General features: G+C 41.0%; 2 protein-coding genes across 13 annotated transcripts in view; one reads left to right on the forward strand and one right to left on the reverse strand.

Moving 5' to 3' along the window:
* Window positions 1–5,011: 5,011 nt before the first annotated feature.
* Window positions 5,012–122,761, forward strand: ppp1r1c (protein phosphatase 1, regulatory (inhibitor) subunit 1C). Of its 3 annotated transcripts, XM_069935878.1 has the most exons (8): window positions 5,014–5,447; window positions 5,663–5,720; window positions 75,673–75,710; window positions 76,875–76,935; window positions 96,701–96,772; window positions 103,391–103,642; window positions 109,539–109,703; window positions 122,262–122,761. In XM_069935878.1, exons 1-8 carry the CDS (start codon window positions 5,367–5,369, stop codon window positions 122,357–122,359), a joined length of 825 nt encoding a protein of 274 aa, XP_069791979.1. In that variant the 5' UTR covers window positions 5,014–5,366; the 3' UTR covers window positions 122,360–122,761. The 3 variants fall into 3 exon arrangements, with proteins under 3 accessions (XP_069791981.1, XP_069791979.1, XP_069791980.1); XM_069935880.1 differs by lacking the exon at window positions 109,539–109,703 and having other exon boundaries at window positions 5,012–5,447; XM_069935879.1 differs by lacking the exon at window positions 96,701–96,772 and having other exon boundaries at window positions 5,015–5,447.
* Window positions 122,762–141,990: 19,229 nt separating this feature from the next.
* Window positions 141,991–288,358, reverse strand: part of pde1a (phosphodiesterase 1A, calmodulin-dependent) — a 571,352-nt gene continuing 424,984 nt past the window's right edge. For 7 of the 10 annotated variants that reach the window (XM_069935886.1, XM_069935887.1, XM_069935882.1 and 4 more), the window contains 15 exons: window positions 273,609–273,722; window positions 270,015–270,197; window positions 264,406–264,472; window positions 264,195–264,311; window positions 258,988–259,128; window positions 238,053–238,153; window positions 234,941–235,066; window positions 228,180–228,281; window positions 227,946–228,066; window positions 220,696–220,777; window positions 213,261–213,378; window positions 194,384–194,565; window positions 174,044–174,343; window positions 144,643–144,774; window positions 141,991–142,847 (listed from right to left, as the gene is read on the reverse strand). In XM_069935886.1, the coding sequence (XP_069791987.1) occupies window positions 144,686–144,774; window positions 174,044–174,343; window positions 194,384–194,565; window positions 213,261–213,378; window positions 220,696–220,777; window positions 227,946–228,066; window positions 228,180–228,281; window positions 234,941–235,066; window positions 238,053–238,153; window positions 258,988–259,128; window positions 264,195–264,311; window positions 264,406–264,472; window positions 270,015–270,197; window positions 273,609–273,722 (1,843 nt within the window). In that variant the 3' untranslated portion in view covers window positions 141,991–142,847; window positions 144,643–144,685. The remainder of the gene's footprint in view (window positions 142,848–144,642; window positions 144,775–174,043; window positions 174,344–194,383; window positions 194,566–213,260; window positions 213,379–220,695; window positions 220,778–227,945; window positions 228,067–228,179; window positions 228,282–234,940; window positions 235,067–238,052; window positions 238,154–258,987; window positions 259,129–264,194; window positions 264,312–264,405; window positions 264,473–270,014; window positions 270,198–273,608; window positions 273,723–288,358) is intronic. The other 3 variants (XM_069935884.1, XM_069935889.1, XM_069935891.1) reach the window with 3 other exon arrangements.

Below are 288,358 nucleotides of genomic sequence, written 5' to 3' on the forward strand. Positions count from 1 at the left end.
TAACGCAAAATATCCGAGTGATTGTTTCTTTCTTTATTTTGATCTTTGAACTTGAACTCAGAGTAACCGTGGGCAAATCTGTGGTGCATAACATGCACTGTATGTGAAATTTGTTAATTATTATGCTACACATTTTAATTGTAAATTGAATGAACGACTTCTTTGCTCAATCATAACTTGGCTTTACATTGACACCTCTGATATTTTTTTAAAAAGAATTTGTCAAGCAGCATTTGTCTCTTTAAATACAGTGAATGCAGAATGTATTTAGGTAGATATTTATCCTTGCAAGATTGTGGCAAATGAGGTACTCTGAAGAGAGAACTAGTGGGAAACAGGGGCAATTTCACCATAAAACTACATGACCTGAGTACCTGTGGAGTGCATTAATAAATCTAGTTCTGACCGAATACAGTACAGTGGATAACGAAGATTTTGCTTCCTGAACACTTTTGGATGTATTTTTATGGATTTTGGGCTGCTGATCACAAAAATCACCTGAACAATTCCTATCATGTACCATCTTTTAGATAGAATTGATTTTTGTGATTTCCTAACATATTACAAGTCTACTTCAAGCACGAGCCACGTGTTATTGAAATTCATTTTCCGCATTTGCACTTGGACTTCTTCCCGGCTGGTCTTGGTGCAGTCAGAGATGAACATGGTGAAAGGTTTCACCAGGATGTTGCCACCATGGAAAAGCCATATCAGGGCAACTGGAATCCATCACTGCTGGCCGACTATTGTCAGATACTGACACAAAAGCCTCAGATGCTGAGTACAAATGAAAATCGGTGGCAAAACATTTTTAAGTCAGTTGAACTGACACATCATTATGAGATTAGATGCTCAGAAGCTGATGAGAGAGAGAGAGATGACTTCTGCAGTGGCTTTTGGAAGCCTGTTGAAAACCTTGTTTTGAAGACGAGTTCTGAGTTCTGAGTTCAGCCTGGTGAAAACTCTTGTGGTCCTTACAAGAGGAAATGGCTGGCTAGAGAGTTTCACCTGAAATAAGGGAAACAAGAGGAACTCTATGGTGACCTGGAAGAAGAGGTTATCATTTGGAAAACCCTGATGGGGCAAGTTTCTTCAGCAAGACACTGAAGTGACTGATGGAAGTAACTCAGTTTGTGTGTGTCCAACGAGCAACAAATCTCTCTTTGAAACCAAAGAGAACCTTCCTGAGCAGTAATCAATTACCTTTAAGCACCAGAACTTGGTGAAAATTCATAAATGTTAAATTCTGTGCACAGTTTAAGAATTGTCTAATATCGGTGAACTTGGAGGAGTGAGAAGTGAGATTGGTCTGTGAGTCAAAGAACTTTCCTGAGTATATACACGTGCACTTAGAATTAGGAGGAGGTTAAGTTAACAGTAATAAGTTAAAGTTTGATCCTGTTTTTATGTTTACAGGAAATTAAAAGTAACCTTTGTTTTAGTACCCATTTGTCTTGGTGAATTTCTATTGCTGCTGGGTTCTGGGATCCTCTGGGCCCATAACATTAGGGCATTGAGGCCTGCTCAGATTGAAGGATCGAAGCCACCATTCAGCATTCCAGCCCATCATATATTTAAAAACTCTTGCTTTCCTTCATTACCTCAGCAAAGAGGTGTACCGTGCTGCTCCAATTTTATAAGCATTTCCAGGACTAATGAGGTTGGTTGATATTGATCTGTCAATCCTGATACGCTGAGAGAGTGCCATATAGGAAGAACCCTCCCACATTTCCATTCCAAATAGAGGATCAAAAACGAGAATCAGCTCCTTGTTTAATCCTGAAATTAAATTAGCCAATCTCAGCTCTAGTTAGTTGTCTTTTATTCCCTCTTCAACCAAAACCATTTTATTTTGTATCCTGCCACATGATGGCAGCCTTTTAGGGGAACGTCCAAATTCCCACTTCTCTTTTTATGACAATTATTTTTTTTCTGAAAGGCCTATTTTTTTCTGAAAGATTAGACCCTTTTATTCTGGATGCAGCCACCAGAGCATTTAACCCTAACTAGCTTAGTTGGGCAGGGCCCACATCATTTACCTTGCAGGCTGAATGTGGAGTTTGTGTTGCAGGTTTGTTGTGAGTTGGTCATGCATCTCATTATGCCCATACTATAGTTTGGCTGCAACAGTCATGGAGGTTGGCAGGAGCATTGGTTTGGAAATTGGACACTTGCAGAGACACTGAAAGGGTAGGGGTATACCAGCCAGTGACACCATTGGAAAAACTATTAAATTGTGAAATGACTGCCAGGTTGACGACTTGTGCAACCATTGAGTTTGCATACAGAGCTGCAGGTTATGGAGAGGTCAGCTACAAATTGTTTTGTGGCTTTGTACAGAGCATGGCGACTATTCTAGACAACAGTTATAAAGCAAAAGGCCAGCACTGGTTGGTCTCACTGAACCACTCTCACTGACTGTTGTGGATCAGATCACTGTCACCTTGGGCTTTCTGGGCGAATGTTCACTTTGGCGGGCTCATCCAGAGATTCTGGAGTGATGAAGATCTGCTGGAGGAGAATGATCTTCTACTCTTCAAGCTGAAAATGCAGGGTCACTTCAGGATCAATGGGATAACAACTGAACATGTGGAGCAGGATCTGAGAATGTTCAGAGTAGGGGGGGGGGGTTTAGTAGTTGGACATCAATGTAACTGAATGGTTTGATAACTGATCCCTAGATTTGGCATTGCTGCGCATTTTGCAGAGAAGGGAGTGCGAACCCACACTTTGAGCTGAAGGAAAGCAAGCAAGTCGGGGTGGTGAAGGCGGCGATAGGAAATGCCAGATGATGGTTGTAGTGAGATGGGGCTCGTGTCAGCGACAGTGATGGTCCACAAACCCTTCCGTGATGAGTTGCTCTTTTAAAGCTCTGGTAGCACCAACAGCCCTGATATTTGATGGTTCTCCTTGTTTTTTTTCCCTCCTCCTTCTTCCTCTGGGTCTTGATGGTCTCCTGGTTCCCCAGGATGAATCGAATCTGAACACTTGTCAAACTCTGTGCCACAGAACGCTTAATGCCCACTGTTTCTACCTTCCAGGTGCATAAAGTAGAAATTATGAAAAATAAATTCTGCAAAACTGTACAATGACGGAATTGGGTAACCTTCTGATCAGTCCTTTGTACCTCTTCCAATTCATCTGGCAGGCACCATTTACCTTTCACATGTAAGGACCGCTGTGGGTGACTACAGTCTTTTAATTTCTTTTTCACATGCTCTCATCCTTAAAAGTGCCCCATGGTTGCACTGATTAATGAGTGAAGCATTGTGTTCAAGGTCATGCTGATCTCCATCCAAACAACAGGTAGGAGCACTCACCCAGGTATTCCATTTTATTAACTGAAACTAAGCCCATGTTCTCTTTTACCATTACATTGAAAGAAAGGATGTATAATTGTTGTGGGTTGAGTTTGGCTCAGATTCAAGGTCAAACTGCTTGTTCATTCCTCCTGTTTAAAGCAGGTGCATACATTACATCAAATCTTCACTTTTGAAGATGCAGCCTACGTGGCATGTATCCACAAATCTCAGGGAAAGTGACCCAACTCACCACGTGGGCCTGGTGGCATTCAAATGTCAGGCGATTTCTCCAGCTCAAACCACCAGTTTCGTTAAAAGTCTGGGAATTTGTTAAGTCACCAACTGGATTTTTTTTTGTGTGGAATTCTACAAAGTAATTTGAATTTTGCCAAAAGGGACCCCAGTTTTTCATTACACTCTCTCCAACAAAAAAATAAACTGATTTAGTCTTGTCACCAGCTGTATTTGCGTAAGACATGCCAAATTCCTGCTCAGTTTGTGGGAGGGTGGCATCTGAATTTATGAGCTGTTTACCCATGAGTGAAGATCTGCCATTTGCTTCAAATGGCAGGAATGAATGAGCAGTCTGACATTCAACCTGAGCCAAACCAGGAGAGGGGTTCGTGGGGGTAAGAATTATTTGGATTCTGGGGGTTTTTATTCCCCCCCCCCCCCCAGCTGAAGAGCATAACGCAAGGTGCAGGATCTGACATTCAACCTGAGCCAAACCAGGAGAGGGGTTCGTGGGGATAAGAATTATTTGGATTCGGGGGGGGGGGGGTTTATCCCTCCACCCCCCAGCTGAAGAGCATAACGCAAGGTGCAGGATCTGACATTCAACCTGAGCCAAACCAGGAGAGGGGTTCGTGGGGGTAAGAATTATTTGGATTCTGGGGGTTTTTATTCCCCTCCCCCCCCCAGCTGAAGAGCATAACGCAAGGTGCAGGATCTGACATTCAACCTGAGCCAAACCAGGAGAGGGGTTCGTGGGGGTAAGAATTATTTGGATTCTGGGGGTTTTTATTCCCCTCCCCCCCCAGCTGAAGAGCATAACGCAAGGTGCAGGATCTGACATTCAACCTGAGCCAAACCAGGAGAGGGGTTCGTGGGGGTAAGAATTATTTGGATTCTGGGGGTTTTTATTCCCCCCCCCAGCTGAAGAGCATAACGCAAGGTGCAGGATCTGACATTCAACCTGAGCCAAACCAGGAGAGGGGTTCGTGGGGGTAAGAATTATTTGGATTCTGGGGGGTTTTATTCCCCTCCCCCCCCAGCTGAAGAGCATAACGCAAGGTGCAGGATCTGACATTCAACCTGAGCCAAACCAGGAGAGGGGTTCGTGGGGGTAAGAATTATTTGGATTCTGGGGGTTTTTATTCCCCCCCCCAGCTGAAGAGCATAACGCAAGGTGCAGGATCTGACATTCAACCTGAGCCAAACCAGGAGAGGGGTTCGTGGGGATAAGAATTATTTGGATTCGGGGGGGGGGGGGTTTATCCCTCCACCCCCCAGCTGAAGAGCATAACGCACGGTGCAGGATTTAAGTTAATTCCCTCATCAATCTGTGAAGTGGATTTGCACTGATTGTCACTTTGTCAAGTATGAGAAAAGAAAAAAAGCTTCCTGAGTTCTGCTTATCAATAATTAACAGTACATCAGCAAAGTCCAAAGGGAGCTTGTATTGCACATTTGAGTAGACTGTTAATAATATATAGTCGATGGATTGGTGCATTCAAATCCCAGGGCACAAAGGCATTCAAGTCCAGCATTGCATTTTAAATGAGCCTGGCTACTGTAGAGTTGGGCTAGTGTACAATTAGCTCATTGTTTTTGATGGTCTGCACAGAGGGAACTGTAGAATTGCAAGAGCAAAAGGCTGACATACCCCTGGATGTGAAATGAGGGAATTGCTGAATATAGTAGATGCAGCATAGAGGACTTTCATTTGCTAACTGGGAGTCTTCCAGACGGGCTGCTATTGTGTTCCTTTAAGGAGTGTGACGGTGGATAACAACACTAGCTCATTTCTGTTTTCAGGATTGACAGAGTCTCCTGTGCTAGAGAATGGAGTCAAACAGTCCAAAGAAGATTCAGTTTGCAGTGCCATTATTTCAAAGTCATTTGGATCCTGAGGCAGCAGAACAGGTAAAGCAGTGAGCTAATATATATTAGAATATTTGAATAATGGAAGCTTTGATAAAAGATTTGTTTCTTCACATGTTGGAACAATTCTTATTTTAGATCACTGTCATTTTACCGTCCACTCGATTATATTAAACAATGAAACGTCTTTTCATAAATCGAGGTGAATCTCGAGAGTTTGAGTGATAATTAGTTACATTTTGGTTGCTTTTTCACAGATAAGAAGGCGAAGACCTACTCCAGCATCACTGGTTATTCTTAATGAATCTTCGCCAGGTAACAGAATTCATTTAGTTGGAGAAAATTATAGGTTTTTTTTGAGGGGGTGCATTGAATTATTCTCATGTCTTTTTCTTAAATAATTCTGCATAAGCACAAATGAAATAAGTTAGTCATTTTCATTAAAGCACTGAAATATTTGTGGTACTGATTTGAACATTTTGCGAAATAACTTTTTTTTAAGTAAGGGCCCCTGAAATCGACAAGACACGTAGGCTCATAAACCGATTTACTGCAATTGTTAGCAGACTTCTACTATGGTCACACCAGCTGTATTTTTTCGCCAGTTATCCCTGATCCGATCTGAATAAAGAGAAGCCTACTTACAAAAAAAAGATGAATGTAAGGTACCTGACAGAATGAGATGAGGTATCTTACCCACCTGGGGATTATCCTAAATTAACTCATTCATTGGGAAAGCGGCATGTGTGGATGCATTTGAAGAGAAGGCAGCTGATTCCCACATGTACTCTTGTCCTTGTGGATTGTCCTTGTGGATTGTGGATTGTGGATTCCCACATGTGCTCTTGTCCTTGTGGATTGTAAGCAGCATGTATGATAAAAAAATCTGGTTTCGCAAACTGGAAACGACAAATCTTTCACATCTTTGCTGACATGGTGTACAAGTACCTTTTGTCCTTGAGTGATCTTTTGTTAAGCCAATATGATTAATTCTAGCAAATGTCATTGAAAGAAAATCTATTTGCTTGCTTCGTCCTGTCCTTCTGGGAGTAGGGTGTGTGTGTGTGTGTGTGTGTGTGTGTGTGTGTGTGTGTGTGTGTGTGTGTGTGTGTGTGTGTGTGTGTGTGTGTGTGTGTGTGTGTGTAGATAGTTTGCTGAGGAAAACACATGTATTAGTAATTTTTTGATTGAACGTCATAAAGGTTTATTCAGAGGAAAACTAAAGCCTTCTGGAAACGCACAGTGGAGAAGCAACTCTCTCAGGAAATGACTCATAAACTAAATCACTAGAGGAGTCACGGGGCAGTATTATGATGGCTGTTAAATGCAATATCAGTTTCCATCACCATGCGCATAAAAAGGTTAGAGTTTGCTTTCTTGAACTCACTAAAGATCTTTTCATATCGAGTGAAGCATTTATTGATGCCTTTGTATCAAATGATCAGTGGAGCACAGGACTTTTTGTACTGATATCTTCAGGTTTCCGTCTAATTATGAGAGGTTTGCTGACCTGTTAGAAATCTGTTACTACTTTAAACATTCAATGCCAAACTCTGGCTAGTTCCGTATACTTAGAGTTGGTGTAATAATGAGCATTTTATTAGTTTGCAAAAACTAAGCATTGAAAAGATTATCTGGTTGGTAATCACAAAGCAAACTGGGGGTGAGGTTTGTACTTGCAAGGACAAGCACACGGTTGGCATAATGGTTAGTGTCGCACCTTTACAGCGCCAACGATCGGGACCAGGATTCGAATGCCGCGCTGCCTGTAAGGAATTTGTATGTTCTCCCCATGTCTGCGCGGGTTTTCTCCAGGACCCACCAATCAAATCATATTGGGGGTGTGGGTGAATTGGGTGTAAATTGGGCATCACGGACTCGTGGGCCAAAATGGCCTGTTCCCATGCTGTATGACTTATATAAAAAAAGAAATCATGCACTGAAGGAGATGAGGTTTGTACTTGCAAGGACAATTATCACAGAGGAGTGCTACCATCTGATTTTGTGGTAGATTTCTGCTGTACGTTAATCGTACATTGTTACGAAGATAGGGCTGGAGAGTGGGGAATTTCCTTTTCATGACTGGGGTACAGCATCGTGTAAGCCTTCTTATTTCTGATGAATTTTACTGTCAATGCCACTTCTTGAAGGATCTAGCCAAATGTGACGAGATCTATTCAGCTTAATCTCGCTGAATTGCAGCAAGTGCTGCTGAGTACGACCTCTGGCTTTTCCCTGCTTAAACACATAAAGTTGAGAGTTCTACATGTGCATGCTGTCAAATGAGGAATTCTTGAATTACTATTGGATTTGAAGTGGCCATCCAAGAGGTAGTACAGCAATAGGCATTCCCAATGAGACTGGACTGTGGAAGAGCAAGACTTTGGATTCGTTGCTCTATGGTTCTCAACCATTTTCTTTCCACTCACATCCCACTTTAAGTAATCCCAATGCTATCGGGCTCTGTGATGAGTAAGGGATTGCTTAAGGTGGGATGTGGGTGGGAAGGGAAGGTTGAGAATCACTGCTCTAGACCCAATTGTTACTGAAATATTTGGCTTGAGAAAAATTGTCATTGGCCCATTTCCTTCGGAGTTCTGAAACCGTGCACATAACGAGTCAATGAGGGACGATTAAAACAGTGGTTTTCAAACTTTTTCTTTCCACCCACCTTAAGCAATCCCTTATTAATCCATCACGGAGCACCTATGGCATAGGGATTACTTAAAGTGGAATGTGAGTGGGAAGAGAAAAGTTGAGAACCACTGAGTTAGAACTCCTGAAATTAGCACATTGTGTCACTTCTATCTGAGTGGTGCTGGGAATTTTCCATGCTTGTCTGTCAGTAATGATGAGTTTGTTGTCGTATTCATATAGACTGAAATTGTGACTTGCTGCAGTCAAACAGATACTTAAAATCAACTACAATAATATATACTAAATTAAAAAGAGAATAAATGCAAACGATCATTAGATTATAAATATTCACAGTTGCCACTGTGTAAGAAGAAAAGTGATGTTACAATAGTGCAGACAGGCCTTTCTGTGGGTTGGAGTAGTTTATGATTAATGGAACAAAGGGAGATGAAAGACCCTGATAGCCTGTGGGGGAAAAACTGTTCTTGAACCCAAAAGTGCAGGTCTTCAGGCAGAAGACCTTCAGCCTTCTGCTCAAGGGTAGCAGCAAGAAGTGGTTGCGACCAGGGTGATGAGAGTCCTTTATAAGGTTGGCTGCCGACTTGAGGCAGCGCCTTACATCGTTGTCTGCAGTGGGCGGCAGATCACAGCCTGTGTTGGACATGGCAATGCTTACAGCCTTCTTTGTTTCTGGATGCACGAATTACCAAACCTGACAGTGACGTAAACAGTTGGAATACTTTCCTTGGTACACCTGGATAAGGTTGATAGAGCATTTGGTGACATATTGCTCATGACAATAAATTCTGATTCTGAAATGTCCTCAGACTTCATAAAAAAGTAAATGCATTAGTGCACCTTTTTCATGGTTGCCTTGATGTACTGGCTTCAGGAGTGGTCTTTTGATATGTGAGCTCCCAGGAACTTGAAAATTTTACCCCTCTCCAACTCCATCCCATCAACGAGGACAGGTGTGCGGTCCTAAAATCCCCTGTCCTGGTGATGTTGAGACCAGATTATTGTTCAGATACCACTCAACCAGGTTTCTGATCCCCATTCTGTATTTTGAGTAATAATTTCCTATTAGTCAACCAACAAACATTAGTGTTGATAGGCAATTTTCACTTTGGAAAAATCTATCACAGCAGAAAAAAATTAAATGGATTGACAATGACACCCATGTATTTTATTTTTAAAAATATTCACTAAGGCTAATGGGGTGTGTATATTTCACTGGATGATACCCGATCCTTTAAATGTTGAAACCATTAGTGTTGTGCAGCCAATGGCATTTTCCATCGAGGCTGATGCTATGGTTAGTGCCGTGATCTCGGGCGCTGTCTGTGTTCAGTTTGCAAGTTGGTGTGCCTTGTGCTTTGTTTCCTTCCTGCTTGTGGGAGATATGCAGGTGATCAGGGCTTGGGGCTGCAGAAGGGTGCAGCAGGTGGAGCCACTGCCTCTCTGCTCTGGGATCCATCCAGATTTCGGGCGCTGGCCTCGTGGAACTTGCACTTCCTGGGTGCTCTGGCTACCTCACGTCCAGTGGGTTAGTAGGCCATTGTAAATACACCTCACCCCCACCACCACCACATGAAGATGAGTGGGTGAATGATAGTGTGAGGAGGGTTTAGGAGTCAAAAAGAGGATGCAATTGTTCAGATGTGGAACCAAAGAGCAGAACTCTCGAAGATCTCGATCAGTGGGTGTTGTTATGAGACTAGAGGACCCCAAAACCCAGCACCAAGACAAATGGTTACTTAAACAAAAGTTGCTTTTAATTATCTTTAAACATGAAGACAGAATCAATTTTTAACATCACTATTGACTTAACTAACCTAACTTAACCCCCTTCTAAATCTAAGCGCCCATGTAGGCAATGTGTGTGTAAGTTCAGAAATGTTCTTTAATTCACAGTCCAATCTCACTTCTCATTCCTCCAAGTTCACTGGTTGCAGGCAATTCTTATACTGTGCACAGAATTTAATATTGAAAAGTTCACCAGGCTTTGGTGCTTGAAAGGTAAATGGTTACCGCTCAGGAAGATTCTTGTTGGTTTTCAGAGAGAGATTTGTTGCATGCTGGACATCCAGCCACTTTAGTGTCTTGCTGAAGAAACCTATCTCCTCAGGGTTTTCCAGATGATAACCTCTTTCTTTCAAGTCACCACAGTTTTCCTTTTGGTTTCCCTTATTTCAAATGAAGCATTAAACAGCCAGCCCTCTCCTCTTCCATGAACCACAAGGGCTTTGACCAGGCTGAACTAAGAACTCATAATCCATTTCCAAATGAGGTGTTCCACAAGCTTGCCAGCTTGTCCTGTTCTAGCCCCAGATATTGTTGCTGACTGTAGAACTGTAGAAGTGATTTCTCTCTCTCTCTCTCTCTCTCACACACACACACACACACACACACACACACACACACAAACAAAGCCTGTTTGACTCTCTCTGCCTGCAAAACCACATGACCCTATTAGAACAGCAAGTTCCCCTCCTGTCTGTCTGCGGCTCCAACAAGTTCTTTCATCTGTTGCCTTTATGTAAACAACAGTCCATTAGTGAAGTCCCTTGGGAACTCTCCAAAGCTCTTGCAAAGGCTCTGATACCCCGATGTGTCTAGCATTAGCAGAGCTCCAGTATTTTAAATAAGATCTGTTTAAAGTGTTTGTATGTGACCTACACTAAAAAACCCTGCCTCAATTTATCTCCCAAAAACATATCTATATACTCTGTCACACTGCGCAGACTAAAGGTGTGGGCCGACGTTTCATAACGAGATCCTGTGTCAGACTAAGGGAGGATCGCTGGTTTTGAGTAACATGAAAGAGAGAAAGCTTCATTGGCCCCTGTCTCCACTTCAACTATTCTTAAGATGCAACCTCCGCTCTAGGATTTCTGAAATATCTTCCATCTTCTGGAGCCATGCCTTCCCCTCTGCTCCAGTCGATGGAGCCCTCACCTGCATTTTCTCCATATCCAGCACACCTGTTCTCCCCCTTCCCTGGACACAGCAGCAGTACAGCGTTTCCTTGCACTTCACAACACCCATCTCCGCATCTTTCACTTTTCTCCACCAGTGCGATGTCATCATTAGTCACATTCTCCACTCTACTCCTCCACTGGTCCTTGTTTCCCACCACGACCTACAACTTTCTACAAGAACCTCTTTCTTCTTGACTTTCAGATCCTCTCATCTCTCACTGCCCATCACTCCCCACACTCCTGCAATGTAGGAGGTGTACATCTGTTCCTTCACCACCATTTAGGGACCCAAGCAACCATTCCATATAAGACAGGGGTTCACCTGCACCTCCATATAGCCAGATTCCTGTCTGTACTCCGGAAATGCAGACAGGGTGACTGTTTAGCAGAGCCCCTGCACTCTTTCCAATGACCATCTTGGGCTTCTGGTTGCACGTCATTTTGACTTTCTTTCTTATCCCCACACCAACTTGTCTGCCCTCTGCCTTCTGCACTGGTGTTGTGAGGCTAAACAAATATTGGAAGAACAGCATCTGAATCCACTCCAGCTCCAAGAAGCACCATGGTATGAACAGGGAATTTTCCAATTTGAGGGACCCCACATCCATTGGCATTTTCATCCTCCACACCATCAACCTGTCCATTCAGTTTTCACTTTTTCTATCCCCCTCACCCCACATACTCATCTCCTCCCCAGTGGTGCAGTCCTAATATTTTAGGTGCAGGAGCTCACCAAACAATGGTGACAAAGAGGTGCCTGGAGCTGCCTCTGAGGTGTCCAGAGCAGCCCCCTGAGGTGCCTGGAGATGCCCCCTGAGGTGTCCAGAGCAGCCCCCTCTGGTGCCGGAGTTGCCCCTGAGGTGCCCAGAGCAGCCCCCTGAGGTGTCCAGAGCAGCTCCCTCTGGTGCCGGAGTTGCCCCTGAGGTGCCCAGAGCAGCCCCCTGAGGTGCCTGGAGATGCCCCTGAGGTGCCCGGAGATTCCCCCTGAGGTGTCCAGAGCATCCCCCTCTGGTGCGGAGTTGCCCCTGAGATGCCTTGAGCAGCCCATGAGATGCCTTGAGCAGCCCCTGAGATGCCGTAGCAGTGCTCCTGTGAGCTCCTGCAGCACTGCACCACTGCTCCTCCCCATCCCTGTTCCACCTATCACTTACCAGCTTCAATGCCCTCCCCTCCAGAGCTGCTGTAGAACGGGGTTAGTGTAAACTAGGCAGACTACCTGTTCTGTTCTTGGCAACACTGAACATACTTTATTGGTTATTATTCTGATTGTGGGTTGTGATAGGACAGATCTATCACCAATGTACATAGTGTATATAGTTACTGTATCTAGACTGTGCTTACAGCGATTGGCTGAGAGCTAAGCCACGCCTACTGTCTGGGCCTTAAAGGGTTGTGTCCCTAGCCAGGTCAGATCATTCCGGACTGGTCGGCCACCTGTGAAGAGCTCCTGTCTTTTGCTAATAAAAGCCTTGGTTTGGATCAACAAGTCTTTGATTCTTTCGACGAGCTCTACGTGGGTGGATGACAGGAATGTCAGATGTATTCATGGACATGCGAGAGAGAATCATGCAGTGATTCTCAACCTTCCCACTCATATCCCACCTGAAGCAGTCCCTTACTCATCACAGAGCACTAATGGCATAGGGATTACTTCAAGTGGGATGTGAGTGGAAAGAAAAAGGTTGAGAACCACTGGAATAGGGAATGGTTTGGGCCATGGGGTTGATGAGAGTGCTCTGATGTGGGCCAAAGTGTCATGTTTGATGGGCTCAGTAAGTACTTAATTGGAAATGGCATCACCTGAAGCAAACTAGCTCAATATTTCCAATTAAGTTGAGGCAACGACAAGGTCCAGAATGGGGGCGTGCAGATTAACTTAATCGAACATGGGCTTCAAATGCACAAAAGAATAAGATGTTATGGTGAAGTTTGTTGAAACAAAATAATTACACTCTTAGAATAAACTTCAGTGACATTTGAACAACTTGTAAAAGGGACCTCATTCACCCCTTAAGGGATCCATTCCCTTCCTATTTATACTTTAACCTTATTTACTTTCTTGATTTTGCGCCGTTCCATGTTCCTATTTTATCTCTTGCCCCATGTACATTATGGTCAAGGCAGTCACCTTTGGTAATAATAATGATTTTATGGTCATATACATTGTAAAATATTCATATGTACTGAAATCCTTGCTGTGACTGGTAGGTATTTCAGGGAAAAAAAAAACTACAATAATATACGTACAATTAAAAATATGCATTAAATACAAAAGAAAGGTGGTTCATAACTATTCTCAGTTACCATAATGAAAGAACAAATAGAAGGGGTTGGAATAGTATTTATACACTAACATGCTGGGATAGTCCTGCAATTTTCAACAGTCCATGATTAGTGAATATTTCTCATCTTTCTTCCCGAAGGGAATTCTGCCTTCTTGACCCAACCCATAATCCCCATTACCCTCCCTGGAGAGGCTCTGGTGAAGCGATTGCTGAACTGCTATTTCACAGCCCTTCCTACATAGAGATTCTCTTTCTATTCTCCCATCAACCCCTGGCCTTTGCCTCACTTCGCTTCCGAGGTGACATATTGGAGCAAAGGCTGGGCATGCCTCCCATTCTTTTAACCAGCAAAGTTTTCCCTGGTCTAGTACGATCATATAGGAACAGTGAGAAATCTCCCTTTATTTGATTTTGAAAGCCTATTGCATTTGGGATATTTTCCTTGGCTAACCTCAAATTGAAACTGACAGTTAAATTGCGCAGCATTTGTCTTTCACTGTTGTAGTGGCAGAGTTAGGACAAACCCTGGCATCACCAGGAAAACAGAACATCTGTTCAAGCTGTCTTGATGCTTGATATTTAATCAGTGCAAAGTGAGCTAATGAGACATTTGGACCAGACTGGATCCTTTACTTGTTTTGAACAAATGATGCCCAAGGTTTACTAAATCTAAATGTTGTACTTTTGGGCAATAGGAAAAAAAGTAGACAAATTATTTCCACCGGATTTAAATAACCCAGACCATAGATGTGATTCACTTCAACTAAGCCTATTGGAGTGAGTTTTGTGCTAACCTAATACTTTTTCTTCATCCAATTTCTTCTTGAAAGGGTGTTGTAGATCATACTTTGATACATTCCAGGATGAGTATCCTGTTGGATTTTAGATATATATTAAAAAAAAACACCTCCCAACTCTCCCTTTGATTTTTATATTGAAGATTTTAGTTTTGCTGTCATTAAATTTAATTTATCGCCATTTATATGACCAGAACCTGATCACCCCAGATTAATTCAGATGTGCTACGAGAGGAGCTCAACAGATAAGGCAACATCTGGGCAGGCAATGGGATGGTAGGTGATTTGGGCCATGATCCTGACCCATGAAGATTCTCTTCCAGCTTCTTTATCGCTCCATGTTTCAGCATCTGCACGCTCTTGCATCTCTGCCATAGTTTATAAAGGTTGGCTCAAAGTGGAATTTCACTTGCTTCCCAGGCAGAATTTCGAAAGAAAGACTTTCCCAGCTGCAGCGGGTCTCAAAAGTGGTTAACAGCTAATGCTGTGCTTTTCTGAGGTGTAATTGCTGATAAGCAGCAGGCCAACTTGCACCCAGCAAGCTTGCACAAAAAACTGCTTTCTGATAACCAATTTGTTTTATCATGTTAGTTAATGAATAAAGAATCATCAAAACCCACTTCGTTTATTTCATCTCCCATTTAACATGGTTTCTTGGGATCTTTCACACTCAGCCAACAGAGAAGGTGCGGCCCCAGTTTTCAACTTCTTGAGAGGTAACAGATAGCGCAGAGCACCATCTTTCGTGCTATTAAATCTGGGAAGTGGCCATATGAATGTCCAAGCTATTAATGCCTGGCAAAAGGCTAACAACTGAACTAAAGTAGACCTTAAAAAATATTCTACCATGGTCTTTATGATTGGGTAATGCAACTACAGAACCGTATCTTTTAGATATCTGAATGCCCGATGAAAGGGATTTCAAAGGCGCAAAGGTTCCTTTTATTGCCATGTAATGATGCATTATAATGTAATGTACATGATTTACTTCAACGTTTGTTTGCCTTATGGCAAACAAATGTTTTTTTTCAAACACAGTCACTGCATTCCAGGAAATGATTCCCATTTTCCCCCGAACGCATTCTGTGTAAAAAGCTCGGAACGGGATTGAAGGTGCCATTCCCATTCCGACATTTTGCCTCCAAGACCTCTAGTCATTTTCCCGGAATGCCTGCAGTCTAAACTGAACTGCAGGCATTCCGTGACCAAGGAGCTAATGAATATGATGTGGCGATGAGGCACTGCTGGTATGCTCTCTAAACTCGTGGACAGAAATTAATTTTGGTCGTTCACTGCTGGGTGTCACGAGACTCTTCCTAACGGTCAAATCCCGCAAAGCCTATGTAGAAAAAAACATAAAAGAATCACCATGAGCATGACCAGTGCCCCTAACAATAGGACAAAGAGAAGCAGGAGGGTCCCTTCAGTGACACTGAGTGTTGGTGGATTTGCCTCCAGCACTCCTGTAACCTCTGCAGCTGGCACAGTCTTCAAACCTCCAATATGGTCAGGAAGCCGTCACCACCTGAGGCCCTTCTTGCCCTCAGCTCCTCTCGAATCCTGGTTCAAATGCTTGATTCCCACCAGCCAGTCAACGTGAGTCTGCATGTTGCCAACAGCCCACAGCCTGCGTGGGTCCTTCAGCCGCTGAGTCTCTCACTGCTCTCCCACACCACCCCTCCCCCCACTCCACTTTCTGTCTCTGGTGCGCTGCACCTAACTGTTGTTCTCCAGGAGTCTGCAAACCCTCTTTGTATACTGTCCAGCACAGGCGACGCCATCTTGGGCATAGACCCCATGGATGCAGGACTTCAAGAAAACCTGTAGTAGGCCATTTAAAGATCTGAATTAGGACCAGGCAGTATGACCCTGTGGAGCAGCACTGTGCTTCCGCTCTACGCTATGTTGAAGCACTTATTTAGCAAGGACTATGAAGGGTGAACAGCATTAACAGAGCAGCCAATAACAAGCTGTAGTGCTTTCTATGTTTGCAAAGCATGTCACTATTGCTTATCTACACTCAGATTTAACAATGTACTTTCACTTAAATACTGGACGTTGTTCAGGAGGTCATCCATTTGGAAATGAGAAGGAAATTTGAGAATCAGGATGAAGGTAATTCTAAACGACGAAAATAAAGAAAACCAATCATGAATTCTGTTTTTGACAATCAGAGATTGTATCTTTAATAGCTTCGACAGACAAATAAGACCAGTATTTTTAGAATACTATTCATGCTACCTTCAGGATGCTCCCAAGTGTTAAATAGACAGCAAAACAATTTTGAAAATTAGACGTTATTTGCAGGAAAGCTTTTGAGCAGAGTTAGCTAACTGCAGAAAATAAAATATTGGCATGGCTAGAGATTGGCAGGGTAGCAGGAAACTAAGATTGCCATATGTAGGCCTTTTCTTGATTTGGCAAACTGCCATGGGTGGAGTGCCACAGGGATCAGTGTTGGAACCTCAGCTCTTCCTTGCATCAGTTGAATCAAATGATGGAGTTTAATGCAGACAAGTTTGAGATATTACATTTTGGAAGAGCAAATCAAGGAAGGATGTAGCCCGTAAATGGTCCGGCACTGAGGAGTGCGGAGGAGCAAAGAGACCTGGGGAATATAGGTCTATTGTTTCCTGAAGGTAGTGTTGCAGGTAGACAGGGTTGTAAAGAAAGTGTTTGGCATCTTAGCCTTTATAAATCAAAGTACTGAGTTGGTACGTTATGTTGAAGTTATATTGGTGAGGCCAAATTTGGAATATTGTGCACAGTTCGGGTCACCTAACTACAGGAAGGATATCAATAAGATTGAAAGAGTGCAGGGAAGATTTCCTAGAATATTGCTGGGTCTTCAAGAGATGAGTTACAGGGAAAGATTGAACAGGTTAGGACTTTATTTCTTGGAATAAAGAGGAATGAGGGGAGATTTGAATGAGGTTTACAAAATTATGAAGGGTATAGACAGAATAAATATGAATAAGCTCTTTTCACAGATTAGAAGAGATAAATATAAGAGGATGTGGCTTTAGGGTGAAAGGGGAAAGATTTAGGGGAAAATTAGGGGGAACATCTTCACGCAGAGAGGAGTGTGGAACGAGCTGCCACCTGATGTGGTGGGTGCGGACTCGATCTTGAGTTTGAAGAATAAATTGGATAGATACATGGATGGGAGAGGTCAGGAGGGTTATGGAATGGGAGCTGGCTATTGGGACTAGCTGAGCAGTAGTCGGCACTGATCATGGGAACACTTGTTGTTAACACAGGGATAGGAAAGTACATGGCAAAGAGGAAGTAAGGAGGCTGCGGAGGAAAGTAAACAAACATTGTCTGAATGATTGTAGATTGCAGAACTAAAGTGATACAGAGGGCTGTGGGAGTCCTAAAGCAGCCATTCTCAACCTTTCATTTGGGTATGGCCTCATTATGACTTGGCTCAAAGTTTATGGGCCCCCTTTCCTGTGAAGCAGTCAAGTTTTGGTTTCTTCCTTATTTCTCTCCTAGTGACTATATATATAAAACAAAAATCATAAAAGCTATTTGTGTAACATCAGGTGAAAAGAAAACAAGGCTTTTACTTAGATCTGCTGTGGTCCTCCGGGGTGGTGGTGGTGGTGGGGGGAGGGTACTTAGGGCCCCCGGTGAAAAATGGCTGTCCTAAAGCATATTTTGCAGAAGGTCACTATGCAAATACTGCAAGTAATTTGGAAGGAAGGAATGTTGTCCACATGAGCTAGAGCAGTGGTTCTCAACCTTTTTCTTTCCACTCACATACCACTTTAAGTATTCCCTATGCCATAGGTTCTCTGTGATTAGTAAGGAATTGCTTAAGGTGCTATGTGGATGGAAAGAAAAAGTTTGAGAACCACTATTTTAATCGTCCCTTTTTGACTCGTTACGTGCACCGTTTCAGAACTCCAAAGGAAATGGGCCAATGACCATTTTTCTCAAGCCAAATGTTTCAGTCACAATTGGGTCTCGAGCAGTGATTCTCAACCTTCCCTTCCCACTGTTCTAGAGAAACTCAGCAATTCACAGAACATGCATTAGAAGTTAAGGGTGACCAATATTTGTGAGCAGAATTGAAAGATTTTGCTTCATTTATGTGGGGCAATGATGTGACCACATCTGGAGTACTGTATGCAATAGTAGCATTGTTTTAAGGGAAATATGAATTGAATGGAAGTAGTGGAAATGTTTAATACTAGGGGTATATGTTTTAAGGTGAGAAGGAGCATGTTGATTTTTTTTTACACACAGAGGATCAGAATCAGGATTTAATGTCATGAACTAGTCATGAAATTCAGTGTTTTGCGGCAGCTTCGAAGGGCAAACATAGATATCGTAACCATCTTACCACATTGCTATAAAAAATATAAAATAAAATAACAATGATAGTGTACACAAAGTCAGGCAGTGTCTGTGGTTCATTGATTATTCAGGAATCTGATGGCAGCAGGGATGAAGCTGTCCCTGTGCCACTGAGTGCTCGTCTTTAGGCTCCTGTACCTTTTTCCTGATGGTAGCAGAGTGAAGAGGGCGTCGCCTTGGAGGGTGAGACTGAGGATAGAGGCTACTTTTTAAGACACCACCTCATGTAGATGTCCCCGATGGAGTGATGTCTGATGCCTGTGATGTCACAGGCTGAGTTAACGCTGGAGTTTATTCTTGTCCTAAGAGGGCATGATCAGCACAGACATTGTTGTCTGAAGGTCCCATTCTTGTGCTGCTTTGTGCTTTATAAACTCTCACTGAAATGGAAATGAAAACTTCTGCCACTCTACATCTTGAACATTTTAAACCCATGGAGAGGTGAATGGGAGAGCACGAACCACTGTATGTGTATTGAAGTCAGCTATTAGTCAGTGATTAGAGATTTGATTTAAATAATGCTGTTTTCTAAGGCAAAGATAGCAGCTTTTTGTGGCCACTGGAAAAATAAAAACTCCCACATTAAACAAAAGCAAAATACAATTAAAAAACTATCAGCAAAAATAATTGTGTTACTATTTCTTCTTTGGCTTGGCTTCGCAGACGAAGATTTATGGAGGGGTAAATGTCCACGTCAGCTGCAGGCTCGTTTGTGGCTGACAAGTCCGATGCGGGACAGGCAGACACGGTTGCAACGGTTGCAGGGGAAAATTGGTTGGTTGGGGTTGGGTGTTGGGTTTTTCCTCCTTTGTCTTTTGTCAGTGAGGTGGGCTCTGCGGTCTTCTTCAAAGGCGGTTGCTGCCCGCCGAACTGTGAGGCACCAAGATGCACGGTTTGAGGTGATATCAGCCCACTGGCGGTGGTCAATGTGGCAGGCACCAAGAGATTTCTTTAGGCAGTCCTTGTACCTCTTCTTTGGTGCACCTCTGTCTCAGTGGCCAGTGGAGAGCTCGCCATAGAACACAATCTTGGGAAGGCGATGGTCCTCCATTCTGGAGACGTGACCCACCCAGCACAGCTGGATCTTCAGCAGCGTGGACTTGATGCTGTCGGCCTCTGCCATCTCGAGTACTTCGACGTTAGGGATGAAGGCGCTCCAATGAATGTTGAGGATGGAGCGGAGACAACGCTGGTGGAAGCGTTACTATTTAATTGGAAAAGAATTGGCGTAGTGCCTGTGCAATAACGTCATTTTGAATCCGTCTTCTTGCCTCCATTCGTAAAACCTTTTAAATATTAATCTACAGTCCACTAGATTATTATGCACTAGATTTAAATGTATTTCAAAATGATCTTTTTATTCAAGATCATTTTGCTTCTTTTGAACAATTGAGGGCAAATTTTAAATGACCCGATAGTCATTTTTTTTTCCAGATATCTACAAGTCAGACCTTCTGATCAGTCCAAGCCCTTTGATTTTCTACAGATTTCAGAAACGAACATTCTTGATTTACTTTTCGACTTTCAGTTTTCTCATTGTGGCTCAATATCAATTATTTATAATAATTTGATGGATTTGAATGTAGCTCCGCTAGTTAAGATCAAGAGTGATTGGGAGCATGACTTGGATTTGGCACTTCTAGATGAGGACTGGGACATTGTTCTAAATTTGATTAATGAGTCCTCCTTCTGTGCACGACATTGTTTGTTGCAATTCAAAGTGGTGCACAGAGTGCATATGTCAAAGCTTAAACTTTTTATTTTGATAGTGATCCATTATGTGATAAGTCTTACATTTTTGAGGCTTCACTGATACCTATGTTTTTGGCTTGCGCTTGTTTAGATAGTTTTTGGAAAAATTATATTCAAACTGTATCATTTTGAAGGTGAGATTACAACCACGTGCTCTATTTGTTTTTTTTTCTGAAGAAGAGTAAATAATATTGACCACCTCAAAAGTGAATTTTAGATTTTACCTCATTGATAGCTCGACGGGCAATTCTGATGAAATGGAAAGATAGTGCTCCACCTACTCATACTCAATGGTTACAGGGGGGGGGTCACATCCTTCCTGTTTAGAAAACAAAAACAGATATAATGTTAAAGATGTAAAGGTGAATTTTTACAAGTGCTCATTCATGGACTAAAACATAGAAACATAGGAAATAGATGTAGGAGTAGGCCATCTGGCCCTTCAAGCCTTACACCACCATTCATTTTGATCATGGTTGATCATCTACTCAGTACCTTCCTTCTCCCCATACCTCTGATCCCCAAAGCCACAAGGCCCAAATCTAACTCCCTCTTAAATATAGATAAGGAACCGGCTTCAACCAGTTCCTGTGGCAAAGAATTTCACAGATTCACCACTCTCTGAAAGCATTTTTTTTTTCCTCATCTCAGACCCAAAAGACTTCCCCCTCATCCTTAAACTGTGACCCCTGATTCTGGTCTTCCCCAACAATGGGAACATCATATTACTATAATTTAACTAATTAATGTGTTTGGATGCTCCAAAACAGCGCTGTCTGCTTTCCAAATATCATCTTTCGTTTCTTATGTATAATAGATATGCAAGTTAACTTTGTTTAGAGGGAAGGGTTCAATTAATGGGGAACGAGGGTCCTTTTTAGTTTTTTTCTTTTGAGATATTTTGATAAAATTGGTTTGATTGAGTATGATACACTCAATTTATACAATGTATGATTAAGGTATTATTTGAGAAGTACAAATTATCTGTCTTTTCCTATATTTCAGCCCATATATTGGATTTACATGTGTATGTTTTTTTTTTATTAAACTTGATAAAGATATTATAAGAAGAAAAAATTATTGTTTAAATAATTAAAAGTACTACATTTTAAAAATACCAAATATTCAAAAGAACTGCATAGTGGAATGAAATCAAATACTGGTTTTGAACATGTGGATTAATGTTATCCAGTTTTAGAAAATAATATTAAAATATTTTTTGGATACAGTACAACATCATGAACAACACGAGTTCACACTGTGCTATTCTGATTTGTTCTGTATGTCCGATCTTCTGTTCAATCATTATAGCTTTAATCTAATACTTCTACAAGTTTATAATTTCTCATTTCCCACATCCACTACACTTCACAAGGAAGCACAACAGTGAATCATGAAACAATAAACCATTAAAACAAGCAATTTGAGAAATTATACAACAAACTTTTCCAGTGGAATAAGGTCTGGATTCTACGTGACCTGGGAGTGATTCATATTGAAATCAGGTTCAATTTTCTGTTCCTTGACACATTCATTTGCCTTCACCTTGAGCTATAAAAAGCTTTATTTCACCTACAAAATAAATGTAAATCAAAATAAATTGTAACTTTAGTGACTTTAATAAATCACTCATCTTTTTGCACTGTTTTATAATCTCAGTGGAATGTGCAGTAAAATTTGCAAGGTTAGATTTTAAAAGAATTGGAAAATGAGAGACATCAGTTCAGCTCTTCCTGGGGGAGTGGAAAACTGCAAGTTGAGTTCATTGGTGGGAGGCAAAAGCTGAAATCTGTAATCTGGTTATCCTAAAACAGTGGTTCACCACCTTTCTCTTCCCACTCACATCCCACTTTAAGTAATCCCTCTGCCATCGGTGCTCTGTGATTAGTAAGGGATTGCTTAAGGTGGTGTGTGAGTGGGAAGGGAAGGTTGAGAACCACTGCTCTAGACCCAATTGTAACTGAAATATTTGACTTGAGAAAAATTGTCATTGGCCTATTTCCTTTGGAGTTCTGAAATGGTGCACATAACGAGTCAATTGGGTATGCGAGGAGAAAGAAAAAGGTTGAGAACCACTGGCCTAAAGTCTGTTATTGGAAAAAAAGTATGTTGAATCGATTCTAAAGGAGGTATTCACAGAACATTTGGAAAATCATAATCTGATTGAGCGTGGCTTCATGAAGAACATCATGGCTGAAAGGTTTATCTGAGTTCTTAAAGGAAATAGATCGCTGGGAATGAGCGGAAGTTGCGTAATTGGTTTTTCGTGAAGCAGGGTCTCATTCAACAGATTGCTTTGCAAGAAAAGAGCAAAAGGTGTTGGTAATATATTAGCGCATATTACATATAGGGGGGTTGTTTAATGAGCAGGAGAGATAATGGGGTCATTTTCATGTTGGTCATCTGTCACCAGAGAATGTGTCTGGCACCTCCACTAATGGCTATATATATTTAATTAATTAGCCAAATTTGCCGATGGCATAAAGTAGACAGAAAGGCAAAATGAGTAGCATATCCAGTCTACTGAGAGATACAGATCAGCCGGCCGATGATTATTGTGGGGAAAACATCAAGTTGTTAATTCCAAATTGTAGATTGTTGCGACTCCATATACAGTGGTTATACGATGTAATGTCAAGTTGATACAATATCAAAGATAGAAAATTTTAATTTATGAAATCGAGGGGTCCATTCTTAGAATTTTTCCACATTTGGAAGAATTAAGATTAACTGGGTTTTTCGGCGATTCATTACCTGTTTTCTGGGGGCTGAAAGCCATTTTACACTGTCACATTTTTTCTCAATTATATAAGATCGAGGGAAGGGATAGATTAGTGTAGTTTCTGGATTTTTTTTGTTTTATATCCTTTATTTCAATAAATAGGTTTGACATGGTTATATAGATTATTCCCTATTAATTGTCTTTGAGGTTAACAAATAATCCTCATTCATTCAATATTTCTTTTCTTAAAAATTTATTCACATGCTTACTTATATATGATTGAATTTTTAAGGGCTTTCTAAACTTCTGTATGCACGCTTACAAGTTAAACTTTCAAGTAACTCTTACAAGTAAAAGGAAAGAAATGTTCAAACAAATTAATACAAATTAAACCAAATCAATAGAGAAAACCTGCTGAAAGCTGTGACACAAAAGGATTCGGGCTCATCGCACATGAAATGCAGAATGTTACCATGAAGGTACAGCAGTTAATCAGGAAGTCTAATGGGATGCTGGGTTTTATTTCAGAGAGCTTGTAAATCTCTAGTGAAACATTGGTTCTCAACCTTTTTCTTCCCACTCACATACCACTTTAAGTATTCCCTATGCTCTGTGATTGGTAAGGGATGGCTTAAAGTGATATGTGGATGGAAAGAAAAAGGTTGAAAACCACTGTTTTTATTGTACCTCATTGGCTCGTTATGTGCACAGTTTTATATCTCTAAAGGACATGGGCAAATGACAATTTTTCTCAAGCCAAATATTTCAGTAACAATTGGGTCTAGAGCAGTGATTCTCAACCTTCCCTTCCCACTCACATCCCACCTTAAGCAATCCCTTACTCATCACAGAGCACTGATGGCATTGGGATTACTTAAAGTGGGATGTAAGTGGAAAGAAAAGGGTTGAGAACCACTGTTTTTATTGTACCTCATTGACTCGTTATGTGCACAGTTTTACATCTCTAAAGGACATGGGCGAATGACAATTTTTCTCAAGCCAAATATTTCAGTAACAATTGGGTCTAGAGCAGTGATTCTCAACCTTCCCTTCCCACTCACATCCCACCTTAAGCAATCCCTTACTAATCACAGAGCACCGATGGCATTGGGATTACTTAAAGTGGGATGTGAGTGGAAAGAAAAAGGTTGAGAACCACTGGTCTAGAATATTATCTATTTGTCTTGATTTGCTTCCTTAAGGAAAGGTTGGAAGCATTTCAGTTAGAATTTCACTTTGAAGATCTTGGGCATAGAGAGACTGTTTTATGAGAGATGGATGAACAGATTAGATCTGTTGACATGAAAAGTCCTGAGTCATGAAAGGAGGCTGGAATGATGCTTCCCCTTTTGTGAGAGTCTGGGACTACAAGGTAGAGTCTCACAAAAGGGGCTGAAAGTTTAAGATCAGGATTAAGAAGAACTGGTGCGGGCTCATGGAGACACGACACTCCTCGGCAGGATTCTACAGCCCAGTCCAACTACCAACAGCACCGGGCAGAATCTAAACGGCTTGTTAAAGGAGATAATACTGGTTTATTTTAGAATCCTGCAGCCATGGGCTCTGGGCCCGAGATGGGGCCTACCATGTTCAGTACCAGTCTTGAGGGGTTGTAGACTTTGGTGAAGCAGAGGACAGGTGCAGAACACCAGAAAATGGGGAGAACACCCTCTGATTGAGGAGGAGAAGCAGAGGATACTACCTTATGGGGCAGTGATCAGGGCAGTGGCCCAGTGAGGGGCTCTGCAGCTGAAGAACACATAGACAAAGGGTTGTCGGTGACTTAAGGCAAGGAACCCGTACAGGCTATGTGTCCATTTGTTCCAGGGATTTGTGTAGAGTTAGTGAGATGGCATCTGCTGTAGACCTGTTGCTGCCTTATGTAAATTGGAACGGCTCCATGTTGTCGCTCAGACAAGAGCCTATATACCTCAATACCATCCTCTAAGAACACTTCATCACTGTGGATGTGAGTGCCATTGCTCTGTAGTTATTTAGGCAGGTTCCCATGTTTTTCTTGCCCACAGGAAATATTGAGGGCTGTTTGAAACATGTGGGTACCACGCCCTGCTGGAGTGAGATGTTAAAGGTATCTGTGAATACATTGGCAAGTTGGTCACCACAGGCTTTCAGTACTTGCCCGGGCTGGGACTGGATGCTTTCCCTGGATTCACACTACTGAAGGCAGCCTGCAGGTCATGCTTGGATTCCGATGGTAGGGCATAATCCTGGGAAGGGGAGATTACAGTGGTAATTTTCTTTTCTGGTGATCAAATCCGGCATAGAAAACATTGATTTCATCTGGGACTGATATTTTGCTGTCTCCTATTGCACCTAGTTTGGTTTTGTCATGTCGGCCCTGCCACAGCTGTCAGGTATCATTTGTTGTTTCCATTCACAACCAGAATCTCCACTTTGCCCGGCAGATGGCTTTTTGAAGGTCGTACCTTTCTCCTTGTGTAATGTTCTGGATCTTAGGACTTAAATACTTATGATCTGGCACTCAGCAAGTTCTGGATTTCATTGTTCATCCAGGTTTAACATGCAAAGCCTACTAAGATAACAAAAAGCATGTCATATCATATCACACGTTAATAAAAGTATAATTCAAAAATAAATCCATCCATAATTGTCGATTTAACATAATTTTTATAAAATTTATTCAGGCCGGAAACCAACCGAGTTTTATTATACCAATAAATTATGATTTTGTTTCTGGTCAAAACAGAGAGTAATATCTGTCTAATTTGATGACATGACCTAGGACAACCAGAATTAAACCCATATATAATCAATTAATCTGAAAGAAAGGAATAAAAAGAAAAAAAATCCTGAAACTAAACTGAATTGACCCCCTCCCTCTAATCAAGGTTACCTTGTAGAAAAGAAAGTAAAGATAGGGGCCAAATAGCGACCTTCAGAAACTAGACAGAGAATCAGCGGAGCATCCAAACTTCTTAAATCTTCCAGTCATGATAGTATTCTGTGAATAGGCCCCACATCTTTACAAATTGAAATTTTCTCTCTTTAATGTTGTATCTAATTTTCTCCAAGCTTAAATAGGAGATGACATCATGTAACCAGTGTGAATGGGTGGGTGAAGATTCATCTTTCCATTTCATTAAAATTGCTTGTCTAGCTATCAACATGCCAAAAGCTAAAACTTTCTCTTGAGAGGCAAACAGAAGTATATCAGGAAGGCTCTCACTCAGTTCCTTTAGTATTGGCTGCACCTAGTTCAGTTCTCATTACTCATTAGTGAATCTTGACTTATGACTATGGCAGACGATTCAGCCACTGGCATTCAAAGTCGCTCCTCTCTTTAAGCACGGCATAAAGAGATTTCAGCACCTGCCATCTCATGCCTTCACATAATAAAAGTTGCTGAATTGTTGCCATGACACCACTAATGGTTTCCTTCTTTTCTTTGAGCACATCTTCAGAATTACTATTTCACATTGTTTGTCCAGCTAAGATTAATTAATGCAGCAAAAACTCAAGATTACTTCACTGACAAAGGATCTAATATTTCGCTTTGATAAGCATTGTGGCAAGGAAATATCAATTGTATTCTTGATTAATTCTCTTTAGTTACTTTAAAACTTTCCATTACAGGCTGTAGTTAAACTCCAGTTCTTTAAATGCCCATGAAATTAGGCGGGTGTTCTGGTTTACTGGCTTAATCACTTCTGTTTGTTTTTCATGATTTTCACATGAGAACAGGATGGGCATATGCACCAACTTCTGGTTATGTCTGCGTCTGCAGAGATGGTTTTTACTGCTATAACATTTGGATTATTGGTCCAAAGAATTAAATTCATCTTTTGTTTTTGTGCTATGAAAATCAAATAGCAACTCTTTCTATCAGAATAGAAAGGAAAGGATCTTATTCCCATTTGCTTGGGTTGTTTCAGTGAGCTCAGTGGATTGAACTCAGGCCAGAATACAGGATGGGTTATTCTGAACAAAATCATAATTCTGCCAGGCCAAACTGCCTGCTTAAAACTGAACAATGTTCATATGTTAATGTCTGAGTGAGGGGAATGCCATGGATTAATTTACGCAAACTTGAAACAGGAGATATGGAAATGAATTTGGAATGATTAACATGGTTTATTTCTACTCTATTGCTTATCTATTAAAATGAACTGTAAGGTTCATGGTTCCTCAAACCTAGTGATAGGGAAAATATCCAAATCTTTTGTGCTGACAAGTGATTGTTCAATAAATAAGATAGTTACAAAGATTAAGGGATCTTTTACAAATATTTTGTTAATTAATTGCAGAGTTGGCAAAATGCTAGCCTTGTCCAGTTGGATCCATAGATCAGATAAACAATACCCAATCATTATGGAAAACTACAACTTTCTGCAGTGAATGGAACCTCCTTTTTTTATTGTTTTAAAGATGTTTATATCATTTTTTTATGTTGAGCTTAACTTTTCACTTTAATGTTGTGAATCACATCAGTGCAGAATGGAAAGAAAATCACTTTAATAATCATTTTTTAATATATTTAAAAAATTTTAAAACCACATCAATGTATACATATTCAATAAAACTACAAAAAGTACATGTGGTATGTGTGTTTGTGTGTGTGTGTGTGTGTGTGTGTATATATATATATATATATATATGTATATATATATGTGTGTGTGTATATATATATGTATATATATATATATATATATATATATATATATATATGTGTATATATGTGTGTGGACCATCGCCTTCCCAAGATCGTGTTATATGGCGAGCTCTCCACTGGCCACCGTGACAGAGGTGCACCAAAGAAAAGGTACAAGGACTGCCTAAAGAAATCTCTTGGTGCCTGCCACATTGACCACCGCCAGTGGGCTGATCTCGCCTCAAACCGTGCATCTTGGCGCCTCACAGTTTGGCGGGCAGCAACCTCCTTTGAAGAAGACCGCAGAGCCCACCTCACTGACAAAAGGCAAAGGAGGAAAAACCCAACACCCAACCCCAACCAACCAATTTTCCCCTGCAACCGCTGCAACCGTGTCTGCCTGTCCCGCATCGGACTTGTGACGTGGACTTTTTACCCCATCCATAAATTTTCGTCCGCGAAGCCAAGCCAAAGAGATGTATATATATATATATATATGTGTGTGTGTGTGTGTGTGTGTGTGTGTGTGTGTGTGTATATATATATATATATATATATATATATATATATATACATACATACATACACCCCCTCCTTTCCCCCCTCGCTCACACCCACCCTTCCCCTCAGAATATACCAAAAGAAAAGAGAAAAAAAGGATAAGGAAATGAAAAAAAATCTGGAGAATGTTAAAAAATATAAAATTACAATAATGGAACTGGGAGATCAAACAAAATGGGCTTTCAGAGAGGCCCTCAAATTTTCAAACCAATTTTCAAATATGGGGACCATTTTTTCTCCAAAAAAATTGATATTTATTATGTAAATTTTAAATGATCTTTTCAAGTGGAATATGGCTGCACAATTCAGCATGCTATCTCTCCATCCCTAAATCCGTATCTGATTTCCAAGTAATGGCTATGCACTTCTTAGAAACAGCTAAAGCTAGTCGTATAAATTCAATTTGATAAATAGTTAACCTTAATTTAGGACTAACCACTTTAATATTACCCCACAGAAATAATATCAGGTCCTGTGGGAGTTTAACCCCTAATATTTTCTCCAAAGAATTCCCTATTTCCAACCAAAAAGGTTTTACCCTAGGACACTTCCAAGTAGAATACAAAAATGAACCCAACTTCCTGACCACATCTAAAACATAAATCTGATAATATTGGATTCAATTCTTTTAATTTTTGAGGAGTTAAGTGTAATTGATGTAAAAATTATATTGAACCATTCTATACCTAACATTAATATTTTTTGTCATATTTTCCTAACATAATTTCAACCAAATCATTTTCATCTATTCATCTATTTAAATCAACCTCCTAGTTTAATCTTGATTTATGAATTCCAAACTTGGAAGCTTCTTTTTGAAGTAATTTGTACATCACCCGAAATGAACTTATTCAGACAGCCCTTACAAATCAATAATTTTAATTCATTCTGTCAAGATAATATCAAACTATGACCTAATTTACCAACCAAGAAAGCCTTAACCTGATAATAACAAAAAGGCTATTATTTGGGATATTAAATTTATTATTCATTTGTTCAAAAGTAGTAAATCTGGTAGCTCCAAATCCGTAAAAATTGGTAATCCATAGAAAAAGGCATTTTTTGAGAAATCAGAACTTTCCCACCTATTTCATAATCTTTTTTAACTACATAATTCAATCAAATGTTTCAGAACAGATGTATTTTCTCCTATTTTACTCAATTCTATTTTAACTCAGGCTGGAGATTCATCTACATTAAACATCCCATTAATAAATTTCAATTGAGCTGCCTTATAATAATTCTTAAAGTGGGGAAGTTGCAAATCTCCCAATTCAAACTTCCAAGTCAATTTCTCCAAAGAAATTCTAGCCATCTTTCCTTTCCATAAAAAACTTCCTATCCTTTCCATAAAAAACTTCCTAATACTCAAATATAAATCTTTAAAATGTTTTTGGGGAATCAAACAAGGAATTGACTGAAAAAGATATTGAATCTTGGAAAAATATTTTTCTTTATACAATTAACTCTACCTACTATAGTTATAGGCAAATTATTCCACCTTATTAAATCTGTTTTAATTTTATTGAGAGTAAAGGTAAGTAATTCAGTTTATATAAATTATTAAAGTCTTTATCAACCTTAATCCCCAAATGTTTAACTCAATCCTCTGGACACTTAAATCGATCAAATTTTCTACATTTTGTCCCAATGACTCTTATAATCCGATATTTCATCATATTCTTCCAATCTTATATATAATTGACACAAAGAATTCCAATTGGTCAACTTATTCTTCCTTCTTAATTTTAGCTGAATAACTTATTATCTAACCTCTTAAATATGCTTTCAAAGCATCCCATAAAAATAAATTTATTATCCACTGAATTAGAATTTATTTCTAAAAATTCTTGAATTTGTTTTCTTATAAAATCACAAAAATCTACCCTTTTCAACGATAAAATGATTTTTCCCTTTTCAGAAAGTAAAGTCATCAAAAGTGGTGAATGATCAGATGAAATCCCAGCTTTATACTCTGCATGCACAACTCTTCCTTGTAACTGTGCTGACATTAAAAACATCTCTATTCTAGAGTCATGCCTAAAAGAATAAAAAGAATAATCCTTTTCCTTCGGATTTAACCTTTGCTAAATATTTATCAAATTCAAATCCTTCATCAAAGTCAAAATCCTCTTCACAGTTTTAGTCCTTGTAAGAGACTTCTGCAACATCCAAAATTGGATCAAGACAACAATTAAAATCTCCTCCAATTTAAACCTTTGTATGAGCTTCAGCAAGAAGCATAAAAACATCATGAATAAATCTTTCATCTCAACATTAGGTGCATAAATACTCATAAGTTGTCCACACCTCTGAATAAATTTGGCAATGTACCTAAACGAACCTCCCAGGAGGATCTGTAACTACAGATTGAATCTTTACAGGTAAAATCTTATTAATCAAAATGGCAACCCCGCTTGCTTTAGAATTAAACAATAACTTCACTAATCCTTCTCAATGAAACACTTTCTCTTTTCAAAGGCTGAAATTACAAAACTAATTATCCAAAGATAGCCCAGTTAGGTGGCTAAGGGTGGCAGAATGAAATTCAAATTGCAATTCGTGAACATATGTATAAAATATTGCAAGAGAAGTACGAGTGGGACAAGCAGACCTGAGAATTGATCAGGGGAGGGAGTGACTCTGTGAAGGCAGAGATAGAGGAAAGGAGTGAGAGAGGGAATGGGAAAGAGACATAGGGGGAGGGGAGAGAGTGTTTTTGAGTGCGGGGGGTGGTGTTGGGGGAATGTCAGAAACCGGAGAAGTCAATGTTAGTTCTGTCTGGTTGGAGGATGATCAGATAGAATTATGAGGTGTTATTCCTCCAATCTGCAGGCTGCCCCAGATCATTCTTATCTTTCCACTCCTGTCCTCTTATCCATTTCCAATTATTGCTTGTTTGTTTGTGTCCTCCTCAGGCCCTTTCTTCCCTCCTCTCCATCTTTTTTTCATTCAGACACCTGTCTGCTTTTTTGTTCAAATCTTTAAGAAGGGCTCTGGCCCAAAATGTATATCTTGAACATTGCGTGGCCTGCTGAGTTGCATCAGCATTTTTATGTTTTTACTATGTTTTTACTATGTTTTCTCATTGATGAACATTGACTATTTTCCTCAGAACTTGTTGACCTTACATTCCTTTGATCATAGATGGCACGCTGTTCCTCCAAACTCTCTCCATCTCTCTCCACCGCATTCAAATTGCGAATAGCTGGGGCCTCAATACATATGCCCTGAGATTGTCATTTTCATATTGTGCCAGGCAGTGAATATGTTCATTTTGCACCTACTCTGTCTCAAACTTGCAAATAATTCCTGATTTATATCACACATGTTTGAGAATGCCAAGCAGAATCACACCCCATTGATATCTAAATGTCTGTGTTATTATCGCACAGGAGAAAACATTGGGTTTCTTGTGAGGATTTAATAAAAAGCCCATAATTAACGCCTAAGGGATTGAGAATGTACATTTACTTGATTTTATTGTTTTCTAAAGATTTGAATTCTTGCGTGAGCTATGACATTCCTTTATGACCTGCCCGAGTCTGCAACCCAGATGAAACAAAGATATCATTTTCTTTTGATACTTTTCCCTCACATTTCTCAATATCTAAAGTTCAAATATTTTAATGTATTTTTGCCTTCATTAAAACTAAGCAGCAGTTGTATTTTGTTTAAATTCTTGTTGCCTTCTGAAGAAAATGTATTAACTTTGCTGGAAATATGTTGCTAAACTTTAAAATGTTTGCCTTGAACAGCAGTAATTCTGTACCCGTATTCCTGTACGGCCTCAACAATATTTTGATTTCTTGTCATCCATTAGTCAACAGCTTGCTTAGATTCCTTAGGAGATTGTGCAGTTTGAAAGCAGAGAAAAATTGAATTACATGATGACACCATGGTTTGAATATTTAATTGGCTTAATGTTCAAATATTCATCTGTTTAAATTACTTCTGAGAGAGAGAGAGAGAGAGAGAGAGAGAGAGAGAATGTATACGATTGCCACATGAAATACTTACATTCATGACCAAAAATGTTTAAATTACTCTGGGAAACAGCAGACAGTGACTGTGCTATGGACACAAACTCACTAAGCAGATGGAAGGGAGCTTATAGCAAATGTAGTGCAGGAAACAAATACGTCATCACTGACCCTATGACAGACCCCTGGCTTTGATTTCTCAAAGGCAGTGGACAGACCTCATTAGAATCCTCTCAGCCCCTGGACACGATGACACCTACTGCAGAATGGAAGATGCTTAATGGTCCAAAATGCAGCTGTAATCACAAGTGTTAAACCTGGAACACATCGCTTCAACCCACCATTCAGATCTGTGACCTCTCATTTCTTCACCTGGGATAACAGCAGCTGATGGACCAGGACTGGGCAGCCTGAATATTCAAATGTGAAACTTTTCATCTCTTCGAAAGGGAGTGGGGGGTGGCGATAAAACAATTTGATTTATATTGTGCCAGATAATTATTTAAGAATTGTTGGAATTTGTGTCAAATTATGCTCCTGTGAATCTCCTTGGGATGTCAAAGGAGCCATAAAAATACCAAACTTTATAGATCAGTGCTGATCTTTCTTGAGAATTATACTAGAATTATTCCAGAATATGTATCACATGTTGAATATAAAAGGACAAAAGCAAGGGCTTGCTGTAAATGAGATAACTCATATATGGTAGTCACTACCAGAATAATTATCTCAATGGATTGATGGTCTTTACAGACCTGTTCACGTGATGGTGAAATGATTAGTTAGTACTGGAAGCAAACATTTGCTAGAATTGGCACATTTCACTGCTATGGATACAACTGATGTATGGCATATGCCTTTTCCCAACGTATGGCAGCTTAAAGCAACATTGCAATTTTGAGTGTTTCTTGCCGCTTGATAAATACAATTGTTTCAAATAATTTAACTTAATTTGGCAACTGTTTTTTAATGACACTCGCTCTCTCGCTCGCTCTCTCGCGCGCTCTCTCTCTCTCTCTCAACATTACCCATAATTCTGCCTTCAAATTAGAATGGAAGTTTATACAACAATGCAAATTCACAGTAGTTCAAGCTGTAACTCAAATAGACTTAGCAATGCAGATCTTATACTGACAGTACAGTAGAATTTTGGAATTGATCCACCCATCTTTAAAAAAAACAATTAAAAGTTGGTTCATTGCCGTGATGTGTATTGAACCCCAATTGTCATCATGCATTAATATGGGGTTTACCACAATGTAGAAAAACTGGACAGCTAAGAAAAAGTGTGAACACCTTTTAAATCCGGCTTCATAATATCATTAAATTATCACCAAGCCTGGGTGAAATATGATCCCAGGTTGTTAAAAGAATAAAGGGAAGAAATTATAAAAACTGACATCAAATCTCCAATCCTAGCTGGCTCAAGGACGGGTGCCAGAGGACTGAAAATGTTGCATTGCTGTTTAAAAAGGAAGGAATGATAAACCAGTCAATACTTGCTAGTTTAATATTAGGGGTGGGAAAATTGTTGGAGACCTTTCTAAGGAACAGAGGAACTTTTAAATAGAAAAACACAGATTAATAAAGGGGCAATTAGAATGAATTTGTTACGGAATGACAAAAGATAAGATGTGGTCTGTAGGATGATGAGGGCATGGATGGAGTGAACAGCCAGCACCTATTTTCCAACGTGACAGTAACAAATACCAGAAGACATCTGTTTTAGTTGAGTGGAGGTAAGTTTCGGGTAGATGTCAGAGGTAAGCTTTTTACACAGAGAGGTTGGTGGTGGAGGCTGGTACTATAGAAAAATTTAAAAGACTCTTGGGTAGGCACATGCATGCAAGAAAAATAGTGTTAACGTTGTGTAGGGAAGGACATCTGGAACCCAACTGGGAACCACAGCACAGTAGCCGGGAAGTCGATAATGAGTTACAGCAGGAAAAACAGAGGACATGTCACAAGGATAATATCAAAATAATTATGGGGGATTTTTAACATGGCAGGAAAATACTGAAAGCCAGGAGAGAGAGTTTGTAGAAAACCTAAGAGATAGCTTTATTGAACAGCCCATCAGGGGATCTGCAGTTCTGGACTGGGTCACGTGCAATGAACCCGAGGTCGTTAGGGAGTTAAAGGTCATAGAACCTCTAGGAAGCAGCAATCATAACATGGTTGAATTTAATTTAAAATTTGAAAAAGAAAAAAATATCAGTGGAATAAAGGAAATTACAATGGGATGAGAAAGGAACTGGCTCAGATAAACTGGGAAAGCAAATTAATTGGAGGATCAATGCAGGACTGGAAGATACTTTTGTAAGTAATAAAAGGCCTGCAGGATAGATTTATTCCAAGGAAAAATAAATTTGTCCAAGGAAAGATGGTCCCAATGTGGCTAACAAAAGAGGTGAAGGCGAAGATAAAAGCAAAGGAGAGGGCATACAAGGAAGCGAGAATTCGTGGGAAATCAGAGGACTGGGAATCCTTTCGACACTTACAGAAAGAGACAAAGAAGGTCATTCGGAAAGAAAAGATTAGCTATGAAGGAGATCAGCTAACAATATTAAAAGATACTAAAAGTTTTTTACAAATCTATAAGAAATAAAAGAGAGACACGTGTTGACATAGGACTGATAGAAAATGATGGTTGGGAAATTGTAATGGGTTATAAAGAGATGGCAGAGGAACCTAATCAATATTATGTGTCTGTCTTACGTTATTACATTAGTAATATCCCGGACAGTCAGAAGCTTCAGGGAGTAGAGTTAGATTCAGTTCGGGTTACTAGAGAAATTGTGCTAGACAAGCTAAATGGATTAAAGATTGATAAATCTCCCGGACTGGATGAGATGCTTCCGCGGGTTTTGTAGAGGTGGTTTTGGTGATGTACATCCATTGGTGATGATCTTCCAGAAATCGATAGACTCTGGAGAGGAAGGTCACAAATGTGGTTCCACTGTTTAAGAAAGGTGGGAGACAGAAAAAAGGAAACTATAGGCCGATTAGTCTGATGTCATTGGTTGGGAAGATATTAGAGTCGATCCTCAAGGATGAGGTGATGAAATACCTAGAGATGCATGACAGGATCGGTCCAAGTCAGCATGGTTTTTTAAAGGGTAGCTCTTGAATGACCAACCCATTAGAGTTTTTGAAGAAATCTCAGGTAGAATGGACAAAGGAGAGGCTGTGGATGTTATTAATTTAGATGTTCGAAAGGCTTTCGATAAGGTGCCGCATATTAGGCTGCTAAATAAGATGAGGGCCCATGGAATTACAGGGAAGTTATTAAACTGGATAAAGAAGTGGCTGATGGGCAGGAAGCAAAGGGTTGAAATTAAAGGTTCCCGTTCTGGATGGCTGCCTGTAACTAGTGGTGTTCCGCAGGGGTCGGTATTGGGGCCGCTGATGCTTACAATTTATATTAATGATTTGGATTGTGGTATGAATGGTTTTGTGGCCAAATTTGCGGATGACACCGAGATAGGTGGCGGAGTAGGAAGTGAAGTAGAAACTGTAAAGCTGCAGAAGGATACAGACAGGAGACTGGACAAAATTATGGCAGATGAGATTTAACATAGAGAAATGTACAGTTGTACATTTTGGCAGTGGAAATAAACAGGCAGAATACTATTTGGATGGGATGAAAATTCAGACATCGGATGTGCAAAGGGACCTGGGTGTCCTCGTGCAGGGAAACCTAAAAGTTAATGACCAGGTGGGATTGGTAGTGAAGAAAGTGAATGCTATGTCGGCATTCATTTCAAGAGGAATAGCGTACAAGAGTAAAGAGGTGTTGATGAGGCTCTATGGGCACTGGTGAGATTTCATTTGGAGTACTGTGTGCAATTTTGGGCCCCCCTATCTTAGAAAGGATGTGATGTTGTTGGAGAGGGTGGAGAAGAGATTTACTAGGATGATTCCCAGAATGCAAGGGCTAACGTACGAGGAGCATTTGGCAGCTCTTGGGCTGTATTCATTGGAGTAAAGGAGAATGAGAGGAGATCTCATAGAGGCATTTCATATTTTAAAAGGTTTAGTTAGGGTGGATGCAGGTAAGATGTTTCCCTTGGAGGGTGAACCAAGGACAAGTCTGAAAATTAAAGGTTATCCATATAAAACTGAGATTAGGAAGAACTTCTTTAGCCAGAGGATGAGTAACACATACAGCAGTGGAGGCCAGATCACTGGGAATATTTAAACAAGAAATAGACAAGTATCTCATCAGTAAGGACATCAAGGGATATGGGGAAAAGGCCAGAAATTGGAACTAGTGTAGAATAGCTTCGTGTAGATTTACAGAACAGACTCGATGGGCCTAGTGGCCTATTTCTATTCCTTTGTCTTGTGATCTTGTGATTTAAGGGGGCCATGGACTGAAATCCTAAATATTTTTAATGCAGTGTGTAGGAGAGCAGTATGGAGGAAACCAACTAAACTTGACTGCCTCACAGGGAAGGGGGTCAACAAACTTTGAGTGGAGTCCTAAATGGGGGGGGGGGGGGGGGGAAGGGGGGGGTATAGCCAAAAATTGGTTGAGAATGGCTGGATTAGATTGTTGTAAAGCAGGTTGTCATAGGTTGGCACAATGTCATGGTCTGAAGGGCCTGTACTGTGCTGTGATGTTCTGTCCTATGGAACATGCTATCTGATTAATTTGGCTGATTTTTTTTGATGAGTAAACCATGAAGTTTAATCAAAACAGTTTGCCTGATACAATCTGTAGAGGCTTGAGCAAGGCTTTGACAAGATTTCATTTAGGGGAAAAGTCAAAAATAGTGAAACCCATTAGATCCAGAGGAGAACAGCAAATTGAATCCAAAATTGGCTTGGTGGCCGGAAGTGAAGTGCAATAGTTGATGATGGAATTGTTTGGATTCCACAAGGTAAAGTATCTTGTCTCTTGGTTTACGATGCATACTAATATGGCTTTGATCTAAACAAGTTTGTAGATGACATAAAAGTTGTATTAGTGATTGTGGAAAGCTGATGTGGAGAATAAATGAGCCACTAATTACAGATCCATATCAGATGGTGGAGGAAGCTAAATCAATTGAAAATGCACGTTTTTTTTTCCTTTTGTTGGGGGGTAGTGGTGGTGTTAGAGGGGTATTTAACACTCATGAGGAACATGATAGGCTGCAGACGCGGTGATTGGAGTAAAAACACCAAAACACCAGATTTTTCCTTGAAATGTCAGCAATATATTTTTGTCAAAAAGATTCTAGATGCTGAGTTCCTCCAGCATTTTGGTGTTTTTAATAAAATACTCATGCTGCAGTGGAAATAAAAATTGGATTGACCATATTTGGGGTATTGTGTGCAGTTATACCCACTGCATTACAGGAAGGATGGGGAGGCTTAGAAGACATTCATTTGGATGTTTCCTTGCTGGGAACGGATTAACTTGTAAGGAGAGAACTTGGATTTTTATCTCCCCAATGTCAGAGAATAAGGATGACATGATGGAGGTATATAAAATAACAAGTCCCATCAATAGGGTAGATAGGCCAATATAGAAAGGATGTGATGGCATCAGACTGCTTACCCTCCCTCCGAGATCGACTCAACAAGCGACAGCCAAGGTAAATATTATACCAGTGCCACTTCCTCGGGGAGTCGACGAAGATGGTGCTGGAGTACAGAAGAGAGTCCTTGAATTGACGTCGCAAGAACAACGGTGCATGCATGAAACTTGGGGCATGCGCACTACAAAATCAGCATCTCTGCATCAAGCCCATGTCTACTAGTGTTGCTAGTCAGACGAGGACTGAGCAAAAGGCTCGAAGGCAAGTGAAACAAACTTTAACATCAACTGAGGAAGAAGGAGGAGAAGAAGAACAGAAGAAGAAGAAGAACTTTACAAGAACTGGAGGGAGCAAAATCGATATATTGTGGACGCTGGCCTCAACCTATGCAACGTAGGGAAGAAGGGAAATTTGAAGTCTTTCAAATACACCTCAAGCTATAGATTCCTTAGCTCAATTTTTTATGTTTTCAGAACAAATCGAAGCATTGTCTACTCAAATGAATCGGCAATTTGTTTCTGAAAGAACTGAATCTAATACACAATTTGAATATCTTAAGGATATGTATCTTTTTTGAGTGCATTTCTTTTCAACACTATCAATAAGTAGAAATTCTGTCTGGCTCACAGGGAAAAAAAATCTCACCGTTGTATGTTATGCTATATACGTACTCTGACAATAAATCTAAACTTTGAACTTTGACCATCAAAGAGGTGGAACTGACTAATAAACATGGTTCTCTTCTGATAAACAGTTTTTAACAAGTATTCTTGGAATAGCCACGTGATATCCAACGTCTCTAAGAGAATGTGGTGTTGTACGATATTCCTGATGGGTGCAATGAGCACCATCCCATTGTGAATGCCTGGTTATCAGCATTGCCAGGCCTACATTGCCCCTTAGCACTGCCCACTGGGGAAATGTGGAGCAATGATAAAAAGGCCTGCCCTCTCATTTTCCCTCACAGCTGCAGCATTTCTGGTTTCCTAGTCAACAAAGAAGGAGGAAAAATACCCAAAAGACCTCCTGGCTCCCTGATCTGCTTATTGTATCAATCATTTTCAGTTCTTTTGTTTCACATTTCCAGTGTCTATGCTAAATTGCTTTTAGAACAAAGAGATATACTTGCTTCGTGGGGATTGCTGGTGAGTGGTGTAAAGCTTCCGTTTCCTCTCTTTATTCATTTTGCTGGACAAATCTTGGTTCATTTATACATCTTATGGTTGCAGCAACCTTCAGGTAATTTTCTTTTCATTCATGTGATATGGATTTTTCACGGATCTTTGTTACTCATCCTTGACTGTCCTGCAGACAAGGTGGTGAGGCCAACTTTGAACCTGAGGTTCCTCACAATGCTGCTTGATTGCAAGCTCTTAGATTTTGATTCAATTTAAATTGTGCTTTTGTGTGTGTGTGTGTGTGTGTGTGTGTGTGTGTGTGTGTGTGTGTGTGTGTGTGTGTGTGTGTGTGTGTGTGTGTGTGTGCGTGTGTGTGTGTGCGCACGCGTATCTCCTTGTTTTTTGAACGGCACAGCTAATGGGTTTGCCAAATTCTGTCACCAAACCCTTGGAAAATTGCTTTGATAATTGGGGGAGGGGGGGGGAGTTTAGGAGAGGGGATTTGGTAGCTACGAAGTATGCTGTTTTATCTGTATGGTGCCACGCTTCCGCTTCTTGAACCCTGTCACAGCCACACTGATCAGGTAGATGTTTCACAGATGGTGCAGAGTCCAGGGAGAGTCACAAGGTGCACCATTCATTGCAGAATACAAAGTCTCTAACCTTTGTTCCATTATTGTTGATGCACCTTGTTTGACAAACACCCTGAACAATTCATTCTTAATGAGTTATTTGGCAGATATGGGGAATTTACTGAACAAAGGGAGTAAATGTTTTGTCATATTAACTCAGTGATTGAAAAAAGTTATGCTGTTCCATCTTATAACGTGCAAAGACAGTATTTTGATGCACTTTCATCCATTGGGATTTTTTAAATGATTTACTTGACTTCCTATAAAATTAACGACATTTTTTAATCAATAACCTTTGGGATTGATGAATTGTTTTCTTTGCAAAATGCAATATCGTCTTTTTTATTCCTTTTCACTATTTCTGCTTATCACTCCTCAGACTCCGAGATTCAGTCTCCTTCCACAGGTGCCAGGCCCTTCACTTGACTACGTGAGACAAGTAGCTTTCAGGCCTTGAGGTTTATTCCATCCATCTTCAATCTGAGTAACCCTGAGCATTGTGTAACTCTTATTGCCCGATGATGATCTGGCTTTAATGATGGGAAATTGATCAGATACGTTTTTCCTTTTATTTTACTTTGACAGGGGCTTCTGAGCAGAAGATAATGGCTGAACCTGGGTAACCTAAAGAACAAATCCTCAATTCTCACACACGAGCTCCTAGAAACAGCTCACAAACATTTGTAGATATTGGCCTTTTATACATGACAGAATCTCGGTTCCGAACCACTTTATAATGTGAAAATTAGTTATTTTTATTCTGAATAACAAGCAAAGATGAGAATTTTTTTAACATTTAGTAAGTTGGTGTGCAGTGAAGTGGCATATCACACAAGGGTGATTAAGCTGGAATGCCAATTAGCATTGTCCCGTTACTTTGGGCAGAGATGTACATCATGGTCTTAACCATGTCCAGCCCAATCACTCAATTGCTCGAGGAATAGGGAGTAATTGAAGAAAAGAAAAGGAGTAGGTATTTCACCTCCTCGTGTTGTCAGGCCATTCTTTGGTGTTGTGCCTCATCTAAGATTGAATTGTCTGACTGAACACTAATTGCCTTTTGCAAGAGCGTTTGCCATATGCTTTACAGTTCTAGATGTAGAAGAGTTTCATAATTTCTTTATTGAGAGAATGTCCCCAATTTGTGGTTTATGTCCCCTCATGGTGGAGCAGTGGAAATAACTTCTCCTTATTTAGCCTTGCCCTTAAGAATATGAACCCTTCCATCAAATCACCAGTTATTGTTCTAAATTCCAGTAAACATGATCCTAGTTTTGATGATCCATCCGCTGGAGTTGAGATATTGTTCTGTGGAATCTATATGATGTCCAAATTTAGAATATCATAGAACCATAAAATATTGCAGCTAATCTGTGCCAAATTATCTTTCTGCCTAGTCTCACTGAACTGCACCATGTCCATAGCCCTCCATACCCCTCCCATCCATGTATCTGTCCAAATTATTCTTAGATGTTCAAACTGAACCTGCATCAGCTCGTTTCACACTCCCACCACTCTCTGTGTGAAGAGGTCCTCCCTAAACTTTTCCCTATTCATCCTTAACCCATGTCCTCTGGTTTGTATCTCACCTATCCTCAGTGGAAAAAGCCTATCATATATCCTCTGTCCATCCCCCTCATAATTTTAAATTTCCCCTCATTCTTCTATGCTCCAGGGAATAAAATCCTCACCTATTTAACCTTTCCCTGAAGACCTGGCAACATCCTAGCAAATCTTCTCCGCCCTCTTTGAATCTTATTGATATCTTTCCTGTAGTTAGGTGACCAAACTGCACACAATATTCCGAATTTGGCTTCACCAATCTCTTATATAACTTTACGACAACATCACAACTCCTATACTCAGTATTTTGATTTCTGAAGGGCAATATGCCAAAATCTCTTTACATCCCTATGATTCTACTTTTAGGAAATTACAGTGCTAACCATAATAAATGAGTCAAAGAAATTTTTTCCTTTATTTGCCCCTGTGCTCCACACTTTTAAATTTGTAGTCAAATAATTCACACGTTATTAAAGTGCACATTCCAGATTTTGTTCAAGGTTATATGTATACATTTTGATTTGACCATGTAGAAATTACAGCACTTTTTATACAGAGACCCCACATTTCAGGATACCATAATCTTTGGGACATTTGGCTTCTCAGGTGTTTGTGTGAATACTCAGATATGATTACTTCCTTCATTGGTGCAGGTATAAGAGAGCTCGGCTTGCTTCAAAGTTTTTGATCACCTTTTGGAGTCTGTAGTCGCCATTTCTTCAACAAGAACCAGAGTTATGCCCAATTAAAGTCAAAGGCTGGCAAACAAGAATAAAACAGTAAGAGACATCACCCACACCTCAGGATTACCAGAATCAACTGTTTGGGACATCATTAAGAAGAAAGAGTGAGCTCAGTACTTGCGGGGGACTGGTATCCAAAGGAAGATCTCCACTCCTTATGACAGAAGAATTCTCATCATAATGAATGAAAATCCCCAAATGTATGTCCGATGGATCAGAAGCGATGGATCTTCAGAGGCATGTGTGGATGTGTCATGAACTGAAATGCAGAGGCTACACTGCATTATGTAAAGGTAGTTCTGCTTTGGCTCTTGGACAGTTCCTTTACTCTTCCACACTTTGCTCTTGCCATTACTCAACTTACTCAAGATTAATCTTGGTCTCATCTGTCCACAGGACATTTTTAAAGAATTCTGCAGGCTCTTTAAATACTTGGCCAACTGTAATCTGGCCATCCTTTCTGTGGCTAACTAGTGGTTTGAGGAGTAGCCTCTCTATTCCTGTTTATAAATTTTTCCGTAGACTGTAGTCCTATCCACACCTGCCTCCTGAAGTGTTTCTGATCTGTCGGGTGGGGAATTTCCTTCATTGTGATACGAATTCTTCTGTCAACAACAGCGGAGGTCTTCCTTGGAATACCAGTTCCTTTGCAATTACTGAACTCACCAGTACACTCTTTCTTTTTAATGATGTTCCAAACTGTTGATTTTTGGCTGTCGTAAGGTTGGCCTCATAACGGCTTCTTTGATTTTCATTTGCACAACTCTGGTCCTCAGGTTGAAAAATGGTAACTACAGACTCCAAAGGTGATCAAAAGCTTAGAAACAAGCCTAGCTCTCTTATACCTGCACCAGTGAGGCAATTAAACAAACTTGAGTATTCACAAACACCTACGAAGTCAAATGTCCCAAACATTATGGTGCCCTGAAATGAGGGGACTATGTATAAAAAGTATTGTAATTTCTACATGGTCAAGCCAAAATGTATACAAATCATCTTTAATAAAATCTGCAATGTGCACTTTAATTAAATGTGAATTGTTTGATTACAATTATGGTGGATAGAGGCAAATAAAGGAAACAAAATGTCTGTCCCAAACTTCATGTATCTGATTCCCAGACCCTTCTTTTCTTCCACACACATCATTGCCATAGAATTTATGATGCATGTCCTTTCTTGGTTTGTCCTTCCAAATTGCAACACCTCACACTTGTCTGCATCTGCCATTTTTCAGCTGGTCCTGGTCACTCTGCAAGCATTGAAAATCTTCCTGGATGTCCACAATGCTTCCAATCTTTGAGTCATCTGCAAACTTGCTGATCTAATTTACCACATTACCATTCAGATCATTGATATAGATGACAAACAACAATCGTCCCAGCACCGATCCCTGAGGAACAACATTAGTCACAGGCCTCCAGTCTGAGAAGCGAATATCCAGCACCACTCTCTGGCTGTTCTCATTTAGCCAAGATTGAATCAAGTTCAGAGGTTTGTCAACTCATGCAGGTCTGCAAGCACAGGCTTCTCCTGGGCAAAGAAGGGGAGCCCACACCATTCTGTGCCAGCCACTCGGTCCGGCGAGTCTGCCTGTCTAGTGGTGCAGCCACTCGGACAGCCACAGTCAGGAAGGTTCAAATGCTCGGTATTCATAGTGACAATAAAAGCTATTGTTAAGTACACTCACTCTGCTATTGCCTGATGAACATATGCATCAACATATATTTAATCTATAATCAATGTAATGCACAGCATCAGTATATGTGAGCTGCTTTTATAGCCTGTTTGCATCTATTCTGACTAAGCATGCCCAGGCTTAAGACAACATTTGGATAGCACCTGCATTGAATGCATGCCCAGGCTTGCTTGGACTGACCAAAACAACTTGATTTGTGGGCAATATGAGTAAACTTGACAGGATATCACAAAACTAGGTCATATCTAAACAATGGTATGTAATAGGAAAATTTTAAGATGATTTTCATGATTAGCAGCCCAAAATCCACCCTAAAGTGTTCAGGAAGCAAAATCTTTGATGTCCAGTGTTACCTTCTAACCTGCTACCACACACTCTCCCTACTCTCTCAAGCCTCGCCCTTTGGAATCAATTCTGCTAATATGCTTAATTTCTGTACTGGTTTCTGCACAGAATATTTGCATTCACTGTCGCTCAAATTGTAAACTAGTGCAGAAATGGGTTTGACTGCTGGTCTTTTTAAACACACGGTTAAGCCCCATCTTCACTGGCAGATAATATTTCTTTACATTCATCTTTCTTCTTTTTCAATCTTTTTATTATTATTATAATTTATAAACACATACAGTTCAAAGAGATATAAAAAAATACATAGTAAGTAATGAATTAATACAGAGATATTAAACAATAATATTACAGAATAAAAATATATCATAAAAAAAATTTTTTTGATCAGTTTAGGGTGATCAAAAAAAAGATATAATTATATCTTCTTTACATTCATCAATAGAAGAAATTAATCTAAATCTAGTGAGCAGTTCTTGCCTGCCTTCCCCCTTTAATACCATCGGCTTAAAAAGCTTCGATAATCCTGACATAAATCTTTTCTTTTCAACACAGAGCAGTGCTTACAAAAAGAAACAATTGCAAATCCCCTGGGATGTTCCCTTTTATTCTGGCTGATGTTTGATCAATCCCAAGAAGATACAACAGTGAAACCTATCAGGATTTTAGTAAATCCACTTCTGAAACTGCGAATTATGCAGCAGGTTTGTGCTTCTTAGCTCAGATAGTTTATATTTTCGATCTTAGCTCATTTTGGCCAATAGCCATTAACAAGAACCCACTCTTCTTTAAGTAAGAACACAAAGCCGGGGGAACTCAGCAGGTCAAACAGTGTACTCTATATAGCCAAGATAGTATACACAGCCAACATTTTGGGCTTGAGTCCTTCATCAAGATATGAGCAAAATGTAGGCAGGCACCCGTTCTTCTTCGATGCTTCTCTTAATCTGTGCCTCGTAGAAGACTAGCTCAGGAACAGACCCTTTGCCCTTCTATCCTGTGTTGAACAATTATTCTGCCTAGTCCAGTGCTTCTCAACCTTTTCTTTTTCCACCCACATACCTCCTTAAATAATCCCTTATGAACCACAGAGCACCTATGGCATACGGTGTTATAGGTGCTCTGTGGTTATTAAGGGATCACTTAAGGTTGTATGTGAGTGAAAAAAAAAGGTTGAGAAGCACTGGACTAATCCCACTGACGCAGCCAGACTATATTCCTCCATACCCAACCAATCCATGTTCCTGTCCAAATTTTTCTTAAAAGTCAAAATTGAGCATGTTTTTACCAGTTCAGCTAACTGCTCATTCCACTACTCCCTGTGTGAAGTTTCCCCCTAATGTTCCTTTTAAAGATTTCCCCTGTTAACCCACATCCTCTAGTTTTTTTTAATCTCATCTGAGATCTAAACCCATGTCCTCAAGTTTTATCTCATCTGAGATTGAGAGAGAGATTGAGAGAGAGAGAGAGCACCTGCTGAGCAAGATGTGAAGCTAAAAGACAAATTCCAACCCACTCAATAATTATAGGGATGAAGTTTTATTTAAATTTAAAATTTTGCTTGATCATATGGTATTTTTATTGGGTTATATTAAGAAATTGAGTTTGGAATTAAAACTAGATAAGTTTCAAATTGCTTTCTTGAGATTGGCACTAGCGGTGGCTAGAAAATGTTTGGCAGTTACTTGATAAAATTAGACTGATTTGAGTATTCAACCGTGGCACTTGGAAATGAGGTCTCACATACCATTGGAAAAGATAACATATAATTTGCATAACAATTATTCATTTTTAATTAAAATTTGGAGCCCTTATATGAGAAATATGGGATTGAGTTTGTAATAATTTTTTCCCACACTTTTTGGGGTTGCACTAAAGCACGGCAATAGTTGGAAGGTTATGTCAGTTGATCTCCTCTTCTATTTTTTTTCCATTTTGAGGTAGTTTCGAGGGGGGCTGGTGGGAGGGGTGGGTGGGTTAGGGGTGGGGGAGTATTTACTGTATTTTTATTGTATGGTTTATTGTGATTAATAAATAAAATTTACAAAAAAAAATAATTATAGGGTTGTAAAATCTCAATTATCTGGTATTTCCAAGGCATTTTTAAGGAGGTGGAATAGAGCACTTTATTGAAGAGCTGCACTCTAATTCTTGAGAGAACAAATCATGACCATTTCATGCGCAAATGGGCTGCTGGAATTTTACTTCTAAATTATTTTCTCTCGACCAAGATCGCTTAATGAAATAGCTGACGTACACATTCCTGCGCGCTTTATTGTATGCTGTAGAGAGGTTTATGGAAAATCTTCATGATCTATAGATAAAGAATGAACTATGTCTTCAATATATCATAAAAGGGTTTGAGAGCAGCTTTATTAGCTGATTTCAAGAGTATTTTGCACATCTGAGAAAGTATTTCATGGTGGCAAAGCTTCACCAAATTCTCTTCAGTAGGGATTTCTGACAAAACCACAACATAGCTATTCAAAACTGCATTTTTATTCCATACTGATGTGTTTGTTGTGTGTTTAGATAAATGAAAGCAAGTGTTTGTATTTTAATATACCAAAAATCCTTCCTGTGCATTTGCCGTTCCTGAAATGACTGGCACGATAGTACGGTGACCAAAAGGTATCTAAAAGCAATGCTGTTCAGAGAGCCTGTGCCAATTTAATGCGAGGTGCCCACTCCAGACTCTCTGTGAAGAAATCCTACATTGCATAAACCCAAGGTGCTGTGTTCAGTGAAATGGGCCTTGCACACTTTATGGGCACAAGGCAGTTCTTCTACTCACTCTGCCATGGTAGAAAGAAAGTCGGTGAAACTGTGAGACATAGGCGGCTGAAGATGTTGGCGAGCAGCGGCAGTTGAAGTGATTGGAGCAAAAAACAGGATGAGAGGAGACATAGAGGAACAGGAAGAGAGAAGGGATTGAGGGGTTGTGGAATAGTGACCAGTTAGGATTGGCAGTGGGATGGCTGCTGGGAAGAGAATGAGAAGATTAGGATTTTTTAAAAAAATCATAGGATACAGGAAGCTTGGGGCTGGTCAAGTGAAGTTCGGCTGGAGTCGGTGGAAGAGGGGATCAAATTTTCTTGAACTGGAGAGGGATTCACCTTGGGATAGAGATATTTGAGAAAGGGTGAGAAGGTGATCAGGGCTAAACTAAAATGATTGGGCAAGTTTCAGATCAAGGCATCACTGAGGGGATCAGGCTGAGGTGATTAAATGTTGGCTATCAAAAAGGTTTGATTGTTGGGTAAAGATGTGAATGGAAAGCCAGAACAAAACACAGATTGTGCATGGCTGTGGTGGTTAGGAAGCTAACAACTTAAAGGAGAACCGAGATGGAAGATGATGGATGTGTGAAACATGAAAGTCTGCAGACGTTGTGATTGTAGTAAAAGCAGACGGAAATACTGAAGGAACCCAGCCAGTCTTGCAGCATCCATAGGAAGTAAAGATATTACTGATGTTTCAGGTCTGAGCCCTCCTTCAAGGGATAAGCAAAGGACAGAAAGACACTGGAATAAAGAGACTGAAGGCTGGCTGGGAGAGGAGACAAAACCAACAAAAGGTGTTAATTGGACATGATAAAAGGAGAGGTAAGAATTGATTTTGTCTCTGTGAAAGTACACAAAGAGAAAAGGAGACAGAGCTGGGGGAAAAGCAATGGGGGGTAGGGAAAGAAGGAAGGGTGATGTTTTAATGGAAACTGGAGAAGTCGATGTTATTGCCATCTGGTTGGAGGGTGCCCAGATGGAAGATGAGGTGTTGTTCCTCCAATTTGCATGTCGTCTCAGTCTCCATCTGAGTCCATGGACAGACGCATCAGCAAGGGAATGGGATGGGAAATTGAAATGGGTGGCCCCTGGGAGATCCATGCTATTGTGGCAGAGAGATCCGAGGTGCTCAACAAAGTGATCTGCCAATCTGCACCCAGTCTCTCCGACGTAGAGGAGACCACAACAGGAGAACTGGATGTAGTAGATGACTCTTGCAGATTCACAAATGAAATGTTGCTTCACTTGGAAGGACTGTTAGAGGCCCTGAATGGTGGTGAGGACATTTGGATGCATATGGAGCATCTCCTTTGGTCACAGAGGTTGGTAACAAGGGGATGTTTGATGGGGAGGGGTGACAAGGAAGTCATGGAGGGAATGCTCCCTGCGGAAGGCAGAGAGGGGAGGGTGGGGAATATGCTTCTAGTTGAGAGATCACGTAATAAATGGAGGAAATAGCGGAGGAGGATATGTTGGACAAGAAGGCTGGTGGGGTGGTAGGTGAGGTCAAGGGGAATCCTATCCTTGTTGCGCGTGGGGGTGGAGGGGGCAGGGCAGATATGCAGGTAATAGAGGATCTGCAGTTGAAGCCATGTTATTTGAAGAAGGAGGTCCTTGCTGAAGAGCTTGTCCTGGGAGCAGATGCGATGGAGACAGAGAAATTGAGAAAAAGGAATGAATCATTTCAGGGGAAAGGGTGGGAAGAGGTGTAGTCGAGGGAGCTGTGAGAGTTGGTGGGTTTGTAGAAGATGTCTGCTGAGAGTTTGTCTCCTGAGTTGGGGACTGAGGGATCGAGGAAAGCGAGAGTGTTGCTAGAGATGGACCAAGTGAATTTGAGGTTGGGGTGGAAGTTGGCAGCAAAGTGGATGATGAATGCTGATGGAAATCAGGCCTAATTGAAATTTTAAAATCGGATCTTGGTTCCCCATTGAAGGTCGGATTCACTGTGCGATGCCTGTGATGTTCAAGATATCCACCATGTGACACTTGACATGCTAACCATTTGGATGGAACATTGGGGTTTTAATCAAATTCAATCATGTATAAAACAAAAACATCTGGGCTTTTTCATTTCTATCAAAAGACTACTAAATGTGACTTGGAGAAGCCTTATGAAGTAAATGCTAATGGTTTGCCACTCGAACTTCTTGTAGCCGACCAAAAGCTTGGGCGTGGAGGTGTGTTTCAAACAACATCTTTTTTTTAAATTTTTTGAAAAGTTTTTCTCACTATGAACTATATTAATCAAAATACACACAAACATTTCCCTCTTGGATATACACAGTGTCATTTTCTCCACTTTTTTCCCCCCTCCCTTCCCTCCCTCCCTCCCACCCCCCTCCAAACCCATTAAACGTTCAACACACACGATACAATAAAACCATTAAACAATGTTATCACTCAATTAAAATAAACAAGAAAATTGTGTCCTCTACTTTTATACACTGGGTCAATTCATTTCGTTTTCTATCTTGAAGTAGAAAAGTGAGCTGGTAGTGTTGACAGAATTCAGAGTTTCAGGCCTTGAGAGCTAACAGGACCAAACAATGATCATGAGGCCAGTTGCGTGGATGAAGAAAGGCTCAGAGAATCATGTAAATTTATTTACAATTTATAAGGAAAAATTAATAGAGGCACTAGTATTCTTTGTGCCCAAATAAAATGCTTGGGGAAATGACAAAAAGTGCTGTTTATCATGGAACTTTTGATTGCTGTGATGCGCTATTGAAATTCTCATTGCCGTGCATGCAGATATTTTAAATTTAATTTTTTAAATTCAAAATGTAAAATTTAAATTTAGACATGCGGCACAGTAACAGGCATTTCGGCCCACAAGTCCGTGCCGCCGAATTTACTCCCTATTAACTTACACCCCTGGTACATTTCGAATGGTGGTAGGACAGTGCAGGATTCGAACCCCAGTCCTGATCGCTAGCGCTGTAAAGGTGTTGCGCCAACTGCCGTGCCAACAGTGCCAAAGTAAAATTTCCACCTTGTCCACCTCCTTCACCTTTGATTGCTAGTAACAAAAAAGAAATCTGTGCAGTGTAAAAGGGAAACTGATCCAATTGCAAGAGCCCACAGAGTGGATGAAGTTAAAATTATCTCAATGGTTTTTCATATGGTTATTAAGTAATCTTTGGGTATAATGATAGGGTATTTCTGCTTTTAATATTGTATCTTTGGAAAAAAACTAATTGCAACTACTAAAATGAGATAAAGGCAGAGGGTTAGCCGAAATCCCATAGGAGTTACAGGCACTTAGCTCCAGTTCAAATTCTTGCTTTCATGTTGGTTTCCTAGGCAACTGGAGCCCTGAGCCAAAAACAAATAGCAACCTGCTAAGTGCACCTAAACAGGACAAGTCAGCTCCCATGCATGGAATGCCATGGTTAACAACCTCTTAAAGACTGGATGGAGTTAGAATTTTAAAACGTCCAAACCAGGGGAAAATGTCACGATGAGTGAGAAAGCTACAGAGGGAGGGACGAGGGAAAAGATGAGGGTCAGAGAGATGACATGACAAAGGTGGTGATGCTGGCAGACGAACGAAGGTGAGAGAATTGCAGGAACAAAACAATAAAGTCACCATTTCTGGTCAATGTGCCCTCGGGACACTCCATGGATACAGGTCAGTGGGAATAGGCAAAAAAAAGTTTGGCTCGGACTATAATGGCTGATGGGGCCAGCTGCAGTGTTTTGTTCTATGGCTCTATGAGAGCAGCGATGTGATGTTAAGGCACCGCTGAGACCTACGTTGGAGTACCGTGAGCAATTTTAGGCTCGTTGTTTAAGAAAGGATGTGCTGACATTGGAGGGAGTTCACCAGGATTATTCCTGGAATGAAAGGATTATCCAATGAGGAGCATTTAACAGTTCTTGGCCTGCCCTCATTGGAAATTCGGAAAATGAGGAGTGATCTCATTGAAACATTTTGAATTTTGAAAGGCATGGACAGAGTAGATGTGGAAAGGTTGTTTCCCACAGTGGGTGAGTCAAGGACAATAGAGCACAACTTCAGGATTGAAGGGCATCTGCTTAGAATTCAGTAGCGTAAGTATTTCTTTAGCGAGAGGGTTGCAAACTTGTGGAATTTGTTGCCAAAGGCAGTTGTGGAGGCCAGATAATTGTTTTGTTTCAAGGCAGAGGTTTATAGGTTCTTCTTTAGGTCAGCATAAAAGGCTATGGAGAGAAGGCCAGGCAGAGGGGCTGAGGGGGAAAATGGATCAGCTCATGATTGAATGGCGTGGCAGACTCGATGGGCCGAATAGCCTATATCTGCTCTTATGTGTTATAGTCTTATGGTCTAATGTCCAGGACTACATGTTCCTGAAACCATAATGGTGAGTTTCAGCTCCACAGAACTTTATTTTTGTGAAGTTAGTCTGGTTAATAGCATGTTATATGTCCCAGGATTTATGAAGGCAGTATGATATACTGTACGGTCAAGTCAGAATGGTGTACAGCCTGAAGGGACGTCTTGCTACTCTTGCACTTTGAGTTGTCAGGTTTGGGAGGTGGTTTGTGAAGGAATTTTGGTGAGTTCCTGCAATGCAGCCTGTAGATGATACACATTTCAGAAATGGTGTGAATACTTCACCTGATGGATGGGGCACCTATCTAGCAACGTGCTTTGACTTAGAAATGATAAGCCTTTTGAATTTCAGAGTGGTACTCATCCAGAATCGCAGAGAATATCCTCTTGTGCCTTATAGAAACACCTCTGAGGAGCTGAGTGGGAATTGCAGGATATTACGTTCCTGACCTGCTTTCATATCTACACATTATATTTGTCGGATAATTCAGTTCAGATTCTGCTCAGTGATGACCGTACAATTGTCCCTCACTCCCAGGATGTTGATAATGAGGGATTAGGCAGTCCCAGTATTATAGACTCAGAGTTCCACAGAAGCACAGAAACAAGTCCTTTAGCCCAACTGACCAATTGAGTACGTCCGTGTGTTTGGCCCATATCTCACTGAACATTTCCTGTCTGTGAACTTGGCAATATTGCTTTTGGATATCATAACTGAGAAGAAATTTTGCAACAACTCTCTCCTCTACCACTTCAGGTAGCAGCTTGCTTGGTAGACCCACCAAGTGTGAAGAACGCGCCCTGAACCTCCCCCACCCCCCACCCCCCCCCCCCCCCACCATTTCCTTTTAAATTGTTTCCTTCTCACCTTAAATCTATGCCCTTTAGTTTTAGATTTCACTCTCCTGGAGAAAATGTTTTGATTTTTTGAGTTTATCATGAGTTTTTAAATCTCTGTAAGGACGTCGTTCTACACTCATGGAAGAAAAGTCCTGGCCTATCCAGCATCTTCTTGCAATTCAAGGCCTCCAGTCCTGGTAACGTTCTCATGGATCTGTTCTGCACATTTTCCACCTTATGATGCATTTCTTCTAGCTGAGTGACCGGAACGCCAAATGTCATCTGATCAATATCTTCTACATTTATAACAGGACAATCCCGCTCCTGTACTCAAGACACTAACTGATGAAGCAAACCACAACCCTGTCTACCTACGTTGCCATTTTCATGAACCGTGTACCAATATCCCCAAGCTATTTTGCTCTAAATGCTCCCCAGAACCTCACCATTCACCGTGTAAGTCCTAGCCAGGTGCAGTTCAATACCTCACACTTGTCTGAGTTAAATTCCATCTGCTATTCCTGGGCCTATTTTCCCACTTCATCCAGATCTTGTTGTAATCATCGAGAAAATTCACTGTCAACTGTACCACCAATTTTAGTGTCATCTTACTGATCAGGCTAACTCCATTGTCATCTAAGTCATAGATGATAACACTGATCCCTGTGACGCACCATTGATTATTGGCCTTCAACCAGTAAAATAACCCTCCACTGTCACTTGCTGTCTCCTGCAGTCAAGCCAATTCTCTATGCAATTGGCCAGCTCACCATGCAATCCAACCTTCCCAATCAGCTTGCCAGGTATGATTTTTGTCAAAGACTTCGCTAAAGTCCATGTAGACAATCCCTGATAAATCCCCTTGCTTATCTCTTTTTTAAAAAAAATTCAATCAATATGAGAGACACTATTTCCCAGGTACAAAGCTGTGCTGAGTGCCCATAATCAATCCTGTAAATGTCGGCCGATCCTGTCTCAAACGTTTTCACTACTGATGTGAGACTGCAGATCCCTGGCTTGTCCTTGCAATCCTTTTTAAATAAATCCACGATGTTAGCCAGCCTCCCGTCTTCTGGTACCTCTCCCTTGACATTGATGTAAATATCAGTTCTTGAGCTTCTGCAGTCTTTTTTCTAACTTTGGGATTCACTTGATCAGACCTCAAGATTCAAGATTCCATTTATTGTGATTGTAATAGAACAGTGTCCTATTACATGGAATTGTTGTTTGCCTGCTGTAAGGGAGACAGATTTGCCACCAGCAGAAATTGCCTGAAGTGCCTCATGCAGTCAGAGAGAGAGAAGTAAAAGAGAGATCCCCCAGAGTGTCCTCCAGCGCTTCCGCAGCCGCACAGAGTCCAGACCAAACCATTGGCAACCCGAGCTCCAGATCTGAACCTCCGATACATCAAGAACCCTTCAGCACCTTCGGCACCCCCCTCACATCCCGGTTCCAATACCTGGTACCCCTTCAGCCAGTTTGGAGCCAATCTCTAGCAGTCTGCAGCCTGGCGTGAGTCCCCCCAACAGTAGTCTCCAGCAGCCCACAGCCTCCATGGGTTCCTCGCCTCAAATTGCCAGCAACGCTCCGCATGCATTCAGCCCCAGAGCCCCCCCTCACTGGTCCACTACCTGGTCACCATCCCATGCGTCATCTCCTCTGCTTCTCGAGGATGGTCTCCCCGTTTTCTGGTTCCCTGCTCCAGTCCTCCATTCCCCTGGAGTCTGAAACCCCTTGTGGGGGCTGCCGATCAGGGGCTCCGCCTTCTTGGGTGCAGACCCTGTAGTTGCAGGATTTAAAATAAATACATTTTGGCATTTTAATTCCTCTGGCACTTTCTCTTCTGCAACATAGGAGTCTCTCAAGACCTCATTGTTGAATGCCATGTAGGGGATGCTCATCAACTGGCACTTGTATGACTTTTGACACCTCTCTACCCATGTTTGAATGTTGTTTAGGTCTTGTATGCAAGCAGGGTCTAAGTTGCAAATGGAATTTAATATCATATAGTATTCAGGGTGCATCACCACCTCAAATACTGATAAATGAGAGCTGATTGGTAGCGATGTTGCAGTTAATTTCCATCACTAATGGACAGTAATTGGCTGTCAATGGATCTATTACAGACAGAACTGTTCCACTGATGATGCTATAGATTATGTCCCTCCACTCTGTCCTGATCCACATGGAGAATGATGCCTCAAGCACCAGGCATTTCAGCTCAGCATTTAATATGATTATTTCCCAGAGCTGTCCTCACTGGGACTCAACACCCCTCTCTGTAACAGGATTCTAGACGTCCTGGTTGGCAGGTCGGCAGCAGACCATCAAGCACCGTCAGGCTGAGCATTGGTGCACCTCAGGGCTTTATTGCTCAGCCCACTCCTGTTCACACTACTGACCCATGACTGCATCACCAGATCCAGTTCCTAAACAGGTTCATCAAGTTTGCAGATGACGCAACAGTAGTCGGCCTCAGCAACAGCAATGATGAGTCGCACTTCAGAGAGGAGGTGGAAAATCTCGAGATATGGTGTGAGAAGAACAACCTGAGTCTCAACGTGGACAAGACGAAGGAGATGATCGTAGACTTCAGTTGGACTGGGGCAGCCACCTTCCACTACACATTAATAGCTCAGTTGTGGAGAGTATCAAGTTTCTTGGAGTCCACTTAAGCAGTGAACTCTCCTGGCCATACTTGTCAGGAAGGTGCAAAGCGACTGTATTTGCTGAGAAGATTTGGGCAGGCAAGGCTGCTGGCCACCATGCTGTCAACTTTCTTCAGGAGCTCTATCGAGAGCATTCAGGCTGCCTGCATCTCAGTGTCATTCAGTTGCTGAAGAGCATTGGATTGGAGGTCCATCCACAGGATCACAAGAGTGGCAGAGAGGATCACGGGGTCTCCCTCCCCACTCCCCACCCCAATGTGATCTACCAGGACTGTTGTTTGAAGTATGTTCCCAAAAATCACTGCGGGCCTCGACTGCCCTGCACACAGCATCTTTCAGCTGCTCGTTGGGAAGGAGACACAGGAGTATCAGAGCCATAAATAACAGGCTGAGAAACAGCTTCTTCCCTCAGGCAGTGAGAAAGTTGAATGACTGAATGAACTACCAATACAAACTCTCCAAGGTTCTACTATTTATTTAAAAGTATTTTTTTATCTATTCTTCTAAATCCTGCATATGTATCTTTCTCTAATGTCTGGATGCATGTTTGCAGTGTTTGTACTGAGGACTGGAGAACACTGTTCTGTCAGACTGGACTTCTACAATAGGATGATAGTACATTAATGAAAATGCAGATGACAACCTCATCATTGAATGTGTTTCTGACACTTCAGCAGATGTATTTTTGCAAAAGTTTCCAATGTCTGCTTACTTCAGGGAAATCTAAATGAATTACAGTTCAATTCCGATTATCCAAAATTGGATTCTCCAAAATCCTCATTCATCCAAAATTTTTTTGGAACCGACCTGACCGGGGACGTTGAGATCCCAGTGTCGGCAGCAGCTGTCCTCCGGCCCCCGGCAGCAGTGGGGACTTCAGGCTCCTGGGCAGGAGTGAGATTCTCGGGCTCCCGGCATGAGCAGGGCCTCGGTGGGGAGGTGTCGGTGATCGCCGCCGGTTAGCTTTGTGTTTGGTGGGAATTAAACATTATTCTAAAGCTTAAAAAGCCTTCCCTTGTCATTTGTTTTGTTTAAACACTGTTACAAGTGATTTGCGGTTGCTACTGGGCTGTTTTTAAAAAATGACCCGTTCTCCAAAAAAAAATGTATTCAAAATGGGCCCAATCCCGACCATTTTGGATAATCGGAGTTGTACTGTATTTGATTTAAAAATTCTGAATTTGGTGTTACCACTGTGACAGAGTACATAGATATGTTTTAGGGAGATAAATTGGGAAAGGTTTGTTAGAGTGTGTTACATACAAACACTTTAAAACAGATCTTATTTGAAATACTGCAGTTCTGCTAATGCTAGACATATCGGCTCCACAGCTTTTGCAAGAGCTTTGGAGAGTGCCCAAGAGATTTCACTAATGGATTGTTGTTTACAAAGGCAACAGATGAAAGATCTTGTTGGAGCCGCAGATTGTCTGGAGTTGTTCTATGAGGGTCATGAGATTTTGCAAGCAGAGAGAGTCCAACAGGCTTTCTCTCAGAGAGAGAGAGAGCGCCTGGTCAAAGCCTTTGTGGTTCATGCAAGAGGAGAGGGCTGGCTGTCTAATGTTTCTCTTGGAATAAGTGAAACAAAAAGGAACTCTATGGTGACCTGAAAGAAAGAGGTTACCATCTGGAGAACCCTGAAGGGGGCAAGTTTCGTCAGCAAGACACTGAGGTGGCTGGGTGTCCATCATACAACAAATCTCTCTCTGAAAACTGACAAGAACCTTTCTGAGCGGTAACCATTTACCTTTCAAGCACCAAAGCCTGGTGAACTTTATAAATGTTAAATTCTGTGCACAGTATAAGAATTGCCTGCGACCAGTGAACTTGGAGGAGTGAGAAGAGAGATTGGACTGTGAACCAAAGAACTTTTCTGAACTTACATACATGTGTGCTTAGAATTAGAAGGGCGTTAAGTTAGGTTAAGTACGTCAATAGGTATTAGTTAAAGTTTGATTCTACTTTCATGGTTAAAGATAATTAAAATCAACTTTTGTTTAAGTAACCATTTGTCTTTGTGAATATCTATTGCTGCTGGGTTTTGGGGGCCCCTGGGTTCATAACAATGCCTGAATGGAGAGAGTGATAAATGAACAAAGATATTTTCTAAACCTCAACATTTAAAAAAAGGAAATACTTGTTTCATATTTCATTCCGCTATAGCCGCAGTACAATTAATGATATTCTGACATTGTGATGTTCCTCACTTTGTCGACAGTAAAATATAATTCCAAGAGGTAGATATTAAACAGTTAATGACAAATAGTGGAAATGAGAGATTAAAGCCAGTAAGTGTATATTGAAAGCTAATGTGGATTTGTCCATTATGGGTCCACTGTGCAAATGTTGACTGTGTAACCTGATACCATATTTGTTTTGTTTCTACTCTTCCATGATGCTTCTTAGCATATAATACTCCCATTATTCAAGGTCTTTTCTTTCAACGGTCTATCAACCATTTCCATTGGCTGACTCTGTCCATTAGTATCCGACTCAAAGCATCTCCGCTGCCTCAGAGATTATTACCCCAGAGTTAAAATTATCAAGGGATTCTATTTGCAACAAGGTATGTGTTCAGAAGGAAAAAGTAATCAGGAAATGCAATAAGTGTACTTTTATTCTGCACAACGTAATTTGAATGTATCTTGAAATATCAAATTTTCACTCATTAACAAGTAAACAGAGTTTAACCGATAAAAGGGAAGATCAGAACTCCCATTAAAATGTTTTATTTTGCACAAAGTTTGATCAGATATATGATAGTATTTATATTAAACTTTCTTTCCAACCGTATCCCTAAGGGAAAGGACCAGCCTAGCTCTCTAGCTCTCCCATTAAAAAGGGCCATCAGGGATTGATTGATTGACGGGCATCATTCATCCCAATGCCCGAGAAGACCAGTGTGAGCTCCCTCAATGACTATCGCCCTGAGGCATGAAATGCTTCGAGAGGCTGGTCAAGGGCTGAATTAACATGTACCAAAGTAAAGATCTGGACCCACTGCAATTCGCCTATCGTCCCAATCGCTCCACATCAGTGGCAATATCACTGGCTCTCCACTCAGCTCTGGATCACATCGAAAACAGCAACTCGTCTACACGGATGCACTTCATCAATGACAGCCCAACGATAACTTCAATGCCATTATTCCCTCAGGTCTGGTCAAGAAGCTACAAACTCTGGTCCTCTGTACCCACCCTCTGCAACGGGATCCTTGACTTTCTCATTGGAAGACCACAGTCAGTACAAATTGGAAACAATGTCTCCTCCTCACTGATTATTAACACAGACGCACCTCAAGGATGCATGCTTAGCCCATTGCTCTACTCATTACACACCCACAATTGTGTGGCCCGGCACAATACCAATACCATCTACAAGTTTTCTGATGACACCACAGAATCACAGATTCTTTTGAAGAGGTGACTAGGAATGTTGATGAGGGTAGAGCAATGGATGTTGTCTATATGGACTACAGTAAAGCCTTCGATAAGGTTCCATGTGGAAGGTTAGTTAGGAAGGTTCAGTTGTTAGGTATTAATTTTGAGATAGTCAAGTGGATTCAACAGTGGCTGGAAGGGAAATGCCAGAGAGTCATAGTGGATAACTGTTTGTCAGGCTGGAGGCTGGTGACAAGTGGTGTTTCTCAGAGATCTGTATTGGGTCCTTTGTTGTTTGTCATTTACATGAATGATCTGGAAGATGGGGTAGTACATTGGATTAGTAAATATGCAGATTATGCTAAAATAAGTGAAACTGTGGATAACGAAGAAGATTTTCAAAGATTGCAAAAAGGATTTGGACTGCTTAGAAGAAAGAGTGGGCTGAAAGATGGCAGATGGAGTTTAATGCTGAGAAGTGCAAAGTGCTTCATTCTAGAAGGAATAATCAAAACAGGACATACGTAGTAAATGGGAGGGCATTGAGGAATGCAGTGGAGCAGAAAAATCTAGGAATAACGGTGTTTCGTTTCCTGAAGGTAGAATCTCATGTGGATAGGGTGGTGAAGAAGGCTTTTGGTATGCTGGCCTTTATAAATCAAAGGATAGAATACAGGAGTTGGGAAGTTATGTTGAGACTGTTCAAGGCATTGGTGAGGCCAAATTTAAAGTACTGTGTGCAGTTCTGGTCACCAAATTATAGGAAGGATATCAACAAAGTAGAGAGGGTGCAGAGAATATTTATGAAAATGTTACCTGGGCTTCAGAATTTAGATTACAAAGAAAGATTGAGGAGATTAGGACTTTATTCTTTGGAGCGTAGAAGATTGAGAGGGGATTTGATAGAGGTATTTAAGATTATGAGGGGGATAGATAGAGTTGATGCAAATAGGTTTTTTTCATTGAGAATAGGAAAGAGTGGAACAAGAGATCAAAAGTTCAGAGTTAAGGGGAAAAAGTTTAGAAGTAACATAGTGGGGATCTTCTTCACTCAGAGAGTGATAGCTGTGTGGAATGAGCTTCCGGGAGAAGTAGTGGCAGCAGGGTCAATTTTGTCATTTAAGGAAAAATTGGATTGGTATATGGATGGAAGGGGAATGGAGAGTTATGGGCAGGGTGATGGTAAGTGGGACTAGAGGAGACTACTTGGGTCAGTGTGGACTAGAAGGGCCAAAATTTCCAAGCTGTAACTGTTCTATGGTTAAATAGTAATTTCCTGTGCAAAATACACAAAACAAGGTTGAGTTGAAGTAAATATGGAGGAACTTGCCCCTGCTAAGAAGCTGAAACAGTTTTGATTTGGACAACACTGCCTGGAAACGGGATGAACCCAAATTTGACATTATATTTCAGAAATGAATCTGACTTGCAGCTGAAGATGTGAAATATTTGATGTGCTGGGGTGGAGGACTAGATATTGTTGGCTATCTGAAAAAGACTGACTCTCTGGCTACTATCATTCGGGAGTTCCTGGATCTAAAACAGATTTAGGGGTTGCGTCCTGAAAATATTGAAATAGAAACATTGGAAAAAATGCCTCTGGTTATAGAGTTACCTTAGCGGTGTCAAGTTACATTGTGTGGAATCAAAACTATTCTATTTTCTAATCACTCGGTGAGCACTTACCTGAATATAAATATAATTATTAAACATTGTAATGGTTTAATTGGCCCATAGAGTTAAAACTACAGTAACCAACCTGGTTCATTATTGTGAATTTAAATTTTTTGTTGTTGTATTCTCTTTGTTGCCAGCAATAATTAGCTTTAATAAAATCCAAATTTATTGCAAATTGAAGGAAAGCCACAGTAGCAAAGCTTGCTTTCCTGCAAAAGTAAAATAGCAGAGTTAATTGATTTCACACTTTTATTTCAAGTTGTTTTGGACATCTTGAATGCTTCTCATACCACATTCGTTACAAAGTCACGAAAATTTATTTGTTTTTTTTGGTAAAGGCAGACAGATGTTTCTGTCATTTTTATGAAGCATCTGCAATTAAATTTATGAATAAACATTGGATAAATTGAATAATTTGATAAGGATAAACTTTCTAATGTTTGCCTAATCTTTAGAATCCAGTGAACAGACAGTAGATCTAATGTATTCTTTTTTAAGAGTTTTCCCAATGTAAATATATTTAAAATTGTAATTGTGGAGATCAATATAGTCTGTGAAACTAAAATTATGGTCTTCACATATTTCCAAATAACATAAATTTAAAAAAAAAATCCCTATGCATTTAAACAACTACATTCTTTGTAAGTAGATGAAAATGACATGACACTAATTTAAGGACTAAATCCAATTTCTAGCCCTGTGGGAAAGCAGCAGAAAACTGCTTGTAACTGCATTAAACTGGTAACCCCAGTGAGAGAGGCCACTGCATGGCAGGCTGTGGGAAATGAGAATGTGTTCGAGGAGTACTTCTTTGAAGATTGAAGCCAGTTTGCATTGTTCAGGCTGAACTGGTGATAACTCTATGTCTAATTAAGCTGCAGGGTATTTGAAATATGAGGGTTTCATTCCCAGCGCTTAATTTAAAAAGATATGTCTTACCCGATTATAACATAGCTTGCACAAATCTATAACCATATTTATTGGGATTAATTATTTCGAAATCAATGACTTACAGTTGATTTCCTAACTCCATGACTTAATTCACGACTGCTTTCAAATACATTGAAACGGTCTTGTTAATAAGCTCCAATCATCTTTTTATGGCGTGCAACACTTGAAAAATATTGGAATTTAACTCAGGCAAGTGTAAAGTGATGCACTTTGGGAAGTTATAACAGGGTGGGTCACACACAGTGATTGGTAGAGACTGGTAAACAGAGAGACCTTGGGGTACAAGTGTAGAGTTCTCTGAAAGAGGCAATGCAGGTGGACTAAAGTGGTAAGGTTTGCATTGGGACAACATGTTAGAGTTGTATAAAACCTTGATTAATCTGCATGGAGTATTGTGTGCAGTTCTGGTTATCACACTATCGGAATATGATTATAACCATATAACAACTACAGTATGGAAACAGGCCATCTCAGCCCCTCTAATCCACACCGATTTAAGAGAACTCCATTAGTTCCACCTACCCGCTCCATGTCTATAACCCTCCAACCCCCTCACATCCATGCCCTCATCCAACCTTCTCTTAAATGACAAAATTGACCCTGCTGCAACCACCTCTTCCGGAAAGTGATTCCACTCAGCCGCCACTCTCTGAGGGAAGAAATTTCCCCTCATGTTACTTCTAAACTTTTGCCCCCAAACCCTTAACTTATGACCCCTTGTTCCAATCTCCCCTACCCTCAGGGGTAAGAGACTATTCACATCTACTCTGTCTATTGTGACAGACTATATAGATATGTTTTTTGGGAGATAAATTAGTGCAGGTCACATACAAACACTTTAAAACAGATCTTATTTAAGCAACTTTTGTTTAAGTAACTATTTGTCTTGGTGAATATCTATTGCTGCTGGGTTTTGGGATCTTCTGTGCTCCTAACACTGAGCCCCTCATAATTTTAAATACATCTATCAAATCCCCCCTCAACCTTCTATGCTCCAACGAATAAAGACCCAGTCTACTCACTCTTTCTCCATATTCTAGATACTGCAATCCAGGCAATATTTTAGTAAATCTTCTCCGCACCCTCTCCACCTTATTGATATCCTTCCTATAATTTGGGGACCAGAACTGCACACAATATTCCAAACTTGGCCTCACCAATTCCTTGAACAGTCTCAAAATCACCTCCCATATCTTATATTCTATGCTATGATTTATAAAGGCCAGCATACCAAAAGCCTTCTTCACCACCCTATCTACATGAGAATCCACCTTCAAAGAATGATGAACCATTATTCCAAGATCTCTCAGTTCCTCTGCATTCCTCAATGCCCTCCCCTTCACTGCATATGTCCTGTTTTGGTTATTCTTCCCAAAATGAATCTAGAAACAAATTGGATATATGATCAAGGATTCATATATTAAATTCCAAAAGACATGGGGCTCATTTATGGACTGCTAAGATTGAGTGTTGTTCTGGAATCTTAGTGCAATGTTGCCTCTCTCCAAGAAGGTGTCATTTGATTCATATATATCAATTTTCAACCTTGCTTAGATGAAGGGGGCTTGAATTTTTTTTTAAATTCCTTTTTTTGTGTTTTTCTGTTGCTTTATTTCATTAAGAATATGATCTGTATTCCTTAATTATGATCATATTTGTAATTTTTTAATGTTGTGCCGCATTGTATAATTGTACCATTCAATTGTTTGTACTTTAAATATAAATAAAAATATTTAAAAAATAATTGTGCCATGCAATGCGATTTCTCTTGCCAAATCTCCAGTCCATGATTCAGTGTGACGTCCTGGCTCAATGCTCATCACATCTCACACTCCGTCATAGGTTCAGTGGACTTCAGCAATGGCTAAGCTTTGGGAAGTGAGCCGTTTTAAATGGGAGACTTGGCTCAAAGCAGAGAATGTAGAGTAGAAGAGAGATCAAGGTGAAATAGAGTAATGGTTGGGAACAAGCTCTGAAGAAGATTGAGAACAATCTTGTCAACAGAGGAATTTAGAGTGAATTATGAAAAATTCCAGGTCTTATGGCATGAAGAGCTATCCCTACTGAAATGGAAAGATCCTGTTCCATGCACTAGTACTCAATTATTTGGTTATGCCTTAATTCAGAAAAGATCAGTGTTCTGTGTTGGATGGTAGCACTAATTTTCATAAAATTTGGAGTCCTTTTATGGACTATTTTTTTGCTCATTAAATCTGTTTGTCTTGATCATTGAATCTATTTATTTATGTATATGGGTTTTCCTTCGGTTAGTAAATGCTTTATAGATCGAGCAGAATTATGCTACCTTTAATTTTATGTCAAAAGGGGGTTAGAGTTAGTTTCTTTGCTTTTTTTCCCTCTTTTTTGTCATTCTGTAGATGTTGACGCTTTAATTAAGGAGTTTACTGTTTTTAAATCACTGTTCACATGGCAGTACAGGTACACAATCCTTTATCCAGAACACTTGGGGGACAGTGTGTTCTGAATTTTGGATTTTTCTGGATTTCGGAAAGCCAGATTTAAGCCCACCCAAATTATGCTGACCCTTCCAGTCACGCTGCCATCTCCCCCCCTTGCCCGCCTGACTCGCGCTGTTGGTCTCTCGCCCGCCCGAGTCACACTGCTAGTCTCTCTCCCTCGCCCGCCCAACTCGCGCTGCCGTCTCTCTCCCCACTTTCTGGATTTAGGAGCTTTCTGGATTAAGGATTGTGTACCTTTAGTACCTGAGTGGGGTGTTGTGAGTCACCCTCCTTGTGGAGTTCTCTGGATTTGACAGGCCTGTGATCTCTTGAGAATTCTGAAGGGGGTCCTCTGCTCAGGAGGGGCTCATTGCTGAGTGAACTCATAGGACGGATCCACACAGTTTTAGGTGTTGGAGGAATCGCGGGTCAGTGCAGAAAGGTTAAGTTGAGGCAGAGCAGGCACAAGTGCCAAATTGATTCCTTCCGTTTCTGTTCCTATTTGCTATGAATGATGAGAAAGGAAAGGTGAGTAAACAAGTCTTGCAAGTCCTGGAGTTGTACGGGTAGATGTCACAGAACAGGGGAAGATATTTGCGGCTTTCTCTGCTTTTCAGATGTTCGGAATCTGAGCTATGTAGCTTTATCATTCAGCATTCTGTATTTACTGCTCACCACTCGGTCTCCTCTGTATTGGAGAGATGAAACATTTCCAAGAATATAGTAGTAAACATGAACATCTGTGGATGCTGGGGTCTAGTGCAGTACACAAAAGAGCTGATGAAACTTGGCGGGGCCCATAGCATCTATAGGAAGTAAATGGCAATCTACATTTGGAACCTGATCCTTTTACAGGCCCTAAATCAGTGGTTCTCAACCTTTTACTTTCCACTCACATCCCACTTTAAGCAATCCCTATGTCATCAGTGCTCTGTGATCAGTAAGGGATTGCTTAAGGTGGGATGTGAGTGGGAAGGGAAGGCTGAAAATCACTGCTCTAGACCCAATTGCTACTGAAATATTTTGCTTGAGAAAAATTGTCATTAGCCCATTTCCTTTGGAGTTATGAAACCATGCACATAATAAGTCAATGAGGTACGATTGAACCAGTGGTTTTCAACCTTTTTCTTTCCACCCACAAACCAAGTTAAGCAATCCCTTACTAATCACAGAGCACCTATGGCAGAGGGAATACTTAAAGTGGTATGTGAGTGGAAAGAAAAAGATTGAGAACCACTGCCCTAAATGTTGGCTGCCTTTTACTGACTTTGGGTGCTGTGGGACCTGTTGATTTTCTACAGTACTTTGGTGAACTGCATTTTATAGAACATCTTGGACTGGCCTGCAGTTTGTGATGCTAAACAGTCAGCTGTCACTTTAATTCTCGGTCTCATTACCATATGACCTCTCTGTTCTCTATTTCTTGTCATGGATTGAAGCTTTTAATGCAAGCTCAGGTCTTGATTTTTTTTTAAATTAAATCAATTTTAGGCAAAGATAGAAGTAGGCTGGTGTGGCAGAATGGTTAATAAATGCAGCTAATACAGTCCATGCAAATAAGATGAATTGGCATTGATAGCAATCTTACTGAAATGGAAAGAAATTTAAATTACTTTAAAAGTAGAGAAGAACAGGAATGCAAAATGCTGGAACCTTGAGCAAGGGGAAGTTGGAGAGGCCTCAAGTTTATGTTGGCCTGTCAAGCAAACACCCAGACATATTTGTCATTGGTCGTATCACTGCAATCAATTTCCGTGTAATTTTTACGAATACGAACCTTCACAAATTATTTTGAAATCGTTCAGCTGAATTATCAACTGGAATTTCTGTGCAGATCGGGGCAGGATTCAACAGGACTTTTCAGAGTCCCTGTGAATCTTGGGTGGATTTCTGTCACACAGATATGCCCTTAACCCAGGTTGAATTTTGAAATGTCAACATCATTCACACTCTTGGACAGCCTTTTTGGCACCTGTGCGTGGGGACTGGAGATCAGCTGTGACAGGCATGATAGATCTGATAGAGCACAGAAGCAGGTAGAAGCTTCCAGACGGCCCGGACAGCATTATGTTATTTTTTTTAATGCAAAAATTTCTGCTCAGAAATTGATTGTTGTAATTTTAATTCCCTTGTGCCTCCCTCAAGCAGAGTTAAAAGTGTTATTTGCAGTGTTATTTCTTTTGCCTAGAGTTAGTCAGGCAGGAGTGCAGGGAAGTATGATATGAAATCAACTCCCAACTGTTTATATGTTGTTGTACAGTGAGAAGCTTTGATCTGTGTGCTATCCAGGCAGGTTATCCTCTGTAGAGTACAGCAAGGAAGTGCGTAACTAAAAATGTATTGTTACAATAAAACAAAAATGCAGGGAACAGAGTTAAAGAGAAAGGTAAGTTAAGCAGTGTAAGGCATCACCTTGTACTAATGGGGGATTTATCAAAAAATCTGGAATTGGGAGGTGTGTGGTTTCAAAAGGCACTTTTACACAGCCACTCAACAGCAGAAAATTTCAGGAAAATTTCTGCTCCGGTGGCAGTGTAAAGATGTCGTGACGGATTTTTTAATGCAAATTCCATCCTGTAACTTTTCCACTTGTACCCCTACACATTTTTATGGAGCGGCTGCAGTGTAAATTGACCACAGCCACCCCGTTATAAACAGGCCGAATGAATACAATGTTTCCTCCCTCCAACAAACCCCGCAGCACAGGAAGGCTGTGTAGAAATGCCCAAAGATGTGTGTTTTCTGCCCGAAGGGAGTTGGGAAAAGAATGTGATCAGGATGGAAAGTGTCCTTTACTACACTCTTTCTGGCAGAGTGGGGAGTTGATGGTCATTTATCTACCATTAGTTCCACAAAACTAACACACAAATCGTTTGGCACTAATATCAGTTGTACTTTTTGTTTGCATCTGAAATGTGAAAACTGAACATTAGTGGAATTTTACTGCAACCTCTGTCGGCCAATTAAAGACATTTATTGAGTAGAAAGATCAATGATGGAATGTCTGTACTTTATGCCTCTAGAACATCAATATTAAAGCAAACACTGAACAATATGACTGTTGAAATACCACATCTAATTTTTTGGGTATTAAATCTGTACTTTGCTAATACCCTATCAGTTTTTGCATTTCAGTTTACACTGATATCTCCAGTTGTTTGGTCCACAGAAGATTTTATTAACTACTTTCCTAGGAATAGCTCTAATGCAATATTTGTTTTGGTGGTTATGCTTTCTGTTATTTGGATACAAGAGGAAAGTATAGAATGCCACCAATCTTGAAAATAGTCAAAGCTCAGAAAAGTGATATTCAATGGTACCATCTCTGAATCTTGAAACTATAGCATTAGAGTCTTAGAGCTGAACAGTGTGGATACAGATCCTTCACACTAACTTGCCTACACTGCCCTTGTCACACCTGTCTGAGTTTGGTTCATATCTCTCTAAATCCATCCTATCCATCCAAATGTTCCTTAAACATGGCTTCAACTCCCAGCTCTAGCAGCTTGTTCCACCACCAGTGGGCTGATCTCGCCTCCAACCGTGCATCTTGGCGCCTCACAGTTCGGTGGGCAGCAACCTCCTTTGAAGAAGACCACAGAGCCCACCTCACTGACAAAAGACAAAGGAGGAAAAACCCAACACCCAACCCCAACCCACCAATTTTCCCCTGCAACCGCTGCAACCGTGTCTGCCTGTCCCGCATCGGACTTGTCAGCCACAAACGAGCCTGCAGCTGTCGTGGAAATTAACCCTCCATAAATCTTCATCCGCGAAGCCAAGCCAAAGAGATACACCCATCACTCTCTGTGTAATTACACCACAAGTTCCTACTAAATCTACCACCCCCCACCACCTTAAACCTATGTCCCCTGATTCTCGATTCCCCTTCTCAGGGCAAAGGTCTCAGCTGATCTATATTCCCATGATTTTGTACATCTCCACGAGATCACCCCTCGTTCTCCTACCCTCCAAGAAGTAAACCCCCTAGCCTGCTCAACCTCCCTGAAGCTTAGACCCATGAATCGTGACAACATCCTCATAAATCTCTGCACCCTCTCCAGCTTGACACCATTTTCAGAAGAAATTGCTGAACAGCACATTGATTTGGAGTTTCTGGTTAGCTGTTTTGCTTTGAGTTTATCCAAATTATTTAACTTTCCACATACATTAGTTGTGAAAGATCCGTTACGAAAAAATACCAATGAAGGTAATAGTCTGTATTGTGACAGAGTATATAGAGGTGTTTGGGAGATAAATTGGGAAATATTTGTTCGAGCAGGTCACACAAATAATTTAAAACAGAAGTTTTGCAGAATGCTCAGAGACTTCAATTATGGACTGCCATTTCCAAAAGGTAACAGAGTAGCCACATACAGTGGCAGTTTGTCTGGAAAACAGTTTGCTGTCTGGAAGAGCATGTGATCTTTGCAGGCAGGGGAAGAACAGCTTTGCTCTCAGAGTGGGAGGGAGTGAGACATCGGTTCCAGAGGGACAAGGTGGCAAACTTTGGAAGACGGCCTGGTCAAAGGAGAGGACTGGCTACCTGGTGTCTCCCTTGGAATAGATGAAACAGAAAGGAACTCTGTGGTGACCCGAAAGAAAGAGGTGATCATCTGGAGAACCCTGAAAGGGGGCAGGTTTCGTCAGCAAGACGAAACAAGAAAACTCTCTCTCTGAAAGCCAACTTCCTAAGTTAAGCACCAAAGCCCGGTGAACTTTATTAATGCTAACTTCTGTGCGCAGTACAAGAATTGCCTGCAACCAGTGAGATTGGACTGTGAACCAAATAACTTTTCTAAACTTATATACACATTATACACATGTGCACTTAGAATTAGAAGGGGGTTAAGTAGGTTAAGTAGTCAATAGAGATAAGTTAAAGTTTAATTCTGTTTTCATGTTCAAGGATAATTAAAAGCAACTTTTGTTTAAGTAACCCTTTGTGTGGTGCATATCCATTGCTGCTGGGTTTTGGGGTCCTCTGGACTCGTAACGGTATGTACTTTAATAGAGTTTGTAATAACATAGATGCACATCACTACATGTTCAATGGTTTATCACATCTTGCTTGATCTATCATATAAGCATTACCTATTACAACTTGTAACTGAACTGCATTAGGAGTTATTTGGGCATTTGACTGAAAATTGGTTCTAAGGGTAGTCTTCTGGATGGATTGGAAAGGAAAGAGGTGGAAACCAACTAATTCCAGAGCTTTGAAGATGTGGTTGATTAATATTGAAAAAAAAAATTAACTTGGGGAATGTCCAAGGGGGAGAAATGGATAAGTCCAGTTACCTCAAAACTGGAAAAGTTTAAAGAGAAAGGGAGGAATAATGGTGAGTAGATTTGAAAATACCAAACCATAATAGTGTTGACTGTTAATGTCTGAGACAATGCAGTTCAATAACTATAGGAATGGTGGCTGAACAAGAACTTATGAGTTTGTAAATGGGTTTCGGGATTGAGCTTCCAATAGGAATCCAATGATATTATCAATCTTAGATGGTAACAAAGAATTGTAAGAGGATTTAGTAACAGATAAATTGAGACCGGAGCAGAGTTGAACAGTGAAATTCATTTGAACGAGTGATCCATTGAAGATCTTGAGTTTGTGAACAGTTCCGTTCTACATCAGTATTGTTAGGAGTCAATGGCTTTGGTCTTTCCAATTTTCAGTCTGAGAAAACGAAAGCTCATTCAATGCTGGCAATGCAGTCTCAGTCTGATGGAAGAACTAAGGGGGAGGATGGTAACATGAAGGTGGCCGTCATTCATTTTTGCAATTCTCCTAATATATGGGCCATTTTCTCAGACTTTTGGCTTGAGATGTTTTGTTTTAAGATGCTAGCTACTGTTCGATTGTTATTGTCCAACTCTCGAAACACTTAATAGTAATTAAGTGAAACATTTTCGCACCTGCTTTAACATAAATACATTTTATATGTTACGGAAGTACTTTGAATATCTTTCTAGAATAGCAATTGAGTGGTGGGAATGAATGAAAAAGGAAGATGTATTCACGTTGCAGGAACAGGGGAACATCTAAGTAAATAAATCGAGAATTAAATAATTGTAGTATCGGTCATCACTAGAAGCTACTGAATTACATGCAAAAGCTCATCAGATTCTCCAGTGTTTATCAAGAAAAGAACAGTGCTAACCTTCCTCATTCTGGTGTAAATATGACTAACATCTGATCTCTGAGAAGGCCCAGCAATTCATAAGACCAGGGAAAGCTGTGTAGCAACACGCTGAACACATCTATAAAAAAAACTTATCTCAATAATACTGTTTATCGTATCAGACCCAATTATGTTATAATTTAACATAAACATAACATAACAATTACAGCACGGAAACAGGCCATTAGGCCCTTCTAGTCCGCACCGAACCAAACACCCCTCTCTAGTCCCACCTCCCTGCACAATGCCCATAACCCACCATCTTCTTCTCATCCCTATACCTGTCCAACCTTTTCTGAAATAATACAATTGACTCCGCCGCCACTATTTCTCCCGGAAGCTCATTCCACACGGCTACCACTCTCTGAGTAAAGTAGTCAAATCATTGAATTGACTAGTATCAGGAAGTAAGAGATACCAGGTTCAAGGAGAACCAGGTGATTACTGAGTGTATTTGCTCTCTATTGAATGCCACTGGTGTTATCAGCTCCTCTGCCCAACTCTTTTGTGACAAATGTGATTATTATGCATTCAACCATGATAAAGAAATGGTGAACGTTTTCCATTTTCTCTGTTTCTCTTCATTGTCTCTTTTATCTGGGGAGAGGCTGCAAGGCAATGAATCTCTTCTATTGGAACTTAAAACCAATAGCCATCGGTCTGTCCAATTTACATGGTCCTTGTGGCTGAGGAATAGGCAGGATCCCTAGGAGATATCTACTGCCTTTCTGGACAAGGTTGGTTGTAGGGATTAAAGTTGTTTAAGGATGATGATGTCCAGAATTTTGAGTTTCTGAGAAGGAAATTACAAATATAAAATCGGTTCCACTTGCATTCTCGATGTATTTTGTCAGTCGACAGCTGTGATTTTGCACACCTGTTTCCTGGCAGCTCTGTGAATTGGGAATGTTGGAACAATAATACCAAAATGATCTGCAGTGAAACCGGAATGCCGTCAAAGTTGGCGAAGTTGCTCTTCTCTCAATGCTGGGTTCCCAAAGCTGAAATCCTTCCATCCCTGTTTACATTTAAAGCCCCTGTTTTGAACATAATAGCAACTATATTTTAAAAACTGTTTTCTGCTCATTGTCCAGGGAACCTGCAAACCACTGGAATGATTAAAAACCTGTGCCTGCTTTCTGAATCACCTGAATTTTATACCTTGAAGCTCCCTTCTATGATAAATTGATCTCTTTTGCCAAACATTGTAAGTCCCAACTGCATGAGTGAACTCTTAGCATTTATTCCATTGAGCAGATGTGGTAGGTGGTTAAGAAAAGCTAGAGTTCCAATCACCTATTGTGGTTTGGTTATTGCAAAACTTCTGCAATAAAACTATGTCATCCTAAATGTTCACTTGCAGTTTAAAATTAGAATAAAAATGTATTTATAACACATAAATTCTAAGATTTTTTTAAAAACTGATCTTTGCCATTTTGATCTGGGCCACAGGGGGCCAAATTAATGGAAATTAATGCACTCTTTAAAATTTTAGGGTGACACAGTTAGACTATTACAGGGCCAGCGATCCGGGTACAGTGATCACTGCGTCAGGAGTATTCTGTAGGTTCCCAAATAGCCATCAAGACACTGAGGAGCAGCTACAGTAAATAAAGCAGATTTTGGAACGGTGCAGAAATAACAACGTTGTTGTTATGGTAGACTTCACAACTATTGATAGGCACCTGCTTACTGCAAGAGGGATAGATGGGGCAGAATTTGTCAGGGTGTCCAAGAAGGATCCCTAACAGAGTATGTGGACAACCCGACAAGGGCAGAGGTCATACTGGATCTATGCTGGGTATTGAATCTGGTCAGGTGACAGACCTCTCAGTGGGGGAGTATTTTGGTGAAAGTGACCATTACTCCAACCTTTAACATAGCTATGGAGAAGGATAGGGGGAGAAAAAATGGTAAAGTGTTTAATTGGGGAAGGGCTCATTTAGATGGGATTAGATGGGAACTGGAGTGAGTAAATAGGAAACAGATCTTCGAAAAGCACAGAAGTGGAGGATGTGTGACAGATTATGTATAAGGTGGTGCCTACAAGTCTGCAAAGACAATAGACTCCTGTGCTGGAGATTTTTACAACAATGTGAAAATGAAAGGGTCCATCTCAGAAAACTGATAAGACCTCTCATAAATTGGTGTTGGGACTCAGCAAGTTGTTTTGGTGGAATGTGCTGTTTTAGGAAGGTCATGTGGTTCTGCAAGCAGAGAGAGTGAAACAGATTTTTCTCTGAGTGTGACAGAGAGAGAGAGAGAGTGAGTGAGAATGAGAGTGAGAGAGAGAGAGAGAGAGAGAGAGAGAGAGAATGAGTGAGAATGAGAGTGAGAGAGAGAGAGAGTGAGTGAGAGTGAGAGACTGCTGGTTTTCTGTAGTAGCTTTTGGAAGCTTGTTTGAAAATCTCCAGCACATGAGTCTATTTTCTTTGCAGACTTGTTGGCACCACCTATGCATAACTCTTGCATTTTAAAATGAGATCTATTTTGTAGTGTTTGTATCTGTGACCTAACTAAAACCCCACATTCTATCTACTGAAAACATATCTATACATAATATAAAATAACATAACGTGTCACAGATGTTTAGGGAACACTTGCACAGGGTTCTGGATAGGTCTGGCCCAATGAGACAGGGAAAAGATGGTAGGATAAGGGATTAGTGGTTGACAAAGGAAGTGGGTAGCTAGTTAAGAGGAAGGGAGTATACGGAAGGTTTAGAAAAAGATAAGAGGGCTCATGAGAATTATATGGCTGCCAGGAAGGAACTTCAGAAAGTACTTGGTGCTAGAAGGAGGCACAAGAATGCCTTGGTAAGTAAGATTAAGGAAAACATGAAGGCATTGTATGCGTATGGGAAGAACAGAAGAACAGAGTACAGGTCGGGCTTCTTAAAGATAAAGGAGGCAACAAGTGCCTGGAGGCAAAGGAGATAGGGGAGGTCCTAAATGAATACTTTGCTTCAGTGTTCACCGGAGATAGCGACCTCATTCAATGTAACCATATAACCATATAACAATTTGTAGCCCTCCTAGTCTGCACCGGTGTACGTGAAACTCCACTAGTTCCACCTACCCATTCCCATGCCCTTAACCCTCCAATCCCCTCACATCCATGTACTCATCTAGCCGCCTCTTAAATGACAGAATTGACCCCGCCCCAACTACTTCTTCTGGTAGATCATTCCACTCAGCCACCACTCTCTGAGTGAAGAAGCTTCCTCTTATATCACTCCTACAGTTCCCCCTATTCCTCAGCTATCGAACAAGCTTATGTTCGGGAACATGTTGAGGTTAAGCACAGACTCATGGGACGAAATGGCCTGTTACCGTGCTTTTGTCAAATTTAAATTTAAAAGAGGAAGCGCTGAATCTTCTTAAGAATATTTGGATTGATAGGTTCCTGGGACCAGATGAGATATAACTGGGTTATTTACAAGAAATGAGCGAAGAGATTGCTGGGGCCTTGGCATGATCTTTGCATCCTCCGTGACCTCACCAGAGGTTAATGGCAAATTTGTTCCCTTGTTTCAAAAGGTAATAGGGAGAATCCTGGGAATTATAAACCAGTGAGTCTTGCATCAGTGGTGGGCAAACTATTGGAGAGGTTTCTTAGGGAACAAGATTTACAAGAATTTAATGGTCTTCAGACTTTTTCTTTCCACTCAGATATCACCTTAAGTAATCACAGAGCCCCTATGACATAGGGATTACTTAAAGTGGTATGTGAGTGGAAAGAAAAAGTTTGAAAACCACTGATTTAGAGAGTATACTCTCTTTATGGATTGTCAGCATGGCTTTGTGAAGGGAAGGCCATGCCTCATGAGCCTAATAGTGTTTTTTGAGGAAGTAACAAAAGAAGTTAATGAATGTAGGGTGATTGATGTGATGTATATGGATTTTAGAAAGGCATTTGACAAGGTTCCCTCATGGTAGACTCATTCAGAAAGTCATGAGGTATGGGATCCATGGAACCTTAGCTATGCAGATTCAGAATTGCCTTGAGGGTAGTAATAGATGGAATGTCATCTGCCTTGAGGTCACTGACTAGTAGAATTCTGCATGGACTTTTCTGGGACCCCTGATCTATAAATGACCTGAACAAAGTGGAGGGATTGGTCAGTTAATTTGTAGATACACGTGGAGATTGGAGGTGTTGTGGTTCATGTAGAACAGTGGTTCTCAATCTTTTTCTTTCCACTCACATCCCACTTTAAATATTCCCTATGCCATAGGTGCTCTGTGATTAGTGAGGGATTGCTTAAGGTGGTACGTGGGTGGAAAGAAGAAGTTTGAAAACCACTGTTGTAATCATACCTGATTGACTCGTTATGTGCATGGTTTCATAACTCCAAAGGAAATGGGCCAATGACAATTTTTCTCAAGCCAAATATTTCAGTAACAATTGGGTCTAGAGTAGGGATTCTCAACCTTCCCTTCCCACTCACATCCCACCTTAAGCAATCCCTTACTCATCACAGAGCACCGATGGCATAGGAATTACTTAAAGTGGGATGTGAGTGGAAAGAAAAAGGTTGAGAACCACTGGTTATTGTAGGTTTCAATAGGATAGAGACAGGATGCAGAGTTGGGCAGAAAAGTAGCAGATGGAGTTCAGTCCGGATAGGTGCAAAGTGATGCATTTTGGAAGGTCAAACTTGAAGGCAGAGAACATGGTTAATGATGAGATTCTTTCAGTGTGGAAGAACAGAGGGACCATGGGGTCCAAATTCATAGATGTCTCAAAGTTGCCACACATATAGATGGGGTAGCTAAGTAGGCTTATGTTATGCTGGTCTCCATTAGTCGGGGGATTCTGTTCAAGAGACATGAGTTAATGTTGCAGCTCTATAAAACTCTGGTTAGATCATAATTGGAATATTGTGTTCAGTTCTGGCCATTATAGGAAGGATGTGGAAGCTACAGAGAGGGTGCAGAGGAGATGTACCAGGATGTTGCCTGAATTGGAGAATATGTCTTAAGAGGCAATGTTAAAAGAGCTACGGCTTTTTTCTTTAAGAGTGAGGAACGATAAATTAATAGAGGTCTACTGCAAGCACCCTTTTTCCAGGGTGAGAGTGGGAAACACCAATGGATATCTGTACAAAGTGAGGAGAGGAAAGTTTAGGGGAAGTGTCAGGGGTGGGTTTTCTAATTTAAAAAAAAATGCCTGGAATGCATTGCGAGGGATGGTGGTGGAGGCTGGTACAAAGGGGACATTTTTAAAAAAAACCTCTCAGTCTCATGGATGCAAAAAAAAACGAGGGTTACGGATGTGATGTAGGGAAAGTTTAATTTGTTGAGCAGGTTTATATAGGTCAGGACAACTTTGTGGACTGAAGGGCCTGTATTGTGCTGTAATGTTATAAAAATACTTTATGGTTCATTTGAATGGTCTAGTAAGAGGAAACAAATGCCAGTTGTTTCACTAGGCAGATTTCCAATGGTGGATGGGCCTGGGGGATATGTATTTGTAGTGGATGAAAGGAGTAATAAGAAAACATTCTCCCATGTTTTCTTCATGCAGACATGCTGGCAGTTTGATCTGAAGGATATGCATAGAAAGTTCAAATTCATTCTGGATCCAGATGCATTTTTCTGCTTCATTTTGATAATTATGCGTTGACAAATTCAATGCCAAATCAACCCTTCTTAAAACAAAACCTCAAACTATCTGTGTTATTTGCCCTTCAAAGTGAAAAAAATGTTTTTAATTTGACAGTCAGTGAGAAGGCTTCTTTTGTGTTGTGCAGGTCGACTGATTGCCTATATCCACGTAACAATTACAGAACAGAAACAGGCCAGTTCGGCCCTTCTACTCCATGCCGAACACCTTCTCCCACCTAGTCCCATTGACCTGCACCCAGCCCAAAACCTTCCATACCTCTCTCATCCATATACCAATCTAACTTTTCCTTAAATATTAAAATCGAGCCCACATCTACCACTTTGGCTGGAAGCTCAATCCACACTCCCAGCACCCTCTGAGTGAAGAAATTCCCCCTTATGTTTCCCCAATACTTTTCTCCCTTCAATCTCAAACCATGTCCTCTTGTTTGAGTCTCCCCCACTCTCAACAGAAAAAGACTGTCCACATGAACACATTTAAGTATTGACAGATCTTGGATCTAATCCTAAAAAAACCTAGCTTGACAAGACTGAAGGCAGGAGATGCATTGCATTTAAGAATGGACATGATGTCCAAATCAACACAATTTTTCAACTAATCAGCTAATGGCAAATTGCAAAAGTGCACATCTCATTTTCTGGAATAGGAGTCATCGATCAGTAGACATCACTCTCTATCAATGTAATTTTCACTGGACGTGACAATTTTCTGTCACGCAAATTGTTTAAAATGATCCCAGATCAGAACCTGTCTCTTTGCCTATGTGTCCCAGTCATATTTAAAATTGGCCGCTCACTTTTGACTTAAACTAATATGATTAATATAAACCTAATTTTATTACAAAACGAAGTGTACGTCAGTTTTGACAGTCAGCGGGACATGGCAATACAGGTAATATCGTATGGCGTAGCTCTTTTTACTGTTTGTACTTTGTATTCATGCATGGCTTACTGTATTGTCTATATAAAAAAGCAATATTATAAATCAGCTCATTATAAAATACAGCTGTTAATTTGTATTTTTTTTTAATTTTTAGAAATAGATGAGAAACGGGAGAATAATCCACAAGGCGAGGCAAGTTGAACAATTCATTCATTAGTGTCTTTATCGATTACTGTACTAGATTGCTTAATTCTACATGAAACATGAAACAGCTGTTGGATTCAAAGAGAATGCTTCAAGTGAATGAATGTGTTTATGGACAAGCAAAGTACTGCAGTTGAGGGAAATATAAAATTCTGAAAGTGGAAATTCTACTCAGCACTGATATATAAATGAATGGAAAATTAACATCATGGGTCAATGAGCCATCTTCATTATGTCTTGAAATGTCAACCGTTTAACTCTACAGGTTCCGTCCTAGTGGTTCTCAACCTTTTCCTTCCCACTTACTTACCACTTTAAGTATTCTCCAGGTCAAAGGTGCTCTGTGATTAGTCAGGGATTGCTTAAGGTGGGATGTGGGTGGAAAGAAAAAGTTTGAAAACCATTGGTTTAATCGTCCCCGATTGACTCGTTATGTGCACGGTTTCACAACTCCAAAGGAAATGGGGCAGTGACAATTTTTCTCAAGCCAAATCTTTCAGTAACAATTGGGTGTAGAGCAGTGATTCTCAATCTTCCCTTCCCAACCACATCCCACCTTAAACAATCCCTGACTAATCACAGAGCACCGACGGCATAGAGATTACTTAAAGTGGGATGTGAGTGGGAAGAAAGAGATTGAGAACCACTGAGTTAGAGCAGCATTGTAACAGGAGCCACAACTCAGGTTTGAATCCAGGGCTGTCTGTAAGGAGTTTGAATGTTGTCCTCGTATCTGCATGGGTTTGCTCCGGCTTCCCTTCACCTTCCAAAAATGTACAAGGTTGTGGGCTAATTGGGTGGCGTGGGGCAAAAGGCCCTATCATGCTGTAATAATTTAAACGCGAGAGCAGGATTTTAATTTGATCCGTAGTTTACTGAATTTACCTCAGGAAATTTCTTGATAAAATGCTTCCAACGTAATTTAGGGAGAGGGAAAATTTCAGCTCAATGACTAACGGGGTGGCAACTATTTTAATTACGGGGAGTAGCTGAAGTGAAAGCAGCTCCTTCTAATATTGAAGATGGGCAGTACTAATTAGAACATCAATATGTGAAATCAATTTCTAAAGCTGCATTCTTGTTAAAGTCACTGTTCAGCAAAGCCAGGTGATCCTGTCAATTTAATACTGATGTGTCATCACTCTCTCCTAGAATACGGAGATGTCACCTCAACAGAGAAAGAAGAGTGTGTACACACCTCCAACTATGAAAGGTACTGTTCAGGTACTGTTCAAGATTCTGCTTGTATGTGTGTGTACTACCAAATGCTAAAGCTGACTGGAGTCTTTCTGACCCTAGTTTACCTCAGCAAATATTTGTTGGGAACTGGGTTGAACTGGTTCTCAAAGCCAGAGTAAATTGAAGGATTATGCAATAAATTAACGAAAGGTAATTCATCAACTTGTGATTTTTATGTTGCTGTGAATCAATATCACCAAGAGTGGTTGTGACATCGCGATAATGGCACTTTAACCTCGGTGGTGGTCGGGGGGGGGATCTAAAATAACTGAGTCATTAATTCTGAATGACATTGTTTATTCCTTGTAGCAGGCAGGATGCATCTCTTGAAATAATTTGCTTCCTCTCACTTTGGTCCCTTCCAGAATGTGGAATGAAATGCTGCATTTTCAGTGAATCTCGAGGGTGGCTTCTGCCCCCGATCCTACCAAGTGTTTTGTTCCCAAACTTCGCTTGGCACTCAATGCATGCTCGCACAACTCGGCAACATCAGTTAGCATTCCATTTGCTATACTGGTGTGTATTTGCAGGAAAAATTTAGAAGACATCTTGTTACAGGAGGAATATTTACTGCGAGGCAACACACTGGATAATTGGAGCTTAAATCATTTGCAATCCATGCAGGAAATCAATAAATGTTTGCGCAAGCCAATGCTTTTACCAATGCAAAATGGAAGGGATAGATTTAAATTCATTCCTTTCTTCAGTATCATCTTCTGCTTCATTAAAAATGTTTATTGCCCCATATTTATCAATAAAACATATCCGAACATATTTTAAATTAAATTTAGAATGAACTTCAAAAAGGAAAAATAGCTAAAAACCATTCTTAATGTTTCATTACCAGCCAGGGTGATGTGACCAATATGCAAACAAACTCCTTGCATTATTAAAGTTTTAGTGGATTACTTTCATGAACGCCTTTAATGAATCCATATCATTGTTGAATTTCTGCACATATAGAAGTTAGGTTTGCCATTTTAACCTGGTATGAAGATTTTATTGTGAGGCTGTGATAGTCCAGATCTATCACCAATGTACATAGTGTATATAGTTACAGTATCTAGACTGTGCTTACAGCGATGGGCTGAGAGCTTAGCCACACCCACGGTCTGGGCCTTAAAGGGTTGTGTCCCTAGCCAGGTCGGATCATTCCGGACTGGTCGGCCACCTGTGAAGAGCTCCTGTCTTTTGCTAATAAAAGCCTTGGTTTGGATCAACAAGTCTTTGATTCTTTCGACGAGCTCTACAGAGGCCTTGTCTAATGAACTATTTTTGAATGAATTTCAATTCTTAATTTGATTAACCGTGAGTTGAGATGTTATGTTGAAATTGTATAAGACATCGGTGAGGCCAAATTTGGAATATTGTGTGCAGTTTTGGTCACTGAATTACAGGAAGGATATAAATGGCTTAGAGAATGTTTATGAGAATGTTGCTGGGGTTTCAAAGTTTGAGTTACAGGGAAAGGTTGAGCAGGCTGGGACTTTATTCCCTGGTGCATAGAAGGTTGAGGGAAATTTGATAGAGGTATTTAAAATTATAAAGGGGAAAAGATAGAGTCAATGTGGACAGGCTTTTTCCAATGAGAGTGGGGGAGACAAACAAGAGGACATGGATTGGGAGTAAAAGGGAAAAAGTTTAAGGGAAAATAAGGGGGAACTTCTTCATGCAGAGGGTGGTGGGGGAATGGAATGAACTTCCGGCAGTGGTGGTAGAAGCGAGATAGATGTTAATATTCAAGGATAGGTTGGATAGGTATATAGACGGGAGAGGTGTGGAAGGTTATGGGCCAAATGCAGGTTAATGGGACTAGGTGGGAGAAGATGTTTGGCATGGACTAGTAGGGCCAAACTGGCCTGTTTCTGTGCTGTAAGTGGTTATATATGGTTAATAGAAATTACTGGCAGGCTGTGGATGTGATGACCAAGATATTGTTTCAGCTCCGTTCAAAATATTTAATTGGAAAGACCCCCTCCCCCCCACCATAATGTCTACAGTTACTTTTGGTTCTTTTGGCAATCATTCTCAATTGATGATGCCTACTGCCTGATCCACTGATGGGAGCAATTTCTCTTTTTACTCTGTGAAAACCATACATAATTTCAAATATCATTATCAGCTATCTTCAATGACTCTTGCCACTGCTCTGGTCAATCCACTTAACTAAAAGCCTTAAAATTGGGAAATCATTCTAGTCAGGCAGAAGCCTTCACTTCTTTCCAGAAGTATGGTGCCTGAACCTGGTCATGTACTCATGCTTTGGCCAAACCAACAGTTAAAGAAGAAAAACGAAAAATAGAAGCCTTTTGAGCCTGCTCCACCATTCAATGAGACCATGGCTGATCTGATGATGGGCTCATCTCCACCTACCTGCCTGTTCCCCAGATCCCTTAATTTCCCTACTTTGCCAAAATCTATCTAACCTTCCTTCATCAATGTGTTTGGTCACGTCATCAAAAAACTTCAATCAGGCCCGTAAGGCACGACCTGCCCTTGACAAAGCCATGATGACTATTCCTAATCGTATTCTACCTCTCCAACTGTTCACGAATCCTGCCCCTCAGGATCTTCTCCATCAACTGACCAACCACTGAAGTCAGACTGAGTGGCCTATAATTTCCTGGGCCATCTCTATCGCCATTCTTGAATGAAGGAACAACATCCGCAACCCTCCAATCCTCCGGAACCTCACCTGTCCCCATTGATGATTCCAAGATCATCGCCAGAGCCTCAGCAATCTCGTCTCTCGTCTCCCATAGTAACCTGGGGGGTATCTTATCTGGTCCCGGCGACTTATCCAACTTGCTTTCCAAAAGCTCCAGCACATACTCTCTCTTAATATCTACATGCTCAGGTTTTTCAGTCTGCTGCAAGTCGAACTACACTCACCAAGATCCTTTTCCATAATGGATACTGAAGTATTCATTAAGTACTTCAGCTATTTCCTCTGGTTCCATACACACATTCCTACTTCCATATAACCATATAACCACTTACAGCACAGAACAGGCCAGTTCGGCCCATGCCGTAGCAAATCCCCACCCTCCTAGTCCCACTGACCAGCACCCGGTCCATACCCCTCTAGTCCCCTCCTATCCATGTAACGATCCAGTCTTTCCTTAAACGTAACCAATGATCCCGCCTCGACCACGTCTGCCGGAAGCTCATTCTACATCCCCACCACCCTCTGCGTAAAGAAATTTCCCCTCATGTTCCCCTTATAATTTTCCCCCTTCAATCTTAAACCATGTCCTCTAGTTTGAATCTCCCCTTTTCTTAATTGAAAAAGCCTATCCACATTTACTCTGCCTGTCCCTTTTAAAATCTTAAACACCTCGATCAAGTCCCCTCTCAATCTTCTACGCTCCACACTTGATAGGTCCTATTCTTTCATGTCTCAACCTCTTGCTCCACATACTTGTAGAATGTCTTGGGGTTTTCCTTAATGCTGCCCGCCAGGGCCTTCTCATGGCCCCTTCTGGCTCGCCAAATTTCCTTTTTAAGCTCTTCCTGTTAGCCTTATACTCTTCTGGATCTCTAACATTACCTGGCTCTCTGAACCTTTTGTAAGCTTGACAGCCTTTGTACACCATGGTTCCTGTACCCTAACATAACTTCCCTGTGTCAATGGAATGTACCGAGGCAGAACTCCACTCAAATATCTCCTGAACATGTGCCACATTCTTCCATACTTTTCCCTGAGAAAATCTGTTCCCAATTTAAGCTTCCATTTTCCTGCCTGATAGCCTCATAATTCCCTTTACTCCAATTAAACACTTTTCTAACTTTGTCTTTTCCTATCTCTCTCCAATGCTATTGTAAAGAAGAGGGAATTATGATCACTGTTTCCCACTGAGAGATCTGACCAGGTTCATTTCCCAATACCAAATCAAGTACAGTCTCTCCTCTTGACTGTGTCAAGAAACCTTCCTGAACACACCCGATCTAAACCCCTTGCTCTCGGGAGATGCCAAATGATATTTGGGAAATTAAAATTTCCCATCACGTCACTGTTATTATTACACCTTTCCAGAATCTTTTTCCCGTCTGCTCCTTGATATCCCTGTTCCTATTGATGGCCTATTAAAAACACTCAGTAAAGATATTGATCCCATCCTTTTCCTCACCTCCACCCATAGAGACTCCACAGACAATCCCTCCATGATGTCCATCTTTTCTGTAGCTGTGACATTATCTCTGATCAACAGTACCATGCCCCCATCTCTTTTGTTTCCCTTCTTGTCCTTTCTGAAACATCTAAAACCTAGAATCTGTATTGGCCACCACATCATGGCTCCAAGTACTGATTCACTCTCTAAGCTCATCCACATTGTTCACAATACTCCTTGCATTAAAATAGACACATCTCAAACCATGCATCTGAGCGCGAACCTTCTCTATCACCTGCCTCTCACACACAGTCTCCAAGCTTTCTCTATTTGTGTGCCATCCGCCCCTTCCCAAATCCCTTTAGTTCTGTTCCCACCTGCAACAATTCTAGTTTAAACTCTCCCCAGTAGCCTTAGTAAACCTTCCCACCAGGATATTGGTCCCCCTGGGATTCAGGTGCAACCTATCCTTTCTGTACACGTCACACCTGCCCCAGAAGAGGTCCAGAAATCTGAATCCCTGGCACCTTCTCCAATCCCTCAGCCATGGGTTTATCCTCCACCTCATTCTATTCCAATACTCACCATCACGTGGCACAGGCAGTAATCCCGAGGTTACTACCTTTGCAGTCCTGCTTTTCAACTTCCTTCCTAACTCCCTGTAATCTTTTTATAGAACCTCTTCCTTTTTCCTAACGATGTCATTGGTAACAATATGTACCATGTGTAATGATATGGTTGTATGTACCAACTAGCCCGCCCTCCTGATGACATCCTTTCCTGGACTCGTCCCATGTGACCCAGGCCATAAAGCTCAAGTCCCCTCTTCCTCTCCTCATTTCCCTAAACCCAGGCCAGCAATCTCAGTCTTTGTCTGTGCATTACTGGGGCAATGGTAGCGCCCAACACCATGACCTCTGGCTGTTCTCCCTCCCACTGCAGGATATCTTGGACATGATCTGAAACATCCCAGACCTTGGCACCTGGGAAGCACAAACTACCATCTGAGTTACTTTCCTGCATTCACAGAATCACCTGTCTGACCTCCTAACTATAGAGTCCCCTCTCACTACTGCCTTTCTCTTCCTTTCCCTATCCTTCTGACCCATAGGGCTGGACTTTGTGCCAGAGACACAGCCACTGTTGTTTCCTCCAGGTAGACTGTCCCCCCAAACAATACTCAAACAACAGTATTTATTTTCAAGGGATACAACCACAGGGCTACTCTCTAGTACCTGACCCTTCCCCTTTCCCCTCCTGACTTTGACCCACTTGTCTGTCACCCATGGCCCCAGTGTGACCACCTGCCTATAATTCCTTTCTGTCACTTCCTCACTCTCCCTTCCCAGACGAAGGTCATCGAGCTGCAACTCCATTTCCCTAACACAGTCCCTTGGGAGTTGCATTTTGACACACCAGGTGCAGATATGGCTTTCCAGGAGGCTGGGAGTTTTCAGGACCTCCCACATCTGACACCGAGTACAGAACACCGGCTTCACACACATACTTCCTGTCTGCAATTAACCCAGGTACATCTACCTTGCCTCGTTACTGTTGAGCCAAAGCCCTATCATTCTGCTACCCTGTGCTTTCAAGGTCTGTCCATTCTCTTTCCTAATTCAAAGACCGCTTGCTCAATCTCATTCCTTTTTAAAACTATGATTTCCATTTGTATTGATGAATTGGTTGGAGTGTTGCAGCACAGAAATATGCCTTACTACCCAATTCTTCCATACTGGCTATTGTGTCCATCTATACTGAGACCCTAACACTCAGAATAATCAAATCCAAGAGCCACAACTCTGGTGGTGTCGTAATATTTTCATACCTCCTGGGTATGAAGGAATATTTAAGTTTTGGTGCTAGTGTGAAAAAGATGATTTGGAGAAGCAGCCCAATTCAAGTCTGCATCGTTTTCAATAGAGATTAATATTTGGACTGGTATTTTCTGAAACTTTCAATGGCATGTTGCCAATTTTATATATTTTATAAACACTTTACATTTGAACCTGACTCAATAAACAGATATTGTATCTAATCCGCTTTTGATATACTGACATCACAGACCACATCACCAATTCAAAATTGTCCCGAAAAGAATATGAAAACAGATTTACCAGTGTGAGTTCCTCGAAGTTTGCCAGGATATTCCAATAATTCAAACTCCTCAAAATCTTACCAGTGAGATTCATAATTTTATTTTTGGAGAATCAGCGCCTGCAGAAAATTGCCACAACTATGGTGGTTAGAGGAAGTCTTCATAATTTGACATTTTATTCCCACTGTCTATCAGGTGGAATTTCTGCTGCGCCTCTTTCCTTCAGCATATTGACTCAATGAGGTGATCTAGATCAAGATCTCTCAAATTTCTTACCCTACCACTTGTTACGCACGTTTCTGCGGGTTAAAATAATCCGGAGATTTTTATCCCTCTTTAAAGACTGGTCATTCTATTGCTGATCATGTTTTGCAACAAGTAAAATCTCCACCTTGGGGAGAACCAAAATTTTATAACCTGATTTGGAATTGAAAGCTTGCGAGTAAATGGACAAAAAGTTTGCATTCTTTGTGGCTAAATCGAACTAATATACATTATAACATTTTTAAAAATATGCATAATTTGACTAACATGTGTGTTAACAACTTAGTGTATAATAAAGTGTATTTTCTGTTTAATGAATTCAATGAAAAGACCAAAATTGATGTTTTGGCGCAGGTTTTTCAAGAATTGATCAATTCTTATTAAACGAGGGAGGTTTACAGATTACTCATGTTTAGAAGAATGGGAAATGAAATTTACCAAGTGCTTTAATTGGGTCAAAGCAGAGATGATGTTGACTTTGATTGGAGGTGTCCGCAACAGGACAACGCAAACTCAAAGTTGGCCACTTCCAGACCGAGGCGAGAAGACGTCTTCCTCCCCTTTAGGGAGGACTCTTTAGAGAAGCGAATCTTTAGAATTCTCTACCCATGAACCTTTTGGAGGCTCAGTGGCTTTTCCAGACTGGGGTAGGTTTGTTTCATGTCAGTGGAACTGAGGGACGTGGGTTTAGCAATAGGAAAGTAGCTCTGAGAGAAAAGATTAGGCATGTTGAATGGGGGAAACAGACACAAGGGGCTGAATGGCTTCCTGCCACTATTTCTTATGTTTTAGGAAAGCACAACATTTGAATTCCTTGCAAAATTACAACCATACTCAAATGTTGTTAACCAAATTTGACAATGGCCCAGAGTTATAGAACAGTTGTTCCCAACCTTAGGTGCGTGACTCAACATTCACTGACTGGGTTTTTAATAATGTGGAAAGAATTTATTTAGAAAGAGGGCAAAAAAATTTAAAAATAATATGAATATTCAATATACCAGCTAGCTATCCTTAAGACTCCCCAAGCTCCTTTAAGATTACAGCACTGAATGCATATATTGCCCATATAAGCAAGTGAGTCTAGGAAACCACTATTGTCGGAGACACAGATTCCTTCAGTAATCCAATTGGTTTTTCAGATGACTCAAGGCATTTGCAAATTCATTGAGACTTCATGGATCCCTTATCAGAGTTGGCTAGTGATATGGTTTCCATAAGACTATCGGATCTGCATTATTAGTTAGTTGGGGGTGAGAGGAAGTCTGGGAGAGATGATAGGGTAGAATCAGTCCAGGATGCTACTCTTGAATGCTGCCTTGGGAATAGGCTTGCATGTTTAGATATTAAATGAAGATTGAAGGGTGATAGCTCTACATCTGTAATATTGAAGTGATGAAGCAAATCACAAGATCACAAGACAAAGAAACAAAACCAGGCCACTAGGCCCATCGAGTCTGTTCTGTAAAATGACACTAAGCTACTCTACACTAGTTCCAGTTTCTGGCCTTTTTCCCCATATGAGATACTTGCCTATTTCTTGTTTAAATACTCCCAGTGATCTGGCTTCCACTGCTGTATGCGGCAGTGAGTTCCACAGATCCACAACCCTCTGGCTAAAGAAGTTCTTCCTAATCTCTGTTTTATATGAATAGCCTCTAATTTTCAGACTATGACCCCTTGTCCTTGATTCACCCTTCAAGGGAAACATCTTGCCTGCATCAACCCTATCTATCAAAATATGAAAAGCCCCTATGAGATCTCCTCTCATTCTTCTGTTCTCCAATAAAGACAACCCAAGAGCTGCCAAACACTCCTCGTACATCAGCCCTTGCATTCCGGGAATCATCCTAGTAAATCTCCTCCGCACCCTCTCCAACAACATCACATTCTTTCTAAAATAGGGGGCCAAAAACTGCCCACAGTTACTCTAAATGAGGTCTCACCAATGCCCCATAGAGCCTCATCAACCCCTCTTTACTCTTGTACACTATTCCTCTTGTAATGAATGCCAACATAGCATTCGGTTTCTTCACTACCAATCCCACTTGGTCATTAACTTTTAGGTTTCCCTGCACGAGGACACCCAGGTCCCTTTGTACATCTGAGATCTGAATTTTCCCCCCCACCATCCAAACAGTATTCTGCCTGTTTGTTTCCACTGCCAAAGTGTACAACTGTACATTTCTCTATGTTGAATCTCATCTGCCATAATTTTGCCCAGTCTCCTAATCGGTCTATATCCTTCTGCAGCTTTACGGTTTCTACTACACTTCCTCCTCCGCCACCTACCTTGGTGTCATCCGCAAATTTGACCACAAAATCATTTATATCACAATCCAAATGATTAATATAAATTGTAAACAGCAGCGCCCCCAATACTGACCCCTGCGGAACACCACTAGTTAAAGGCAGCCATCCAGAACGGGAATCCTTCATTTCAACCCTTTGCTTCCTCCCTATCAGCCACTTTTCTTTCTAGTTTAATAACTACAAGTGAGGTATTACCTGAGAAAGATAGAAAAGAGTATGTAACCTTCCATATATTTACTGGAACTCCCATGGTGTAAAAGGGGTTAGAATTTGTCAAATGTGTTCAAGAAAATTTCCTTAACCAATATATTGAGGTCCCAACGAGAGAGCATGCAATACTGGATCTCCCACTGTGGAGTGAAATAGAACAGGTGTTGGAAGTGTCCATAAGGGAACACTGGATAATGCAATGAGTTTCAAGATAACAATTAAAAGGGATAGTCCAGGAAATTATAGGACACCAAGACAGACGTCAGTAGTGGCAAGTTGCTGGAAGGTATAAAAAGAGGTGGGATATACAAATACTTGGATACTGGCAGATTTACGATAGTAAAATCCACATTGTGCCCACACCACCTTCCTTATCACATTCAGGGCCCCAAACAGTCCTTCTAAAATGAAGCAATGCCTCACTTCTGAATTGTAGATATCATCTACTGCTTCCAGTGCTCCTGGTTTAGGTCCCCTCAACATTGGAGAGGCTGGAGGCAGTCTGGGAAATTGTTTCATTGATCACCTTTTCTGTCTGCTGCAAGATTAGTGACCTTACATTGGCCAATTCAATATCCCATTTCCACGCCAACATGTTTATCCGTGGTCTTGAGCATTGCCAAACTGAGGCCACCTGCAAACTGGAGGAAAAAATGCCAAATATTCCACCTCAGCACTCTCCATCTAAATGGTGTTTACACTGATGTCTCCCCCATCCCCACCACCCCATCATTCGTTTTGAGAGGTATTGTGTTTTAGAGAAGAGAGGTGTTAATGAGACTCTATTGGGCACTGGTGAGACCCCATTTGGAGAATGGTGTACAGTTTTGGGCCCCCTATCTTAGAAAAAATGTGATGTTGTTGGAGAGGATGCAGAAGAGATTTACCAGGATGATTCCTGAAATGCAGGGGCTGGCGTATGAGGAACGTTTGGCAGCTCTAGGGTTGTACTCATTGGAGTATAGGAGAGTGAAGGGGAATCTCATAGAGACATTTGAATATTGAAAGGTTTTGACAGAGTGAATGTGGATAAGATGTTTCCCTTGATGGATGAATTGAGGATGAGGGGTCATAGTCTTAAAATCAGAAGTTATCCAAATTAAAACAGAGAGGAGGAAGAACTTCTATAGCCAGAGGTTGTGGATCTGTGGAACTCACTGCCGCACAAAGCAGTGGAGGCCAGATCACTGGGAGTATTTAAACAGGAAATGGATAGGTATCTCATTAGTTAGGGTATCAAGGGATATGGGGAAAAGGCTGGAAATTGGAACGAGCTGTGAGCATAATTCAGCTTAGTGTAGAGTCATGGAACAGACTGGATGGGCCTAGTGGCCTGCTTCTGTTCCTTTATCTTGTGATCCCTCTCTCACACACTCTATCCCTCCCCTCTCTCACACACACTCTCCCTCCCCCTCCACACACTCTCCCTTCCCCTCTCACACACACTCTCCCTCCCCCTCTCACACACACTCTCCCTCCCCCTCTCACACCCACTCTCCCTCCCCTCACACACACTCTCCCTCCCCCTCGCTCACACTCTCCCTCCCCTCATACACACACTCTCCCTCCCCCTCTCACACACATTCTCCCTCCCCCTCTCACACACACTCAGCCTCCCCTCACACACACACTCGCCCTCCCCTCACACACACACTTTCCTCCCCTCACACACACACACACACACACTCGCCCTCCCCTCACACACAAACTCGCCCTCCCCTCACACACACACTTGCCTCCCCTCACACACACACACACCTTCACTCTCCCCTCACACACACCCTCGCCTTCCCCTCACACACACCCTCGCCCTCCCCTCACACACCCTCTCCCTCCCCTCACACACCCTCTCCCTGCCCTCTCACACACCTTCTCCCTCCCCTCTCACACACCCTCTCCCTTCCCTCCCACACACCCTCTCCCTCCCCTCCCACACACCCTCTCCCTCCCCTCCCACACACCCTCTCCCTCCCCCCCACACACCCTCTCCCTCCCCTCCCACACACCCTCTCCCTCCCCTCACACACCCTCTCCCTCCCCTCTCACACACCCTCTCCCTCCCCTCACACACCCTCTCCCTCCCCTCACACACCCTCTCCCTGCCCTCTCACACACCTTCTCCCTCCCCTCTCACACACCCTCTCCCTTCCCTCCCACACACCTTCTCCCTCCCCTCCCACACACCCTCTCCCTCCCCCCCACACACCCTCTCCCTCCCCTCCCACACACCCTCTCCCTCCCCTCACACACCCTCTCCCTCCCCTCTCACACACCCTCTCCCTCCCCTCACACACCCTCTCCCTCCCCTCCCACACACCCTCGCCCTCCCCTCACACACCCTCTCCCTCCCCTCCCACACCCTCTCCCTCCCCTCCCACACACCCTCTCCCTTCCCTCCCACACACCCTCTCCCTCCCCTCCCACACACCCTCTCCCTCCCCCCCACACACCCTCTCCCTCCCCTCCCACACACCCTCTCCCTCCCCTCACACACCCTCTCCCTCCCCTCTCACACACCCTCTCCCTCCCCTCACACACCCTCTCCCTCCCCTCCCACACACCCTTGCCCTCCCCTCACACACCCTCTCCCTCCCCTCCCACACCCTCTCCCTCCCCTCCCACACACCCTCTCCCTCCCCTCCCACACACCCTCTCCCTCCCCTCCCACACACCCTCTCCCTCCCCTCTCACACCCTCTCACTCCCCCTCTCACACACACACTCACCCTCCCTCTCTCACACTCACCCTCCCTCTTTATCCAGCTCCCATCCCCCTACTCTTTCCCCTCATCACTTTTCGGCATTTTCTCTTCTGCCCTCCCACCCATATCCACCTATGACCTCTTGCCTGTTAGCCTGTGCTCCTTCCCCCACCTTTTTGTTCGAACCCCTGCCTGCTTTCTGTTCATATCTTGATGAAGGTCTCAGACCTGAAACAGTGGTTATATATTTACCGTCCTCTGGGTGCTGAGAGACCTGCTGAGTTTCTCCAGCACTTTTGATCATATAACTCGAATCACAGTGCCCTGTAGACTTTCGGATTTAAAATAAACAAATCCAGATCCTGTATTTGAATTCAACATTTGGAATAATCCTTCCATTAATGTTCAGCAACCAAATGCGATTAAAAGTGAACTAAATGGGAGAAAGATGTAATTACAATCAGTGGCAGGTTACCTGCGTACATTGTTGACATTTGTAAATAATTTATATTTGCCTTGTGAGGTTCTCTTGGCAGGAACCAGCTCACAGAAGCTAGCTTGATCCTCATTTCCGAGATCCTGCATGGCAACCATTCCTTTAGGATGTAATTGGCCTAATTTCCAAAGAGCTGAAAACAGTTGTGCAAACCAGCCATTCTCAACATTGTTTTGGCTATGACCCCCTTAGGACTCCGCTCAAAGTTAATGGGCCCCCTTCCTGTGAAGCAGTCACGTTTAGTGGATTTCTTCTGTATTTCTCTCCTACAGACCACATAAAAAAACTAAAAAAAATGATCATTTCAGTCCATAGTCCATTAAATGTGCTGTGGCCCCCGTTGATAATGGCTGGTCCAAACTACACCTCTTGGATTTAGCTGGCTGTCAAAACTAAAAATGTTAAATAGCCACATCATTAAAAAGTCATTGAAAATTTGTCCATGTTATACCATCGGAGGTCTTAATAAGCACTAGAAAGGCTTGTAAGTTTAACACCACATTTCTTTATTCGCATTCAGCTACTGGGTTGTGTATTGATACAATCTGTCTCACTACGCATGCACCACTCTCAAGTGCGATGTGGCTCTTACTGTGTTATGCTCTAGCATAAAATAGTCCCAGGTTTCCTCAGTATATAACAGAAAACATTGATACAATCTCAAGTAGTGCTAAGATTTCCTTAGTACTATGTCGTAATTCTGCTCCTTTCAAGTAACTGAAGCATTCTTTAGATTTCTCATTGTAAGTGGAGGAGAACATTGCAATGTTCTGCTCCCAAGTTGCACCAAGGCAGTGGTTCCCAAACGTTTTCGGGCTGCCGCCCACCCCCCACCCCCCTCCCCGCCCCACCTTGGCTCCCAGGACACATCCCTAGCACCTCCCCTGACACACATACAACAAACCACAACCTTTTCTTGGTATTAGGTCCACCATAAATTTCAAACAACATCTAATCTAACATGATAAACAAGCATATGTATTTCACAAATAAAACATTTTGTAAACCAATTTATTTAGCAATATGAAAGGGTAAATTTGTGGTGATGTGTAATTACACCACTAGGTCACCAGAGGTCATCCCAGTAACCTTGTATATAAAGTAGTCCAGAGCTACAGTCTAGCCTTCCAGATTCATCTTGCAGAGAGACGAGACCTCTTAGTGTACATATTAGTTTATTAAAGCTGTCTTATACTTGCACTGCTGGTATGGTTATTGTCAGTACAAAATTTACATCTTAACTGTGATTACATAGTCTTAAGGCTGTCGGGACCTCAATGGGCTGGTGGCTGGAGTAAGAATCGGCCATGAGGAGCTCGATGGTCGGGGTGAGGATCAGCTGCCGGGTGCTGGATTGGCAGGCAGCCGGGGCGATGATCTGCGATTGGGCTGTCAGGAGCTTGACGGGCGGGTGGTTGGGGTGAGGATCAGACGTCAGGTGCTGGATGGGCGGGCGGTCAGGATCTGCGATCGAGCCATTGGGGCCCAAAATAAGGGGGGGGAGGGGGGTGGTTCCCAGTGTATTTATACATAATTTAAATGTATATTACAGCATGAAGATAATTTGAAATTCTCACAAACCTGAAGCCTTGGCCCTTGCAGACGTGAATGTGGCTCGTGTCCTGTCCAGAGCACGTCATCAAGAAACAGACATTCACTGCCCCCTTTTTCTTCACTGCCCCTTTCATCTTTCCACTGCCCTGGTGGGGTGGGGGGGGGGAGGGCGGGCAGCACCCACTTTGGGAATCACTACACTAAGGAGTAGAGTTGAAGATTAGCTGCTGCCTGCCCACAGGTTCTGGAGATCTGCACTTTCCCGCGCATTCATCGAAATCTTGAGCTTGTTGTTGCCAATGCCCGAAATTGACATCTGTTGGGTGTGAAAGTGCTAGAAATTCCTCTACAAAATATGAGCTTGAAACACACCTTGACAGCATCAATGATTGGGACCAGACTGTGGTTTGAATTCCGCACTATCTGTAAGGAGTTTGTACGTTCTCCCCTAGTCTGCGTGGCTTTTCTCCAGGTGCTCTGGTTTCCTCCCACAGTTCAAAATGGTAGGTTAAATGGGGATAAAATTGGGCGGTATCGACTCTTGGGCCAAAGTGGCCTGTACGTCTAAGTTTCATTTTTTTAAATTAAAAACTGGATGAAAGGAGTCTACTAAAGTAACATTTTCATTGATGTAGAAGATAAGATAAATCTTCTTCTTTGGCTTGGCTTCACGGACGAAGATTTATGGAGGGGGTAAAAAGTCCACGTCAGCTGCAGGCTCGTTTGTGGCTGACAAGTCCGATGCGGGACAGGCAGACACGGTTGCAGTGGTTGCAGGGGAAAATTGGTTGGTTGGGGTTGGGTGTTGGGTTTTTCCTCCTTAGCCTTTTGTCAGTGAGGTGGGCTCTGCGGTCTTCTTCAAAGGAGGTTGCTGCCCGCCGAACTGTGAGGCACCAAGATGCACGGTTTGAGGCGATATCAGCCCACTGGCGGTGGTCAATGGGGCAGGCACCAAGAGATTTCTTTAGGCAGTCCTTGTACCTTTTCTTTGGTGCACCTCTGTCACGGTGGCCAGTGGAGAGCTCACCATATAACACGATCTTGGGAAGGCGATGGTCCTCCATTCTGGAGACGTGATAAATAATGCATTTCTTCTGATATTCTGGCAAGTAAGAAACATCGTGGATCAGCAAAGTTAAGTGAATCTAATAAGCAGCAATCTAATAAGAGGCTTATTTTCTTCTGGACACTTCACATTAATGCAATCAATGAGCAATCTTTAACTATAGATTTTTTCCTCTTTCAGTGAGCACCTTCGAATCATCTCATGGAATTGGTAAATTTCCTTATTTAGGTTTAAAATAAATTTCAACCAAATTATCTAAATGTATTTATAATCATTTAACCATTTACAGCACAGAAACAGGCCAGTTTGGCCCTACTAATCCGTGCCGAACATCTTCTCCCACCTAGACCTACTGACCCGCATTTGGCCCATGACCCTCCACACCCCTCCCATCCATATACCTATCCAATATTTCCTTCTACCACCACTGCCAGAAGTTAATTCCGTGCCCCCTTATGTTTCCCTTAAACTTTTCCCCTTTTACTCCCAACCCAAGCCCTCTTGTTTGAATCTCCCGCACTCTCAGTGGAAAAAGCCTATCAAAATTGACTCTAACCATCCCTCTTATAATTTTGAATAACTATCAAATCACCCCTCAACCTTCTATGGCATTTGGACCCTCCCTCCATTTTAGTGTGAGATTTCAGATAAAATTTGTTAGCCACACATCCTCCTGCCCGCTGTATGCCAAGGCTCAGACTGCTTCCCCCTCGAAGGGGGAGTGAGAGAGGCCAGGGCAACGAGCAGGGCTCAGGCCCACTGTCGCAGGGAGCAGATGATAGATCACTTGCTTTGAGGGGAGCGCTGGGCCTCTGGGGTCAAGCTCCACAGGCTGCTCGCTTGCTGCCACCCTCCCCCCGCACCTCATTCAATTTGCTCGGTGGTGGGGGGGAAGCACGCTTGTCGAACAAAGCCTGATCTCGAGGCCTAGTGCTCCCATCAAAGCACTGTGGCAGTGACCGGAGCGGGCAGGCCACCCTCGCCAGGGGAATTGAGCGGTGGCAGCGACTCCGGGAAGCACAGGCTTTCCGCAGGGAGGTGGTCTGCAATGCTGCAGGTCTGCTTCCGAGACAGCTGCAGAAACTCTGCGGGCTTCTTGAAGCTGGGAGAGTAGTTTGAGAACATTCCTCCTTTCGCCATCTTGTGGAGGAAAGCCTCCACTACATTTGCATTTCAGTGCCCAAAATGGCAGTATCAAAATGTCACGTTCGCGTATAGGACCCAGGAGGGTTTTTGAGGTGATTTTGGGGGGGAGAAAAGATGGGTCCTATTTGTTGACAAAGACTAAAATTCATTTTAAATATCTTCATTAGTTGTAATTGACATAAAAAGATATTTGCATTGATATCTAACTACATTTCACAGCACCTCACAGTCAATTATTTAATATTGAAATGTCAAACAATTTAATTCTGCTTTAGTTGGTACTTGTGTTCATAGTGCTTGGGAAGTAGAAGCAACGTTAGTTATATTGCCTACCAATACATGTCAGAGTTTTACAGCATGAAAACAGGCCCTTTAGACCAACATCCATGCCAACCATGTTATCTACCCAAGTTTGTCCCATTTGCCTGCATTTGGCCCATACCCCTCAAAACCTTTCCTATCCATGTACGTGTCTAAATGTCTCTTAATATTGCAATTTGATCCGCCTCTCCCACTTCCTCTGGCAGCTAATTCCACCATTCTCTGTGTGGGAAAAAGGTGCCCCTCAGATCCGTTTTAAACCTTACCCCTCTCACAACTGTATGCCCTCTGATTCTGGACTCCCCTACCCTGGGAAAAACATCATCTATTTACGTTATCTACGCCTCCGATGATTTTATATACATTTATATTAATGTCTGCATCCTGAAGAATGAATAAAAAAACAATGTTTCCTGTTATGCATTTCATTTCATAGTTTTTCCATTTGGTCAATAAGCCTATTTAAAATTTGGATTGCTTCCAGCTTTAGTCATAGATGCAGTGATTTTTAACAATGACAGCTATCTGTTGGGTGAAGCCCAATAATTGACAGGGAAATGGTTTCCGAATCAATGTCTACAGTACGGGTACATGTGCCCTAATATTGATGAGCCGATTGTCCAGACCTTGCTGTGCAATTTTGCACAGTGTTGTAAAATAACTGTGACTCATTACCTTTCTGGTGGTAGAAGTGGTGGTGTTTCGAATAAAGAGAGTCATTGTTGGATGAAGTGTCTCAAGTTGCCGGAGGACAACCTGCAAGTGCTACATAATGCAGCTACGGTGGGAACAGTGTCTACTGAAAGAACTGTGTTGGCTGAGTTAATAGTTGGCACCACCCTGAAGGCTCCAAATGCCTTCCAAAATTGTTTGGAGCTGGTGAAGCTGCAAGCAAGGTTCAGAGGTTCTCCACTTCACATTTTGGCCTTGGTTTACCCGCCACGTTGTTGATTGGTCTTACAAGGCTTCTTAATGACTACTAGTCAGATCTCCGGCTCACTCAGCTGAAGGACAGAAATACTAAGAGAGAGAAAAAGAAAGTATTTCCTTATAGTTTATTCAAATGTTGCAAGTGTGATACAAACTTGGTTTTGCTCCTGAGAAGGAAGAACTTTCAGTTTCACATACACCATTAAGCAGCTTTTCTTTTGCAATTTATACCCAGTAAAGCTTTGTTAAAAACAATATTATTCTACGATACCTGCCAAGTTTATATGATCAATGCAAGCTGTCTTCAGTAAAATGCTGTCACATCTCACGCTGACCTCAACATCGCTTACCTGTGGTTATCTTACAAAGACTGATGGAGTTTAGATGGCACAGTTGTGGTAAACCAGGCAGTGCTGTGTAAAGGTCACATCAGCCAGTAGTTAAATCTGTTAATCCATTCCCCATGTTCAAAATTATCAAGGCATATTTAAATACTGTGTGAAATACGACAGCATCGAGTCCACGCTGCTGAAGATCCAGCTGCGCTGGATGGGTCACGTCTCCAGAATGGAGGACCATCGCCTTCCCAAGATCGTATTATATGGCGAGCTCTCCACTGGCCACCGTGACAGAGGTGCACCAAAGAAAAGGTACAGGGACTGCCTAAAGAGGTCTCTTGGTGCCTGCCACATTGACCACCGCCAGTGGGCTGATAACGCCTCAAACCGTGCATCTTGGCGCCTCACAGTTTGGCGGGCAGCAGCCTCCTTTGAAGAAGGCCGCAGAGCCCACCTCACTGACAAAAGGCAAAGGAGGAAAAACCCAACACCCAACCCCAACCAACCAATTTTCCCTTGCAACCGCTGCAATCGTGTCTGCCTGTCCCGCATCGGACTGGTCAGCCACAAACGAGCCTGCAGCTGACGTGGACTTTTTACCCCCTCCATAAATCTTCGTCCGCGAAGCCAAGCCAAAGAAAGAAAAGAAATATTAAAATAAATAACCATTCATCTACTTTATTCCTTGTAGCTATTCTCCATGGAACTCAGTGCAGAATAGTTCAAGGGTTAGGGGGAAAAAGTTTAGAAGTAGCATGAGGGGAAACCTTCACTCAGAGAGTGGCGGCTGAGTGGAATCACCTTCCGGAAGAGGTGGTTGCAGCAGGGTCAATTTTGTCATTTAAGAGAAGGTGGATGTGAGGGGATTGGAGGGTTATGGGCAGAGAGCAGGTAAGTGGGACTAGAGGAGTTCCCTTAATTTGGTACAGACTTGAGGGGCCGAGATGGCCTGTTTCCGTACTGTAATTGTTATATGGTTATAAGGCTTGCCCTCTGTAATTGGTGAGGAATTTCAACTTAATGCAGTCGGCAAATCACTACACACTTATCTGCAGCTTCACAACTACCACACTCATCAAGATTCCCATTGATGTGGGTGGTGAGGAAGGGAAATGTCAGCAGATCTCTGGGGGGAATAAAAATTGGGTCTTCATATTGGTGTTTACAATTGATAGTAGTGTAGTAGTAAGAGACTCTTTTGATTCAAAGAACATAAAGGTAAATCATATGGTCTTCTCTACCATATCTTTGCAAGCTGTGAATCTAATGGCCTAGTTTGCTATCAGTGGCAAAAATGATGCCCTCTCTGGTCATCTTAAAGAAAATTGTCCAGAAAAATTTGGTGTTCTCTGAGGAACAGATTTCTCCTTTCCACATGCTCACTGCATCCTGGTGTTAATTCTTCAAGGGTCCCACAACGGTGGTCTCGGAATGTATCTCTCTCTCTCTCTCTCTCTCTCTCTCTAACAACATTATAAATAAAGGCATGATTAGGACATGCCACACAAAAGGATGGCAACAATTGAAGTATCATTAAACTTTGAAAATCTAATTTAATTTTGCATTATATTTTAAAATCGAATTTTGAAGATGCTATTCTGAGGGAATTAGACTATTAAAATAAATTGTTCCGGCTGGAGAAGTGTTAACAGTATTTCTTCTTAGGCACTCCATGGGATTGAGGATGAATTACTTTCAATCTAGTTTTGTGGGTTGTGAGAATGCAAACAAGGCCAATGTGGGAACTGCAGAGTCTTCCACGAAAGTAATGGTGTCACAGGAAATCAGTAACACCTCATTTGAGGCCTGATTTAAAAAAAAAATGTTCTTTAAGTGATGTTTCTAAACTGCAGTAGCTGTCCCATTGTGACTAGTGTGTGTTTTAGAATGTCCCTTCAGACCATCTGTCTGTGCTAAAGATGATGCTCGATTTAAATTATAACTGCTGCTTGCACTAGATATATTTGCATATTCATTTGTCTATCTAGAAGCCTCTTAAATACTACTTTTGCATCTGCTTTCTACTACTACCCCTGGCAGCTTATTCCAGGCACTTAGCACTCAATTAAAAAAATGCCCTGCACATCTCCTCCAAACTCTTTCCCGCATACCACCTGAAGCACATGTATGGGATCTGCTTTAAGTATGGGATGTTTTACTCTCTATCTCACAATTTAATGTTTCTATCAGATGGTCCAGAAAAAAAAAAAAGTTCGCCTATCCTCCTTGAAAGTCGTGTCCTCGAGTCCAGGCCATATCCCGGTAAATCTTCGATGTATCCTTTTCCAAAGCTTCCTCCTCATTCCTATAATGGGACCCCAGGACTCCAAGTGGAGCCTAAATGAACTTTTGGATCGCTGCAACTTGACTTCCTTTCATGACCTACCCAATGAAGTCTATCACTCAACTTCTTCATCACCTAATCTACTCTTGCGTGGTCACTTTTGAGGAGCTATGGACCTCGACCCAGTGCTTCCTCGGCAAGCCAAAGCTTTTATGCTTCCTGCCATTAACTGTATGTGCACCCCCTCCAAAAATGTAAAACTCAAAGTGTAATGTCACACGTCCACGGTAAACTTTATTTACCATGCATTTTTCCACAGATCTGCACCCGATCTATAACCTTTGCATTCTTCGATAGGCTCAGCACTCTCCACAGATCCATCAACTTTTGGTGTTATCTGCAAACTTACTCACCACCTACATCACAAATATCCGTCTCAACTCTGATCCCTGCGGACACCACTGGCCACAAGTCTCCAGCCACCTTTCCACCACTATCCTCTGTCGTCTATGGGACGGAATGCCAAATCCAAATGATCGATTTGCCATGGTTCCCGTGCATCTGCACCTTCTGAATCAGCCTATCATGAAGGACCTTGTCAAATTCCTTAATGAATTCCATGTAGGCATGATCCATCACCCTACACTCATTCACTATGTGTTTCCCCCACAGAAAACTCAATCAAACATCTGAGTCATGACGTGTCCCTTTCAAAGCCCACGGCAACTGGCCCTAATAGGACCATGCATTTCCGAATGTACATAAATCCTGATCAGTAGTTTCCTTACCAGCGATGTAAGGCTCTCTAGCCTATCATTTTCTGGATTTTTTTTTTTTCCTTTCTTGATTGGCCACAGATCAGTCCTTCGGGGATATTGACTGTTGCTAGTAAGGGTACTGAGGTACCTGTCAAGGATCCACATTAGGTCCCAGAGAATTAACACCTCGTGCTTTCCAGAAGACCCTGCACCATCTCTTTCTTGATCTCGAAAATGCATTAGCATCCTCTATCTGTGCTTCCTAATCTATCTTCCATGATCTTTTCATTGATGTTCATCAAGAAGTTGCCATTTAATATTGTACTCACTTCCTCTGACCAATTACAGGCTTCCTCCTTTGTTCTTGGGTGGGCCTCTCTTTCCCCTAATAATCCTCTTGTTTTTAATGCCTATAAGATGCCTTTTGATCCTCTTTAATCCTGCTTTTGCCAATAATATTTCATGTACTCTTGTGCCATTCCTCGTTTCCTGTTTGCCCTCTTTCTTGCAATCCTTACATTCCTCAAGGGGCCAGTCCAATTTAACTTCCTCAACCATACACATACTTTTTTCCTCCGACTGGATTTGTGACTTCTCTCATCATCCAAGAATCTCTTACCTTATGGGGATAAGGCTGGAAAGGGGTACTGATGGTAGTGATCAGCCATGATCTGTAAAATGGCGGTGCTGGCTCGATGGGCCAATGGGCCTACTCCAGCTCCTATTGTCTATTGTCTATTGTCTGTCCTTTCTGGAATGTGCCAGTCCTGGTCCTTAAACAACTCCCAAGTCATTTGTAGATTTTCTCAGTAACAGTTACTCCCCATTAATACTTCTTAGCTCCTGCTGAATAGGGTCATAATTCCCTCCTCTAATTTTGTATTTTCTCACAAGGCCCAGGCACATCTTTATTCATAACTGTTTTGAAACTTAAGAGATTGCGATCACCATTCCCAAAAACGCTCTCCCACTGAAAACTCCAATCACCTGTTCAGGCTCATTCCCCAATTCCAGATAAGAAAGGCCCTTGTCTGGTTGGAATATCTACATGGTGCTTCAAGACCCTTTCCTGGATGCATTTAAATTCTTCCTCATCTGATGCCAAGACCGACCCAGTCGATATTAAGGAAATTAAAGTCTCCTATCATGACAACCCCTGTTGCTTTTACGTTGATAATCTATTGACATTCCTGTTCCCCTCTCAGTGCCTATTGGGAGGCCTGTAGCATAAAACTTGGAGTTGTACAATTCTTATTTTGATCTCCACCAACTAGGGTGGCCAGGTGTCTGGTTTTAGGCTGGACAATCCAGCTTTTGAGCCCCCTGGCCTCCCATCTGATGGCACCTCAAGCCAGATACTCCATTTCGGGGTGTAGGCCCCACAGCCCCAAATGGAGGACAAGTTAAGTGGCAGGCAAAGGTACTTGCCCATTAAATGCGGCGTGCATGGCCATGTTGCTTCTCGTGTGCACGCTCATGGGGGGGGGGGGTGGATGGGCCCTCCATGATGTGCTCTCTGAGAGCAGCGATGACATTCTCCCTGATTAGCAATGCAATTTCACGATCCCTTCTGAAATATTGAAACCCAGAAACATTGAGCTCCTAGTCCTATCTCGCCTGCAAACAAGTTTCTAATGAGCACATCACAGATCCAGGCTTTTAATCGGCCTTACCCGTAATGCTCTTTGCATTAAAATGAACACACCTCAGCCTATCAGTCTCACTGTGTTCATTAACCTGATCCTCCCTGACCTTTTCAGATCCTAATGTTTGCCATCCTCTCAACTAGACTAATTGCTACCCTGCTGCTTCACTTCCCACCCTGCCATTCAAGTTTAAACTCTCCTGTGTAGCACTGGCGAACCTTCCCATTTAATTAAATGGGCATTCTTTTGGTCCATTGCTACAAAAATACCTTTTGTAATAAATGAATAGAAGAGCAAAGAAATAATTTCAAAATTGCACTAAGCAACTAATAAAACTGAATAATCTAAAATTACATAATACACGGACAGAGCAACTGAGGCCATTTTCACGAGTGCTGTTTAGGTTAAGATAGTTTTAAAATTACCAAAGGTTCAGTGGCAAAAGACAAGAAAGAACGTTTAAAAATAATATACAGAAGACTGTTGAAGAATAGAATATTTTGCCACATGGATGGATTAAAGACCTGTTCATTTTTATAGGTAAATTAGCAATAGACGAAAGAGGAGAACAATTAGTTACCAGTGTAAAGAAAGTGAAAGCAGAGAAAAATATGGTAGCGATTTAACAAAATTACATTCTGACATCATGTTCCAAAATTATTTAAAGTATTCTTAAAATGTAAACAGGATGTGGAGAGGCTGCAGAAGGATAGAGTTAAGTTAGGTGAGTGGGCAAAGGTCTGGCAGATGGCGTACAACATTAGTAAATGCGAGATCATCCACTTTGGTAGGAAAACTAGAAGAGCAGATTATTATTTAAATGGTGAAAAACTGAAACATGCTGTAGTGCAGAAGGATTTGGGAGGGCTTATGCATGCATCGCAAGAAGTTGGGTTGCAGGTACAACAGGAAAAAGAAGGCAAAAGGAATGTTGGCCTTCATCGCTAGAGGAATTGAATTCAAAAGCAGGGAGGTCATGCTGCAACTGTACAAGGTCCTGGTGAGGCCGAATCTGGAGAACTGTGTGCAGACTGGCCTTGGAGACGGTCCAGAGGAGGTTCACCAGGTTGGTCCTGGAGATGGAGTGGGGGCGGGGGGGGGGTTGACCTACAAGGAGAGATTAAATCACCTGGGATTATATTTTATAGAAACATCTAAAATTATGAAAGGGAGAGATAAGATAGAGGCAGGAAAATTGTTTTCACTGGTAGGTGAGACCAGAACCAGGGGACACATCCTCAAAATTCAGGGGAGTAGATTTAAGACTGAGGTGAGGAAAAACTGTTTTTCCCCCAGAGAGTTGTGAATCTGTGGAATTCTCTACCCATAATTTATTCAGTTAGATAGATTTTTACTTAAAAAATGAATTAAGGGATATGGGGAAAAGGCAGGTGGGTGGAATTGAGTCAGTGATCAGATCAGCCGTGATCTCGTTGAACGGCGGAGTAGGGTCGACTGGCCGGATGGCCGACTCCTGCTCCCATTTCTTATGTTCTTATGTCATTATTTTTCATCTCTTTGTTTTTCTCCATTCTTAAATAATGATGCAGACTTTCAAGGTAATGAAAAATAAAAGCGGTAAAATAATCATTGAACAGCATATTTTTCTAACAATCAAAGCATAGCTTTGTGTAACTTTGCATGGTTTTTCAGTAACAGTAAAAAAATGGGAGAAATAAACAGATTTTAAAATTGTAATTTATTGAATGGCTGAACTTGCCTGTTGAGGTCTGGTCTAAAATCTGTTGTACTATTCTTTGAATCCATAACCTACAGCAATGTGATTCACCTGCAATTTGGAGAGGAGACTTTGCTCGTAGCTTAGAACTGATGGTCAAAATTATGGCTTTCCTTGGGGTTATTTTTAGTTTGATAACATGACTCAAAACAGTTGATCTGGACCCAGTCTTCACATCTCATCGGTCATCAGAAATTACTCGCGCTTCTTACTTGCAACCACTTACTTGAAGAAGTGTAATGACAATCAGCTGCCCTTGTTGGATATTCAATCATTTTCAAGGAGGTTACAAGGAAAGTTTACAAAGGAAAGGCTGTGGATATTGTCTACATGGACTTTAGTAAGCCCTTTGGAGGCTCCACATTGGAGGTTAGTCAGGAAGGTTCAGATGCTCGGTATTCATGGTGAAGTAATGCAGTAAACTGGTTTTGATATTGGCTCTATGGGAGAAGCCAGAGAGCAGTGGTGGATAATTGCTTCTCAGACTGGAGGCCTGAGACCAGTGGAGCACTTCAAGGATCAGTGCTGGGACCATTGTTGTTTGTCACCTATATCAAAGTGGATGATAATGTGGTAAATTGGATCAGCAAGTTTGCAGGTGACACTAAGATTAGAGGTGTTGTGGACAGAGAGGAAAGTTTTCAATGCTTGCAGAGGAACCTGGACCAGCTGGAAAAATGGCAGATGGAATTTAATGCATACAATTGTGCAGAAGGACAAACCAAGAAAGGACTAACCAATAAAGGACATACACGTTAAATAGAACAGAGGGATCTAAGAATACAGATACAGAATTCCCTGAAAGTGGCATCACAGGTTGATGGGGTTGTAAAGAGAGCTTTTGGCTCATTGGACTTCATAAATCAAAGTATTGAGTACAGGAGTTGGGATGTTATGTCAACGTTGTATAAGACATTGGTGAGGACAAATTGGGAGAATTGTGTGCAGTTTTGAGTACCTAAATACAGCAAAGATATCAATAAGATAGAAGAGTGAAGAGATAAATTACTAGACTTCAGAAACTGAGTTACAGGGAACGCTTAAACAGGTTAGGACTTTATTCCCTGGAGCAAAGGAGAATGAGGGGAGATTTGATAGAGGTATTTAAAATTATGACAGGTGTAGATAGAGTAAATGCATGTAGGCTTTTTCCACTGAGATTAAGTGAGATACAAACCAGACGACATGGGTTAAGGATGAAAGGGGAAAAGTTGAGGGGGACCATGAAGGGAACATCTTTACACAGAGGGTGGTGGGAGTGTGGAATGAGCTTCCAACTGAAGAGCTGAACGCGGGGTCTATTTTTAATTTTAAGAACCATTTGGACATGTACCTGGATGGTAGGGCTTACGGATTGGGTGCATTTCAGTGAGACTAGGCCAAGTAATAGCTCGGCACAGACTAGAAGGGCGGGTGGGGGGGGAGGGCCCATTTTCTGTGCTGTGATGTTCTTTTGAGAGATTTGTTTCTCATTCCTATATCCTTTGAAGATCATTTTACATCTAATGTCCCACACACTATGGAATGTAATACATTGGCAGGTCCAAATGTGCATTTAGATATTTTATCTAAAGAAGAGTATAATTTTTGAGCTGCGCTTATGGGAGATAACTTTCAAAAGGGTTCTCACTGGAAATTAAAAAAAATTTCCTACTCAGAAAGTAACTGTTTTATCTTTTAAATGTAATTCTTCTCAAACTTTTCTAATGGCTCCAAATGGCACAATGGCAGAGAGTGAACATTTAATTCAGAAATGAGCATAAGCTGTGGAAACAGGAATCAATTGTCCATATTGGCAACATCTCTAATCATATCGCGCAGCGCGATTTGTGGCCAAGGACACACTGTGGTTCTAAGATGACTGCCAATGGATTAACTTTTTTGGATTTTATGTAGGACTTGTGTCACTCTATCAGAGCAAGTGCTTTTCCTTAATTTCTGGAGTGAGTACTTCGCAGTTTTACAGAGTTTTAAGATTGTACTACAGCACGGTAGTCTACACGCTCTTGCTGAAGGCTGCAGCTTAACTCCATTTTTCAATCCACTCCCACAACCAACCAGCTCAGGATAAGTAAGCCCCCTGTCTACTTTGTCATTGGAATTGGCGATGGGGAGAAATAAATAGCTATTCACGTTTTCCTTTGATGAGCATGGACAACCAAAGATAATGCCAAAATCTATACCTCTTTATATCTGTACACGCTCATGTGTGGGGATTGGCTGTTGAAAATTATCCAGCTTCTTCAAGTTAGAAAATGATTAAAAGTTGGAAGTTGGCTCCAGAACTGTATGCCATTAAAAAAAAATCAAGGTGCATCGGGAGGCTCCTCCTTTTTTGCCCAAGACCCATTTTGACGATGAAACATAAATTAATTGATTACACAAGGTAAGGCAAATAACTGATTATTAAACAGAGCGAATTAATTATTAAACAGAGTGCTCTTGTTGAAGCAGAACTCCAGTTGCTGGTGGAGCACCATCTTCAGAAACAGAAGCAAGCAGAGCAGGATTACTCGGAAAGTGACCCCAGCTGTCTAGATGAGCTCAGCACAATGATGACTGAGTGCTGTCACAGCAATGGAGCCCCTGCTTTCTTGGCAGGCACAGACTTGGGCACCCTCAACTGCTGTGAACACATCAGCAACCAAAAGGGCATCAAACTGCTACTAAATGCCGAAGACCACCCAGGCAACAGCTCTATTGGTGGTAAGTCAATGGCAGTTCGGGAATTACAGCTCCCTCCATCACTATACACAATCACCACAAGATTTCACAAGAGACTATGTGCTCAAAGAGCTTCGACCATTTCTAATCAAATGGTTTAAATCCATTTATGGCTCTAAAGCCATCAGATGAAATTATAGCCTTGTTGGGGAGTAGCGTTTATGAAGAAAGTCTGAATGCTCATACTTTAGTCGACCTTATTTTTCATGTAGCTCATGCAGAATTTTTAATAAAATGATTTGAGGTGTTTCTCTTGAATATTATTAAAAAATAATCAATTTAAATTTACCAAATATACCTTTACCATAACATTTCACAAAAATTAATAGAATTCCAGTTATAAACTGGACCAATACATCGATGGTTTTGCTAATGGATACCACATTTCCATATATCCAAAAGAATGATTTAATGTTCTTGCCATTGACATAATGAAGTTATTACAATCATATTTTATTGGTGGAAGCCAGAGTTTGGGAAATAAATAGTTAAAACTAATGTCAATGGAACTGAAAAATGTATGAATTATATAAATCAACAGTGCCTGCCAAAAGCATTCCTTTCGCTCTCAGGTCTACCATAAGCCAACATGAAATTTATGTTTTAACAATCTCCAGTAAATTCATTAAATACACAGTCTGAAACTGTGACATTGTGAAGACTGGCACCTCAAGCAGGGATAAAGTTTAAGGAATAGCATGAGTGATGTTTGAAATAGCCCCAACGCAAGGTTAATACTTGATGAATAAAGCGATACATATTCACATTCAAGGTATCTCCCACCTTGAAGTTTCAGAACCAATGAATTGCAAGTCAATTTCAAGTGAATGAATCTCAAAGCTTGTGAGAATGCTTTGCATTTTCTCAAGGATTGATAAGGTTGCATTTAATGCTGATTTTGAAGTGTGTTACCGGAATTATTTGAAAGCATATTTTGTTTTTGCCATTAGCAGGTTCCTCTTGCCAAATTTTAAAACCATGATGTGAATTTATTTAGTGGAGGAACAAAATATCTCTTCCAATGGCTATAATGTGATGCTATAATGGCAATGTGCCATCTCAACATATTCAACTGTTAGCATTCAGTTTGCAAGAGAGTGCTCTGTCATGTATTAATGTTGCCAAATGTAGATACTAATGACTAATCTCTAAAATATTTTAGGTATGTAGAAATCTTTAATCAATTAATCAATGCATGGCTTAATTGAATTGGACATACTTCAACAGTTTACACAGCACTAAAACGTACTGTTTGAATCTAAAATTCATTCAAATATCTTAACAAATTTCTTTGACATCCAAGTGATTTTGATAACATGATTGTGCAGGTTTACATGCAAGTTTCAAAATGTGTCCATTTTAAGTCAGAGAATTGTCTGCTCCAGATTCTGCAAGACAAAAAAAAAAGAAATGCTGGTACAGAAAATTCACAATTCTCTGCGCTAATTCCAATTAATAATTTCCTCCAATAAATGTGCCATGTCCTTTTAATGAAGTGAGTTCACAACATTTGCAGCATCTTTTGAATGAATTCGGGAATTAGCGTGAATAAAAATATCTTGAATGTGTTTTGAAAACAATGAATGGCTAAAGTTACGATAAACCAAATCGGTATAAAATAGCTTTGCTTGGTGGAAATATTGCACCCTGTGAGTGCAACATTATTGGAATCATTTCTGCAATGAAGACTGTTAAATGTAGTCATTCTGTAATGAATTACTAATCTATAAATATCAAAAGAGTAAAATTATGATAATTTTTCATCCATTGTGAGATGCACTTGGGAATCTAATCAGTGCCTGACCCTTTAAGATCAGTACAAATTTAATATTATTTAAAAAAAAAACAAATTTGTATTATACAAATCAGCAATAACTTAAATGTGATCTGTTTCTTTAATGGAAAAAGCTGACGATGATGCAACCTTGCTCTAATATTTACCAACAGTCTCCATTTACAACCTTGCCGTGGGGTGCCACAAATCTTTCACAATGCCAGCTTTGCAGAGAGCAAGAATTATGCATGTTGTAAAACCTTAATTAGGTTTCAGGAATGGATCTGAAAAAACTCAGATTTTATTTGAATTTTTTGATCAGAGCAAGTCAGCAATTTGTTTAATAACCCCCTCCCAAATTTTTAGGTCAAAAATTAAGAAATAGAAGCTCGGCCCCATTGAAAACTTTAAAAAAAAAAGTATGTACAGTATTATTGGTAATCAGCTTGCACTTCCAAGGGAATTGTAGGACTTGGATAGAAATGAAAAGAATTTACACTCAAGGTAAAACAGCAATTGGAATAATCTTCCATTTCTAAATTGACAAATGCAAGGACCAAGAAGCTGAAAAATCTAATTCAAACTTTCTATGATTGGATTTAACAAGTGGAATGGAAGCATTAATAAACTGCTCCATTATATCTAGAATAGATAGTAAAACCACAAAATGCTGGAGAAACTCAGGAGGTCAAACAGTGTTCTTTATATAGCAAAGGTAAAGATCCATAACCGTCGTTTCAGGCTTGAGCCTTTCATCAAGGTACGAGAAAATTTCAGCAGGCGTCCGAACGAAAGAATAAGGGGGAGGGTTTGATAGGTGGAGAAGGGAGGGAGGGGAGAGCAGCAATGAGGGGGAAGAGGGATGGCTGGGTGGTTATTTTCTGTCTGAGTACTCTCCAGCCAGATGACATTAATATTGACTTTTCTGCTTTTACTAAACTTGCTAACCTTTCCTTTCCTCCACCCCCTTTCCTGTCTTTCCAGTTCTCCCTCCCTTCCCTCTCACCCACCCAGCCATCCCTCCTCCCCCTCACTGCCACTGTCCCCTCCCTCCCTTCTTCATATCTATCAACTCCTGCCTTTGCCACCACCCTCCTTACCTTTTGTTCAGATGCCTGCCGGCATTTTGATGAAGGGTTCAAGCCCGAAACGTTGGTTATGTATCTTTACCCTTGACCGCAGAGCCCACCTCACTGACAAAAGACAAAGGAGGAAAAACCCAACACCCAACCCCAACCAACAAATTTTCCCCTGCAACCGCTGCAACCGTGTCTGCCTGTCCCGCATCGGACTTGTCAGCCACAAACGAGCCTGCAGCTGACGTGGACATTTACCCCTCCATAAATCTTCGTCCGCGAAGTCAGGCCAAAGAAAGAAGATAAAGGACACTGTTTGACCTGCTGAGTTTCCCCAGCATTTTGTGTTTTTACTTCAACCGCGGTGTTCACAGATCTTCGTGATTTACTTCTATGTAGAATAGATGCAGGTTATCAATATTTTACAAGAATTTATAAATAATTCTGCCAAAAGGATATCATGTTTCATTGCAACTATGTCACAGGCAGACAAACTATTGACTTTGGGAAACTGAGCTGAGAGGTTAAATGCAAAGTGGAACAAGCCCTGAGTGAAATATTCCAAGATCTACAAAAGACTTCCCACCTGAGGTCCATCAATTCACCATTCTTCCCCACCCCTGTAAACGTTTAGGACCCATTCCCAGCCCAGCTCTGTTGCAAGATTTCCCACTGCTCCTCATCCTCTTCCTTCACCAATCAGAAGCTGCCAGGAGGTCACCTTTATTAATTGAGGTTCACAGTATTTGCTCACCACCTGATGCATTTGGATATGAAGATTTGCATTCTCTTGTATTTATGTTGGTGACCCCAAAATGACTTATCAAAATGAACCGGAAACAATCCAAGCAAAAATACATACAGCTACATAACTACAGGAAATACTCACACAATTCTGAAAAAATGAAATTTCAAAACACCCTAGGAGGACTCAACAGCCCTAAATTCAGTTATTTTTTATCTGTTTTCCCAAGATCCTGCTACCTTTTAAACTTATTTACATTTTTTTTTGCAGAAATTAGGAATATGAAAAATAGTTCTGTAATTTTGAAGTTCTTGATCATTATGTTTCAGCCCCAGAGCTGAAGACTAAACTCTAGGAGCCATTGACCTCTTGACGATGTTTCTTCTTTCTGTCCATAGAGGTGCTGAGGGGTTGTTGCCACTTCACTTTGATTTTCGAAAAAAAAGCTCCAGATGTCTCAATCTGCTAAAATTTGCCACTCTGCAAGAGGCCATTTCATGAGTGAGATCTTCAGCTCCGATATGGTCCCCAAGCCCCTATCAGTTTCAGCCTTCCATTTCCATCATAAGGACGCAAGAAACAGGAACCACAGTAGGCCGTCTGGCCTGTCAAGATTGTTTGCCATTTAATTAGATCATGGCTCATCTTGCTGTGGAATCAGCTCCATTTACCTGCCTTTTCCCCATAATTTCCTTATTATTCAGAAATCGGAGTCTCGAATAGATTTAATGAGATTGTCTCTATGGTTTCATTGGGCAGAAAATTCCAGGTTCATTGTTCCCTGAGAGAAGCGGTTCTGCTCATCTGCCTTAAATCTACTCCCCTGAATCTGGAGACCATGTCCCTGCGTTCTAGTCTTGTACAGTACACACAGTACAGGGCCTTCAGCCCACAATATTGCGCGGATCTATACAAACCTACTCAACATCAATTTCACCTTCCCTCCCTCTCAGCCCATAACCCTCCATTTTTTCTTGCATTCATCTGTTTATCTAAGAATCTGTTGTTTCAGCCTCCACCACTACCCCTAGCAATGCATTCCAGGCATCCAACCTAATAAAAATCAGATGTCTGACATCTCCCCTAAACTTTCCTCACCTCACCTTATAGCCTCATGGAATTGGCCATTCCAGCCCTGGGGAGGAGGTGGGGGGGTGGAAGAAGATGCTGGCTGTCCACCCTATGCACGCTCCTCAGCATCTTATATACACTTCTACTAAAACACCTCTCATCCTCCATTGCTTCAAAGAGAAGAGTCCAAGCTCGCTCAACCATTCTTCATAAAGCACCTTCTCCAACCTGGGATAGGACATTTCTGTTATGAGGAAAGATTAGACAGGATGGGTTTGTTTTCCTATGAGCAGAGGAGGGATGAATAGAGGTTCTAGAGTTGTACTTCCCTGAGATATCAGGATGATTGACAACCTTCACTTTGGGTTCTCGAGGGCAGACCTGACTCAGGTGAGCAGATTCCTCCCAGGCGGCTAGCTTCTGCCAATTTGGATCATGCATGTTGTGAACCTTGTTCTTTTGGGCCCCAACGCCGAGATATCCTTTGAGTTATTACAGGCACAAAATAGCTCTCTTTACACTGTCAGCACTGGAACCCTGACTGCTCAAAGACAAAATTCCATCGAAAATATCCAGCTCCAATTTTCATTACTCCTTCATCCTAAACCCAAAATCCAATCCCATCTCTCTTAAGGTTCATGGACATGTCCTCCTTATCTCGGGGGACATCAATGAGCCATTCAGATGCCACCACACATGACTGACAAAAAAGAGCCACAACTCCTCAAGGTGAGCTGACCGATTGGAATGGAATAGTAGGGAGAGGGAGGCTGTAACTTAACCCAAACCCACCAGGAGAAGGCTGTGGGACTTCGCAGAAACAAAAACAGTTACCTTAGTACGACAATAATTGCGATACAATACAAAGTGTTACCACTCTTTCAAAAGGTTGTGCAAGTTTAAGCAATAAATTCACTGAAATACAAGCAGAAACACCCCTGGAATTAACTGGACCAACACTCCCAAATAATTCTGAGAAAGGACCATGTATTCTGACTCAAAGGTACAGGCAATGATTTTTCCAATTATACATCCTGAAATATTATTATATTTACGATGATCAATGCTTTTCCTGAAAGGCAACAGGTTCTCCAGGTGTAGACACATCGAACTGAAACATACTCCACTGTGGGTAATCCAGTGTAGGGCAAGTGTATTGTCGTTGAAGTGACTGCTACATCACATGGATTTGTAAAGTTATTTCTATCACAGTTACAGGAACTGAACAGGTAGCTTCCCTTAAATTTAATGACGGTGTGCCTCACCAGTTGTCAAGAAGTTCACAGCATCAGCAGACAGAAACAGGCAGAGATGAGCAAACTTTGAAACCTCGGCGGAAAGATACACCATTTCACCACCACCCACCACTCGTGACAGGTAGATTTTTATGTTACGTATTAAAAAATTCCAACTTATATTCATACCCATCTTTAACAACCGAAGGGTAACAATAATCTAAAGGTATTTCTTAATTTTTTTTTCATTCACTGAAGAAGTGTGGCTAAATTAATACTGGGATTATCTTGCAAAAAATATAATCAGTAAATCCCTTTCAAATTAAATTAGATCACAGTGAAATATGGTTAAAAGAGATCTAAAAACATGTTTTTTTATGAACAGTTGAATTTGATTTTCAGGAAAACTCAAAGCATTGAAGAATTTTCAGACAAAATAATCTAATGTAATTTTTTGTATTTCAAATGTTCTTTCTTTGGCTTGGCTTCGCGGACGAAGATTTATGGAGGGGGTAAATGTCCACGTCAGCTGCAGGCTCGTTTGTGGCTGACAAGTCCGATGCGGGACAGGCAGACACGGTTGCAGCGGTTGCAGGGGAAAATTGGTGGGTTGGGGCTGGGTGTTGGGTTTTTCCTCCTTTGCCTTTTGTCAGTGAGGTGGGCTACTAATCTACTAAAACACAAATAACTGTTAAGCAAAGCAATGAGCGGACAAAGGTAAGAGACTAAATATCTATCCAGGAAGCTCCAGTGGAACAGGATCTCCTCTTCCATTGTTACGTTGCCAGAACTGCAAGGAGAACTTTTTTATTTAAAAGTTTGATGAGGAGCAGTAATGAAAATCTTCATGTAAGTAAGCAGGCCAGGAGTGAAGAAAATCAAACAAAGAACCTTAAATACTCATTTATACTCATTTATAAGGGGTAGAAACTAACCTCTTGTCATATGGAAACATTTTCATAAATGTTTGAAACAGAAATGATTTAGTTGCACTGCAGAAAAATGACCAAAAGGCTATACTGTTACCATAACTGTTCCATCAGGTCAGGGATGGACCATGTTCCTCTGGAACCTTCCGGCATTAAATTAATTTTTTTTTGGCGGGGGGGGGGGTTTAACAACATTAGCTCACGGCTTTTGAATTGCTACTTCAGCATTACATTTAGCTGGTTTGAGATAAAAATGTGGTACTGAGAAATGTCTAGTTGTGGCCCGTCGTCAGGCTCACTCACCTCCAAATGTTTCCAAGTGTTGGCCTTTGATGGTGTTCAAGCTTTTCCAATCCACGTCATTATTGACCAAATGACTAGCCTGCTCTTCCTTTTAAAGTGAGCAACTTTTCATTGGATCATTTAACATTTTTAGAGGTGTACCGCCATAATCCATGCTGTCCTTTTTTTGGCAACCTACACTAATCCCTTTTGACTGCCCTAGGTTCACATTTTTCCATCTCTTACCTATTTAAGTGTCCATCTGAATGTCCCCTTAAACATACCGTATATTTTGGCTTACAAGTTGACCCCCATTTTTTGAGAATTTTTTAGGGGTTTCATGACTCAACTTGTACGCAGAAATACACATTAATAATAATTTCCATTTGTACCACCTTCTCTTACAGCAGTCAGTCTAAAAAAAATGCTCCTCAAATCCCCTTTTAACACTCCTTTCTCTCATGTTCAATCTGGACTCTTGTCTTTTTGATAGCAGCAGTATAAGAAAATAATTCTTACCATCTACGCCATTTATGAGGTTTATAATTTTATTCAGATCACTTCGCACCCTCAATCTTCTTTGCTGCAAGGAAAATAAACCCAGTCCATCTCTCCCCCTTAACTCAAGTCCTTATTTAGAATCTATACTCACTCTTGAAACAAAACATAATGGACAGGTGTGTCAAGATTAGACTTTGATAAGTGGTTCAAGTGTCTGAGGTAGGTGCTGTTAGAAATAAGACATCCCTGCTCCAGCGCTGAAATACATCTTTTCAAAGATATTGATGTATAAGTACAGTTGATGTCTCCAGTAGTCCATCCCCCTCATCCTGTTACTGTCAGTAGCCTTAGACATGGTTGACTAGGGCATTCTCCTCCAATTCCACTTCCATTGTATGGCTTGATGTATCTGCTCCAAACCATTAACCATATTACCACTTACAGCACAGAAACAGGCCAGATGCTAGTCCCTGCCGAGCATCTTCTCCATCTAGTCCCACTGACCCGCATTTGGCCCATAACCCACTACACCTCTCCCGTCCATATACTTATCCAACCTTTCCTTGAATATTAACATCAATCTCGCTTCTGTCGCAAGTTCATTCCATACCCCCACCACCCTCTGCATGAAGAAATTTCCCCTTATGTTTCCCTTAAACGTTTCCTCTTTTACTCCCAATCCATGCCCTCTTGTTTGAATCTCCCCCACTCTCAGTGGAAAAAGCTTGTCCACATTGACTCTATCTTTCCCCCTTATAATTTTAAATATCAAATCACCCCTCAACCTTCTACACTCCAGGGAATAAAATCCCACCCCGCTCAACCTTCCCCTGTAACTCAAACACTAAAACCCCAGCCACATTCTCGTAAATCTCCTCTGCACTCTCTCTATACTGTTTATATCCTTCCTGTAATTTGGCAACCAAAAATGCACACAATATTCCAAATTTGGCCTCATCAATGCCTTATACAATTTCAACATGACATCCCAACTCTTGTGTTCAATACGCTGATTTATGAAGGCTAACAAACCAAATGCTTTCTTTACCACCCTATCTACATGTGACTCAACTTTCAGGGAATTATGTACCAGAATTCCTAAATCCCTTTTTACTATTGCATTCCAATTATATACCATATAATGTGTATAACCTTTGCAGATTAGTCCAAATATAGCAACTCCCACTATTAGTATTAAACTCCATCGGTCATCTTTCTGCCCACTCTTTTAACGGGCCTATATCCCACTGCAAGCTTTGAAAACCTTTCTCACTGTCCACAACACCACCAATCTTCGTGCCATCTACATACTTACTAATCCAATCCAATTTGCTACCCTATCTCTATTCATAGAATCATAAAATTCCCTGCTCAGCTCCCAGCTCATTAATGTCAGTGGTAGACTCCTGACAAATGTATCCTTGAGACTTTTTCTTAACTATGTGCTGCCCCAGTTGAAATTCTCCTAGTCATCTTCCACAGGTGGATTTTCTTCCCCACCCCCCCTCTCTTCATTGACCAGTTCCTCTCTCATGCCACTGTAATTTCCTTTATTCCACTAAAATACTGACACATCTGACTTTAGTTTCTTTGTTAAATCTCAAATGGAACCCAGTCATATTGTGATCACAGACTCCCCCCCCCCCCCCCTCCCACCGCCCCACAAATGATTCCTCTATCCTGAGCTCTTTAAAAACCTCTGGTGGAGCATTACACAACACCCAATCCAGTACAGCGATCCCCTGGTAACTCATCAACAAACTGCTCTAAAATCCCATCTCGTAGGCATTCTACAAATTCTCTCTTGAGATCCAGTCCCCAGCTAGTTTTCCCAATCTACTTGCATGTTAAAATCCCCCATGACTACCATAACATGGCACTTCTGAAACACCTTTTCCATTTGATGTTGTAATTGGCTACTGTTTGGGAGGCCTGTCAACTGCCAACAGTGCCTTTTTAACCTTACATTTCTACATCAACCCATAATGATTCCATCTCTTCTGATCAGATGTCATCTCTTTCCACTAATTTAATGTTCTTTACCAACAGAGACACGCCACCTCCTCTGCTTACCTGCCTATCATTTTGATACACTGTGTATCCTTGGACATTTTTACTTTAGTCACGACTCCATGATGGCCACATTATACCTGCCAATCTGTAGCTGTACTACAATGTCATCCACATTATTTCTTATACAAAGACCTATTTAATGTTGACGTCACCGTAATCAGGTCCTTTTCTCTTGTGAATATGGAAGCAAATTATTCATTTACGATCTCCCCAACCTCCAGGCACATGTTGCCTCCTCTATCCTTTAGTGGCCCCACCTTTATTCTGGTCATCCTTCTGTTTTTCACAGTTGCATAAAATGCTTTGTGTTTTTCCATAATCCTACATGCCCAGGCCTTCTCATTCCCTCTTCAAGCTCTCCTAGGTCTTTTCTTAAGCTCCTTCCTGGCTACCATATATTTTTCATGAGCCTTTCATGTATTCTGCTTCCTATATCTAACATGTGCTTCCTTCTTCCTCTTGACTAAATGTCTGACCTGTTTTGTCAGCCACGGTTCCCTTTGCCTACCATCTTTTTCTTGTCCCAATGGGACAAACCTATCCTGAACCCTGCACAAGTGATCCCTCAACTTCCTCCACATTATTTCTGTGCTCTCATCCTTAAACACCCGTTTCCAATTTATTCTCGCTAGTTACTGCTTCATCCCTTCATAATTAGCCCTTCCCCAGTTAAACACTTTCAAATTTTCACTTGTTTTTATCCTTTTCCAGAGCTTTGCTGAAGCTCAGGTCACTCTCACCAAAACGCTCCCCCAGCTGAGCAGATTCATTCCCCAGAATCAGATCGGCCTCTCGTCGTCCAGTCCACATCCTGCATCAGGAATCCTTCCTGAACACACCTGTCAAACTCAGCCCCATCTATCCCTCTGCTCCTCGGTGTCCCGAGGGCTACTTGGGGACCTCTAGACTACTCCCAGCTCCCTTCCTATTCCTGACTTCCACCCACAGTGTCTCAGTGGACACTGTCTCTGCAGCGTCTTCCCTTTCTATAGCTGTGAGACTATCTGTGACCAGTAATGCTGCTCCCTTCATATTTCCTTGTCAGTGCAGTACACCCTGAACAACTAGAGCTTGCCTCTGACTTTATATTTGACAATGTAGACAAAATGAAAGTTACAGTCAGAGCTGTTTGTTTCTCTCAATTGTCTAACATTTGTGCTGTGGTTTTCTGACCCTTGCTTTAAATGAAGAATCCAAGGGTTGGACATGTTTATTTGACTTTTGGTTTTGAATGACTTCCAGTATTTATTGTAGAACTCTCACCATTTTCTGCTCATTCCATATCTTTAAGCATTCTTAATGAATCTTCTGATGCAACAGTTACTCCCTTATTCATGTTATTTACAAGACTAAAGATATTGTTGTTTGCTAGAACTTTTCGAAAACATGGACCAAGACACTGGTTTGCAGTCACCATTACCTACGAGGACAAACTCATATTCTGGAATTAGTCGCAAAGCCTGCCCTATGTCAAGTTAAGTGAAGTTGGAGTAGGCTGGAGAAAACAAACAGACAGCTGAACAGTACTGTTTGATAACCAAGGCTGATGAAAAATATTTATCAACACAGAAATAGAATATTATTGTGATCAGACCCCTTGTTGAAAGGCGGGCAGGACCAGCCATTCACATTCCATGCATGGGATCTTAAGGTGTGATAAAATGTCAAAGAGGAGATGAGCTTGTGTATTAACTAAGGAGTCCCTTATTGGTGTCATGAAGGAGGTGATCCTGGAAGGACCTTTGGAACAAAATGGGACAATCCCTTTACTATGGGTGTACCATGAGCCTCTTTAAAAATAAATCAAGAGGAGAAAGGTATGTAGAGAGTGTAATACAGTAAAACCTTTACTATCTGGAATTCAAACAAATGGCAAAAACAATTGCAGAATTTTAGAATTTATTAATTTTACTATTAGTTTGCCATTCATGAATTCTCAAGCAACTGGAAAATGTGCTTATCCGAATTCTACCAATCTACATAGATGCCCGATTCCAGGGGTTTTTCTGTAGTAAGGGAGGATTTCAATTTCAGTAATATTAACTGGTATCCCTTCTAAAAGACTTAGAGGAGATGGAATTTTTAAATAGGAGAGCGGTTTTTTAAAAATATACAAGAGGCATGGATAGACTTAGAGAGAAGACATTACCAGAATTAATCCTAGAACAAACAATTGGAGTGTCAGTCAAAGTGTATTTTAGAGATGGTTTTGGAAAAGGACAAGGATGGTCCAGAAATCAAAATACCAAATTGGAAGAATTGTATTGATGAGGACAGTTCAGCTGATGTGATCTAGTTAGTTTCATCAATGCTTTTGACAAGGTCCCACACAGGAAGCTGGCCAAAGAAGGTTAGAAATTATGAGATTCAAGGCAGATGGGTAAATTGGATTTAAAATTAATGGAGCAATATAAGACAGAAGGTGAAGATGAAGGATTGTTTTTGGGCTTGGAACCTTTAAGTACTTTTTTTTTTCTTTGGCTTGGCTTCGCGGACGAAGATTTATGGAGGGGGTAAAAAGTCCACGTCAGCTGCAGGCTCGTTTGTGGCTGACAAGTCCGATGCGGGACAGGCAGACACGATTGCAGCGGTTGCAAGGGAAAATTGGTTGGTTGGGGTAGGGTGTTGGGTTTTTCCTCCTTTGCCTTTTGTCAGTGAGGTGGGCTCTGCGGTCTTCTTCAAAGGAGGTTGCTGCCCGCCAAACTGTGAGGCGCCAAGATGCACGGTTTGAGGCGTTATCAGCCCACTGGCGGTGGTCAATGTGGCAGGCACCAAGAGATTTCTTTAGGCAGTCCTTGTACCTTTTCTTTGGTGCACCTCTGTCACGGTGGCCAGTGGAGAGCTCGCCATATAACAGGATCTTGGGAAGGCGATGGTCCTCCATTCTGGAGACGTGACCCATCCAGCGCAGCTGGATCTTCAGCAGCGTGGACTCGATGCTGTCGACCTCTGCCATCTCACATACTAATAGTATGTATATGGATAATAGACATGTTTGCAGAGCACGGAGAAGTTGGCAGTGGTGATAGGTGATAGTGCAAACATTTATACAAACCGTCTTACCAAAATAAATAAAAATCGTCCACAAAAAGTCAAAGTGAGGCAGTGCATTTGGTTCATTGATCATTCAGGAATCTGATGGTAGCGGGGAAGAAGATGACCTTGTGCTCCTGAGAGCTCATCTTCAGGCACCTGTACCTTTTCCCCCCTATGGCAAAATGAAGAAGGCATAGCCTGGGAGGTGGGAGTCCTTGAAGATAGAGGCTGGTTTCTTAAGACAACATTTCCTGTAGATGTGCTTGATGGAGTGAGGTTTGGTGCCCGTGATGTCGCAGGCTGAGTTAACAACCCTCTGGAGTTTTTTCTTATCCTGAGCATTGGCACCTCCATAACAAACAGTGATGCAACCAACCAGAAAGCTCTCACATGACACCATAAAAGTTTAAGTGTCCTTAGTGACACACCAAATCTCCTCAAACACCGCACAAAGTATAGTCGCTGGAGAGCCTTCTTCACAAAGGCATCAATGTGGGAGGCTCGGAGATGTTGAGCCAGGATTTTGAATTTCTTGACCCTCTCCCCAACTGAGCCTTCGATGAGGACTGGGTCACTTTCTCCTGAAATTCATAATCAACTCCTTGCTTTTGCTAATGTTGAGTGTAATGTTGTGGATGTGGCACCATTCTATCTCATTCCTGTACAGTTCCTCATTGCCGTTTGTGATTTTGCCGACAACCGCGTCATCTACACATTTTTAGATAAAATTGGAATTGTGCCTGGCCACACAGTCGTGGGGGTATAGTGAGTAGAGCAGTGGGCTAAGCACACTTCCTTGTTCATTGTTTGGCAAGATGGACAGTGTAATGTCAGCAAGCATTTAAGCGTTGCGTTTGAGGACAAAGTTTAAGGTGCAGTTTTGGTCTCCAAATTATAGGAAGGTAGAGAGGGTGCAGAGAAGATTTTCTAAAATGTTGCCTGGATTGGAGTATCTAGAATATGGAGAAAGAATGAGTTGACTGGGTCTTTATTCATTGGAGAGTATAAAATTGAGGGGGGATTTGATAGAGGTATTTAGTGGGGAATGGATAGAGTAGATGTGAATAGGCTCTTCCCCTTGAGAGTAGGAGAAATTGGAATAAGGGGTCATAAGTTAAGGGTTGGGGACAAAACTTTAGAAGTAAACATAAGAGGAAGCTTCTTCACTCAGAGAGTGGTGGCTGAGTGGAATGACCTTCCGGAAGAGGTGGTTGCACCAGGGTCAATTTTGTCATTTAAGAGGAGGTCGGATGAGTACATGAGGGTATTATGGGCAGGGAACAGGTAGGTTGAACTAGTGGAGTTGACTTAAATCGGTGCGGACTAGAAAGGCCGAGATGGCCTGCTTCCGTACAGTCATTGTTATATGGTTATATATGGTGTGGATGGTGAAAGCTAGGGCATATTGAATAATATTTACTTCAGTTCCAAGCATATCCAAAGTTAGCAGCACAGGTAGGCAAGACTGCAAAGGCCACACATATACTTTCCTTCCTTAGCCAGGGTGTAGTATACAAGACCGGAGATGTTATGGTACAACCTTACAAAACATTGATAGTCAATAACTGGTACCAAATGGTAGAAAGGAGACATTGCAGAGGATGGTGAGTGGGGTGGAACTTTTCCAGTACAAAGAGGATTCTGGGTCTGTTTTCCTGCGAAAGGAGGCAGCTGAGAAGATGGTAGCAAAGGCAGACATGTACACTAAATTATGGAAGAAAAAGGGCAACCAGAACATTTTCCCCATTGCAGAGATGTTTAAAGCCAAAGCTTTAAAATAGGGGATCCAAGGAACAGTTTTTTTGGTGATGGTAACACACCTCCTGGTGCAGAGACTCTCACGAGATAAAGTACCTAAATAAGTACTTATTAGGGTGACCATGGTTTCATGTATTATGAAGTAGGATGATTGGCCTCCATGGGTGGGTGAAAGAGTATATTTCTCTGTTCAATGGCTCTAGTATTTTTTTTCTAATTCAGCGTAACAACTTTGAGTAGGTCTGGAAAGACTGGAGAATGACCAAGGATGAAAGGGACCAATGGAAAGGCAGCATTTGCAGAGTGGAATAATGAGAAAGTGTGGCTTCCTTTGTTTGAACATGTTTACATGGAATTCAGGGCAAACAATTTTAATGGAAATGGGCATCTAGTGAGCAGTGGGCTCCTCATTTGCAATCCATCTGATTGGAGAAGGGACCTGGATCCCCATTTTAATTGATGGCTGGCTAGCAGCAAAGTTTGAAATTTCATGGGTTCCCAATCTCCTTAAAGTGGTGATACAAATCAACCACTCCACTGTGACATCCATCCCGATCTTCTGCCCATTACGGTGGTTCCTTCCCATAAGGGACTTGCTCAGTGAGAACAACCCGATATTAAGTTAGCCTTTTGCTGCTTTATTCATATCCTTGGCCCACCAGAACTCGTGCATTTAACTGCAAAGTCTTTCTCCTGGGAAACAAGATTGACCTTAACCAGAAGGCCTGTTTGATGCATGATGAATTACATGAAGGTGCCGAGACTGAAGGCTTTTATTGCAAGAGATGAACTAGCATCCCTGTGTTGGTCGCTCACACTGACCTGGACTTGAACTGGGGGGGCAGGCCTGTGACATGACAACCTTTATGGGGAAGAAAGGGGGAGGGGTCACAAGCCGGCCAGTGAGAGCAGGGTCAACCAGGAAAGGTCATGCAATTTACATGTAACAAATATGTACAATAATGGTTTCACTGCACGGTTAGCAATACTTTTCCATAAATAATGTTTGTGCATTTTCTTGAGATTTGATCTTGGAGAGAATGAACAATGATAGGCAGTACCTAAATGCAAAATGGTCTAAAATAATGCAGAGCAGGTTCTCAAATTACCACACACAGAGTGTGAAAACAAATATAAAAAGTTTTTCCAATAGAAATTTGTAGCAGTAACTGCTTTTGTTTAAGCGTGTTATACTGATGCTCTCCATTTACAGGTCTTTGACAACGTATGGATGTGTACTTGTTATTAAAGAAACAACGTCCCAATTGTTGTTTTTCCTCCAAGACAGCTTTGAAATTCCCTTTGAAAATCGCAATGAAAAGTCCGCTCAACATCTCACTACTCATCTGTGTCCTTAAATGATGTGCCTCTCCCTGTTTAAAATCTATTTGGAAAGTCTACAGAAAAAAGTCTTATTGTGTATTTCACCCCTTTTACCTCCACACATAACTTGGTGATTGTAAGTTTTCATTACAAATAGGTCGTGGAAAATGTCTTTACAAAATGCATGAAGACATTGAATATTTACAGCGGATTGGTTGGATGAAAGGGTGGAATGTTGTTCCTCATCTCTCTGGCTGTTTAAAATGCATCTTCCTGGTACGCTGCAGAATTTCTAGGGCAAGACGAACCACTTCGACAAGACCAACAGCATGAAGATTAATGTTTTTTTTTTGCTAAAAACTCTTCTATTTTGTTTTCTTGCCCTTATTTCTCAGTTCGGTATAATTGGTCGTAGAATTCCTTGAACTTTTCATTGATCTCTGTTGGGTTATATGTAACTTGTTTGTCCTTTTTCCTCGATGCCAATACCGTTCTTTTAGCTTGTTCTGTTTTAAGCTGCCAAGCTAGTATTTTGTGCATTTTTTCTCCTAGCTCATAATACTTCTGCTTTATTTTCATTATGTTCTTCTCCACCTTATACGTTTGTAGTGTTTCATATTTTATTTTTTGTCCGCCAATTCTCTTTTTGTTGTATCTTCCCTTGTTGCTAGTTCTTTTTCTGTACTTACTATTTCCCTTTCCAGCTGTTCTATTTCCTGATTGTAGTCTTTTTTCATCTTAGTTACATAACTTATTATCTGCCCTCTGATACAGATGACATCATAGGATACTTAACAGAGCTAGAATTATCAATAAAAGAATTACATAAGAAATTGAAGGAATATGGAAAAATATTGGGGTACAAGATTAACGCAAATAAAAGTGAATAATGCGAATTACACAAAGTTTAGAAAAGAATCACCATTTAAATGGCAAACACAAGCAATCCGTTACCTAGGTATTAGATTAGATAATAATTTAGGCCATCTATACAAATTAAATTATCAGCCATTAATGAAGAAATTACAAGATGACTCAGAACATTGGAAAGATTTACCACTAACACTGATGGGAAGATATTCATTTTAATGCAATTTACCCTTCCCAAGGATACAATACCTATTTCAATCATTACCAATTCCCTTAACAGAGAAATTCTTCAATGAACTAAAGAGAATAATAAGGAAATTCTTGTGGAAAGTGGGGGGGGGGGGGGACTGAGAATACAGAATGATACAAACAAGGTGGTTTGCAGCTACCAAATTTTAAAAATTAATATAGAGCAGCACAATTAAGATGTCTATCAGATTTTTATCAAACAAGGGAAAACCCGGGGAGAAGGTACCACATATACTTTATAAGTGGGATGAAAAACTGGTGCAATATAGAAGTTCACCAGTACTGCATCATTTACTCAATATTTGGAAGAAGATTCACGTAGAAAGGAAAAAAAATACAAATTACCAACTACAAAAATTATTATTGACGCAAAATCAACTAATCCCTTTCACAATAGATAATCTTTCCTTTAGAGAATGGGAGATAAAAGGAATCAAAAGAATAGAAAATTGTTTTTTGGGAAATAATTTATTATCATTTGAACAAATGGAAGTACAAATATGGTATTACTCATGGTACAATGTTTGCATACCATCAACTGAAAGCTTATTTAAAGGACAAATTGGGAAGCAGACTGAGGTTACCAGAAGGAAGCAGCTTTGAATATGTGATTACAGACAGAATGATAATTAAAAGATTTATAACAAATATGTACATCAAACTGCAAGAGAAAGAAAATGATGAAATAAGCTATAAACCCAAACAAAAGTGGGAAAAAGATTTAAACAAAGATAAAAAATGAAATATGGGAAAAGTTATGCTCCGGAACTATGAGAAATATAATAAATACAAGGTTACACATGATACAATATAATTGGTTACACAGGCTATATATCATGGCCCAAAAGTTAAATAAATGGGACCCAACAGTATCAGACAGATGTTTTCGCTGTAAGAAGGAAACGGGAACAACAGTACATGCAATTTGGGCATGTGAGAAAGTGGAAAAGTTTTGGGAAGATCTAAATCAGGTATTAAATAAAATCACAAAAAGCAACAGACCAAAAAATCCAGAGATCTTTCTTCTAAGTAATATAAGAAGTAAAAAATTACGCCTCAAATTGGATGAAGCACAAAAAAGATTTATTATGATAGCCTTAGCTGTAGCAAAAAAATGCATAATGTCAACTTGGAAATCAGAAGAGAGCCTGAGAATACAGCAATGGTACATAGAAATGAATAAATGTATTCCATTGGTAAATAAAACATATAATTTAAAAAATAAAGTCACATTATTTGAACCATACATGGAACATAACAGAGAGGGCCTACTGCGGACCTCCACCCCCTAAAATGATAGAATGAGAAGAAAACTAAATGAACTGACCCAGTGTGTAAAAGTAGATGACACAATTTTCTTGTTTATTTTCATTGTGTGATGATATTGTTTAATGGGTTTATTGTATTGTATATGTTGAACGTTTAATGGGTTTGGAGGGGGGTGAGAGGGAGGGGGGGAAAAGGAGAGAAAATGACACCATGTATATTCAAGAGGGAAATGTTTGTGTCCAATTTGATTAATATGGTTCATAGTGTGAAAAATTTAAACATTAAGATAAAAAGATGAATGTTTTTAAAAAACAGATCATCATTCTATTCTCGGGAGGAGTCTTTAAAATCTTTTTTTGTCTTGAAAGAGAACTGTTTCCAGTTGCCAATGCTCTTTTGCACATTTGCAGGGATGAAACACATAAGGAACAAAAATGAAACGCCCTTCCTCGAGGAAGAAGAGGCAGCAGCTGAAAAGGAAGAATGGTCGCCAAAGACCAACTTGTGAGCACCTGAAAGGGAAGTTTACCGTTTCTGAACTGAGAAAGCTTTGCTGGCAACCTTGCTTTAAATCAGATGGATGTGTCCAGGCCCTCAGCTCATCACCTTGTAGGGGTAGGGGGCTTAGAAATCTACGTGTACAAATTCACCTTAGACTTCAGTCCAGGGAGAAAGTCTATCGCAATCAGAGAGGCACACAAATGTGATTGTGTAGAACAAAAATTCAAACCCGTCTACCATAAATTCACTTTGTAGTCACTTTGCCAATATAATAATAACATTGACATTAATGGTTATTGTTAAATTAATATTGATGTTTATTCTACTTTGTTGATGCAAATTTAATCTACTGTAAATACGCATTCTAGAGCTCTAAATAAAGAATAAAAATAAATTGACAGCAAACAAATTGCTTCAGATCCAAATTTGCAGCCTTTTGCCCGAAAATGACGGAAAACCAGGTGAAATTACTAGAAATTCCAATGCATGCTTTTGAGACAAAATAACATGGATGCAAAAGGTCCACAAGCACTTGGTTTTTGTCCAAGTAGGTAAAACAGATCTCGGGTCTGGCAGGGCAGCCAATGTATCTTTTCATGCACCAGACCGTGCCATCATTTTCCATGACTGAGTTGTGCTGGGGTGTGGAGGAAGCCACCAGAGCACGGAGGTTGTTGAAAATGGGAGAGAGAAGTCACCAGAAACAACAGACCATTGGAATTCATTGCCACAGAGGGCAGTAGAGGCAGGTTCATTAAATATATTTAAGAGGGAATTAGATATATTTCTTCAGTCTAAGGGTATTAAAGGCGGGGACGGGGTACTGAACTTTAAGATCAGCCATGATCTCGTTGAATGGCGGAGCAGGCTCGAAGGGTCGAATGACCTACTCCTGCTCCTATCTTCTATGTTTCTAAACCAATAAAAATGGACAAATTTAAATCAGCACCAAAAGGTCAAAAATGCAGAGAACTCACAACCTTCCCATTTGCAATGTGAAGAACTTTTTTTGAAATGCCAAAATTCTCAATGTTGGAAACAACAATACACTTCAAATGCCCCATAATCTGATTTGTGTTTGGCTTTATACAAACTGTTAGTCAACTCTGATACAATTCCCAGTGAAATTTTGAGAGGCAAGGCAGAAAATTGTGATTTTTAGTGTTTCATTCTGGGAGGGAAAAAAAGATTTTTGGATAATGCCAAAGCTAAATGTTGTGGGATCGGGTTTCTAAAGCCTCTTTCACATTTGCATCCCAGTAAATCAGCCATTCAGTGTCCCAGGATAGGAATGGGGCCTTTCATACTAGACCACTCCTAACTGGGACACTGAACACTTGCAAGGGTTTATCTCCGGTGTTTGGCCTGTTCTACCTTTAATAGGAAGTGCCTGCAATGCAATTGCCAGTTTCACACTTGCCTGATCTTAACGCCGCCGGGGATTGTACTAGGGGTCGAGGCCGGCAATCCCCGGCATGAGATGACTTCATCTGACACTGACGTTGAGCAGATTTTGCTTTCACACTTGCCACTTTAAAGGCCGATTGGCATTCGAATCCTGGGATCACTGGCGAGTGTGAAAGGGGCTTAAGACAAGATGGCTTTTCCCTTTCATACCACAAAGTAGGAAATTAACAAACAGGAGACGTTTCCTTGCAGACATGGGGACAACTTACAAACTCCTTACAGACAGCGCGGGATTCAAACCTGGGTCCGGTCCTGATCACTGGCGCTGTAAAGGCATTGCACTAACCACTATGCCAACCGTTGGATAGATTCCTCCTTGTGCCAAGTGCTGTGTACGAGCAGTGTAGCTCTCTCCTTACCCTTCTAGTCCTTTTCGTGCTCCTTTTCCCTGCAACAACTTTTCTCAATAAGACCTTGTTTATAAGCTGTTGTTTTAAATGCCCTGCTGGAGGTTCACAGATAAATAACCCTGCTGGCTTTTAGCATAGTAGGGCTGGGAGTTGGCTGAGCATATCCAAAAATTGAACGGTCGTCTAGACCTCACACTGGATGTCAATTTCTTTCTTAGTGGTGTAGTGCGCGTCGAAAGAACCAAAGACTTGTTAATCCAAACCAAGGCTTTTATTAACTAAAAGACTGGAGCATATCACAAGTAGGTCAACCAGTCCAGAATGACCTGGTCTGGCTAGGAGCAATCCTTTCAGACCTGCCAGTAGGGGGGGCTACACTCTCAGCCAATCACAGTCATCCTACACGACCATCTGTACATAAACACATTGGTGATAGAATCTGTACTATCAAAAGTGGCTTTATCAAATCCAGTTGAATCTCACTTCTAGAATAAAAGCACGCCAAGCCCCATCCAATATTATCGCTTTATCTCTTAAAGCAAAGGATTAGCCTGGTGAACACAAGTTCAGAGCATTTGCAAATGGAAAATGTAACATCACAAATACTGTAACCTCCGGGCATGGAGGAAGTCATTATCCAGAATTCATTTGCTTCACATTTCCAGTACATATTTTGATTCATCCTAATCTGACATGTAACTATCTGAATTTAAATACAGCATAGGGCAGAGGAGCTAACATCTTCCACAAACCTGAGAGTGACAGAGCATACAGAGCATAATCCACTTCAGGGAAGTGATATGTATTTTAAGGAGGACTTTCTTTGTTAAGGTAGATATGGAAAGACACCACTCAACTAAATTATCTACTTTTTAATCTGTTAGGCAAATGTTAAAGCAGCTCTCATGTTCGAAAGACACCCAAATAATTCAAGAAACAAAACTATTGTTAATTGTGTGCATACAGATAAGTGGGCATAAGCAAATAACTATTCAGATAATTACCTGCCTCAAATAGGTAAAAAAATATGCTGGAAATATTCAGCCAGTCAGGCAGCTCCTGTAGGGGAGAGAAATGGACAGAACTGAAAAAGAAACACAAGAAACTCATGAAAGCTGCAGGGAGAGTGGGGCCCAAGTTGTCCCTGATGGAATAAAACGAAGGTGACCATGAATACAGGATGTTAACAAGGTTATCTAGTTAATGAGGGACTGGGAGCAGTGAAAAGAATGTGGCACAGAAGGGAAGGCTCAGGTGGTCATACTGGGCATTCTCCACACCACACTAAAGAAGACTGAAAGCTTGCTTTTGGACTCATTGTGACAATACAGGAGGTCTCAGAACAATTGGTCAGAGTGGGTGAGGGATGAGGAATAATGTGGCAAGCCACTGTGGACTGAACACAGGCGCCCTATAAAGCGGTCACCCACTCTGTATTTGGTTTCCACAATGCGATCTTCTCTACATCGGAAATACGACATGTCAAACATGATTGGAAGTGCTCCAATTCACTCCTTGATTAGATTTACGTGGTCACCCTGGTTCCCCCCCCCCCCACCCCCACCGTGACACAAATCCCTCCGCACACCCCCCTGTAGCTTTACCAGCTTTGCTCCTTTTCAGTTCCATCCAAGCATCTCAGATGTGAAACGTTGACCATTTCTCTTCTCAAAGGTGCAACCTGGGTGACCTGCTGAGTATTTTCAACATTTTGCATTTGTTATAAATTCTTGGATTTCATCTAAGAATGGCAACAATTTACTGGAATTTTGTGGTATTCAAAAAAATCAGGAACCAAAACAGTAAAATGCCAGAATGTGTTTTAGATGACCATCGGACGAGATCAAGGCATTCCTGGAATTCCATGATCCAGAGTCCCACCCTGAGGGAAGTGACCAGCTGCCTATAATTTGTAAAGCAGTTGATAAATTGTACAAGAGCAACAGGTAATTCCAAGCTGGAGGGATAAACGCTCAAGGTACGGAAACATGAACCTACTAAACAGTAATTTGCTGACTGGTTATAAACTCACCAGCTTCCCACTTCACCCCAAAACTTCAAATGCCACCTTCTGCTACACATAGTCGTGATATACTTGTCATCTTATGTTGCACCGTGTCCTTCACACAAAATGCTTCCCAAATACAAGACCAGTTTCACAGCCTAGAGCATTTGGAGTCATGTTTCTCCCATTATCCCCATCTCTCACCAAAAAACAGTAGCAAAGACTCAAAAGCTTTCGTACCAAATATAGAGCAGCAAGATTTGATGGTGGTAAATCTCTGGAGAGCATTGGAAAACAGCGTGCTTACGGAAATTACGTTAATGCTATTCTCAAAAGTCAATTATCAAGAACCGGACACTAAACTGGACAAGAAAATTAGAAAAGCATTTCAACCCAAATTGATCTTTGCAATTCACTAGGAACAAGCACATTCATGAGCTCCATTCCTGGAAAACGTCCTTGTCATAACAGTTGTATGGCAGCACTGAGCACATTTACTGTAACTCATCCAGTTACAGCTCCCCTATTATTCATTTCTTACAAATTCTTTTTTCAAAATCTGTCTCTTCCACCAAACTCATCCTTGCCAACCGTGATGTTTGCCTGCCTACTGCCTTTCCTATCCAAATAATGATCGAAATACCTCTTAAAATGTTATAATTGCATCTGCCTCTTCCACATTAGCTGCTGCTCGAGATGACCATCACCTTCTGTGTGAAAATATTGCCCCTCAGATCTCCTTTAAGTTTTTCCCCCTCTCACTTTAAATCTGTGAGGTCTAGTTCTAGACTCTCCTGGGGAAAATGCTGACTATCTATCCCGCTCACAATTTTACAAATCTCCAAATATCACTTCTGACTCCAGTGAGAATAAATCCAATCTCTCATTACAGTAGTTCTCCATTCCAGGCAATATCCTGGTGAATCTCTTCTGCGCTCTTGTCCATTGCTACTACATCTTTCCAATAGTGTGACAGCCAGAATGGGATACAATACACCAAATACGGTCCAAATAATGAGGAACAGTGGTTCTCAACCTTTTTCTTTCCAGTCACATACTTAAGTATTCCCTATGCCATCAGTGGTCTGTGATAAATAAAGGATGGCTTAATGTGGTATGTGAGTGGAAAGCTTGAAAACCACTGTTTTAATCATACCTAATTGGTTCGTTATGTGCACAGTTTTAGGACTCCAAAGGAAATAAGCCAATGACAATTTTTCTCAAGCAAACTATTTCGTAACAATTGGAAGTAAAGCAGTGATTCTCAACCTTCCCTTCCCGCTCAAAGACCATCTTAAGCCATCCCTTACTAGTCACAGACCACCAATGGCATCGGGAATACTTAAAATGGTTTGTGAGTGGAAAGAAAAAGGTTGAGAACCACTGATGTAGATGATGCCCCAGTTCTACACAATGGTTCAGCCAGTGAAGGCAAGCGTATCAAATACTTTTGCTACCCTATCCTTCCAGAGAACTATGTAATGTCATAATGATCCCTTTGTACATCACCATTCCTCAGGTCCCTTTCTCCATATGGATTATCCAAAAGTTGATTTGTGACCATAATTCTATATTTTAAAAAAAATAATTAGTGAGGAAGATTGGACTGATTCACAAATTAAGCATCTAAATTGGGGTAAGGCTAATTTTGATGGCATTAGACAGGAACTGCAGAGGTTGATTGCAAGAGGGAAATTGCAAGTTAAGGAACATCTGGTAAGTGAGAGGGTTTTAAAAAGTAAGATAGCAAGAGTTCAGGGCAGCAGGTTCCTGTTAGGGTGAAGGGCAAGGCTGGTAGGATTGGTGAATCCTCATTAATGAGGGAAGTTGAGATTCTGGTCATGAAAATGGAGGCACATCTGATTTCAACAGATGGTATCAAACAAATCCTTTGAGTACAAGGGATCCTGGAGTACACGAGGAAATCAAGAGGGCAAAAAAAAAGGATGAGATAGGATTCTTCCCTTTAACTGCCTTATAAATCCAAGATATTCGAGAAGTATAATGAGAGCAAATGGGTAACCATGGACAGAATAGGGCCCTTTAAGGAGGTGGTCATCTACGTGTGGAACCATAGGAGATGGGTTGTCTTAAATTAATATTTTTCATTTGGATTCTCCATAGAGAAGGTCATGGAACCTAGGGATTTCTGGGGAAAATATCCACAATGCAGAAGAAGTGCTGTTAGTCCTAAATTGTCCTAGGACATTGTGGGAAGCCCAGGAAAAAATTGCTGGGACCCGGGCAGAGATATTTGTGTTATTGTTAGCCATAGGTGAGAACCGGAAGACTGGGGATGACTTGTGTTGTACCTGTAATCCCTGAGGCAAATGTTCTTGATACTTCTTTTGAACTACAACCTCCTCATAAAGGCTTAATAGCTCTTATCTATGACAAAGTGGTTAATTTAAGACCAAGACTCATTAGTTAAAATTAGGAATGCCTTGGAGCAGGATTTAAACCTTTTGCTCTCCAAAGAGGTTTTTGTTTAAAAATCTGATTAACACGACTTGCTTTTGTGCATGGCATTGTTTGCTGCAATTTAAAGTGATCTACAGAGCAACATACATCTAAAGTTAAATTATTCAGAAAGGAATCCTTTATGTGACAAATGTAAAACAGATGGCACCTCTTTAGTTCACATGTTCTGGACCTGCCCGAGCTTATAAAAATTTTGGAATGATGTTTTTCAAACTCGATCGGTGATTTTTAATTTAAAATTGGATCCTTGCCCTCTAAGTTGCTCTTTTTGGAATATCTCAAGAGGATGATATATTACTGACTTCCATTCAGAGCCAAATTTCATCTTTTACTTCTTTGGTAGCCAGACGTGCAGTATTGATAAAATGGAAAGATAATACCCCACTTACGCATGAATGTTGGCTAAACAATATTATGTCTTGATTATATCTAGAAAAAATTAGATATGCGATTAAGGATTCAAAAGACATGCGGCTCATTTATGGTCTGCTATCATAATCTTAAAATTTGATGTTATTCTAGAATTTTAATGTGGTGTTGTCTCTCTTCAAGAATATGTCACTTGATTCTTACATGTCAATTTTCAATCTTGCTTAGAGGAAGGGCGTTTGAAATTTTAAAAAAATTACTTTTTATTCTTTTGTCTTTTTTGTTATTTTTTTTTATCTAGAATGTTCTGGATTCCTTAATTATGATCATATTTGTAATCTTTTTTTTTCTTAATTTTGTGGCTCATTATATACTTGTACTGTTCAATTGTTTATACCTTAAATACCAATAAAAATATTTTTTAAAATCTCCAAGGACAAACCAGGGAACCTCCAGCCAGTGAGCCCAACACATAATGGGAAAGTTACTCGAGCAGATGCTGAGAGGCAGGATCAATGTGACTTTGGAAAGGCAAGAACTGATTATGGCTTCGTGCATGGGTATCTCATGAGTGATTTTTTTGGAGGAGGTGAACAAGATAATTGGTGAGGGCAGGGTAGAAGACAGTGTCTACATGAACTTTAGCCAGGCCTGGAAGGTTAGATTACGTAGGATCCAGGGCAAGCTGCCCCAAGCTGATTCAAAATTGACTTGGTGACAGAATGATAATGGGGGACTATTTTTCTGATTGGAGAACAGGTGGGTCACAGGGATCCCTTGCAGTGCAGCACCTGTGGTTTTTCATCCATGTTAATAACTTAGATGCTAATGTAATTGGCATTGCCACCAAGTTTGCAGAGTTAACAGTGATGGTTATTCAAGAGGATCGAAACGAACTGTGAAAGCAGACCAAGAAATAGTGGGTGGAATTTAATTCTGATGGAGACAAAGTATGGCATTTTGGGAAGGCACAACTTACATAGCGAAGGACAGAATTGTGGACTGTCGTCAAGCCGAGAATCTTTGAGGTTCAAGTACACAGTTCCCTGAAAGTGGTGACACAGGAAGCTGTACAGGCATTATTTGGCAAGCCTGTTTTCATCAGTCATGGCATCAAGTGCAAGAGTTGGGATGTAATTTTTACATCTGTTCAAGAGGTTGGTGAGAGCATGCTTGAAACCTTATGTGCAGTCTGGTTACCTGGCTAAAGGAAGGATGCCTTACAGCTGGAAAGGGTGCAGAAAATATTCACAGGTATGTTACTGGGACTAGAGGCTTGAGTTACACCTCCTCTTCCAAACCTTCCCCCCACCAACTTGCAAGAGCATTAGATGCCATTAGATGCATCACCCAACAAGATAAATTATCACACTTTTTTTCCTCAGAGTAGAGTTAAAACTCGAGGGGATAGGTTTAAGAGGAGGGAAGAATATTTTCAAGTGGACCTCAGATATATTTCTGAGGGTGGCGTGCACATGGAATGAGAGAGAACATGGATAGGAAATGTTTATGGGATACTGACCAAATGCAGGTAAGTCAGATGAATTCATGTAGGCATGTTGGTCAGCAAGGATGAATTGGGCAGAAGAGTCTGTTTCTATGACATACAAAAAAAAGGTCCCAGCACTAATCCTTGTTTCAGGCCAAAAACCGTTCATCAGGAAACCGGATTCCAGATCAGAATCAGAACTTATGGTCACAAACAAGTCAAGGAATTTGCCGTCTTGCTGCAGTATTGTGAAAACATTCATATTCTAACCATCTTATGACATTAATATCAGTAAAAAACAACAGTGCATGAAAAGTTAGACAGTGTCTTTGGTTCATTGATTATTCAGGAATCTGATGGCAGCGGGGAAGAAGCTGTCCTTGGGCCGTTGAGTGCTCGTCTTTAGGCTCTTGATGGTAGCAGAGTGAAGAGGGTATGACCTAGGTCACACATGTCAAACTCTGGCCCGCGGGCCAAATTTGGCCCGCGATATAATTATATTTGGCCCGCAAGATCATACTAAATATATATTAGAGTTGGCCCGCTGGCCACCGCGCCAGTATAGCGCATGCACACTGAAGGTGAAAATGAAGACGCCGGAGGTGTGGAGGGATCTCAGAGTCCCGAATCCCAGGGATCGGAGCGCCGCACTCAGCCTGCCTGGCTCCCGGACACACAGACGTGGCTGGAGTTGGGGACCATCCTTGCTGGGTCTGCGCTTCAGCGGCGACGCCGGACCGAACGTCTCGTTGGCAATGCCTTCCCCTTCGCTCCGTGCGCAGTTTAATCCCTCTCCAACCATGGGAGGGGGGTGGGAGCAACGCGCTCTTCTCAGCCAATTCCTCCACCGCCCCGGACACCGGCGTTTCAACGGGGGGGTTCGGGTGCATTCGTCAGGTGACCGACCTGTTGGTCCAAGACAAGGGGAGAGCGTACAAACTCCACACAGACAGCACCTGAACTCGGGTGAACGTGGAACTGCGACCCCACATTCCACATCAGGACTGTGTGTAAGATTGGGAGCAGTGAGACGGAAGCTTATTTTGTTCCTGTGATTTAAGCCTTTCTTGGGGTGGGGGGGGTCCTTCTCTGACCACTTGCCTAACAATTAACCTAATCAGATGTGGAGTGACCACAATACAACAGTTCTCAACCTTTCTCTTTCCACTCGCGTCCCTGTGCCATTGGTGCTCTGTGATTAGTAAGGGATTGCTTAAGGTGGTCTGTGGGTGGGAAGAAAAAGTTTGAAGACCACTGCTTTAATCATCCCTCATTGACTCGTCATGTGCACGATTTCAGATCTCCAAAGGAAATGGGCCAATGACAATGACAATGACAATGAAAAAGTTTATCCAAAACTATTAGTAAACATTTATTTTAATAAGAAAAAGTTTAACATTACATATGTTGAAAGAAGAGAAAACATGCAGATGTTGTTGAAAATTTTCAATAAATATTTAGTTTGGCCTTCAACTTGGTCCAAGTTTTTAATTTTGGCCCTCCGTGAATTTGAGTTTGACACCCCTGACCTAGTTGGTGGGGGTCTTTGAGGATAAAGGCTACTTTTGTAAGACACCACCCCATGTTGACATCCTCGATGGAGTGGAATCTGGTGCCTGTGATTCCTGATGAAGGATTTCCAGCCTGAAAGGTCAACTACCTCAAATGGTGCTTCACCTGTTGAATCCTTCTAGCTCTGAGTTTTTCTAGCATCTACAGGCTTCTGGTTTACTTCAGCAAAAGCTTGAAGTTAAGTGGAAGGAAATTTAGAGAGGATTTAAGAATTCTTTTCACACAGATGAGGATGCCTGGATGGATATTGGAGTCAGAAACAACCTTGTAGAACTTTAGGCAACAATATACCATGGCATACAAAAGCAGGGCTAAGTGAAAAAAATTGAATGGGAACCAATGTGATTCCATGTGATATAACCATATTACAATTACAGTACGGCAACAGGCCATCTCAGCCCTTCTAGTCTGCACCAATTTAAGTGAACTCCACTAGTTCCACCTACCTGCTCCTTGCCCATAATCCTCCAAAACCCTCACATCAATGCACTCATCCAACCTCCTCTTAAATGACAAAATTGACCCTGCTGCAACCATCTCTTCCGGAAGGTCATTCCATTCAGCCACCATTCTCTGAGTGAAGAAGCTCACTTTCATGTTACTTTTAAACCTTTGCCCACTAACCCTTAACTCATGACCCCTCGTTCCAATCTCTCCTACCCTCAAGGGGAAGAGCCTATTCACATCTACTCTATCCATTCCCCTCTAAATACCTCTATCAAATCCCCCCTCAGTTTTATACTCTCCAATGAATAAAGACCCAGTCAACTCATTCTTTCTCCATATTCTAGATACTCCAATCCAGGCAACATTTTAGAAAATCTTCTCTGCACCCTCTCTACCTTCCTATAATTTGAAGACCAAAACTGCACCTTAAACTTTGTCCTCAAACGCAACGCTTAAATGCTTTCTGACATTACACTGTCCATCTTGCCAAACAATGAACAAGGAAGTGTGCTTTGCCCACTGCTCTACTCACTATACCACCACGACTGTGTGGCCAGGCACAATTCCAATTTTATCTAAAAATGTGTCGATGACGCGGTTGTCGGCAAAATCACAAACGGCAATGAGGAACTGTACAGGAATGAGATAGAATGGTGCCACATCCACAACATTGCACTCAACATTAGCAAAAGCAAGGAGTTGATTATGGATTTTAGGAGAAAGTGACCCAGTCCTCATCGAAGGCTCAGTTGGGGAGAGGGTCAAGAAATTCAAAATCCTGGCTCAACATCTCCGAGCCTCCCACGTTGATGCCTTTGTGAAGAAGGCTCTCCAGCGACTATACTTTGTGTGGTGTTTGAGGAGATTTGGTGTGTAACTAAGGACACTTAAACTTTTATGGTGTCATGTGAGAGCTTTCTGGTTGGTTGCATCACTGTTTGTTATGGAGGTGCCAATGCTCAGGATAAGAAAAAACTCCAGAGGGTTGTTAACTCAGCCTGCGACATCACGGGCACCAAACCTCACTCCATCAAGCACATCTACAGGAAATGTTGTCTTAAGAAACCAGCCTCTATCTTCAAGGACCCACCTCCCAGGCTATGCCTTCTTCATTTTGCCATAGGGGGGAAAAGGTACAGGTGCCTGAAGATGAGCTCTCAGGAGCACAAGGTCATCTTCTTCCCCGCTGCCGTCAGATTCCTGAATGATCAATGAACCAAATGCACTGCCTCACTTTGACTTTTTGTGGACGATTTTTATTTATTTTGGTAAGACGGTTTGTATAAATGTTTGCACTGTGACCAAACCACAAATTTCATGATTTGTTCATGACAATTCATTCTGATTCGTTGTTTTGTAATCAAAGACTATCTATCACCTATCACCACTGCCAACTTCTCCGTGCTCTGCAAACATGTCTATTATCCATATACATACTATTAGTACTTAAAGGTTCCAAGCCCAAAAACAATCCTTCATCTTCACCTTCTGTCTTATATTGCTCCATTAATTTTAAATCCAATTTACCCATCTGCCTTGAATCTCATAATTTCTAACCTTCTTTGGCCAGCTTCCTGTGTGGGACCTTGTCAAAAGCATTGATGAAACTAACTAGATCACATCAGCTGAACTGTCCTCATCAATACAATTCTTCCAATTTGGTATTTTGATTTCTGGACCATCCTTGTCCTTTTCCAAAACCATCTCTAAAATACACTTTGACTGACACTCCAATTGTTTGTTCTAGGATTAATTCTGGTAATGTCTTCTCTCTAAGTCTATCCATGCACTTGTATATTTAAAAAAAAACACTCTCCTATTTAAAAATTCCATCTCCTCTAAGTCTTTTAGAAGGGATACCAGTTAATATTACTGAAATTGAAATCCTCCCTTACTACAGAAAAACCCCTGGAATCGGGCATCTATGTAGATTGGTAGATGCCGGATAAGCACATTTTCCGGTTGCTTGAGAATTCATGAATGGCAAACTAATAGTAAAATTAATAAATTCTAAAATTCTGCAATTGTTTTTGCCATTTGTTTGAATTCCAGATAGTAAATGTTTTACTGTATTACACTCTCTACATACCTTTCTCCTCTTGATTTATTTTTAAAGAGGCTCATGGAACACCCACAGAATTATGTTTCCATTTCCACTTCCCTGCATTGCTTACAACATAAGCCATCTGGATCATGTGCCTCAACTAAATCAGTTGATTTAGTGTACATTGAAGGCCACTGCACAAATCCCTGTGGCAAATACTTACTCTTTAAATACTTATCCGTAGCTCAAAGAAAAAGAATTGGCTTCAGTTTTCCAATCTAATGCAACAATTCACAATGTGAGCTCGCCTGCAGTTTTCACACGCACCTCACACACAAAAAAAAATAGAAGAATTGTTGGTCTTGCAAAGTTTGAGTCTTTTGTTCCATTGTTGTTGTCATTTTTACTCATCATCTTTGAGAAATACCCATAGTTAATATCCACCCCCCCCCCCCCCCCACTCCCCGAACTGGAATATAATTTCTCAATGTTCGCAGCAAAGTTCTTGTGCAATATTGCCAGTTTCACCACTAGGTCTCTCATTTCTTTATCCCAGAGACTGCTTTATCCTGCTGACAATTGTTGAAAATGTTGCTCAATTTACAATTGCTTACAATTTTCCACAATTTTCCCATCACTGCTCTTTACATCAATCCCAGTTCCTTGGATCTATGCTATATTTTTCATTTAGTTCCTTCTCACAACTTTTTTTTATTCTGGTGGCAAGTCCAATGCTTGCCACTTTTCTGCCAGTCCTATATCAAGCCAAATTCCTGATCACTTTACCCACCACTGCCTATTCATCTGGTGATCTACCAGATGTTTGTTCTGGTGAGTTTACCATTCTCAATTAAATCTAAAATTCACCCAACCAGAACAGAGACTCTTAATATACTGTATTTCTCAAAATTAAACCTAATTGTATTCCAGCCATTGCAATAACCCAAACTTAGAATGTCAGATTCCAAGCATATTCCAGAAATACTAGCATGAAGGGCAGAATGACGAGACCACCTCAAACTGGCAATATTGCCCAAGGACAAGCCACTCTCTCCTAGCCCAGACCATTTGGCCTTCTACTTCTGGCACGACTATGTGAGCCAGGGAGGAAAATGGCAAAAACAAGAGCATGTCAGGAAGGCCACTACAGTGAACTAGAATTCACTGTCTGTGTGTTGTTCAGATGGCTGGCTCCTCCCTCACCTACCCCAATATAAACCCTGGTTTTCCCACCTTACCTCAGATTCACTTGAGGACTATTGTATCTACTGTTACGAGCCCAAAGGACCCCAAAACCCAGCAGCAATAGACATTCACCAAGACAAGTGGTTTTTAAAACAAAAGTTATTTTTAATCAACTTCAAACATGAAAATAGAATCAAACTTTAACTCTATACTTAACTAACCCAAATTAACCCCCTTCTAATTCTAAGCGCACGTGTATGTAAAATGTGTGTAAATTTAAGAAAAGTTCTTTGGTTCACAGCTCAATCTCACTTCTCCTTCTTCCAAGTTCTCTGGATGCAGCCGATTCTTATACTGTGCACAGAATTTAACATGTATAAAGTTCACCAGGCTTTGGTGCTTGAAAGGTAAATGTTTACTGCTCAGGAAGGTTTTTGTAGGGTTTGCAGAGAGAGTTGTTGTTCCAGGACTTCCACAACTGAGGTACCACCATAAATCACCTCAATGTCTCACTGATAAAACTTGCCCCATCAGGGTTTTTCAGATGGTAACCTCTTTCTTTCAGGTTCCGGCAGAGCTCCTTCAGTTCCTCTTATTCCAAGAGAAACATCAGACAGATAGCACTTCCAGCCATCCACTGCTTTTCAAACTTTTCATCAGTTCTTCCTGGATTGCACTGTTCATTGTCCCACACACACTGACTGAGAGAGCTTCTTACTGTTCTCTCTCTTTCTCCAACTAGCTTCCAGAAAAAAATCATTTAACTTGCAAAACCCCCACCTTCTCCAGCAAACAACAGGAGTTCTTCCTTCTGCTCAAGTTTTTATCTTAAGTATAAACAAAACCCAGAGTGAGCACTTTGCAGAAAGGGTACTGATAGATGGCCCGACTCCAGCAAGACAATGGTCAAGCATTTTTTGAGCCATTGGCACCTACTGGTGAAATAACAGAGATCCTGCAATGTGAATTCTTCAGTCTGTCAAAAAAGATCTATTTTAAAATATGTGTATGTTTGTAACCTACTCTAAATCTTACCAAATTCCCCAATCCTTACGCTACTGGCCATTGATTGTAAGCTATTAAAAGCATGTTTGTACTCCGCAGAAGTCTCTGAGTGCAATCAGTCACATTACAGCTACAAACTCCAAATCTAGAATTTATGTTCAAGTTTACTGTTCACATTATACCTGATACACTTAGAAGGGTTCTGCTATGATCAGTCTCACAGATCATCTCTAACATTCATACAGTCAAGATTTAAAAAAAAACAATTTACAGAGGAGAGGATAACAATGAAAAAATAATTCAGTGAACACCAAGGGCTGAGGTGTTCATTCAAGAGCCTGACTGTGGGGGGGGGGGGGGGGAGAACTGTCTTTAACCCTGCAGATGTGCCATTTCACATTCTTGATCCTTCTTCCCAACAGGAGGAGGGAGAAAAGAGTATGTCAGAGGTGTCATGGGTTCTTCATTACGTTGTTTGCAGGAGATGCAAAAAGAATCCATGGAGCAGAGGGAAGGTTGTTGTCTGGTTACTGACAGAGATTTCAGACTTCAGGGGAGATCTTGAATAGCTACTTGTCTATCCCTTATTTTATCTCAAAAATCCCAGTTTGGCATCAAACCACAACATAAACCAGGTAATTTCTAAACCCTTACAACATTTCCCTTGGCTTCATGCTTTATTAAAGCAGCAACTTCAGTGATAGGAGGTGTTAAAGTACCTTGGCAGAACACATGGTCTTCCCTTCCCTTATCCACTCTCTCTTCAAAGTAATACTGATCATCTCATCAGTTACATGTAGTCTCAGCCCCAATACTGGAGTTGGTGGTGTAGTCTGAACAACACAGGTTTTGACAGCACCTGAAAACATTTCATAAACTTCCCTCACATCATCAGTATCCTTCCCATACAAATAGATGTGTTGGCACTTGGGTGAGAATTCAAATGCAAGAACATTATATCCACATGAATTACCTTTATCTCATTTCACTTTTGATCTGCATAGCCTTGATAGTGAGCAGTTTATCCTCTTCTGTTGTTGCTCCTCCTCTTCCAGCCATTCTTCCACCAAAAACATGCAAGAACCACATGAAGCAAAGGTTTGGACAAACAATCTCCAAACAGCAAATCATTCCCAATTAACTGAGTGGTCTTTCCATTGGTGTTGTCATTGAGATAATCAGGGTCTGAAGCCAATCACTCGAGGTTTTACGAAATGGTAGGCTGCAGGATTTGCCTGGTCTCAAGGCCTGTTAAATTTACTTTGAATTGTTAATTTCATCATGAGAGCCTGATTTGTGTGTCTATTTTGGCTGTCTGAATGAAGGTACAAAAATCTAGTTAGAAAGAAGGATCAATCTATTTTAGCTCATCCAACTATTTATTTTAATATTTTTGAGTGTTTAAGGATTGGTCCCATTATTCTGTTAATGCATACCAATAAATCAGTTACTATATTCTAGTCTACAATCAGGCTTTGAATTCCTGGGTGAGAGAGAGAGTAATATTCCTTTGGTTACCACTGTTAAACACCCCAAGGACATTGGTTATTAATCTATGTACTTAATTCCATTAAACTCAACAGAATTGAATGTGCCAATTGAAGTTCAACTGGAGAGCAATACATGGAGTAACTTTGCCATTATATGTTACATTTTTCCCTTGATTTCCCATTCTGTGCTTAAATGTACCAGAACTTCCAATTTTTGGGTCTGGTAAATGCCTAAAATGTTAGAATGATCTAGGGTATGTAGTCAGCAGTAAAGGAATTGTTTGTTGTTCTGCTTCCAGCTGTCCATGTGCTTTCCCCCAGCTTTTAAATTACAATTAATGTCCTGATCCTATATGGTAGCTACCACAAAAGAGCTCTAGCATTAACAATGGAAGCATGGGTTTTCAACAAATCCAACTGAAGAATCCTTCCCGAGAAACACAGGCTCTGAAATTCAGTCAGGTCATGCCTGCTGCTTGGATTGAGATTTGCTTCCAATTTTCTGTGTGAATATCTTTTACTAATTTGATGTAAGAGCTGCCAAACTACCTCCAGAAATTCAAAAATCGGATGTATTTTATTCCCATTATCGAGGGTATTCCCATCAAATTCGAAACTTCAGGATTTTTGAAGGAATGGTGACATGATTCCAAAATTACTATGAGGTGTGCAAATTGTGCTCTTTCTATGTCCCTCGGGTTTAGAAGTTGCTATTGAATTGGTGCAATGAATCCTCTTGCCTTTGCACACTGTAGCCAAAATGCACTGTCGGCAGTAACCAATCATAGCATATCAGGGGTTTACCGCACACTGATTTTGGAAGTCAATGTTTGGGGGCAGTGGATATTGTACTGATCAAGTAGTTAGTTTTGACCTGGATGTTGAGCTTCTGAGTTGTTAGAGCTTGCTCATTTAAAGCAAAGAGAGTGTTCACAAAAGTTGCTGGATTTTGGAGTAGAATTTGATGATTCAAGCCAGCCCTGATGAAACTGAATATAGAGATATTCTGCAATCAATTCCACTCCCTGAATGTGTTGGTTGTCTGTAAACATTTATGATTCTTGTAAAACTTATCCATATTGAACAGAGATGAAGAGAATAAGTGAAATAAAGATTGAGGGAAGCCAAATCAAATGTAAAAATGTTTTTTTTTAAATAAAACCTTCAACCATTATTAAAATCTGAAGTAATAAGTCGACACCTTTGTAAAACTACTTTCATGGCCAGAGAAGCATATTTGGTCAAATGCCATAAATATTAAACTATTAAGATTTCACTTATGCCTAAATATAACACGTTCTGTGTGTGTACTGGATGACGAGAGCAAACGCACACTCATGCGGGTAACAAATATTCACTTCTGTGGAATTGACAAATCACCACCAAAATTATAGATCCAGAATTTTTAAAAAATCAACCCTTATGGCATTTATATATAAAAAAAACCCAAAATAAACACAAAATTCAAAAGAACAACATATCCTAACACAAGTTTTGTGCGAGGCAAAATTACAATACAGACAGGTTGCTGGGAATGCAACCCTCGGTTACACAGGGGTGTATGGTATTTGAATGCATGTCTTTCGCAGGTTTTCCAGACACATGCATCGAATGGGCAGAGAGTCTTGCAACAAAAGGATGGATTGCCAAAGTTTAGGTGAGTGACACAGGACTTCATTGAAACACACCAGTTTCTGACAGATCGTGACCGAAAAAAAAACATGGGACATTTATTCTTGAAAACCTTAATCTCGGCCTGGCTGTTTTATTTTTAAAAAAAGGATTGCACATTTGAGACCTTGACGAAGCCAAATTTCTTCTCTCAGAGGGTAGTCAATCTTTTCCTTGGAAAAGGAGTGGAGGCCAGGTCTTGGCGTATTTTAACAAAAGAAGGTGATGGATTCTTGATGAGTAAAGGGGTGAAAAGTTGCCAAGGAAGACAGAGTTGAAGTTGCATTATGGAGAAATGCTACTGCATTACTTCTTACTATATAAACCAGTAGCAATGCTAAAATCTAATTGTACTTTTATTTCATTGCTTTTGAAAAGGATTTGTCAACCATCACAGAGAACAATGTCTTTATCCCTTTTTACATACCACTAATGTAAAATACAATAAGTCCATGTTTTTTCTTGACTTACTCTGTTATAACTATATAGATTCTGTACAATGACTGCAGCTGGAAAAGAAATGACAATTGCAGAGGATATTGAACTAATGCATCTGCTCAGAAAAGTATCTGCCAGTTAATCTGGGCACAAATGCCGTAAGTAATTCAGTCCTGTACAGCACATTGTAACTTTAATCCCTCACAATTTATTTCTGTTAATTTCTCTTAACTTCACTTGCTTGAAAGAAATTGATTGCACAACACTATTAATCCAAAAAAACTTTCACAAGCCCCTCTTCCACTGGCACCTTGTCCCAGGAATGAACCAGTTAAGGGGCCAGTGGAAAAGGTGGACAATCGGCACGCCGGCGTCAGATCATGTCGGGGATTGACGGCCTCTAATCCTACTCATATCCCCGGCGTCAGCTGATTCCAGTGTGCTAAGTAAGCCAGTGGAGTAAGGACAACTTCCACCCGTTCCATTCTATTCGAAGGTAGACACTCAGATTCCCCGGGGATGAGTGGCGTTCAGTGGTAAAGCAGTCAGTGTTCCGGTTAAAGGTGGCCCTATCCCACGACACTGCACCGCCAATTAACTCGGTTGCCAGTGGAAAAAAGGCTACTATCTCAGACTATTGGGAAGTGAATTCCCATGCAAATCTTTTGATGGATGCTGAGACTTTAGCATGTGACCCACACAAAAAAAGCCCCGAGAAACCAGAACAATGGCAGGGTACTGCCTTCAATAAATGAATTAATTAACGAGCATTAATTATGCATTATGTAAGGTTTGCTTATACACTTATAATATGTTTTCATATTGTTTAACCTAATGCTCTCAACCTGTTTTTGTTTTGCTCTGGTGTCATGTTTAATCAGTAGGCATCGTCTTACTGCTGGATATAAAGCAATTACTGATACCATGTAAATAAATCAAGTAGTTAAATGAATCTTAAGATTAAATAATGCATATAATATTAGTTTATTATGTCCTTTGTGATTTCAAGACTGGCAAAGTACTGTGGCATGTTCTTTCTCTTCAGACCCACCTCATTAATCATCGCTCAGCATCAGGTTGCAACAGATACATTGGTTAAAAAAAATCTTATTTTAATTTGTACTAATTAATGCCTTGATGGTTTTTTAATCTCATTGTGTTACTTTTTTATTAATATCATTTATTAACGTATTCAGAAATATCAAGTACATCCACTTTAGAATAGTTCCTTTACTTACCACAGACCACCAACAAAAACCGGCAGTGAGAGGGAGGGGTCTGGTGAGCCAGAGGCCTTCCCCAGACTGAAGAGACTTCTATTTTAAACTTTGGGATTCAGGACGCTCCGATGAAAAGACGGAGGGTAAGCTCCTGAGGAACCTCATCCCCCATAGTGCTGGTTGCAATAAACAGATATGGGTGCAGTAATTCATGAGGTTTCAGTGAAAAAATGATATTGGTAAGACTCGTCGTCACATTCAGTCCTGCATAAATTACCTTAAATTAGCAAAACAATGAATGTTATCAATTCAGAGTGGCTTAGAACGTAAACACTTAGAAAGTTATGACAGTGAAACTGTTAAAATTCAGTACATGTGACATGAATAAATTATTGAGTAAAGATCTGAATGTCCTTTATCTTTTATTCACAACATGATTATAAAGTTCAGCAATGAATCATTAATACAACATTGAAGGTACAGTGTATTTACAAATCTATGAAATACATAAGCCGACTTCTATTTGTATGTTCTGTGGCTCTAGGTACTGCTAAGATTCATTTGCACTATTGTTACGTCGGAAGTTCGAAGCTACCCATTTAGGGGCTATTTTGGAGGTCATGACGGGGCCTAGTTATTAAGACAAGGTAGATCAAAAGGGTAGGATTGATGTAACACTGTGGCTCTTTTTAATCTTGTTCTGATATCAATTTGGAGAAAACCCACACAAATGTCAACAGAAGCAGATTGCACAAGGCTTCCATTAAATGTCTTATTCTAGAGCTGTAACACTTCCTATCAGAATAAAACGATTCTAACAAAGGCCTGGAGAATAGAGCAGAGCTTCCTGACACTACAAACATCCTTGTCTGCAGTTCTGGTCAAGGGATGATGAATCACTCTGTTCATATTTGGCTAATTAACTTATTTTTTTCTATGACATGTGAGTGGTCCAAGCAAAAGCAATATTTTCAGCTATACCCTGTGAGCCCAAATATCCTTCTATCTGCTGGCTGGTGCTGTGAGATAAACAACAATCAGCAAATGGGAAAAGGCATTGAAGAGGAAACTTTTAGATTAAATTGTCCTTAGGAAGATGAAACGAATCAGTCACCAGTCTGCTCCATGCCTCATTTAGAGGACAATGTCACGTAATCAAGTCCAAATTCCTTGAAGTAAAGCACCAGTGGTGTTGAGAGGTGCTCAGTAAGGTTGCGGTATCTATTTCTAATTATTCCAGTGCCAGTCCATGATCCTTTATTCTGAAGAAGCAAGAGACATTTTTTTTTAATCACTGAATTTTTGAACATTACCCATTGCAATATTCATTGTCCAATGCTGGTTTCTGGAGCCAGCACATTAAGGGAACTATGAAGAAGACACACCAATGCCTATACTTTCAAAGAAGTCTGAGGAGATTTGGCTTGCTGTGGAATATTCTACCAAACTTCTACAAGTACACTGACTGGATGCATTTTAGCTTTTATTGGTAATTTGCATTCCCAGGCATGCAGAAGCCTGCAAAAAGTAGCATAGTTATTTCCATCACAAGCTCTGATCTCGCGTCGACTGAAGATATCAATGTGAGGTGCTGCCTGAAGAAGGCAGCCAATATCATAAAGGATCCCCATCCTCTTCTCACTGCTACCTTCAGGAAGAAGGCACAGAGATCTGAAGACCAGTGTAAGAACAATCTCTTTACCAATGGTTATCAACCTCACCCCCCCCCCCCCCCCACCCACCCCCCAATTACACTAACCATGCACTTCTCTGTCATCACAAAAGGCCTGACTGCACTAATGTAAGACACTTTTTTTCTTGCATTATGGTAACTGAATATTTATCTTCTGTAATTATTAATTGTTTTTCAATTTAATTTTATGTTTTCTTTTGTAGTTTGTTATGAACCAGTACGTAAGAATTTCAGTACATATGCACATTTAAAAATGGATATGACAATAAACTCATCAGCTTTCAAAATTGGTCGTTGGCAATTATCTTATTTATACGACTTCAGAACCCAGTCAAAAACACAATGAAGATTTAGCTTCCTGAACACTTTGGGTGTATTTTATGGATTTTGGGCCGCTGATCACCAAGTCACCTTAAAATGTTCCTATCACATGCAATTTTCTAGATATAACCTAATTCGGTCATATTTTAAGTCAAGTATACATAACTACAAAGTGCAACATGTCATCAAAAATTCATTTTCTGCATTCGCACTGGAACTTTGTCCTGGCTTATCTTGGTACAGACAAACACGATGAAAGGCTTCGCCAGGACTTTGCAACAATGGAAAAGCATTATCAGCGCAACTGGAGTCCATCTATGGAGGCCGACTATTGTTGGACACTGACACAAGGGGCACCAGATGCTGAGTACAAACGAAAATCAGTGGCCAAATTCTAATGCAATGTGTCAGCTAAAGTCAATCAAAGTCAATTTAATGTTTCTCCAACTTCCTACGAGATACAGCAAATCTGAAATTATCTTTATGTTCATCTTGCAGTTGTTTATCATAATCCTGTATTTCTTTTCAGGAAGCAAACATTTTGAAAAAAATTGTTGTCCAGTGAAATTATTTCAGCAAAATACTGTATACTTCATTATGATAAAACATATGGATTTGGAACCTTTCCAAGTTTATTCATGTCCAGTGAATCATCCTGTGTATACACCTATCTACGTCCCTAGTTCTCACCACAGATTTGCAACAACCAGAATTTATCGTGGTCTGCCGTAAAATCTTAAGCATTATTTCAAAAGGTAGAACTGGGTGTCGTTTGTCTGGACAGAACTCATCACATCTCTCAGACGCATGGTCATGGCAATCAAGGGTCTGAAATTACCATGAACAAAGCACTCAAACACACCTGTTAAGTACTGTGCTTTAAACCAAATATCTTTCACACGTAAGACATCAGAATTATAAAGAGGCGTCATCTAAGTGAATGAAAATGCTGAGAATGTGATTGAAAGTTTCATTTTATACTCATTCCATTCTGGCTACATCCAATTATTCCAAACAAGCTTAAAAATAAAAGGTATCATTACCTCACTCTCCACGTAGAGCTGTTTTCTCGGAAGAGTCTCTGAACTAGTTGCGTATAAAGGTAACCTTATAATCCAGTATCTCTTTGCTGTTATTCACTGTTTCCTCTGTGTCCTTAATGTGCTTCATTTCTCCTGAAAGTAACAGGTTAAGTCTAAGTTCCTTGACAGAATTCTGTGTTACATATAGGGTAGAAAACACAATCCTTAGAGTTAGCATTATCTTTTGATTGCCTTCCCGTTGCTTCCTCCTGCGAATGTAGACCGAAGAACGTTTCCCTTGATGATCACAACAGGGCTCATCTGTGGACATCTATGTATATCACACTGATTTACATTTTGGTACCTGGTCAACCTATGTTAGACCCAAAGGAAAACTGCAATGGCCGCAGGATGAGCAAGATTAAGTCATCAGTCCTTGGAGATTCTGCTGTGACATCATATCCAAATCTTATTGCCTCACACCCCTGAGAGACTGAAGATATAAAATTGACAAAATCTGTTGTTTCTTTCACGTGAGACCTATTCATCCTGTAAGTGTAATGTTGGCCTCAGTGTTAAATAACAGCTGTCATCTTCATAAAAGGGCTGAAGTGAGCAAGACACATCTTGTAGGAATGCATCTCTGCTTATGAAGAGGGACTCAGTGGAGAGAGCAGGGATCACATTACAAAACAATTGCCATACAGACAGTTTTCTTGGAATGCCACATTGGAGATGTCTGCATTCAACTTTAAGAGCCATTGCAGTGAACTTAAAGATTCAACTTTCCATTCCACATACCACAGCTCAAGCCCAGACTGTAATGCATCAGCTTTGCACATCTGCATAATATACCCTTCCACACATCTGGGAAAGGTTTGCCCTGTTGGATGCAGAAAGGCATGCCAATTTGGGAAAGATAAGGAATTTGCAGAACTCATCACAAAATCCAAGAAAGGTGTCTGGTTTGTTTCGGACACTGCTGAGCTCCATGACCAGTTTCAGTCCTGTTGGAAGTCCTTCATCTTGGTTCTCAGATCCTGCGCTAATTGTGTGGTGGTGGGGGTAGTGTGTGGTTTTTTTTTCATGTCAGTGGTGGGGAGCCCAATAGAAAATTCAGCTTGAAGTCCTGGACCATCAAGATTTGACTTTGAAATGTAAGGTTTGTTTTCCCATACAACTCAGAACACACAGGCGAACTATGAATCTCACTTTGACACCTGAGATCACCAATTCTAACCAATGTCTGAACATTACTGCCCACTTCTATAAAAAGAGATTAATCTGTGCTGGTGACTCCTTTGGGTAGATACAGAGTCAGTGGATCCACTTTGGTGCTGATCAAGTGGCAGATGAACCTTTCATGTTTATGCAGGAAACAGATAGTCCACATCTTTGCTCTTTATTTTGTATGTTGTGCCATCATGTGGTGAAACACAATCCCTTAACAAAATAGATGCTGCAGAATCCAATTCAATATCAGATCTCCTGAGGCACCACACCTTTCAAGTTTGTACCTCACAACAACCAAAAAAAGAGGTTATGGAAATGAGGAATTGCTGTGTAGTAGGTTTAAACAGGTGGCACATTGTGGATCAAAGGGCCTGCACTGTGCTGTAATGTTCTATGTTTTAATACTTATGGTGATCAAGTCACGGAGTCACACTGCACAGAAAGATGCTTTCACCTCTCATTGCCCTGCTGACCACGCAGCACCTTTCGACATTGCAGACGTGTTACCAATGGAGATTGAAAATCTTTATTCGTTAAAGTCCCCACATGTTCATGGTTATCCTGTTCAATGTAGTTGCTGTAATTATCTAGTCTTGAAACTCTTTCCCCTTTTGACAGTGCTGCATCTGTGAAGCCAGATGTCCCAAACATTATAGTGCCCTGAAATGAGGGGACTATGTATAAAAAGTGGTGTAATTTCTACATGATCAAATCAAAATGTATACAAATAACTTTGAATAAAATCTGGAATGTGCACTTTAATTGCATGTAAATTATTTGATTGCAAATTTAAAACTGTGGAACACAGGGGAAAATAAAGGAAAAAAAGAATCTTTGTTCCAAACATTAGGAGGGCACTGTACCTTACTCAACTAGTCAAAATCCTTCCAGGATAAAGTTGGCTCTCACTAGTGACACGAAATGGCTGATCTTGTCTTGAATCGAGTTGGATTAGGCCACTACTTAAATTCATCAGCTGTCAACTGCCATCACCTGAGCTGGAGCCAGAGGGACAAACAACCTGAATTCTCCCACTCAGGCGGTGAGCACAGTGATGTCAGAGGGACAGGTAAGCCTGAGGTGATGTACTAACAAGGCTCTACCCCCAGGATATGCTTTAACAGGTAAGGCTGGCAGCAAAAACTCACGTCCTGTCAAAGCTGCCAAGTTACAACTTCTGAAGCTAACAATGGGAGAAAGAGAAGCAAAAGAGATACCCCTCAGAGGCACGGAGTGACTGTGGATTTGCCTCCAATGCTCCCGTAGCTTCTGCAGCCAGACAGAATCCAGTTCAAACCATCGGCAACCTGAGTTCAAGATCCAAACCTAACACAATCAGGAAGCCTTCAGCGCCCGAGCCCTTCTTGCCCGCAGCACCGTCTCAAATCCTGGTTCCGCTACCTGGTTTCCATGAACCAATCTCCAACTGCCTGCAGCCTCTGTGTGGGTCCTTCAACTGCAAGTTGCCAGCAGCCCTCAGTCTCTGTGAGTCCTTCGACCACAAATCGGCAACAGCCAACAGGCTGTGTGAGCCCTACGACTGCAAGTCGCCAACAACCTGCAGCCTACGTGAGTCCTCCCGCAGCTGAGCCCCTGGATGACCCTCTGATGTGATCACCATCCTGCTGGGACATCTCCTATGCTTCTCCTTCTCCACAGGAGGTGTTCTCCCCATGGTGCCCTGCTTCTGACTGCTGCTCCCTGGAGACTGCAACCCCTTATGGTATGCTGCCCAGCATGGGTGCTGCCATTTTTGGCACAGACTTTGGTGGTGGTGGGATTTTTAAAAAAACTCCATTTTGGTTCCTTTCTTTTTCTTTGGCTTGGCTTCGCGGATGAAGATTTATGGAGGGGGTAAAAGTCCACGTCAGCTGCAGGCTCGATTGTGGCTGACAAGTCCGATGCGGGACAGACAGACACGGTTGCAGCGGTGGCAGGGGAAAATTGGTGGGTTGGGGTTGGGTGTTGGGTTTTTCCTCCTTTGCCTTTTGTCAGTGAAGTGGGATCTGCGGTCTTCTTCAAAGGAGGTTGCTGCCCGCTGAACTGTGAGGCGCCAAGATGCATGGTTTGAGGCGTTATCAGCCCACTGGCGGTGGTCAATGTGGCAGGCACCAAGAGATTTCTTTAGGCAGTCCTTGTACCTTTTCTTTGGTGCACCTCTGTCACGGTGGCCAGTGGAGAGCTCGCCATATAACACGATCTTGGGAAGGCGATGGACCTCCATTCTGGAGACGTGACCCACCCAGCGCAGCTGGATCTTCAGCAGCGTGGACTCGATTTAACAGGCTGTTTAAAGCTTGTGTTGGGCTATGGGCATCAGGACTGGGCACTAAGACCCTGTGGAACAGTATTGGTCTCCACACCCTTCTCTCTGCCACCATTTATTTTTCATATGTTATCTTAACATATTCCAGCCCATTTTATATTATCATATTTTCATATTCCAGCCCAGCTTATAATGTCTCACTACACAATGATCCTGGTGGCATCAAAATGTCCACATAGACATGCACATACATGAACAAAGACCATTACAATTACGACCCTGAACATCTTAGGGTTAAAACTACAACAGGTTGGATTATTAGTCCTTCTATCTCTTGGTGAACATCACTCACCCTAAGTGAACATTTTTGCTTAAAGTCTAACACATTTCCATCTGACCCAAAACACATGACTTGTAGTCAGATCCACAGATACATTGAGTGGGTTTATAATGCACAAGATAATAACTTATATATTAAAATAAATTAATCATATTCCTTCAGAGCATGGAAAAGATGCGTATCACACCACTGCCTTCAGTTCATTATCCATTTTATACTGATTGCCTGCTGAGGTTGGAGAAGTTTTATTTGTTTGGAAACTCAATTATTTGATATACTTTTATTTGTGCTGTATTTCATTTACCCAGACAAAGAGATATAAGCTGTGGTTGATGTTTTCAAAATAATCTAAAGATGTGAGCGCGTCACCCCCTTTTTTTTAATCTTTGGAACCCATTGCATGAACACATCTAATTTTGAAAAGGAAGCTGGAATGGTTTCAAACCTCGGCTATGACAACTCACTTTCCGCAATCAATTTGGATCACCATTTTGATCAGAACGTAAAACACCATTTGGCTCAGAAGGTGAGCTGAGCTTTTCTGTAAATCTGTTCAACATATTGAGTTTGTTTGCAAATTTATACAAATCTATACAAATATAATAGCTGAACATAACTTCTTTCTAATTATTTCTTATCTTCACCTTGAAGTTTCAAAATGAAAATTCAATTCCACAGGTTAAATACATTAAAATGAATTCTCTACTCTGAATTTAGAAGGGTCAAAGGTGATTAGATTACTGTTCAAGGGATTAAGGTGAATTGGTAATATCAATAAACAAAGTATTTCTGCCTAATGATAAAAGACAATATCGTTTCAAACTAAGAGTGACGTTAAGAAACAATTTGAAGTACAGTGAGTGGTGGAAGTTTGGCACACTTTTCTACACTTTGACATTGGCTGCAAGGTTAATTATTACGTTTACGCTTGGGAGTGATGGATTCCTGTTCACCAGGTGATGTAACCTAAGGACAGGTGTCTGGAGGTAGGTCACTGGTCAGTGATGGCTTGACCGAATGGTGGAACGGGTGGAAGGGCCAACCAGTCTGCAAGTGAAAGAATGAACAACTGTTGAAAATGTCCCATTGCCCAATAATACTGGGAATATGCCAAACATTTCATTTAATTCTCCAGCACTGCCTTATTTTCTGGATCTAAATTCTAATTAGTTGGCTGGTGAGATTTAAAAATAGATGTTTGTTTAGGTGTTCGACCTGTTTAGAAAATCACCATTTCCCTTTAACTGTGGTTGAGGCAGTGGATGATTGGTCCTTATAAACGTGAAATGATTCTGTCAATTATATAATTTAATGTATGTTAGAAACTTACTTTTAGAACTCTTTCCTGGCTACCCATAAGTCAAATTGACAGCCAAATGTTACATGAATATTACTTACTAAACTTTCACCAACTTCTCTGGTTTTGGAGCATGAATGATTTAGCAACGCTTTGGAGACTCTTAATAGGTTTCCCTTACATGGTTATTTTCTTCCTCTTGTTAGCTGAACGTTAATGGACTGGACATTTTGTTTAATGACTACAAAATTTAACTCCAGAAAATGCAAGAATAACTTATATTTTCTTGAAAGTGACTATGTTGATGTTTTGCCTCGATGATTTCTTCTGGTAGAAGATGATCAACTTGAGGGATTGGCCTCCGTTTATCCTGCCACAGATTCTCCCTGACCCATTACATATTCCCAGCATCATTTATTTCAGACTTCTAGCCCCTACTAAATTCTGCACTAATAATGCAAGTATATACTTTTAAATTCCTTCTTCCATCCATTTATATGTGTCCTCCAGATGGATGCTATTGTCAACCACTTTCTATTAGTCTCCACTCTATCAGACATTCCCTTCATTTCTTCTCAGCTCTCTTTACTGTTACAAAAAAACATTCTACATTTTCCCATTTCTGAGAAAGGGTCCTCAACCTGAACTTTGAGTTAAACAAGATAACCTGCAGAGGGTAATACAAGAAAATCTGCAGATACTGGGACTGAGCACACAATACATAGAAACAACCTGATCCTCCACCTGAGCTTTGTTTCTCTCTCTCTCTCCACAGATGCAACCTGGCCTGCTGAGTCTTTCCAGCATCTTCAGTGATACTCCAAATTTAAAACATATGCAGTTTTAATTTTGCTGGTTGATTATTGTCGAAGGAGTTTTCCCATTCACAGATTGATTTACATAAACCCTTGAAAATTTTGTGCATCCATTTTAAATTTATCTCCGTCTAAATTGAATATTTTAGACAGTTATTGACACACAGCATTTCACCTTGAAAATGTGGATTCTGTAAAGATTTAGATCTGACCTGATGTAACCGGAGATGAGCACTCGACAAAGAAGTGCCCACATTAAGATTATCAGCAGGTCACCACACATTGTCTGGTGCAGTTTGACCACAATTTTAAAAGGGCTTGAACTTAATATGTTTAGTCTCAATTATTTATTTGAGAATCCACACAATATCTTCTGATTTCCTTTAACAATATGTGACAGAAGATAGATATGTTTTTGGGAGATATATTGGGGCAGGGTTTTTAGTGTACATACAAACACTTTAAAACAGATCTTATTTAAAATACTGGAGCTCTGCTCATGCTAGACATGTTGGGGCCAACAGTCTTTGCAAAAGCTTTGGAGAGTGCCCAAGATACTTCACTAATGGATTATTGTTTACAAAAAAGCAACAGATGAAAGAGCTTGTTGGAGCCACATTGTGTCTGGAGTGGAACTTGCTGTTCTAGAAGGGTCACATGGTTTTGCAAGTAGAGAGAGTAAAACAGGCTTTCTCTGTGTGTGAGAGAGAGACAGATCAGTTCTACAGTTTTACAGTCAGCAGCAGCAACTAGAACTGGAACAGGACGAGCTGGCAAGCTTGTGGAAAACCCCATTTGGAAGACGGGTTTGTGAATTCTTAGTTCAGCCTGGTCAAAGCTCTTTTTGTCCATGTAAGTAATCAGGTTTCTTTTTGCTAACATATGGCTGGATGGACATAGTTTGAAAAAGAAAATTGCAGGAAGAACATCTGCGGAGCACCAGCTACAAGAAAAAACTAATTCACACACTTTGACTGTTGATTTGTGCATGTCATAGAATTCCAGAAAGAAAAAGAAAAAATAGTAAAAAGGTTGGCATTGATAAAGAAAACCCTTTTACTCTCTACAACCTCCCAGAGATGGGGTTAGACTATTATTTAAGCAGCTTTTCAGCTTGATTAAGCTTTAAAATTGTCCTTTGTTCTTAGAGTGCTGCCCAGCCAACAGTAACCTATAATCCATTGCACGTTAAGTATTAAAGCTAATTATTGGTGCAAATGTCAGTGTCATGCTTTTCAAACTAAAATTCAAATCATCCAAGAAAACTGTAAAAAATATTTTTTTTTCTGACCTCTCCAAGTTATAAATTTTATACCATTAGTTTCTCATTTATCAAGTTCCCAGTGCGAGGAAATAGTCTTCCCAATTTCAGAATCAAGATGATTCAGAAACTTAAAAGCCTCCATTCAGCAATTCTGGGCTCCAATATAAACAGATATACTTTCTGCTCATAACTGCTCTCATCCTGTTCAAGTGAACAGAAATTCTCCAACAGATGTAAAGTACACCGAATAAAGAGCATGTGCAGGAGAAATTAATGCATTTGAATAAACTCGTCAAATTTTATGGGCTTTTGCCTGGCTTTGACCAAATGTAATTATGCCGCTGAGCACCTGGTTCACTGTTTATGCAAACCCTTCAACATCTTTCCATTGATCCTCTTTTCCCGGAATTTATTATCTCATTATTGTCCAGGTAGGTTAACATCTGCCAACTCTTTCCTCTTTCTATTAACCTGAATGTCGTCCTGAGATTGTTTTGCATTTCTCCTGTTTGTTTGCCAAACTTCTGTTGCTGTGTGACATTAAACTGTGCTCCCTGCCTTCATCTTCAAGGCATCTGCATTGATCAAGAATAAAATTGAATACATCACTGTCCCCTGATGAATCCTTATTCAACCCACATAACTCCCATTTAACTTCTTCTTCCCCTATCTATCAGGATTGATTTGAACAAAATATATCTTTTAAAAAAGTAATGTGTGTGTGTGTGTGTGTGTGTGTGTGTGTGTGTGTGTGTGTGTGTGTGTGTGTGTGTGTGTGTGTGTGTGTGTGCTAATTATGATGGGATGAGGCAGGAACTAGCAAGAGTAAGTTTGAAACAGATGTTCAAGGGTGAATGCACAGACCTAATGTGGAAGAAGTTTAGGAACCATTTGTGTTCTGTTCAGGATAGGTTTGTCACACTGGGAGAGGGAAAAGATGGTAGGAAAAGGGAGCTGTGGTTGATGAAACAGGCAAGAGGAAGAAGGAAACCTATATTAGATACAGGAAGCAGGAAACAGGAAGGGCTCAAGAGAAGTACATGGTAGCCAGGAAGGAGCTTACGAAAGGACTTAGGAGAGATCAAAGGGGGCATGGAAGGCCTTGGCATATAGGATTAAGGAGAACCCCAAGGCATTCTATGCGCATGTGAAGAACAGAAAAATGATGAGAATGAAGGTGGGGCTGCTAAAGGATAAAGGAGATAACATGTGCTTCAGGGCGGCGGAGGTTGGGGAGGTCCTAAATGAGTACTTTGCTTCAGTATTTACAAGAGAAAAGGTCCTTGATTAGGGTGAGGTTGGAATAGAAGAGAAGAAGTGTGAGATTATGCAATTTGAAAGGACAGACCAGAGAGCTGAGTACAGGGTTACTGAGAGTGTGGATGAACAAATGAACCTTGGGGACCAAACCCATTCACCCCTCAAGGTCACCACACAGGTTGATAGGATAGTTAAGAAGGCCTATGGGATGCTGGGCTTCATTATTAGGCGGTCTGAGTTCAAGAGTAGATAGGTCATGTTTCAACTCTACATATCACTAGTGAGTATTGTGTTCAGTTCTGGTCACCTCATTATAGGAAGGATGTGGAAGCTGTGGAGGAGGTGCAGAGGAGATTTACCAGGATGTTGCCTGGACTGGGAAACAAGTCTTATGAGGCAAGGTTAGCAGAACTGGGACTTTTCTCTTTGGAACGTAGAAGGATGAGAGGAAACTTAGAGGTCTACAAGATTATGAGAGGCATAGATAGGATGAACAGCCAATATTTGTTTTCCAGAGTAGGAACAGCAAACACCAGAGGATGTGGATACAAAGTGAAGGGAAGTTTAGGGGAGACATGCCTGGGATCAGCCATGATCGTATTGAATGGTGGAGCAGGCTCGATGGGCCATTTTTGGCCTACTGCTGTTCCTACTTCCTATGTTCCTATGTTCCTAGATCAGGGGTAAGTTTTTTACACAGAGAGTTGTGGGTGCCTGGAATGCCTTGCCAGGGATGGTGATAGAGGCTGAAACATTGGAGGAATTTAAGAGACTCTTAGATAGGCACATGGATGGAAGAAAAACAGTGGGTTATGGGGTAGGAAGGGTTTCGTATTTTTTTATTAAGGAATATATGTTTAAAGAAATCTCTTGGTGCCTGCCACATTGACCACCGCCAGTGGGCTGATATCGCCTCCAACCGTGCATCTTGGCACCTCACAGTTCGGCGGGCAGCAACCTCCTTTGAAGAAGACCGCAGAGCCCACCTCACTAACAAAAGACAAAGGAGGAAAAACCCAACACCCAACCCCAACCAACCAATTTTCCCTTGCAACCGCCGCAACCGTGCCTGTCCTGCATCGGACTTGTCAGTCACCAATGTGCCTGTAGCAGACGTGGACATACCCCTCGATAAATCTTGGTCCGCGAAGCCAAGCCAAAGAAGAAAGAAGAAAAGAAAATATGGGTTGGCACAACATTGAGGTTTGAAGGGCCTGTACTGTTCTATGTCAATTGCTTTTGAAGGAACTAGTGAGTAAACACTTGGAAACATTAACCATCAGCAGTAATTCAGGAAAAGAACACCTCACATGACAAATCTGGAGATTTGCAAAGACACAGCTGACATAATTTTGAGGAAGAGTTAAATATTCTGTCATGAGAAGTAATTGAGCTTATAAAAATAATTCAGAATCACAATGTGTATTCAAGGAATGGGAAGTTAAACATGGGACCTAAAAGGTTATTGAATTACAAAGCAAATTATCCAGATAATAATGAATAGGAATTTTTGGCTGGAAAGAGTTTGCAAGTTTGGGAGCTTATTGGTTGGGAGGGATACATAAAGGTCCCTGCTTAGTCTCTGAAGCTCCAAAAGGAATCCTCGCTTAGTAATGAGAACAGCTGGAAATTACTTGTCCTGCCTGGAGGTAGGTCGCTTTGACCTGTGATGTTTTGGGAAGGTGGTGGAAAATCAATCCCTGCCCAGAAAATGATGCAAGTGTTTTGGCAGTTGGCTAAGTGATAAAGGAAAAATCTAATGGGATTGGAAGAGATAAGACTATTCTCATTGGAGTTTCGAAGAGAAGGAAATGAATTTATCGAAACATTTTAGAGTTTAATGTGGCTTGACAAGTTAGCTGCTGCAAGGATATTTTCCCTCATGTAGGGATCTAGAACAAGGGTCATAGATTAGAAATGGGGAACCCATTCAAGTGTACATTTGGAATCTTGGTCATGGAATATATTCGAGATCAGACAGGCAGACATTTATTCAAGAGGAGAGTCAGGGATGTGTGGAAGAGACAGAAAAAGCCAAGTCAACCATTATATTAGCGTTAAGTTCATGGTCTGAGCTACGCTCAGGTCTGTCCTTGCTCCAATTTTGATTACCGGCATGTAAACCAGAAAATGCTGGAAACCATTCAGCATCTGTCACAAGAGAAACAGAATTAGCATTTTAGTTTGATGTCCTAATGAAAGATTCCAAGGAAATGTCCTCGACCTGAAACCTTCTCTGCTTCTCTCTCCACCAATGCTGAATTTTTCCAGCAGGTTTTGTCTCCATTTCAGATTTTCCAGACCCATGGATGCTTTCCCTTTCTTATGATCTGCCGACTTAGCCAGAACTGGTGAAATGTTTTGGTGCATCTTCATGCACCGAAACATTTCAAAGCATGCTGCAACATTTTAAAATTACAAAAAAAAACCAAAATGAATTTGAATACTTGTAAAACTAAAGAACTTTTCAGCACTCTTTTAAATATATAAATGAACAATAGATTGGAAATTTAAAACAAAATTTAGGAAATTATAAATTTTTCTTATTTTTGGAATCTTATTGTAGGAGTATTGTCCATTAAAGACTTTCTCAAACCTCTTGCAGTTGTTTCCTTCCATTCAAACGAAGGAGCAAGATTAGTGATGTCCCCTCTTAACCTAGTCTAGGGTTTATCAGTGAGGCTGGAGTGTAAGTAAATGGCATTTTGTCCAAGTTATTGTTTTACCTGAGCTCCATGTTCAGCCTCTCAATGGTAAACAGCTGGTAATATTATCTGCTGTTGGATGCAAAACTGACAGTGGTAGGAGGCAGAGGATGGAAATGAAGGGTTGATTTTCAGATTGGCAGCCTGTAACCAGTGGTGATCCATAGGGATCAGTGCTGGGTCACCTGTTGGTCATCATTTTTGTCAATGGTTTGATCAAGAATGTAGATGGGACGATTGGTGGAAAGGGAGGCATTTTGGGAAGCTTAACCAGGGCAGGATGCTGAGAAGTAGTACTGAGAGTACATGGTTCCCTGAAGGTGGGAAACCAGGTAAGGAAGGTGGAGAAGGTGAATAGCATGTTTGCCTTCACTGGATGGGACATCATGTTACAGTTGTGGGAGATATTGGTGAGGTGGAACCTGGAATATTATGTGCAGATCTGGTCACCAATCTATAGGATTGGTCTATATGATTCAGCTAGAGAAGGTATTAAAAATATTTACAAGTATGTTGTCAGGCTTAGAGGGTTTAGGCTATAAGTAATCACTAGATAGGGTGGCATGGTTGGCAAAGCGGTTAGCGCAATGCCTTTACCACACTAGCAATCGGGACCGGACCTGGGTTTGAATCCCACGCTGTCTGTAAGGAGTTTGTACGTTCTCTCCGTGTCTGCGTGGGTTTTCACCGGGGACTCCGGTTTCGCCCCACCCTTCAAAACGTAGACTAATTGGGAGTAAATTGGGTGGCATGGACTCGTAGGGCTGAATTGGCCTGTCACAGGGCTGTATCTCTAAATAGACGAAGACTATTTACCCTGGAGTTAAGGAAGCTGAGGAGTAACCTTATAGAGGTTTAGAAAACCATGGGGCACAAATAACATCAATGGTTGCAGTCTTATTTTCCAGTAGTGAGAAGTCTAAATGTGGAGGGCATAGGCTCTAGATGAGAAGGGAAAGATTTAAAGGGAATCTCAGGGGAAGATAGTGGATATAAGGAGACAGTCACACCCAAGAGGCATGGGAAAGGTAACTCGGTGTCTGTTAGGAAAGCGAAGGGGAATAGGCAATTAGCACAAGGAGATAGTGGAGGCATAAGTAATGATCGTCTGAGAATCAATAAATTCTGGCATGGTTCTAGATTACTGGAAAATTTCAACTGTCACTTCACCATTTGAAAATGGGGGGAGGCAGAAGAAAGGAAATCACAGACCTGTTAGCCTAACATCAGTGGTTAGGAAGTTGTTGGAGTCAATTGTCAAGGATGAGGTTATTAAGTACCTGGAGGAACATGATAAGACAGGCAAAGTCAGCGTGCTTCCCGGAAAACCTACTGCATTTATTTTGATGAAACCAAGTTATATAAGACATTGGTGAGGCTAAATTTGGAATATTATGTGCTGTCCTGGTCACCTAACTACAGGAGGGATATCAATAAGACTGAAAGAGTGCAGAAAGGATTTACTAGGATGATGTCGGGTCTTCAAGAGTTGAGTTACAGGGAAAGATTAAACAGGTTAGGACTTTATTCCTTGGAACGAAGAAGAATAAGCAGAGATTTGATAGAGGTTTACAAAATTATGAGGGGTACAGACAGAATAAATGAGAGTAGGCTCCTTCCACTGAAATTAGGAGAGATAAGTTCAAGAGGACATGGCTTTAGGGTGAAAGGGGAAAGGTTTAGGGGGAGCTTCTTCATTCAGAAAGCTGCCTTTTAATTTGGTGGGTGCGAACTTGATCTTGAGTTTTAAGGATAAATTGGATAGGTACATGGATGGGAGAGGTCTGGAGGGTTATGGAATGAATGGGAGCAGGTTATTGGGACTCGCTGTGGTCAGCACAGACTAGAAGGGTGAAATGGCTTGTTTTCTGTGCTGTAGTTCTCTGGAGGCAAGACAAAGGAGATGCAGTGAATATTGTACATTTGGACTTTTAAAAGGCCTTTGACAGGGGCTGCATATGAGGCTGCTTGACAAGATGAGAGCCCATGGAATTACAGGAAAGATTTTAGCATTCGCTGATAGACAGGAAACAAAAAGTGGAAATAAAGAAATCCTATTTTGGTTGGCTACTGGTTACCATTGGTATTCTGCTGGTTCCAGTGTAGAGGCCACTTCTTTTTCCATTGTATGTTAATGATTTGGATCGCAGGATTAATGGTTTTGTGGCTAAGTTTACAGATCTTACCAAGATAGGCAAGCAGTGAAAAGGAAATGGAGGGTCTGCAGAGAGACTTACATAGATTAGGAGAATGGGCAAATAAATTGCAAATGAAATACAATATTGGAAAATATATGGTTATGCACTTTTGTAGAAGGAATAAATTATTTGAACACGTATAAAATCCAAAATTCGGAATTGCAAAGGGACTTAGGTATCCTTGAGCAGGATATCTTCAAGGTTAACCTCCAAGTTGTGTCGATGGTGAAGGAGGCAAATTCAATGTTGGCATTCATAGCTTGAGGAATAAGGATGTAAGAGCAGGGATGTGATGTTGAGGCTTTCTAAGGCCCTGGTGAGGCCTCATTTGGATTACGGGGTTCAATTCGGGGCATCTTATTCAAGAATGGATGTGCTGGCATTGGAGAATGTTCAGAGAAGATTTACAAGAATTATTCCTTGAATGAATGGATTAGCACATGAGGAATATTTCAGAGCTCTTAGTCTGTACTCTTTGGAGTTCAGAAGCATGAGGAGGACCTCATTAAAAAAAAATCACAAGTTAAAGGAACAGAAGCAGGCCACTAGGCGCATCGAGTCTATTCCGTGACTCTACACTAAGTTGAACTATGCTCACACCTAGTTCCAGTTTCTAGCCGTTTCCCATATCCCTTGATACTCTAACTAATGAGGTATTTATCCATATCCTGTTTAAATACTCCCAGTGATCTGGCCTCCACTGCTTGTGCGGCAGTGAGTTCCACAGATCCACAACCCTCTGGCTATAGAAGTTCTTCCTCCTCTCAGTTTTGATTGGATAACTTCTAATTTTAAGATTATGACCCCTTGTCCTCGATTCACCCATCAAGGGAAACATCTTATCCGCAATCCTCTGTCAAAACCTTTCAATATTCTAAATGTCTCTATGTGATCCCCTTCACTCTCCTATACTCCAACGAATACAACCCAAGAGCTGTCAAACGTTCCCCATACGCCAGCCCCTGCATTTCAAGAATCATCCTAGTAAATCTCCTCTGCACCCTCTCCAGCAACATCACATCCTTTGTAAGATAGGGAGCCCAAAACTGTACACAGTTCTCCAAATGGAATCTCACTAGTGACCCGAAGAGTCTCATTAACTCCTCTCTACTCTTAAACTCAATATCTCTCGAAATGAATGCTAGCATGGCATTCGCCTTCTTCACTACCAATCCCACCTGGGCATTAACTTTTAGATTACTCCCAGTGATCTGGCCTCCTCTGCTTTGTGCGGCAGTGAGTTCCACCGATCCACAACCCTCTAACTAAAGAAGTTTTTCCCCCTCAAGCATTTTGATTGTTGAAAGGTCTGGTCAGAGTAGATGTGTAAAAGTTGTTTCCCATGGTAATGGAGTCTAGGACAAGAGGGCACAACTTCAGGAATGAAGAACACCCATTTAAAACAGAGATGTAGAAGAATTGTTTTTTTAGCCAGAGAGCAGTGAACCTCTGGAATTTGCTACCATGGGTAGATGAGGAGCCCAGGTTGTCGGGTATATTTAAGGCAGAGATTGATAAGTAACTGAATAGTCAGGGTATCCAAGATTATGGGGAGTGGGACTGAGTGGGAGACTCATTGGGCTGAATGGCCTACTTCTGCTCCTATATCTTATGATCTTACAAATGGAAGGAGGCAGTGGTAGATGCAAGTATAAATGCAGGATTAAAAAAATTCATGGATGGGAACAACTCAGAAGTTGATGGGCCAAATGCTCACAAACAAATTAGCTGAGGAAAACATGGATCAGTTGGGACAAGGAGCCTGTTCTCTGCTGCAAGGTTCTACAGCTCTAGCCTGGATTTGTTTTCCCTGGAGCGTTTGAGGATAACATCACTCTGACTGCAAAAAAATTATGAGAGCATGAATAAAATAGATTGCCAACTTTTGTCTCCTAATGGCTCAAGTGCCTAAAACTTGCGGGCATAGGTTTAAAATGAGAGGGCAGAGGTTGAAAGGGGTAAATATTTTGTGTAAAGAGTAGTTGATATCTGGAATGACTGCCAAAAGTAGTGGTGGAGGCAGGAACATTTGGATAGGTAATTGAATGAGCAAGGCATTGAGGAATATGGAATGAATGCAGGAAAGTAGGACTAGTGTAGGTAGGTATGCTGGTCAGCAGAGTTGTGCTGTGACAAATGGCCTGTTTTATGCTGTACAACTCAATGACTACAGTGCGACCTGGATTTTTGGATTTGTGCTTGTACGTGCAGGACCTGCTGACACCCACAGGAAATAAGAGTTTCCACAACATTTCCCTCCAATAACTGAGTCTAAATATTTATTCCTTATGATATGCCATAGGTTGCAACAGGATATAGGATGTAGAGTTGGTCAAAAAGTGGTAGAAGGAGTTCAATCTGGATAAAGTGTGATGCGATGCATTTTGGAAGGTCAAACTTGAAGAGAGAGAGAGAGAGAGGTGGATTCTCACAGAAACGGATCTCACAGAAGTGCTGGGTCTCACACAGGGGAGAAGGAACTCACAGACAGCGGGATAACGTCACCGTGAGAGGGGGAGAATGAGACTGTGGGAGGGGCGGAAGGAGAGCCACACTGTGGGAGGGGGGGAGAATGGCATCCTGGGGGGGGACAGCTCTGTGGGGGGGGGAGAACATCATGCAGAGGGTGGGGGAGAGGTCTTGCCTGCACAGAGTGGGGGGAGCCTCCAACGCAGCGAGCAGGGGAACCATGCACTGAGGTGGAGCTCGCCACACACCAAAGTTGGGAACTGTGCACAGAGGTGTGTGGGGGGTGCCTCACACTGTGGTGGGGGTGCAGCTGTGCACCGGCCAGCCCAAATAAATTTGGATCCGGTCCGTGGGTTGCCCACTCCTGTCTTAAACAGTCCTCTTTGCATCTGAGATATATTTATTTACTCAGAATCTAGCATTTAATAATAACACATCACTGTTGCAATGTTCAATCCATCACCATGGAAATGACTGTTAAGCTCAGAAGCAAATATAAAACAAATGCTAAGACAAAAACAGAAATGACAGAAGAACTCATCAAGCAGCATCTGTGGAAATTAAACCAGTTAATGATTTGAGTCAGTGACCATTGCCCTCTCCTTCATAACAGAGCACAGAGGGAAAGGTGAGAAGAGAGCAGATCTTACAGCTTTTAAAGCAGAACTGGGGGAATAAGATGGGAGTGAAGTCTGGGAATAAAACCTATACGGAGATAGGTTAGAAAAGATCAGTTGGTAAAGAGCACGAGTGCTGCCCACTAGCAAGATATTTTAAAGAAATAGGATGAGAGCTGACATGAGCATGGTGAAGGAAAATTCAATGTTCATTCAAAAGGATTAGACACCAGCTGAGATGAAGGATAAGATGTCAAGTTTACAGAATGGGAATGGGGTTGAAAATTAAGTTTGTATGCAAAATGAAGCTCAAGACAACCCTTATGGAGTGGAGGTACTCTGCAGAGTGAACGTCCAATCTGTGTTTCGTTTCTCTATCGAAGAGACCGTTTTTTGAACACTGATTGACTACCTTACTAGAAGTGCACTGCTTCACCAAGAATGGCTGTTCACTGGATGGAGAGGTGGGAAGATGTGAATGGAAATGTCGTTGCATCTCCTTAATTGCCTGCAAAGGTCCATGGGCTGGGGAGTGGTGGGAATGGAAGTGCAGACCAGGGAGTCACCAAGTTACCTGTTCCTGTAAAATCCAGAAAGTGGGGGTGAGGAAGGGAGAAGACATGATTGGTGGTAGGCTCAGGCTGAAGGTATGTCAATAACTGACATATCCCTTATATTTTGGCATATAAGTCGACCCCCCCCACCCCCCCTTACAGTTCATTTTAAGTGTTTTAAAAGCTCACAACGCTTGAGATGGGCCATTGACCGGCATAAACGTCGGTCCCCATAGATTGCATGGATTTTTCTGTTGGGCATTGGCTGGAGGTGATTGGTATTATAGAGGGTCCGTCGACACAACACAGCACATGATCAAAATATAAAGCGAGCTTTAAGTTGAAAGCGATCGAAATGGCCAAGAAATCCAACAACTGCTGCAAGAAACTTGGATGTGCATGGGAAGTTGGTTAGAGATTGGAGGAAGGAAGAGACTTTAAGAAACATTCCAAAAAGGCAATGCTCTTTGAGAAAAGGCCAGAGTTGAAAAATCACGTTAGAGAATGGGTACATCCAAGACTGCTACAGCCACCCGAAATAAAATAAGAACATTTGCACTGCAGTGAGCCAAGTTGCACCCAGACCTGAGTGATGATTTTGAGGCTACAGTAGGCTGGTGTAATCTAATCATGAACAGGAAAAAGCTGGTATTACAGCAAAAAAAACAAAAATTGCACAGAAACTACCAAAAATAATACCAGTTTATTATACGCAACACCAGTTTGCATTGGCAAGTATCAGAAACATGGAAGAAACCCCCCTGAATCCCAACATGATAGGCAATAGAACAGTGGAATGGAAAGGTGCAAACCAGAAGTACAGGCCACAAAAGGACCAGGTTTACCGTGGTGTTATCGTGCATGGCCAACAGGACGAAGTTAAGACCCATGGTAACCTTCAAATACAAAATTACACTGAAAATGAAATTCCCTGCAGGTATTTTCATGAAAAAGGTTGGATGGATGAAAATGGTGTCAAACTATTTTGCCCTGTATCCTTACTTTTATATTCTCGTTCTTTTGAAATGAATGCCAAAATTGCATATGTCTTCTTTGCTAGTGTGGCAGAATATAGATATGTTTTGGGAGATAAACTGGAGCAGGATTTTTTAGTTTAGGTCACATACAAACACTTTAAAACAGATCTTTCTGAAATCCCATTGAGAAAATAGTTTATGGCTAACAGTTATGGTTCAGTTGGTAAAATCCAAGTAAACAATTCCATTTGCTTTGGACTGCCCTGCTTGTTACTTCTTCAAAGAATTCAAACTGATTTGTCAGGCAAGATTGCCCTGAAGCTTTGCTGACTTCAGCCTATTTTAGTTTGTGCTTTAAAGGACCCTGAAACCCCATCCTTCATAATGGACTCCAGACCTCTTATCAACCACAGAAGTCAGGTTAACTGGCCTAGAAGTTCCTGCCTTTTGCCATTCCCTTCTTAAATGCAGTGACATTTGTAATTTAGCAGTTTTTCTGGAACAATTCCTGATGGACGATTCTTGAAAGATCACGACTGATGCATTCACAATCTCTCCAGCTGCATCTTTCAGAACCCTGGGGCGTAGTCTGTCTGGTCCAGGTGACGTCCACCTTCATCTCCTTCAGCTTCCCAAGCACAATCTCCTTAGTAATAATGACTACCCTCACTCCAGCCACAGCCTCTCGAATTTCTGGCATGTCGCTGGTGTTTTCCATGGTGAAAACTGATGTAAAATACCTATTCATTTATTCCATCATTTCTTTGTTCCCCATCACCACCTCTCCAGTATCATTTTCTGATGTCCTCTCTTGCCTCTCTTTATATATCTGAAAAATTTTTAGTGGTCTCTTTTTTTTGTTACTGTCTGGTTCACCTTCATCTTTAATCTTTTCTCCCCTTATTGCCTTTTTGTTCCCTTCCGTTGGATTTAAAAAGCTACTGTATATCAGCTCTTTTGCTTTCATGCTAACCTTGAATTCCCCTGTCAGTCACAGTTCCCTCATCGGCCACCACCACCCCACCCCCGGCCATGATTTTATTGAGTGGCGGAGTAGGCTGGACCAGCCAGATGATCCACTTCTACTTCTACTGCTTCCGTTCCTGTGAAAACTGAGTATCTGTAAAGAAACTGACAAGAGAAAAACCAGCAGTAACTCGATCCTGAGCAAGTTTATCTTCAAGGAATATAGAAACTATAGAGGAAAACAACCAGAGGTGAATGGGCAATGGAAACTTCTACTGGTTTATTTCACATAGACAGCAAATAATCTTTTTAAACAGTTCACTTGTCTTGCAATCAAAAGCCTGTGAGTTCAAGCCCACATACAGAGACTTCGGTACATTATGCACAGACAACTATAAAATACTATCACAAAGTGCTGTTTCAGCCAACTGAGTGAAATTCATGTAGAAATTCACCAATAAGTTTGTGCACAGTGAAATTTCTTGGGAGTGCAATCAGATAGAAAAGAACTGGCAGCGCTGCCAGAACTGCTACCACTGGTGAGGACCTTCGGGAAGCGAGGGAGTGAAGATGCAGCGCTCCCGTGGGGTCCAGACGCCCGGTCAATTGCCGTCGGCTCTGCACAGCTTTGGACGGCCCCTTGAGGGAGCTGACGGTGCTTTTATTTGAAATCCTGCGATCGCGGGTCTGCGTCCAAGTTGGCGGCGTCTATTAATTGGTAGCAGCCATGGGGAGGGGGGGAGAGCTGCAGACTCTGGGGAAGTGGAGGACTAGGTCAGGGCACCAGAGGGTCGCCACCATTCCCACTCCACCCCCCGCCCTCCCCGGCTGAGGAGAAGCAGGGGAGACACCCGCGGGGATGGTGACCACGGAGGAAGACCAGCCAGGGGGCTCTGCGACTGAGGGACCAGTGCGTGCGGCGGGCTGCTGGTGACCCGAAGCGAGGAACCCGGGGAAGCTGTGGGGCTGCTGGAGTCTGGCTTGAACTGCCTGATGGGGTACCAGGTATCAGAATTGGGATGCGAGGAGGTGCCGAGGCCACCGAGGGGTTTCTGACCGTGTCAGAAGTTTGGATCCGGAGCTCTGATTGGCTGCGGGGACTGTGGAAGCGAATCTACAGACACCCAGGGGGTTTGGAGGAACTATTTTTTGCTTCTCTCTCTCTGAATGTAAGACTATAAGAGGTGCTTAGGCAATTCCTGCCAGTGGTGAATTTGTCTGCCTTGAAAAAAGAAATTTCATGTAATATGTTTCTACAATAATAACTTGAATCTTGAGATAACTATTCAATCTTTATTCTCGAGTTGTTGATTGATGGATACATATTGGGATGATATCAGTATAATTTACCTGCCCCCTTCAGAATATTGCTATTTCTTTATTTTTGCATCGATGGCACAAATAGATGGCGCCACTGACAGGGCAGCACTCTCTCAGCACTGTTCCGGAAAAGCAATCTTGATCTCACTGCTCAAGTCTCAGAATTGGGACAGATTCATAACTTTCAGAATGAAAAAGAAGATAGCTACCAACTGAGCTGCAACTTTTACTAATAACTTCAGAACTAAAAGCAACTAAAGGCATCCTGAGATAATGAAAGATGCAGGTCAACCTTTTTCTCATAAGCAAAGTTCAACTTGTTAAGGAAGATAACATATGCTACTTGAATTAAAAATAATTTAGTCCGAAAAAATAAGGCAAGTAATGAAAAACATGATAAGTTAGAAATCCAAAAAAGGGAGATTATACTCCACCAGCTCCTAGAATCTCTCCAGTTTCCCACATTCCTGTTCCCATTTTTAGTCAAGTTTATTGGAACACACATCAAGACACAAAAACTGACAGCGTCCTGGTTGTTTTTAAAGATTAGTATATTAGGCTCTGGCGGCAACATAAACTAAGGATCCTCACTTACAGTGTGCAGTCGAATTCCAGTCATTCAATGTCCAGTTGTTCAGAAATCCAAGGGTTTTAATTTATCTACCGTGCGAGCTTTGGGTCCGGATTGCAAATGGGTATACAGCCAGGCCAAGAGATTGAGGATTTGAGCACGTGTGCAGCCAAAGCCGGAAATACGGTTGGAAGCACTCGGCTGAGAGCAACCTGAAACTCACCAACTGAAACAGACATGCCCACACTCACCCAATTCAGTTTTCTGCTCTCCATCAATTCACCTGGGCTTGGTTTCCTTTAAATTCTTAAGGGTTGAATTTCTTGTTCTATCAGATTCACTGACATTCATTACACTGTTGTATAGCAGGTCAAAAAAGGGAAATAGAAGTGAGTTGGGTATTGATAGGAATTACATCAAATATAAATTTTTAAAAGAGCAGCCGGCTTAGAGCTCAGGTCCAGAATTCTTCTATGATGACAAAAAGATAAGGATGGCGAGGTTCAGCAATCTTGGATGACGAGAGATACTGTAAGCTTAGTCTAAAAGAGAAAGGGAATGAGGAATGGGAAAGAAATGAAAACATTAATGGGGGTGTATTACAGACTCCCTAATGGACAGAGGGAATTCGAGGAGAAAATTTGTAAGGAGATAGCATATATATGCAGTAAACATAAGGTGGTGATTGTAGGAGATTTTAACTTTCCACACATTGACACCCATACTGTAAAAGGGCTGGATGGGTTGGAGTTTGTCAAAAGTGTTCAGGAAAGTTCTCTAATACATAGAAAGCCGACTTGAGCAGGGGGCAGTATTGGATCTCCAATTAGTGAGTGAGATAGGTCAGGTGACAGAGCTTTGTGTTGGTGAACACTTTGGGTCTAGTGATCATAATGCCACAAGTTTTGGGCTAATTATGGAGAAGGATAGGGCTGGGTCTAAGGTTGGGTTCCTTGATGGAACAAGGCTAATTTCGAGGAGATGTGAAAGGATTTAGAAGGTGCAGATTGGGATCATTTATTTTCTGGGAAGGATGTAACAGATAAGCAGAGGATATTCAAAGTGGAAATTTTGATAGTACAGAGTCGGTCTATCCCTGTGAGGATTAAAGGAAAGGTTAGAAAATATAGGGAGCCTTGGTTTTCAAAGGATATTGGGAATTCGGTTCGGAAGAAGAGGGATGTGTACAATAGATGTTATCATCATCGTGGCCCATCCCTTCGCGAACGAAGATGAACACGGTGCCTTGTAGCTCTTCTGCCCTCACAGAATGTTTTGTAGTTGTTGGCACACTGTGATGTGCCACTGAGAATCAAGGAACGCCACGCAGTGCGATTCTTTTGCCAGGCCCTCCCAGTCGGTATGGTTGACATGGAATGACTGGAGAACGCATTTGATTACGTCTTTGTAGCGAAGACATGGTATACAATAGATGTAGACAGCAGGGAATAGATGAATGCTTGAGGAATATAAGGAGTGTAAAAAAATCTTAAGAAAGAAATTAAAAAGGCTTAAAGGAGATATGAGGTGGCTTTGGCAGGCAAGGTAAAAAAAATAAATCCAAAGGGTTTCTACAGGTACATTAAAAGTAAAAGAATATTAAGGGATCGAATTGGGCCCCTTGAGGATCAGAGGGGTTGGAAATGTGAGGAGACAGATGGGGAAATTTTAAATGATATTTGTTCTTCAGTATTCACTAAGGAAAGGAATATTGAGCCAGGTGAAGTAAGGAAATCTGGTAGTGAGGTCATGGAAAATATACAGATTAATGAGGAGGTAGTATTGGCTATTTTAAAGAGAATATAGGTGGATAAATCTCCAGGTCTTGACAGGATATTCCCTTGGACCTTAAGGCAGGTTAGTGTACAAATAGCGGGGGCTCTGACAGGAATATTTAAAATGTCATTAGCCACGGGAGAGCTGATTGAAAGGTAGCTCATGTTGTTTCACTGCTTTAAAAAGGCTCTAAAAGTAAACCGGATAATAATAGGCCTGTGAGTCTGATGTTACAGGTAATTAATAGAGAGTGTTCTTAGAGATGGATAGACAGGAATTGATTAGAAGTAGTCAACTTGGTTTTGAGCATGGTAGATCATGTTTAACAAATCTTACTGAATTTTTCGAGGCATTTACTAAGAAGGTTGATGAGGGGAAGGGTGTGGATCTTGTCTATATGGACTTTACCAAAGGCTTTGACAAGGTTCCGGTTAAGAGGTTAGTTAGGAAGGTTCAAGCATTAGGTACTAATGTTGAAGTAGTGAAATGGATTCAACAATTGTTGGATGGAAGATACCAGAGTGTAGTGGTGGAAAATTGTTTGTCAAATTGGAGGCCAGTGACTATTGGAATGTCCCAGGGTTCAGAACTGGGTCCATTCTTGTTTGTCATATATATTAATGATCTGAATGATAGGCTGGTAAATTGGATTAGTAAGTATGCAGATGATATGAAGATATGTGGTGTTGCGAACAGTGAGGAAGGTTTTCAAAACTTGCAGTGTGATATGGGCCAGTTAGAAGAGTGGGCAGAAAGATGGCAGATGGAGTTTAATACTGATAGGTGGGAGTTGCTACATTTTGGTGGGACTGATCAGCAAAGGTGATACACATTCAATGGTAAATAATTGAGGAGTCCAGTAGAACAAAGGGATTTGGGAATTAACTATAACCCTATAACTGTTTACGGCGTGGAAACAGGCCATGTCGGCCCTTCAAGTCCACGCTGGTTCATTTGAACAATGCAACAGATTGACTTCTTCCTGTAAAGTGGAAAATCTTAATGAAGTAAATTCTCAGAAATTGTTAGTCCCAGCAGGATTCGGAATCTGCAATCGAACCTTTAACCCGAATTTTCTCTTTTAGAATGTCACGAACGTAAAGATTTTTAAATGTTGCATCAATAGGATTGTAACACACAAAACTTCCCACCCAATTCTGATTGGAGACCCTGGTTTGGTTGCTCCAGACAGTATTCAGATAGATATGTACTGACAATAACCACACCAGCAGTGCGAGTATAAGACAGCTTTAATAAACTAATATGTACACTAAGAGGTCTCGTCTCTCTGCAAGACAAACCTGGAAGGCTAGACTGTAGCTCTAGACTGCTTTATAGACAAGGTCATTGGGATGACCCCTGGTGACCTAGTGGTGTAATTACATACCACCACAAGATACACAGGCAACGTTTCAGGCTTGAGCCCTTTATCAGGGCGAGTATCTGTACAATATAAAGTTCACTGCTTGACCTGCTGAGCTTCTCCAGCATTTGAGTCCTTACAGAATTTGGTTGAGTTACGACGTGTGAACACAGAAGAATTGGCATTAGGACATTTCACCCCTTAACTCTACATCCACAGAGACAGGATGAGATTTAACATAGAGAAATGTACAGTTGTACATTTTGGCAGTGGAAATAAACAGGCAGAATACTATGTCAATGGGGCAAAAATTCAGACCTCGGATGCGCAAAGGGACCTGGGTGTCCTCATGCAGGGAAATCTAAAAATTAATGACCAGGTGAAATTGGTTGTGAAGAGAGCAAATGCTATGTTGGCATTCATTTAAAGAGGAATAATGTTGTTGAGGCTCGATGAGGCACTGGTGAGACCTCATTTGGAGTACTGTGTGCAGTTTTGGGCCCCCCCATCTTAAAAAGGATGTGATGTTGCTGGAGAGAGTGTAGGGGGAGGACGTGGCAAGATGGCGTAGGGTAATTCTAGTACATAATTCCCTGAAAGTTGAGTCACATGTAGAGAGAGTGGTGAAGAAGGCATTTGGTATGTTGGCCTTGAGTATAGGAGTTGGGATGTCATGTTGAAGTTGTATAGGGCAATTGTGAGGCCAAATTTGGAATATAGTATACAGTTCAGTCGCCAAATTATAGGAAGAATATCAACAAAATAGAGAGAGTGTGGAGATTTATAAGAATGTTGCCTGGGTTTCAGGGTTTGAGTTACAGGGAAAGATTAAACAGGCTGGGACAGTATTCCCTAGAGCATAGAAGATTGAGGAGTGGTGTGAAAGAGGTCTTTAAAATTTAAAATATGAGGGGGACAGATGGATTCAATGTGGATAGGCTTTTTCCATTGAGAGTGGGGGAGATACAAACAAGAGCAAATGGATGGGGATTGAAGGGGGAAAAATTTGGAAAATGAGAGGGAATTTCTTCACTCTGGGGGTGGTGGGAGTGTGGAATGAGCTTCCAGCATAAGTGGTAGATGTGGGTTCGATTATAATATTTAAGGAAAAGTTGGATAGGTATATGGACAAGAGAGGTGTGGAGGATTATGGGCCGGGCGTGGGTCAATGGGACTAAGTGGGTGAAGATGTTCAGCATGGAGTAGAAGGGCTGAACTGGGTTATATGGATTAGGAAGTTTAAATTAGATAATGCTGGGACCTCTTTGTGATATTTGTAAATGATTTGGATGAAACTGTGCGGTTTAATTAGTAAGCTTGCAAGCAATGTGAAAGTTGGTGGAGTTGTGGAGAGTGAGGAAGGTTGTCAAAGGATACAGTGGGCTAGATACCAGTTGGAAATTTGGGCAGATGGTATTTCATCCGGACAAATTTAAGGTAATGCATTTTGAGAGATCAAATGCAAGAGGAAAGTTACCGGTAAACTGAAGGGGCAGGAAATGAGCATGAATGTTGCTAAGCCATGTCGCAGCTGTATCAAGATTCTGTTGATCCACATTTAGGATTTTCTCAGGGATGCTCACAGTTCATAGGGGTATATAAGATTACGAGAGCCACAGATAGGATGGATAGAGTCTTTTTCCCATGGTGGAAATGCCAAATACTAGAGGGTATAGCTTTAAGGCGAGAGAGAGAGAAAGTGAGTGGTGGGTGCCTGGGATGCATTTCCGAGGGAAGTGGTAAAAGCGGATGTAATAGCCATGTTTAAGAGATATTTAGGGAGATAAACAACAGGTGAGCAATCGAGGGATATAGATCATGTGCAGACAGATGACACTGGTTTAGAATGGTATCATGGTCAGCAGGTGAAGGATCTGTTTCTGTGTTGTTCAATTTCTATTATTACAGCCTGGAAGATCTGTTTATCTAGCAACATTCAAGGCCAGAGACTGCTGGAATTTTACAGCGTACAGCTTTTTTAAACTGGAGCAGACAATTTCACACTTTTCCACACTGTAATACATGTACCAAGCTATCAACATTCACTTAGCCTGTCAATGTCACCCCCCTCTCCGTATCTTCCTCACAGCTCACACTGCCTCCCTCGGAAGCTACAGGCATAACTCCAATCCTTCAGCACAGCGATCTGAAAATGACCCTTCTTTCTTTCACTGTTTTCTGATCACAATTGGTCCTTAATCTGCACCTTCATTGCTCCATGTGTTTAATAGCTCCTGATTTGGATACCTTATTGAAGACGTTCTGAATGTCTTAATGTTCCACAAATATTCATCACCCCTGATCGAGTTCTGCTACTTGAAACCTCATTAAGTTTGAACTCGTTTGTTAAGTATAATTTCCATTTCATAAAGTTATGGTAACTCTTCCCATTCCTTTCATTATTTTCTAAGTGCCCTCTTTGGCAACACACATTCTTGTAGTGGTGAACCGGCCCGGCTTGTCATACACAGTCGGCGGGGCAGCCGTCTTTTCCGGTCCAGGATAGAAGGTCGAGTACGCGCTTGCGTCATCAGGACGCAAGTGTCGGGGCATTGGGGGTGGAATAAGGTTTAAAGGCTGCAGCACGAGATTCAAATAAAGCAGTGGTGATAACTTAAGCTCACATACTACATTGGTGACCCCAACAAGTCTCCACATCCTGAAGACTCTGAATAATGGAACAAGCAGCTGTAGGCGCCGTTGCGTTGAAGCTGCCTACTTTCTGGTTTGGCCAAGCAGAGACCCAGTTCCAGATCACACAGATAACCTCCTGTCGTCAGCTTGCTCGACCAGGAAGCCGCCTCATGAGTCGATGACCTCATTCAAGAGCCGACAGCAGCACTCTCCTCTGCGATGTTTCCAGTGGTCAGCCCCACCCTCTCATCACCACTCAGTGGATGAGAACGGTTTTTGACTTAATCCATGGCTTATCCCACCCATCCATCCACACAACAGTGTGGCTAGTATCCACAAAATACGTTTGGCATGGACTGTGCAAACAGGTCATCGAATGGGCGAAGAACTATACAGAATGCCAGGTGTCCAAGGTCCAGTGATACACCAAGCACAAACTCCAACACTTCGACGGCCCAACTCAAAAGTTCTAACACATCCACCTGGACATGGTCGGACCCCTGCATGTCTCCCAGGGATCCTGCTACCTTCTCGCAGTGATGGACAGATTCAACCGCTGGCCAAAATCCATCCCCATCCAAGACACCTCCACAGAAATATGCGCCAGGACTTTCCTCTCCACCTGGGTCTCCCATTTCGGTGTCCCAGCAGAGGTTACGACTGACCGTGGAACACAATTCACCTCCGCCCAGTGGACACATCTCTCCAGATTCCTGGGCACCCAGATGCACCGTACCACAGCTTACCACCCTCAAGCCAACGGACTAGTTGAGCGTTTCCACCACCACCTCAATTCAGTGCTGATGGCATACCTTGACAAATCCAACTGGGTGGACAAGCGGCCCTAGGTTTTCTTAGGAATGCGCACAGTGCCAAAGGATGAGCTAGTCTACATAGAGACCATTGCAGAACCTGGACAGTTCCTTTGCCTGACAACCAATACCGTCGTCCTTGACCAGCTGCGTGACAAACTGGGTTCCATTGCACCGTCCCCACCATCGCGACACAGCCAACCATCCTGCAACTACCTCCCAGACTTGTTTTCCTGTGAGTACGTTTTTGTGTCCAAGGGCGCACACAGAACTCCCCTTCAATGACATTATGAGGGTCCATACAGAGGGTTACACTGCAACGCTTCAATGTTCACCCTTGGGGAAAAGAGGAGGTATTCACATTTAAAGCCAGAACAGTCACCCCCACCAGTGCATAGAGGTTGGCCACCAAAACTGCACACCTTTCCCGGGACATTCCAAAGGCTGGTTCTGGGAGTTAGTGAAGGGGGGGGTGGTGGTTGTGTGCTGACGCACATTCTTGTAGCGACAAACCGGCCCTGCTTGTCACCCGTGGTCGGTGGGGAAGCCGCTGCAAGGACGGTATCGTGAGACCATCTTTTCTGGTCCAGGCCAGAAGGTCGCGTATGCGCTTGCGTCATCGGGACGCAAGCGATGGGCATTGGGAGCGGAACGGAATAAGGCTTAAAAACTGCAGCGCAAGATTCAAATTAAAGCAGTCGTGATACTCGAACTCACAGCCTGTTGTCTCGTTCTCTTCGCTGGACTCGCTCTGTGGTGAATGTCTGCCAAGCTGCCTATCTCCCCTCTGGCGAGCCTTGCTGTACTAACATTGGCTGTGCATTATCTCTACTGTTAAGGATTCTCCCCTTGGACATAACTGTATATGCATCTATTGTCTTTCATTATTGTACCATGAGTTTCTGCTAATAAAAGCCATGATTATTTTTTGACCACATCGTCTTTGTCTACTTCATCAACTGGCACTTCATGCTCACAACACACTACACTATAACCATTTCCATAATAATACATTTTAGCTTTTTCCCCGACAACTAATCAACCTAGCTGCTCTGTAGTTTCCTGTTTGCCTCATTCCTCCTTCCTACAACAATCCAGGCCTTTCACTCTTAGATTCTTTCCCTCTTTTCTATTGAAGAGACACGGTTGGCAATCAATCCCAGCCTCAGCCTTTGGCCAGTTGGCAGCCTCTAGAATCTTGCTCAGAACCGGTGTGAGCTTTGGTAGCTGGGTTTAAATGGGAGGCAAGAGTTAATATGGCTCAGTCTTATTTCTTATTTCTGAAGCACTCTGTAAATTTCAAACTCGTATACCTACTACCCAAGTTTTATCAGTCAAAAGAATTGGTTAATGGATCGGAATAGTGGTGAATAAAAAGGAAGTCATTGAATGTCAGGGATCACACCAGATGGGAATGGTCAAGGAGATAAATTGTTCTCAAACTCTCCTCTGAATTTGGATGGAAGAATGTGGGAGCCACAGCATGTTTTGGAGGCCAGGATCAAACTGCCAAAAAGAACAGAAAAGCTTTGCAATCTGTTCAACTATTTTGACTTTGCGGTTTCCAAAATGAGAAAGCAGCTCTCCAAAGTTGTATGAAGTAGAACTAATGCCACATTGTACAACAGCATTTTTCGTTTTGTGGGCAACTGCACATTATTTTGCACAATCTTACAAGTAGTAAAAATCATATCAATGTTACTTTAGCCCTCCTGAGGAGTCTACATTAATATTTGTTTTCCATGCTGACTGACTGAATATCGCACGAGCAAGAACATTTCTCACATTCTGCCGCTTCTGAGAACTGTCACCCACTCCAGTCACAAAGCAAATATCAAACATTAAACTATTCCTCAGCCTCTGAGCATGTCCACCAAGAATGTTGATGGCTCTAATTTAGAAAAAAACAGCCATTTTATACTTTACTCCAGATAAATCAATGCACGTTCCTGAAGTATTACTACCTAATCACTGAATGGAGTTACCATTCCATGGCGGTCCATGCTGAATCAGAGTCTCTGCTGGATAAGCATCGTGTTCCCAGCTTAAGGAATCACAGCTGGCTGTGTGGAGATGTCTCTGCAGAATAGAGTTGTTGGCAGCTATTGAAAGCTGGTTGACGAGTGACTTGGTTGGCGAAGATTTTCTTTCTAGGATCTCTTCATCGCATCCCACGCTTATTTTATCCTCTGCTGCTATTACGTTCTCAGTGCTGTGGTCATTGTTCTTGTGGTGTTCATTATTCTTGTTTTGTTCTGTCTTCTGCCTTATTTTCTCTTCTGCATCTTGCAAAATTTTTTATTAGAAAAAGAAAAATAGAATAGCTATGATGACAAATAAAAATGTGAACATTGATCTATTTTTAGGATTAAAGCAAAGTCAAATCCCGTGTGTGTACACTGCGCTGTTGAGCTTTACTTCAAACAAAATCAATCTATAAAATTCTTTCAGAGAATCAAAATGCCTCGCCTGAAATATTTTGTCTGCTTGAAATCGGACACTATCTTATCCTTGTGTCTGAGTATTTCCTTTCTTTCACTTATCTTTTATTTATTTTGTCCTTGAAATGATTTGTGCAAAATGAACCACTTTCGAGGTATACATTTTGTTACCATCTTTCTTTCTCATCATCGACGTAAAGCGTTGAGGTCTCGCTGGCAGCGAAGTTCTAAAGTGCTCGTCATCCCCTGGCACGGAACTTATTTGGCCATTAGTTATGAAAGAGTCTGAGATATTACCTTGGAGGATGGTGGCCCTCATTAGCATTTCTGATCGCTGTCATTTGAATTCAGCAGCAGGAACCCTGGCCAATATTTCCCTGTTAATCCTTTTACACTTGAGATGGGGAGGTGATCTACATGGCTCAGAACTCAACAGGCTGACCTTCTTAGCTCCATGAGGGGACCATTTCTCTGATCTTTTCTTTCCAGCTTTTGTGCTGGATGAAGATTATAACTAATGAGTTATGTATGGCTTGATCGTTATGGATCAAAAACTATCCCAACTTGAAATTAACTTTATCTTCTAAAGCTAGACACTAGCTACTGATACAGCCTGCCCCCCTAACTATTTAATATGCTGGCATGAAATACAATAGGGGAATTATTTTTAAAATGTTGAAAACACGGTGGATAGGAATATCTTTAAGATGGTGAAGCCAGGGTTGTTGTGGTAATAGGTCGTTGTGGTAATCAGTTAATGGTGTCAATTAGGAAAAAAGAAAATGAACAAAATCTTTAAGGCGAGGCAGTCACACCATGAAAATGACGTTAAAAAAAAAGCATGAGAGTGCATTCGAGAGTTGCATTTAACAGGTTTGGTGCTTTGTATTTATGACACGTACAGAGCCATAAATGGCCAACAACATAATCCTAAAGCACATAAGAATTTACAGAGCTAGGAAAGACAAACCAGGGAAATAGCACAATTTGGGAAGAGATTTGTTGCCCATGTTCTAAGCAAAAACAATGCAACTATAGGGTCTCTCATTGCACTCCAGCTTCCTCCCCACCTCCCACAACAAAGAAATCCCAATCTGATGTATGGTGGGATCTGAATGTCCAGAGCACCTCTGAAAGGAACAGATAAGTTTCATAAAAATGTTGGCCAAGGAATTAGTGGCTGGCTTAGCTTTTCATGACCATGTGGAGGAATACTGGCCAGAGCATTTAATGAATCTGATTGCACTCGTTTTGGGTCTGCTGGCATCCAAATACAGGAATGAAAATTCACCTGCAAATGTCATTTGTTTTTGTTTAATTGATTTACAGTAGCATGTCCTTCTAAGCCCATGCAACCCAAATACACTCATTAACCTTCTAACCCTGTATATCTTCGGAACATGGGAGAAAACCCATACAGACAAACAAACTCCTTATAGACAGCACCGGATTTGATGGTGAATGGCTGGCACTGTATTACACAAAAACAAAATGAACAGTGGCTCAATCAATGGTGTTGCTAATGGTCAATGGATCTTATTGTAACACATCTACTCATCTCCTTCCCCAGAGTACTTACAGACTAACCCTCCCCCACTGTTAAACTCCTTTGGGTTTCAATGTCAGCTAAAGCTTTAAATTATTATTGAGATGATGTCAGGGCCTCTTTTTCATCCAGCCTTGGGCCTGCTGCTCCGAACAGATTTTGGCAGAAGACCAAATTCATCGTCCTGACATTTTCCTGTTTTTTTCCCCCCCCCACAAAAATAGCTACCCAGAGCCTTGATGGAAAATCAGGAATGTGATTCAATTCACAAGAGCTTTCGTCTGTTTATATTTTAGAAACATTGTACTCATTTAGTCAAGAGATGTTATTGCAAGGGAAAGAAATGTTTTCCCATCCCTTGGTTCAAATGTCTGCAGCAAACTTGTACTGGTCAGGTACTTGTGGGCAACCTTTGGGCATTAGGATCCCATGTCTACATTATATCCTGATGTTGAAAACACCATTCCGTGTGAAACAGCGTCATTTCCTAAGCAGAGGGCTAATGGATAACTACAGTAATCATAGAGCTTGTGCATGCTGGGCCTTCCAAGGGGAATCAGGAAAAGTTTGTTGTTTCAGCTTTTATTGACTCAATTGAATGGGTCCTTGTGATAACCCTACACCAGTTGGATGCAGAATATCTCATCCTCCACATGCTCCCTTATAGCATTTTGATTCAATTACAATGCAAGTTCCATGTATGCGTCAACATTTTTTTAAAAAAAGGACATAAAATGCTGAAACCATTATATGGCATAAAAACATCAGGAAAGAGGTTTAGGTGCCGCAAGACTCGCACCGCCAGGTTCAGGAACAGTTTCTCTGCCTCCACCATCAGAGACCTCAACGACAATCTCAATCAGAAACTTATTTAAGGACTCTTGCATCGCACCTTATTTATTACTAAATACTTTTTCTTTTCTGTATTGCACAGTTTATTTACATTTTTTTTTGCTTAGATGTTTTTGCAGTATGTAAGTAGGAATTCTATCTGGCGCACAAGGAAAAGAATCTCAGGGATCTACGTTACAATTTTAAAAAAATATTTTATTTAAAGTTTAAAATCACATCACATATTAGTTATTACAGGTACATTTTAATACAGGCATAATCCAATTAGTCATTTATATATTGGGGAGGTGGGGGTGGGGGGTTTTAAATACATAAATGTAGTTACTCTGAGAATAAACCTGAACTTTGAAATATTCTTCAGGTCATTTCCAGAAGAATTTGGTTGACCTGGGCCACTAACTCTGCTTTTCTCTCTCGCCAGATATTACCTGGCTTTCTGAATATTTACAGAAGTCTGTGTTTATTTATTTTCCGGAATCTGCATCTTCTGCTTTTGTAATTATGGCAGCTGATCATGACCAACTCAAGTGCTGCATCAAAGTGAGATTTTTCAGTTTCCCTCTCGAGCTATTCTTCATTCTGCCAGTGAATTCGAACGCAGAGCTCTCAAACAGCTGCTCAACTCCAATCCTCCTCACCCACTTCAGAGGTAACTCTTCCTTCCCACTGACAAATCCACAACTATTACAGTTCAACTCTTTATCCTACCAGTTTGCCTCTCATTTTTAGTTCAGAGATATTGAATTCAGGAGGCAGAACTCCCTGCTAGGATACATTTCCTTGAAGTTGATAACCCTTCCAACTCTCTTTCCTTTTTTTTTTTTGTCCTTTACAACACTCCTTAAAACCAGTATTTTCTATTTCCACTTCTTAAAAGTTCCCTGATCACCTGCCTAAATATACTTTTATGCGTTTCAGTGCCAAATTTCATTTGAAGACACACCCCCACCCTGAGGTGCTGTGGGGTGTTTTGCAATATGGCATGCAAGATATTGTTAACATTTGAGTCGTACAACAGAAATAAAATGGGGACATCAGACCAACTGCTCTCCTGTTGCTCTGTTCCCATTTTTCCTAGACCTACAGAGATGAGTGGATGAGAAAATCTGATGAGCCAGGTTGAGGCACAATGCATTCTGAAACTGTCCTTTATATACTTAATGGGCAGCAAAGAGCTTTTTTTAAAAATTAAACTAAGGGGAACAGGAGAAGTAGTCATCAAAAATTAATGTTAAAACTATTCTGTGAAATTCGTACTGTCAAGAGAGTATAAAGTTGGCAGTTTTTCCAGTCTGGATTAAGATTTGAAGTCATGAGTCACTACATTACTAAAGATCCAGACTGCAAAATAATCCAGGTTTCCCCTAGTCAGGCAACTTGATAGTTAAATTCGATCCCATCCTGTGTACTAATTACACAGTCACTAATTGTGAGAGACCTAGCATCAGCAAGCTCAAGATTAAACTTACTAACGTCATCACATCAAAACACATGACTGCACTGCTACCGCTGGAAAATTAAGCAATCGTTTTGTTGGTTCATTGGTAAACTAATCTGAGTCTGGTGACCGTGGTCAAGGAAATTAAAATCAGCCAACATTACAGGATCTACTGAAGCATTAAATTCAAATTCCACAAAAATAAAAGTGTACAGTGCTGCTTTCAGAACACACTCCACCCAAAGTATGAAATATATTTGCCCTTTGCATTCAGGTACAATCCTCTCTGTGCTGTGCTTGTAATAATTAACTAACTGTTACATTTTCCAATAAAGATAGATCTTTCTTTATGGAAAAACTGAATACAATTGACTTTTAGATTTTTTTTGTTAAATAAACTTTATATAGAAGAAGAGTAGATAGTTTGTGTTATCCTGCACTGTACAGACCAATGACTTTGTATTTTTAACATTTGCTCTTTACAATTAGCTAATAACAGTGGAGGAGATATGCACCAGTGCCATTGATTTAACAGTGGAGGAGATATGCACCAGTACCATTGGTTTAACAATGGAGGAGATATGCACCAGTGCCATTGATTTAACAGTGGAGGAGATATGCACCAGTACCATTGGTTTAACAGTGGAGGAGATATGCACCAGTACCATTGGTTTAACAGTGGAGGAGATATGCACCAGTGCCATTGATTTAATGGGAGATAACAGTAGCCGTGTGCAGTTTTGGACAGCAAGTCATAACAAATCATCAGTTTGTTTTACATGTTGCTCAATTTCCTTTTCTTCAATGAAAAGGAATATTAGAGAAGTTAAAATGCTGATTTGGCTTATTACTTATATCTCAGAGTCAGTAAGAAAGAAAATAGTCAGGATTCTAATTTTTGATGGTAATCAAATGACCCCTGTAAATGGGTGCATTTTTATGGAGCAGAAATAGGCTCAGCTGTGAAGCCTTTCATGCTGTTTTGCTTGGTCAATTCCCGTCTACCATTAGAAGTGAGGGGTTGGTCATGGCCAGAATTAATGCGTACCTAAGCAAAGATCTGGACTCACTGCAATTCACCTATCTTTTCAATCGCTCCACAGCAGATGCAATATCACTGGCTTTCCACTGAACTCTGGATCACCTTGAAAACAGGAATTCATACATACAGTTGCTTTTCATTGATACCATTTTTCCCTCAGTGCTGGTCAAGAAGCTACAAACTCTGGTCTTCTGTAAAACCCCTCTACAATTGGATCCTTGGCTTTCTCATTAGAAGACCACAGTCCTCACTGATTATCAACACTGGCACATCCCAAGGATGTGTGCTTAGCTGACTGCTCTACTCATTATACACCCATGACTGTGGCCAGGCACATTTCCAATGGTACCTACAAGTTTACCAATGAGACCACAGTTATCGGCAGAATCACAAACGGCAATGAGGAAGCGTACAGGAGGGAGATGGATCAGCTCTTTGAGTGATGCCACAACCTTGTGCTCAACGTTAGCAAAACATGGAAATGATTGTGGACTTCAAGAGGGAGTCAGGGGAACATGACCCAGTCCTCATTGAGGGCTCAGTAGTGGAGAGGGTCAAAAAATTCAAATTCCTGGGTGTCGACATCTCCGAGGTCTGTCGTGGTGCTTCCAGGCGTAGAAGGCTCACCAGCAGGTATACTTTGTGAGGTGTTTGGGGAGTTTCGGCATCTCTCTGAAGACTTTAGAAAACTTCTACAGGAGAGCATTCTGGCTGGTTGCATCACTGTCTGGTGTGGAGGCGCCAACTCTCAGGAAAAGAGAAACTCCAGAGGGTTGTTAACTCGGCCTGCGACATCACAGGCACCAGACATCACTCCGTCAAGGACATCTACATGAGCCAGTTTCTTCAAAAAGCGGCCTCTATCTTCAAAGACCTCCCACCACTCTTCACTCTGCTACCATTGGGGGGGGGGGGGGCGGGAGAAAGGTACAGAAGTCTAAAGACGAACACACAGCGGTACGAAGACAGCTTCTTCTCCACTGCCATTCTATACCTTAATAATCAATGAACTAAAGACACTGCCTTACCTTATTATTTTTTATTTTTTATATTATTGGTGTAAGATGGTAATAATATGAATGATTGCACTGTGATACTGCCACAAAACCCTGAATTTTGTGACTTGATCATAACAATAAATTTTGATTCTGAGGGAGTGACGTAGTGAATATACTACATTTTCACCTCCTGGGAATAAACTCCTTCAGAAGATGAAAATAACATGGCAAGAGGAATATTCTTTAACCGCATGAATTAAGAGCCACAACAGATAATTTGTTACTTTGAGCCTGCTTCGTCATTCATCTTGAGCGTGGCAGAGCCTCTACCTCAGCCACATTTCCCTACATTGCTTAATAATAGAACTTAGAACTGGGTGGCAGAGTGCAGTTCCTTCTGCCCGTGATGGGCTGACCTATATAAACCTACTCCATAATCAATCTAACACTTCCCTTTTCTCAGTTCATAACCTCCCACTTATATCCATGCGCCTATCTAAGAATCTCTAAAGCATTCCTATTGTATCAACCTCAACCATTACTCCTGCCAGTGCATTCCAGGTTACCCCCCCCCCCATTCTTTGGGTAAAAGACCTACCTGTGACGTCTCCCCTAAACACTCCTCCACTCACGTTAAGCAGATATCCTCTGGTATTGGCCATTGCCTTGCTGGGAAAAAGGTGACTACCATCCACCTCATAATTTTATAAACTATTAATTCACTTCTTGCCCTCTGTCAGTCCAAAGAGAAAACAACAAGCTTACTCAACATTTCCTTACATGATATATTCTAGTCCAGGCAGCGTCCTGGTAAATTTCCTCTTCACCCTCTCTAAAGCTTCCACATCCTTCCTATAATGAGATGACCAGAATTGAATATAATTGGTCTAAGCGTGGTCCACCACAGTTTTATAGAGCTGCACCATTCATTCATGGTTCTTGAACTTGAACTGCCAACTAATGAAGGCCAACACACCATCTGCCTTCTTCACCACCTTATCAAATTGTACGGCACCTTGAGAGACCAATGGACTTGGACCCCAGGATCCTTCTGTTCATCCACACTGCTAAGAATTCTGTCACTAACCTTGTACTTGGCCTTCAGGTTTAATCTTCCGAAGTGTATCCTTTGACACTTTTCTGGATTGAACTCTCAGCCTCTGCATCCTGTCTATATACTGTTGCAGCCTACAACACCACCTCTACACTATCCACAACACCTCCGTATTATAAACCCTGATTCCCTCAATGTCCAGAAAATCTATTAAACATGATGATTGAGCCTCCGTGCCTTGTTTACAGAAGAAAATTCCACCAGTCCACCACCATCCATGTGAACGAAGAAATGTTTCCTCAATTTAGTCTTAACGGCCTCTGACTTATCCTGAGCTTGAGTCCCTGGTCCTTGATTTCCTACTCTTCCCTGCATCCAGTCAGCTTGTTCAACTGCAAAAATGTCAGCATCAATGAGATCTCTTCCCATCCTTTTGAACTCTAGAGATAAAACCCTAGTCCACTCAATCTCGCCTCATATGGCAAACTTAATATTCCCAGAACAAGTCTAGTAGATATTTCCTCTGCTACCTCTGTGACAAGAACATCATATCCGAGCTAAGATCAAAACAGTACACAGTGCACTGGATGAAGGCCCTATAAAACTGTTGCAAGACATCTTTACTACTTGCTTCTCTTGCACATTCATTTCTCGTCACTTGTATACAAGTACGTCCTTTTCAGTATCAGGATTGTCTAACCTGTCACTATTTTAAAAAAAAATACACTGTTTCTCTGTCTGGTGCACCAAAGGTTTTTGTGTATGATATTTAATTTCTCTTGCTTCCACCCACTCAGCTTACCTACATTATCCTGATACCTACTTACACCTAATTCACTACTCACAACTCTGCCCAGCTTTGTAACATCAGCAATGTGCCATTTGGTTCCTTCAGACAAAGTGTCGAGGTAGACTTTGAATGCTAGAGCCCCTCCACTGCTCCCTATGATACTGCATGTCGTGCTATATGTGCAATATGGGCAGGCCCGCCCACTGAACCTGTGACTCTGCCCTCTGAGATATCTCCATAAAGGCTGGTATGCCCAAACCCCTCCCTCAGTACCTACCTTGGAAACAGGCCAGCAACATGCAAACTGTGCTGACACTTTAAGGTGATTAAAGCCTATTAATCATGACTCTCTGCCCGATTGCGGTTGATTGGTAGTACACCATGTCTGTTACAGCCTACCCCATTTATTCCCAGTTTTTTTCTCTTGCCTACTAAATGATTTGCAGGGCATGTTCATGCATGAACTCCACTCCCATGTGTGCTCTAATCCTTTTGGCCAACCTCTTGCATAGACCTTATTCAAATTCTTCAGAAAACCTAAACACATCACACACACCAATAGCAAGATCACATTCTCAAAGAATCTCAGAGATGAGTCAAACATAATTTATCTGCTCAATCCTATTATTCTTTTCCACATTCATCTATTAATTCCTTCACCATTTATCAACCACCAGCATTAGGACGAACTCATGGTTCTCTGCTTTCCCTCTTGTTCCTTTTTTTTAAACAATGGGGCCGCACTTGCTACCCTGTAATACGTGCGAATCACGACCAACTCTTCCAAAACTCCAGGATATAGATCATCAGATGTCTGGGAGATATCAGCTTTCACACTCACCAATTTCTCCACTACTATTCTTTTACTAATAGGAATAGCTTTCGATTTCACAATCCTGCTTCATCCCTGGTTCTGACAGGTTTTTTTGTTTCTTTACACAAAGAGACTGAAATGTTTAATTGTTCTGCCATTTTTGTATTCTCTGCCATAAATTGTACTGACAACTATCACCTTTCCCTCTTTTTTTTTACCTTGCTGGACTTTTCACTTTCAAATGTCAACAGAAGTTCATTCAGTTTATTCTTATTTTTTTCGGTAATTTACTTTCAAATTCTCCCTTCCCTTTCTTCATCCATTCCCTGATCTCCCTTTCCTGAGTTCTCAAATACTCCAGTTTTCAGATCCTTACAATTCCTGGCCCATCATTTGCCCCTTATTTAGTTTTAATACTATTTTTATTTTCTCCTCAGCCACAGGGGGACCTGTTAGGTATTTGTGCCTTAAAGGAATATATTTTTTTAGCAACTCACATATTATTTGTTTAAATACTAGATATCATTTAACCACCATCTTTGAACTGTATCTTTGAATATAGTTTTCCTATCAACCATAGCCATTGTCCTTTGTACATTTATCATTCATTTCTTGTTTAGATTTAATATTATAATTTCAGATCAAACTCCATCACCTTCAAACTCTGTCATATTATGATCACTTTTCCCTGAAGTTCATTTACATTATTAATGAAATCTCGGTGCACAAAGCAAGGTCTAAAATAATTTTTATTTAGTTGGCTGTACAATAAGGGGTGGTCCAGTGGCATAGAGTTTAGCGCAATGCCTTTACAGAGCTAATGATTGGGACAAGGGTTTGAGTCTGTCTGTAAGGAGTTTGTACTGTGACGGATTACGTTATATTTTATATTATGGATAGATATATTTTAAAGGAGATAAAATGTGGGTTTATTTTTAGTTAGGTCACAAAAAGATATAAACACTTCACAACACAGATCTCATTTAAAATGCTGGAGCTCAAGCCAGACAGTCCAGGCTCCAAGTGCTTCACAAAAACTTTGTAAAATGTCTATATGGACTTCACATGTAGGTGTTAATTGGACATGCTGTGGGGTAATGGATTATTGCTTTGGAAAGCAACAGATGAAAGGACTTGGAAGATTATGTCCAATGCTGCAGTCTGTCTGAATGCAGTTTGCTATTCTAGGATGGTCACGTGGTTTTGCAAGCAGAGAGAGTCATACACATTTTACTCTGAGAACGAGAGAGAGAGAGAGAGAGAGAGAGAGAGAGAGAGAGAGAGAGAGAGAGAGAGAGAGAGAGTGAGAGAGAGAGAATTCAGTTCTACAGTTCAGCAGCAGCAGCTGGGACTGGAACAGGACAAGCTGACAAGCTTGTGGAAATACCCCATTTTGAAGATGGGTTGTGAGTTCTTAGCTGGCAAGCTTAGTGAAAGCCCATTTGAAGATGGATCGGTCAAAGCCCTTGTGTTCCATACAAGAGGAGAGGACTGGCGGCATAATGTTTCACTTGAAATAAGAGAAACTAAAAGGAACTCTGTGGTGATCTGAAAGAAAGAGGTCATCATCTGGAAAACCCTGATGGGGCAAGTTTCTTTGGCAAGACACTGATGTGGCTGATTGGAAGGAATCAGTTTGTGTCTAATGAGCAACAAATCTCTCTCTGAAAACCGACAAGAACCTTCCTGAGCAGTAACCATTTACCTTTCAAGCCCCAAAGACTGGTGAAGATACATAAATGTTAAATTCTGTTCACAGTATAAGAATTGCCTGCCACCAGTGAACTTGGAGGAGTGAAAAGTGAGATTGGATTGTGAATCAAAAAACTTTTCTGAACTTATATACACATTACATACACGTGCACTTAGAATTAGAAGGGGGTTAAATTAGGTTAAGTTAATTGTAATAAGTTAAAGTTTGATCCTGTTTTCATATTTAAAGATAATTAAAAGTAACTTTTGTTTAAGTAACCATTTGTCTTGGTGAATTTCTATTGCTTCTGGGCCCATAACAGTACATTCTCCCTGTATCTGCGTGGGTTTTCTCCGGGGCTCCGGTTTCCTCCCACTGTTCTAAACACACTGGAGGTGTAGGTTAATTGGGACTAAATTGAGCCAAAATAGCCTGTTACTGTGCTGTATGTCTAATTTTAAAAAAAATATTGTCCAGAAAACTAAACTGTATATTTTCCAAGAAAGTGTCTACTGATTTGCCTACATATTAGGAAGTTTCAAGTCATTCTAATTACAAAATTGCTCCTGTTACATGCACCTCTAGTTTCCTGATTAATACCACACCCAATATTACAAGTACTATTTGGCAGCCTATAAATAATTTCTGCAAATTATTTCTTAATTCTAAATCATGATCTGCTGAGCCAAATTCATTTCTCACAGCCGTGTTGATCTTCATCTCCTATTAATAGTGTTATTTCACCTTTTATTTTGGCCTTTTTGACTGTTATATTTCTATTTCCAGTTCTGGTCACCCTGCAGCCATGTTTCCATGGTAATGTTCACTTACTTTTACTTGACTCTTCGTTCATCTAGCAGGGGTGGCCAACCTTTTAATTTTTAATTTAGACAGAGAGCACAGTAAAAGGCCATTTCGGCCCATGAGTCCATACCAGGGGAGTAGGTTAATTGGGTAGCACGGACTCAGGGGCCAAAATGGCCTGTTAGCGTGCTGTATGTCTAAATTAAAAATTAAAAGTTTGGCCACCCCTGATCTAACGTGATGCAAATTCTGTGTGGATTCAGACATACTATCTTTCATTTTGTCCTTTTACCAATTTCTATATTTTAATCTCTTTTGCTGCCTTCATTTCATCGTGTATTTATTTTGCTTCCTTTTTAAAATATTTTCATTGCATTTAACATGACAATCCAAATACAAGATTAATAATCCAAGACAAAATAATAACATATACATAACAAAATTAAAGTAATCACACAATATAACAAATTTTAAATTCATTCCCTTATTATTCAATGATTATACGTATAAATCAGTTCAATACTATTATAACAAATTGCATTATACCCTAATAAAATCTTTAAAAAATGAATATTATCCAGGATAATCATAATTAAAACCCATAAATCCACTTATCGAAAAGAAAACCTTCTTACTTTTTTAACCCACTTTCTGCTTTACTTTTGATAAGATTTCCATTCTCATGCCTCCTCCTTCCCTCCTCGGGAATATATGGCTCTCGTACTAAATTGAGAATATTTCTTTAGAGGCCCATCTTTTAATCTATTTCTTGGCACCTTAACATTTGGTGGCAAGGCCTTGTCTATTTTTTCTCGACAACAGACCCAACCAGTCGCCCTCCACCACCACCCTCCCCTGACTGACAGAGCTGGTCCTCACCCTCAGAAAAATTCCCCAAGTCAACAAGCATGGGCCTTTGCTTGCCTTTTTGTTGGCTACGTGGAGTAATCCATGCTACAAGCCTACACAGGCAAGGCCTCTCAGCTCTTCCTCCACCACATCAACGGCTATTTTGGTGCTGCCTCATGCACCCAGATGAGGTCGTCGACTTTATCCACTTTGCTGCCAACTTCCACCCTGACCTCAAGTTCACTTGGTCCAATTCTACCAACACTTTCAGTTTCTCACTCTTTCTGTCTCCATCTTGGGAGACAAACTCTCGACAGACACCTTTAACAAATCCACCAACTCCTTCACACCCTGTCCCCTGTAAGGATTCCATTCCTTTCTCTCAATTCCTCTGCCTCCATCACATCTGCTTCCAGGATGAACTCTTCCATGCCAGATCATAAGTGTCCTCCTTCTTTAGACAATGCGGCTTCCCTCTATCACCATCGACTCAGCCATCACCCACATATCCTCCATTACCCATTGCCCTGGTCCCCTCCGACCCCATACAAATAAAGGACAGGATTCCCCTTGTCCTTACCAACACTCCATCAGCGTCTGCATCCAACACATCATCCTCTGCCATTTCTGCCACCAGACACATCTTCCCTGCTCCTCTCCTCTCCGCCTTCTGCAGGGACTCCCTCCTCCACTCCTCCCTTTTCACCAATCGCCCCCTTGGCACCTACCCATATGACTGTGGGAGATTCTCCACTTGCACCCAAACCTCCTCCCTCACCACCATTCAGGACTCCAAACTGTCCTTCCAAGTGAAGCAACAATTCACTTGTGTATCTGCAGGAGTTATCTACTGGATCTGGCACTCCCATTGTGGGCTCCTCTACGTCGGAGAAACTGGGTGGCGACTGGAAGATCACTTTGTTGAGCACCTCGGCTCTGTCCACCACAATAGCGTGGATCTCCCAGTGGCTGGACATTTCAATTCCCTGTCCCATTCCCGTGCTGATATATCTGTCCATGGTGCCACGCACTGCCAGATAGAAACCACCCGCAAATTGGAGGAACGACACCTCATCTTCTGCCTGGGCACCCTCCAACCTGATGCTATTAACCACTTTGATTTCACTGGTTTCCATTAGCCCCCACAACACCCCCCCCCCCCCACTTTCCTATAGCTCTGGCTCTCTCTCTCTCTCTCCCCTTTTCCCTCTTTTCTTTTTTTCCTCAGCTTTGGATTCACAGAGCCAAACCACACCCCACCCCCTATCAATTCTCACCCTTCCCTTCCCCTGGCCTCTTCTCCACATCTAATTATTACCTTTTGTTTGGTTGTCTGCACTCAGTGGTGTATTTAGGTGAATTAGTCTGATGAACTGCACAACTCATTTATATGGCTCCGCCCCATTCTGTGACTGTACCTGTGGCTCCTCCCTCTTGACCCTGTATAAAGGCTCCAACACCATAACCCCTCCTCAGAAAGTCTGGGTCACAGCACAGGATGACCTTCACGTAAATAAAACCCTATTGTTCTGTAACTCCAGTCTTTAGCATTATTGATAGCACATCAATTTTATTTACAAAATTTTTTTTCCAACGATGGAACTCTTGAAGCTTATAAGTTGGAGATCGGCCCACAATCGCCAGAAGCCTCAGGCCGCTTTGAACTCTGGCTACGCGTCTTTGAGGTCTTTCTGCAAAATTCTTCCAGAATCGTGGCCACGGAGGCAAAAAAGCTGCACCATCTCTTCTCCCGAGTCAGACATCAAATGTTCCCAATGATCAAGGACACCTCAACATATAGGGAGGCAATGGACATACTCAAGGACAAGTACAGTGAGAACATCAATGAAGTATACGCCAGGCACATGCTGACTACGCACAGATAGTGACCGTGCGATGTATTCTACCAGGCCCTGCGGGGACTTGCATGAGTGCAACTTTCAGTGTCAGCTGCCTAAAACATGCAGGACATGATTTGGGACGCCTATGCTGCAGGCATCAGGTCGGACTATGTGCGCCAGAGGTAAATGACCTCAAGAAATCACTGGAGATCGTCCTCTGTAACATGAAAGCTTAATTGGCAAATGGCCAGCAGTCTGCAACCGCATCCAATGAGCAAGCCCACCACAGCCATGGTCTCCCAGGAGCACCCAGTGCTAATTCTGTGGTCAACAAACGCACCCCCAAAAACGCTGCCTGGCAAAAGAAGCGCCGGGCTCAAGTGCAGAAAGAAGGGACACTACGCAAAAGTATGTTGATCACAGCCACTTTCCTGTCCCAGCGCCGCCTTGTGAGCAGCATGGGGGCCATCATCTTGGCAGCCGTCATCTTCCAGAGACGACCATGCTGTGACACAAGGACAACCGCCTTGGTCGCCGCCAACTTCCAGGGGTAACTACGTAGCCCCATGAGTGCTGCCAGTATGCTCCCAGACTACGAGTCATCACGGGCAAGACCACAAACCAACACTGGCATCTGTGGTACTGGATCAAAACAGCCCACGTCAGCTATGATGGACAGCTCGATCAATGATCAGATTAAAAGATGTCTTTTCGATAACGGGAGCACTGAGAGTTTTATCCACCCCAATAAGGCGCAGTGTCACCCTTTTAAAGCAAGGCCAGTAAGGTATAAAGTCACCCTGGCCTCAAATTCCACTCAGCTGAGATCTGCAGCTACATTACCGGGACACTGACCATGTGGGGCACGACTTACAGGGACTTTAAACTCTTCATCATGCTACAGCTCTACGCACCAGTGCTGCTGGGGTTGGACTTTTGGTGCCACTTTAAGAGCGTTATGATGCAATATTACAGTCCTCTTTCCCCCCCCCCCCCCCACCATGGTCGGCCACCTACAGTTCATCAGCCCAGTGCCCTGCTCCCCCCCCCCACTGCTGGCACAACCAACACATGGTCCCTTTACTCTCTGTATCGATTCCCCACCACAGTTTACAAACTTCACCCCTAATTATAAACCAGTTGCTAAAAAATGCAGGCGATTACTGTGAATGGGCAGGGCATTTATTAAAGTGGAAGTGTGGAGACTCTTGAATGAGGGGTCATTGAGGTGAGTACCAGCACGTAGAGAGCTCAAAGCAGTGGTGGTCAAGAGTGAGGGTAAATACAGAATGGTGATTGATTATAGCCAGACCATTAACCGCTATACGCAGCTAGATGCGTACCTCCTCCCTTGCATTGTGGATATGTCAATCAAATTGCCCAATATCATGTGTTTCCACGATCAACCTGAAATCCGCCTATCACCAGTTCCTCATCCACCTGGAGGACCGCCAGTACACTACCTTCGAGACAGATGGACCAGATGGTGTTACCAACAGTGTCCCCGTCTTCCAACGGTGGACCAAAATGACCAGCATGCCACCTTCACTTACCTGGATAACATCACAATCTGCTGCCACAACCTACAAGATCTTGACGCCAACCTCCAGAAATTCCTCACGACTGCCAAACACTTAAACCTCATCTACAACAGGGATAAATGTATATTCTGCACTACTCGTCTGGTGATACTTAGCTGTATTATGGAGAATGGAGTCATTGTCCCCTGGCCCTGACCACATACGCCCCCTCCTAGAGCTTCCCATCCCTCACAGCTTTAAGGCCCTATGGTTCTTTTCCTTCTATGCCCAGTGGGTCCCAAATTATGTGGACAAAGCTCGAACTCTTATCAAGTCAAAATCCTTCCCCCTCACAAGAGAGGCCTGGGCAGGCATCTGACGTATGAAGACATTGCAAAGGCCACAATGTTCATGTTAGCCCTGGCTGCCAACCTTAATCAGGCAGGCTAGCCCATGGTCTTCTTCTCTTGTTCTCTCCAAGGCCTCAGTCTGACAATCCTCCATTGAGAAGAAGGTCAGATAATAGGTGAGGCGGTGTAGCCCTGGAGGCATTATCTGGCTGGGAGACATTTTACTCTGCTCATGGACCAAAGGGCCATGCCATTCATGTTTAACAGCAAACATTAGGATAAGATAAAGAATGATAAAACTTCAAGGTGGAGGATCGAACTCTCGACCTATAACCACGATATCCTCTATCGGCCGGGGAAGCTCAACAAGCTCCCAGATGCCCTGTCCCAAGGGACATGTGGCAGTGCACAGATAAACTGTCTCAGAACCCTGCACAAAGACCTCTGCCACCCTGGAGTCACAAGATTTTTCCACTTCTTCAAATCTCGTAATCTGCCATACTCAATTGAGGATGTCAGAGACATGTCTAGGGACAGCAGGATCTACGCAGAGTGTAAACCACACTTCTACCAACCAGATAGGGTGCACCTGGTAAAAGCTACACTATCTTTCAAATGCCGGAGTTTGGACTTCAAGGGCCCCCTTCCCTGAACTAACTGTAACATGTATTTCCTCACGGTCATTGATGAGTATTCACGGTTCCCCTTTGCCATCTATATGTCCAAGCCTCTGCCTTACTGCTTGCAGTCTGATCAACAACACAGAACATAGGAACATAGGAAGTAGGAACAGGAGTAGGCCAAAAATGGCCCATCGAGCCTGCTCCGCCATTCAATACGATCATGGCTGATCTAATTTATGACCTAACTCCACCTACCTGCCTTCTTCCCATATCCCCTAATTCCTCTATCGTCAAAATTGATCTAACCGAATTTTAAATATGTTTAATGAGGCAGCCGCAACCATTTCCCTGGTGAGAGAATTCCAAACATTCACTACTCTCTGGGAAAAACTATTTTTCCTCATCTCCGTCTTAAATCTACTCCCCCGAATCTTGAGTCTGTGTCCTCTCGTTTTAGTTTCCACAGCCATCTCAAAAAACCTTGCTACATCTATCCTATCCATACCCTTCATAATCCTATATGTTTCTATAAGATCTCCCCTCATTCTTCTGAACTCGAGCGAATACAATCCTAGATGATTTAATCTTTCATCCTAAGTCAACCCCTTCATCCCAGGGATCAACCTAGTAAACCTCCTCTGGACCGTCTCCAAAGCCAGTATATCCTTCCTCAAATATGGAGTCCAGAACTGGACACAGTACTCCAGGTGCGGTCTCACCAGTACCTTACACAGTTGCAACATGACCTCCCTACTCCTGAATTCAATTCCTCTAGCGATGAAGGCCAACATTCCATTTGCCTTCTTAATAACCTGCTGCACCTGCAACCTAACATTTTGTGATTCATGCACAAAAAAAAGCTGTTTAAAAAAATGTGTCATCTTCTTTTCCCTCTGCTCAAATGCCTGGTGGTGTTATCCAACCTAATTTGTTTTAAAAGTATTTCTTATCATTAGTCCTGTACCAATTAAGAATATCGGTGATTTCCTGCAAGGACCAGTTCTTTTCTTGGTTGTTAGAAGCACAACTCACAATCAACATCCTTTCCTAGTCCAGGTTATTGGACTCTAAACATCATTATTATGAATAAACACCCTTTATTTTGTTACAAGCCCAAAGGACTCAAAAGCAACAGAAATTCACCAAGGGTTAGGGTTAGGGTTAAGGTTGGTTTTATTTTCTTTATACATAATAATAATAAGATTAATACTTAACTGATTACTATTAACCCCTTTCTAATTCTAAGCGCATGTGTACGTAATGTGTATGAGTTCAGGAAAGTACTTTTTCACCATCCAGTCATTCACTTTTTACTTTCCCAAGTTCACTGGTATCAGGCAATCTTCCATATTGTGCACAGAATTAAACATTTATTATATTCACAAGGCTCTGGTGCTTTAACTTAAGTTGTTACTGCTCAGGACAGTCATTGTTGGTTTCAGAGAGGTATTCATTGTTTGTTGGATCTCCTTCAATCAGCAAATAAAATGTCTTACTGAAGAAACTTGCCCCCTCTTGGGTTTTTCCAAAAGAACCTCTTCTTCCAGGTGACCACAAGGAGTTTTTTCCTTTCCCCCCTGTTTCAGGGGAAACACACTAACCAGCCACAACCTCCGCAATTGACTACAGAGATTTGGAATAGGCTGAATTCAGAATTCAAAACCTGTCTTGAAATGGGGCTGCCAACTTGCAGCCTTCACCACAAACTGTTGCAGAATCTCTGACAAACAATGGATATTTTCTCTCTGTTTGCAAAACCACATGGCCCCTCTTAGGACAACAAACTCCAACCAGACGTTTAAAACTCTGGCACCAGTTTAGAAGCAAAAGATTTCTCTGTCTTTGAGCCTGGACTCTGTTCAAACATACTAGTCCATTAACGCCTACTTGTGAAACTCTCACAAGCACTTCCATTGCCTCTGCAAAGCCAACTATAGACATGAAGTCTACCCTTTGCATAGTTCTTGCATAGCAAATGAGATGTTTGTTTGTGAAATGTGACCTAACAATTAAACCTCACAATTTTACCCTTTTAAGATATAATTTATCATAATTTTATTTAGACAGGGAGAATATACTAACTCGAAGGTTGTTGAAGGTTACAAGATGTTATATACAGGATACAGAGTCGGGCAGAAAAGTGGCAGATGGAGTTCAATCTGGATAAGGATGAGGTGATGCATTTTGGAAGGACAAATCAGAAGTCAGAGTGTAAGGTTAATGGACAGTTATTTAAGAGTGTGGATGAACAGAGGACCCTTGGGGTTCAAATCCATATATCCCTCAAGGCTGTCACACATGTTGATAGGATAGTTAATAAGGCCTTTTGGATGCTGGGCTTCATTAATAGAAGGAATGAGTTCAGGAGTAGAGAGGTCATGTGGCAACTCTAAAAACCTCTAAGATCACACTTTGAGTATTGTTTTCAGCTCTGGTTACCTAATTATAGGAAGGACTTGGAAGCTATGGAGAGGGTGCAGAGAAAATTTACCAAGCTGTTGCCTGGATTGGGAAATAAGTCTTATGTAGCAAGATTAGCAGAGCTTGGACATTTCACTTTGGAGCATAGAAGGATTAGAGGAGTCTTGATAGAAGTCTACAAGATTATGACAGGCATAGATAGGATGGACAGCCACCACCTGTCTCCTAGGGCAGGATCAGTAAACACCAGAGGACATATGAAACAAGTGAAGGAAGGGAAGTTTAGTGGAGACATCAGGGGTAAGTTTTGGGTGCCTGGAATGCCTTGCCTTGATGGTGGTGGAGGTTGAAACATTGGGGGAATTTGATACTGTAAGACAGACACATGGATGAAATAAAAATAGAGGGTTATGGGGTAGGGAGGTGGTCAGGTTTGGGAGTTAGATGGGGGGCAAGGATGGGGCTAGGAGCAAGCTTAGGAGTTAGATGTCGGGCACGTCGGGCTCAGGAGTTCGATATTGGGTGGGGAGGAGAGGATGGTGGTGCCGCCTTCAAGTGGTGCCCAGGGCAAGTGCCCTGGCTGCCACACCCTAGATTACCCTATGTCTGTACTCTTACCCTTGCCATTTATTTAATTCAGGCGCATGCCTGGTTTTGCTCACAGGCCTGAAACATCAGTAACATCTCCTATGTACTCTAGGAGACCTGCTGAGTTCCTCCAGCATTTCTGTGCTTTTACCACAATTACAGTATCTCCTGACTTCTGTATTTCACCTCTCATTCCTTTTTTTTATCTATACTGTTGCTATGTGTGTGTTTACCTTCCTTAATGTGATTCTCAGTCTTCTGAACACATTATGGTGGCTCCAGCTGCTGCTCCAGTTCTGAAACCTTGAGTTAAAGTGTCATCGGCCGGACTCACCTCCAGCACATAGTTGTGTGGGTCATTGGGAATGTCCGTAACTTCCCAGAAATAACAGGAAGAACATTCCTTACCATCTTGGCTTATATAAATAAGAAGTTAGGCAATAGAAGTATTCATGAGCTACTCATCAATCAGTGACTTGCATTTTGCCAACATTACTTTCGAATTATGATTTTCAAATCCTGTCTGACACAGTTAACAATAACCATGGATGATTGTGGAATACTTTAAGTTCTGGATATTGACATGACTATCACTGGAGCAATAATCAAATGACTTTATTGTATTGATGGCACAATAAAATACAAAATGAGCTCCACACACCTTGAATTGCCAGCTCCTTCCATTTCTCTTTGTTTTGCTGAATTATGTCCATCCAGTTCAACTTAAAGCATTTGAGGTCCACGGTAGATATGGAATACTCTGTAGAACATCCTCCATCTGATGGAACACTTCTGACACTGTGCCTTCTGTTGGTTTCCGGAGTAGTTCTGATGTTGGTAAGACTTCAACAACATAAAAATAAAATTCATGATAATTGTCAAGGCAAGAAGGAAGACCAATGTCAACCCATGTTATAAGTAGCTTTCTGTTAAAAAAAAAGTGTCAGTCAATGGAAGGAAATTCTAATGTGGTTTTTTTTTTGTGGTTTTTCTCATCAGTTCACAATTATGCTTTACTTACTTCTGATTGCATGTTCTTCTTCCTTCCTTCTTATTTAGATCTGATCAGCTCCACTCATACTGTATATTTTTCCTGCCTCCCCCAGTATATCCCCCAGGGCTAATCTCATGGTTGCACTTGGCACTCAATATCCTCAAGGCCATGAAGTAGAGGGGAACATGAGCAGTGACCAGGTGTTGGGTGGTGGAACCCAAGGCGCAGCTCACGAACCCTCCCAATGGCCTTCTGATTACATCTCTGGTTAAAGGCATTTAGGAACAGTTTCTGCATTGGTCCAGCTTCAGAAAATTCCAGTAACTTAATACAATCCAGGACAAAGTCATTGGTTTGATTGTTTTCTTTCCTACCATTTTAAATGTCCTTCTCGCTATTGCCTAAGCAATGTCTCCAGCATGTACCATCTACTAAATGCAGATTCCTGCCAGGACAACATTAGCAGCACCTCAAAACACACAAACCTTGATCAGTTCAAAGGATAAGAAGTGCCCATGCATGGGAACACCACTATTTGCAGGTTTCCTTTCACGTCTTCACATCTTCCTGACATGGAAATATATCACTAGTCCGCCATAACTAGTTCTAGATCTTAGAAACTCCTAAATAACAGCACTGAGGTGCCAGAAGCATTCGTCACAAGCTAAGTGGGATACTCATCCCATTGTCTCCCTGAAATAATCCCATTTGCCTGTGGTTGGTCTAAATCACTCCAAAACCTTTCGTCACTAATTGCCTGTCTAAATGGGTTTCGAATGTTGCAAATGTACCCACTTCTCCAACTTCCTATGGCAACTTGTTCCACCCTCAGTGTGAAAAAGGTGTCCTTCAGGTCCTTGTTAAATCTTTCATTTTAAATTCTCTTATCCTGGTGAAAACAATATCTGTTTACCTTACATACGCCCCTCTTGATTTTATATACCTTATATAACATTTTTTACAATATTTCCTATTTTGTATTATTTTCATTTACCAATTAGCATATTTAGCTGTTTCCTTCTTAACCATTCGCATTACATTCAGCTTTAGTCACAGTGATTTCAATGCTGACACAGATTTGTTGGCTGAAGCTTGTCAATGTCAACTGACGGAGAGTGTCTAGTATAGAGCTGTGACGCAGATTAAGATCAATATGCTGGATCTTGCCACTAATTATTGGCAGATCCAGGCCAAACTGACAGCCTTTGTCCTATCTGAATGTTGAAGACCTGAAATGACTGACAGATACAGAAAGACAAGTCTGCCAGTTCACTTTGCAATTGGGCTCCAAACAGATTTGAGTGATGGAACATGAACTTGCTGAGATTCTCTGCAGTTTTGTTGAGGAATATCTTTACGGACACTTTTTTTTCCCACAACTCAGAAACATAGCAATTATAATTCAAAGCAACATTGTTTTGCCAATCATGTATTAACATTTTATTCTAACAATCTTCTAACTGATTATGGGTTTTACAACTTTCAGAAAACCATCTAAAAATTTGCATGAGATTATAAAATGCATCATCCTTCTGCTAAGGTTTCTACTGGTTCGAAACATTTTTAAAAAGTATTTAAAGATATTTAGATCACAAGAAAACAAGATATAAGAGCAGAAGTAGGCCAATCAGCCTGTCACATTTGAACTGATCCTTACCACTCAGCCCCACTCCCTGGCCTTCTCCCCTTGATGTCTTGACTAATCAAATACCTGTCAATTTCTGTCTTAAATACACCCAGTGACTTCCCTTCCACTGCCACCTGTGGCAACAAGTTCCACAGACCGTGACCCTGACAACCGTTGGAGAGGGCTTTTAAATGATAGCCCATTCCGTCAGGCACCTGTCAATTTTTATGAACAGGATTTGGTCCCAGGAAATTGACCTTGTCACTGCATGGTTCTGGACTTGGCAAATGCTTCAAGTGCCCATTTTGCAAAAAATTACAAGGACTTGCACCGGACAGAGTTAAACAGCGCAGACCTGTGTCAGCAACATTCATCTTAGTAGATTCACCACGCCAGTGTTAAATGTTCATTCTGGATTGGGCTTCAAACAAGCAGGGAAAGGTTTAAGAGAGATGGTGGTGGCAGAGTAAAGCAGACAGATAGAAACTGATGTGTGTGTGAGTGTGTTCAGATGATGTTGTCTGTAGGTGTAAGATAAGAACATGACAAAGGTAGATTCTTGGCAGCAACAGATGTAATGGCATGGGAACAGGAAGAGAAACTGCACTTGGGGATTCTTGGCCATGACTGTATTGGTTAGACTGAAACTCAGCAAGCAAAGTCCAAGCCTGCTGGATGATGGTGGAGAGAAGCTGGAAAAAAGGGCATGGTCAACCAACAAAAAGACAACCTGCAGATGAGGATTAGATGCATTACCTTTGACATAAGGTACCACATGGAAGGTTAGTTAGGAAGGTGCAGTCTTTAGGTATAAATTTTAAGATAGTCAAATGGATTGAACATTGGCTGAAAGGGAGAGGCCAGAGAGTGGTAGTGGATAATTGTCTGTCAGGTTGGAGGCCGGTGACCAGTGGTGTGCCTCAAGGATCTGTATTGGGCCCATTGTTGTTCGTTATATACATTAATGATATAGATGATGGGGTGGTGAATTGGATTAGTAAATATGCAGATGATACTAAGATAGGTGGAATAGTGGATAATGAATAAGGTTTTCAAGGATTGCAGAGGGATTTGGGCTGCTTAGAAAAGTGGGCTGAAAAATGGCAGATGGAATTTAATGCTGATAAGTGTGAGGTGCTTCATTTTGGTAAGAAGAATCAGAATAGGACATACGTGGTAAATGGGAGAGCATTGAGGAATACAGAAGAGCAGAAAGATTTAGGAGTGACGGTACATCGTTCCCTGAAGGTAGAAACTCACGTGAATAGGGTGGTGAAGAAGGCTTTTAGTATGCTGGCCTTTATCAATCATTGCATGGAATATAGGAGTTGGGAGGTGATGTTGAGATTGTATAAGACGTTGGTGCGGCCTAATTTGGAGTTCTGTGTGCAGTTCTGGTCGCCTAATTATAGGAAGGATATAAACAGAGTGGAGAGAGTGCAGAGAAGGTTTACCAGAATGTTACCTGGGTTTAAGCATCTAGAGTACAGGGAGAGATTGGACAGATTAGGTCTTTATTCTTTGGAGCGTAGAAGGTTGAGAGGGGATTTGATAGAAGTATTTAAGATTATGAAAGGGATAGACAGAGTGGATGTGGATAGACTATTTCCGTTAAGAGGAGGAAAGATTAAAACAAGAGGACATGAGTTAAGAATTAAGGGGCAGAGGTTTAGAGGTAACATGAGGGGGAACTTCTTTACTCAGAGAGTGGTAGCCGTGTGGAATGATCTTCCAGGAGAAATAGTGGCGGCGGAGTCAATTGTATTATTTAAGAAAAGGTTGGACAGGTATATGGATGAGAAGAAGATGGAGGGTTATGGGCATTGTGCAGGGAGGTGGGACTAGAAAGGGGTGTTTGGTTCGGTGCGGACTAGAAGGGCCTAATGGCCTGTTTCCGCGCTGTAATTGTTATGTATGTTATGTATATGCAGAATGTTATTTATACTTGATAACAGTGATAAGAACTGAAACCCGATTAAAGCAATTTTGACAAAATGTTTCTATACATTTATTTTAATTGATTTCTTGATATACAAATGTGATAATTAAGTACTGTGCATTATGTGTGTATGTGCGTGCACCATAGTCAAGGGAAATTCTGTTTCATTGGGTTGTATATGTGATAATAAACTTGAACTTGAACCTGGTGTTTAGAGTGAGATAGGCTGCACTGGAGAGGTGATAGGAAGTTCAGAGAACTTTGGAGGTTCTAGATAAATGAATAATTTGCAAGGATACAGGGGTTGAAGGCGGTTTTTTTTGAGGGTCAGAGTTGACTGTGGGAGATTTGAAGAGAAGGTATAATTGCTGAAGTGATCATTAACAAAATCAGCCAGGCGGAGAAGCTGGATAGTTAGCTGTTTCTGGAGTGGGGTGGTGAAAGCTGACTCACTGGCATAAATACAAAGAGGAAAGTAACTGCACATCAGCATGGAACAGGCATCCAGGTAAGAAGATACAGCTGACACAACTGAGGTCTCTAATCAAGGGGAAACAGGAACAGAAGCTCTGATGTGGCTGTTGAAGGATCCCAAGGGAAGCAGACCATAGGTCTTTTTAAAAGAGAGTCAAGTGTTGCATCTGGAAAATAGGAATGTTACAGAGTCAGGGGATCCATGGGATGGTGGTGGTGGGAGGGGGGGGTGAGGGAGTTGGTGGAGAGGGAGAGCGTGATAGATAGCATTGGGGAGGATGTTTTGGTGCTCACTTTGGCAGCGCATGAAGAGAAAGAGACTAAAAAAAAGTCAAATTAGACTACATTGATATTCATTGTGTTAATTGGATAGAGGAAATGTCAGGTTTTAAAGGCCTTGCTATGTTAAAATTATTACACATATTCTGACAGCAAATGGAAATAGAGCCAAACCTGGGCTCTAGATGGGAACATAGGAACATGGGAAGTAGGAACAGGAGTAGGCCAAAAATGGCCCATCGAGCCTGCTCCGCCATTCAATACGATCATGGCTGATCTCATTTGTGACCTAACTCCACCTACCTGCCTTCTCCCCATATCCCCTAATTCCTCTATCATGTCAAAATTGATCTAACCGAATTTTAAATATGTTTAACCAGCCTCAACCACTTCCCTGGATAGAGAAATCCAAACATTCACTACTCTCTGGGAAAAACTATTTTTCCTCATCTCTGTCCTAAATCTACTCCCCCGAACCTTGAGACTGTGTCCTCTCGATTTAGTTTCCCCGGCCAGCTCAAAAAACCTTCCTACATCTATCCTATCCATACCCTTCATAATCCTATATGTTTCTATAAGATCTCCTCTCATTCTTCTGAACTCAAGCGAATACAATCCTAGACGATTTAATCTTTCATCGTAAGTCAACCCCTTCATCCCAGGGATCAACCTAGTAAACCTCCTCTGGACCGTCTCCAAAGCCAGTATATCCTTTGAAGACTTGGATCTCTGAAACTTCTGGAAATGTAAACGAGCCTGATAACGTTAACAGTGAGAGTACAAAATGAGTAAAAGCATCCAATTTTTACATGAGCATGCTGCACTTTAGAAATATCATTGAAAAAATGTAATGAAGGAATGATCGAGCTCTCAAAATTTCTTCTGATGAAGAATCATGAACTAGTCTCAAGTATGATATGAGGGTAAAGTTCAGACATCACCTGATGAGTTGCTATTGGAGGACACACTGATGGAAATGGAAATGAATACTAGGAACCAGACAAGGAAAGGGGAGAAGGCACAGAAAATAGACTAGTCATTAGTAACATGATCGAGGTTACCTTAAATGCTAAACGCATGTGGAGGAGAACAGATGTACCAAAGCTGAGTCTTATTGCAGTCAATACAGAAACCTTGAATTGACATCTAAAAGTCCAGGAGTTTCAAAGCTAAATATGAGGAAAATATATTATGCTCACTCAAGATATGAATGAGCTGGAAGTAAAAAGCAAAACAAGAGAGAGGGAGAGAGAGAGAGAGAGAGAGAGAGAGAGAGAGAGAGAGAGAGAGAGAGAGAGAGAGAGAGAGAAGGCACACGAGAGAGAGAGAAGGCACACGAGAAAGAGAGAGATAAAGAGAAAGAGATAATCTTTCATCAGAACAGATGGGAAGTTTCAGTTTAAACTGCCAGTTACCTTGAACTAGGGCCAAAATGAGAGAGACAGAAGAAGGAATGGTGTTGAGTGGTCTTGGATAAAAGTACACAGTCAGCAGCACTCCAAAGAGTTTACCACCCAAGATTGCTGGATCATACCCAAGAACAATGCCATTTATCTCTGGGTCACATATCTATGCATGGGTCATCCAGAAACAAGCAAGCATCTTTGCCTTTCACCCAATGTTTGGAATTAAAAAGATGACTGAAATGGTAATTGGAGAGTACAGAGTAGGGACCGTTGTAATTTCTCAGCTCTGCTCTGTCTTTGAGACTGTTGACATCATGAGTTCACTAATCTGCCAGCTCTTTCTCTGGTCTCTCTGGTAAGACGTGATTCTGCTCCTATGATGTGCTAAGATCTGACCTTTGTCATTTACGTGCACGATATGCCATCTGCTCTTAAGTGTTTCCTGACTGTCCCAGTGATCCTTTCCTCTCCATCTGCCAACTCTATTGTGCTGTTACCCATCTGTTTTTGAAATCTCCTGAGAGGTTGTCTGTCTCTGTCCTGAACCATATGAAGCTCGATCGCTCTCCATGTCTCTGTGTCCTGAACCATTGCATTCTGCACAAAATTGTAAACATAAAGCTCAACTAATCTTCATAATGTGCATTTGGATGATTCAAAATGAGGAATTGTCAGAGGTAATTTAAGCAATCTTCACAAGTTACAGTGCAGCCCCAGGCGTCAAAGCAGGCAAAACATGTATTAGACAATTCTAAACTCCAATACCAACAGCTATCAAATGAATTTAACATTAAGGCTGTAAAAAAAATGCATCATTAATCTGGGAATTTCGACTGTGTGACACTAGATAGTGCTACATCGTAAATTAAAGGAATACCCTCTAAATATTATCGAAGGTTGAACATCTCAGTGATCCAAATTTACCTTCTAATCTGTGGTTACGTCTGTCAGGAAAGATTAATACCAAAAGGTATGTTGTTCCTCAATTGTATCAGGTACTTAGGTATCAACAAAAAGGAACAAAACTAAGAACTTTTGAAAATGTTATAGACTTCGTAGATCAGTCTTTGTGCAGGTTTGGAAACTGTGAACAAGTATCTTTGTTTAAAAAAACATTAAAACATTTCAATACTCAAAAATTGATTCACACTTAGAAAACCTAAGCATCTTAATAAATTGAATGAAGAACAGATGAACACCACTGAATGCCTAAGCTGTAACTTGTGCCATGACAGAGAAATGACAGCATTACACATATTAAAATGCTGTGTATTTGACTCCCCAGTCTATGTTGAGAGTGCAGCCTGTGAAATTTCATTACCATTAGCTTCAGTCTAGAAAGAGATTAAAAAAATCAACTTTTCTGACCCATGAATCTCAGCTGAACTCTGCATATGTTGATACCTGGTTAATGTTTGCAGTCAATATCTCCTGAAACTTACAGTATAAGCTCACTCATTAAAAAAACAGCCTAAACCATTAGGTAAGGGAAGGTGCCGATTATAGATCAACTACATTGCCAAGAGTGAGTGGAGTTAATATTGGGGAACCCATTGAAAATGAACCTGTACAATCATTGAAAGGAGAAGGAAGACATTTCAGAGACCTCATCTTGGGAGCAGATGCGGAGGAGATGGAGAAATTGAGAGAAGGGGATGGAGTCCTTGCAGAGGACAGGGTGTGAGGACACATTGTCCAGGTAGTTGTGGGAGTTAGAGGGTTTATAATAAATGTCAGTGGAGAACCTGTCTCCTGAGATGGAAACAGAGAGATCTGGAAAAGAAAAAATGTCATTGGAGATGAACCAGGTGAGTAGGAGGTCCAAGTGGAAACTGGGCGCAAAATTGATGAAATTGACGAGCTCATCGCGGGTGGTTGAGGCCGCCCCGATGTAGTTGTCGATGTACCAGAGGAAGAGTTGGGGGGGTCTTGCCTGTGTGGGCTTGTAGCCTGTTTTGCTCCACAAAACCCACAAACAGGTAGGCATAGTTGGGACCCATCCAGGTATCCATGGCGACTTCTTCAATCTGGAGGTAGTGTGATGAGTTAAAGGAAAAATTGTTAATGGTGAGGACAAGTTCTGCCAGGCAGAGAAGGGTGGTGGTGGAAGTCGACTGCTCAGGCCTGAGGTCCAGGAAAAAGCAAAGTGTTTTGAGGCCTTCTGTGTGGCGAATGGAGGCATAAAGGGATTGGACATCCATCGTGAAGATGAGGTAGTCCAGTTTGGGGAATCTGAAATCTTGGAGAAAATGGAGGGTGTGTAAGGTGTTGCGGAGGTAGGTAGGGAGGGATTGCATGAGGGGAGAAAAGATCTGCTCCCAAGATGAGGTCTTCCAGTGCAGAGCCACCGAAATGTCTGCCTTCTTCAACAAACATGGCTTCCCCTCCACCACAATTAACTCGGCCTTCACCCGCATCTCCTCCATTCTGCACTGATGTGCCCTAGCCCCTAGAAACAATAAACACAGAATCCCCCTTGTCCTCACCTACCACCCCACCAGCCTCCGCATCTGACAACGTTATCCACTGGAATTGCAGGCACTTACTGCAGGACCCCACCACCAGACACATTTTACCTTCTCCTCTCCTCTCAGCTTTCCGTAGAGACTGCTCCCTCCGTGTCTCCCTTGTGCACTCTTCCCTCCCCACCCATCTTGTGTCCCCACCCACCCAACCCCTGGCACCTTCCATTGTAGTCATAGGAGGTGAAATATCTGCGCCCACACCTCCTCCCTCACCACAGTCCGAGGTCCCAAACAGACCTTTCAGGTGAAGCAACTCTTCATCTTTACCTCCAAACAACTCATCTATTGCATCCGGCGCACTCTCTGTGGCCTTCTGTACATGGAGAGACCGGATACAGATTAGGAGATCGCTTCGCCCAGCACCTCCTCTCCATCCGCAACAAAAGCGACCTCTCCATAACCAACCATTTCAATTCTGAGTCTCACTCTCAAGCTCACGTCTGTCTATGGCCTTTCACACTACCCCACCCTGACCACCCACAGATTGGAGGAACAACACCTCATTTTTCATCTGGACACCCTCCAACCCCAAGGCATGAACATTGAGTTCACTGCATTCCACTAATCAGCTTGCCTTCACCCCCCCCCACCCATTTATCTAGTTATTCCACTTCCTACTTCCTTTCTTTCTCCACCTAGCCTAATCTCCTCCCCCCTTCCTGTGGTGTCCCTCCACCTATCATCTCCCACCCTCACCAACACCCCCCCTTTCCGCCTTTTGTTTGGACATCTCTCATGTTCCCCCACACCTTGACTAAGGGCTCCAGCTCGAAACGCTGGTGATGTGTCTTCACCTTTGCTACATAAAGGCACTGTTTGATCTGCTGAGTTCTCCAGCATTTGTGTGTTTTTTTAATTAAACACAGTATCAACAGAATCCTGTGTTTTACCACTTGGGCAAACTGTCTGCAGAAACCCAGTATGAGATCTTATTACAAATTACATCTTGCTAACTTAATAGAGATTTTGTGAAGTAAGATAGAAAATCAATGAGAGAAATAGAGTTGATATTCTGTTAATGATGTTGTATGACAAGATGGCATCAGCCTTGAAGGCTATGGAATTAAAGGGCACAGACAGAAAATTGGTTAAGTTACAGGGAAAAAAGTTTCAGTGGAAGGTTGTCTTTGGATTAGATACAAGTGTACAGTGGAGTTACCCACAAGTTGGTAATGAGGCCACTGTTTCTCTAAATGTAGTAAAATCCCCACTATCCGGAATGCAAGCTCTGTGCTGATTGTCGGACGTGGTTTCCCTGGGGAAACTCCAAACCTCCCCGATGCCTACATCTACACTAGGTGCATCGAGATGCAGCTCCTTCGGGACCATGTTAAGGATCTGGAGCTGTGGCTTAATGACTTACTGCTCATTAGGGAGAGTGAAGAGATAATAGAAAGGAGTTAGTAGAGAGCATCTCTGTGGCCGTCCCCCTCATCAACCGATGTATAGTGTTGCTGAGGACGACAATAGTGACCAGGTCTCTGGCAATGAGTCTGGATACTGTGTCGCAGAAGGTGAAGAAACATGCAGTTGTGATCACCGATTCTCTTGTGAAGAGGACGGAAAAGAAATTCTGCAGGCCTAATAAAGACACCCAGATGGTGTGTTGCTTCCCAGGTGCCAGGGTACAGGATGTCTCCAATCGGATCCAAAACATTCTGAAGAGAGAGGGTGAACAACTATAAGTCTTGGTACAATCTTTCCAATGACATAGGAAAGATTAGTATGGATGTCTTGAAGGAAGAATACTAGGAATTAGGAAGGACCTCCAATGTGGTAATCTCAGGATTACTGCCTGTGCCTCGTGCTAGCGAGGGCAAAAATAGCAAGATCAGGCAGATAAATATATGGTTGAGAAATTGGTGCGGGGGGTAGGGCTTTAGATCCTTGAATCACTGGGATCTCTTTTGGGGAAGGTACGACCTCTACAAAAAGGATGGGTTACACTTAAATCTAATGGGTCCATTGTTCTCACAGATGGGTTTAATATGGCTGTTAAGGAAGATTTAAACTAATTTTGCAGGGGGAATGGGAATCAGAAGGTCAGACCTGGTGAAGGGCGAAATAGAAATCAACCAAGGATGGCAAGCAGGTGATGGGACAAAATTGCAACCGGAGGGATGACAGAGACACAGTGCTTACAAAACCTGGTCTAAGCGCATTGTACTTAAATGCACGCGGCATTAGAAACAAGGTGGATGATCTTGCAGCTCAGCTACAGATTGGAGGGTACGATGTTGTGGCCATTACTGAGTCGTGGCTAAAGGATGGGTGTCATCGGGAAATAAACGGGTGCATCAGAAAGATAGACAGGCAGGTAGGTAGAGGGGGTGGTGTGGCTCTGCTGGTAAATAACAATATTAAATCAATGGAAAGCAGTGACATAGGATCGGAAGAGCTAGAATCCTCATGGGTTAAGTTAAGGTAAAAGGACCCTAATGGCCTCCAAACAACAGCTGGGATGTTTGGGAAAGTCAGGTCAGTACAGGATCTCAGGAGGGATAGTTTGTGGAATGCTGACAGGGTGGCTTCTTGGAACAGCTTGCTGATGGGCCCACCAGGGGATTGGCTGTGTTGGATTGGGTGCTATCAAAGGCAATTAGAGAGCTTAAGATAAAGGGCCCCTTCGGAGGCAGCGATCACAATATGACTGAGTTCACTGTGAAATTTGAAAAGGAGAGGCTGAAGTATGATGTGTCGATATTTCACATAAAGGAAATTACATCGCATGAGAGAGGATCTGGCCAAAGTCGAGTGGAAAAGTGCATGATTAGAGGAGACAGCCAGTCAGCAATGGCTGGAGTTCTGCACAAAAATGAGGAAAGTGCGGGAGAGGTACAAACCAAAACTAAAGAAAGATTCGATGGAAATTGTGGCTGATGAGGGAAATTAAAGCCAACATAAAAGCAAAAGAGAGGGCAGACAAGGAAGCAAAAATTAGCGGGAAGATCGAGGACTGGGAAGCTTTTAAAATATTGGAGAAGGCAACTAAAGAGATGATTAGGAAGGAAATAGAAATGATGAAAGTAGGTTAGCAAATAATATTAGAGGATTCTGAAAGCTTTTTTAAGTAATATAAGGAGCTAAAGAGAGTAAAGAGTAAACATAGGACCATTAGAAAATGATGCTGGAGACTCTGTAAGAAGGGAAGGAGGCAACAGAAAGGATAATATAGATTTATTAGTCTGACGTCAGTGGTTGTCATAGATGAGGTTACAGAGGAACATCACAAGCTAGGTCCAAGTCAGCATAGTTTCCATAAAGAAAAATCATGCCTGACAAACCTACTACAGTTTGTTGAAGAGATAACAAGCAAGGTAGACAGGGGAGAAGTAGTGGATGTTGTGTACTTGGATTTTCAAAAGGGCTTCCACAAGATGCCCCATATGAGGCTGCTTAACAAGATGAGAGGTCATGGGATTACAGGAAGGATGGGTAGATCATTGGTTAATGGGCAGGAAACCGTGGGAATTTGGGGTGGTTGCCTGTTACTAGTGGTATCCCACAGGGATTGGTGTTGGGGCCACTTCTTTTTACGTTGTATATAAATGATTTAGATAATGGAATAGATAGCTTTGTGGCTAAATTTCCAAATGATATCCAAATAGGTGGTAGAGCTTATGGTACTGAGGACACAGAAAGGCTGCAGAGAAACTTGGATAGATTAGGAGAATGGGCAAAGAGATGGGAGATGAAATACCATGTTGGGAAGTGTACAATCATACACTTTGGTACAAGAAGTAGATGGGCAGACTATTATTTAGATGGGGAGAAAATTCAAAATTTGGAGGATCAAAGGGGCTTGGGAATTCCTGGTGCAGGAATCCAGGTTGAGTCGGCAGTGAAGAAAGTGACATTCATTTCGAGAGGGGTAGCAGATAATGTTGAGACTCTATAAAGCACTGGTGAGACCTCACTTGGAGAAATGTGAACAGTTTTGGGCACCTTATTTGAGAAATGATATGCTAGCATTGGAGAGGGTTCAGAGAAAATTTACTGGAATGATAACAGGAGTGAAAGGCTTAGTATATAAGGATCGATTGTTGGTTCTTGGATTGTACTCGTTGGAGTACAGAAGAATGAGGGAGAACCTCATACAGATATTTCAAATGCTGAAAGAGTAGATATGACAAAATTGTTTTCCATGGTAGGAGAGTCTAGGACAAGAGGTCACAGCTTCAGGATAAAATGGCATCAATTTATAACAGAAACGCAGAGAAATTTTCTTTAGCTAGAGGATCGTGAGTCTGTGAAACTTGTTGCCACTTGACAGCAGTGGAAGCGAGGCTGTTTGGTGTCTCTTTGGCTTGGCTTCGCGGACGAAGATTTATGGAGGGGGTAAAAAGTCCACGTCAGCTGCAGGCTCGTTTGTGGCTGACAAGTCCGATGCGGGACAGGCAGACACGGTTGCAGCGGTTGCAGGGGAAAATTGGTGGGTTGGGGTTGGGTGTTGGGTTTTTCCTCCTTTGCCTTTTGTCAGTGAGGTGGGCTCTGCGGTCTTCTTCAAAGGAGGCTGCTGCCCGCCGAACTGTGAGGCGTCAAGATGCACGGTTGGAGGCGTTATCAGCCCACTGGCGGTGGTCAATGTGGCAGGCACCAAGAGATTTCTTTAGGCAGTCCTTGTACCTTTTCTTTGGTGCACCTCTGTCACGGTGGCCAGTGGAGAGCTCGCCATATAGCATGATCTTGGGAAGGCGATGGTCCTCCATTCTGGAGACGTGACCCATCCAGCGCAGCTGGATCTTCAGCAGCGTGGACTCGATGCTGTCGACCTCTGACAGAAATTGACAGGTATTTGATTAGTCAGGGTATTAAGGAGAGAACGCTGGGGAGTGGGGCTGAGTGATAGGGATCAGCTCATGATTAAATGGCAGAGAAGACTTGACAGGCCAATTGGCCTATTTCTATTCTTTTATGTTGCTCTTGCAAACCATAAAATGTACACTACCTACAAAATCACTGGCTTCTCTGCATCAACTCCACTACAAGGACCAGGTAGCGGACATTTGTGAACTCCACCAGCTGCAGGTATCCTGCTGGAATGTCCTTTAATTGACTTTCAAGTCAACCTATCATCACCACTGGGCCTTTAATCCAGGAGCCCATCAGCAAAGTGAGAATACCTTCAAAGAAGGACTGTAGCATTTCAGCATGAGAAATCACAACCACCTTCTCAAAGGTGTTGGGAGATGAGGAATAAATGCTGGCAACTACGACATCTCCCGCCCAAAAAAAATGAATGCTCAAAAAAACGTCTAGAAGATATTTTTACAGGCTGTTGAGATGGCCTGCTGGATGCTGGGTGAAATTCAACATTGATAAATGTGAAGCATTGCATTTTGGTCAGAAGAATGAGTGGAGACCTTTTTAAAAGGTTCAAGAACAGCAAACTGGGGGTAATGTGCAGAATTCATTGATTATGTCAGCACAAATTGAAAAAGTAGGCCTTTTCACACCTTGGGCGAGCAGTGATCCTACTTGGACCCAGGTGAAATTCCCAGGACGGCAGGATCTCTCGGGCCTTTCACACCACGGTCCAAATTCCCTGTAATTTGCCCTCCACAGCAAGTTGGGGGTGGGATCCCGCCCCCAGTGATGACATAGTGAGTGATCCATTACGCACTCACAGGAAGTCCTACCGGAAGTCCGATCGCACAGTAATGGCAGTCAAGACTGGCTTAACGACAGTGGCTGGAGACGCAGGCACGCAAGGGCTGACGTCACAACAGTTTCCCTGCTCAGCCATTTGCCAATTCAAACCTGGGGAAATTAACCCCACCAACATTTTTGCATTGCCGGTTCAAGGGAGGGTTCCAGGAACATTTCCCGGGAATCACCATTTTACATGGCGGTGTGAAAAGGCACGTAGGATACTGTTCGATAGAAACAGAGGCAGAGAATGAAACGTAAAGAAGTTACAATGAGCCTTTTAATAAAGCGTCAGTTCAGACCCTACTGGAGTATTGTGTTTAGTAATGGGTGTCACACTTTGAGAATGATGGGAAGGAATGCATTGGACAGGGTACAAAGAGATTTATTTAAATTATTTCAGGAACCTTAATTATTTGGATAGACCGAACAAGTTGTTTTCAGAGAAGTGGGTTTGTAAGGAAGTCTGATAATGATATTTAAAATCATAAAGGAGGCGGAGAAAATTGCGGGAGAGAAACCTCTAACGGTTGGAGAAGTAAAGACAAAAAAAATGAAGATAATTGACTCAATAACCAAATGTGACATGAAGAAATGTCCTTCTCTACAAAAAACGGATAGGGTCAGAATTGCACTTAACTTGACAAACTAATCGCCTGGCAGAGTTGTGCTATTGTGACAGTTGCCAGTATGAGCAGGTACCATGATCAGCGTAAAACTGCAAAAACAATTATAATACTGTGTCATTGTGTTTAAAGGCCAGTGGCTCAGTTTCTTCCCTGGCAGGTGCAGCTTCCACAAGAGGTCTGAGTGCCACAGGGGAAGCACAACTCACTGTTTTAAAATGCAGACTGCCAGCATTGTGGTTTTACTTATCAGTATTCCAAAGAGCTTCTAGTCATTCACAACCGTCCCGCATTGTGTCCTTCAACAGATCAATAGAGTTACTCAGTCGCTGGACAGTGGCCCCATGATAGCATCTGTCCTCCCAGTGTCCTCCACATAGATCAATGGGGAAATCCACCTGCCCAGTCCAAGAGGGATACTTGTGCAATGTACGTTTCAAACAGGACACTCCATTTTATCCCCCGGTCTCTTCCTTAAAATTGTGTCGGAGGAAGAAATGGAAGATGAGGAAAACAACGTTTCAAAATAAAGAGTAAGCAGGATTCATGCTCAATTATTAACTCAACAGTATTTCATTTGCCCCGTTTCTCAGGAAAACGTCCTGCATTTTCTCCCCGGCCTCATGAAGTATAATTTAAATTCGTTCTCCATGCGGTACAGAGGGAGAACTGTCCTGTTGTCAGCAGTGCTCAGACGCTTCTCTGGCACTTCTTCAAATAAAGGCGATGCAAAGATTGAATGTAATTAAAATTGAAGCAATGGAGCCCTTCTGATACCCCTGATCAGAATTTCTCTTGCATGCAGTATCACAGGTGAGCAGATTAATTTATTGTTTAATTAATTCATTTACCTGTGGCCGTCATCTTGGTCTATGTCACTCGACTTCAAAGCAAAACATTGGTAGTGAAGTAATTTGGCTCATTTTGAGTATAAGAGGCATGATAAATCTATCTTGGAGTATATTTAAGTCATCCTCGCATTTAGGAAATAAAACAAATGTAATACTGCTGCTATTTCCATTTATTGAAGCGCCACTGTCTGGACTGGAAAGGCAATAAGTTGACAGCAGTTGAAACATTCTTTATAATGGGATGTCAATTTCATTTGGTAACGCATGAAGTGTCTTAAATCCCAAGTCATTCTGCAGATTTAAACGAATATCAAAACACCACCTGTGTGACACTCTTTAACAACTCAATGAGATGCTGGTGAGTCACAGAGGCGTGTCATGAAGCTATTATCATTATGAATGCACAAGGAGAAATCTTTGCCTTGATGCACAATATAATATCAGGACCAAGCACTGAAAATAACTGTTAGCAGTTGGTCAAACTCATATTTACATTTTGCACCGTGCATTTTTAAGTTTCATTTTCTCCGTCAGTTACTGTCCTTTGTTCTGCGCTAGCCTCCTATGACCTCAGATAATCAATATGTGATATGATTCCGCGAAATTGCCCATACAATGTTTCACCCAGCCACTGGACAACAATTTTTGTTTTTCAAAAGGTTTGCTTCTTGAAAGAAAATGGGGGATTATGATAGACAACTTCAAGATGAACACAAAGGTAATTTCAGATTTGCTGCATCAAGGAGAAAGTTGGAGAAACACTAAATTAACTTTTATTGAATTGAGCATGTTTAAGTACAGAATGATGCTGACACACTGCATGAATTCAACTGACCTAAAAATGCACTGATTTTCATTTGTACTCAGCATCTGATCCTTCCAGCATTGATGGATTCCAGTCGCCTTCATACCGCTTTTCCACGGTTGCAATGTCCTGGTGAAACCTTTCACCATGTTTGTCGCTGACAGGGCCCCAAGATCAGCTGGGAAGACGTCCAAGTGCGAAGGCAGAAAATGTATTTTCAATGATGTGCTGCAATTCTTGCTTTTATATGCTTGAAGTAGACTTAAAATATGATGGGAAATTACAAAAATAGATCATATATAAAAAAGGTATGTGTTAGGAAAGTTTTCATGAGCTGCAGCCCCAAATCCATAAAATGCACCCAAAAGTGTTCAGGAAGCAAAATCTTTATTGTCCAGTGTTATGTGAGAGTCTTCTTTGGCTTGGCTTCGCGGACGAAGATTTATGGAGGGGGTAAATGTCCACGTCAGCTGCGGGCTCGTTTGTGGCTGACAAGTCCGATGCAGGACAGGCAGACACGGTTGCAGCGGTTGCAGGGGAAAATTGGTGGGTTGGGGTTGGGTGTTGGGTTTTTCCTCTTTTGTCAGTGAGGTGGGCTCTGTGGTCTTCTTCAAAGGAGGTTGCTGCCCGCCGAACTGTGAGGCGCCAAGATGCACGGTTTGAGGTGATATCAGTCCACTGGCGGTGGTCAATGTGGCAGGCACCAAGAGATTTCTTTAGGCAGTCCTTGTACCTCTTCTTTGGTGCACCTCTGTCACGGTGGCCAGTGGAGAGCTCGCCATATAACACGATCTTGGGAAGGCGATGGTCCTCCATTCTGGAGACGTGACCTACCCAGCGCAGTTGGATCTTCAGCAGTGTGGATTCGATGCTGTACAAGGCTGAAATCACTCTCATATGCCTTCAAATATTATTGGCCCAGATCTTGAGTGGTAACATTGGCATTTTTTTCATTGTTGCTGCTGAGGCTTTTCCACATAAACGAGTCTAATTCTAGGATTTCTGTGTGAAGGTACAAGCCTCAAAATTTCCAACAGTTGCCAATAGATATTTTTCCAACTGCATTGGACACCTCAAATAACAATTTCACACCACCTGTATTAATGGATCTGCTTCAACCAACCTGTGTCAAGATAGATTCCCCACTCATTACTGCTGGGTCCAAATAAATACTTAAATCATTTAATTTAGAGATACAGCATGGTTACAGGCCCTTCCCATGAGCTAATGCTGTCCAAATACATCCATGTGACCAATCAAACTAATCCCATACATCTTTGGAATTGGGAAGAAATCAGTGCACCCGGAGGAAACCTGAGCAAAAACATGGAGAATGTACAAACCTCTTGGAGAATGCGCCAGATTTGAACCCTGGCGCTGTAATAGTATTACGCTAATCGCTATCCCAACTGTGCCACCCACAATATAATTCTTTTAAAACAACATTTAACTAAAGTCAAAAGTAATTTGGTCCATTTGATTTCTAAATTACTTTAACAGCTTGAATTACTTTAATCGATTTTATGTGTATTTATACATTTCAGCATTAAAAATCTCAACAGATTTGACAGCTGATTAAGCTGGAAGAATGGCTCTTAGTGGGTGGACTATGTTCTATCCTGTTCCCCAACCAGCTTGTAAAATATGTTCTATCCTGTTCCCCGACCAGCTTATAAAATATGTTCTAACCTGTTCCCCAACCAGCTTGTGAAATATGTTCTATCCTGTTCCCCAATCAGCTTGCAAAGAATTGGTCTCCATACTGGACACCATTGCAATGAATGGAACCAGTTACTCTGACCACATTCACACTGGGGAAATCTTGTGAGCTAACTCCAAGTCTTTTTTCATATGTCAATGGTGTGTTCAGATGCCTTATTGCTGACTGCAAACTCTAGGCCAATGTTACTCAACTCTCTAAGCAAGTGAAGCTGGAAATACTATTATGGGAATGTTTACCAATATCATATTTAGTGTGGCCAGAGTATCACAACAGAACTACTATTGAGATCCTCAGGTCGATTCTAAGGATCAGATTTCATTTTCTATCAATAGTATAACCTATTACCTAATACTTCACCATCTGTAGGAATACAGGTGAGTCAGATTATCAGTCCAATGGTGTCTCAACTGGGAAGGTCAGAATTAAAATTAATCTTAGTCAACTACATCAACATTTAGTATCATGTTTCTAACCATAAAGGAAAACAATAATCACATCAAAAAGAAATGGGTTGATATTCACACTGCAACTAAATTGTCGGAAAGAGAGGATTTTTTTTTCAAATTCCAAAACCATGATTTAAAATGCTATTAAAAGCATAACAAATGCCTGAAATCTCATTGTAAAATATTACACAAACCTTTGTGGCTGAAAGATGGTCTCAGATTGAGAAGCTTCCTCTATAAGAGGAGTTATTATTTTTTCTGCCAAATCTGTCAGAACGGAGAAGGTTGGTTCCACAATAAAATCAATGAAACCTATTGGAAACAAAAGTTCATATTACCAGTAGCTCAGAGTGAGATCAACAGATTTCCTCAAATTTAAACTGAAAAGCCTTGTATGCCATGACTCACTATATCCACAAATAGATCCTGAAGGACAACATGACCTTTACGTTCGTATCTTCAGTGTACGAAGCAGTTAAAGATGTGAAGCTGAGCTTTGTTATAACTAGCTGAAGATATTCAGAATATATAGTTTGAGCATTAACAATTGAGACTTCATAGAACAGCATAATTGTTGCTGCATCTCAGGCATAATAACATAGATGATTATGACAGCTGGTAGGGGCATGGGATACGACTGGCTTCAATTTGCTTGCTTCCTCAGGTTTATTTACTTGTCATCCTGAATGGGGTTAAAAACAATCAAAAATAACTCATAATTTTCTGGCAGATTATTTGATATATTGTTTGGTATGGTGGTTTTGGATGGTTTTGGGATGGTGAACATTTCTTAAATTGTGAACAAGAGAGAAATTCTGGAATACATTGATAACATGATGTTTATTACACATTTGCTTTGACTAGAATCACAGGGTTTATGGAGCCATGCAGCTTCTGCCCAACTCAATCATGTCCACCTAGATGGTGTTCTGGGCATTTGCCTGCATTTGGGCCATTTATATCTAAATCTTTTCCATTCCTATATCCGTCCACATGTCTTTTGAACATTATAATTGAACAAAAGCTTCCTCTGGTGGCTCATTCCAGATATGGACCATACTCTGTGAAACGTTTGCCCCTTAGGTCCGTCTTAACTCTCTCACTTCTCCCTTTTCTATGGCTATTTCTAGAAAAAGCCTGTGAGCATTCAATTTATCCATGCTACTCACGATTTTATTTATCTCCAGAAGGTCAACCTTCAAACTTCAGCCTTCTATGGACTCTGGTGTAGACACAACCTATCCAGCCTCTCCCCACGACTCATACAATTAAGTCACCATGCCCCGGTGTCATCCCGGTGGATCTCATTGGCACCCTTTTCAGATGAATGACATCTTTCTCTAGCTGGGCTGGATGATCTGAACTGCACAGTTCTCCAGGTGTGGTCTTATCAATGACACCATTCTCATGACGACCCAACGTTTGCATTCAATAACCTGCACAATAGGCAAGCATGCCAAAAACCCTTTTCACCACCCTGTCCAACTGTCAGAGAACTATGCTTCAAGGTTCTCTCTTTTGTACCTCATGCTCTCCCATGCTCTACTATTTATTGTGTAAGTGCTGCCCAGGTTTAATGTAACAAAGTGCAACACCTCACAATTGTCAAAGTTAACTCCCTCTGAAATTCACTCTCATCTCTTTTCGTCGGTACCGAGATGCACAACAACCTCTGGCTGCTTACCCTCCCCCTAGAGAATTTTCTGGAAGCTTTCAGAGACAACCTTGACACCCCACCCCCCACATCCTGAAAGCAACACACCATCATGACGTCTTGTTTACAGCCATAGAATTTCCTCTCTGTTCCCCTACTAAGACTCCTCTCTTCCCTACTGATCTTTGGAGCTGGTTTTGATGCTGTGGACCTGGCTGCTTCTGAAAGGTCTTTTCCACCTGTAGTGTGCAGACAAGTACCCTTGTTACTGAAGGGAATACTCACACTGCCTACCTCCTCCCTTCACCTTTCCCAGTGGTCACCCAACCATTTGCTGTCTGCACCCTCAGTGTGACCACGTCATTAAAACTGCATACCCGGTGATCCTGTCTGCTCACGTGAGCCAAAGCCTCAGCACTTAATTCCTCAAACACAGTATTTGGACCCCCAAACACACCTCTCTCAAAAAGGCTGCCCTAATATTGGTTGTGGTGCCTCACATTGAGCCAATCAAAAAGAGAAATTCTTTTAAAATATCCTGCTTCTGTGCATATCTTTCCTCCAAATTCAATAATGCAACTTATGAAGAATGCTTAATCACCCCTTAGTACCTGCTGATTCTGCTCTTAGATGGTCTTCTACATCTCTCTACAAGTGATTAATTTGTCTGGATCCATTAGTGTCATAGCTGAGATATTCGCAACTAATCGGGGTATCAAAGTAATCGGGAGAAGGCAGGGGAGCGGGGCTGAGTGGGAGAATGGATCAGCTCCTGAAGGAATAGCAGACTCGACGTCCAAATGTCCTACTTCTGCTCCTACATCCAATGGTTTTACAGTCTACCTCGCAAATTTGCTTCATTGCATACCCATGACTTCCTCTAGATCCACAAAGGGAGCCCACTGTGGACAGGAGTTGGAGAATAGAGGCCAGAAGCTCTCTTATTGCTTTTCAAGAGGCTGAAACTTTTCAATTGAACATATTGGTCATCAGAAATTGTTCTCACATAAATATAAAGGCCCTGTTTAAAAAATCTTAGGGGTTTACAACTGGCAGTGCCCATTGCACATTAAACAAAAATGTACATTCATCTGAATGTCGGGAACAAGACTCAATGATAAGGGAAAAAATGAGTTCAGAGTGATGTTAGGAAGAATGCCAAGGACAGACAAGACAGCCTTTCCTCGTGCCAAGCAATAAGGCATTGAATGGACTTCACAGGCCATTTCACCTTGATTGGCACTGATGGTTAATCTCAGAAGGTCACAATGCTTTCTAAGCCTCATTTGCATACTCAAACTTTGAGCAAGGCTGCCTTACCCTCAATTTAAACCACAACTGCTATCAAATTTACAGCGGAAGAAAAGGGTCACAAAGTGAGTTTATGTGAAAGCTCAGACGCTTTTCTTTATTGGCACGTGAAGCTAGAATGCCATACAATGAGGAGATGCTGCTGTGGTGATGACAGATAAACTAGTAGCCTTTCTCAGCATTATCTCAGGAATCTAATAGCAACTCCAGTAGTATGATCACATGCAGCCATGTGTGGCGACACAGAGATTGCTGTCAATGGTTCACTGTTCCTCCACAGACAATGCTGGTTTGCAGACTTCTCCAGCATAATCTTCAGCTATCAATGTGTAAGCTTCCGTATCTATGAGCCTTAAACTGATATGGGGAAAATATGTTTAATACTATACTAAGTCATGACTATAGCTTACAAGTCTAATTTTATATTTGTTGTAATGCTCCCAGGTAAATATTTCAAAATGTAATGGAATTTAAACTAATAAAGAATACACTCTTATCTTTAAAAAAAACCTTACAATATTTTAGTTCCTATCTTAATTCCTACCTTGATGAAGGGCTCAAGCCCAAAATGTCGGTTATGTATCTTTTTTTTTTGCGAAATCAAGGACACTGTTTGACCTGCTGAGTTTCTCCAGCATTGTGTTTTTACTTCACTCGCGGTGTCCTGCAGACTTTCATGTTTTACTTCTTGAATTTTCCATGTACAGTACGTTCAGCCTTAATTTAGGACTCTTTAAACGATTAAAAATCATTATAAGTTGTTCATTTCCCTTCCAATGCTGGCATGAGTACAAAGTCTTCAGTATGTTTGGCTCCTGAAGTAGAGGGAGCTATTGCTGAATAATAGGGATCCTGCTGACCTGACCCCAATCAGCGTCAGGAACCCATGTATTTTTTACACAGCTGCTGCATTCTGGGAAATTGTTCTCAAATTTCCTGAACGCAGTCTGTGTAAAAAGATTGGAATGGAAATGAGGGGCTCATTCCCGTTCCAAAATTTGACCTCCAGGACCCCTAGTAATTTTAAATGGAATGCCTGCAGTCTAAACTGAACTGCAGGCGATCAGCAAATGGGGACGTGATGACCTACAATGCAGAAGCGCTGACTGCACACCCAACCGTCCTGGGTGTTAGAACACAGGTCCCGAAAGCTCGCTAGTCCCCATTACATGAAACAGACACTCATCTCCCACAATAGTCGTGCAGCAAGGTGTATTAAAAGGTCAAGACGGCAGCATACAGAGGAGTCTATAACTGTTCAGCAGGTTATTTCAGTTGCGGATGATTCACGTCACCGATGATGTCGACACAGTGACACGTCGCACATAGGTTATATGTCATGGTCGACGTCAACGCAGTGGCGTCCTACGTCCAACCGACGTAAATACCGCACCTCAGGTATTTAGCCTAAATTCACAGTGATATCTGGATGTTGGGAGTTTTGGTCATTCTTGTTTGAATGGCCACTCCAGGAGGTAAGAGCAACACTTCACAATGGAAAAAAAAATTGTTGGCTATATGTAAAAAAAAAACATAATGTAAGACCTCAACGCAGATCTCTAGATCTTTTTACATAGGTTTCTTGAGTGTCATCTGCAAAGAGTTTGATAGACCACTGGCCACAAAATCCAGTCCATTCACGTCAATTTTTCAGCTTTACTTTTCTCCAGTGCCAAGTGACTACAGGGTGGGGAGAGGGAGAAATGATGGAAACCAGACCTGTAATCTTAACCTAAAGGAAATTACTAAAAGGATATCATCACTGCATAAATCCTTTGTTATTTAAGATTCGTTTATTGACATGTAATAAAACAGGTGTAATATTACATGAAATTGACTTTAGTCTGCCATAAGGCAGACAAAGGTTCACCATCAGCAGAAATTGCCCCTACTTTCTCTTGCAGAAAGTACTATGAAGCTGCAAAACACTGTTTATCTTAAATGCCAATTCACCATCGGGCATATCACTCCTTTGTGTACATTAGCCTCCATCTCGAAACCACAGCTGTTTGGAGTCCTTGAACTCCATTCCCCATATGGCTGTTTCTTTCAACTGTTTCAACAAAAATAAATTATGTTATTTTACACAGCTGCTGCGTTCCAGGAAATCATTCCCATTTTAATGGAACGCAGTGTGTGTAAAAAGGTCATAATGGGAATGAGGGGCTCATTCCTGTTCCGACATTTTCCCTCCTCAACCCCTAGATATTTTTACCGATTGCTTGCAGTCTAAACTGAACTGCTGGCAATCCACGAAGAGCAGGCTAATGAATAGGACATCACTGACGACGTTGCCGCGGTGGCACTGTACGTCGCACGGATGTTATACGTCATGATTGACATAGTGGCATCACGCGTCCCCCCCTCTTTACATACCTTACTTTCAGTATTCTGTCTAAACCTGCAGACAGATACGGATATTTGGAGCTTTGGTCGTTCCTGTGTGAAAGGCCACGGAGATACTTCAAAACGGTAAAGGAAATCACGCAAGGTCTATGTAAAAAAACATAAATGTTTCTTCAAGAACCTGCTGTCCTCCTAGCAGCTCAAAGGTCAGAATCATGGGAGTCGAGAGAGATACAGAACTGAATCAGGCCTTTGCCTCACTGAGGCTGCTCTAACTATCCACTTACCCTGTCTACATTAATCCCAATTTTTAAAATTTTCCTCCTACTCATCAAATCCTCCCAGATTTAACCATTCACCTAGACACTGGACAATTAATATTCTACCCATGGACATCTTAGGGGTGAGGAAGAAAAGTGAAGCATCCAGAGGAAACCCATGCAATCACAGGGAGAAAGTTCAATCTCCACATACACCTCTGACGTGATGTGTGGAGTGTGAACCGCTAAAGATAAGGTACATCACTGGAGGCATAGATGGTATCAGCTCACATAAAAATGTTTCTTTTCTTGACAATGCAACACTTGGAACCCTTTCCCATCCAGAACCTGCATCTTCTCCACTACATGCATCAGATAGCCGCTGGAAGAGTTAGGCACAGCAAAGGTAGATATGTAGGCAGTTGCTGAACCATCTCCTAATTGGGTCTCTTCTGTCCCAAGGGACATTAAATCACCTACCAAATTGAATCTGCCTCTAGGAATCTCAATAGGGCACAGGGATAGATACTACGGCTCAGAAAGATATGGACTGGGAAGTTCCTCAGAAATGCTCACAGACCATAACTTGATCAGACGTGGAATGGAAATCCTGTTCATAAACATGAATGTTGGTCACAATGAAGGTTTGGGGAGGGAATGCAGAGGTGGAAAGGAGGGGTCTAGCAAACAACTGGAAGGCTCTTTGGCTCTAAAGGAACCTGAATAATTGAGCTGGATTCGATGGCTGAACATGCAGGATCTACGTGCATTTCGAAAGGCAAGGACTGATTAGGGAATATCACCCTGACTAAGTATGAATTTGATAAAGCTTTTAGAAGAAGATTGATGAAAGCAGTGCAGTTGATGATGTCTACAGGTATTTTAGCAAGGCCTTTGACAAATTCCCACATGGTGGGCTGGTCCAGAAGGTCATATTGTAATGGGCTCCAGGGTGTAGTGGCTAATTGGATTCAGATTGGCTGATAAGAAGGGTGAAATGGCGGTCGTGGAGGGTTGTTATTCTGATTGGAGGTCAGTGGCCAGTGGTGTGCTACAGGGATCCACTGTGTTATTCATATTAATAACTTGTAGTCAGCATAGCTTACAGATGACACCGGAACTGCTGCTGTGGTGGACAGTGAAGAAGGTTATCTCAGATTGCAACAGGATCTAGATGAACTGGAAAAGTGGGCCAAGGAATAGCAAATAGGATTTAACTCAACAAATGCGCAGTGTGCACTTTGGGAGGTAAAACTAGGACAGGATTAATGTAGTGAATGGTAGGGTCCCGGGGAGTGTTGCAAAAAAGAGAGAGTTGGTGGTTCAGTTAAAATCATGAGATACAAAGGTTAGGTAAATACACAGTCTTTTTCCAGGGTAGGGAAACTAACACAAAAGGCATAGATTTTGGGTGAGAAGGGTAAGATTTGAAAGGGACTGGAGGGGTACCTTATTCGCACAGGTGGTGGTGGGTATATGGCTGTCAGAGGAAGTGGTAAAGGCAGGAACAACTGCTACTTTTAAAATTCATTCAGAGAAGTGCATGGATAAAAAAGGTTTAGAGAGATAGAAGCTGAACACAGGCAAATGGGACGAGCTTAGATAGACAACTTGGTTGCCTTGCACAAGTTGGACTGAAGGGCCTGTTTCCATACTGTATGACTCCATGGCTCTCAAATAACTAATGTTACTGGTCTTTTCTTCCTGCCTAGAATGAGGCATTGGCAGTTGTCCAGAGAGCTCTGTGCGATGAATTTGCAGGTGAGCAGAAAAGAAGAGAGGGAGAGATCGTCATCAGGCAGAAATCTCAGAGGGGTGGGGGGAAGGGAAGGGAAGTCACATTGGTATTTGAGCCCAGTATTGCGTTTGACCATCTAAAGCAATATTACAACAGGGGATGAAGGAATTCCTGGTCACATGGTGACCAGGGGGGCACGTGAACCAGAATGCAATTGGCACAAAGAGTAACCACTTTTGAAATGGTCACTCAACAGAAAACTAGAATAAAATTAAACTCTTTTAATAACGTTTCCAAACGTCATGAATGCAGACACTTACCAATCTGAGACTGGGCCACCATTGTGGATTTTCGGTCACAAAGCGGAGAAAAAGGTAACCCTAAGTCTGCTTCACTGTCACCCTGCAATGAAGGAAAACATGGTGTTCAAAACACTAATTATGTATACTTAAATGAACAGATCTTGTAAATGCAGATCCTGATGTACGCTTTATGGGGCAGAGGGATGAGAATCATGGAAGTTTCATTATCTTCTGTGCATCAAGAACTGAAACCATAATGTCATTGATATGATTAACTTGCTCTTTTTTTTCACTAGAATGGTTAGCAAAGCTGCTATTTAAGTGCCAGTGACTGGGGTTAGAATCTGGCACTGTCTGTAAGGAGTGTGTACATTTTATCCATGTCTGTGTGGGATTCCTCTGGGTGCTCCAGATTCCTCCCTTTTCAAAAACATTCAGGGATTGTAGGTTCATTGGTCTATTTGGGGAGAATGGGCTCGTCAGCCGGAGGGGGCCTGTTACCTTGCTGTATATCTAAATTTAAATTTAAACAAAATATACTCAGTGAGATTAAACAATTAAGGGCAAGAAAGTCTGCTCAGTGAAAAGTTGCAAGTCAAATTAAAATGATCATGAAGCATTGGGTTATTGTGTCAATTCTCCCTTCTTGTTCCTCTGACTGCACTGGGGAGATTAGTTTTTTTTTAGCAGCTGTGTTTTTCATCCAGTTTTGATCAAATAACTAAGAAATCCAGAGTAGGTCCTTTGCAGTCGGAATCAGGGGAATATATAATGGGGAATAAGGAAATGGCAGACCAATTAAATTTTTACTTTAGTTCTGTTTTTACAAGAGAGGAATCAAATAACCTCCCAAGGATGTTGGGAAACATAGACTAATGCAAGGGAGGAACTGAAAGAAATCAGTATCTCTAAGGACATGGTCTTGGGGAAATTGATGGGATTGAAGGCAGATAAATCCCAAGGGCCTGATAATCTACATCCTAGGGTACTCAAGGAAGTGGCCATTCAGATAGCAGATCTGATTATTTTCCAGAATTCGATCAGTACCCATGGATTGGAGGGTAGCTAATGTTACCCCACTATTTAAAAAGGGGGGTAGAGAAAAAGTGGGGAATTATAGGCCGGTGAGCCTTACATCAGTAGTGGGCAAAATGATGGAATCCATTATTAAGGATGTAATAGCGGAGCATATGACTAGCAGAGAAGGGATCGGACAGAGTCAACATGGATTTACAAAAGGTAAATCGTGCTTGACAAATCTATTGGAATTCTTTGAGATGGTGACAGGTAAAATAGATGGGGGAGAGCCAGTGGATGTGGTGTACCTGGACTTCCAAAAGGCCTTCGATAAGGTCCCGCATAAACGACTGGCTTCCAAAATCAAGGCTCATGGGATTGGGGGCAAAGTATCGATGTGGATTGAGAACTGGCTGGCAGGTAGAAGACAGAGAGTTGGGATAAATGGCTCGTTTTATGAGTGGCAGGCGGTGACCAGTGGGGTGCCACAGGGATCTGTACTGGGACCCCAGCTGTTCACAATTTACATTAATGATCTGGATGAGGGGATTGGATGTAATATCTCCAAATTTGCAGATGACACTAAGCTAGGAGGGGTTGTGTGCACGGAAGAGGGGGTCAGGAAGCTCCAGTGTGATTTGGATAAATTGAGGGACTGGGCAGATACATGGCAAATGCACTACAATGTGGATCAATGTGAGGTTATCCACTTTGGTAATACAAACCGGAGGGCAGATTACTATTTGAATGGCAATAGATTAAGAGATGGGGAAGTGCAGAAAGACCTAGGGGTACTTGTACACCAGTCTCTGAAGGCGAGCATGCAGGTACAGCAGGCGGTTAAAAAGGCAAATGGTATGTTGGCCTTCATATCAAGAGGGTTTGAGTCTAGGAACAAGGATACCTTACTGCAGCTGTACAGGGCCTTGGTGAGACCCCACCTGGAGTACTGTGTGCAGTTTTGGTCACCTTATCTAAGGAAGGATGTTCTTGCAATGGAGGGAGTGCAGAGGCGATTCACCAGGCTGATACCTGGAATGGCAGGAATGACTTATGAGGAAAGATTGCGCAAATTGGGATTGTACTCGCTGGAGTTTAGAAGATTGAGAGGGGATCTCATAGAGACATATAAAATTCTGGCAGGACTGGACAGAATGGATGCAGATGGGATGTTTCCAATGGTGGGAAAATCCAGAACCCGGGGCCATGGTTTGAGGATAATAGGCAAACCATTTAGGACCGAGATGAGGAGGAATTTCTATACCCAGAGGGTGGTGAATCTGTGGAATTCGTTGCCACAGAGGGCAGTAGAGGCAGGTTCATTAAATATATTTAAGAGGGAATTGGATCTATTTCTTCAGTATAAGGGTATTAAAGGTTACGGAGAGAAGGCGGGGACGGGGTACTGAACTTTAAGATCAGCCATGATCTCGTTGAATGGCGGAGCAGGCTCGAAGGGTCGAATGACCTACTCCTGCTCCTATCTTCTATGTTACTATGTTTCTATATGAAAAATTCAACCATTAGAACAGATAAGAATTTTTAAAAAATACTACTTCCTTGGAGATGTTGTTTGAAGTAAATAAAATGTTGGTGACTTAAAGAGGGGAGAGTAAAATTAAACTTTTAATTGGACCACCAAGGTGGGGCAATGATTGCTGTTTATCTTTGAAGTATGGGCAGCCTTGTATCATATTGACCACTTCCACAATCACAAGCCATTACATTACATCATCACCCTCCATCTTATCACCTTGGTCTAAGACCAATCACTAAGTTTTGTTACGAACTGCGCGTAATGAGTAGCACAGACAATGAACCAGACAGGGTTTAATTTTAAAACACTAATTTTATTTCTAACTCTTAAACTATTGTCTTAACTTTTAAACTGCCCCTAACACTAAATCTATCCCCAGCTATGCGTAGGTTGTGTGTGTGTGTGTGTGTGTGTGTGTGTGTGTGTGTGTGTGTGTGTGTGTGTGTGTGTGTGTGTGTGTGTGTGTGTGTGTGTGTGTGTGTGTGTGTGTGTGTGTGTGTGTGTGTGTCTCATATACCCAAACCATTACTGTCCAGGCCGAAATCTAGAAAGTTCATTCAAAGTTCAGTCTTTTAAATTCAATGTTGAAGCGCAGACCTTTGAAATTTGATGCTGTTAGTACGACTGGAGTTGCGACTGCTACAGACGAATAAATTCTTCTTCTTTTGCTTTTGAAGAAATTTCCAACCACACAAGCTGTGGCCACAACACTCCTGGTCCTTTTGTAGGCAAGACTCAAATTGGGCGGCCTCCACAAAGCTTCCAAGGAACTTCACTGCTAGTCACACTTACAATGAAGCCGTCTCTCCAAGTGACCTCCACTGTTAGTCACAATCAAAATGAAGCACTTTGCTTCCCAAAAAGACCCTCCTGGCACTGGTCAATCCACCGAAAAGGCCCAGACATTCACAGAGCCGGCTTTGCTCTGAATTCCACCAAAATGGCCGGTCATAAGAACTGCTTCAAAAAGCTGTTTTGTCTCCAGCATCAACGTGGTTCTCCCTTTGGAAAATCACAAGGTATTGAATTCTGGAACAGACCCTGATAAACCTTCCCTCCGTTCTTCCAATGTATCGAATGATCGCTGGGCTGTGACTTGTGCTTGTGTGAAATGTTAACTGTGACTATTTAGTCCCTCCTGTCTATACTATCCCTTAGAGTGAGCTTGTAATAGTTTAATATTAATCATTAGCGCTAATATTTAAAAGACATGGAAATTTAAAATCAAAATTAAAGTACACTTTTTAAATTGAAATATCCAAACCTTTTAATTACTCCAAAGTGACAGTTTGAAATGTTATTCTAAATAGACCAACGTTACATTTGGAGCATGTGTTCTGCTTACATTTACACCTGCCTCTAAGCATAGGATTAAGAATTGAAAAGGCACTGTCCATGATCTTGTGTCAATGCCTCTTCTCCCACAATGTATTACTGTCTAGTTCAGAGAATGCATCAGATTTCAGATTCAGATTTCAGATTTATTGTCAGAGTACATACATGACATCACATACAAATCGAGGATTTCTTTTTCCTGCATGCACGGCAGAATTACTACTAATTGGTAATCGCTGAAAAGGCCGAGGACCCAGTGATATCTGTCTCTGATGGCGACGTCAGAATATCATTCAAGAGGCTGAACCTTTGCAAGGCGTCAGGCCCTGACAGCGTACCTGGCAGGGTACTGAAAATCTGTGGCAACCAACTGGACAGAGAGTTCATGAACATTTTCAACCTCTCATTGTTGCAGTCAGAGGTTCCCATCTGGTTCAAAAGGGCTTCAATCATCCTGGTACCCAAGAAAAGTAGTGTGAGCTGCTTCAACAACTATTGCCTGGTAGCACTAACTTCTACTGTGATGAAATGTTTTGAGAGGCTAGTCATGGCCAGAATTAACACATACTTAAGCAATTCGCCTATCTTCAGCAGACGCAACATCGCTGGCTCTCCACTCAGCTCTGGATCATCTCGAAAACAGCAATTCATACATATGGCTGCTCTTCATAGACTGCAGCTCGACCATTATTCCCTCAGTGCTGGTCAAGAAGCTACAAACTCTAGGCCACTGTAACCCCCCCTCTGCAACTGGATCTTGGTCTTTCTCATCGGAAGACCACAGTCAGTACGAATTGGAAACAGCATCTCCTCCTCGCCGATTATCAATCCAGGATGCGTGCACCCATGACTGTGTGGCCAGGATCAATTCCAATGCTATCTCCAAGTTTGCCGATGACACCACGGTTGTCAGCAGAATCACAAATGACAATGAGGAAGCATAGAGGAGGGAGATAGGTCAGCTTGTTGAGTGCTCAACCTCAGCAAAACCAAGGAGATTACTGTGGACTTCAGGAGGAAGTCAGGAGAACCCAACCCAGTCCTCATCGAGGGCTCAGTAGTGGAGAGAGTCAAGAACTTCAAATTCCTGGGTGTCAACATCTCCAAGAATCTGTGAGGTGTCTGAGGAGATTCACTATGTCACCGAAGGTTCTTGTAAGCTTTTACAGGTGTATCGTGGAAAGCATTCTGGCTGAATGAATCACTGTATGCTGTGGAGGCGCCAAATTTCAGGACAAGAGGGTTGTTGACTCAGCCTGCGACATCATAGGCACCAGCTATCACTTCATCAAGGACACCTATATGAGGCGGTGTGTTAAAAAAGCAGCCTCTATCCTCAAAGAGCATACCCTCTTTACTCTGCTACCATCGAGGATGGGGGTGCAGGGGGGAAGGTTCAGGGGTCTAAAGACGAGCACTCAATGGCCCAAGGACAGCTTCTTCCCCACTGCCATCAGATTCCTGGATAATCAATGAACCAAAGACACTGCCTCACTTTTCACGCGCTATTATTTTAATTTTTTTTAAATATTATTGTTGTAAGATGGTTATAACTTGAATGTTTGCACTGTGGATGCTGCCACAAAACACTGAATTTCATGACTTGTTCATGACAATAAATTCTAATTCTGATTCTTCTGGACGTGTAAAAAATAAACTGTACAAAGCGTAGACATGTAAACAAATAAAAGAACTGTAAACAGATAACAAATGTGAACAAACTGATTGTGCAATACAGAGATAACAAGGAAAACCAATAAAGTGCACAAATATGAGTTCTTAGATAAGGCCCTGAATGACTTTGTCATTATGGAATCTGATGGTGGAGGGGTAGCAGGTTTTCCTGAACTTGTTGATGCAAGTCTTGTCTTGTGACACCTATATCTCTTTCCTGGTGGCAGCAGCGAGAACAAAGCATGTGTTGGGTGATATGGGTCTTTGATGAATGCTCCTGCTGTCTGACAGCAGCGTTTCCTGTGGATGTACTCAATATCGGGGAGGGTTTCGCCTAAGATGTTCTGGGCTGTATCGACTACATTTCGGAGGGCTTTATGCTCAGAGATATTGGTGTTTCCATACCAGACTTCTGAGGAAGTAGATATACTGATGTGGTTTCTTCACGGTGCCATTGGTGTGTTGGGTCCAGAAAAAATCCTCTGATATAGTGACTCCCAAGAACCTAAATTTGCTCACCCTCTCCACCTCTGATTCCCCCAGTGATCACTGGATTGTATACCTTTGGCTTTCCCTTCCTGAATTCAACAATTAGCTAGTTCCTTAGTTTTGGTGACATGGGTGGTTGTTCTTGGTGCATCATTCAGCCAAGTTTTCAATCTGTCTGTTGACTCATCCCCTGTCTTTATAAAACCCACTACCATGTAATGTGCACCTCTTATTAAATTGTGGTGTTTTCTAACAATGCAGAATAAAGTTAAAATTAGACCACATCTCATCTCATTGACAGGGAAATTATACATTGAAACTTTAACCTTGGGTAGACACTAGACAATTGTCCTCAATATTGTCCTCAATATTCTTGGTGCCATGCCCAAGAATTTCAAGGGCCGAATTTTATTTACATTTAATTGGGGGTGGCAAATGTTGAACCAATCTTCAGTGACAGATCATGAATTGTGATAAGGGCATGACACGACTCACTGCATTGCTAAGTTACGGCAAGATGGCATGCGGGAGACTTATAACAAACGTGGGCATTCATTGCATTGCATTGGACAATGAATAGTAGATTTCTAATAAATGATGCCTAATGTTCCTGTAACAAGATACTGACTTGATAAAAAAAATATATTGTTTCTAGAAATCAGAGAAGATATATACAATTTCTTAGGAATAACCATCTCCATTCACCAGTCCTGGACGAGCACATTGATGAAAGTGCATCAATATCTCTATATTTTGCTAAGAAAGATAGGCACATCCTCCTCGTCCCTCGACAAATTCCATCAACAAGAGCAAACTTGTTTGATGCATCACACCATGGCACGGAAGCTACTCTGATCGAAATTGGAAGATGCTTGAAGGCAGTGAATGCTCCTCAGAACATAGTGAAAACTCTCCTCTCCTCCAGAAATGCCATCTCCAGCTGCTGAAGGTCCTATCATACTCTGGACACACTTTCTACATCACTTGTTGAATAAAAGATGATACCAAGCTAGAATGATAGAAGTGGGTACAATTTCCATGTTGAAATAACATTGGGCAGATATATGGTTAGCACGGGTTTAGAAAGATATGGACCAAATGCAAGTAGATGGGACTAGCCCAAAAAATCCATCTTGGATGTGTGATATGACTCTCTGATTCTCCATGATGATTCTTTAAGTGCATGTGTGGCTTCATAGTACATCAAAGGCTTTACCTGTCTAAAGAATTCTTCCATCAATGTCATTGTCCAGCGGTAATGCTGCTGCCAGGATTTTGCTGGATGACTGATATCTGCAGCATGCAGCATTAATGACATGACTTTAGCTTTGTCAGTCCTGAGAAATCAAGGGCATACAGATTGATCAACTGTGAGTAAACTGCATTGCGTATGACATGATTATAACCTTCCTGCTTTCAAGGAAATTGCCAGAGAAGAAGATTGTCTCACCCTTCAGGTTGTTGCAAAGTATTTCTCATGGTCTTGATTTGTTGGAAATGACAAGACATGTCGGTCGATAACACCATTTCTATCACCAAGGTTCGCAGATCCCTGTTTGATTTATAAAAACATGACGTGATACTATGACTAACTGATAAGAATGAGCAAGAATAGTTCTGGCATCTAGCTTTCATTCCATATCTAGAATAAAAAGAATGGAAAAAATATACAGTGTCAAAATGCTGAACTTCTAAAGTTCCCACGGTTTACAGTATGTCAGCCTTGAGGTACAACTGGTGAAATGCCAGCATGTCTGATCTTCTCACTAAAGCCAAAGGTATTCAGGGTTAATTCTTGTTTTGAAGTTGAAGAATGTGACTTTTTGGCTATTTTAGTTAGAATGATGCTATGATCACTCTTTGACCCCTGGATGACACTGTAGACCATTGCATCAAAATCTAAGAAATTATGGAATTCATGTGGGAGTTTTTCTGATCCTGATGCAAGTGTGGGAAGCTGTATATTTTAAAATCTGGCAGGAAAACTTTGCGGCTATTAACCAAGTAATCAACTTTCAGGCAGCCTTTTAAGTGGCGCTCAACACACCTGTCCAAATCATGTAACTTCTGTTGCAAGTAAATTCCTTCCACATTTAATACCCATATGCAAAATGTTGCTCTGCTTCTTTCAACTCTTCTAAGGCTACCTGATAATTTAGTGTTTTATAACATTATAAACATGGTAACACCAGAAGTGCCATGGCTTGCAAGTTTTGTGTAGAATTTAGTATTAGAATTGTAGTCTTGGGGCGAGGTAAGATGGTGTAGAAGAAAGACGTGTATTCCACCTCTCCCCAGCTGGATCATTAAATATCCAGTTTTTAAAAAGCATAAAAGTGGTTAAAAATAATATTTACAGTTGTTTAAATAACAGTGATTTAAGATGGCATCCAATGTGAAAAAATTTAAACCTCAGCTTCAGAAAAAAACTACCATATAAAAGTGCGGAAGAATTGAGGCCTACCTGCATAGCTGAGTCCATGGAGTCGTCGTTGGGAGTCTCCAAGCCTCAGAGGACTCCAGCCTGTTCGAGTCTGACTCCGGCACCGATCCTGCCTCCGCAAGATGGCGCCGGCTCATTGGTGAGCTCGGCCGTCGCCGACCCACGTTCACGTGAAGTCGTGCGCGTGGGCGGCATGGCCGATAAGGGGACCCGCAAACCTGTGACCTTGCTGGGTGGCCCAGTAGCGCACAGTGTAGTGTCGGAGGATGCTCCTGCATGGCTTTGCCTGGCCTGCATGGGGCATCGCGGGTCCGAGAACTGCTGGATAAAGTGTGGGCTGTGGGGGAGCCCAAACACCGGCATCCCGAAGAGGTCGGGGTGCCGGCGTCGGGTGTCCAGACCTGCAGCCGTTCAGCCAAAGGGCCTACGATGACTGAGGAAGAAGAGGAACTTAACTTATTGGAATTTGTCCAGGAGGAGGAGCTTGCAGTTAAAGGAGGTGGATCTCAAAAAGTGGAGGTGAAATCTGGAATGGATTCAGTGTTTACTGTTTTGGAAGGGATTGCTTGTCAAATGCATAATATGCCGAAAGAAATATCAACTCAAGTGAATCAAGGATTTATGGACATGAAAATAAAAATGAATACCTTGTGTGATGAAATGTCAACTGTGAAACAGGAAATAACTGTAGATATTAATAGATGTATAAAATCAGTTGATACTGTGCAAAATAATTTTAAGAAAATTGAAACAGCCTTTTCTGAGTGTCAAACTCATGTAGAACGTAATAGAGAAAAAGTGGAAGGTTCTTTTGTAGATTGGGGGATTCAAAAAAGAAATTTAATGAAGAAGATTGATTCATTGGAAAATGAAAGTTGAAGATATAATGTGAAAATAGTTGGTCTTCCAGAGGGCATTGAAGGTGCTGACCCTATAAAAAATTTTAAGCAATAGATCCCGGAGGTGCTGGGTGATGAGCTTTTTCCTGAAGGTTTGGAACTGGATAGGGCTCATAGAACTCTGAGAAGAAAACCACTTCCAGGACAAACACTGAGAGCAGTCTTAGTTCATTGTTTAAAATATCAAGATAGAGAAATGATTTTACGTATGGCAGAACAGAATGCATGGCAGAATCTATCTCCATTAATGGTTCAAAATAACAGTGTTCTTTTATGCTAATTTGACCCAAGAGGTTATTAGAACACGACGAGAATTTAATATGGCCAAAGATGTTTTGTGGTGAAAACTTGTATTCTTTTTGTTATCCTGCAATTTTGAAGGTGTTCTATGGAAATTTTCAATCTCAATTTTTTGAGAATGATCATAAGGCTTTGGTTTTTGCTAATTCTTTGCCGGAATTGCGAAGAAATGGGCGCTCTCCTCCATTGTCTCCTAAGAGGAGGGTAAATGGAAATGGAATTGGACATGGGAATGGAAAGAATGGAAAGTATGGAAAGAATGGAAAGAAAGAAATGTTGACACAAAGCCTTCTTGATGTTGAAGATCCGGAGCAGTCGTTGAGCTTGGAATCATTGGGCTGAATATATAGACTATATTCTATTGTATTTGATTAAATAATAAATATGTTTTTGTCTGGGGGGGGGGTGGATGACACTGAAAACTTTTATAGTCATCTGCCGCAAGTGGGTTTACCACACCCAGATTTTTAGGGTATTACTACCTTTCGCTGGTTTTTTTTTAGTATTTTTGTTTTTCTTTTTGAGGGTTTTTTTTTCTTGGAAGAATTATAAAGGGGAGCATTATTTTATAGTCTAAATTGAATTTTTCAGCTTTTAATGTTCAGGGGATAAATAATCCAATTAAGAGAAAGAGAATATTGGCTTATATTAAAAAAATGAAAATTGATATTGCTTTTTTACAAGAATTTGACTGAAAAAGAACATTTGAAATTGAAAAGAGATTGGGTTGGTCATGTTTTTTTCTTCTTCTTTTAATTCTAAGGCAAGAGGAGTAGTGATTTTGATTCATTAAAAATGACCATTTGAATTGGAATCTTTAGGGGGGTACGCTGGCAGAGTGTTAAGAGTGAACTATAAAATTTTTGCTGAATCTTGGACTTTGTTGAATCTTTATGCCCCTAATATAGATAATGAACAGTTTATTTAAGAAGCTTTTTTATTGTTAACTCAAGCTAATGAAAATGTTTTTGTTGGTGGTGATTTTAACTGTGTTTTGGACTCTTTATTGGATATAAATCCAAAAAGTATAAAGAAATCAAGAAGGCAATACAAATTATTGCCTAACGGTTATTGAACCGTTAAAAGGCGTTAATGAAAGATTTAAATTTGGTGGATATTTGGAGAAAAGTTAATTCTACAGAGAAAGATTTTTCTTTTTATTCTTCACTTTATGATTTGTTTTCTAGAATTGATTTATTTTTGGTATCAGCACATTTATAAGGTAGAGTATTAAGAGCTGAATATAAAAGTAGAGTTATATCAGATCATTCATTGTTATTTTTTTCTTGTGAAAGTTCGGAGGTAGTACATCCATCGTTTAGATGGAGGTTTAATGCAATGTTATTGAAAAAACCAGAGTTTGTCACTTTTGTTAAAGAGCATATTTCTTTATTTTTGACCGAGAATGTTAATTCTGTGTGTGGATAGTCATTTTGTAATATGGGATGCTTTAAAAGATTATTTGAGGGGGCAGATTATTAGTTATTCTATGAAACTTAAGAAACAATATATGGCAGAAAGTTTAGAGTTAGAAAATAATTGCTGAGTTAGAGAAAGATTTTCAGAAAAATCTAACAGAAGATTTAAAAAAAGTTGCATTAGCGAGGTTGAAATTACGTTATAATACATTACAAACTTATCAGTTTGAGTGCTTAATTAATTGATCTAAGCAACGTTATTATGAGTTGAGGGAAAGAGCTCATAAGGTACTTGCTTGGCAATTGAAAGCTGAACAGAGATCTTGGACTATTAATGCTGTTAAGAAGAATTCAAAAGTTACTTACAAACCTCAGGAAATTAATGACCACTTTTATTCATTTTAATTGAAATTATATACTTCTGAGGGGAAACAGGATAATGGTTCTATTGATTCTTACTTATCTAAATTAAAGTTACCGGTATTAGATGGAAATGATGTTCAGGAATTGGAATCTCCATTTATGGATTTTGAAATTAAGGAAGCTATTCAGGAAATGCCTAATGGAAAGTCCCCAGGGGATGATAGATTCCCTGTGGAATTTTATAAACTTTTTTATGATGATTTTTCTAATGTATTTGGAGAAGTGCTGAATCAAATTACTGAAGATCAGAAGTTACCAGAATCATGTTAAAGTGTTTTAATAACTGTCATTCCAAAAAAAGATAGAGATCCATTAAAATTGTCTTTATATAGACCTATTTCTTTGTTAAATGTAGATTATAAAATTATAGCGAAAGTATTAGCTAATAGACTTGCTAAATATTTGCTCAAATTGGTACATATCGATCAAACAGGTTTTATTAAGAATAGAAATGCATCAGACAATATATTTTGATTAATTACTTTGGTCAATGCACATCGAAAGCAACCTAACCATCCTATTGTGGTTGTATTAGATGCAGAAAAAGCTTTTGATAGGGTTGAGTGGGATTTTTTATTCAAAGTGTTAGAGAAATTTAAATTTGGCCCTTTTTTTATTGGTTGGGTTAAGGCTTTATATACGAACCCGATTGCTAGGGTGGTGACAAATGGACAGATTTCTTCACCATTTAAATTGATTTGTTCAACTTGACAGGTCTGCCCATTATCACCAGCCTTATTTGGGTTGGTTATTGAACCGTTAGCTCAGGCTATTAGACAAAATGAAGAAATTAGAGGGATGAGGGTTAAGAATGAATATTTGTGGATGATGTATTGGCATTATTGACGGAAACTGAACGGTCATTGAAAAAATTGAAAGAGTGTTCGTTGAAATTTGGAGAACTATCGGGATAGTTCTCCAAATTTGTGAATTTGTGAAATTTTACCAGTTGGAGTGGGAGATTATTCTGAATTTAAAACTATTACAGAATTAAGGTGGACAAGTAAAATTAAATATTTAGGTGTGTTTGTGGATACTAATTATCAATCATTATATCAATTAAATTATGTACCTATATTAAGATGGATTAAAGAAGATTTGATTAAGTGGAAAGATCTTCCATTAACTTTGATTGGTCGGGTTAAATGTATTAAAATGAATATTTTTCCTCGAATTCAATATTTATTTCAGTCAATATCTTGTTTACTTTCTAAGGGCTTTTTTCAAGATTTGAATAAAGCAGTGCAAGAGTTTTTATGGAAAGGTAAATTGGCTCGAGTAATGTTGCATAGACTTACATGGAAGTATACATTTGGCGGACTACAATTACCACATTTTCAAAACTGTTATGAAGCAGCCCAGTGAAGTTTGTTAGTAGATTGATGGATTTAGATCAGCCTCCTAGCTGGGCTAAAGTGGAGATGGGGTATATTTCTAGGGTTGAGATACATGAATTTAAATTTCATTGGAATTTGATTTTGTAACAGCAATATGATATGCAGATATTGAAACATTTGTTAAAGATTTGGATTAAAAAAAATAGGGTGTTAGGGTCAAAAGATAAATTATCAATTTTAACTCCATTGTATATTAATCAGCTTCTTCCTTTTTCAATGTTTAATAATCATTTAAAGATTTGGGATTCTAAAGATATAAAGACAATACAAGATTGTTTTGTAGAGGGGCAATTTCTTTCATTTAATCAATTGAGAGAAAGATTTGATTTACCTGTAAATTCTTTGTTTGCGTATTATCAACTTAGAACTTGGATAAAAGATAATTATGGTAGAGAGATTATTTTACCTACTTGGTCGAGATTCGAATCTTTGATTTCCTCTATACCGATAAAGGGTTATGTTTCAGTTATGCATAATTTATTACAAGGTAGTATGGATAAGTCAGATTGGGAGAAATCTAAACTTAAATGGGAGAGTGATTTAGTATTTATTTTTCCCAAAGATGACTGGGCGACTATGTGTCAGGACAATGTAATTAAACTGACTAATGTAAGATATGGAATGGTTAATTATAATTTTTTACATCAATTATATTTGACCCTGTAAAAGTTTAAAAAAATGGGTTTAGTAATTTGGATTCTTGTTTTAGATGTGGCTCATGTATTGGAACTTTTCTACTTGCTGTTTGGAACTGTATTAAAGTTCAATTATTTTGGCAAGGAATTAAAGTAGTTTTGGAGAAATTATATAATTTTATATTACCATTAGATCCAACGATTTTTTTGTTGGGAAATTTGAATTCAAAAAGGGGAATGGAATTAGATAAAATTCAAATTGCTTTTGTACATTTTGTGTTATCAGTTGCATGTAAATGTGTTGCTAGTACTTGGAAAGATGATACTGAGATTAATATATCACGTTGACATAATGAATTGAAAGCATGTATTGTCATGGAAAAAATTACTTATAATTTACATGATAATTCTCCTTTTGTTAGTAAGTGGTCTCTGTATTTGAAATATATGCATTAGATATACTTTGAAATGTTATTATCATTTATAATATTTTCCTTCTATAAATATAATCCATATTTTCTTTGCTCACCTTAAAGAAGTTGGCTGTAGGGGTGGGAGGGTGGGATGGGTGTTAATGCAAAATTTTCTTTGATTATTTCTATACTGTGTGTTATGTTTTTGTTATCTTTTAAATAAAGTTTGAAAAAAAAGAATTGTAGTCTTTTAAGCAAGCATTTATTACCAATCTCATCTTACCTCCAATCATCTTTTGATAAATTGCACATAATATTCATTTCTTCCTCTTGCATCAATCGGTAGGCAGCACTCACGTGATAGTTTTCCAGAACAGATCGATCATTGTACAAAATAGCTACACCTGATCTGTTAATAAATTAAATGATGTATAGTTTATATTAAATATTTTGTTTTGCATAAAAACAATGTCAAAAAAATCTTGCAGAAGACTGACACTGAAATAATGTTGTGTTGTAATTAAGAGGATGTACAAGCTTTTTTTAAAAAAAAGTGGAAGAACTAATCAGATTACATTAACATTATGGAGTTCAAACCTCCATTTAAGTAACTGTGAGGGGAATTTCTATTAAATATGCAAAGTGTTAATAATTTTAAAATAACGTGTATTATAATGTTTAACTTAAAAGTACTAAAGGATGTTATGAAGTAATTTCTCTAATGTCAGGCTCATCTTTGGGAACCTTTGTAAGATCTTAAGAAATAGTCTGCAACAGATCTATAAATTAGTAGCAAAGATAAGTATTGATCAACTGAAGCAGTTCAATGATTATTAAATATCTTTTGATCATTTAGTTTAAATGACTGGATAAGAATAGATGTAATACTTGGACCAGTCATACCTCACAGCAGACTGCCAATATTAAATTAGATTAGATTCAACTTTATCGTCATTGTGCCAAGTACAATAAAGAGTCAATGAAATGCAATTAGCATCCAACCAGAAGTACAAAAAATAGTGCTACTTACAAGTAACTGTGAATAAAAACAAATGCTCCAGCAAACAAACAAGAATAAAAATACTGACAGTATCATATGGGTACAATACTGTTCAGCGCTTTGATGCAACATTCAGCAGGGTCTCAGCCTCAGGAAGGAAGCTCTTCCTCAGCCTGCTGGTTCAGGAGCAGAGGCTCCTGTAGTGCCTACCAGATGGAAGCAGAGTAAAGAGTCCATAATTAGGGTGAGATGCATCCTTGATAATGCTTTTCAACCTGCCCAGGCAGTGTTTCTGACAGATGCCCTCAATGGTGGGCAATTGGGTGCCAATAATCCACTGAGCAGTTTCCACCACCCGCTGGAGTACTTTACGGTCTGATACGGGACAGTTGCCATCCCACACTGAGATGCCATAGGTGAGTATGCTCTCAATGGTACAGCGATAAAAATCTATCAGTATCCTGGGATAGAGGTGAGCTTTCTTGATGCTCCGCAGGAAATAAAGGCACCGTTGTCCCTGTTTGATCAGGATGGAGGAGATCAGGAATGTGTGTGGCTCCCAGCACTCCTGAAGTCCACAATGATCTCCTTGGTCAATATGGTGATGTATTACATGGTTTAAATGGAGCCTTAATTAATGGAATAAGCATCTTCTCTCTCTCCCACAACACCCCATCTGCCAGCCCTGGTTGATAGCGTCCTGAACAAAATTAATATTTAGACAGAATTATGTGAGGGAAAATCTGAAATTAGCCAACTTCCTGAAAAGCACGAGGGCAAAAGAACATCAAGCCATAGGGATCATTATTTGAAAACACGAATTAAAAATAAGAAAGATACAGCTTGTAAATCAAATAGCTTGAGAGATGAAATAGAAAGCAGAGAAAATACTGGAATAACATGCAACAATCTTTGTCAGAGGGTGAAAATGTTTGGGAAGGTTAAACGTGCGACCATCTGATCACTGAAGAGGGAAACGTCAGATGGGCAAGGATCAGACAGAGTGGATGATGATGAGATCATCTGATAATCTGTGGAGGCTGGAGACTAGAAATGAGAGAAGAAATAGGTGGTGAAATAGGGTTAGAGAAATAATTTGGCAGAGATAAAATAATAACCACATTATTTGAGGAGAATTTATTTGGGTTTCTGAGAGTTAACTTAATGGCTGTCTCTATCAATGCCGAGTCAACCCATTTGAAGCTACTTGATGTGCCTCACTTCTGAACCACCAGAAATACCGTCAGAGGCATGGTTCAAATTCCCAGCTAATGAAAAGCTGGTCCGCTTGCTGGGAACCAGCAGCATTTCCAATGGAAAAGGAGGAGGTGATAGCAAACAAAGCTGGGGTCGGATGGAGAATTACCACAAAACCTTTTTTATTATCACTGGGTATTGTTCATGGTGTCTGTTGCGATGTAAACTGCACAAGTTGTGAGAGAGAAGCGAAACATGCTTTTGCCTGTCCAACAATGCATTATGAGTCCCTCAGAAACAATACATATAAAATATTAATAAGAAATATAATGATACAAGATGTGAAAATATTTAAATGAGCCTTGTGCATTAATAAGAAGCCTTTAGAGGTGCAATATGTTGCTTAGAGTACATCCATCCATTCATTTTGTGACAGGAGTGTACCACCTTCCAGGTACAAGGAGGAAGTGATGTCTCTTTGAGGCCTCCTTTTACAAATTGTCATTGTGTGTAACAACTGCTGGCCAGCTGCTCCAAAGCGTCTTGCACTTACAGCTCATCAGTAATAAGAAAAGTGCTTTCATTTCTGCCAACAGCCTTGATGGGACTTGATTAGGGTGGAGCTTTTGGAAATTATACAAATTTTAGACCAGATATTACCGTCGGCAGGTACAGGTTTATTATACTTTGAAAAACACATTATTCCTAAGATATCAATTCATGGGTTGTGTCAAGGTATTTGATACTCTTGCAAATCTTCAGAAGCAAAATTTCAATAAAAGTGGCATAATTCTGTTGAAAAACCAACCTCTTTGAAAGCTAAAACTCAAAATATAACATTCTCTCATGCAACATGAGCTCTGATTGTAGAAGACATTGTGGTAGAAATTGGTCCAGAGTGGCAGTGCAGAGAAGGTGATATCGAACTGAATCCTGCATTCAATAACCTAACAGATTGATCTCAATTTCAAACCACTCTATAAAAGGCAGCCAGAAAAATTTCCCCCACTCAGCACTACTCTCTGCCTTACACCAATGGCCAAGACAGCATTTCAAACTTCAATCGATATGGACGTTCATACATTTTATCCGCAAGGATGCACATTCACAGAGGCAATTGAGCGAAATGCAGCACAAATCATTTGAAGAAATTTCCCAGTCAGTTTTATTTCTGTCACTCTACAGCGTTACTTCCTACCTGGTTTGAATGTGGAAGTTATTTGTGGTTCCTGTATGCTCGTAGTCATGAATGGCAGCAGCAAAGAGCATGGCAAGAATATCCAGTTCTGTAAACCAGTGCTGTAACAGAAAGGTCATAATTCGGAAACGTGCTTTCGATTTACTCGACTCTGATGTGAAGCCACAGCACGATTCGGTTGGATATTGGACACCAAGGCATGGGAGGTGCCTGAAATATTCGACAAGTCGTAAAGCAAGTCATTCTCCCCTTGTTTTTGTTAACTACACCTCCTGCCATATTTTACCATTCACCAAAACATTAAGTGCAATTTAGGTGACCCATTCAGAGCCAGCTCTTCAGCGCTTGACGTCCTGCTTTGCGGAAACTGCCAAAATGTTTGGCCTGGAAGTCAGCCTGAAGAAAACTGAGGTCCTCCATCAGCCAGCTCCCCACCATGATTACCAGCCCCCCCACATCTCCATCGGGCACACAAAACTCAAAACGGTCAACCAGTTTACCTATCTCGGCTGCACCATTTCATCAGATGCAAGGATCGACAATGAGATAGACAACAGACTCGCCAAGGCAAATAGCGCCTTTGGAAGACTACACAAAAGAGTCTGGAAAAACAACCAACTGAAAAACCTCACAAAGATAAGCGTATACAGAGCCGTTGTCATACCCACACTCCTGTTCGGCTCCGAATCATGGGTCCTCTACCGGCACCACCTACGGCTCCTAGAACGCTTCCACCAGCGTTGTCTCCGCTCCATCCTCAACATCCATTGGAGCGCTTACATCCCTAACGTCGAAGTACTCGAGATGGCAGAGGTCGACAGCATCGAGTCCACGCTACTGAAGATCCAGCTGCGCTGGATGGGTCACGTCTCCAGAATGGAGGACCATCGCCTTCCCAAGATCGTGTTATATGGCGAGCTCTCCACTGGCCACCGTGACAGAGGTGCACCAAAGAAAAGGTACAAGGACTGCCTAAAGAAATCTCTTGGTGCCTGCCCCATTGACCACCGCCAGTGGGCTGATATCGCCTCAAACCGTGCATCTTGGCGCCTCACAGTTTGGCGGGCAGCAACCTCCTTTGAAGAAGACTGCAGAGCCTACCTCACTGACAAAAGGCAAAGGAGGAAAAACCCAACACCCAACCCCAACCAACCAATTTTCCCCTGCAACCGCTGCAATCGTGTCTGCCTGTCCCGCATCGGACTTGTCAGCCACAAACGAGCCTGCAGCTGACGTGGACTTTTTACTCCCTCCATAAATCTTCGTCCGCGAAGCCAAGCCAAAGAGGTGACCCACAACGTTTTGGTATGTGGAAGGATGCTGGAGTGCTCAGAGGAAACCTACGTGGTCACAGGAAAAGAAGGCAAACTCCCCATAGGATTAAACCTGGGGCCTTGGAACTATAACACAACTGCTGTGTCACATGACCCTGTGCTGGTCTGGGCGAGATATTGTTGGATCACCAGGGAATTATTCAGGAAGTCTTTGAGTGATTCCGAATCTTTGTCCTCAGAGCACTGGGCCAAAGACTCTCGAAAACCTCTTCAGGTGTTCTGGCTGGTCGCATCACTATCTGGAACAGAGGTGTCAACGCTCAACTCCAGAGGGCCAGAGGGTTGCTAAATCAGCCTGCGACACCACGGGCACCAGTCTTCACCTCATTATGGACATCAGCAAGGGGTGGTGTATTAAGAAAGCAGCCTCTATCCTCAAGGACCCCCCACCACCCAGGCCACGCCCTCTTCGCTCTGCTACCATTGGAAAAAAGATACGGGAGGCCTAAAGACAAGCATTCAGCGACACAAGGACAGCTTCTTCCCCGCTGCCATCGGATTCCTGAATGAACAATGAACCAGAGACACTGCCTCACTTTGATTTTTTTCTAACTTTTTAAAAAATTTACTTTGTAAAGTGGTTTATATAAATGCTTGCACTACCATAAAACAACACATTTTGTGACATGTTCATGACAATAAATTCTGATTCAGAACTGTCCCTCTTGAAAATGCTTAGCATCACATGATTTAATGGCATAAATTAGAACTCCTCCTTCTGCCTGAGATTCTGATCCTTTGAGGACAAGGAATGGATACCTAAGTGCCTCATGACAGATAGATTGCTTTGCTGTGTATTAGTCAAAACGGTTGTCACAACATCTTTCCCAACAAACTAACTTTTCAAAAGTTATTATAAAAGGGGGTCAGATTTGCTTTGACAAAGATACCTATTTGTTGTTTGACCTGCACTGAAAAGAGAGCAACCCTGTGAAATCGGCAGCTCCTGTTGATTGAGGATTGTGCGAGCAGTCAACAGGAGCTGCCGATTTCACACGGTTGCTCTCTTTTCAGTGCAGGTCAAACAACAAATAGGTATTGAAAAACAGCATAACTGGGAGAATGAGCAGTACGGAGAGAGAAAGGACAAGAAGTTCCAAGAGGGCAGAAGTGGTGAGAGAGGACAAGAGATGTACTTGCCCAGGGTCTTTGGAGACTAATTTTTCTGCCTGAACCTCAGAGCAGATGGAAAAGTGCAACCTCAACAAAGGGTGAGTACTACTGCGTCAATGACATGAAGGCCATGGCATTGATTTTGTATACGTCTGTCTCTTTTAAGGTGGATGTTAAAGGTATAATTCAGTTTATTGTTCAGTTCACTGGCTCTCTCAGTTCAAAGTAAGACAATATTTCGTTCTCTCTTGTCAATGACCTCATGAGCTTGTGGCTTGTCCATTGGCTTGGATTACAGATCTCCCTGCTGCAGTGTGCCAGTGATCCACATTCATGATTGAAATGAAAGAAATCTACCCTCTCAGGGTGCAGCTGCATGTCAATCACAGGCTACAAATTAAGCAAGGTGCCTATGCCTGTGGGCCTGTGTTCCTCCTCTTGCTTCCCTCCCCCCACCCCCACCATTTTCTTCAGGCACCTGCCTTCATTTTGCTCATAACCTGTACCAGACCCAAAATGTTGGGATGCATCTTTGCCACAAAGAACACTGCATGACCTGCTGAGTTTCTCCAGCACTTTTGTGTATGGAATTAAACAAGCTATTGCCCAATTATAATAGTCTTATTCTCCAGAAATCCATTCTGTCAACTGCCTTTATGGCAAACCAAGTGGTAGTAACGGACAAGAGCTATCGTTGTCTCTCCTCAATGCTACAAGTGCAGGCATAGTGTGCAAGCACAAGGTGAGGTAGCACCGACTGCTGTGTGCTGAAATCATACTTCCACAGTTGGGAGATCGACATGCTATTGGGAATAGCCAATGTCAAGGTACATGCTGATCTCTGGCATAGTCCTGCTGCTGTGGATGCAAAGACTGAACCATGAATTAGAGAGCAAACAGCTGTGGGACAAGAAGAAAAGTAAGGAGGTGGAAGAGGGAGAGACAACTTAATCAGCTTTTTTTCCGCCAGGTATATCTACAAATAATTCACCCTGAATCCTATTCGTGAAAGCACAGCCTCTGACCATTAGTACCTCTGTTGCAGCTCATCAAGTTCAAGCAAACATAGAAACCGGCACAAAATATAGATCCCAAATTTAAAATTTATAAAGAAAATTTTATTCCTCTGCTCGTACAAATGTTTCCTCAGGGGCTGAAACACATCTATGAATGCAGGTGACTCTTGGTTGAGGAGACTGCAGGTGATGCTGGAGAATTGCAGCAATTCTATAAAAGTCCAACTGCAGGCTATAGAAATTCTAGCCTGGCACATCAATAGACAAAATAGAGGGCCCAGGACAAGTTTGTCAAGGTAGCTGGATAAGTCTCTTCTTTTCTAGGTGAGGAAGTTCCTGCTCGGTTAGAGGCACTGTCCCTTCCCAGATTATTGTCCCAACAATCAGAATCTGAGTTAGAACAGAGAACATAGAACACGACAGCACTGTACAGTCCCTTTTGTCCTCGATGTTGAGCTGACCTATATATTCCTTAAAAAAATATACTATACCCACCATACCCCCTAACTCTCTATTTTATTTTCATCCATGTGCCTGTCTAAGAGTCTCTTAAATGCCCTTAATGTTTCAGTCTCTACCATCATCCCTGACAAGGCATTCCAGACACCCACAACTCTCTGTGTAAAAAACTTTCCCCTGATGTCTCCCCTAAATTTCCCTCCCTTCTCTTTGTGCATATGTCCTCCGGTGTTTGCTATTCCTGCCCTGGGAAACAGGTGCTGGCTGTCCACCCTATCTATGCCTCTCGTAACCTTGTAGATCTTTATCGAGGCTCCTCTCATCCCTCTATGCTCCAAAAGAGAAAAGTCCCAGTTCTACTAACTTTGCCTATTAAGACTTTTTTCTAATCCAGGCAACATCTTAGTAAATCTCCTCTGCATCCTTTCCATAGCTTCCACATCCTTCCTATAATAGAGATTTGTAGAGCTGCAACATGACCTCACTAATCTCCCTATCAATGAAGCCCAGCATCCCATAAGCTTTCTTCACTATCCTATCAACCTGTGTGGTGACTTGAGGGATATATGAATTTGAACCTCAAGGTCCCTCTGTTCATCCACATTCTTAAGTAACTGAACTTTAATCCTATACTCAGCATTCTGGTTTGTCCTTCCAAAATGCATCACCTCACACTTATCCAGATTGAACTCCATCTGCCACTTTTCTACCCAACTCTCTCTATCCCCTTGTAGCCTTCGACAAACTTCAGCTCCTCCTCCAAACTTTGTGTCATCCACAAACTTACTGACCCATCCTTTCACCTCTTCATCCAGGTCATTTATAAAAATCATAAAGAGGGCAGGGGTCCCAGAACAGATCCTTGCAGTACTCCACTAGTCACTGACCTCCAGGCAGAATACTTTACTTCCACTTCTACTCTCTGGTTTCTTCCTGCAAGCCAATTTTTTATCCACACAGCCAAGGTTTCACTTATTCCATGCCTCATGACTTTTTGGATGACTCTCTCATGTGGGATGTTGTCAAATGCCTTGCTAAAATCCATAGACCACATCTTCTGCCTACCCTCATCAATTTCTTTTGTTACCTTCTCAAAAAACTCGATTAGTTTTTTAGGCATGATCTTCCCTCCACGTTACATGGATAGGAGGGGACTAGAGGGGTATGGACCGGGTGCTGGTCAGTGGGACTAGGAGGGTGGGGATTTGCTACGGCATGGACTAGTAGGGCCGAACTGGCCTGTTCTGTGCTGTAAGTGGTTATATGGTGATATGGTTAAAGCCATGTTGACTATCCTTGAGTAGACGTTACTTCTCCAAAAAATCATAGATCCTCTCCAATAGTTTGCACACCACTGACATAAGACTCATCGGTTTATAATTCCCAGGATTCTCCCTATTACCTTTTTTAAACAAGGGGACTACATTTTCCATTCTCCAAACCTCCGGCACCTCCCCTGTGGCCAAATAGGATTCAGAAATCATAGCTACTGCTCCAACTATCTCTTTTCTCACTTCTCACTGCAACCTGGAGTATATCCCGTCTGGCCCCGTGAACTTATCAATCAATGTTTTTAAGAAGATCCAACAATTCCTCTTCCTTAATCTCCACATTGTCCAGCACACAGGCCTATTCTATTTAGATCTCACCAGGATCAAGGTCCTTTTCTCTTGTGAATACTGAAGCAAAGTATTCATTAAGATCTCCCCAACCTCTTCCACCTTGAGGCACTGTTGCCTCCTTTATCCTTTAGTGGCCCCACCTTCATTCTTGTCATCCCTCTGTTCTTCACAGTCGCATAGAATGCCTTTGGGTTTTCCATAATCCTACATGCCAAGGCCTTCTCATGCCCCTCTTTGAGTTCTCTTAAGTCGTTTCTTTTGCTCCTTCCTGACTACTATATATTTTTCATCAGCCCTTCCTGTTTTCTGCTTCCTATATCTAACATATGTTTCCTTCTTCCTCTTAACTAGTTGTCTGTCCTGTTTTGTCAGCCACAGTTCCCTTTTCCTACTATATTTTCCTTGAAACAGTGGGACAAGCTTATCCTGAACCCTACACAAGTGATCCCTAAATTTCCTCCACGTTACTTCTGTGCTATCACCCTTGAACATCTATTTCCAATTTATTCTCGCTAATTACTGCCTCATCCCTTCATAATTAGCATTCCCCCGTTAAAAAAATTCCAATTTTGCCTGTTTTTACCCTTTTCCATATCTATGTTGAAGCTCAGGGAGTTGTGGTCACTCTCACCAAAATGCTCCCACGTCGACAGGTCCACAGGTCCATTACCCAGAACTAGATCCAGTGTGGCCTCTCCTCTCGTCGGCCGGTCCATATACTGTGTCAGAAATGAACATACCTGACAAACTCATTTCCATTCATCCCTCTTGCAGTCATGAGATGCCAGTCAATATTAGGAAGTTGAAGTCACCCACAAATACGACCTTGTATTTCCTTCACCCTTCCAAAATATGCCCGCTTATCTGCTCTTCGGTGTCCCACGGGCTGTTTGGGGGCCTCTAGATTACTCCCAGTACAGTGATAGCTCCCTTCTTATTTCTGACTTCCACCCACACCAACTCAGTGGACATTCCCTCTGAATATTTACACTTATAATGCTCCTTATTAATTTATAACCTTCTATCAGCTTCCCCCCCCCCCTCACCCATTTTCCTCCTAGCTGCAAGGAGAAATGTCCAGTATACCCAGCCTTTCCATATCATTCAAGGCTTTTAGTGCCAGCAGCTTTCCCATAATTCTTTTCTGCATCCTTTCCACCTTAACGATAACTTTCCTTCAGCTAGGTTGCCAGAACTGTGCACAATACACTGTGTGGTCTCACCAGCATCTTGTACACTTGTAACCTGACATATCTGCCCCTGTATTCACTGTCCTGAATGATGAAGGCAAGCCCACAAAATGCCTTCTTCTCCCGTGTTGCTAATTTGATAGAACTAATGTATGTAACTGTACCCCAATTCTTTATTTTCTACTACCCTCTGGGAGTGCCTGTCATTCATTGTGTAAATCTTGCCCTAGTTTAACTTACTAAATGGCATCACCTTGCACTTGGCAGAGTTAAATTCCATCTGCTATTCCTTGGCCATTCTCCAAGTTCCTCTAGATTCTGTTGTAATGTTAAATAACTTTCTTCAATGTCCATTATACCACCCATTTTGGTTTAATTTGTACACTTACTAACTATGCTAACTAGAATGTCATCCAAATCATTTATATAGATGGGCGGAACAGATAGCATAGTGGTTAGTGCAATGCTGTTACAGCACCAACGACTGGGTCCGGGGTTCGATTCCCACACTGTTTGGAAGAAGTTTGTACATTCTCCCCATGTCTGCGTGGTTTTCCCTGGGGCCGCCTGCTTTTCCTACCCTTTAAGATGTACTGGTGTTTGTAGGTGTTACAGAGTTCTGTGTTGTGTATTGACTTATGTGTTGTGTGGTTTTATGTTAAAAAGTGACAGTTTGCCTTAGAGAGCCAAGGTGAAGGTGGACTGCTGAGAGAGTGGGAGACGGACTGGGCATGTACAGAAAATGATCTAAAAATTTCTGGACTTGGACGACAAACCACCACTGGGTGGTGCTGTGGAGTGGAAGGAGGCCCAGACCATGAGTCATGGTCTGGAGGACAGTTTAGAATGTTGGCATTTTAAAAGGGATGAACATTCCGAAGGCAGCCAGAAGGATCTGGACCAAGCCATTGTTCCTCTCTCTGCAAGCAACACAAGAAGATAACTTCAAATTTTGTGCTCTCTCTCTAATAGATCTTTTGGCTTCAGTTTACTAAACAAACGAAATTTTGTTTCTGATCTTTGCTTCGGTTGAGATCGAATTTTTTTGTCTAAGTTTTTCTGTGGGCTGGTTGGAAATATAACTTAGACTTTAATTACAAATGTTATATTTAGGCTGGGGAATTTATTAGTTTTATACTGTTATAGAAATTTGCATATTAACCAGTGGGCATTGTTATAAAAGGGGGGGGGGGCAGTTTGAATTAAAGTTTGAAGGTGAATTTTTGTTAATAAAGTAATTGTTCATCTTTACCCCTGTGTGATCTCCCTTCTTTGTGGTTGTTGGTTTGATCTTGTAACATAGGTCAATTGCGTGTAATTGGGCGGCACAGGCTTGTGGGCCAAAAGGGCCTGTTATGGCGCTGTATTTCTAAATTTGTATGACAAACAATAGTGGGCCTCGAAGTAATTTCTGTGGCACACCACTGGTCACAGGCCTCTAATCTGAGTAGCAACCCTTCATTAACATCCCTGTCTCCAAATATCAAGCCAATTCTATATACAATTGACCATATCACTATGGCTCCATGTGATATGGCCTTCTGGCCAGCCACCAGGTGGAATCTTCTCAAAGACCTTACTAAATGTCTACTGCTTTCATAATTTCCTTGTTCAAATACGTGAGTTAAAACTTTCCACACAGCAAGCCTTGCTAACTATCCATATTCAGTTCTTGCATTTCTAATTGCATGTAGATTCTGTCTCTCAGAATCCCCTCCATTAACCTACCCTTCTGGAATCTCGCCATTGGTTAATGTAGGTGCAAATATCTCTTCCTGAGCTTCTACAATTTCTTTCCCAGCTTCTCATAATGTGCTAGGATACACTACATCTGGTCCCGGGGATTAATCTACCTTTAGGTATTTTATGACCTCCAGAATCACCTCTTTTGTAACGTGGAATCTCTTCCTCAGATATCTTTACATTTTTCTTTCTCCATTGTAAATGCAGATGAGGAACACCTGCATATGACGTCACCCATCTTGATGTTTAAAGGTCCTATTGTCCTATTATCAACACCAATTGTTGATGTTTAAAGGCCCTATTGTCTCCTCATTATCTCTTTTGCCATAGAATCTTTGGGATTCTCCTTAATCTCAAGTACTAGAATCATCACTTATCCCCTCTTTGCCCTCCTTATTTCCCTCTGGTGAATTCGTACTGAAAGGATTCACTTTCTTTCAACTGCCTCCTTCTTTTGACCAAAGCCATAATATCGGTGTTCATCCATGGTTCCCTAATCTTGTCTACCTTGCTCTTCTTTCTAACTGGAACATTCTGTCTCTGAACTTCCCTCTTTTTATTTTAAAATTTTCCCATTTGCCAGATATCCCTTTAGCTGCAAACAGCCTTTCTCAAACGATTTCTGCAAGTCCGTCTCTAATGCCTTCAAAATTAGCTTTACCCCAATTTAGGACTTAACTTGTGGACCTGGTTTATTTCTTTTTTTTTTAAACTTTATTTAAGACTTTTAAAAATAATATGAAAACATTACATAAAGAGAAATACAATAAACAAATCATCAAACAACTCTCCCTTCCCCCCTTCCCCCTTTAGCCAGACCCACAAAGGGAGCCAAAAAAAACATTTTTCAGATAATTACAATTAAAAATAATACAACATTTTAAGATATCTCTAAACCTATACACTTCAAATAAGGCAACCACATTTGAACAAAGAAAGAATAATTATCATGGAAATTATGTTATTTTTTCCATATAAATTCAAGATCTCAATTCATTATGCCAACAAGCTATATTAATCTCTACATTATCTTTCCAAGTAATCACTACACATTGCCATGCCACTGATAACACTAAACGAACAAAGGCTATCTGAAACTTATCCAACCCCAAACCAGTCAAAGAAACCATATAACCCAACAAAAAAATCTCTGGATCTAACGGTAGTTTAATTTTAAATAATTTCTCTAAGGATACCCTAATTTTTTCCTAAAATGGTTGTACCTTATCCCAAGACCAGATTGCATGAAAAAAAAGTTCCAATATTCAACCCACATCTAAAACACAAATCCGAATTACTAAATCCACATTTTTTCAGTTTCTCAGGGGTCAAATACAACTGATGGAAAAAATTATAATTAACCAAACCATACATACGAGCTCTCCACTGGCCACCGTGACAGAGGTGCACCAAAGAAGAGGTACAAGGACTGCCTAAAGAAATCTCTTGGTGCCTGCCACATTGACCACTGCCAGTGGGCTGATATCGCCTCAAACCGTGCATCTTGGCGCCTCACAGTTCGGCGGGCAGCAACCTCCTTTGAAGAAGACCGCAGAGCCGACATCACTGACAAAAGACAAAGGAGGAAAAACCCAACACCCAACCCCAACCAACCAATTTTCCCCTGCAACCACTGCAACCGTGTCTGCCTGTCCCGCATCGGACTTGTCAGCCATAATCGAGCCTGCAGCTGACGTGGACATTTACCCCCTCCATAAATCTTTGTCTGCGAAGCCAAGCCAAAGAGAAGACCTTACATTAATCAATCTAGTTACCCTTCATGACACATAACCTCCCAATCCTACTGAGGTATATCATAAATTAAATCACCTTCCCATTTATTTCTAGATTTCTCCAAATTTGGTTTATCCATACTCTCTTGTAACAACCTATACATATCTGAAATAAAACCCCTTTTTGGTATAGAGGAAATCAAAGACTCAAACTTCGTTAACTCAGGTAATCTCATATCCTTTCCATAATTATCCCTTATCAAAGCTCTAAGTTGATAAAACACAAGCAAAGAATTTACTGGTATTCCAAAGTTTTCCCTCAATCGATTAAAAGAAAGGAACTGTCACTCTTCAAAACAATCCTGAATCACTTTTACACCCTCAGAATGCCATGCCTTTAAATACCTGTTAAACATTGAGAAAGAAATAAGCTGATTTTGATATAACGGAGTTTGAATTGATAATTTACCCTTCATACCCATAGCAACATTTCTATTAGTCCATATCCTTAATAAATGCTTCAATACTGGCATATTATATTCCTGCAATAAATGCAAATTCCATTTATATAGAAATTGATGAACATCAGATTCAAAAATACAAGCTAATTCCACTTTAGCCCAACTAGGGCGCTGCTTAGCATCCATCGTTCTACTAATAAACATTAACTGTGCAGCCTCAGAATAATTTTGAAAATGAGGCAACTGAACTCCGACTAACGCATACTTCCACGTCAACTTCTGTAAAGCTACTCGGGCTAATTTTCCCTTCCATAAAAATTTCCTCACCGGCATATTCAAATCTTGAAAAAAAATTTTTGGAAGCAAACATGGAATTCACTGAAATAAATACTGAATACTGGGAAAAATATTCATTTTGAATTGTAAGATTTTTGCAGAACTGTGGTCATTGTTGAATGTTTATGAGCCTAATGTGGATGATGAACAATTTATGTCTGAAGCTTTTCTAACATTAAATCAGGCTAATGAAAATATTTTTAATTGGAGGGGATTTTAATTGTGTTTTGAATCAGTTATTGGATAAATCTCCGAAAAGTATAAGGAAATCAAAGATGGCGGTACAAATGGGATCTTTGATGAAGGATTTGAAACTAGTTGAAATCTGGAGATTAAATACTTTTCCTTTTATTCATCTAAGCATGATTCATTTTATAGAATAGATTTGTTTTTGATTTCAGCTCATCTTCAAGCTAGAATTGTGCAGGTTGAATATAAGAGTAGGATTATATCTGATCATTCCATGTTGTTTATATCTTGTGTTGGTTTGTAGGTTATGCAATCAACTTATCGGTAGAGATTTAATCTAATGTTACTGAAGAAACCGGAGTTTATTACTTTTGTTAGGGAACAGATTGTTTAGTTTTTTATTGAAAATACTAATTCAGTACGTAGTAATTTTGTTTTATGGAATGCTTTGAAAGCATATTTACGTGGTCAAATTATCAGTTATTCTACAAAAGTTAAAAAAACAGTATTTGGGGGAAAGTTTGGCTTTGGAGAAACTAATAACTGAGTTGGAAAAAGAATTTCAGAAGAAGGTCACAGAAGATAAGAATCAGCTAAATTGAAATTACGTTATAATATTTTACAAACCTATCAGTATCAGTGCTTAATTCAAAGATCTAAATGATGTTATTATGAATTAGGTGAGAGGGCTGATAAAGTATTGGCTTGGCAATTAAAAATGGAACAAATGTCGAGAACTATTAATGCTGTTAAAAGGAATTCAATAGTTACTTATAAACTCCAGGAAATTACTGACCAATTTTATTAGAATTATATACTTCTTGTATTGAACTAGATGTGGCTGGGAATATCTCCACCACGTACAACCCATTGAATTTTCATAGCGCTTGAAATTTTCACATAATCTTTTCCCTCCTCCACTCCTCTATTTGCTCTGGCACTCTGGTTCTCATCCCCCCACAAATCCAGTTTAAAGCCACCAGAGCAGCACAAGCAATCCTTCCCGCAAGGATATTAGTCCCCCTCCAATTCATTTGCAAATTGTTCCATTGGCACTGGTCCCACCTTCCTTAGGAGAGAACCCAATGTTCCAGAAACCTGAAGCCCTCCCTTCTGCACCATGTATTTAGCCTAATTTTAAAGTGCATAATTCTCCTATTTCTAATCTCACTAATACGTGGCACGGGTAGCAATCCTGAGATCACAGCCTTGGAGGAGCTGTCCTTCAACCTAGTGCCTAACTCCCTGAACTCTCCTTGCAGGACCTCATCACCCTTCTTACCCACATTATTGGTCCCTATATTGGCCATGACATCTGGCTGCTCTCCCTCCCTTCTGAGAATGCCATGAACTCGATCTGAGTTATCTCAGACACTGGCAGTAGTGAGGCAACAATACCATCTGGGATATTTGATCCCTTCCACAGAACCTCTTATCTGTCCTCCTAACTATAGAATCCCCTATCACTACAGTTTGCCTCTTTTCCTCCTGACCCTTCTTAGCCACAGGAGCAGACTCAGTGCCAGAGACCTGATCACCGTGGCTTGTCCCTGGTAGGATTCCAACCCCTCCCCCCAACAGTATCTAAAATGTTATACTTGTTATTGAGGTGAACGGCCACAGGGGTGCCCTGCACCACCTTCCTATTCCCTTTCTCTCTTCTGACTGTCACCCATCTACCCTCTTCCTGCCTCCTAGGTGTGATGGTGTCTCTGTAACTTCTGTCTATCACCCCCTTCTGCCTCCACAATAATCTGGAGTTCATCCAACTCCAGCTCCAGTTCCACAGCTCAGCTTGGCAGGAGCTGTGGCCGGATGTACCTCTTACGGTTGAAGTCATCAGGGACACTGCTGGCTTCCTTGACAACCCACATTCTGCAAGAGGAACAAACTCGTGCCTTAGCTGCCATTCCCACTGTTTATGACTAGAGGAATAAAAATATATATCTAAAATCTGTTCTTACCTGTGCCCACATTTTTGTTCCATGAATAGGGTGGCCCTTTCCTCAACTTCTACTATCCCTCACCTCTTACCTGTTCTTGCCGAAGCCTGTTGAGCAAATCCTTAACACTCTGACTCAGACCGCTCCCTTGATAACCGTTCTGCTACACAGTCCCTCACTTTTATTATATTGATACTCAGCTTCTTCCTCCAATCAGCACAAGCTTCCACCATCAGGAGCTTGAAAACTGGAAAAGAGTGTGGGCTAAGGGAAAGGCAGGACCTGAGAAGGATTAGTTTCTTGGCTAGAGTGCTCTTTCTATCTTGAGTAACACGCACTCCAAAGAGGTTAGTGGTATATTAACCACCTAGAGTGGGAGAAGCATGTACACTCGTGCCCCATAGATTAGTTAGCCACTGTCTCTATCTTGTACAACCTGGTACCACAAGAAAGTAGAATTGCATCCATGACTGTTGGACAATTTCTTTGGGTGATGTGTTTCTTATGGCTGAATAAGGCATGGAGTTGAGTCCTGCAGTGACACATGAAGACAGAGGATAGATGGAGTTAACGAATGTTGCCTACATCACCTGAATTAGATGAAGTATTGAAATGTGTGGTGCATTGAATGGGACCCAAGGGTTGGTAAGCTTGTGACTTACTTAGAAGGCTTGTGTTAATTGCACACTCCACATTCATTTCTAGAACCGAAAAATATAAATGCCTGTAAGATCTAATGAGTAACTAACTCACCTGAGTAACCATCTAAGCATTTCAGGATCCATGATAAAGACACAAGATATTGAGTCTTATGTACAAATGCCCTGAAATCAAAATTAAAATGCAGCAGTTCACTGGCTGATGGAGTTTATTGCAAATTTGGGCCCATGAATAAATATATATTTTTAAAAAAAACTTTATTTAAAGATAACAACCAACTTACAATAATAACAAAGAAAAATAGAGAAAAAAATTATTTTATAATATAAAAAAAAACGACCCACCCACCCACCCCTTCAGCCAGCTCCCTTAATAAAAGCCAAATATTTTTTAAAAAATGCAGTAAATATAAAAAATATTTCAAAGTATGCCTAGATTCATATACTCCAAATAAGGAGATCACATTTGAACAAAAAATGGATAATTATCATGCAAATTACATGTAATTTTTTCCATAATAATACAGGTTCCCAATTCATTAGGCCAATGTGAAATATTAACCTCCACATTATCTTTCCAGGTACTAGCTACACACTACCGTGCTACAGATAGCACCAAATGTACAAAAGCAATTTGAAATTTATCTAAATCAAATCCTTTTAAAGAAACCATATATCCGAACAAAAAAATCGATGGATCTAATGGTAATTTAATTTTAAATAATTTTTCCAAAATCAACCTAATTCCTTCCAAAAATGGTTGTACTTTAACACAAGACCAGACTGCATGTAAAAATGTTCCAGTACATAATTTACATCTAAATCAAGAATCAGAATTACTCAACCCATACTTTTTCAATTTCTCTAGAGTCAAATATAACTAATGTAAAAAATTATAATTGACCATTCCATATCGTACATTGGACACTTTAGTTACACTATCATGACACATAGCCTCCCAATTATCTTCTGGAAAAATATAAGTTAAATCACTTTCCCATTTAAGCCTAGATTTCTCCCAGCCCGGCTTATCCATAGCTTCTTGTAACAATTGATACATATCCAAAATATAACCTTTCTTAGGCACAGAAGAAATCAAAGACTCAAATTTCGTCAACCTAGGTATACATCTCTGTACCATAATTCTCTTTTATCAAAGCTCTAACTTGATAATACACAAATAAGGAATTTACTGAGATATCAAATTTATCCCGCAATTGATTAAAAGTGAGAAATTGACCATCTTCAAAACAATCCTGAATTATCTTTATGCCCTTAGAATTCCATCTCTTCAAATGATTATTAAATATTGAAAAAGGAATAAGCCGATTATGATATAACAGAGTTTGAATTTACAGTTTACCCTTAGATCCTAAAACCCTATTTCTTTTAACCCATATCTTTAACAAATGTTTTAATACCGGCATATTACATCCTTGCAAGAAATTCAAATCCCACTTAAACAAATACACAAGCCATTTCCACCTTTGCCCATCTCGGAGGTTGATCCATATCCATCATTCTGCTAATAAATTTCAACGAAGCTGCATCATAATAATTTTGAAAATGAGGTAACTGCAGTCCACCTAGGGCATATTTCCAAGTAAGTTTAAATAAAGCTACATGAACTAATTTTCCTTTCCACAAAAACTCCCGCATTGCTCTATTCAAATTTTGAAAAAAAACCCTTTGAAAGTGAACACGGTATGGACTGAAACAAATATTGAATTCGAGGAAAGATATTCATTTTAATGCAATTTACTCGACCAATTAATGTCAATGGTAAATCTTTCCACTTAAACAAATCCATTTTAATCTTTTTTAATAAAGGAACATAATTTAATTTATATAGGGACTGATAATATGCACTTATTACCACTCCTAAGTATTTAATCTTATCTGACCATTTTAATTTTATAATACTTTTATACTCTGAATAATCCCCATCCCCAACTGGCAATATTTCACTTTTGTTCCAATTTACTTTATATCCAGACAATTCACCAAACTTTAACAAACAATCTTGTAAATGTTTCAAAGACTGTTCAGGCTCTGTCAAATATACCAACACATCACCTGCAAATAAATTAATCTTGTATTCATCATCTGCAATTTTCATTCCTTTAATCTTATCATTCTGTCGTATTGTCTGAGCTAACAGTTCAATATCCAATGCGAATAAGGCTGGTGAAAATGGACAACCTTGTCAGGTTGATCGCATTAATTTAAATGATAGGGAAATTTGGCCATTTGTCACCACCCTAGAAACTGGATAAAGCCTTAACCCAGCCAATAAAATGAGAGATGAAATTAAACTTCTCTAATACCTTAAATAAAAAATTCCACTTGACCCTATCAAAGGTTTCTTCCGCATCCAGCGCAACCACCATTAATTGGATGGTTGGGTTGTTGTCTAAATGCATTGACCAGAGTTATCAGTCTAAGAATATTGTCAGATGCATTTCTATTTTTAATAAAACCTATTTCGTCTATATGTATCAACTGAGGTAAATACTTAGCAAGTCTATTTGCCAACACTTTTGCTATAATTTTATAGTCAACGTTTAATAAAGAAATAGGCCTATACAAGGATACTTTCAATGGATCTCTACCTTTCTTAGGAATCACTGTAATTATAGCACTCAGGTAATGACTGTTCTTCAGTTACTTGAAGAAACTGTAAAACATCTCCACATACAGAAGATAAATCTTCATAAAATACTTTATAAAATTCAACTGAAAGACCATCATCTCCTGGTGACTTTCCATTTGGCATCTCCTGTATAGCTTCTTTAATCTCAAAATCCATAAATGGAACTTCTAATTCTCTAATCTGCTCCTCCCCTAAAACAGGTAAATTTAATTTAGATAAATAAGATTTGATAGAACCAATGTCCTGCTTTCCCTCAGAAGTTTATAACTTTTGGTAAAATAAATAAAATTGGTCATTAATTTCCTGAGGTTTATAGGTAACTATTGAGTTCTTTTTCACAGCATTAATAGTTTGCGATGCCTGTTCTGTTTTTAATTGCCATGCTAATACTTTATGTGCTCTCTCACCTAATTCATAATAATGTTGCTTAGATCGATTAAGTAAATGCTCATATTGATAGGTTTGTAATGTATTATAATGCAACTTCAACTTATTTAAAGCAGCTTTTTTTATCCTCTGTAACATCTTTCTGAAATTCCTTTTCCAATTCAGTAATTTGTTTCTCTAACATTGAACTTTCCACAACATATTGCTTTTTAACTTTCGTAGTATAACTGATCATTTGCCCTTGTAAATATGCTTTCAAAGCATCCCACAATACAAAAATTACTATGCACTGAATTAACATTCTCAGCCAAAAATAGTGCAATTTGCTCCTTAACAAAAGTAATAAATTCCGGTTTGTTCAATAGCATTGTATTAAATCTCCATCTATATGACGACTGTCCCACCTCTGAACTCACACAAGAGAAAAATAACATTGAATTTTCCGATATAACCCGGCTTTTATATTCAGTCTGTACTACTCTACCCAAAAAATGTGCTGAAATAAAAAAAAACTATTCTAGAAAATGTATCCTGTTGAGACGAATAAAAAGAAAAATCTTTCTTGGTAGGATTCATTCTCCTCCAAACATCAACCAAATTCAAATCTTACATCAAAGCCCCATTTGTATTACTGCCTTTGATTTCCTTATACTTTTTGGAGATCTATCCAATAAAGGATCCAAAATCCAATTAAAATCTCCCCCTACCAAAATATTATTATGGCCTGATTTAACTACAGAAAAGTCTCTGGCATAAACTGTTCATCATCTGCATTAGGTGCATAAATATTTAACAAAATCCATGATTCAGCAAAAAATTTACAATTGACCATTAAAACCCTACCCACATTTCCTTCAAACGATTCCAATTCAAATGGTAATTTCTTATGAACTAATATCGCTACTCCCCTCGCCTTAGAATTAAAAGAAGAAGAAAGCACATGCCCAACCCAATCTCTCAACTTCAAATGTTCTTTTTCATTCAAATATGTTTCTTGCAAAAAAAAAAATCAACTTTCATTTTTTTTTAATATAGGCCAAAACTCGCTTATGCTTAATCGGGTTATTCAAACCCTGGACATTAAAAGTTGCCAAATTCAAATTAGACATCACTAAATCTAATAATATATCACATTACTATAAAATAATGATCCCCTTCTAAATCTCACAATATTCTAATCCCCCCCATTTAAAAAAATTCCCAAAACAAATACTAAAAAGTAGTAGCACCCTAATCTGGGTGTGGTAAAATCCACAAGTGGCAGGTGACTAAAGGTCACCCCCCTGGCCCATGAATATTTTAAATTGAAGACGAAACATATTATTTGAAGAAATTAAATATTTTTAAAATGATCATGGTGATAAAACATCATTCAATTAAATGTAAAACATTTATTTAAAAGTAATTAAACTGTGGGTAACTAAATGCCTGGAAACCAAGTGCCATTTCATATTCCATTATATTCCCTATAAGAGTCAGTGTTTGAAGTCACCTTGAGGTTTGTTGTTTTTTTTAAAGGACAGGGATGAGTTAAAACTTCAGTTCAGCAAAATTTGTGAAATTCAGGGTGCAGAAATGCTAACTAAGCACAAGAGGGAAGGATAGAACAGAATTGCAGAGAACAAAGCAATTACGATATGCTATATTCCAGAAAGTTGCAAGGGTACTTTCCTGAATTTTAAAAGTTAGTGTATTGGCAACTTGTTGCACTGCCACTTTCCATATTGGCTCAAGATATTTATTATTAACGTTAATCAGTCAATAACCATTCACAGAAGTAAACCAAAATATTGTTACAACAGAAAATGTCTGAAAGAAATATATATGTGTCAATGTAGTGTAGTTTTCTCTCATAAATCTTCATCATCTATTTTGCTTGCCTATAAATCGTTGCAGTGATTACAGTATGGTTTAGCTACATTTTTCTTATTTTATAGAAAAATGATAATTACTGTATCTATCTTATATTTCGACTATGCATTCATTCTATTACAGGCACAGCTTGATTTCAAATTTTATTAATCTTATTTGATTGACACTATATGTTACAAATTGGTAATTCATTGAAGAACCTCAAACCACTTGCCTTTAGTATTGTAGTGGCCTTACTTGTAGTGCATGTAAAATGTGCTTCCCTCGCCTTTAATGTCTATGCATTTGGTTCTTCCATGGGGAATACTTAAGAGCTCACAGTTCTACGTGAAGGAAGGAATTAACAACACAAAACAAGAATGTACTCCATAATTGTAATGCAATATAAAATGTTATGATGGGTGTTAGGTCTGCTTTGTTCATGAATGAGTGAGACAAACACCAGGCTGAGTCGAAATCAGGGTTCTTTGTTCTTTATTACCGGATTGTAACACTTGCGACTAACGATGTTAGCCGGAGAATGCATTCTGCCGTTATCAGCAAAATGGTGATTCTTTATACCCTTGGATACATGCTTAGAACATCATCATATCATTACTTGTCCAATGACTAAAACTGTTGCTATCCTTTCCCTGCTAGCTTCCTGCCTCTCAATCCATCAATGTCTCTCTTAAACTGTTGCTATCCTTTCCCTGCTAGCTTCCTGCCTCTCAATCCATCAATGTCTCTCTTATCTTGTAAGTACAAGGATGCATTCTGTTACTCCTTAGTACTGGGTGACTCCTTCTCCGGTCCCATCTCATGATGTTTTACCTAACAGGAGTACAAGGACACCTCCCCTTCTTGTTACTGCCCTGTACAGGGTAACTCCCTACACATTCCCATCTCATGATGTTTTACCTTACATGGGGTAACCAGATATAAGCTTCAGGCTGCAAGGTTGCTGTATTAGAAAATTGCATCAAGTACTTAAATGCTCAGGGCTTTTAATATTTCAAAAGTCAAGATTTCTTGTAAATGAATGCCATATTCAGGACTATTCAGTTTTAACTTTGGGATAAAATTTTTATGAATTTAGGATAAATGATAATTCGTTGCTATTAAATATCTAATGAGCATTCCATATCATGTTTAACTCATTTTGTTGGGTATTTCTTCTTTGGCTTGGCTTCGCGGACGAAGATTTACGGAGGGGTAAATGTCCACGTCAGCTGCAGGCTCGTTTGTGGCTGACAAGTCCGATGCGGGACAGGCAGACACGGTTGCAGCGGTTGCAGGGGAAAATTGGTGGGTTGGGGTTGGGTGTTGGGTTTTTCCTCCTTTGTCTTTTGTCAGTGAGGTGGGCTCTGCAGTCTTCTTCAAAGGAGGTTGCTGCCCGCCGAACTGTGAGGCGCCGAGATGCACGGTTGGAGGCAAGATCAGCCCACTGGCGGTGGTCAACGGGGCAGGCACCAAGAGCTTTCTTTAGGTAGTCCTTGTACCTCTTCTTTGGTGCACCTCTGTCACGGTGACCAGTGGAGAGCTCACCATATAACACGATCTTGGGAAGGCGATGGTCCTCCATTCTGGAGACGTGACCCACCCAGCGCAGCTGGATCTTCAGCAGCGTGGACTCGATGCTGTCGGCCTCTGCCATCTCGAGTACTTCGACGTTAGGGATGAAGTCGCTCCAATGAATGTTGAGGATGGAGCGGAGACAACGCTGGTGGAAGCGTTCTAGGAGCCTTAGGTGATGCCAGTAGAGGACCCATGATCCAGAGCCGAACAGGAGTGTGGGTATGACCACGGCTCTGTATACGCTAATCTTTGTGAGGTTTTTCAATTCACATTGTATAGTTTTGCATTAGCAATTTTAAAAATGTTTTAAACAGAAGTCTTAGTGAAATTGCCATTTTTTTTTAATCTAACAATTTACAAGTATTTTCAGGTTAGATCCTGGCAGCCATTATTTTTACCCTACATGCTAATCAAAACATTAATGCAAAGATCCATTGGGCAATTGCTTCTGTTGCTTTAAAAGCCAACCTCATTGAAGAGTTAATGGTTTCAATGCTAAAACGAAAATAACTTGCAACGTGAAAGCTTTTGTGTTGAATTCCTTGGCACTCTTCCAAGAACGAATTGAACACAACTGTTTCTCAAAGTCTTCATAACGTCAAGCACAAGCCTAAATCCATACTCTTGGTAAAACCAAATGAATCTGCTCTGTACTGACAATGTCTTACCATAATCCCAGTGTGGAGCATTAAATAATGCACGGTTTGGGCCACATCTGCTGCATGGATTAAATTATGGTAAGGATTCTTGTATTTGCTGTAACCTGCTTCCAAGGCTTCAACAAAAGACATTAGTGACGATACAGGAATCTACATTAAAAAAATGCTGTGATTAGTAGGTGAAGTGTCATGGAAATAATGCAAAATATTAACATTCCAAATCATTATAAATAAATTATTTTTACAATTTTAAGGGCTGTATAGTTAGCCTATAAGTTAGAGAAACACTGTCTGTAAGGAGTATGTGCATTCTCCCTGTGTCTGAGCCGTTTTCTCTCACCCTCCAAAAGTGTACAGGTTTGTAGATGAATTGATGTATTTGGATGTCATGGGCACATGGGCCAGAAGGGCCTGTTACCATGCTCTATCCCTAAACTAGAGGCTCGTTAGTCCCTTTCACACTGGTATCCTAGTAAATTGGCCGTTCAGTATCCCAGTTAAAGAAGCCGTTTTTGCTTTTCTCACTGGGCCACTTTTACGCTGATCAATAATAACTCAATCCCATAAACACAGCTCCACAAACAATAAAATAACATTAGTTCTAAAACAAAGTTGATATTACTTCAAATATGTTAAAAGCTCAAGCTCAGATCATTAAAATGCAATATAATTAGAACTTGATGAGGCCTTTCAATTCACTTCTGCTGTACAATTCACAATAGCTCTTCAGGAAGAGATTAACATGACAAAACATTGGACATTCTGAAGGCTATCATATATTACAATTTGTTTGACTCAATTATAGTAGTTGCTTAGAGTTAATAACTGATTGTATTTGACAGTTTGGTCCTAGCAATCTTGCATTTATATTGGGCAATCTCAGGCATTTACCATAGTGACATTGCAATTTTGTACACACTTTATTACATATGTTCCTCAGCCTCCAGCAACATCAACAAATTTTCTTCACATTTCAGTGGCTTAGGTCAAATAATTTTATTTAGTTTGGCAAATTTTAGCAGCTTTATGTGATGTGATGTACAAATTCTAAAATAGATACCTTGAATATAAAAAATTATAAATATTGAATATATAAAGAACCAAGATGCACCCCTAAGTTTTTAAAGTGCATTCAGGAGACTCAGCTCATTGATAGTTATACTCTTAATGGGCCATTGCTGGAGTTAATCTTATGCTGAAGATGGACTTGAATTTGGAGGAAATGATCAAAACAATGCAGGTTTCAGATAATAAAGAATGGTCCGGAAATTAAGGACCTGAATTAGGGGAAGGCCAATTTCATTAAAAAGGACCTGACAAACATCAACTGTGAGTAATTATCTACAGGTGAATCTACATCGATCCCCAACACTCATGGACTACAAGTAGAAGTGTTTTAGCACCAACATTCCCATAAGGATGAAAGGCAAGAACAGCATGTCAAGGAAACCCTGGATGTTGAAGGAATCACAAGTTTAATCAAGAAAATAAAGGAAGCATATAGTCAAAACGGAGAACTGAAAATGGAGGAGGCTCTTGAAAAATATACAGACGGCAGTGGTGCTCAGGAAAGAAATGAGAAGATCAATGAGAGTGCACCGGCCGGTAGGATTAAGAAAAATCCCAAGTCGTATCGTAAGTATATTAACAGCAATTCCATAGCGAGGGACCATTCAGGACCAAAGGAGCAATCTCAACAAAAGAACCAAGGCAGCAAGTTCTAAGTGAATGCTTCTCTTCTGAATTTGCCAGTTGGAGATTTCAGGGATAAAATTGGCAATATTCTCGAGCATTGCATCATTAAAATGCAGGAGGGATTAGATGTTGGAGAAGACATAATGGTGCATAGGTTCCCAGAGCACCATGAGATATAGTTGAGGCTGTTATGGGAATCAAAGATGGATATATTTGGAGCCATGGCAGAGATGTTTAAATCATCACTGATAATTGGTCAAGTACAGGAGGATAACAAACGTGGGTCTATTTGTTCAAAAAGGATAGCAGGAAAAGTAAGTTTATTACTGACTTATGGATCTCATGGTTGGGAAGTTATTGGAACAACAAAAAGTCTAAGGAACAGGATCAATGTACACTTAGAAAGGAAGGGAATGATCAGGAGTAGTCAGAATTGCTTTATTGCTAGGAGATCCTATCTGACTAATTTGCTTGAGTTTTCTGAAGATGTAACTATGTTATATAGATAACGGCAGTGTGCATGACATAGTCTGTGGATTTTAGTATGGAATTTGGCATGGTCCTAGATGAGAGACCTGATAGAGGTGTACAAATTTTCTTTTCCTTCCAGGTGTTTCTAACTAGAGGATATGGGTTTAATTTTAAGTGTATGAGGTTTAGAGGGGTTTCACAAACAATGTTCTTTTGCTAAGAAGGGTGATTGGAGTTTGGAATGCACTGTCTGAGTGGGTGATAGAAGCCGAGGCTTTAACCACATTTAAGAAGTATCTAGCTGAATACTTGAAGCTCCAAATCATAGAGGCTATGGATCAAGGGCTGGTAAATGGGATTAATATAGTATACCTTAGGATAGGGTAGGCCTAAGAATCTTCTTAAATATTCTTTATACACTGAATTCACTTCCAAATTCATGGGAATATCCTAGTTCCAGGTATGACTTATACCTGCATTGATTGTTGTGGAGTGCTTAAGACATGGAAAACCCTGATTAAAGTGGAAGATTAAATTGATTAAACTTCCAATTCTGGGTTATGTGTGTAATGGATCTGTGTTTATATTAATCCTTAGTTTAATGTTAAAACTATATTTAATCTAGATATGGATTAATGTTAGTTTGGGAGGACTGGGCTCATTATCATTCTACAGAGACATGGTTCTTAGCTGAACAAAGACAACACTTTAACATTTTAAACACACATGGTTCTGTGAGATGAAAGGCAGAAGCCAGTTTGAGACAAAATGGCTGCTGATAGAAGTTAGAACCAGAAGATGAAAGGATTTATGATGGTTTTTAGAGATACTGAAAACAACTTATGTTATTTCAGAATCACCTGTGTAAATGCACAGCCATTTTAGCTCTGAGGAGAGCAGTGACATGTGGACTTATCCATGTCAAAAGACCTTATGACCTTCAAGGATAGAAATGATGTCACATACCATGTGACATAAGAGATTTGCAAGAAATATATTATCAAAATGGGAGACAAAGAGGTCAGTTTAAGGAGACTCACCGTTCTTATCAGATGCAGAACTGACCACCAGTAATTTTTTCTGAAAAAGGGGAAAAGCTGCCTAATTACTCCTAATAAGGGAGACACAGAATAAGCAGATTCCAAAAGAGAAGCCTACTTCTGACTGTCGCTTTAAGATAAAGAGGACAGTTTCATCATTTGGAAAACAGATTCCAAAGTCTTCATTCGAAAGAAGAAAATTTGACCTCCTGGAAAGACAGGAATTGTAAAATGTAAATGAGCCCTGTCCTCCCAAATGAACTTATTAACTTATTTTATCAAGATAAAATAGTTTTAATATTAATATTAAACTTAGGATTAATATTAACACAGATCCATTACGTGTGCTTAACATCATATGTAGTTATTTGTGCGAGGAACCATGTATCATAAACACTTTCTTTCGGTATAATTATTCGACAGTTTGCCAGCTGAAATCTCAGGTGAAAAACAAGTCACCTCTCAGCTCCTTCTCCCTCCCACTGGAATCCATCTAACATTTGCTAGCATGTCCTCCTCACCCCCACCTCTGCTTGATTTTTCACACTCCTTAAGGAGGGCTCAGGCCTGCAACATCAACTGTCTTTTGGTTTCTATGGATGCTGTGTGACATGATGAGTTTTCCCAGTTCCTTTGGTTCTGCATCAGTTAAATTGATGTATCAACTTCTTCCATTCCAGTACTACTACTGAAAGAGGTCATGATGCAAAATATTACAGCAGATTCTGTGTCATCATGACCTTATCATGAACTAAAATACAGCAGTCAACGAACTTTGCAATTCCTCCAGGAATCCTTTGTTGACGATTCGAGTATCTGCAGTTTTCTGTTTCTCTACAATGTAGCAGTGCTTACAGGGCAGGGTTCAGGGTTTTCTTTTGTTTGCCCAGAGCCAACTCAGTGATAAGAACTGTTAAACCCTGGAAGTGTGTAAATTTGTGGGAAATTCAGCTGTTTGTTTTAAACTCATCCCAAATTCTATGGTTCGTCAAAAGAAATGATGCAGCAATTCATTTGAGTGACGATGTTCTTGTATATTGATGTAGACAAGGTGTCATAGTATTAGCTGGTAGTTGCTTGCAGGTGGTTGGTCCAAAGATTTGAAGGACATTAATAGAATTATTTGCCCTCTCACAGGTAAGTCTAATAACCCACTGTAAGTGCAGGATAAGGACACCAATGAATATATAGATCTTCTGTATTCACAAGTTAGAAATTATGCCCTTGAAGCACTCGTTCTGACCTGTATAATCAATATGTAATCTAAATTGTCTAGCACCCAATAAAGGACGTAAAGACATTGCTCCGAATAATTAAAATCTCATGCCGTTTATAGTCCATGAGTGTTGGGGATCGATGTAGGATTAGGGTTTTAGACTCTGGATTTTAAATTTTGACATTGTCTGACCTTGAAACACTGCAGTGGGTCTACTTCCATTTATGTGAGTTTGCTAAATATTTTGGGATCAGTGTCCTCTCAGACTGCGGTTTGACTCATTAAAAAATGATTTTTTTTTGCTATCATGTGGTCTGACAGCACTGCAATAATCTTGTAGTGTACTGCTCACCTCTGCTTTGAGGTTCGATTGGTTCAATGGGCCTAAAAAAACATACTGCACATCAGGACAGGGAGAATCTGTAGAAAGCTGTTCCCAACACTAACTGTGTTTCACTTTATCTGATGAATGTTTATGAGCAATCTTTTAGTAAGAGGGTTTTAATCCTTCGGTTAGAGGGTTTTATTTGTTGGTGCTGGGGAATTTTGCATCATCATGTACATCTGTTACCTAATAGTTGCCAGAATGAATAGATTATTTTTAAGTGGATATGATACTGTATATTATCATACTGACAATTATATACATTACTAAGGTCTTCACTTGACAAACTGTCACACACAATTGAATCAAAACTTAACAGATTTCATGAGGGTTTTTATCACATTGACTTTGTTAAAAACCATTTGGTTTATTTTAATTTCATAGTAAACTTTAAAAAAAACGTTCTGACCCTGAAACGATTGATCAGGTCGTATCGGGTGAACAGCTCGTGCACCATGAACTTCAGAGCATGATCTCTGCTGGCTTCATTAAGAGCAAACACATTGAATGACCATTTATCAATATCCTGCAGAGGGAGAGAGAAGAAATAGCAAATTTAGTCGTACCGGTTAAGCCTTTCCAACATCTTCAAGGAGTTTTAAAATTAGCGTGCTACACACCTTTAAAGCAGATATCACGGCTGCAGGATAAGTCAGTCCTATCATGTTTGATGTTCTTCTGTACATCCTTCAATTTAAAAGGATAAATCATAAATTGTCACAACAGATTTCAACAGCGTTGTTAACTTAGGATAATTTCCTGCTTATTCTTGTAATTAGAACAATGCAAAGCTTTGATTGGCGATTTCCCTTTAATGCAATTATTTGTTTCAAATTATTTCACTCAAGAGCTGTGAGTAAAAAAATATAGCATTCTTCCTTTCTCTGGTAAAATTTGTGGCTGGCAGGGCCTTGTGCACAATGTCACAAGTTGGCAAATCGTTCTATCAGAGACATATGTGGTCATTATTTAAATGCAGGACCAATGTTTTGATGAGCTTGCAAACTGCACAATAACTTCACACACACACATTTAAAACCGAGTCTAAGACAAGTTCTAGAAATGCTTTTCCTTAATCTTTTTTTTTCTCGTAGTTTTTTTTAAACTCTCTCTTGTTTTTGCTCAATTTTGGCACAACAACTTCTAAATTGTGGGTATTCCTTTTGGGCTACTGAATTTGCTCAGAAATTTGGCAGAGAGTGATTTATTTTAGTGGTGGAATTGATGGTGATACAGGTGATCATGTCAAATAAGCAACTCTGACCTGCACCGTAGAACCTTAAAATAATTTGCTTCACAGAAGAGCCCAATGCAATGCTCGTCTCTTAATCCCAGCACAGAAGCATCTCATTGTGGGTTAATCCCTTTGTTCATTGCAGAAATATAGGTAGTGTGCTGAGTCCTTAGAGTTTATCCTCGTGCATTTAAGTGAATTTACTTCCCTCGTAAATACTCTGAAATAAGCACGCAGCACTTCCATGACATTCACAGTGGTTCCCACCCATGTATAAACTTGCATTTTAAATTTTGAAGCAGCACTGAAGTTTAATTGCTGACAGCTAGTTTATTTCTAAATGCTCTCCTGAATTGGAAATACATTAACACTTCTTCCCGGTTGTAGGGACCAAGCACTTCAATTTCCTACCCGACAGCAGTATTATTATCATACAGTCTTCAGTAATCCCTCAACTCCAGGACAATTAGGATCAGACACCAAATGCCAACTTCACCAGCATTGCTCACTGCCTTTATACTGTTCAGAGCATTTAATTTAAACTAAAGAAACAAACCTTGTAAATGGTTGGTGTCTAATGAGACAGAATTCTAGTTGTGACAATGGGACAGATTATTTATCATTCCTAAAAAGCTTTCTTGGAAATTTAGTAGCCTGGGACAGTGTTTGTTTGAGCTTCACCGTTGAATCATAGAATTGTATATCAAGAAATGAAGCCATTCAGCCTGACTCAACCATGCTAATCACTGGGCACCTTTCCATTTCCCAACAGTTGGTCCATAGTTATTGATGCCCAGGTGAATCAAGTGCCCTCTTAAGCAGTGCATTCAGGTACTTACCATTTCCTTTGTGAAGAAGGTACCCCTCATAACTCCTCAGGTTCAGCCTACTAAAATGGGAAAGGTTTTTTGCAGTCAACCCTTAACATGCTCCACACCAGCAAGAAAAGGCCTGACTTTTCCAGTCTCTCCTCACCTATCATTATTATATGTAAAGGCATGATTTTTCACACACATCTCTTTAAATTTTGCCAGAGAGTCTTAGCCCTTGACTAATTTCTGCCAGTGTTCAGGCTTCATTCAAAGTCTACAGAGTAAGTCCTCATTGTTTTTGCATTTCCAGCATGATGAACCGAACACTGAATAAAGTTTATTTTTCTTATTTCTTTCAAGACTTGATTCAACAGACATTTCAATATTTAAAATTAAGATAAACAAGAATTTCCTGGGCATTACTTGTTAACTAGATGAACATTTAGTTGCTTCTAACCAAGGGAAAAAAATGACAATGAAATGTAAATATTTGAATTAAAAAAAAGAAACGACTGGAAGTGCACAGTAGGCCCATCAAGCTGCACAAAAGTTAAAGTTATTAATGTTTCTAGAATGATAACTTACATTTCTATTGGACTGTTAAAGCAGAAAAGTATCCCAAGTCACTTCAGCTCAAATCCTCTACCTACTTCAGAATTTTTCAGCTTCACCAAAATATTTTTAAATCTCGCTACCAAATGCCAAGTTGCCATGTTGAGACATAATTACATCCACACTATAGATGAGGTTGTATAGCCCAGGGTAGCACTGGTCAAAGGTGACCTGACATGAATCTCCAGCCGATCTATCTCCCATTCACCCCCATGCCCAATCCAACCATGGAATTGGTAGCCTTTGTCAGAGACGATAATTTCAATTTTCCCAATTGGTGTGCCACTGGAAAAAACAGGCTGTAGTGTGCTGCGCGAAAGCGGGTGAACAGACTGGAGACACAGGCTGTTGGCTCGAGTTCCACAGCAGAGTGTTTATTTAAACTTTGCGCGCTCGCTTAAAAGCTTGGCAGTTGGACCGCGCGGATGCCCTGTTGTTTGCGTCACGCTGACGTAAGCGCACACACCAACTTCCGCTTTGGGGCAGAAGAGAAGGATGCGCACCGCCATCTTCATTGCGACTGCCCCGCTGGCCGCGCATAAACAGCGGGGCCTCGTCACAGCAAAGTCGCGAGTTGCCACAAGGCTTTTAATTTAGAAAATTAGAGTTCATCTTTCTTAAAGAGGGGATGAGAAGGATTTGGGTGGGGAGAATCCCTTCTGATATGTCCTAAGGTCCACTAGAACCAGTGAATGAGTTTGGAATCTGAGGAATAAAGGTAAACGTTCCATTATTGTCACATAATGCTACATTTAGAATGGCACATAAATGAAATTCTTTGACTTTTGTCTACCATAAGGCAGGCAGAGAGTTTCCACTATGACCAGCACCCCTCAAGGCACCTCGTCTCCTCTCCAAGTACTGAGCAGTCCTGAGCTTGTTTAGCTTCCGAGATCAGACAGTCTCAGGTGGATTCAGGCTATTAGGTGCTACAACTGAAAGAAAAATAAAAAATAAAAGCAAAGAATAAAATGATCCTTGAATACAAAAATATAAAATTGCAGCTGAGATAATGACGCAGATTTTGTTGAATGCAGCTGGACACAGTCATCCACACGTCGCTCATGCATATCAAGAAAGCGTGCTGGATAAGAATCAAACAGCAAGTGCCTGTCCATGAAATTGCTGAAGACATCTTTGAAGAATATTCAAAAGCAACCCACAAAAATGTAAAAAGGATAAATAAAATTAAAATTAATTACCAAATTAAACTAAAATAAAATCAGCTGCATTGCATATAAACATGCAAGTAATTAAAAGTTCCCATTCAGGTGAACAGAAAGTACAACATGTTCAAGTGGCTTTGGGAGCTATATAAAGAAAACTAAGGAAACCTATAGAAGAAAGAGAGAAATGAAAACAAGAGAAGTCCTTAAGGAATATAGAAAGTGTAGGGGAAATAATTAAAAATATTGAACAAGCAAAGTAGAGCCGGGAAAAGAGAGGCCTACTGGGCGTAGATCTGAGCACTCCTCTTAAAATGGAATCTGACTTCCTGACGTAGGCAGCAATCAGTGAGGATTGGTGATGACTTCTCCTCCACGATGATCTTTAACATCAGTGCCCCACAAGACTGTGTGCTCAGCCCCTTACTGTTACCATACACTCATGACCGCCAAGCCAAATTTGGCTTCAACTCCATATACAAGTTTGCAGATGACACCAGAGTGTAGGTAGAATCACAAACTTATGATGACATCCTATGGATGGAAATAGAGAACGCAACAGCAGGGTGGGAGGACAACCCCTCTCTCAATGACAGCAAATCAAACAAACTCATCATTAACTTCAAGAAGCAAGGTGGAGCACAAACTCCTGCCAGTATCAACAGCGCTTTGTTTTTATAAGTAAATATAACCAACAAAGTATCCGAATCAAACCTCATTCATACTACAGCCAAGAAAGCAGAGCAACAATTCTACTTTCTGTGAAGCCGAAGGAAATTCAGTATATCCCCAGTTTCCCTTACCAACATTTTATGTTTCAACATAGAAAGTAACCTGTCCAGATAGCTTGGTATGGGAACTACACTACCTAGGACCACCAGAAACCGTTGAGAATGCAGATCAGGCCATCAGAGAAACTAAGCACCTCTCCATCAACTCCATTGTCACCTCACATTGCCTCGAGAAAGCAACCAACACAGTAAAGAACACTTTCCAGCCCGCTCACACTCTCTTCTGCCTCCCGTCGTGCAGAAGGTGCACCTCCAGATTCGAGGACAGTTTGTTTCCTGTTGTTATCAAACTCTTGAATATACCTTCCATTTGCAAAAGTTTATGGCTTGCATTATTTAATGCAACTATTGTTTTAATTCTTGCACTACCCAGAGTACTATGCATAGGTTGACTTTCACTGTATATCGGTACATGCAACAATAAACAATTTAATTAAAATATCACTGGCAGATGAGATGAAGGAATATTCAAAAGCATTTTATGCTTATTAAATGCAAGAAGGTAACCAAGGAAAGACAGAGACATTGTCAAAATGGAAATGGGGCCAATGGATCTTTGTGAGGCCTTAAATGAATATTACTAAAAGATTATTGTTGTTGAAGAATTCGGGAAGTCGGGGGTGGGGGGGAGGGGTGGTGAGATTCTAGAATGTGCTATCACTAAAATTACAGGGGATGTTAGCAATATGTCTGTGATAGGAAAGTCCCTGGAAAAGTTTCTGAGATATAGGGTTTAATCTACACTTGCAAAGGTAGGAATAAATCAAATACAGTCAGTGTGATTTTATTAGGAGAATATATTGCCTGGCCATTTTCATTAAATTGCTTCAAGGCCTTCTTCTTCTGGTGATCCATCCCATTGGATGATGATGGTTCCTTTCAGTCAGTTTGAGGGGTTTGATATGAGGATACCCCACTCCTCAGAAAGGATCAGGGTGCGCATGAATGGATTTAGGTGAGTAGGTGTTGCACAGGTCCAGACTCACGCCCTCGAAATCTCTTCCCAGATCCAGTGGCATGGTGAGGTCCAAGATGGCTGGAGGAAGTTCTGTTGCAGTAAATGATCAGACCCAGCTTAGAAGCAAGGGATGCCCTTTCCACACTTCATGGCACATTTGCTAGATGGCTGATGACCCTACAAGAGGGTTTGTCCGCCTTTGACAGGTCTTGCTTTTCATCCTGCAGGGTGTCTAACCACCCTCCTCACCAGACAAGCCTGGTGGCGGAGTCGGTTTAGTCGCTGACCACCTGTCCATGCAATAGGAAGAACTGGGTTACATGGTACCAGACGAGTGACCTGACATCAAGACATATTGATGATGGCAATGCAATTCATGAAGGCTTCATGAATTCCAATAAACTCTTTCTTTACCATCGTACACTCTTAATTATTCTTTATAAAGGCCACAAGATTGAATATTTTAAGATTTTGCAGGCCAAGAATGATGGGCTGAATATCCATCTTCTCCTCTCTGATGGTTTAATATTTTATGGAGTTCTTTGCAAGCTGAAGAGCAATGATATTTAATTTTACTAGTTAGTCATTTCCTATTTTTAATCCTTGCAAATATTAGTCAAAACAAATCTTATAATAATGCAGTCTCTTCCGTTTACCTTTCCACAAAAATGCCAGCTTGCACAGCGTGAACGATGCTGCGGAATCTCGGCTTTTCCACTGGTCTTCTTTGCATCACTCCCATCTTCCTTGTGAAAGTGGATGCCAACCAGTCTCGAACTTCTGACGGGACGGAGTCTGACTGGATGTCACTAAGTTCATCCTCCGTGTCCAAGAGGCGCCTGACAAAGAAAGAGAGAATAGATCGTCACACCAAGCAGGGTTCCGAAAGAAATCGTCATGCACAAACTGGCATTTCAGTACTTTTACAACTGAGCGTAAATAAACATATCTGATAACCCATCTGAATCTGAATGAAAAAAAGTAAATATTACCTCAAGATTATTTCCATTATTAATCCTCTAGAATGGCCTAAAAGCCTAGGCCTAATGCAGCATCAGTATGTGTTTTTAAATATATGCTTTAGCACAGGGACTATTTTTTTTCACAAAATATCATATTTTGATTAGGTACTTTGATATTTCAGTAATCAAACGCATTGTCTTCCAGCGAAAACACAATGTCAAATAAACTCAGCTGGTTAAACAGTGAACTTTATACAGCAAACATAAAGATACCTTTGGGTTAACAAAGGAAATAGATAATGATTTCATGTGGTAAATAATCAGTGGTGACATTTTTTGGTTCATTAGAAATGGAAAAGGCCACCTATTTCCTGAGTTCACATCCTCCAAAATTTTAGGACTGTCATATCAAAGTTGATTGTCGTTATGCTCAACTGCATGTGGTTTGATTACGACAAAATCTTACAAACATTTGTTCTTACTATTGTTTGATCCTGTCATCCACAAACTTGCAAGGTTTGGATTTAGAATCCCTCACCTTGCAATATACATCTATTTTAAATGTTTTTTTCCTAACTGTTATTTCCATGGTTTCAGTTGTCAGTTTGCAATATTGTGCTTTCCAAAAGATGTCACAAGAGACAAGTACAAAAAACCCATTATGTATCTCCTGTTCACCTTGCAGTTATTTCTTCAGGAACATATGAGTGAGCCATTGGATTTGCTTTAAACAACAGAACCAAACTTTAAGAGAAAGAACTTTGATCACACAAAGCCTTCTATCCACTCCCCAAGAAACACAGAATTCCCTCATTTTACCAGTGAAATGAAAATGATATCGTTTCTAATCTGAAATTCTGAAGTTATTTGCCGAATGAAAATTATCTTTGTTTAAATGTTTACATAATCGTGCTTCTAATGACCTGCTCCACTCCCAGAAGTAGCTTGGAAACAATGGTTGGCAGTCATGGACACAGTTGCAGACGTGAGGATTTAGTAGCATTCAGGACCAGATGTGGCATCAGTTGCTCCTTAGTTCCAGCAAAGCGGCTAGCGACAAATATCTTTTTCCTTTTTCCAAGTGAGATTAAAACGTATTTAAAAATTGCAAAAGGAATTGTCTTGTCATAATTAGATAGATTTCCAGAGAAACCAATTCAAATAAACAAGAACAGGAACAGTCACTTAACCGTATAACCATATAGCCATTTACGGAGCGGAAACAGGCCATGTTGGCCCTTCGAGTCCACACCAGTTCACTGATTTCGTGCACCCTCTTCAGGCATTGGTCCCAGTAGATCTTCATTCAATAACGATGGGCGAATTCAATGCAGGTGGAATCAGTCGTAGAAATCTTTGTGAAATGTGCAGTTCTTGGCCCCACAATCCTGTCCATCTGTTCAATATAACTCTTGCTGATCTGCCCCAGAGTTCAACAACTCCAAACCCTTGAGTTCTCCAATTTTTCAAATCTCTATCTCCTTCCTCTTTGTGCCCACAATGTTCTTGCCTCCACAACCATCTCGAGTAGGAAATTCCATAGAACTTTATATATCAGTTTTACATGACCACTCTAAAATAAGTTTATTTACAACATGATAGAAGCCAATTCCAGCCATTGAGACGCATGCCGCCCAATGACACCCAATTGCAGATGCTCCCTTACTTGCCACTTACCAACAATTGCATCCCCTTTCTCACCAGTGGGATCACTTCCACATTTATCCTGACATACCTCCTTAAAATCAATTCTGAATGTTTGAATAAAGATGACCCTTCATTCTTCCAAATTTTAAAGAACACATCCAATTTCTTTAGCTGCAGGTGATAGGACAATCCTCTCATCCAAATTATTCATCTAAATAACGACTTTCAATTTCCCTTGAACTTTGAAATGTGGCTCAAGATAGTATTGTGTTGAGTATTTTGTTCTGTGTTCCCCCTAAATATCTTCATAGAATCCTGACGTCACCAATAAAACAGGTAACATTTCTAAGAGTTTCAGTAATAAAAGCAGTTTATCATGACAATTAGGTTGGCACAGATAGCGTAGGGGTTAATGCAACACGGTTACAGTGCCAGCGACTGAGGTTCGAATCCAGCACACTCTGTAAGGAGTTTGTACGTTCTCTCCATGTTTGCATGAGTTTCTTCTGGGTGCTCTGGTTTCCACCCACCCTTCAAAATGAACCAGGGACGCAATTGGGTAGCACAGGCTCATGGGCCGGAAGACCCTGTTACCAAGCTGTATGTCTGAATGTTTACACATTTAAAATTTAATAACCCTCGTTTTAATTTTGATGGCTTACAGATTGCACAGTCAAAACAGAATGGAAATGCCCATTTCTAATCATCTGAAAGGCATAAAAGGTGATAATTGAAAGACAGGTAAAAGCACAAATATTTGGCTCTTACAAATTTTTCTTTTCGTCTGACAGTATAATCAAATGCAATATTGAAACAGATTAATGCAATTTAGTAAAGTTAAAGACTGGGAAAAGAACATTGCAGAAATGTTTATTGTTTTCCAAATCAAAAGTATATTACAATTAACTATGCATGAGATCTGTGGAGCATTCTTCTCTTTGGCTCGGCTTTGCGTACGAAGATTTATGGAGGGGTACGTGCAGATATTGCACCTCAAACAGCAGCACAAGGAATTCAATCTGTAGTAAGTTTCTAAGACTCAGTCAGCCTGACTTGGACAACAGTTGATCGTCCCTTCTGATGTGCTCTCCTTTGTCTGCACCCATTGACCACCAATGGTATCATTTTAAAGCAATTCTAATCTATTGATGCTGAACAGCAGCCATTTCCAGTGTAATGCAAGTGGTTTGCACAGGCTGTGACCCTTACCCCGTGATACATCCAGCACACCATTTCTTGCTTTTGCAACAGTTAGCTGAGTTAAACAGGAAGCTACTGTAACCTGATCGATCACTCCGATCGGTGGGGTACGCACAGGAAATCAACAGCTCTCATTTCAGAATACCTGACACAAACCTGTGATTGATTTTCCAGTTAATATCTAATAGTTAAAACGTTCATAGGGTGAGAATAGTCGGCGTCCTAATGTAAATCTGTAGTAAAATTTTTAAAATATAGCCTGTTCAGTTCAGTTCCAAAAATGTATTCTTAAATTCATTCAAAGGACGTGAGCTTTGCAAACTGAGCTTTAGAACCATTTACGCCAAAAAAATCACAATTGTAAGTAGGTAATGTGATGTTTGTCAAGTTACAGACATGAGTAAAATCACACTCAAAACACGATTGTTTCGCACCACTCGCCTTGTCTCGTCAATGTAGACAGCTTCCAGCACTGATGCTGTATATTCAATGTTCTTTTTTAAATCTGCCACGTTGATTTCCCCTTTCTCCAGCTGCTTCACAAGACATCTTAACCTGGAATGGAAAGAGAGTACATTTACCAGTCTTTTAACCACTGCAAAGAGGGATTAATTTTCCATTTTTATCTGAAATCGATTTTGACTTCTATTAACTTGAAAATACAAGGTTGATTGAAGAGAATGAGTTTCTTGGTCATAAGAATGAGGCCTCTGACCCCAGGAACGATGCTACAGAAAAATTAGAGATCTGGAGTGATATAGGAACCTGTGCGATTACTGGGAAGATGAATGAAGTTCAGCATCAGAATTTATTGTCTTGAACAAGTCAGTGTTTTGTGGGAGCGTCACAGGGCAGACATTTCAGATGATAACCATCTTACCTGATATATAAAACAATAAAAATAGCAGAGGCTGAAAAGTAAGGCAGAGTCTTTGGTTCATTTATCATTCAGGAATCTGACGGCAGCGGGGAAGAAGATGTCCTCGTGCCGCTGAGTGCTTGTCTTCAGGCTCCTGTACCTTTTCCCCAATGGTAGCAGAGGGAAGAAGGCTTGGGTGGTGGGGGTCTTTGAGGATAGAGGCTGCTTTTTGTAAAGACATCGCCCCATGCCGATGTCCTCGATGGAGTGAGTGTCGCAGATCACGTTAACAACCCTCTGGAATTCATTCTTGTCCGGAGAGTTGCTGCCCCCATACCAGACAGTGGTGCATCCAGCCAGAATGCTCTCCTGTAGAAGTTTTCGAGAGACTTCAGTGACACACCGAATCTCCTCAGACACCTCACAAAGTATAGCCGCTGGTGAGCCTTCTTTATGATTGCATCAACGTGGAGGCTCCAGGACAGATCTTCGGAGATGTTGACAGCCAGAAACTTGAAGTTCTTGACTATCTCCACTACTGAACCCTCAATGAGGGCTGAATCATATTCCCTTGACTTTCTCCTGAAGTCCACAATTATCTACTTGGTTTTGCTGACAATGAGCACATGGTTTTGTCATTACTCCATTCAACAAGCTGATCTATCTCCCCTGTATGCTTTCTCATTGCCGTTTGTGATTCCAGCAACTGTGGAGTCATCGGCAAGTTATGAAATGATTGTGTGAAAGTGCAAACAAAATGTTATCATGCTTTATTCCACACTGTGAAAATAAAGTACAACAATTGTTTTTGTAGTTTAACTTCCACATGAAGGATTAACAGTTCCAACATTTAATGTGCACGTTAAATAAAACTATTTTCTTCTGAGTTATTTCAAAATGTTCACCTGTGTTCCATTCTTTTCGACTTCATAAAGTAATTCTAAAGAATTACCAACGAATGTTGAAGCTTGAACTTTATAATCTAGTTTATCTTCATCCTGAGCATCAATCTAATAAATAAAACCTGCATGGAGCATACATGAATAGTATAAGGGGAAATAGACAAAACAACTTGAACACAAACGTTAAGTGTGATTAAGATATGATAATGGATAAATGATGTTGAATTCCTGCTACCTAAGATAGCAACCTTTCAGATAGATAGCAACAAAATTTTGAAAATTGTCTGGGCTTTTATCAGAATAGAGAGAGTTCCAATCAGAGTAATGTTGGTTTGGTTATTTTGGTAGAAGTAGGTTCCGGAGCATTGATGTAATTCTGAAGAAATCCAGCCCCATGAATGAAGCAAGCAGTTACTGGACTTAGCAAACCCCAAAAGAACTAAGAACTACATTTATAGATAATCCTCATTTAGTTTGCTCTTGAAATTATTTTTAAAAAGTTAGAAAACTTGGACTGCTCAAGGTAACCCCACATAAATGTCAAAGGTGAGGATCCAAGTTGGAAAGTTACTAAAAAAGACAGCTGGGATCATTGGGTGTGATTAACTTAAACCTGAAAGAGCACAACATTTCTGCTTCCTTTTCATAATAATATAATGATTTCAATGTTCAGCAGCCAGTGCTAACCATCCTTTTGATTGCGTCATGGACTAAATTCACAGAGATCTACACAGTTAAGTTTATTTTTTATACACAGCACCTCAAATAAGGAGATGAAATGTAACTGGAAGCCATTAATGATGGCTTGCCTCATGATTCACGAGACAATGAGGGAAAGAAATCCGCTCCATGGTGTCCCGAAGTTGCCCTTAGTGGAGAAAAGGAGAGATATGGACACCAGGATTGGAAGGGAAGGGGATTGGAAAGGTTAACAAAGATAAAAGAAAACTATTTAGACGTGGCTGTGTGTTGGAAGAGAAGAGAAAAAGGTTTCTGCTACTTGAAATTGGACAATGCCATTAGAAGCTATTCAAGCAGGATATGAAAAGGGTAGCTTGTAAACTACCTGCTGTTAAAACCATGTTCCACTATGCAAAATTACAAGGGAGGGCTGGAGCTTTAAAGCACAAATTAAGCAGGCCCTGGTCGACATGCCCATCGATGTCACAACCTGCCTACTCTCCATACCTCTGGTGGACTCTGGTGTCTCAAAGGCTAATCAAAAGAGCCACTTGCATGGCTACAAATGTGTATAAATATCTTTTAGCATCTTGTTTGATAATTTGTCACCCTTGACTCAACTCATTGCCAAATCAAGGTATAATTTCTGCTAACCAAGAGAATCACGGAGACCTTTGTTCCTCCGATAAAACATTTACCTTTCCACTCAAGTGAAGCTGGTGATTATTTTACAGAAGTTATTTGACGATATGTAACTATTGAAAAAACTCCTCAGGATGTGATTAAATCTACTTTTTTTGCTGTGGAATCCATTAACGTGCCAGATGATGCAATCCATGGGCTCAACTTCTGTATGGGGATTTTCATTCATGCTGTCCACATTCCAGTTGTAATTAAGTTACCCAAAGCTAGTTCCTGAATAAATGAATGTCTCTTGGCTTCAACACACAGCATCTGAGATTATTTCCAGTTTACAGTAAGTTTCAAAGATCAGGCTAGTGTGTATTTTCACATCACTTAGTCTAACTACTGTAATTTTACATGGAATTAAAAGAGAACTCAGGGGATTTCACATTGTTAAAACTTCCTTTGTAGCACACAACTAGCAAAACTTTACGTTCAACTCAAGCTTCAGAAAATTAGCATGAACATCCAAGCTGACACCCCAGTGTGCCAGTGTGGCAATGTGTGAGGTTGACACATCGGGGTGGCATTGTACCAGGCTGACTTCCAGGTGTGGCATTAAATTGATACCCAGATGTGGCATTGTGGCTGGACCACTATGTTGGAGGTGACTTCCTGTAGATGAGACAATGAGTGGTGGTCCCATCTGCTCTCTTAGGTATAAAAGATTTCATGGCTTCATTTCAAGGGAAAACTGAGGTCTACCCAATATTAATTTTACAAAATGCTCAAATCTTTCTTTGGCTGTGCAAGTTGGCTGTTTCATTTTCAATATTTAAAGAACAAGTGGGAAAAGTGCCTAGGGGTTAATACATCTACATCCTTATAGATGAATTAAAATAATATGAATAAAAATAATGAATGAATAAGAACAGACAGATTTTTCTGTGTGGTGTTACCTACCTTTATTTTACTGACCTGAAGTACCTTTAACAATAGATTTAAAACTTGTGAGCTATGTTTGGCAAGATTTATTACAAGCCTGCAAGATGGAGTTCAAACAGGAAATTTAACTTACAAAAGTAATTCAGCGTCTGTTTGTATAGATTTTGTTTTAAACAGAAAGAATCCAGAATGTCTATTTAGTGTCAGTTTGGATTAGTTGGTTATGGAATTTTCTTTGAGTCTTAGGTTACGGTTCAAGCTGCTGTTCAGCACCTGAGCAAACAAAATGAGATGGTTGTCTGCAGTATTGAGAGAAGGCAGCATTTTCACACATCCTGTCCTTTGAGAGAGATCACAAAGCGAAATCCATCCATCCTCTTTTCAGGGCACCATAATGTTTGGGACATTTGGCTTCACAGGTGTCTCTGAGTACCAGATATGTTTAATTGCTTCATTGATGAAAGTATACGAGAGCTAAGCTTGTTTCTAAGCTTTTCATCACCTTTGGATTCTGTAGTTTCTATTGTTCAACATGAGGACCAGAGTTGTGCAAATGAAAGTTAAAGAAGCCATTATGAGGCTGAAAAACAAGAATCAAACAGTAAGTGACATCACCCAACCTTTGGATCACCAAAATCAACGGTTTGGAACATCATTAAGAAGAAGGAGTGTACTGGTGAGCTCAGTAATCAAAGGGACTGGTATTCCAAGGAAGATCTCCACTGCTGATGGCAGAAGAATTCTCATCATAATGTAGAAAAATCCCCAAACGTATGTCCAACAGATCAGAAACACTTTTCAGGAGGCAGCTGTGGATTTGTCAATAACTACAGTGCGCAGAAAACTTTACGAATAGAAATAAACTGCAAGATGCAAACCATGATAAAGGTGGTCTGCATTGGATCTTGGGCAGTTCCTTTACGCCTCCACACTTTGCTCTTGCCATCACTCTGATACAGATTAATCTTGGTCTCATCTGTCCACAAGACCTTTATCCAGGATTCTGCAGGCTCTTTTTGTGGTGCGCTATTGAACAGAAGCAAACCCACAAAACATAAAGTCTGTTCTACAGGCTTTATTCAACATAAACTCTGTTCTTCAGGCTTTATTCAACATAAACTTCCACAAATTTGGCTGTGAGAATGATGTTGCAAGCTCTGAGACTGGTTTTGAAGGGCCGGATCTAACTTATATCCCGGAGGGTGATTGATAGCTGACCGGGTGGGGTTTGGTCCGTTCAGCTTGACTGATTGACAGCCGGCCAGATGTGGCCTTGTCCTCCCATGCTCTTCTGCAGGTACAGAGGTCACCCCCTGCAGTAGGCTGCACACTTTTAAATACTTCTTGGCAAACTATAATCTGGCCATCCTTTCAGTGACTAACTACTGGTTTGCATCTTGCAGTGTAACCTCTGCATTTCTTTTCATGAAGTCTTCTGTAGACAGTAGTCATTAACATACCCACGCCTGCCACCTGAAGAGTGTTTCTGATCTGTCGGACATATGTTTGGCACTTTTTCTTCATTATAATAAGAATTCTTCAGTCATCAGAAGTTGGGGTCTTCCTCGGCTTACCAGTCACTTTGCAATTACTGAGCTCACTTGTAAGCTTTCTTCTTACGACGTTCCAAACTGTGGATTTTTTAACCCTAAGATTTGGGCGATGTCTCTTACAGTTTTATTCTTGTTTTCAGCCTAATAACAGCTTCTTCAACTTTCATTGGACAACTCTGGTCCTCATGTGGGCAAAAAATAGGAACTACAGACTCCAAAGATGCTCAAAAGCTTAGAAGCAAGCCCAGCTCTTTTTACTTGCACCAATTAAGCAATTAAATATACCTGAGTAATCACAAATACCTGTGAAGTCAAATGTCCCAAATGCCCTGAAATAAGGGGACTGTGTATAAAAAGGGCTCTAATTTTCACATGGCCAAACCAAAACATATACAAATAACATCTGGAATGTGCACATTAACTACATGTAAATCATTTAATCACAAATTTATAACTGTGGAGCACGGGGGAAAATAAAGGGAAAAAGTGCCTCTAACACAAACATTCTGGTGGGTACTGAATATATTCCTACAACAAAAAATGAAACTCTTCCTACCTTGCAACCCTTCATTTTTCTTTCATCCATGTTCTAGAAGTATCTAAATGCACCTAATGTTTTAGCCTCCACCCCCACCCCAGCAAGGCATTCCAGACACCCACAACTCTCTGTGTAATAAACACCCATCTCTGATGTCTACCCTAAACTTTTCTCCCTTCAGTTTGTACAGATGTCCTCTTCTGTTTGCTACTCCCACTAGCTGTTTACCTTATCTGTGCCTCTCAGAATCTTGTAGATCTCTATTAAGTCAGTTCTCAGCCTTCACTCCAAAGAGAAAAGTCTTAGATCTGCTAACCTTGCATCATAAAACTTATTTTCCAATCTTGGCAATATATCTTCACTGTCTCCATAATGTCCACATCTTTACTTTAATGAGGTGACCAGAACTGACACAATATTCAAAGTGTATTCAATTTGTAGACTTTCAACATGACCTCTCGTCTCTTGAACTCAATCCCCCCAACTAATAAATTCAACATCCCATAGGTCTTCTTAACCATCCTATTAACCTGTGTGGCAACCTTGAGAGATCTATAGATTTGGACCCAGATCTCTGTGTTCTTCCTCACTGTTAAGTATCCGAGCAATAAATCTGTACTCAGCCTTCAGGTTTGACCTTCCAAAATGCAACACTTCATACTATCCAAAGTGTTAGATGTCCTTACTGTGCCTATACAGGGCTTTGAGCTCACACTTACTGCATTCCTTATTATAGAAAATAGGTGTTTTTACTTGCCAATGCTGCAGTGGAGGTTCACTCAGCCAATTTTTGGGAAGTAGGATTTGATGAGTGAAAGATCTAGTGGAATGGGCTGATACCATCTGGAGTTTAGAAGATACACAAGATTCTCATAGACTTTAGCAGATGCTGAGAGGATATTTCACCTGGTCAGAGAGTCCAGCACTTGGGAGCATTATCTTAGTATATGGGGCCTACCACCTAGGACTGAGAGGAGCTGGAATTTCTTTGCTGAAAGCAACCCTGATCCAAAGCGGGAAATGCTTGCTTGCACAATTCCCACGTCAGCCTGATAATAGTCTTCCCATTTTCTTTCTTATTATCAGAGGAGCGAAATATGTCCCAGCATCGCGACATATCTCAGATGTATCCATCACTCTCGATGCCTTTTTACAATAGTTTTCATGCTGGCAACACATTGCAAATAATTTTGAAATGTATTTCAAAGGAGTGAAGATCTCCTTTGTGAAATAGCTCAATAAAAGATGAATCAGTATGGTTCCCACTGCTCAAACCAATTTGCAATGATTTCTTCAGAATCAGATTTACTGTCATTAACATGTGTCACAATTGTTTTTGTTTTATGACAGCAATATTGTACAGGTAAAAAATTGCTAAAATTCCAATTCCATAATACAACCGTTAAAAAGATAGATAATTACTTCAAAATAGAGAAAAAGAGTGAGGTAGTGCCAATTCAGAAATCGTGGAGGGAAGAAGCTGCTTTTGTAGCATTGAGTATGTATCTTCAGGCCTCTGTACCTTCTTGATGGTAGCAGTGAGGAAAAGGCATGACCTGGGTGGTCCTTAATGATAGATGCTGCTTTTTTGAACCACTGCCTCTTAAGGACATCATCAATGGAGGGAAGACTAATGCCCATGATGGTACTGGCTGAGTTTACAACCCTCTGTAGCCTTTTCCTGTCCTTTGCATTGTTATCTCTATACTCCGTCGTGGCTATCATTCGTGGTTGAGGATGATGTCCTTCCTCCCATTAATCAGTTGATGGGCTCTCAGGTGGCTTATGAGTCCAATCTTCAAAGAGAAGATGTCTGTGCGCATATTTGTTTAACATGTACTTAATGTGGTACTCCAAGAAGCACACGAAACTTCACAAATTTACCAACTAATTCTGGTACAAGCCCAAAGGACCCCAAAACACAGCAGCAATAGATATTCACCACGACAAATGGTTACTTAAGCAAAAGTTGTTTTTAATTATCTTTAAACAAGAAAACAGAATCAAACTTTAACTTATCTCTATTAACTTAACTAACCCAAATTAATCCCCTTCTAATTCTAAGTGCACGTGCATGATGTGGGTATAAATTTAAGAAAAGTTCTTTGGTTCAATCTCACTTCTCATTCTGCCAAGTTCTCTGGTGCAGGCAATTCTTATACTGTGCACAGAATTTAACATGTAAAAAGTTCACCAGGCTTTTGTGGTCAAAAGGTAAATGTGTTTACCGCTCAGGAAGGTAGGGTTTGCAGAGAGAGATTTGTTGTTCCAGGATTTCCACAACTGAGGTACCACCATTAGTCACCTCAATGTCTCGCTGATGAAACTTGCCCCATCAGGGTTCTCCAGATGATAACTTCTTTCTTTCAGGCTACCACAGAGTTCCTTTCTGTTCCACTTATTCCAAGAGAAATTTCAGACAAATAGCACTTCCAGCCATCCGCCGCTCTGGACCTTCTGTTTCCAACCAGCTTCTCCTGGCTTGCACTGTTCAGCTGTTTTCAGTGTCCCACACACTAACTGAGAGAGCTTGTTCTCTCTCTCTCTCTCTCTCTCTCTCTCTCTCTCTCTCTCTCTCTCTCTCTCTCTCCAACTGAAACTGCTAGAAAGCCTATGTGACACTTGCAAAACCCCCACCTTCTTCCGCAAACAACAGGAGTTATCCTTCTTGGTCAAGCTGTTGTCTCAGCTAAACAAAATCCAAGAGTGACCTTTCTGTGAGCACTTTGTAGAAAGGTCAGAAGCCTTGTAGTTATTCAACGAGCCAGCTTGGCTCCAATCCATGACATTATTTCAATTAGCACCTACTTGTGAAATGTGCATAGCATTCTCCACTGTTTCTGTAAAGTTCCTGAATATGAATTCTTCAGTATTTCAAATAAGATTTGTTTTAAAATGGGTGTATGTACGTAACCTACTCTAATTTTACCAAATGATCTACTCCATTATAATTCCAATGGCATGGAAACCACGGCGACTGAGCTGATGGATTTGTTGCAGCCTTCATCTGCCTTCACAGCTATTGAGTTCAGAGTAACTTCGTCCACCTATTCCACCTCCACACTAGACAGTGATGCAACCAGTCAGAATGTTCTCCACAGTACTCCTGTACAAGAGTCATTGGTGACAAACCAAATGTCCTCAAACTCATGACAAAATACAGCTGCTGGTATCATTGAATCAACATGATGGCCCAAGGATAGATCTTCAGCGATGTTGACACCCAGGAATCTGAAGTTTCTTACCCACTCCATGGCTGATCCCTCTTCTTCCTCATGCTATTTTGTTTTATATTAATTAGAGTTTCTGTATGTAACATGTGTGCTGGTCCAGAGCCTGGAAATGAATCTTATAAATTTTGTGTTTGATGCATTAAATAGGGACTCCGAAAGAAATGGAACTAGTGGTTTTGCCAGTAACCGCAGAAATGTCAGTTTTTCATTACTGACCAACAGATCATGATTTCTTTAATCATTTCTCCAACAAATCCTTTCTCTTACAAATAATTATCCACGCCTTTATTGCACCATTTCCGACAGAGCCTTTACTCTTTCTCCTCAAATATCAATGCACAACTGGAATTCCTCAGTGGTCTACATGTACACCTTGAGTGCATCCTGAAAGCAAATTGTAAATTGTGCGAAGCATTTATCTGATGAAATAAAATATCAAGCATTTTTTCAAGTATTTTTTTTTATTATTTTAAAAAAATATTAGTCTTAACTGAAAAATTAAATTCATTTCTATAAATGATATCATATTGAGCCTTGAATCTCTTCAGTTCATTGTTCCAGGACTGGCTGGATGACCTACCAATAAAATGCAATCAGTCTTCAAGTATGGTTCATCTCTGGCATATATTAATTAATCCTTCACTTCCCTTAACCAGCCATTGGTTCACACTGATCTGACATGTGAGAATGGCTTAACAGCTAACTTTAATTTCAACAAATAATATAAAATGAATGCAATTCTAGAACAATAATAACGTTTTATGTAATCTTCCAAAAGGAAGATGCTGGCATTCCTGGACACATGAAAAAGTAGGATTTATATGTACACCTTTGCCTGTGCCTTCCAGTTTGAGGATGTTGGTAAAAAGTATAATAAAAACAAAACTAGACATGTTGGAAACCTAAAATGAAAACAAAAAATTCTGGAAGAACTCAGAAGGTCAGGCGGCAAGGAAATAGACACAGCCAATGTCGGAAATGTGAAAGAGAGAAGTACAAGGTAGCTTTCAGTGGGAAGTAAGGAAGGGATTTGTAGAACAAAGAGAATGTCCATAATAGGTGATTCAAATGATTCACTAGGGACAATTACCAACATATTATCTGTCCTTGGGGATGTTGGTGCCTTGGTAATGCAGACGTGTTATGTTCCTCTTCCTTTGCATCCACTTGGACAAGACAACATTTCACTGCAAAGGCTCCATGTGGAAGTGTTGACCTAGAATGAGTTTCACTAATCTTTCACGCACAAGATGCCACTAAGGTAAAAGCCACAAATGTGCTCAGACAGGCATTCAACCAACAAGTCAAAGATCTGTGATGCTGGGTCCCATCAGGTGCAACAATTATATTCTCCACCCACTACCATTTTGAAGCTGGCAACAAATCCAATGACATCACCAAGTAAATTTATTGTGACATCCTGGATATTTTAAAATCTTGACAAGCTTTTGAGTGCAGATCTGATATTTGGGTCGTTTTAACCAAATTGGCAGACCTTAAAAGAATTGTTCTGACTTGAAACGTTGACTGATCATTTCTACTCATGGATGCTGCCTGACCTGCTCCGTTTCTCCAGCAGATTATTGTTTGCTTGATGTAAAACATTGCATAAAGAGTTATATCCGTTAATTTTATAAATATCATTGAGATCATTTTAATCACCTCTGCTGCCAAAAATGACGAGTTCTGTTCTGTTAAATTTCAACTTGACTTTTCACAATTAGGTTGTCAAATAAATTGAATGAGAAATTAATAAAACAATATCAGTGTTCTGTGGAGGACTTAACAATGTTTAATTCATTGCCCTAATTAAAAATAGCTTGAAGGAACTCTTACTAGCAGAGTTCATGGTAGATTTAAGCATTTTCAGTGATCTAAATAATAATCATCAACCCACTTTGAGCAGAATTATTTTTAAGGTCCTATCTCATTAAATGACAGAAATGAGCAGGGTCCTGGCCAACCCTCAATGCAAACCAGTAAAATACTTTGCATGCTCTTTCCATGAATAGCAAAATAGAGGTAAGATTATGAGCTCCCGTTTTAGTAAAATAGGATTATCACTCGAAGGGATAGTATAGACAGGAGGAACTGAATGGTCACAGTTAACATTTGACATTTCACACAAGCACCATCACAAGTCGCAATCAAGTGACAATTCGATAGATTGGAAGAACGGAGGGAACGTCTGTTCCAGAATCTGATACATTTGCAAAGACACTGATTTTCCAAAGGGAGAGCCATTCTGATGCTGGAGAGAAAACAGATTTCTGAAGCAGCTCTTGTGACCGGCCATTCTGTGGAATTCAGAGCAAAGCCGGCTCTGTGAATGACTGGGACTTTTCGGTGGATTGACCTGTGCCAGGACGGTCTTTTTGGAAAGCCAAGTGTTTCATTTTGATCGTGACCAGCAGTGAAGGTCACTTGGAGAGACCGGTGACAGGGTCCTGGAAGCTTCGTGGAGGCCGTCCAGCTCAAGTCTTGCCTACAAAAGGACCAGGAGTGTTGTGACCACAGATTGTGTGGATGGACATTTCTTCAAAGCCAACACAAGGATAATTCTTGAATCTGTAGCAGCCACAACTCCAGTCTTCCCACCAGTTCATCATTAATTCTGGGCATTAAAGTTCAAAGGCCTTCGCTTCAGCACTGAATTTAAAAGACTGAACTTTGAAATAACTTTCTAGATTTTGGCCTGGACTGTAATAGTTTGGGTAGATCACATACACACACACACACCTGCTCATAGTTGGGGATAGATTTAGTATTAAGGATAGTTTAAAAGTTAAGACTATAAGTTTAACAGTTAGAAATAAAATTAGTGTTTTAAAATTACACATTGTCTACTCGTTAAGCACAATTTGTAACAAAAACAACCAGAAAATAGGCTTTGGGTAAACTTTCCTATCTCCTCAATAACTGTGATAAAAACAACTATGGCTTCAAAACAACCTGAAAACATTGAAATGGGTGGGCAGAATTGAACTTCAACTGGGCTGGGGGAGTAATGGAGTTAGACTCATTACATTGCTCACGGGATATTCCTTTCCACTCCCACCCAAAATGAACCCAGTCAGCACTGGCGATCTCATTGTCCTCTTCCCACGTCCCCATTACTAGTCTTCATTTAAAACAAGAGCTTCTCAACTTGGCTCTTCAGTTCAATTCAAGAAAGTTGTCGCAAGTCCCATGTGAACAGGATCACTACTGAATCATCCTTTCGGCATTTTGGTCATACTCCTTCAAGATAAGCCCCCTGCTTCTACAAGCATGGTGGAAAATATTCAACAATTACTCTCAATAAATGCAATCTGTAATTACAAGAAGTCGATAACAATGACTTGCCTCAATCAAACTGTGCTTAAAAGGTACTGATTAACAACATGCACTCTCTTCCAGTCCTTCGATTGTACCTATCTGCAGTATAAAATTGAGTGCAAGGATGTAATGTCAGATCCATGTTTACAAAACAGTGTAGGACAAAGAGAATTCAAGCTGAACCTTCATATTAAATACATTGGCCCTTAAGTCTGGCAGTTTACTCCTTAGCATAGAACAACACCTATTTTAATCATCGTGCAATATATAATTCAGATACTGAAGAACATAAGATTTTGGATTCCTGTGTTGGATACACGTTAACGAAACTAGACTCCAACAAGCAACTAGGAAACAAAGATTAGTATCACCCACCCTGCACGCTGAATTTGATTAGTGGGAATGCCTGCCAGCTATGTAGGTCTGGATCAGCACAGAAAGTTGTCAGCAGAAAGGATGATCTTTTTTGACTTCATATCTCCTGAACAGTGGCAATATTTAAAGGTCACCTGAAGAATTAACTGAATTGGCAAGTCACAGTGAGCAATGTGTTATTCACATACTCTCAATCCTTCAGCATTCTGCCAAGAAGGCTGCAATTTCTCACTTTCCTGTATATGGAGACGTTCTCTCTTCTGATGTAGAACACACCACAAATAGAACCATAGATCACTACAGTCCGGAAAACAGGCCGTACAGTCCCTCAAGTGTGTGCTGATCATTATCTCCCTGGTCCCACTGACCTGCTGCCATTCCATAACCCTCCAGGCCTCTCCCATCTATGTACTTATCCTATTTATTCTTAAAACACATCATCGTGCCCACATTCACCACATCAGATGGCAGCTCATTCCACACTCCCACCACCCTCTGAGTGAAGGAGTTCTCCCTAATGTTCCCCCTAAACCTTTCCCCTTTCATCTTAAAACTATAACCTCTCATATTTATCTCCTTCAATCTGTGGAAAAAACCTATTCGCATCCACTCTGTCTATACCTTTCAAAATCTTGTAAACCTCTATCAAATCTCCCCTCATTCTTCTTTGCTCCAAGGAATACATTTCTTATCTGTTTAATCTTTCCCTGTAACTCAACCCCTGAAGACCCAGCAACATCCTAGAAACTCTTCTCTGCACTCCTTCGATCTTATTGATATCCTTCGTGTAGTTAGGCACTCAGAATTGCACACAATATTCCAAATTTGGCCTCACCAACAACTTAGGTAACTTCAACATAACATCCCAACTCCTTCATTCAATACTTTGAGTTATAAAGGCTAATTCATCAAAATCTTTCTCTACAACCTGTCCACCTGCGACAACACCTTCAGGAAATAATGTCTTTATAGTTCCAGATCTCTCTGCTCCTCCTCAGTGCCCTATCAATACATTGGTTTGCCCTTTCAAAGTGCATCACCTCCAACTGCAATTTTCTGGTCCATTCTCCTAGCTGCTCCAGATCCCTCTGCAAGCTTTGATAACCTTCCTCACTGTCCACAGCACCTCCTATCTTTGTGTCATCAGCAAACTTGCTGACCCAATTCACCACATTATCACCCAGATCATTGATATAGACAACAAACAACAATGGTCACACCACGAATCCCTGAGGCACACCACTAGACACAGGCCTCCAATCTGAGAAGCAACCATCCTTCACCCATATGGCCAATTTCAAATCCAGTTTTCTCCTTGAATACCCAGTGTCTGAACCTTCTGAAATAACCTCTCATTTGGGACCTTGTCAAAGGCCTCACTAAAGTCCATGTAGACAACATCCACAGCCTATCCCTCATCTTCTTCCTGGTAACCTCCTTGAAAAACTCTACAAGATTCATTAACATGCAGAAATCCATGCTGGCTATCCTTAATCAGCATATGACTATCCAAATATCTAAATATCCTCTCAGAACTTCCTCCAACAATTTACCCAGCACCAATGTCAGGCTCATTGGCCTAAATTACCTGGTTTATTTTTCGAGCCCTTTTTTTGACAGCATGAGCCAGTCCTCTGGCACCTCATCTGTGGCCAGGGACATTTTGAATATATCAGCCAGAGCCCTTGAAATTTTTACACTAGTCTTCCTCAAGGTCTGAGGGAATATCATATCTGGCCCAGATGATTTATCTACCTTTATTCACAGCAAGCACCTCTTCCTCCTTCATCTTCATCTGTTCCATGACTCTACTGTGTGTTTCCTTTGCTTCCATATGCCAGTTTCCTGAGTAAATACTGATGCAAAAAAACTGTTTATAATCGTTCCCCATTACTTGAGGTTCCACACATAATTGACCATTCTGATCCTCTAGGAGACCAATTTTATCCCTATCTATCCTTCTACTCTTAATATACTATAGAAACCCTTCAGGTTTACCTTCACATTATTCACCAGAGCAACCTCATGTCTTCTTTTTGCCTTTCTGATTTCCTTCTTGAGGATTTTCTTGCTTTTTTTGCACTCTTCAAGTACCCTATTAGCTCCTTGTTGTCTATATTTGCGATACAACTCCCTTTTTTTCTTAACCAGATTACCAATATC

This window comes from Narcine bancroftii, chromosome 4 (genome assembly GCF_036971445.1).
Source record: "Narcine bancroftii isolate sNarBan1 chromosome 4, sNarBan1.hap1, whole genome shotgun sequence".
Lineage (NCBI taxonomy): Eukaryota > Metazoa > Chordata > Chondrichthyes > Torpediniformes > Narcinidae > Narcine > Narcine bancroftii.

What these genes read in the sequence shown, in the direction of transcription:
- ppp1r1c (XM_069935878.1), top strand. Translation starts at nt 5,367, where the DNA reads ATGGAGTCAAACAGTCCAAAGAAGATTCAGTTTGCAGTGCCATTATTT. An exon ending in TCTTAATGAATCTTCGCCAG is followed by an intron (nt 5,721 to 75,672) that starts GTAACAGAATTC and finishes TTTAATTTTTAG; the next exon opens with AAATAGATGAGAAACGGGAG. An exon ending in CACACCTCCAACTATGAAAG is followed by an intron (nt 76,936 to 96,700) that starts GTACTGTTCAGG and finishes TGTTTCTATCAG; the next exon opens with ATGGTCCAGAAAAAAAAAAA.